The 288,358-nt window shown below is 38.2% G+C and overlaps 4 protein-coding genes and 1 pseudogene across 8 annotated transcripts in view; 1 reads left to right on the top strand and 4 right to left on the bottom strand.

The window, feature by feature from the left end:
* The window catches only part of DNASE2B (deoxyribonuclease 2 beta), a 97,944-nt gene extending 5,652 nt beyond the window's left edge, over window positions 1-92,292 (bottom strand). Inside the window, exons 1-7 of one of the 3 annotated variants that reach the window (XM_046645042.1) lie at window positions 92,204-92,292; window positions 90,774-90,858; window positions 71,335-71,446; window positions 50,335-50,449; window positions 8,417-8,779; window positions 4,921-5,098; window positions 1,470-1,551 (exon numbers count right to left, since the gene is read on the bottom strand). In XM_046645042.1, coding sequence (XP_046500998.1) covers window positions 1,470-1,551; window positions 4,921-5,098; window positions 8,417-8,529 — 373 coding nt within the window. In that variant the 5' untranslated portion in view covers window positions 8,530-8,779; window positions 50,335-50,449; window positions 71,335-71,446; window positions 90,774-90,858; window positions 92,204-92,292. Of the gene's footprint in view, window positions 1-1,469; window positions 1,552-4,920; window positions 5,099-8,416; window positions 8,780-50,334; window positions 50,450-71,334; window positions 71,447-90,773; window positions 90,859-91,360; window positions 91,401-92,203 lie in introns of those variants that run through there. The other 2 variants (XM_046645044.1, XM_046645043.1) reach the window with 2 other exon arrangements.
* Window positions 9,263-40,134, top strand: LOC124229712 (uricase). 2 transcript variants are annotated; one of them, XM_046645047.1, is made up of 9 exons: window positions 9,309-9,338; window positions 15,349-15,509; window positions 19,658-19,876; window positions 22,354-22,470; window positions 22,569-22,647; window positions 32,747-32,933; window positions 34,790-34,913; window positions 36,958-37,041; window positions 39,155-40,134. In XM_046645047.1, the coding sequence occupies exons 3-9, from the start codon at window positions 19,700-19,702 to the stop codon at window positions 39,227-39,229; spliced, it is 843 nt and encodes a 280-aa protein (XP_046501003.1). In that variant the 5' UTR covers window positions 9,309-9,338; window positions 15,349-15,509; window positions 19,658-19,699; the 3' UTR covers window positions 39,230-40,134. The 2 variants fall into 2 exon arrangements, with proteins under 2 accessions (XP_046501002.1, XP_046501003.1); XM_046645046.1 differs by lacking the exon at window positions 15,349-15,509 and having other exon boundaries at window positions 9,263-9,338.
* LOC124230087 (dnaJ homolog subfamily B member 6-like) lies at window positions 58,231-60,535 on the bottom strand. The gene is made up of 2 exons (XM_046645833.1): window positions 59,895-60,535; window positions 58,231-58,435 (listed from the first exon to the last, which is right to left on the bottom strand). Exons 1-2 carry the CDS (start codon window positions 60,533-60,535, stop codon window positions 58,231-58,233), a joined length of 846 nt encoding a protein of 281 aa, XP_046501789.1.
* A 35,971-nt stretch (window positions 92,293-128,263) lies between the features above and the next one.
* Window positions 128,264-128,824, bottom strand: LOC124230114 (60S ribosomal protein L9-like; annotated as a pseudogene).
* A 26,959-nt stretch (window positions 128,825-155,783) lies between these two features.
* On the bottom strand, window positions 155,784-287,418 carry PRKACB (protein kinase cAMP-activated catalytic subunit beta). 2 transcript variants are annotated; one of them, XM_046645719.1, is made up of 10 exons: window positions 287,237-287,418; window positions 194,377-194,438; window positions 192,095-192,223; window positions 185,180-185,278; window positions 184,161-184,243; window positions 181,231-181,357; window positions 180,197-180,292; window positions 176,617-176,739; window positions 165,646-165,810; window positions 155,784-159,074 (listed from the first exon to the last, which is right to left on the bottom strand). In XM_046645719.1, the coding sequence occupies exons 1-10, from the start codon at window positions 287,280-287,282 to the stop codon at window positions 158,949-158,951; spliced, it is 1,056 nt and encodes a 351-aa protein (XP_046501675.1). In that variant the 5' UTR covers window positions 287,283-287,418; the 3' UTR covers window positions 155,784-158,948. The 2 variants fall into 2 exon arrangements, with proteins under 2 accessions (XP_046501675.1, XP_046501674.1); XM_046645718.1 differs by lacking the exon at window positions 287,237-287,418 and adding an exon at window positions 223,640-223,940.
* Between the last annotated feature and the right edge of the window lie 940 nt (window positions 287,419-288,358).

Here is a 288,358-nt window from a genome sequence, read left to right as displayed (position 1 = left end):
TAGAGTGATAGTGGCAGTGGGAGTTTGTTGGAGGAGAGGTTGGAGAATGTGGTGGATTATAAAAATTCTTGGGATCCATGCAAATAGGACCATCAGGAGGGCAGCTTGGCTAAATCAAAAGTTTTCAATGCTTATGACATTTGACAGCCATTACAAATTATATTCTTAATCAGAGGTTGCAAACTGGCAGCCCACTAGCCAGCAGATACATAGTATTATGCTTGCAGAGTATTTTTAAAACTTTGAATTCCTTGCCAACATTTAAAAACTGGGAGATTTTTCACAAATAATAATTTTCAACATCTCCTGAAAAATTACATCCCGATAAGACAAGCTGAGTAGTAACTGCCCCTCTAGACCAAGTGTGCGCCCTCCAGTTCTCCAGGTACCTGCTGGCTCAGCCCACTTCACTTGCCGACATCACTTGCCTGTACCTGAAGACATTTGAGTTTGGAACCTTCTGAAGAATACTTGTTGCCATGGAAAGTTATTCATGATATATTAAGTTGAAAAATAGTCATTAAGTGGTTTTATAAAAATGTTTAAAAACAATGTATTATAGAAAAAATAGAAGGGATTAAGTGTGATTAATGGGTATTAGGATTACAGATTTTTTGTTTACTGACATGAATTTTTCTATAATGTATGTACATACATATATAATTTATAAATAGAAAAATACCAAAAGTTACTATAATAAACATTACTATAATATATAATAACAGTATATAACAAAATTACTATAATATAAAAAACTATTAAAAAATAATTATCAAGAATGTCTATATACATGGAACTATACAGTAAGATGAATAAATTTTACTCTCTGTAAATTATACTTCAATAAACCTGACTAAAATTTATGTGTACACACACACACACACACACACACACATACACATATAGATAGACTGGCTGATATTCCCAGTAGTCAGTACATGGATTTCTGCTATAAGGCATATATTAAAAAATATGTGGGGCCAGCCGCATGGCCCAGTGGTTAAGTTCATATGCTCTACTTAAGCAGCCTGGGGTTCGCTGATTCAGGTCCTGAGCACAGACCTATACACCACTCACCAATCCATGCTGTGGCAGCATCCCACATAGAAGAACTATAACGACTTACAAATAGGATATACAACTATGTGCTGGGGCGTTGGGGAGAAAAAAAAGGAAAAAGAAAAAGAGGAAGATTGGCAACAGATGTTAGCTCAGAGCCAATCTTACCCACCAAAAAGCAAAAAGAAAAAAGTTAAGAAATAAAATGAGATTTGTGAAAAGAAGATCGCCAAGTCAAATTACATAATTATAACCTGTGATATAGAAATATCATGCATTTTGATAGCTCAGAATAAACCATTAAGAAGAAAAGCTATATTTTTAGTGTGGAATATAAGAATATTCAAATGGGATGTTTAGGGAAATGTTGACTTCCAGTAGGAAAGAGAAATTAAGAGCCTTTGTCATACCTTTAGTGTGTCCATACTTTCTGCTATAATTCACAGAGTTAGGGACTCCATCGTTGTATATTAGATGAGCAGTGTTGTTATTCTGCAGGAACATATTAGGGTTATAATGGCATAAATCTTCCACTTACAAACTTTCACAACATTTCTACCAGCTAACCAGCCTACAATACAGAGCTTTCATTAATACACGTGAGAAGTCATCCATTCCCCTAATAGGCAGCTTCTCCATCAATATGAATTCTGCAACATGCAAGACGGGACAGAAGTTCCTTCTCAATCATACACGCTTTTGTCCTGTGTGACAGGACCCCTCCGCATTGTGATATGTTTGTGAGGGCCATATTCCAATTTCTCTTGGTTGTTTTGGACCCTTGTTTCTGATTTGGCAACCAGTGTATAACAAAGGAGTACTTAAATATTTGTTCAGGAAATGAAGTAGGAACAACCAGCCAAGGATTACACCTGGATTTTTTTCCATTGATGTTATAGGCACGATGCAGAACTGGCTATTAGGGTTTGATTTCCTCTGCCTTCTTTTGGCTTCACCACTCGGTCCCAGGTTTGTGTTTAATCAGGATTCTTCATTCTCTGTTCCCTCTTCCTCCATGATAGGGGAGGATTTTTCTTTAATCCATTTCTCAGTGTCACTTCACCTTTATAACTTGATATTTGCCTGCTAGGAAAAGTAGCAAAATTGAATGTGTGATATTGGATTTCATCTGTTAAGGCAAAAAACAAGTAAATTCTCCAAACAATTGGCCAACTCTCTGAGAAAGATAACTCAGAATGAAGTTATTATTTTGATAATGTCTCTTAGTCATGTAATGGAAACTTGCTTGTATTTCTTCTGTGTGGTTCCGTTTCATCTGTGTCGTGAAGTAGTGACTTTTATTGAAGTCAATAGGGTTGATTAAAAAATCTCAGCAACATAATTAAAAGCAGGAGAGGACAACCCATTCCTTTGAAAACATCCTTGCTTTTCACGCAGGAAAAAAAAAAATCAATAACAGAGTCTCTTACAGTTGCTGAATTATTTGATGTAGTCTAAATTTTTTTTTTTAATGTACAACATAATCTGTGTAGCATTCTTGCCTACTCTGTTTAGGACTATCTAGGAAAGGAAGCTGTTTTTTTACCCTCATTTTCCGTGATTGACCATAGCTATGGTTGGCGTTCACATCCTCTGCTGGAGAACTCTGACAGTCAGTTATTCTGTGAGCCTGCATTGAATGTGGTAATGAGGCCTTTCTGTGCTTTTGGGATGCAAAGTGGAGTTGCTTTAGGAAGATTCGGGGAGGAACTTTATGCTTATAATAGATGAAGTTGATTCATTCTAACCAGGAGTGTAATAGCCAGCTAAGGTGAAATGGGACGTAGCTCTAGTGAAGACAGGCTCTCTGATAAGGGGGAAGGATCATGGATTCAAGAATAGGTGGATCTAGGCATGTGCCTTTGGAAGCTTTATTCGTTTAACACATATGTTGGGTATTATTTTGACTACTGGATGTTGAACAAGAGGGGCACAGTCTCAGCCTCCAGTCTAACAGGGAATACAGGCAAGTACCAGCAGCTGCAATATAGTTTCATAAGTGTTATTATGAAGGTGTATGGAAGGTTCTTATTTGCAGAGGCCAAAGAAGGGAAACAATTCCAAATGTAACCCAGATCACTTAGGTCACCTTGACATTTGGGATTTAAAACCAATTGGTCTGATCTTGCATTCTGCTCTCTGTTAGAAGCTCAATTCCAGGTCAGGAGATAGGGGAGTTATGTCCTCACAGTCACTTCTGGCACCTAGTTCCAGCTTCCAAAGAACACCCAATCTCACTTGGATATCACCCACTACTGTTGCTCTTCTTCTTTTGGCTTTATGCCAGTCAGAGATGGAAATCAACCCCTTTACTATCATTTTTTCCACAGAAACCATCACTCAAGGCATTGGGTGAGGAGGTTTTACTGAAGGTATGAAACATTCAGTGGTTTTACATCTCCACGCTGCCCTCCCCTAGTCTCCTTCCATGTTTCTTACACTTTTTAATTCCTAGCTCCCATCTCCTCGTTTTCTATTTTGCAGAGCAGTTTAGCTCTTTCTCTCACCTAGGCTCTGGGGCTACTTTCGCGCCTCCAAAGATCATTATTATATTCTGCCAAACTAAGAACCGTCTGTCCCAACTAAGGTAAAGGACAGAGGCTTTGCAGTGTGGCTCTTTCCTTTCCCCTCCTCCAGCAAGCTCTGAGATGGGGAAGGGGACAATGTAGGTGCTGATTTTCTCACTGGTGGGTTATTCTCCTGGTCTCAATCTCCAACCTTGGAAAGGAGAAGCAGCCGCTGGCAGTTTTGATTTTACATAATAATCTATTTATTCAAAACAGGGTTGTTGCTGAGATTACATCATTTTTAAAAGTACCTGGAACCATGCTTGGCACATCACATGTACTCAAACAAGTTTTAACTGTGTAACTTGGCTCTGAAGGCTGGTCTTAATGGCAGGTGAATAAAGTGAATATTAGCACACACAGCGAGAGCTACCTGTACATTTTGAGTAAATACTCAGATACACATATGCAATAGTGCTAGAGGCTGACATAGTATTGTTGTGGGGATTAAATTAGTTGACATATGTAAAGGCCCAGCACATTCTAAGTGCTCAGTCATTTTATAAATTTACTTCTCCATAAGTTATTGTTAGGAAATGCATATGATGTTAGGAAATGCATGAGTGTAACTGGATGTTAATTACTGTTCAATTTGACTTGTCACTCCTGGTTGGAAAGCAGTGTCTTGTCACCGAATAGCAGATGGTGCCTGGAACGTTGAGGGACTGCCCACATTGAGCCAATAGTCTACTTGCCTATGTCTCTTTGGCTGGTTATCTCATTGCCTGATGAGTCCAGATAGCAGGTTTAATCTCAATTTAGGCAAGTTAGTTCTAGGGCCTTGATCTAGAGCCCTAAATCCCAACCTACCATTCTGAAAATGATTAATTAAAAGGAAGACTGAGTGGGACCCTTTATTTGGGTCACCACCACTCATTACCACTATGGCATAAACAACCCACAACTCATGGTGTATTGATCACAGATCTAGATGCATTGTAACAGGAGGGGGCTCTTCTCCTTATTTCCATTAGGGGGATAAGATAGCAAGTACTGAGTGAATTGGCAGAGTTTGGGAGCCAGAAGACTACAATGTGCAATTAGTTCACACTTTGCCCAGAGATACCATTGGACATGTGCCAAATATGCCGACAATTTGGCATTGCTATTGAGTCTAATGATATATTCCTTAAGGTCTTGGTCAGATTGATTCAGGTAGCTGTCTTGGGCTAGTTCTGAGCTAGCTAGTTGCTAGGATTGGGGGGTAGGTGGATGAGCAGGAAAAATCTTTTGAAAGGTTTGGATTCTGTTTTATGCATTTTTTGATTCAAATGAATGATTAATTGTAACATACCTTGGAGCCATATGCTTCATACAGCTGTTGTAATGTCCTCCCCAAAACACTCTTCGTGGTATTCGTTAGTTGCTTACTCCTCCTCCAGCTTCTGGTTGTAGAGTCTAGGTATAGGTACTCTAACCCAGTCTCTCTACTTTCCTTGTCTTGCCTTTTAGGTAACTTATAAAAGATAAACCTAGCAAAGGAAATAATTATGAGTTACTAACACTTATTGACTGCTTCTCTGGTGGCAGCCATTGTGTTAAGCACTTAAATATATCATTTCACCTATGTTTCACAGAAAGCCTCTAAGTATTAAGGAAAGGGATTTGCTCAAGCTCTCTGCCTCTTATTTCACCCTTATGTTTGTTCCTTCCCAGAGAAGGAAATGCAGATCTAACTGGACATGTTCTAAGACATTAATTGGCCTGGTGGATGGGGTCCCTGTAGTGGGAGTACATGTACAGTGAGATTGGCTCTCTTGGTTGTTTCCAGTCTATGTGGCTTCAGTGGGAAGAAGGCCAAGGCCCAGGCCTGGACTGGAGAGGTCTTGGATGTATTTTTCTCTTCTGCCCTAAGTGCTTGGCATGCTCATCTCTTTGCAGCTGGCTGGCTGGGTCTGAGGTGGATTTGGGCTTCGGGGTAGGTGGAGGTTCCCTTAAGCCTCTGGCCTAAGCCACATTCTTCAGCTCAGTTTATCAGAAAGCTCTGCATGAAGGATTCCGGGCCAAGACCAGCTAATTAAGTAGGCACTTGGCTTTCCTTTACTATTGTCTCCTGTTTGTGTATCTCCTTTGGGTACCTCACGAGGAGCAAAGCTGGTTGGGCCCATATAGCATTCAGGCATTCTTGGATCATTTAGCACATGGTTTCTCAACGTGCTGTATTCACATTTTGGACCAGATCAGTCTTTGTTATGGGGGCTGTCCTGTGCATTGTTGGATTCCTGGCCTCTACCTATTAGATGCCAATAGTAACCCCCAGTTGTGACAATCAAAAATATCTCCTGGGACATGCCACAGCTAGAAGGACCCGTAGCTAAAATATATAACTATGTACTGGGGGGATTTAGGGAGAAAAAAGTAGGGGGGAGAAAAAAGAAGATTGGCAACAGTTGTTAGCTCAGGTGCCAATCTTTTAAAAAAGAAAAAATCTCCTGGGGCCAGCCTGTTGGCACAGGACGTAAGTTTGCACATTCCACTTCAGTGGCCCAGGATTCACAGGTTCAGATCCCAGGTGCGGACATGGCACTGCTTGGCAAGCCATGCTGTGGTAGGCATCCCACATATAAAGCAGAGTAAGGATGGGCACGGATGTTAGCTCTGGGCCAGTCTTCCTCAGCAAAAAGAGGAGGATTGGCAGCAGTTAGCTCAGGGCTAATCTTCGTCAATAAATAAATAAATAAATAAAATTAAAAAAAAAACATCTCCTGACATTGTTGAAAATCCTCTAAGGGCAAAAATCACCCTGGTCAGCTGAATACTCTCTAATAGCACAAACCCAAACCACACAACCCTCAGATGCTCATGGTGAAGCAAACACTGTAATGCACTCTTTATTACCATAAACAGTGTCTCAACTGCCCATAAAATGTTCTCCCTCTTTGCTTAGTTCTCTTCTCTCTTATGCTTCTGTTTAAGTAAACTCTTTCCTGCCGTGTCCGTGCTTTCTTACTCTCAGGGCAAGGTCCTCACATTTGGCAGGAGACGTGAAATTATTCTTTGGTGCTGACTTGGTGCTACTCTGCCCTTTAATTCTCACAGTAAGTTCTAGTGGCTTGAGACTATCTCATTGTCTGCTCAGCTCAGCATTCTCTCTGACGGATAAGGCTAAGTAATAAGTCCATTCAGTTGTGGCAAAAATAAATTTTGTATATTGATCACAATTTGGTGGCCCATCAGTGAAGGGTGTGTGAACTATCGGTGTGCCATGGAACGCCAGTTGAGAACTCGTTCTGTTTTTCCTGGGTGACCGTCTCCAATTATATGCTGAGGAGTCCCAAATCTGTTTCTAGCCCAGACCTCTATGCTGAGGTCAGATAAACCTAAATGCAAAGATGTTCCAGCGGCCTCCATTTCATATTTTTGAAACTGCATTTATAATCTTACTCCAAATCTGCTCATCCCCTGCTGTTATGGACCACATCCACACAGTCACAGAAACCAGCAACCTGAAAGTCTTTTAAACTTCTCCCTCTCTCCTATGATCCTCAGCCTATCCATTACCAAGTCTTCTCAGAGTGTTCCTTCCTGTTTGTTTTCACTGCTATTTCTTTAACTCAGATCCACACCTCTTGCCACCTGTAATGCTTGCAAAGGTCCTGTTGGTCCCTATGGCTCTAGACTGGTCCCCATCCTGCTAGCCTTCAGAGTACTGCCAGTGGCTTTCGAAAATGCAAATCTGACCACATTGCGTCCCTGCCTGAAGTCCTTCAGTAGCTCCCTTTCAAGGTCAAGTTCAGAGTCTGCAGCTCAGCACATGAAGCTCTTCATGACCTGGCCCTCACCTGTCTCTCTAATTCACCTCCTGCCACTTCCCCACATTCTCCTGAAATGCTAGCAATACTGCACTGCTTCCGAACTTTCTCCATTGCTTCTTGCCTCTGGACCTTCTCATTGCTCCTTCATTGGCCTGAGATGCCCTTGCATCTCCTTTGTTTTTCTAACTAACTCATAATTGTTCTTTAAACTTAGCTCAAAATTGCTTCCTCAGAGAAGGCTTTTGAGCTCTGTGCTCCCCAGTGCCCCATCTATGCCCTTACCACATAGCAATGAGCTCCTTGAGTATTTGTATTTTCAAAACTCAGCACACTTCCTGGTATGAGCTCGGTAACTGCTGAAAGACTGAGTGAGTGTGTCTGTGTTCTCTAGCCTGAAGTGTGCACAAAGCTTGATGTCAACCATAATGGCAATTAAAGAGTGAAAAAGTGATCGAAGCTTTAGGGAAATCTGTGACTATGATGCAATGCTGTTTACTCTCTTTGACACTGTGCAAAAGGCCAGTGACCTACCAGCCGCTCCAATAGCTGCCTGTGCTACCTCATAAACGAGATTAACCATACAGTGCTGTGTATGATCAAGCCTTCTTTCTCATTCTCATAAGGAGAAGTCCAAGCTCCAATGTCAGAAAAAAGGTGGTCTGCCTTCTCTCCTTTGTCTGTCTCTGAAAGGATGTTGGAAGGTTTCTGTTGGAAAGCCATGATGCAATTAAAGGAAATTGCCAACTGAGAGAAGTTGTCAGCTCTTCCCCACCTCTGTGGCTACCAGCCTTGCCCTGCTGAGAGCAGTGAATCAGGCCCATGCATGGCTGCTCAGCTCTTTCTCTGGGGGAATCTCCCTTACTCAGAAGCCTACCCCTATCTGGATATTTGGTCCATCTACACAATTTAACTTCCTTTCTTTTTAGAGAGGAGAGTCAGAGTGAAAATTCTCCTTAGGAACTTCACAGTGAAGCAGTACTCTGATACTCTGGCTTTCTGTTGGCATGCACCAGTCCTCCCATTTCTTTTACCTACCAATCCACAGCTTCACCTTCTTCATTTCTGCATGATATTGTTGTCGCCTCCAGGACCCCAAGGAGGCGAAGGAGGAGCAAAGCAAGGGTTGTGCTTAGAAGACTTGCTGTCATTTTCTGTCACCTTTATTCCATGGCACAGCAGGAAACTTTCCCCATGGATTGTGGAGTCTGAATTTCAAGCCTCTCTCAGGCTGTGTTGACTCTGACGTTTGATTCCATTTATCTCTGCTCTTTGCTGTTTGGGCATTTTCAGAATGGGACAAATCTCATGTAACTGTGTGATTCTGTCACAACATGCCAGCGTGACTCTGGATGCCTTTGTGCTGAATTGTTGACTGGTTTGCAAAGTCATCAGAAAGTTCTGGAGAGAAAAAAGGGATGTGTAGTTAACTCTTTGGAGTGAACATCATGTAGTACGAAGTTCAGTGGGCAGGGGAACTCCGTGTTGATAAGTAGATGTTGACTTAAATATATTTCATGTTTTTTTCCCTCATGATATTCTCCCTGGGAGTGAGAGCAAGTGCTTGTGGTTCACACATGAAACAGAAATGACAAAACCTTATGTCTTGGTAATGATTAGGGTCTATTACTTGTAATATTCTCTATCTTAAGGAAGCAGTTCCAAAAGGGTGCTTCAAAGGGTTGCTTCAAAGTAAGAGCAAGTTGTATTTTACCAAAGATGTTTACATAGCCTCTCCACCTCCTGGTTTTAGCCACTCACCATGGTGCTTTACTTTAAAGAGGCCTTAGTGTCCAAATGGCTGTTATGCAATCAGGTAAAATATTGACTGCTCACTCTTCAGGTCAAATAAATGTTAAAAACATCTGTTTGCCCAAACTGTTCTTTCTCATTCTTAAAACTGAATCTGAAGTTGAAACGCCCAGAGAAAATGGCCCAGTATCATAATGACTGTAAAAAGGTAAGATCGCTCTCTCTTTGGAGGAGGAAAGGGGTAGATAGGCACATGAAAAGAATTTCTTTAAGTGCATGATGCTTTTGAATCAATTATTAAAGATGCTGTCACAATATATAGCAGTGTACGTCATGCCTGGAAACCATTATGGCTCTGATCTGTCCCTCTGATTATGGATCCAGATCAGAGTCACTTGGGGATCCAGGCCAAACCAGACCCTTGCAAATCAGATCACTTCTATGGCTGAGCTGGAGTTGTTCAGAATTCTCAGGGTTCATAGGAAAGGGAGGGCTTGGGGCTCCATTTCTCCTAAGATAGAGTTTTCTGAGGGATGTTCTGGACCACTCGCTCACATTTTCCTGTGGTGCCTGCAAAAAGGGAAAAATTCTGGGCCTCAACCCAAACCTGCTAAATCAAAATTCTTCCAGTTGGGCTCAGAAATCTACATTTTTTACAAGGTTTTTGGTGATTCTGTGCACCATAAACTTTGAGACGCATTGCCCTGAGGCCAAGGCTATGCTGTATCTTGTAGATTGACAATCTACCAAATTGATAAACCGAGAAACATTTTCCTGACCATTCCTCCATGGGTATCATTTTGTTTTATGTGTGTTTTTACTCCATTTAGGAAAAAGGGGGGGCCGGCCCCGTGGCCAAGTGGTTAAGTTCGTGTGCTCCGCTTCGGTGGCCCAGGGTTTTGCTGGTTCGGATCCTGAGCGCGGACATGGTGCCGCTCATAAGGCCATGCTGAGGCAGTGTCCCACATGCCACAACTAGAATATACAACCATGTACTGGGAGGCTTTGGGGAGAAGAATCAAAAAAAAAAAAGAGAGAAAGAAAAAGGGATTTCAGCAACCCCAACCTTTTCATTAATTTTTAAACATTTCATAGCATGAAGTGTACTTTTCTAAGTTAAAGTGAAATAAAATTAATTTTATTTGTCTTGCAGTATACCTTTTATTACACTGGTGATAGTTTAGTACACTGGGCTTAGGATTCATTGATGCATTTAGAGAATATAAGCAACTTGTTTTCATTTATGTACGCTAAAGAACATTTGTTGAATAGGGTATGAGATAATTCCTGCTTTCTCCTCATTACATGCTTAGCACAGTGCCTGACAAATAGTAAATGATCCATAAATGTTAGCTAAGATGATTTTTACTACAACTTGAGCCCTTTCTGTGGTTGGGCTGGGGGACCTCCGTTTTAAGATGGATTTTGCTAAGTCCAATTTTATTTCAAGGTCTGGAAAAATGCTGTTAGGTTACTTTCCTTCAGATGTTGCTTTCAAGAAGCTTTCTTATCCTCCATTGTTGCTGACCTGATCATGCTGACTGTCAGTCAACAACCTTCCTGGTGCAGCCACTAGGTGTTGAACACTGTACTGGACATTGAAGGGCTCCATGGATTTCAACATTACCCTAAAGTCTAGATTCCAGTGTGTCCCAGTTTTTACTAAAAACAGCAAAGTAATGTGGAAAAAGACAGAGTAAATTTGGTGGATGGAGAAAATGCAAACTGCACAGAATGTTTTTCACAATATTACCCAGTTTTGAAGCCCAAGTAGTACAATATTATGAAAAATACCACGTCACCTTCACATGATTACCTCTAAAAATAGTAGAAAGTGTCTTCATTGTAACTTGGCCAAATATACTGAAGAAGGAAGAGTGCTTCGCTTGGCAGTGGGCTTCTTATTCTACAGTTGAAGAGTTGCACTCATTCATTCAATAATTCTGGAAAATCTCAGTCTTGATATCTTCGAATTGTGCCTCTTCCACAATCTCGGTGTATTTTTCTAGTATATTTTATGTTTCTTTCATATATTCTATCTCCTGTGCATACACATTAATCCCTGATTCTGTATTGGGATCTGTCTTTCAGTTCTCTAATTCCCTCTTTGGCAACATTAATCTATCTCTTCCAAATAAATAATTCTTTCTTCAGTTGTGTTTAATCTGTTTCTTTTTTAAAAATATTTATTTATTTATTTTGAGGAAGATTAGCCCTGAGCTAACATCTGCCACCAAGCCTCCTCTTTTTGCTGAGGAAGACTGGCCCTGAGCTAACATCCGTGCCCATCTTCCTCTGCTTTATAGTGGGATGCCTGCCACAGCATGGCTTGCCAAGTGGTGCTGTGTCCGCACCCGGGATCCAAACCAGCGAACCCCAGGCTGCCAAAGCAGAACGTGCGAACTTAACCGCTGCGCCACTGGGCCGGCCCCTAATCTGTTTCTTAATTCACTTGTTAATGCACTTCTAGATGTTCTATTGGGTTCTTTTTCAAATTTACTTCTTCCTTTTTATGCTTCTTTGCTTCTTGCTCAAGAGAAATTATGCTCTATCTCAAGAAGATATGCTCAATCTTCTCTTTTATTTCTATAAAATACACAATATATGATTTTATCATATATATCATACAATATATGATTTTGTGTTTTGTGTCTGATAATTTCAATATCTGAAATCTTTGCAGATCAGACTTTGTTATCTGTTGTTTTCCATGACTCTCTCTCATGATACCTTGCTACCATATGTACTTTTGATTTTTGCCTGTGAGTTCATGTTCTCTGAAGCTTTACCTGTGAGAATTTTTTGAGATTGAGATAAAGTTGGGTTTCTCCAGACCCGTGTCTGTGCTGGTTTCATTAAAGTTCAGTCATCCTGTGAGGACTCTTGGGAGTCAGGCTGCTGGCTTTGTTTATTTATTTTCAGTAGCTTTTTGAGGTATGGTTTATATAACATAAAATTTATCTGTTTAAGTTCAAATTATTTTTTTTGAAACTTTTGCAAGACTGTTGATGTACTATGGAGTAAAATCTACCATGTGAACAACTGAAGGAAAAAGTTGATGTATTTGTTGCAAGAGGAAGAGACAAATTATTTTGATGAAAAGGGATGAGACAAGCAAAATGACGCAGGTATTTGTAAAATAAAGAATTGTTCATAAGATATGTGGTCAAAGGAAAACATAAGTAGAATAAATGGAAGAGGGCCAGAAAATTTTATTTGGTTAATTCCTACTCCCTGTTCAGGTGGTTTTGTGGATGCCAATTCCTCCTGGAAGCCATCCTTGATCTCTATCTCAGTTTGGCTTCAGTGTCCGTGCATTGTAGTCCCTGAGCTCACTGTACGTTTTCAATTAGAATAATTATTGCGATGTGTTCTAATTACTTGGTTGCTTTTCTGAGGCTTCATCAAGAGAGCAAAGGTCAGCAGTCCTGTGGGCCAAATCTGGCCCATTGCCTGTTTCTGTAAATAAAGTTCTATTGGAACACAGCCAGACCCATTCATTTATGTGTTATGTATAGCTACTCTATGCTGTAACGGCAGGGCTGAGTAGTTGCAACAGAGATTATATGGCCTGCAAAGCCAAAAGTACTAACTTTCTGATTCTTTACTGAAAATTTCTTCTAGTGTACAATCTCTATCAGGGCAGAACAGTGTCTACCTTGTTTGCTGTTGTATCTCCAGCACTTACCACTGTGCTTCTCACGGAGAAGGAGCTAAATAAATATAGGTGAATGTGTGGATTGAATAAAAAAGTTTTCAGAGACTTCTATTTTGGGGTTATGAGGAATTTAGAGTGAATTAAATCTAATCAGAGAAATAAATAAAAGTGGGTACGTAGGTAAAATCGCATTATAAAGAACTTCATTATAATATTCTGTCAGGGAGGCAGCTGGTTATAGTAAAAATACTCAGGCAGATCTGGTTTGCATGTCTGGCCCTGCCTCTCATTAGCCATGTGGTTTTGACCAAACCATTTAACCTCAAGATCATCAGCTTCCTTTTCTAGAGGTCGGACTCATGATCTGTACCTTCACAGAATGCTGTCAGGATTCAGTAAGATGCTGTGTGCATAGCCTCTGGCACATAACTGGCACTCATTGAATGCTGGTTTCTTCCCGCCTTGTTTTCTTTTTTTCCATGATACAGCTATTTCCTTATCCTTGCAGATGGACTGAAAACAGTCCTTTGGTGATAGGATTCTAATGGCTACAAATAAACCTACGTCACTGGTGTTTTCAATGGTCCTAATCCAGATAAAAGTCAATGTTCACCTCAAACATAATGCTCTGTTGTTGAAGGCATGAAGCTGAATTTTCATCCTGCCCCAAAGGGCAATCACCCTTTGATTCTCCCCTTACTTCACAGCTTAACCGTTCCTGCAATAAATAGAATCTACTAAGCTTAGAATTCTCCTGTAATTTTAAAAAAATGACTGAAATGCTAGAAAAAGTGAGATTGGGTAAGCGGCATTTCTCAGTGTTAAGTTCTGCATAGTGTAGTGTAAATAGAATAAGACTCTTCAATCTTAGCAGGGCTTTTTCCACTATCCTAGTCTGTCTGTCAGCTATGTGACTTTGGGCAGCTCACTTAACATCTCTGAGCTAGTTTTTTTTTAAATAGGGATTCTTTCTACCAAAACACAGGGTTTTTGAGAGAAATAGATAAGATAATGTAGGTCCCAATGGGTGGACCTGCAATTTTAAAATTAAATGATATAGAAATGCAAGTTTCTGGAGTAGCATGGCCTTTTCTCTCCTTCTGTTGGGATTAGAATGCTTCCTCTCTCTCCCTAGTGAGTGGAGGGGCTGGCCATCAATGGGGTATAGGGACTGTGACATAGTAGGAAAGAGCACGTCGTTTGGGGGCAAATGGGCTGGGTCTCCTCCTGCCTCTCTCACCTAGTAACTGTGTGACCTTGGCAAGTTAGCTAATCCTAATGTCTTCCTTTGTAAACTTGGATAATAATACCTACTTCACAGGGGTCTTGTAAAGGATTAGAGGAAATAATATTTGCAAATTTCCTGACACATATCAAACCCTCACTAAACGGTTGCTACTGTTATTTTTATTTTCAAGTCTAAGCATTAGGAAAGAGACATCTTTCAATATATGCATTTCCATAAAATTTTCTTCCAACCATATTTTTTGGAGGTCTCCATCAATTCTTTGTTGTGAGGTTTCCTGCCCCGAATCCTAGAGGCTCCTGAGGGCCTTGGTCCAGTTCCCTGTCCTAAGGCCGTTGGTGCTGTGGAGGGGCTGGCAAGCAGGGTGGGATTTCCCCTGGCATTTTATGATGAGTTTCTCTTCCTTTGTAACAGGCACAAGTGTGAAAATAAGTGAGTACCTGTAAATGGAATCTTCATTAAGTAACAGGTCACCCTTTCTTTCTACCAATATTATGCATATGAGTTATTGTACTGTTCTTGAAACATCTGCTTGACAAATCCCTTTGGAGTCACACTTTGCTTTTTTTTTTTAAAGATTTTATTTTTCCTTTTCCTCCCCATAGCCCCCCGGTACATAGTTGCATATTTTTAGTTGTGGGTCCTTCTAGTTGTGGCATGTGGGATGCCACCTCAGTGTGGCCCGACAAGCAGTGCCATGTCCGCGCCCAGGATTCGAACCCATGAAACCCTGGGCCGCCGCAGCGGAGCGTGGGAACTTAACCACTTGGCCACGGGGCCGGCCCCTGGAGTCACACTTTGAACATAACTCAGGGCATATCCCCCCTTGATAGCAAAAATAAGCCACTCTACAGCCTAAAGCAACATGACATTTCTACTAGATATCAATATTTTTCCGTCTGACATTTAGTAGATCATAGGCAGCCAAAAAATACCAGCTGCCTCCATGGTTATTATTCACCTTTTTTTTTTTTTTGTGAGGAAGATTTGCCCTGAGCTAACATCCATTGCCAATCTTCCTCTCTTTTTTTTTGGCTTGCAGAAGATTATCCCTGAGCTAACATCTGTGCCAGTCTTCCTCTACTTTGTATGTGGGATACCTCCACACCATGGCTGATGAGTGGAGTAGCTCTGCACCTGGGATCCAAACCCATGAACTTGGGCCACTGAAGTAGAGGGCACAGAACTTTAATTACTCAGCCATGGGGCTGGCCCATATTAGTCACCATTGTTGTTCTTGTTGTTATGCATTGTTAAGATCCACTAAAGTGATACTAAGATTGTTCATATGAGTACTGCTTTTTCTCGTATTAGTTCAGCATTTTGTTCGTGAATGCCCAAGAAAATAGCCAGGCAAAGGAAAAACCTGGGCAGAGAATTGGAAGAACTTCTCCAGCCACATTCTAAGGACAGAGAGAGAGAGGCTGTCTCATATACATTTCTTCCATCTATCACAGCACGCTGCAACTGAACTGGTACATGTATGCGTTGTGTGATGGGTTCTAAATAGCTAGCACTTCTGTATTTTTCTCTTTTATGAAAGACAGAGATGATGACTTAAGAGAAAATTCTAGTCATTTTAAAATTTAAATTTATAGAATTTTTCCCTTAATCATTTTATTATTAAATTTATAAAACTTTTCCTAATATTTTTCTGCTTCAGATACATCCACTGGGCTTTCTATAGGTTAACAGACTTGAGGCTAAGAACCTCTGGACCTGTAGTGACAACCTACATCACTTTCTATGTGGCCCTGGAAATAAGACAACACTCACTATCTCATTGCAGAAGTGAAAATTCTTAAGATTCACTTAAAATCTCTGAGTTCTCTCCAGCTCCAACTCTCTTGTTGCCTGCAAGTAATGATTCTCCATCCCTTTATATTTCAAGACATGTCTAAGAAAAGGAGATTTTTCTTGTGTAGGGCCAGATGGAGATTGATTCCTGTTGGTATTTTGTCTAGAGAATTACTCTCAGAAATTTAGTTTCCTTTTGTAATTTTGTTTTCTCAAGCCACACAAGCCCGAGGAAAGACAACCAAAGTGTGAAGGCAGGAGTAGGCCTCGTCATAGCCGCAGTGTTTGATTTCAGCCCCTGGCTCTGGATTGGTCTACAGTCTCGATATTTATCTCTAATGGTGACTGGAAGGACCCTTTGATGCAAAATTTGACATATAATTATTATTTATCAATGATAATTATAGCTAATATTTATTGAACACTTACTAGGTTGTTTTCTAAGTGCTTTATGTTTTTTCTCATGTAGTCCTCACAGCAATCCTGAGAAATGGGCACTACTATTATTCCCATTTTATAGGTAGAGAAATTTGCCTCCATTCACAGAGCTAATAGGTAGCAGAACAAAGATTCACACTGGCCTGCCTGAGTCCAGAGCCGAGAGCCCATCCTCTCAGCCACCTGCCCTCCCTCCAGATGAGAGTGACCTTCATATTTTACTGTGCAGTTGTCTTGGACATGGATCTCTGCACCATACTGTGCATTCTACACAATAGGGTGCTGGCACCTACTTCTGATATTTCTGACTACAGAACTGGGGGTGGTCTTATTGAGAAAAAGAGCCTCGGTTCTGGTCTGGGCCATTATCTGTTCTGTCAGGTCCTGCTGAGAGATTCCTGGTGTCCCACCCTGTTCTTGTTTCATCCTGCTCCAGCCTCAGATGGTTATGTCTTTTTTGTTTTCTGACTCATTTCTCAGTAGACCTGATTACTCAAGCTTTGCTTGAGTGCGAAGGCCTAGTCAGGAGCTTGCTAAGGAGTGCTGACCTTCCTGCATGAATTCCAGGACGGCTACAGTTTGCTGGACACTCTGTCTCACTCACAACATGGACACTTGGTGCTGCATCACTGACTCTCTCTATACTCAATTCTACCATTCCTGGGCCTTTGTTCTCTGGCCAGCTGTGCCTGTGATCTCCAGGCTGTGGTGATCAGAGGGTGGAAGGTGCCTTCCCCACTTTCCCAGGAAGAGGAACTTGTTGATTGGGGTCTGAGCTGAAGCAGCGCTTCCTGTATTGAAATCTTTTGGGTGTTTTCATTAACTATTCTGTGTCGTCACACAAGCGGTGGAGATAGTGGTGCACCATCCATTCATTCATGACACATTTATTAAGCACCTATTTATGTTCCAGGCACTGTGCTGAGCACAGGGGTTGCCATGGTGACCAAGATAGAAATTGTTTTTGCTTTCATAGTTTACTGTTTTTGAATGACTCAGACACATAAAGAGGCAATCGCAATACAATTTGATAAAGACTCTGATAAGGCAGTAATGGAGTATTTTGAGTGCATAGAAGGGGCACCTACCCCAGACTTGAAGGTCTGGGGCAGATTACCTGGTGGAAGTGATATCTGAGACTTGATGGATGACTAGAAGAAGTTAGGCAGGTGAAGAGTTTGGTGATTGGGTAGTGAGGAAGAGAAAGGGTGTTCAAGAAAGAAAGAGTAGCAAATCTGGCCTACAGGCAAAGAAAGCATGCAGAGCCTGGGCAACCACAATTAACTCAGGATGGCTGAAGATGAGTTTGAAATGGGGTGTGGCAAGATAGGAAGCTGGAGAGGTGAACAGTGGTGGGAATAGGAAGGGTGGCTATCATTTAATCTTTCTATGTATCACAAAGATACTACTTCCTTTCACAGACTAACGTACTATAGCTTGGGTATTTAGTGGCAGAGGATGGGACTGAGGAGTAACATGTGTTGAGTCCTCATGTGTGCTGGGAATGATGGGTGATCCCAGAGACCTTTGGTCCTGGATCTCAGTCCACGCCATCCAGGGGCCCCAAGCAAGCAAAGTGCCTCCCTCCCCCAGGTAGAGTCCCTTGTGGCTCAAGACATGCCAGAGTCTTCCTCCTGCTGCTGTCAGCAGTGCTCTCCACTCCAAAAATGGATGCCCTTACTCAAGGTCCCCTCTGCTATCTCTGCTGCTGCTGCTGCGTCCCACAGCCATGCCTCACATGGCCACTATTGCTGGGGTGGACCTCCCAGCACCGCTAGGTACTAGGGACTGAACCAGGCCTTTCACACTCACAAGCAACTCTACAAGTAGGAAGAGTTATCTTCATTTGTACAAATGGCGAAACTGAGGCTCAGAGACACCAAATTATTTGTTGCAAGTCACAAGGCTATAAGTAGCAAGGCAGAATTTGGACCTAATCTGATTCCAAAGCCACTGCAACCACACAACAGTGCCTCTTTCCCTGTCAGTATTATAGTTCTTAGGATTCTTTAAGTCTGCTCTTTAGGTTTTCTCATTGACACTTTTCCTGAAGATGAGTCCCCCAGAGACTGAGTCATAGGCTCCTGGGAGGCCCCTCCGAGAGTTTCCCTTTAAATGTGTCCCTCCCACAAAGGAAGGACTGAATTCAGATACTGCGCACCCTCAGGGTGTGTTCAGTGGCCAATAGCAGCATGCCTTCCAAGGCTCTATCCCCAACATTTACGACACCTCTTCACCCCAACTTTGATTAAGAACATAACAAAAATTTTTGATGTTAGCTAGTATTTTAAAATTCCTCCCAGAGGATCTGGTGATTTTTTTATGCCAATGGGTTTTTAGGCAGCCCTTGGCATACTGAGCATATCGCCTGTGTGTGATTAACAGGCGAGGCTCCTTCTTTGTGACCCTCCCTAGACCCTCACGGCATGCTGTTTTTGATTTACTAATTCATTTTTGTCACCTTGCTTCATTACCATTTTAATGTTCAATTTCAATACTGAATAAAATAGATTTTTCTCTCCCTTTTCTCCCTCCTGTATCTTCTCTTAAACACCAGCAAAGCCCAGGGACAAGTCTTGTAGATACTAGCAGCTGAGATGGACGTATTCGTGAGCTAGGGCTCCAGCTTTAGACAGGGGTACTAATGAGTCAAGCACCATGCTTTTATTAAATGTCTCTTGGCTAAAAGCATAGCTTTCTCTGCAGCCAGACAGCCCTGGCTCTGCACTCCTGAAGGTAATCTGGACCCTGTCATTAATTGCTCTTCTTCCTGGGAGCAGTAGAAGAAGCAATTTTCAAATTGTTTTTATTGATCACAGGGTATTTTCTCCAGAATATCACTTTCTATAAAAAAAGGGGGATATAATTATTTCCAGTTAACATAGTAAAAAAATTTATAGAAGAAAAGCAATTTACATTGTGGTTAGGAGTACACAGTTTGGAGTCAACAGACCAGAGTGTGAATCCTGGCTCTGTCCTTTACTAGCTATGTGAAATAGGGCAAGTCACTTAAACTCATTGAACCTCAGTTTCTCTCTCTGTAAAATGGGAATAATCTTAGTTCACAGAGCTGTTATAAGATTAAGTGAGCAGGGATTACATAAGACAGAGTAAATAGATTGGCCCAGGAGGTAATTATAATTATCATTATTACTTATTATTATCAAGAAATCCATCTACCTGCCTGTCTTCAGGCCAATCTGATATATTTTCATCTGTTTTCTCCCATTCTTCAAATGAGTCCTCTGTCTCATGGTAGAAATGTCTCATGAATACTATGACTCTCACCTTTTATAATTATGTGATAAGATTAAGGCATAAGAAATGGTGGTTGACTTGTTGCTTTCATTTAGCCTTCTTCAATAAGATAACTATGTTTTCATTGCAGAATGATGAGGTGGAGTTTGTCCGAACTGGCTATGGGAAGGATATGATAAAAGTTCTCCATATTCAGCGAGATGGAAAATATCACAGCATTAAAGAGGTGGCAGCTTCAGTGCAACTTACTCTGAGCTCCAAAAAAGAGTATCTCCATGGGGATAACTCAGACATCATCCCTACAGACACCATCAAGAACACAGTTCACGTCTTGGCAAAGTTCAAGGGGGTATGCGTCCTTCTTCTTAGATGCTGCCTATTGTGATGCACAATTCCCTATACAATAGCATGAGGATGTTACTTGCTTATTTCAAGCTCCCTTTACTTTTTAACCCTATTTTTACAGTAAGCTATTTAAAACTTTTCCTTTTCTATTCTCAGCCTTATAGAAAAGTTTGCTTTTTTTAAACTCACCTTTTTGTTCTTTTCTTGATTCTCAACTCACTATAACATCTTTTAGGTAGAGAATCCTGTCTAACAAATTTACATGTTATCTCTTACTTAGGATCATCAGAAGATCAAGGCCCTGAGGATTTCAGAATAGAATGTAACCCGTTTTTGTCATGCATTTCTTTGTCGTATCATTTATTTCTTTCTTTTAGAATGGTGTGTATTTATAGACGAAGAAAGTACCATTTCTCTTCCTGGTGATACTATAGAAGAAAATCTTTAGTATAAGAAACATTTTGAAATCTATTTGTCCAACATTTAATCCCTTCCTAATTTTCCCAACTCCACCCCAGTTAGTATCCACATGTGGAGTTAGTTGTACTCTTCAAAAGGGTCTCAGATCTGATAGAATCTGATGTTCGAGCACTTCCACCTTAGGTTTAAGTGTGAGTGAAGCTGTGCTGGACCAGTAGCAGATTTCTGGGCAATTCAAGATCGTTTTTTTATTTGCTAAGAAGTCTAAAAAGACAGAGCTTCCGGTTTTCATGCTTTTGCCTGAAATCCACACCCATAATGCATGAAATGAACAAACTAATTGAATTTAATTTCTGTAAGGCCTATCTCCACCCTGAACGTTCTCTTTTTTTTTTTTTAAGATTTTATTTTTCCTTTTTCTCCCCAAAGCCCCCCGGTACATAGTTGTATATTTTTCGTTGTGGGTCCTTCTAGTTGTGGCATGTGGGATGCTGCCTCAGCGTGGTCTGATGAGCAGTGCCATGTCCGCGCCCAGGATTCGAACCAACGAAACACTGGGCCGCCTGCAGCGGAGCGCGCGAACTTAACCACTCGGCCACGGGGCCAGCCCCCACCCTGAACGTTCTCTTGCTAATCAGAATGGCCTAGCAAGTATAGACAAGGCTATGGAAAAGACATTGCTCTCTTAAAAAAAATTGAAAATAGGCTTCTGTACTGCATTATTGAAGAAGGCCAGGTAACACTGCTTCTTATATTTCCTGTACTGTGTGAGAGGTGCATCAAAGTGAAGGAATGGACCTGGATGTTAAAAACAATTTAAATTCATTCATTATAGATAGACTGACAATATAATTTCTTATCCAAACCAAGAAAATTTTGGGAATGAAATAAGATGCTGTTAATAATTATGCTGGGGGCCTCCCATGGCCGAGTGGTTAGGTTCATGCGCTCTGCTTCAGCGGCCCGGGGTTTCCCAGGTTTGGATCCTGGACGCGGACATGGCACCGCTCATCAAGCCACGCCGAGGCAGCATACCACATAGCAGAGCCAGGGGAACCTGTGACTAGAATATACAACTATGTACTGGGGGTGCTTCCGGGAGAAGAAGGAAAAAGAAAAAGGACAGTGGGCAACAGATGTTAGCTCAGGTGCCAATCTTAAAAAAAAAAGAGAGAGTGGTAGAGAGAGCCCAATCTCTAACTGGTGCTCAGCTAGTCTCTAACTAATCAATCTCTAACTTAAGTCAGATTTAGGGGGTCCTTGCCTACCAGCGTTGGGAGGCCTGGTGGCCCCTTTACCCAGCCCCTGAAAAACACATCCCAGCTGGTTTCCCTCTGAAAATATGATAATAATAATAATAATATATTATAAATAATAATAATATATTATTATTATTATTATTATTATTATTATTATTCTAGGACAATAGGTATAAAACAGAACTATCCTGGGGAAACCTGTACAAATAGTCCACCTTAATTATAAGCAAAGCCATAAATAATCTGTAGGCTGTGCTAGGACCATAAAATATTGCCAAGAGATTAATATGGAAAATTTGTGTGGAAGTAAGGAGATGCTTTATGCGGGTGAAGAGCTGGGGTTGGTCAAAGGCCTGTTTGCAAGGCAAGAAGGCTGCAGTGGCCCTTCATTAACATTTTTCCTTAGGAAACTGGGACGTCTATTTGCCAACCTCATAAAGATGCCAGAGTATTATGGAGTATACTGAGTACCGTAGTTGCCGTAGGTGATGGGTGAGCCCACCCTGAGGAGAATCTGAACGTTAAGTTGCTTGTTGCTCATCTGTTGATTGATACATCCTCTCCTGTAAAACAGTTTTCTTTTAAAAACAGGATAGAGTCACCTGATGATGGCAATCGATTACACTGAGGAACTCTTGTGAAAAATTGGGATGAGGACGAATTCATCTCTCAAGAGTCTAAGTCCCTGTTTTTCTGATTCTAAAAAGCACTTGATCAGGAAAGAGAGCTCCATGGGTATTTAAAAATTATTTTCAAATGGGGCAAGTATTTCTGATCATTAACATCTTGTTTCTTTTTACAGATCAAAAGCATAGAAGCCTTTGCTATGAGTATCTGTGAGCACTTCCTTTCTTCTTTTAACCATGTCATCCGAGCTCAAGTCTACATGGAAGAAGTCTCTTGGAAGCGTTTTGAAAAGGTTACCTCACTTATTTGTGTTCTCAATTTAATTAAAGAAATTGGCTTTATCACATATGCTGAAATTTTACTGGAAACAACTGTTTTTCTAATTTTCAGAATGGAGTTAAGCATGTCCACGCATTTATTCACACCCCCACGGGAACGCACTTCTGTGAGGTTGAACAGATGAAGAATGGTGAGGAAATATTTTTCATGCTTTGATTCCACAATAGCAATTTCAGGTTATTAACACCGAGGAAAACTATAGATAATTTTGAAGGCTTTAATATCTGAGATGGGAATGAGCATTGTGGCTTTGGATTACATGAAAGAACTATATACTTTTTATCTTAAAAATGAAATAATACCTTTTGCAACAAATCTGGGAGGTTGAGAGCCGTAATTTTTACAACTTGATTTGGAAGTGAAGAAAAACAAAGGCCCAGGCTAACAAAAGCCCAAATCTCTGAATTTTCTGACCATTACTTTTTGTACTATACCATGCTATAGTTATAATAACCTGCATAGGAAATATCTAGTAAATAGCAATCAGATTTCCCAGATGTTTTATTTGCATAACAATAAAACTACTGACATTATAATTACTATAAAATGAACCTCATGTAAAATAGCAATGACAATTATGTAATTCTTTCTGCTACCAAGAAATTTAAACAATTGACTGTGGAATATAATTACAATACAGACCTTATTAATACTGATGACTGAACTTAGAAAATAGTAAAATTCTCAAAGCTTGGCTTCCATTGATTTGTTGAGGTTGTCAGATCAGAGTTAAATAATTAGCTAAAAGTTAGACTAGAAGATCTCTAAGAACCACAGAGCCAAATGTGGTAGAAATGTCTTTATCCTAATAAAAATAAACTTAAATACTCATTATAAATTGAGAGTGTGGACTCTGAACTTTTTTCTTTTTCTGTTTTCCTTTCCTTTCCTTTTCTCTCTTCTCTTTTCCTTCTTTTTCCTGTCCATCCCTTTCCTGTCTGTATCTCCTTCTCTTTCTTCTCTAGCTCTCTTCAGTAAGAATTTGAGGTGGCCTCTCATAAATGTCACTATTATAGATTAATAAAATATAAGTCCCTTCTTATTCTGAGTTCTATTGGATAATGCCTTCCCTTAGAAGGTTCCTAGTGTATTAGCTGTCATTTAATATTTTTTCCCATTTATATTAAATTCTAGACACAGCCAGGGCCTTCTCCGTGTTTGATTAATGCTTAAGAAATTATTGTCATATAAAGAAGACTGAATAACTATTGGTTGAATTAAGTTGAAAAGATAATGATTTTGATTTTTTGATTCCCCAAACGTGTGGTCATGTGATATATTAACTTGTTGACTGAGCTGTTTGTTAAAATGTAACTTCTTTTCCTTTCCCTCTCTCCCTCCCTTCCTTCTTTCCTTTCTTCCTTCCTTCCTTCCTTCTTTCTTTCCTTTTTGCCTTAGGTATGTGGCTTTGGAAGAAATAGAGAAAGAAATGTTTCCTGACTCACCAGGCCAGTGTTTGCCTACCCAAACCACACTGACTACCCTCATAAAATTATAAACTCTAAACTGGCACTGGCCAGCAGAAATATAATGCAAGCCACATATATAATTTTAAAATTTTCTAGTAGTCACATTAGAAAAGCAAAAGGAAATTAATTTTAATAATATATTTTATTTAACCCATTTTATCCAAAGTACCACTTACGTATGTAATAAATGTAAAAATTACTAATGAAATATTTTACATTCTTTTTAAAAAATTAAATCTTTGAATTCTTGTGTTTATCTTATATTTACAGAATATCTCAATTCACATTTACCATATTCCAAGTGCTTACTAGCCACATGCGACTAGTGGCTACCATATTGGTTAGCACAACTCTAAACCGTTTTGAGGGATTTTTGTCATGCTTAGCATATTTCTCATTCCACTTTCAATTATGTAAAATAATATCAGGGGCTAGAATTAGATTTCAGGAGAGCTAACTAAAAAAATGAGAGCATGTATGAAATATGCTTATATCATTCATTGAAATACTATTCATTCAGCAGTGATTTTGAGGACTTTTTATGTTTACTAGGGGCTGTAGATTCAGAGGTGAATAAGACATTTCCCCACCCTAACAAGTTCATAACAGATTAATAAGAGATAGGCTTATAGATAGATTTATTGCAATATGAGGGGTTAAAGACCATAATGAAAGAGTTAAAGTTATGCTATGGGAGCAAAGCAGTGCAGAACTGACTCTTCCTAGGGTGCTCTAGAAGGCTTAACAGGGGAGGAGGAAATATTCCAACTGACTTTTGAAACCTGATTCAGAATGTGCTGGGCATAGAAAGGGGAAGAGAAATTACAAGCAGAAGAAACAGAATGTATATGAGTAGCAGTGATGAAGGAGTGGAGGAGGGAAACTAGTTTTGAGCATTGCCTATACCAGTCACCATACTTGGCCAGTAATTTTAATGTTGAAAGGGCAAAGCATTTGAGGAACGGTAGCAAGTTCCAAGGGTCTAGTTCTTAGAATGTAAGGAGCAGAGATGAAGATGAAGAGGTTGGTTTTGGCCAGATTTTAAAGGCCCTCATGTACCATACTAACAAGATTGGTGTAACTTAGAGGCAGTTTTGCATGGTAGTTAAGCCCGTAGGTCTTAGAATCAGACTAAACTATGTTTGAATTTAGCTCTACTACTTAATAACTTTGTGACTATGAGCAAGTTACATATACTACTTCAGTGGTTTTTCATTTTTAAGAGGAGAATAACAGTGTCCACCTCAACAATTGTCTAGAGAATTAAAGGAGATAAATGTTAATGTAAAGCATTTAGCACAGTACCTGGCATATAGGAAGCCCTCCTTAAATGATAGCTATGATTATTACTAATATTATAACTTAAAATGACAATAGAGATCCAGGAAAGGTCTTTATGTGTATGAGTGGACTGTTCAGGAATTCTGACCAAGGTTACGATGACCTGGCTGGAGAAACAGGCAGTAGTGAGACATTTGGAGACTTGTTGCAGAGATGAAGAAATGATGGAGTCTGAACTAAGGCAGTAGAATAGAGAGGGAGAGACTTCAGTGAGGGAGGGGCATCATGTGAGACATTTCTGAAGTACACTTACTAGGTCTGAGTAGTTGAGTAGGGATGGGAAGTTAGAGAGAAGGGATGGTTAAAGTTACCCTAAAGTCGGGGTCCTGGAGGAGTTGACTAAGGAGAATGCAGGCGATGAGGAAGTTTTCTGGCGGAAGCGAGCGAGTTTGGAAATAAGGAATAGAGATAAATTTGGAGACCATCAACAGACTGATAGTAAGTGAAGCCATGCGGAAGAACGAGCCTTCCAGAGAAACATGTAAAGTGAGAGGAGGAAAGATGAGAGGGCCTGGGGAAAATTCCCCAGTCTAAGGGTTGGGCAGTTTAAAGAGTGAGACAGAATGGTCAGAAAGATAGGAGGAGGATTGGAGACAGTAGTGTCATGGAAGTAAAAGAAAAATATATTTCAAGAAATCAGGGATAGTTCTTGGGGTAACAAATAGGTTCATCTGTAGTGGCTCCCCACAAAAAGTTTACCACTCTTTGTAAAAGTCCAGTTCAGGGTTTGTGTGTGTGTGTATGTTGGGGGCATGCTCTGCTCCAGGAAGTTATTCAGGAACCCAGGTTGATGCAACCATACATTTTTAATCCTTACTTTTTGGGGTCACCTTGAGAGTATATCCCCATACCAGATAACCAGGAGAGGAAAAGAGCTGGAGGAGCAAAAGGAGGAGGCAGAACCCATCAAGCATAATACCAGGCCTGAAAGGAGCACATAGCACTTCTACTGGCGAGAACCCAATCACGCAGGCACACCTAACTGCAAGGACAGCCGGGACATGTAGTCTAGCCAGGTACCCAGGAGGAAAAGTAGATAGATTTAGTGGATAGCTAGCAGTCTGTGTGGGTTAAGAAGTTGGGGTAAAAGGAGACTGAAGAAAAAATGTGCAGTTTGGCAAATAGGCATCACTGGTGACCTCCGCAAGAACATTTTAGCAGAGCCCTGGAGGTGGAAGTGGAGTGGCCAAGTATAGGGCTCTGCTGATCATAAAAAAAACCATTGTTCTTTCCAGGAATTACCAGAAGCTATCATCAGGCTGAATTCTAGTCACCTGGCTGCTGCAGAGTAGAAAAACTAATCATCATCATCAGGCCAAAGCTTTTTCTTTCTGCAGAAAGCTACAAAGATTCAGGGTATTGCAGTCATTGTGGCAGTGTTCCCAGAAGCTCCAGCTTGACTCATCTAGAGTCCAGTGCCCCTGTGATATCACACAGGGCTGGCACAGATCGGGGTAGGGAAGAGGCATCTGTTGCCTTAAGTGTGTGCAGTATGTGTGTACACATGTATATGAGTGTGTATATCTTCCTGTGTTGTGTGAATGAAGATGATATTTGTACTCTGTCCCTCTGTGGAGAGTAGGGATCTATGCTTTTTTGGTAGCAGAGTTTAATTCTTAATTTGCTTGTTATTCAAGAGCTAAAACTGCAGATATTGTGAGGTGAGTCAGCATACAATCATTGTCACAAGAGATGCCCTTGCATAGGCTTAAATGAAGAAAATAATCATTCTACACACACACACACACACACACACCCCAGTTCACGTGGCAAGGGCTGTGGTTACAAATCTCTAAGTAGGGTTTTGGTGGCAGGCTGGCTAGGATGGTGAGAATTCTGCCCCCTCAAACACATGTGCTTAATCACACAGTCAACCATGCAACTTCCGAAAGGGACTTTCCCCAGCAGGTCATGTAACTGGGCTTCTTCTGGTGGACTGGATTCATTCTTATCAATTGAACAAACGTTTATAGAAAGCCTGCTGAATCTCAGGCACCATTTTAGGCCCTGAGAATTCCTGTAAAACTCTCATTACACTAATCTTTCTTAGTGGATATTTTAAAGCTACATGAAGTGTACTTTTAGCTGTTTCAAAGTCTGCTAGTTCCATGGGAGAATCTGGAAGAAGGAAAGAAATTTGTTCACCCAAAGGGATGAGGGCTGGTGATATGTTTGTGACTTCCAAGCTCAGAGAGGAGAATTAGGCTCTGCGTGTGTGGTACAAGCTGTGGGTTTAGGTGTTATATGAAATCTGAATCCTTCAAACTCTCTCTCTCACGTGTCTCTGTGAACTACAAGCTTAGCCAAGCCGTGAAGGCACTGGGATGGTTGAGTCATTAATTTGAACTAATTGAGCTAAGTACAGCATCCCCCACAACACACACAATATTTGAACTATAACTCGCAATTCTTTAAGTATCAAATTTCTCCCAATCTGACACATTATAAAAATTCAACTAAAGCATAGCTAAGTAAAGGAAAGCAAGATGGAGAAGAAATCTCAAATAAGAGATACTGTGTTCTGGTAGTGAAAAAAATCTATTGACATGGAGTCTAGTGGGGGTAGGAGGATGGTTTTAAGGAAGAGGGTTGATGAAATCGAAGTCCCAGAGGAGAACAGATTTAAGAGATGTCAAGCTGGGCAGATGGAAGAAATGAGATGGGGAAAGTGGGAGACCCAGAGATGGCCACTGCCAAGAAGGCTGCTTATGTCCTTTTAATATCAAGACTAAAGCACTCTTCAGTTACTCCAAAGGATAAGTTCTTGGCAAACACAAGGTCTTTTAAAATCGTTTTGATCATCACCTCCTTGTACAAACTTCCTTCCATCTGGATGATGTCATCTCTCCCCATCCAGAATTGCACAGAGGGAACTTTCACTCTCCCTGCATGAGCTAAATGGACTCTTAAAAGCAAATGATATTAATTGATTTTCACTTTTTCTAGCACTTTATGAGTTTGAGGTTTTCTCCTAGAATGATTTAATATAGTTTTAAAATATCCTCCTTTTAGCTATTTGTGTCCTTCTTGGAGGTGTTAAATGTGGAAGCAATTATCCTCTTCATGACAGGATTTTTTTCTTAGCTCAGTAAAGCTTTGTGCTTTGTGACACCTGATGCGTAGGTAAGGAATTGGGCTTATTTTCCATTAATTCGCAGTGAGTTTCTTTCCCTTAGAGAGCTAAAGGGTAAAATGTATGCTTCTCTGAGAGATAAACCACAATCTGTTAAGTGTGTAGGAGGACACTAAAAGCTAGAAAAAATTATGTTCTAGCAAAGTAAAATGTGAAAATTTTCCTTTTGCATTATTCCATAACCATGGCAGAAAGGCAGAAAAAAAAAAAGCTGATTAAGTGGTTTCATGGGAAGTAACCTAGAAAAGGACAGTCTTTTTGGTTGAATTACTTCTTGTTAGTCTAAATTGGAATCTTTTTTAGAGTGTTTGAGGCATCATATTTTTAGTTGATGGGCCCATGAATTTAAAAGGCTCAGGTTCTTACCAGTGTTCAGAGAGCTGGGGCACTGCCAACAGAGAAGATAAAATAAGCTCTCTGATTTCATCTGAAGTGTCTAATGTGTGCCAAGGAAAAATTTTTTCACAAAGAGAATAGGTTTTGTTGTTGTTGTTCATAGAATGATGAGCGCACCAGAGTAGATGATTTGCGTTCTGCCAAAACTGTGGCAATAGTTAATTGACTTTGGGAATAGGAGACATTTTATTCTGTGTGAAACTGAGGCCAAAACACATCAGAAGATGCAACTGCTTTCTCCATTTTCAGATTCTAGCAAGAGAGTAGATCATTTCAAAGTTGCCTAGCAGGACTGACACTCCCCTAAGATCAGTAAATCTCATCCCAGGGCTGGAAGTGGATCGGGACAGCATGTCGGAAGTAGTTCTCAGAACCCAGTGAGCCTTTGTGAAACATAGGAAATGTTTACAGGTGGTTGAACTTGATAAGAAAAAGTCAATTGTGGCAAAATCTTCATAATAACTTTTACAGAGCCTTTCCTATGGGGCAGCCACCCTGCTGAGTCCTTTAAGTGTATTATCTTAGACGTCTATTAACTCTCAGAAATAGGTATCATTATCTCCATTTGACAGAAGAGAAAATCAAGGTAGGGAGAGATTAACTAATTTTCTCAGGAGAATAGTGCTTGTAATTGGGGGGGTGGGGCACAAAACACGCTGGCAATGAATTCAGGGAATCTGAGTCCCAAGGCTGGGGACACAACCACTATGCAACACTGCATTCAGGAATCCTTAGACCATTGGAGGAGACAGAGTCTGATTGGCTCACATGGATGCTGGCGATCAAGGCCAGCTATAGAGGAAAGGATGAAATAGGTAAAGTTTGCCTTTGGTTCTCCTTTATCTTCTCTTTATCCCCCTTCAAGGGTTCCCGCTACTTATTCTAACCCCACTCCTGATTGCGAACCTATGTTTCATTTTTATAGGATGTTTTTCTAGAAGGGATTACTGTTGGAAGTAAATTACAATCTTAGTTTATAAAGACTAAAAGAGTCACTACTTTAAGCGGTCTTTGTATTCCAATAGGACATTTTTAAAGAATAAAAAATTTTCAAGACATATGTGGGCCGTTTCTAAAAGTGATGCTTCAATCTCCAATGGAGATGGTATTTTTCAGGCTGAGAGCTCTGTCTGAGGCCTTCAAAGTGGAATGGGATGTAGCAACTTTCTTGTCTCCTGGAAAGGCCACTTATTGTACAGAAATGGGGAGAGAGAGTTAAAGGAAGGAGGAAACATTGTGCGGATGGAAAGTGGTCCAAAAAAAAGAAGAAAGAAAAGGCTAGAATCTCATAATTGTGTGCTGACTGCAAACTCCACCTCTGCCAGTTTCTAGCATGTGACTATGGACAAATGATTAAAAGTCCCCCATGTAAAAATACCCATGTAATAGACTTGTGAAGATTAAGTGAGATAAAGACTGAAAAAGGTGGCAACAAAATCCATTTCAACAGTCAGGACATTCTTAGCTAATGTTGATCCCCTCCCCCTTTCCCCTGCCACAGTGTGTGTTAGAGTTGGGGGTGGGGGGTGATCAGGAAGGGAAATGATAAAGATTAATGGAAGAGAACTGTGTAGAAGAAAAAGAGACTAGTTCTGAGGTATTTATTCCATGACGTGAATCAATCTTATTGCACTTACTCTCTCATTCCTTCATTCAACAGATACTTGTTGATTGCTTCTGCAGTTCTGTTAGGCTCACTTGGATCAGCACTACACTGAATTTAGAAATGCTGATTTTGCAGAAACATGTCTTTATACATCTAGAATCTGATAAACCAAACCAACTTAAGGCATTAAGGCATTGCTGGTGTCTTTCTCTTGATCCTTCTTCAGATACCCCTTCCAATGAGAACTTCAGAATGGTAAACAAATATCATTTTCTGTTTTACCACATCTTCCTAGAACACTTTGGCTGGAACACCTTTTTTAATTAGCATATATTTAATCAGCAAATCTACCACTAACCACTGGCCATTTCTGTCTCTGGTAGGTGCACAGACGTAGCTGGGAAAATATCAAAATATAGTCATTATTTTTTTGTTTTTTTTGGTGAGGCAGATTTTCTCTGAGCTAACATCTGTTGCCAATTTTCCTCTTTTTGCTTGAGGAAAGTTGTCCCTGAGCTAACATCTGTGCCAGTCTTCCTCTGTTTTGTATGTGGGATGCCACCACAGCATGGCTTGATGAGCAGTGTGGTATGTAGGTCTGTACCTGGGATCTGAACCCATGAACCCCGGACAGCCAAAGCAGAGCATGCAAACTTAACCACTTTGCCACCAGGCTGGCCACAAAATATAGTCATTATTTACCTGCTTCTGAAACTCCACAGCTCCTGAGTTAACCACAGCAATTGAAACCACACGGGTGATAGAAACCATTGAATTATTAAGAGCTGCCCTGGATTTTAATTGAGGGCCATGAGTTACATTCCTGTTCTTCAACTAAGACCATGTGTAAATAGTGATGCCTGACACCTTCGGCCCTTGATTTATATACTCTACAGGCCAAGAAGGATATATATTAATTGGGACTAACTTTGAGACTACAAAGAGGTGCCCTTAGTCATCCTGCCATGGCACTGTGCTATTGGGGGTCTGTTCCCAAGTGCCCCCTCAATGTCGGGCCTCACCAGCTTATGCATACAAATAAGGCCATGGTGATGTTAATTTCTGATTTTTCCTGGTCTTGTAGCTCTCTCATTACAAAACTGCTGGACCTCTCTAGCCAAACTCTCCCACCTACTGACAGTCTGGAGGGGCTGTCTCACATGGGCTGAGGGAGAGGTTTGCACCCACTGGGTACAGCTTCTGCCTCACTGGCTCTGCCCAGCATTTACTGTGCCAGTTGCCACTGCTCCGTGGGAGGAATGCTGCTCTCCAGTGAGCATTGTATCCTGGGGCTTCCCAGTGTGTCACATGGCAACCATATTCTCTTCAGGCTTCACCAGACTCCTGGAACTACACATAGAAAAAGACAGAGAGAATCTTTCTCTCCCTAACTCTGTGCCCCACTTGTCACCTGGACCCTGAGCTAGAACTACCTGGCACACAAGCAAACCGCTTCTTCAGATTATGCCTATCACCACTCCATCTCCCCCATTCATCTCATGAGGTCATTTAGTGGACTGTAGGAAAGCCATATCATCTCCTCCATTCTGTTCAAATCTTCCCTCTCTCACAGGTCCCCATGAACCAACTTTGTCCCTTCTCAGTTCAGTCAAAAACAAAAGCCTTTATGGGTATGCACATAGGCAGATCTGTACCTTGCTGGTCACTGCTTTCATCTTCCCAGTCTCTGTTTAGGCTCAGCCAGGCCCACGCTGCTACCTGTTCATGAAGTTGTCTGGTTTCACGGAGCTCATAACCACAAGAGAACTGAGATGCCATCAGTGTCTGGTAGAGATTGCAGACGTTGGTCAGTGTAGACTGTCAACATGAGGACTAACCCCCAGTAAAGGGGGTCAAAATCAGATAGAGGAACTGTGCTTGAGAAGCTTATTGACTCATTTTGTCATGATTGACTGTTGAGTGAGACAGAGCTCAAAACATGGAAGGTAATTTGGCCTAGAAGACACCCCTGTACGTAGCTGAAAGAAAGGTATTCATTTCTGTGGGCTTCAACAAAACATGGAGGTTTATTCTCTGACCTTCAGTTCTCCTAGGGTGTGAGAGGGCAGGGAGCTGTGGATCCAGATAGAGGGAAAGGTACACAGTCCTAATCACTTTGACTTCAGAGGAGACAGGGAGACAGAAAACATGGGCAATGATGTAGTTCTTCGTACAAACATAATAAGCCATATTTTAATGACCAGGATCCTCAGGAGTAGGTATCAGTAAAAATGCACTGTTTTGGGCATGACCTCATCCCCTCTTACCTTTTTACTTAAAACAGGACCTCCAGTCATTCATTCTGGAATCAAAGACCTCAAGGTCTTGAAAACGACCCAGTCTGGATTTGAAGGGTTCATCAAGGATCAGTTCACCACCCTCCCTGAGGTGAAGGACCGGTGCTTTGCCACCCAAGTGTACTGCAAATGGCGCTTCCACCAGTGCAGAGACGTGGACTTTGACGCTACCTGGTATGAGCAGGCACTAGGGCCTGGTGCTGTGCAGATGGAGTCCGCCCTCTTCCCAGGGGCCCAGAGTTCATGGAGTCTTCCCTCTGAAAGGGAAAGGTGGAGGCCGTTCAATTCAACCTCCTCACTGTTCAGAATCCCTTCTGATGGGTAACAGGAAGAGCACTGTCTTGCTTTGAGGTCTGCACTTGAGTCTCCGATGCTGTTAGCTATAATGACCTTGAGTGGACCACCTAATTTCCTGACCCTCTGGTTTTTAATTGATTAAATCAGTAATTCTCAAACATTGTTGTGTATCAAAATCACCTGGAGGGCTTGTTAAAATGCAGAGCATTAGGCCCACCCTGGGGGTTCTGATTCTGTAGGTCTAGGGTGGGACCCGAGAACTTGCATTTCTAATAAACTCCCAGGTGATGCAGGTGCTGCTTGACCAGGGGCCACACTTTAAGAACCACTGTATCAAGTGGGGATGATGATGTTTGGTCTCACTACCTCATCCTAGATGCACAGAGTGCTAAACTAGGGTGACCAACTCGTCCCAGTTTACCAAGGACTTTCCTAATTTTAATGCTGAAAGTCTCATGTCCCAGGAAACTCCTTAGTCCCAGACGAACTGGGACGGTTTTAGCCTAGTCACCCTATGCTAAACTCAAAATGAGATGATATTCACAGAAACACTTTATAAATGATAAATGCCTTAAAAAGGTAGGGGCCGGCTCTGTGGCCAAGTGGTTAAAGTTCTGCACACTCCACTTCAGTGGCCTGTATTCTCTAGTTCACAGGTTTGTATCCCCAGTGTGGACCTGCTCCACTTGCCAGTCTTGCTGTGAAGGCATCCCACATATGAAAGAAGAAATAGAGGAAGATTGGCACAGATGTTGGCTCAGGGCGAATCTGCTTCACCAGAAAAAAACAAAAAAAAAGTAAAGGGATGATGATCATAATAATATCCTTGACAAGCAATAATTAGGCCTCTGGACTTCCAGAGTTTGCTTTTTGACCAGGCATCTCATTCCTTTGCTGAAGCGCTATGTGTTAGAAAGTTCTACCTTATGCTGAGCTGGACTCTGCCCCCCACCCCATAGCTTCCTCCCACTGGGATAGTTTTGCTCTGCTCCTTTTATTATGTGATAGGTTGGAAAATATTTGAAGAGAACCTCACCTCAATCATCTTTTTCCTTTTTTATTTCAAGTGTTTCCCCATGGGCAGCAGCCTGATGTATTTATGTTGAAGAGGGCCGGAAATTGAGCATACCAGAGTCAGGGACTTAGTCTCTAGTCATAGAGACTTAGTCTCTCTAGTCATACTAGAGAGAGGGACTTAGAGGGGATCAATTAACTTTTAAGCTCAGATTCCTTGTCTCTAAATTGGGCATAATAGTACCTACCTAGGTAAGTCGAGAGAATTCAAGGAAGTATTCATGCACAAAGCCTGGCACAGAGTAAAACCCCTAAATGCATAACGACTCAAGGAAGCAGCCAAGCTGAACAGTAAAGGAGTTAGGAGTACTTGGGAGTCCTTTTCCTAGGTTCTTCAAACATGGAAGGAGATTTACCCTGGAATGCCCACTGGATCCTGAGCCAGATTATGAAGATAGCTTAGTGTTTAGATAGTTTAGACAGTGCTCAATGTTTGTTGAATGGTGCCCGCGTGTGTGTGTAGGGGAATAGGAAGTGAGGTTTTTGTTGTTGTTGTTGTTGTTGTTGTTGTTGTTGTTGTTGGCATTACAAGATATTAATCTCTTCTAAAACCAGCAATAAAATTGTTTTCTGGGGGATAGAATGGTCCTTCTTAGCTTCATAATACATTCTAAAAGACCACCCCATGAGAGACCTCAGTTCTCTTTTCTGTGTTTTAGGGACACTGTTCGGGACATTGTCCTAGAGAAATTTGCTGGACCCTATGACAAAGGCGAGTACTCGCCCTCCGTCCAGAAGACCCTCTATGACATCCAGGTGCTCTCCCTGAGCCGGGTTCCTGAGGTACGTTTTGTCGTTTCCATTGTGAGGACTGAGAGAGCTTGTTGTGTCTCCTGTCAGCTTCAAGAAAGAGTTGAGAGTTAAAATAAGAAAGTGGAAGACACATGAAAAATGACATCTGTTGTTGTTCAAAAGCTTGTTATAGCAAGTGAGAAAAGAGCGAAAAATGGAAAAATCTGTCCGCCCTCAAAACACAGGCCACTGCTGTAGTTCTTCAGTTCTGCTGAAAATTCCCTGGGTCTCTTCAACCTGCCACAATTTAAGCCTCATATTCAGGACACTCGCATGCCCTGAAGGAGGGGTAATTAGACCAAGAGTCTGTGTTTCAGGGGAGCCAGAGAATGAAGGATGGATGCAGACAGATTCCATCCATGCATTTGATGTTACTGAATGACTGTTATTGAATGGCTATGTCTCTATCGGCACATGAGGGATATAAAGATAAATTAGGTGTAGTCTCTACCCTCAAAGAGCTCATTATTCAGTGAAGGAAGAAAATGAGTAAACTAACAATACAATAGAGTCTTATGAAAACACTGAAGAAGGCACCTGACTCAGGTCTAGGGATGGAGCCAGCGAGGTTTTCTGGGGGGACAGGTGTTTGAGTTGACTCCTAAGGGACAAGTAGAGGTTACCTGGGTTCACACTCAAGGATGAGGGAGCAGGGTAGGTATGGAGACAGGAGGCAGCATGGAACAGTTCTTTACTGTTGAGGGCCTGCCATATGTGAAGCTCCAGGAGTGAAAGTCTTTCCATGTGCTTAGAGATGAGGCAAGAACTAGATCGCGAGGGCCTTTGTGGGCTTATTTATAGTCTGTATTTTAGCCTGAAAGCTCTTAGGAGCCACTGAGGGATTTAAGTAAGGTGTGGTGCTACCAGATTAGCATTCTAAAAAGATCACACTGAAACAAGCATGATAAATTAAAAGAATGATGGACCACAGACAAGGAGACCTGTTAGGAGGCTGTTGCAGAAATCTGACAAGGAGGGTCTGAACTAAGGCCGTGATAGAATAGAGAGGAAGAGTACCATCTTTAGACCTAGGCAAGAGGGACTCCTTCCATAGCCGAGCACTTCAGAGGCCCCCTTCAGGCCCTCCTCTGGCTGTGCCTCTCTGCACTGGATGAAGAGTCAGTGGGCCAAGGCAATAAACCCTTCAGGGGCCCACATTTCCCCTTCTAGAACATTCTCTGGATACCTGCACCCCAGAATTTCCTTCCCAAATAACCCTGAAGCTACTTCCAGAACCTGTGCAAGCCTCTTCCCCAGATCCATCCTCTGGAGGGCACATCATGCCATTAGTGTGTACACCCTTAGGCCTGAGAGTGGGCAAAGGGGCAGATGTTTGCAGGAGGTATAGATGGGACTTGACATGCAAGCTGAGGTGTCCACCCTTGTGAGTCCAAGAGAGAACATGGAATGGGCCAGGCGCCAGGGGCCAGGGGCTGGGGGCTGGCTCTTCCTATGCTACCATGTCCTGGCATGGTAGCGCAAGGAGTAAGAGAATTTTAAATGAGATCCTGGCCTTCCAGGTTGTTATGAAGGTATATTTGTCAAGTTAGAAGGATACAGCATATTTTCCTTAAAAGTTTTTTAGCTTCATTCTTAACTTTTAAATATTTAAACATTTGATGTGTGGACCTTCAATTCAATTCTTATTCTGAGGCCTGCAAATGTTAGGGACAGGTCTGGAGAGGAGGGAATGGACTGAGGAGGCGTTTAGGCGGTTGACTGACCAGCACCAGGAGGCCACTTGGATGCTGAAGTTCTCCCAGTTTTTTGACCCACGGAGTTCCTACTTTGCTGAGAAACAGATTTTGTACATGAAGGAAAGAAGAGTGGATCCACCATGTAATAACAGGACTAGCAGGAAAGAACAGTGTTGAGCAGTAGAGGAACATCAGAGAGTGTGGAGGAGGGTAGAGAGAAACCTCAGAGACAGAGGCAGAGCCTAAGTAATGGGCTGGTGGATGGGTGGGATGGAGAGAGGAGCGAGAGAGAGGGATTCACTGTTGTCCACTGTGATGCGTATTGTTGTTCATTCCAGATAGAAGATATGGAAATCAGCCTGCCAAACATTCACTACTTTAACATAGACATGTCCAAAATGGGACTGATCAACAAGGATGAGGTAAGAGAACTTTAAAAATATTGAAAGCACATTTTCTCCCCTCCCTCTACTCTCTTTATCAACTTGAGATGATAATATCACTGACAAAAACTTTTAACAGCTGTTGCTTTGGGAATATTTATAGTCACAGTGATTAGAACCCTCTTAGACTCTGGGCCTTTCAATACCTGAGGCTGGAGTACCCAAGAAGTGGATGATTATAGAGGTGAGTTGGAAGTTGCAGAGAGTAAAAGACAAAGAAAGCACAGAATGTGCCCAAGGAAACAGCTGTGAGAGCTACTTCTCCGAAAGGTGCCACACAAGGTCACAGCTTTGTTATTCTTCCATCATGAGGTGATAAGCAGAAAAACAAGATTCTATTTTCATTTTCTTCCATCATCTCTAACTTTTGATTAAGTAGTCCATTTAAGCAGCATACAATACACAGGAAAAAAATGAAAGAGTATTTGTGTTTCTAACTGCAATTACGGAAGGCAAGATGAGGAAGTTCATTTTTGAGAGGAAACTGTTTTGGAAAAAGCACTTACCCCAACTTGTTTTTAGCCACGGAAGAAGCCCAAACTAAGTGTGTCTGACTAGACAACCTGTTGTGATCAGTCCTGGGAGATGAGAACTGTGTCCATCCCCCCCACCCCCACCCCCGGACCACTCTCAGAATGGAGGCTTTCTATATTTGATCCATCCTCCCACAGGCTTCTAAAACTTGCAAACACCATTTGGTGGTTTGTTTTAATGTGGGGGAGGAGTAGGATGTGGAGGGCTCACCTATTAACATGCCTGTGCTGCCATGGAATCATATTCTCTGGTGGACAAAGGCCAATGAGAGGATGTCCAGAGGTCCTACATTATGGGCCTGCTGCCCCAGGAGCATTATTAGTTACACTCCTCTGGCTTGGCACCTCATTTCCATTCTGCAAATTATGTCGATGGCTCCATCGGGCTCTGCACCACTGCAGCTGTAGGTGGAAGCTGCCGGTCAGTATTGTGAAACAAAGGTTGCACTTAGGTGCCTGGTACAGCTGATAGACGGCCCTGAGTTGTAGAGGAGAGCAGCCTTGATCCCACTAGCTGTTCATTCAGCTGAATGGAGGGACAGCACTTTTTACTTCAAAGAAAGGATGTTGAGTACCAGAGGGCCATTAATTCCACTGTAAACCCTTTTTTAAGTGACTACTTTATAAAGGGCAGAAGAGGGACCTGAAGGTAATCCTGGCCATGTCTATGAAAGGTGAAACAAATGGATCCCAGACAGAAACAGGCTCAGGCATCATGACCAGAGGGGTGCTTAACTCAGGATGCCCAGAAGAGAGAGGAGGTCTCCTTGGGTCCCCCTGACTTGTCAGGCCTGTGCTGATCCCAGCTCAAAGGCTTGCTACTGGGCTGAGGCCTCAGTGTCACTTGCTCTAAGAAGTCAGACTCAAAGCTCCCTCCTGGAGCCCAGGTCAGGACCTGGAGGCAGGAAGGCCTGAGTTCCTTTGGGCGAGGGCTCTGCATAAAGGCACCTGAGTGGCTGAACAAGCTGTCCCCGTGTCCGTGTCTGCACTTTGGGGATGGCTGGAGCCATGCTCAGGCCCTCACCCAGCAGGTGGTACAAAGTAAAAGCAACACACAGCAGCAGCGAGACAAGACACACTGACAACAGCAGAGGAGTGACAAATGACGGAGTGGGAAGACAGAGGAACTCTGAATGCACAGCTGTCTGAAGCCATTTAGCATTGGGCTAACAGCCTTGGGGACCTCAGATGCTCCTGAGGGCATGGTGATGTTATAGCATTGGACAATGATTGATGTCCAAAGTGAGTCATCAAGCAAAAGCCAAATTACATTCATACACTCTATTTAAAAAGCAGAGATATGTAATGCATGTGAGAAACATTTATATCCCAATGATAAAAATTTTTCAAAAGCTTTAATTTTCTGGAAAATTGCCTCATTTCTAAACTATTGCCAGAAAAATAAGACCAAATAAGTTGCTTGAAGTAACTTTACTATAGGGACCATACATTTTCCTGTTTGGAAAGGTGGTGTTTTTGTTGTTGATTTAATATTGATTCATAGAAAAAATGAGAGGCCTACATAATGCTTCTGAAGTTATCATGTGGTTTTCCTACAGGTCTTGCTACCATTAGATCATCCATATGGCAGAATTACCGGTACGGTCAAGAGGAAGCTGACTTCGAGGCTGTGACATGGTAGCCACCAATGGGAGTCCACTCTCAGCTGAGGAACTCTTTAAGCCACTTGTGATGCTGGCAGTCATAGTGGGTAGCCATGCAAATTTTCAACCTAGTATGTTGATTGATAGTGTTCATTTTCCTCCTGTCTGAAAGAATTCTTCCACACCTAGCTCAGCAAGGTGTTTTGTGATTAGTAATTATGACATGCTCTGTGGATACAGTTTACTGCACAAATGCTGAGCAGTATTAGAACAATCATAAATCAGTATTTCTTTTTAGTTATTTTGTGCCTTCCTATCTTAGAGAAGCTTTAGAATCAATTCACTAAGAAAATACTCATGAAATAATGGAGGTATCGTATCAATTAATTTGTGCACAAGTTTAAGAAGTAAGCGTTGTTTTCATCCTGCTGATGCTAAAACGTTCCTTCTGGGTAATGTAGAAAATGTAATGATAAAATCATATTTTGACAAATGTCACCATTGTGATTTCAGTTGTATTGAATATTTGAATATTCAAGAATGCTCTAGCTTATATATCATTGAGAGTTTATTTCTACTCTAAAAGTACTTTTGTAATCTTAATATGTTGGTTTTACGCCTTTTACAGCCCTTAGAGAATATTTGGTACACATTGGGGGCACTGAGAAAAAGTGTAAATTGTTTTTCTTTGAATAATGCATCGCTCTGGCACAAACAGCCACGTTTAATAAATGCTAAATCAGTACACAAATGGATGACTATACACATAGAAAGAAGACTAGATATGTGAAAATATCAGCAATGATGATTTCTAGATGGTGGGGATTATGAATGATTTTTATTTTTTGCCATGTAATTTTCTGAATCTTCCAAACATGAAAATTTATTACTTTTATAATCAGAGAAATAAATATAATTGATGATTTAAAGATGCATACAAGTGTGAGTGGTGATTATCTTTATATCAATTGATTAATACTTCTATTGTATATATCATAAAGTTTAGTAAACTATGATTTTGGAAGCCCATGAAAATATGTCCACATGAATATTCTAGATAACCTTCTTCTGTTTTTTTTTAAATCTCCATTTATTAAAAAATTGTTTTACATCTCCATTTTTTCTATAAATGCTTACATATGAGCACTTAGTATTATTTGATAATTCTGCTTCATGCACCTTTGTAATACTACTACTTAAGGTAGCATGGTGTAGTGTTTAATTTCACAGTCTCATTTAAATCCTGGATCTACCTCTTACCAGCTATATCAGAGGTTTCCTCATCTGTAAAATGCAGGCAAAAATAGAATCTACCTTGCAGGTTTTTTGAAGATTAAATGGGTTAGTATTTATAAAAGGCTATGGTGGTATTTGTGCCTGACACATAGAAATTTCTATATGTCTTTGTTAAATGAAATATCCTGCCTTCTTTTCATTTGTTATTAGATCCAAGTAGAAAGTCATCATTGGACTTTGTGGTGAGGTGAGAGCTGGGAGGTCTGAGGGCAGCAAACCCTAGAAGATGCTGGAGGCCATTCACAAGCTAGTGCCTGCTTGGAAAGAACATGAGCTAAGAAGAATGAAACAATTTGATAAGGAGAGCGCTATACTGAATACTGAATACTCATGTTACAAAGTGTGCTCTACATCATGTAATTTGCATGGCCAAATGGCTAGTACATTTTATTCCTCTGCTGATTTGATAATTCTGTTCAAAGAGGAATTTAGAGTCTAACATGATTTTTCCTAAAAAAACAAAGAAGAACAACAAAAAACTTAATTAGGCCCTTCTTACTTGATATTTTCTTGGTCATTTAAATTTTAGGAACAGTGTATTTGCTTCAGAGAAGAAATTCATGTTAGAGCAGGATCCTTAGAAATGGTGGCTCGTTTTATACATATATGCATTTTACTTCTCCTGAGCTCTTAAACCATTTGTTGTAACAGGTTGCAAATGAGCTATTGAATGTTATATCCCAGGTGTGTGGCAAGAAAGCTTGAGTCTGTGAAATTTTCAAGGACAGCCTCCTGTTTTGTGAAGGATGTTTTCTTGTGGTTTGAATTATAAACCATGCGCTGAAAATCAAGCTTCAGTTTCGCCTGCCCCTTTTGGCGCTGGCAGAGGAGCAGGCAGGCCTGGACTGTCAACCCCTGTGAGATAATTTGTATCAAAACACCTTGTAATTTTCTTACTGAAGGGCACACAGACTCTGTTCCGATTTTCTGGGAAGCAGAGCTGCTCTCACCACACTCTCTCCTCTTCTCTCCCTATCCTTACCCCAGCCCTATCTCAAGTACTTTCATGGAGAAATAATACAGCTGATTCTGGACTATTTACTGCCTGTGAGGCATTGTACGTAGTTCTCAGTGGAGCACCTGTCATTTGGAGGTTGTGGTTTGGCAGCCAAGATTCTGGGTGAGACTTGTTCCAAATTCTCTAAATTTTATCTTGTGGCTTTTCATTGAGACAGGCTCAGAAAATGTGTCCCTTTCCTTTTTCTTTTTAGAGTCAGACTTAAGTTCATGCCATCCTTTTCTTTTAATAATCTGCTTTTTCTCCCTTTTTGCTCCCTAATATACTACAAATATTATATTGAGACAGCATTTTACTTATTTGTCATTGAAACAGAACTTACCTTTTTCAGTCACCCACAAGATTTAACTTCAGAAATCTGAACTTCCCTCTAACCTCCTAACTCTCTGTCTGGAAAGAACATTTCCTTTCCTTCAGACTTGGGGCTGAGTGGATTTTGCCTCTTGTAGTCTCCCTTGCAAAACCTTTGTAACTTCTGCTTCCTCACCTGCATTTATGAGGAAAGCAAAGCTTATTTCTAAAAACGTGGATTTCCAGCCTTCTACCAGACACACTGGGTTCTTCCTGCTTCTCAGTATTGGAAACTTAATCTCTTTGTATTTTTCATAGTCTTTGTTCTCATTTCTCTCAGAGCTCAGCTGCCTCTCATTCTTCCAGTTGCCCAGACTCTTTCTCAGAAATTCTTAAAGATTTGGATCCTATGGAGACCATATTGAGAATATAATGGCTATGGACCTTCTTACCAGGAAAATGCTCATTCACATCTCTACAGGTGCCTCCACATCTGCTAAGGAAGTAGTTTATCCTTAAAATATAAAGGATTTCAATAGAAATTTAGCACATAAGGAATATATTCAACCAAAGTTAGAAGAAAGGTCCCCTTTACATGAGAAAGGGAAATAAGTATATTTAGAATAAAAGAGAAAAATTCCAGGTATCTTAGCTTCCTGGGGCTACTGTAACAAATCAACACAAGCTCAGGGTAACAACAGAAACTTACTCCCTCATTGTTCTGGAGGCCAGAAGTCCCAAATCAAGGTATTGGTAGGATTGTGCTCCCTTCAAACACTCTAAAGGAGAGTCCATTCTTGTTCTTTCCGTTTCTAGTACCTTCAGGGGTTCCCTTCTTGTGGCTTCATCACTCCAGTTGCTGCTTCCATTGTCGCATTGTGTCTTCCTCTTCTGTCAGATTCATCTGTGTCACTTTTTAAAAATTTTTTTCAAGATTGGCACCTGAGCTACCATCTGTTGCCAATCAGTTTTTTTTTTCTCTTTTCTTCTTCTTCTCCCCAAAGCCCCCCAGTACGCAGTTGTATATCCTAGTACATTGTAGGTCCTTCTGGTTGTGCTATGTGGGATGCTGCCTCAGCATGGCCTGATGATGATACTAGACCCTGACCCCCTTGCCTCACTTGGGACAACTCTGCAGAAGCTTTTCAGCTCCAAAACTCCTGAGTGGTGCCATGTCTGCGCCCAGGATCCAAACCGGTGAAACCCTAGGCCTCCAAAGCAGAACACGCAAACTTAACCGCTTAGCCATGCCCGCCCCCTCCCCCCGGCCCCCCTCCCCCCGTGTATCTCTTATAAGGACACTTGTCATTGAATTTAGGGCCCACCCAGAGTCCTCTTCATCTCAAGATCCTTAACTTAGTGACATCTACAAAGATCTTTTTTCCACATAAGGTCACATTTACAGATTCTGGCAATTAGGACATGGACATAGGATTCGGGGAGAGCCACCACTCAACCCACTCCACTGAATCAGGGGACAGTGAGTTTCTTGAGGGCAGCTCCTCTGGTGCATATTGGATCTTTAGCTACACACAGACTACTCTCTCCTTCGTATCTGGGCAATGGTCACATTCTCTTCCCAGTTCAATCAGCTGCCACACAGATTTTTATAAAAGGGTGAAGAGCATGGATTTTGGATCTAGATAGTGCTATGTTTTAGATTGGGCTCCACCAATTTCCATCTGTATGACCTTGGGCAAGTTACCATAAACTTTAGTTCTGTAATTTTGAAATGCAAATAATAATAATACCTACCTCAGAGTAATTGAACATTAACTGAGATAATGTATGCATGAGTTCGAATGCTCTTGGTTGCAAGTACCTGAATACCTGAGAGTATCTTAAACTGAAGGGACATCTTATTTGCTTGAGAAGTTTAGAGATAGGCTATCTCAGGATTGATTTGGAAACTCAGTGATAGCATCAAGAACTCAGGCTCATTCCATCCTTTGCTCTGCTATCCTCATTGTCTGGTAATGTTTCCCCTGTGGCCCCAAATGGGTGGTAAAGGTCCTGTTAAAGATGCTGTGTTGCATCACCCAGATCTCCCTGGGGACCAAAGCACTCAGATGCCAGAAGGGTTGGCCTCTGATGGCTTATAGTTGGGTCCCTCTGCAGGAATTGCCTTTGGCTAAAGGAAGCTGTCTCACCCAAGTTTACACCCACTTCTGGGAGCAGCTCACATCCAGTGCTAGTCCATGTGGGCAATACAAGACCCTGACCCCCTTGCCTCCCTTGGGACAACTCTGCAGAAGCTTTCCAGCTCCAGAACGCCTGATTGGCTGAGGCCTCTGTTGCAGCTTCATTGTAGTTCAACTTCTCCATCTGCCCAGTCCTGCTTTCCTCACTGCTCACAGTCATTGTTCCAGAGAGCAATCCTCAGTAAACCTCCTACATGAAAATCTCAGTGTCTCTCTCACTGTGTGTTTCTCAGGGAAGCCAGCCTGTGAAAGCAGGAGTGATTCTAGGAAAGAGGCTCTAAAATGGGGGTTTTGGAGCTGAACTTCCCATTGGCCTGCTGACAATGAGCCCCTGGAATGTGGTGATCAGGCAATTATTAAAACTTTCACCAGAGGTTAATTGAGATGGGATACTGGAGGAAGGGAATACACTGTCAGGGGCAGTATCTCAGATGCTTAAGAGATTTGGGGAAACTAATTATTATAAGGACTATGGAATTTGTATGGGTGTTGCCGGGGACCATTAATACATTAAGAAAGACAATGAAAAGCTGAGGATGATTAATAACCTCTATAGCAAGAGGGCCTCCTTGGCAAAATATAAAGAGACTTTATAGCCAGATGGCAGAAAAAGCTTAGGATTGAGCCCAGGACTTAATTATGGGAATAGCAGAGCTCCAAGGAAGATTGAATTCTCAACCCTGACAGGTCTGCCACACTGAGTTCGGTATCCTGATTGATGTATCTGAAATCTTGAATCCTCAGATTTCCCTCAATTTCCTGGGCCTGCAGAAGTGGCCTACTCCTCACTGTTAAAAGCTAGCACTGCCCTCCTTGCTTGAAGACAATGCAGCGGCTTCTGCCTAGCAAGGAAATAGTGCCCTCTTGGGTCTATCCCCACTTCCCCTCCTGACCACCAGACCTATAAATAGGGTCAAATCACATCATAAACCAGCCAGAGACATGCTAGGCCTGCTAAGACAGGAAGGGAACTGCAGGCCAAAAGAGTGGCAGAGACTCAGTCAGCATATAGGAGCTAGAGGTTTATACATGGGCCTGCTTCCTGAGGGTGCTGGATAAAACCTATCAGATTTTCAAATCAAGAAACAGTTTCCATTCACATGGGATAGACTGTTGTATTCATGTATAGTGTTGTCCTAGGATGAAACTCACTCTCCTGCCTTTTTATATGGGACCTGGACCATCTAGACATTCCAAAGAACATCACATTGGTCCATTGTGTCCATAATACGTTAATTGGAATGGAAGAGCAAGAAGTGATACTTGTCCTCTGGAGAATGGTAGAGAAATCCATGAGGGGCCCACCATATTAGTGAAGTTTTTATGAGTCCAGTGATCTAGGGCAAGGATTGGCAAAATCTGTCCTACCACCTGTTTCTGTAAATAAAATTTTATTGGAACAGCCAAGCCATTTGCTTATGTATTGTCTGTGGTTGCTTTCATGCTACAATGGTAGAGTTGAGTGGTTTCTACAGAGACTATGTGGCCCACAAAATATTTACTCTCTGGTCTTTTATAGTAAAAATTTGATGACGCCTGGTCCAGAGAATTCCAGGGTATCCCCTCCAAAATAAAGGACACATTGCTGCATCTCAAACTTTCTCAAACCACTAAGAAGAAAGCACAACGCTTGGTATTCTTTTTAGGTTTTGGAGGCATCATATTCCACAGTTGGGAATTCTACTCCAACCACTTACTGGGTGACAAGGGGGCTTCCAGTTTTGTGTGGGGCCAAGAGCAATAAAAGGCTCTGCAGCAGGTCTGGGTAGGGTGCAAACATTCCTGCTGCTTGGGCCATATGAATCAGCAGACCCTGTGTTTTTAGAGGTGTCTCTTATTGGGGAAGATGCTGTGTGGGGCTTATGGTAAGCCCCAAGATTAAAATTACAACATAGACTCCTAGGGTTCTAGAGTAAGCTCTGCTATTTGTAACAGAATTATTCACCATTTGAAAAATAGCTCCCAGTGTGTTACTGGCTCTTGGTAAAGACAAATGTCTGACTATAGGACATCCAAGGACTTTGTGGCTGGAGCTGCTCATTATGAGCTGGTTTCTATCAAACCCACCAGGTATATAGGGTCTGGCAGGCCCAGCAACAATCCATTATAAAATAGAAATGATAGCTCCAGGATCAGGCACAAGCAAGGCTGGCGGGCACAGGAAAAGTATATGGACTCTGACCTCCATATCACCCACCACTTTCTCTGGCACCTCTCATACTTATAGCCATAAGAGAAGGGTGGCTTTTTTGACAGTGGTGCAGGGAAGTCCTCCCAAAGAGTAAAGCTTTAGGAAATGCACCAAAGGCTCATCTACTTTGTGCGGAAAGAAAAGTGGCCTTTGGTAAGAATATATATAAACTCGTGCAATGGAGAATGGCTTGGTTGGTTGGTCAGGCTCCTGGAAAGAGAAGGATTGACGGATTGGGGAGAAGGAAGAGGCTTGTGAATGGATCTGTGTGTATTAATCATGTTTTTTATTTTCTGTATCTTATGATGTTTTGACATCTTGTTGGGGGTGCCTTACAGATCCAGGGAGAAACTGCCCTCCCATAACTAGCTAGTTCCCAAGGATAGCAAACAACTTACTTGGGAGCATGCCTCTCATATGTAAGCCAACCACCTCCTTATCTAACTCTCACACACCCAAATAATATTTCCCCTGCCCTAAGTCAACCTAGGGCTAGGAAGCAGACAGCTCGGGATAGCCCCTATGCCCCAAAGCCTGCCAGAATTATTCAAACCAGCCAATCCTAAACCATCTACTCTGTCCTGCTTTGCCTTTCCAGCGGAAACCCCAACAAAGGCACTGGCCTAGGCTTTCCCCCAGCTCCTGCTTCTGCCTCCTGACCAAAACCTGATGCTTTCCCTCTGGCACTGCATGGCATGGCATGCCCCCTTTGCTTGGAAAATGTAGGTAATAATTTCTTCTTTCAATGGCATTGACCTCTCTGTGTTGTCACTCAGTCATCTTTATAAATTAAGACGTTGGCACAAGTCACTGTAGGAGTGGAGATTAAATGTGAATATTGTTGTATTGCATAATGTCTACTAAAGGGCATCAACCATGGAAGAGACACTGATCAACCAAGTAGACAGAACGACTTGGTCAGTTGATGTCAGTCAGTCTCTGTCATTGGCAAACCCAGTGCTGCACAATGAGCTCATGAATAGAGTATCCATAATGGCAGGGGTGGAGGCCATATGTGGGCCTGAAAGCATGGGACCCTGCTTTCCATAACTGATCATAACTGTTACTAACAAATATCCAACTTTCCAGCAGTAGAGACCAATATCAAGTGAGACCTTGATATGGCACCAGTCCTTGAGAAGACTAACCAGCTACTTGACAGCAAGTTGAATACATTGGACCCCTTTCACTCTGAAAGAGGCAATTCTTAACTAGAATTGATACATATTATGGATATAGGTTTGCCTTTCCTCCTCACAGGGACTCAGCAGTCAGCACTGTCCAAGGGCTTACACAATCCCGCATAACACTACTCAGACCAAGGGACCAAGAGACCTTCTTTAAAGTAGAGGAGATGTGGCAGTCTGTAAATAACCATATGTTTCATGACCCTATAACATAACTGCACCATCCAGGAGCTGCTGGCCTGGTAGAGTGATAGAATGGTTTTTTAAATGAATAGCTGAGGCTCCAGCTTGGAGATGATACCATGTGATGATAAGGTACCATTCTCCAGGGTGTAGTATATTCCCTAAATGCTTGACTTATATGTTACTGTGTCCCCAAAAGGTAGAGCACATGAGTCTGGAAACCAAAGGGTAGGAATAGGAATGGCTCCACTTATCATCATTCCCAGTGACCCATTTGGGAAATATGTGCTCTCCCATCCCCTTAACTCTAGGCTCTGATTGTGTGGAGATCCTATTCCTAGAGGGGCAATACTTCCATCAGGGCACACAGTGAGGGTGATTGAAACTTAAAGCTATGGGGTTGTATAATCAGTAAACTCGACAACTCTCAAAAAACCCAGCTGTTCCTAGCCCACTGCACAGCCAAGAGAGAATCATAATCAGACTGGAATCTTAGGACATTATGCAGGGGAAATGACATTGTAGAATACGACAATGCTGAGAGTTATAATTGAGTGGTGGAGGGGAAGAGTGACACATGTAACTCAAATAACTGGATTCTCAGAAAATCACAGAAATTGGCCACTGAAATAAACTTCTAGTTGGATGTGTTTATTTTACATGGGAAGCAGTTGAAGCAAGAGAAGTTAGGAGACTTCTACAGGGTCTTGCAGATAAGTCCGTAGCAGATCTGGGACCAGAACCCAGGTCTCCTGACCCGTAGCCTAGTCTTCCCTTCCTCCTCCATGGTGGAGTTGTAGCTGCAGTTTTCCTTTTTAATCGTGTGTGGATTAGGCCGACGTTAACTTACTCTGCATTCTGCGTGCACACCATACTGAATGAAGACTGATGAATAACGTGCAGACATTCTGGTGACTGGGAGAAGTCACCTTAGCATTAAAAATTCATTATGAAATCTTCCCAAATACACAATTAAACAGACTGATGTCAACTTAATTGGCTCAAATTAGTTAATGCAGATCTACTCAGATTTTTAAATTTTATTACTTGTTATTTTAATTTTTTGCTGTTTGTTATTGACCCACATATCTCTTCATTAAAATGACAAAGGTATTAGAGGTCTCCCTTTTATTAATCTCACAAAACCATTTTGAATGTCATTGGATGTTCACTTTGGATTAGGGACAGGTCTTATTTAGAATTCATCAAATGCTTCAAACTAAGTTCTCTAGGTCTTAGGGGACTAATACAAATTTTTATGCATTTTGCTCAGAACATTTCCCTTCACTCAGCATAACAATTTTTCATGGAGCTTAAATAATGCAAGTTTTTTTTTCTTTTATGTGCTCTTATGAAGATAAAACATCTAGAACCACCCAATATCTAAGGGCCTAAGAAAGTAATTGTCTTATCTTTTAGCAGTATTGCTGTTGTTAGTGTTGTCGAGTGGATTCCGACTCCTCGCAACCCTGTGTACAGAACGGAATCCTGCCTGATCTTTTTGTGCTTCTGGTGCTGTATCAGACAATGCTCCACTGCTATTCACAGGGTTTTTATGGCCAATTTTTTCAGAAGTGGGTTGCCCGGCCCTTCCTAGTTTTTCTAGTCTAGAAGCACCGCTGAATCCTGTCTACCATGGATGACCCTGCTGGTATTGAAATACCAGTGGCATATCTTTCAGCATCACAGCAACGTGCAGCCACCACAGTATGACAACCAACAGATGGGTAGTGTAGTTCCCTGACCAGGAAACAAACCAGCAACATGGTGGTGAGGGGTCTGAATCTTAACTACTAGACCGCTAGGGCTGGCTCTTGGCAATATTAGGATGCATCAAATGAGCAGTATTTGGGTTCAGCATATATTTGTTAATTCTGTGACTTGGCTGGGCTCAAATCATAGTAATAAAACCATGTTTTAATGTACTTTTCATGTAATACCAATGGCTACAGTGTACTCTCCTCACTCCATCAACCTTATGAGACTTGTATTATGGAAGGATTGCTAGTGTCCCCATGGTATCCATCCTCCTATCGTTGTTTAGCTGGATACTCGGCTGGCTGAAATAAAGACTACAGTTCCCGACCTCCCTTGTAGCTAGGTATGGCCAAATGACCAAATGACTGGTTAAAGGGATGTGAGTGGAAGAGCTGTATACAACTTCTCATAACAGGTACTCTTCTTTCCTTCTTCTTGGCTGGAATACAGTTGTGATAACTGAAGCTTAAGCAGCCATCTTAGACCACATAGGAAGCTGTGTGTTCAGGATGGTGGAGCAACATGCTAGGAGAAGACAGGGGCCCAATGATTATGGAGTGGCCATACCAACTCTGATCAGCTTACCTTCAGACCTCATATACATGGTAGAGAAATTCTGTCTTGTTTAAGTCACTGTTCGTTGGATTTTCAATTGAAACTAATCCTAACTGATACACTTGAGCCATGTTGTCCTAATTGAGATGTGCTCTAAGTGTGAATACACAGTGGACTTTGAAGACATACGAAGAAAAGATTGTAAGGTATATTATTAATAATTTTTATATTGATCACATATTGAAATGGTAATATATTGGGTTAAATATATTATTTAATTTTCTTGTTTCTTTTTACTTTTTTAAATGTGACTGCCAGAAAATTTTAAATTACATACGTGGCTCACAGTGAATCTTGATTGGACAGTGCCAGGCTAGTGCTGCTTTGCTCTGTCTCCGTATATGCACTAGAGAGTAGATGAGGTGCCTGAGGCTAAGAGGAACCATACAACTTACCCATGTTCCCATGTGAAGTACGTGGCGGACTGGATTCCAGCTCAGATCTATCCTGCACAGCCCCAGTGCTTCCACCCACTGCATCACAGCATAACTCAACTGATGTCACTGGGTTCTGGCAGAGGAGAGAGAATACTGTCCCAAACACCAATACTTAAAGGTGGGAAATGCTGGTTTCTTGAAGAGTTTTACTGAGTTTCCCTCAGAATATGTTTGTAATCTGATGAGTTTTATAGTATTACTTTCAAATTGAATATTTCCCAGCACATAAAAATAGAATGTTATCTATTGAAAAAGAAAATGAAACAATTTACTGAATGATTCTGCTACCTTTTATTCAGAAAGAAGACATTTAACTTGAAAACTCTGCCATAGTTATATCCCACAGACAACAGAGCTGGAGATCCTTGTGGCCGATCTTTCCTTGGTTGCTTTACCTGACTTTTCTGGAAAAGACCTCTAAGCTCTGTGACCTAAGATGCCCCATCGGTGGTGCCTGGGTGATAGCATGTGCTATCTTGTGGCACATGTTCCCTTATCTGGTTGTTTGTGGATCTGGCTGCCTGGGCCATGGCCTGTTCCTCACGTAATAAGTATGTTCAGTATTATTTACACCTTTACTCACTGGCCTCTTTCCCACTTTTGCTCTGATAAAGGTGGTAGGTCTGCCCATGCACTTTTTCTGTGGAAGAGGGGCACATTTCCTATTCGGAGATTGCCTGGCATGCCCAGCTTTCTTGATTTCTCCCTAAAGACAACTGTAGATGGGAACATGCTGCCTAAGTGAGGCAGAGACATCAACCAGTTACCTACTTGTGGGTGGCCAAAGACTTCTCTTGCTTTACTCACAGGGTCCTCCACTATTCTGCCCCAGTGCTAGGTTAGACACAACTTGGATGTGATCATTTTAATCTTTTCCTCTCTCTATAGTACCACCACTACTGGCCAGAAATGGTACCCAGACTTCTTAATTGCCTACAGAGCTACAGCATGAAGCTAACGAGCTGCTCATTAATGCACCTATTGCTCTCTCCCTCCTCCCTGTGGCTTCTGTTCCTGGTTTAGAAGCAGAATTAACAAGTTTTCTCCTAAGAGGCTATCTGTCCCGCAGCTGTCAGCTCTTTGAACATTTAACTTCATCCTCCAAATTATTACAAAAAACACTTACTGGCTCTGCGCCCAGACCTGACCCCTGCAGATCCTATTTGCAATGACCGTCAAAGGCAGATAGATCACCACCAAAGTACTTTTGCATTTGGCTTCCAAATATGGGAGTGATTGGGCAACTGTGGGTCATTAGAGTTTTTCAAATTAAATTCTTCCAAAGATATATTTCATTAATGCAGTGGAAGGACAGTGTGTGCCCCTGACAGTGTATGCTAAGCTCAGAGGGACAAAATCTATGTTCATTTAAGATATTTGTTGAGGACAGAATGAGGAGACTGCCACGAATTGGCCTCTTTTTCTTCATATTCATCATGTCCACTAAATATCAAAAATGATGCTCGATTCTGCTGCTCATTCCAATGCAATATGCCAGCTTGTTTTCTTTTCAACTTGCAATCTCTAGTTCCTGAAGTAACTTACTCTAAGGAGGCTCTCTGTGTGTTCTCTGCTTTAGATCAGGGGTCTACAGTTCAGATACCTTCAGGGTCCAGACAGCTAATGTACAAGTGTGAAATTGCTGGTTGAAAGATATTAGGGAATGAGAGACCGTAGTACATGGAGCTTTCGGCCTCACCTGGAAGAATGTAAATGTAGTTATAAAAACACACACACACTGCACTTGCCAAAGGAAAACGTGTCAGCTTAGATTCCACTGAAAAGGAACCAGTTTGTGACCTTGACTTTAAATCAGTTTATTAAATCTCCTTTGTGGAGTCTGAAGCAGAGGTTCAAATGTGGGCTGGGGAGGGGAGGTGGAGTGGCAATTATTGTTGAAAGTCCCTCATGATTCTGATAGCCTGTCTGCCCCTCTGGTTGAGAATAATCAAATTCAACATTAAACAGTTCTTGCAGAAACTATATTGGCATCGGGGGATGCTCATTCCCACTTACATTCATGAAATGCTTCCTCACGTAGCATGAGCATTTACTTCTAGCTGAGACCCAGCTCACATTAATAGAAATCCAGTGTGATCTGAAAAGGACTCAGACCTCTCTGGTTTTTACAGCTGTCTGGAGACAAAGGCTGCCTACCTGCTGAATTTCAAGTACTTCCAGCCTCTCTCTAAGGCCCGTTTTGATCACACTGTTTCCCCAGCACTGGGGTGGGAGGGGGAGAATGAAAGGACCTTCAGTTGTTGCCAAGGCACTCAGGCCTGCCTGTCATAGGCCTTCATTCTGGGTGCAAGAAAGGCAGACTATCTTTAATTTGCTAATTTTGCCTGAAAGCTGTCAACAGGGGGCTGAGGAATGATTTGATTCCTTTCAGTTTGCTTTTCAATGAAGACATTTTCCTTTCTTTTCTTTTCTTTTTTTTCCTGACAAGCATTTGTAGAGCAGTCCAGGTCTAAAGCTTAGTTGGGTTAGGTTAGAGTTAGTAGTGAACGAGCTTCCAAAGGGCGGTGAAAGGTGACTGTGATAAAACAGCCAGAGACTGAAGGGAGCTGAGCCCAAGTTCAAATCTAGAGAAAAATACAATTAAAGACGCAGTTTCAGTGTCATTTGCTCCAAGCGTTCAATGACCCATTGACAGTTGTCTCCTATTATCCTTTCTCCTTCATCTGTAGAAAAGTGGGACTTTTGAATCTTAGTTGGGCCCATGAGCTCTAATAAAAAGAGGAAATATTTCAAGCCTCTCTTTCAGCTTAGGTATGGCAATGTAACAGAATTCTGGACAGCAAGATATAAAAGGAAATAGTATGTATAATTTCTTACAAGTGTCCTTAGAAGAAGGAGGTATGTTCCTCTTTCCGTGTCTTCTCCCCACTGGTTGGAATTCAAGTGGTAATGGCTGAAGCAGACATCTTGGGCCATAAAATGCTTCTGGGAATGAACAGCATGCATGATGTAGCAAAAAGGAGGAATCTGTGTCCCGAACATCATGGACGGCCATAGCATCCATGGTCCCCGCATCTGGATATTTACATGAAGAGAAGAAAGCTTCTGTCTTATTGACGTTACCTCTCAGGGCAGGGGTGAGGGTGGGAGACAGCTTTTTATCACTCACAGCCAATTCTTTTCCAAACTAAAACAGAAACTCTCAGGTGAAGGCACAGAAGCAGGGCTTGGACGTGCCTCATGCTATCCTCTGAGGCAGACAGGGTTCAAACACCGTCACCATTTCACTCGTGGGAACCTCACTCAGGGAGGCGAATTAAGTTCTTCACTCCATCCGGCTTCGACTTGATCTCCTGTCCCCTCTTCCCCACCTGGGTCTCCAGCAGGTGAGCTTCTCCCCTTGCGTCACCATCACTCCTCACAGTACTTAACTATATTCCGCCTTTTAGTCTTCATATACGTTTTGTAGACTGTGAGAACTTGGGGATGGAAAATGTCTCTTTTGTAACCCCTTCTCCCAGTTATCATGCAAAACAGAGCGTTACTTAAATTTCAGACACTTCACAAACTCCATAACTGAATTCATTTGGAACGCCTTTTTGAACCCCACTCACTATACCATTTCCTGTCTTTTTGCCTCTCATCTTCATACTTTCTGTTCTTTAGAGAAATTATCTGTGTAAGGGACTGAATTATAACAATCTCTGAGATAGAGATTCAACTTGAGGAGGAGGAAGAGGCAACTTCAGGGAGTCCATCGACCCTGCAAAGTTTTGTATGTGGGAATATGAGCTTTTTGTCTAGAGGGAAGATCCATAGCTTTCATCAGAATTTCAAAAAAGCAAAAACAAAAACAAGCACATGACCCCCACTGGTCTACAGCAAATAAAAAATCTTTGGCTGAAATGACCCTAAAATTGGTTGTTGGGCAGGGGTAAGAGAAGGAACAAGGCCTATTTGTTTATAAAGAAGATAAATCCACTAGATAGATCTATATATTTTCTATATCTAAAGTTCCTTTTTTTTTAAAGGCTTAACTTTCTCTCCATGGTTTCAAGGAGAGACCTTAATCCTTAATCCCAACTGAAGACGCAGCGAAACAGAAAAGATCAAAGACGCACTGGGAATAAACTGAAGCAATGCTTTATTGCGACCACAAAGCACCAATTCAACAAGGCATTGACACACAGAGGTTGAACAAATGTCTCTTTGAACAGAGATGTAGCAAGCTCACTTTTTCAAGTTCTTAAAAACAAGTACTCAAACCAGGAACCAAACAAAGCATTAGAGCAATTAAAAAAATATTACACCATCATGGAGGAATATATATAAAAATATTCTGTACTAGGAACAAGGCTTTTTGATCTGTAACTCTTGGCAAACTTCTTCAGAAACAAATTGTTATAAATACAAACCATGAAGTGAAAAAATGCTTTCTTCGGAAACAACCAATTTAAAAGCAAATCTATGCAAAAATACCATCCCCCCTGTGAAAGCTAGCTGAATGTGGATGGATATCCCCAATACGCAATAAGAGTTTCTCTTTTCAGAGCTATGGTTCTGCTCCCGAAGGGGCGGGTGATGCACGTTCATTTCAACCATCGCAGCATATCCCAGTGAAACCTTAATAAGGTCAAGTGAAGGACCCTCTATAAAAAGGGTGTCGGCAATTCCATCCAAATAATGCAAGCTCTAAGGAGCAGAGGAATTCAAGGGAGACAGCAATCCCTTTCTTTTTTCTCCCCCTCCCCAAGTTTTCCTGTTTGTAATCTTCTTACATATTTACCCTAAAGATGCTCATTCCATTCAATTCTTTTTTAAGGATTTGGGGAAAGCAATCTATGAAGAAAATCCCCTTGGTGGGGAAGGGTGTCTTATCACGTCAAAGATCATTCTATTTGACAAACTCCACAATGAAAACCATCCTGTCCACATGCTGTCCTTGCTCCTCCTGGCTGAATTCAGGTCAGCCAATGGATTGCCTAGACTATCCAATAGGATAACGTTTCATTCGATTGAAATTGTTTACAGATACACATGTATGTATTCTGTTTGCAAAGTTTCATCACATGAAACTAAATTATGTCATTATGTATTTTTTGAGGTCCAAGACCCCAATTTGACTGTCCTATGAAGAGCTGTTCTTTAAATGCTTTGTCTGCAGAGGTTTTACATGATACTCATAGATTTTCAGAGCAGGCCCCAATTTTAACTGAAGTCCTGTCAACACATCATTTCTTGTCATCAATAGCAGAGATTTTCCATCAATTTCCTATAACGGAAGCAGAAGGTAAAGGCAACACATAAGTCCAAAAGCTCAAGGATAATGAAGAAAAAAGGAAGTTCAAAGGAAAAAGTCATATTGATTGTCCCCAAGCTAAAAATATTACTTTTTTATTGTGCCTAAATGGAAAAAACGGAATCTTCTATTTTTACCTTCCGTCTTCTACTTTTATTTTTGGATTAAATACAATCCATAGCTGATCTGGTTTTCAGGATCACATCACAGATGTCACATCTTAAAAAACTGACAGCAAGCTTAGAGTATGTACCCTTAAGGATCAAAGATGTTGCTTCTAAAAGGAATAATGACACTTTCCATTTTTAAAATATATTAAAGTTTACGCAGAATTTTTGTGCACTTAATTCCTAAAACAACTCTATAAATTAGCACGAACAGAGATTATCATCTTAATTTTACAGGCAAACCAAGGATCGAGGCAAGAAGTTAACCTGCCCAAGATCAAGAAGTTAGGAAGGGGTGGCAGAGGACTTGAACTCTCATCTGCCTACAGTCAAAGCTGATGTTGTTTTCATAACCCCCTTCTGTTTATCTTGAAACTCAGAAGTAAGTATGTGTTGTCTAGATGAACCAATGGGGACTAAAGTCTTGGGTTTTCTGGAATCTTGTCAATCACAATGATGGGCATTGGAAAAATGACTCATTCTCTGTGAAATTCTTTCCTGCTCATTAAAAGGAGAACCATCCTGCCTTAACACAAAAATCAACCTCTCATGCTGAGGGCCCTACCACGCTTCCTCTCAATGGGTCCTGAAGTTTCCAAATAATCCAGTGAAGGGCAGAGCCCTGCCCACTGCAGATTTCCCCCCCTGTTCTCCTCAAAGTCCACTCCCCATACTCCTGAGGTAGCCAACCAGCTCTACTTCACTCCATGTATCCTGGAGACAGCAGAGCTTTGGGGTGAAATAAAATTGAGCTTCTCATGAAAGAGATAAAGGCTGCAAATACAGAAATTGGTTGGAAACTTTTGGAAATGAAAAAAATGCAGAATACCACCTTATTTTTGTTATTGTTTATTGTGGGGACAAGCCAAGCTAGTTCTTAGGGGGCTTGGATTCAAAAGATGGATCAGCTGTGTATGCTTGGTAAGCCTCAACATATCTGTTCATGATTTTACCCACATATGTCTATAACTCGCTTCCCCACTGATGGACAGACAAGGGGACACAGTGTGCAACTGCAGCTACATAAAACTATGACTCCTTCCTACACCATCCTCAAGAGGGCCATTCCTCCAAATTCTCTCATGTATTTTGCCAGGCTGTGAAGAAAATGTGCTTTGAATGCCTAAGTGTGTGGGAGAAAGAGCACTGGGCTAGGGGACTGACAAAATACCCACTTTTTGACCTTAGGCAAGTCCCTTCTTCCTCTGTCTCCTCGGTTGATAATGTGGGGATACTGGGTTTCGACAGGATTCCATGAGATACCACTGGTGCAAATGCTCCCTGAGCTATGAGTTATACAATCACTTGTCATTATTCCTCGACAGGACCAGGGTCCCCATTTCACTTGTCAGCCACCCTACATGAACCAGAGCAGAAGGACAAGGAATTACTTCTAATCAGTCTACGGTGTTTTTGAGTTTTAGAAACCTTTATTTTGTCCACTACTGGAAAACAAAATGGCTCACATTAGTTTTTGAGAGACAACTATTCAAAACCATAGCACATGAAAAAGCAGTTGGTTTACAGGTGAAGAGTGGAAAATTATTTAAGGACAATGGAATTGACTTTCCAATTCTAAAGTACTTTTTTCTGTTTAGGCAGCTAGTAATCCCAAAGATTGCCCATCATTAAAATCTGCAAGTATGAGAGTTGGCAAAGGAGCTTTCAACACCTGGAAACCACAGTAGTGGTTCTGCAGGCATTGTGAGGTCACAGGCATCTGAGTCACAGGTTACATCAAAGCTCAGGCTCGATCTATCTCTGAGATGAATATTGACTCATTTGAAATGCCTTACAAACAGCCAAGCCCTTCCTGCTACCTCTCTTTCCTTTGCTGCTGTTGCTCATCCTTAACTTACTACAGGTTTCAAACAGGCCTCAGGGAGAGATGACACTGCTTTCATTTCTATACAAGAAAACTTCCTTGACTAACTGAAAGTGAATTTTTTTTAATCTCTGCTGGCAAAAAGTCCTTCTACAACTCAGCATTTCTGTCAAAAGCCAAGTATGTCTACGAAAAATGCTGAAATTTGGATTTTATTTAAGACAAAATGGAAAATCATGTTTCATGCTGCAATTTGATTTTCCCTTTGTTCAGTAGCCACATTGCCGTTCACCTCAGACTAGGGTTGGTAAAAGAAAGCTCCATCTGGAAATCCTCATTTCAAACATTTTGAAATGAATATAATTCATGGATACAACAAAAGTTTCCTCTTAACCCATGACTATAGCAACTCAGATGAAAGGGAGTGGATATGGCATAATGGAAATATGAGCTTGAAGGTCAAGCAAACTGCAGACAACTCTGCCTCCACAACTTATTGTGTGACCTTGGGTAAGGGATTTAACTCTCTGAGCCTCAGTTTCCTCACTTGTAAAATGAGGAAATGAAGCTCTGAAGTATTTTGGAGATTAGAAACAATTCATTCACGTAAGGCACCTAGCACAGTGCCTGGCATCTAGGAGGTTCTCAATGACTGCTAAGTGGAAAGGTATAGGCTCTGGAAGAAAAGGGATGTGTTCCAATTCCAAATCCATCTTCTGCTTCCTTTCTGGGAGTGTGCTCCCTGCCTGAATCGTACCCTTTGCCAGACAGATGCAGGCATATTTCTGTTTAAGTTCAGGAAATTCACTGAGATTAAAAAAGTTCAAAGAGTACATAAAACATTTATCTCATAAAAATCGCAAACACAGGAAAGTTCTTTGATTAAGAAAGCTAATCATTCGTTGCATAACTTCTATACAAGATTGAGATGCAAATGAAATCCAAATTTTGCCAGTCAGCATGGTGTGCTAGAACGGGCAAGAGACTGGAAGTTGGAAGACAGAGGTCCTAATGCAGGCTCCATCAGTAACTTTCCACAAGGAGCCAGCCCTCTGGAGCCCAGTCTGTTCATTAGTGTAAATGAAGGCACTGGAGTGTGACTATATCCTGTTAAACAAACAAACAGATCCCATGATTTTGCATGTACATTATGATTAAAGCCAAAATAAAAAAATAATTCACATCTTGTGATCTTGTTTACATTGATATGATAAGGGATAATCATCTGTAAGTTTCACTGAAAGTTTTTACATTGCTTGTGTCTTTTGTCTTCATGTAAGAGTAACCAAATACCTGTTGGGCAATAATATTCAAAATATTTGCATACTTAATAAGTTCCAGCAAGTACTCATGTATGGAAATAAGGTTTAGAGACAACAAGTATATATTTCCAATGAGGGTGAGACCCTAGATCTAAAGATAAATGAGCAGCATCCATAGATGTTATAGCTCAGTGGATAAGCATGTGTTTTAGAGTAAGATGCTATTTTACTGCTTATTAGGTGAGGCCCAGGGTAAGTTACTCAATCTCTCTAAGCCTCATTTCCTTATCTATGTTATGGGAGGAAAGCAGCTACTGTATTTCACTGCTGAAAGGATTATTGAGATAACACATGTCAAGTACAATTCCTGACGTCTACCAACCACTCAATAAATGCTAGCTATGAAAGAAGTATATAAAAAAAATCATAAGCCTTTTACGTTTCACTCGTTCTCTCCGCCAACATTAACCTAAGACGATATAAAACTCGGTAACTCTTTCAGTTGAGCCTAATTGTGAAATGGTCCATTGGAAATGTTTGGGAAGAAAGAAGATGAAATGGGAAGAGAAGTAGCAAAGAGAAGAGATAGGAAGAGGCCACAAAGAGATAGTGGCCATCAAGAAAGAGAGAACTGGATAATAGCAAGGTAGAGCAGGAAAAAAAGTCCAAGGAAGTCAATGGGATTTATGATGGTGGGGTCCTGCAACTGACTCAGAAGGACATATTTATGGTGCTGGTCTCTACTGTCCCAAATATAGTGCAAGAGAAAAGATGGCTCAGTTTAGAATCCGAAGACTTGGGCTGGAAGCCAAACTCTGATGCTTCCTAGTTCCTCGTGTAACATCTGGCCCATTACTTGCTTCCTCTGTGAAATGAGAAGTTTGGACTCAGCTCACTTCTGTCCATTCCAGTTCAACACACTTTCAGATTCTAATTCTGTCTTTGATAAGCATCAGACTCACAGGAAAGTCTCTCTGTGAAAGAAGATAGCAGCAACTCCTTACCAATGATGTGGAGGAATCTGATGAAATAGGCTTTCTTTCTTCACTTCAGTCTTTCTCCTCACATTTTCTAAAACTTTCTTTGTAACGATCCTCTTGCCATTCACTGTCTGGCTACAAGTGGTCACCAGTCTGAAGTTTCCCATTCCACTGCTTACAAAGGGTACAAACGTCCCAGAGGAAGGGGGACTTGGTCTGGAAACCGGGGATATAAAAGTGGAAAATCCTGTGTCCGATATGGGGGTCACATCAAAGAAGGAGGAGCGGAATCTCCTGGCTCTACCCAAATGGCCAATGGAAAAATAATCTCCTGAGAAGAGGTCTTCATCTTCAAAGACATTTTGAAAGCCACCGTGTGGCCTCTCAAACCACAGTTCCTCCTTCAAATGGTTTCTGTTTCTGTTGTCTTCTCTATTTCCCTTTTTGATGCTGCTTCCTCTGGACTTGTCATAGTTGTTGCGTTTCTCGGCATCAGACAAGACTTCATAGGCCTCTGCTACTTGTTTGAATTTCTCCTCAGCTGCCTCCTTGTTTTCTGGGTTCTTGTCTGGGTGTACCTGAAGAGCTAACTTGTGGTAAGCCTTCTTAATATCAGAAGGGGAAGCATTTTGAGGCACCCCTAGTACTTGGTAGTAATTCACCATGTTTCTTTAAAGGTCCCTTCCTCACCAAGACAGAGTTTATTTTCTGAAGAATTTCCATATAACTTTGGAAAGGAAGGTGGTGAACTACTCAAGTCCACAACAAGACCCTTTGAATCTTATCACATGGTTCTTGGGACAAAGTCTCTTCTTGGGGAGAAATTCCTCTTTGGGGTAGTATCCTCTACAATGCGCCCACCCCCACCCCGCCCTCTGCAGCTCATTGTGGGTGGAGTGACTATGAGCTCAACATTATCAGCTAATGACTCTCAGCTGATGCTGTGCTTAACTTGCATTCCTATTGGTGGAAAATTTGGGGTGGATAATATACATATTGAGGTGACTTCACCTAGTTTAAAAAAACCCAACATTGAGCAGCTTGTTAACAGAAACTATTTGTGTGGCACAAAAAGAGGGCTTTGGCTATTTGTTAAAGTAACAGTCGGAAGCAAAATGGGTCTTGCACTTAAATCAGACATAAAATCTATTTTTGGTTCATTGCGAGGGCTAGTGCCTTCAGTGACTTAATAAGTGTGTCCCTGTATTTAATATTTGCTGCCGGCACAAATTTGGTGATAAAAGGGCTCTACAACAACAACAACAAAATCTTGTACACATATCTGATGAAGGAAAAAGAATGAAGCTCACTTCATCAGATGAGGAAACCGGCTTACAGAGATGTCTGCCTAGATTTTTTAAAAAGAATAGATTTAGGGAGCAGAATTAGAAGTGAAGGCTTTCCACGTAGGGTCACATAAAGCTTCTTCACTTCAGTTGATCTTTTAAAGTTAGCCTTTTTGAAATTTATCTCTAGACTTAAGAACAAAACAAAGTAGCAGCATCACATAGCAAATGCTTTCAAAAATGGCTGTAAAGCTCAAGTGTAGCAAGCGCTGCTCTTTCTCCAGGACACACAACTACACATTTCCCAGACTTCCCTGCAGTTTGGTGTGGCCACATGACACGTTCTGGCCAATGACATGTGAAGGGACAAAGTGCACCTCTTTCAGATCTGATTCATAAAACCACCGATGTGCACCCTTCCTTGCTCTTTATCCTTCTACCAACTGGACGTCAATGCCCAGAGGATCCTAAAACCTTCCAGTTGAAGATGACAGAGCCTCCGTCAGGCTGGGTCCTTGAATTACAGTGAAGCAGAATACCCCCACCAACCATCTTGGACTATTTATATGACTAAGAAATAAACTTTGACCGTAATCAAGCCATTATACATGTTTTGATCTACTTGTGACGGCAGTTAGTCTACTCAAATATACCAACCATTTCGGCAACTTTGCCTTCACTTTTAGAACCTACTCTTCTATTGTCAGCAACCAGAAGGTTCTTCCCTCTGCAACACTGAAAGTCCACCATCCTTTTCTAGCTCACTCCTCTCTCCCGTTACACCTACTCTTTCATTTCAACTCCACTTTCTCCAGGGTTATGAGTCCTCTTCAAACTCTTCTTTTGTACCAAGTCTGCACCCACTGGTTCGCTCTGGGGACTGTTCTTTTACATGCCCTCTCAAATCACCATGTTAAGCTATCAGCCCTCTGCTGTGCCCATGACACAAACACCCCATCCAGGAGCAGTTTAGCAATTCAGCTTCTCTGACTCCTATACCTGGTGGAGCTGGGGAAAAAAAAAATCAAGAAACCATGAAGATGAAGCACTATACACGTGCAGTGTACCAGTTTCAGCTGGGGCAACAGAATACCTTAACAGTTCTTTTATTTGTCCTTGGTCAGCTCCCTCTCCCATTCTTCTTGGTAGCTCTTATTAACCTTCACTGCTCTCCTCTAGTTCCTAATTAATCTCTCACCATCCCTGTCCACTCTAAGCAGAAGAGTTTGGGTCTTGTTCAGCAAAGGAAATAGAGGCTCAGGAAAAACCCTCATGTCCTTGAGGACAACAGCAATCTTAGCTACATCTGTACACATCCTCACCTATGCCCCAGAGCATAGGAAGGTAGAGGAAAGATAGGAAGACACGGGAAGATATCCCTGTCTTGCTCAGAAGTAATCTCTTCATATTTTTTTAAAATAAAATAGTTGCATATTTTTAGTAACCAAACTGAACCATCATGTACATTATGGCTGACATTAAATTCTTAAATTTTACTATAGTAAAATGTATATAACATGAAATAGGCTATTTTAACTATTACTATGTGTACAGTTCAGTGGCATTAATTACAGTCACAATGTTGTGCAGCCATGCCACTATCTTTTAAACTCTTCCATCACCCCAAACAGAAATCCCATTAAGCAATAACTCTCCCTTCCCCCTTAGCCCTTGTTAACCTCTAATCTGCTTTGCGCCTCTATGAATTTGCCTATTTTCGATATTTCACATAAAAGGAATAATATAATATTTGGCTTATTTCACTTAACATAATGTTTTCAAGGTTCATCCATGTTGTAGGATGTATCAGAACGTCATTCCTTTTAATGGCTGAATAATATTCCATTATATGTATATACCACATTTTGTTTATCCATTCATCTGTTCATGGACACTTGAGTTGTTTCCACACTTTGGTTATTGTGAATAATGCTGCAGTGAACATTTGTGTATAAGTATCTGTTTAGTCCTTCCTTTCAATTCTTTGTGTGGAATTGCTGGGTCATATGGTAATTCTACGCTTAACTTTTTGAAGAACTGCCATGCTTTTTCCACAGCAGCTGTACAATTTTACGTTCCCACTAACAGTGCATGAGGGGTCTAATTTCTCCATATCCTTGCCCTCCATACTCTTTTGAACTCATCCCTTTCCTTATCCTCAGGGAGTTTTCTTCATTTAACTGTCCTCAATTTCATTCCATTTTAACCTGTCCAATTCTTCTGGCTACTTTCCTGTATGTAAATAAGTTTGTCTCCTCTCTTAGAAAATAGCCTTCATGCCTACATGACCCTCCACCTACTGGTTCCCCCTCCACTTGCCTGCCTCCCACTCCCTCATCCACTTGGAGGAAGGGGTTCTCCACCTCCCAACAGTCATCTATTCTCCTCCCCCAACTCCATTGAAATTCCACCATCATTCACAGACCCTGTTGGGCTTCACCTTTTGAAGTATTTGACTTTGTTATCATTTCATGTTCCTTGAAACTCTCTCCTTCATTGGTTTCTAACAAAGTCTCATTACTGGTTCTCTCTCCACTTCCCTGAATGTTCTGTCTCTGTTGCTTTTGCTAGTTGCCTTTCTTCTCCTGAGTTAAAACCTTGGTATTCCCCAGGGGGCTGTCCTTGGCCTTTTTCTTTTGTCGTTCTAAATGCCTCTCTCATTCTCACCCCCTCCTTTGACTGCTGATGACTCTCATATCTTTGTTTCTAGGCCTCACTCTCCCCTTGAGCTGCCTGCTGGAAATATCCACTTAGATGTATTACAGGCCCTTAAATTTAATGTGCCCTGATCTGCACTCATTGTACCCATTTTAAAACTTACCTCCCACACACATCCTGGTTAATGGCACTACTTTACAACCACTCAATCTGGAAACTTAGTAGTCCCCCAAACCTCCTCCTGTTCCCATGTGTGAGCAACGAGCTCAGTCCTAGGGCTACAGCAGAGAACTGAGACGGGACAAAGCTTCCCCCTCCATTGCCAATGACTCACTAAATTCTTTCGACCATCTTCCCTGGACTTTCTAATCCATCTCTCTCTTTCCATCCACAATGGAACAATCATAGCAGTTTTCCTGCCTCTGTCTCCTTGTTCTCCAAGCCACTCTCCACATGGCCACTAGATTAATCTTTCAAAACCACATCTTCTCATGGCACTCCCCACTTATTATCCTTCAGTGGTTTCCTAGGGCCTCTCACATAAAGTCTCTCTTCTGCCAGCAAACCAGACTGTTATCTGGACCCATTTACCTTTCAGTCATATCCCTGGGCATTCCCTGCACCACACCTCTTGCTCTGAGTTCTCAATGAAACCATGCTTTTCCATGTCCTTATGCCTTTGTATTTGATCCTCCCTCTGCCTGGAGTCTTCTGTGCTTCCTTCGAATGGTTCTTATATCTACAGTGGTTTCAAGTGGTTTTATTAAAGTAAAATAATACTCCTAATAATGAGCATCATTTTACTCTCACAATTTTATATTTATCCTAATGAGTGTTAGAGAAAGCTGTAACAACTATGGAAACAACTGAACAAGTGAATAAACCAAAGAAGAACCACATACCTGACTGTCTTATAATGTCTTATAACTGTTCTCATTTCAAAGGAATGACTTAACCATTTGGGATTTTTGGTTTATAGAAATCTATTCTATTTCAATCAAAAATTCAAAAGGTTCTTTCCTTATCAGTTTTGCTTTCATTCTCTTGGCCATTTTCCTATTGTAAGCTTTACCCACTTGCTTTTTTTGATTTTATTTTTTTTTCCTTTTTCTCCCTAAAGCACCCTGGTACATAGTTGTATATTCTTCGTTGTGGGTCCTTCCAGTTGTGGCACGTGGGACGCCACCTCAGCGTGGTTTGATGGCCTCAGCGTGGTCTGATGAGCAGTGCCATGTCCGTGCCCAGGATTCGAACCAACAAAACACTGGGCTGCCCACAGCGGAGCACGCAAACTTAACCACTCGGCCACAGGGCCAGCCACTTTACCCACCTGCTTTTTAACTCTTTTCTAAATTTTTATGGGCCAAAGAGACACATCAGCGGAGTTTGAGTTACCACTTCCCCTGCGCATTATGCTATAAAATATTTTAAGCATTTCAGAAGCTATCAACTGTTAAGAAATATCAGATGTCAAAGCACTTTGAATATTTTTAGTACTTGGTATTATAAAATGCTGAAAAAGTAACAAAAGTTATTCCTAATTTGTGGAGTTTTAACTGGTCTAATTCAGAGCTAGATTTACCATGAAGCTAACAAAGCTTAGGTTTTGCCTTGGCGATTTTGTATTCATAACTTTGTAATTTTTTTCCCAAGGAGGGCTTTTAGAATTGCATAAGCTTTAGGCCACTCAAAACCTGGATTTGCCTCAGGTCTAATTAGAAATATCCATCTAGAATCACTACAGTTGAAATCCATCTGGTGAGTGGGGACACCTGCTCAGGGTTGCTCTGATTGGCCTCCCCACTTTACTACCCCATTTGAGGTGGTTAGTGTTACTTGGCAATTTGTAGTAATAAGAAATTTTGTTTATATTTATTAAGTCAGTGGACTCAGAAATGTATCAGAAGATAGCAATGAGCCATCTAAAAAGAAATGCCAATCTTTGTGTTTCAAATGAATGGCTTAAACAACCAGTCGGGCATTTCAGAGTAAAATGCTGTTCTCATGCATGTGGTTTAGGGAAAGTGAGGAGATAATAGAGTAAAATTAAATTTGTCACCATGAGTTGCATATTATTTTGTCATGGTACTCTGAGAAAAAAATTATCGCAGTGATACATATTTTTCTAGAAACAGAATCACTGATGTTACTCGTAAGTTTGAGGAATCTGAACAATATGAATTATATGGCATTGATTTAATGGCAGATCTCTATCTTCATATATAGTCTGTGTATATGAGTCAGATAGATGACGACACAGAAATGAATGCCACTATAACAGGCAGAGCTGTCTGTGGTCTGTAGTTAGGGTCAAGTTTGGGTGGTGAGGTTGCTGTATTGGACTGCCAGAATTCCTTAACTGGCAACTAAAAGCATTGTCAATAGATGGCTCTACATCAGAGAATGATGCTCATTTAGCCTTCGGAGTTTGACAAAATACACCTTATTCTAAATGTTCTGTGTGAGGACAGTGGAAATGATTTGAATGAAGTTAGTCAAAAGGTTGTCTCTTAAAACTAAAACTCTTAGGAAAGTAAAATTCCTGAAGTACCTTTGACTCTTGAAAACCAGGAAACTCATATCCCTGGCAAATGCCAATTTTTTATCATCCAGTTACAAAAATTCAACACTGTATATACAACATCTCAAGTGACTTCATGTCCTATGCTGTGCATTGAAAGCATACTTCATGAGGGCCGGTTCCGGGATAACACTTGACTCTTAAAGCAGGAGCCTGCGCAACATTCTGCTTGTTTAACTCAACATTCCCTTTATAGAAATCGGAGTCCTAGAAAGGGAAACTCTCCAGAATCATCCAGTGACCTTGAGTCAATCAGAAGAAAAGAAACCAGGAGTCGTGGCTCTCACTCATGCCTTTCACCACAGCCTAAGAGGTCTGTCTGCTAGAAGACAATTGGGAAAATAGCCACCACACTATGTGTCTGTGGGAGAGACAGTACCGACAGTGCTGCAATCACCGCCTCCTGCTCTTATGTGCCAGTGAACCCTCTGGAGCACAATGTTAATGAAGCCAGTGGGCTAAGGGAGGGTGACATCACTAGTCATAAAAGGGGAATGGCCAGAACAGTAATACAACCCCAAACCCACACTCTATCCACACTGGATCACTGCAGGAGTTGGGTAGGGAGCTGGGCAGGGGCCTAGGCCTTCCCTCTTGACAGTTCTTTTGGCTTGTAGTTGTGGCTCACGTGGAGGACTCAAAAGAGGTTTGTCAGAAGAAATCTTAATGGAGATAATTACACCAGTGGGAAACTTAATGGAGATAATTGTTATGTGGCAGTGTGCCTGCACAGAGAAAAGGAGGTTATGCAAAGATCATCAGCTTAACCTAGTTGCCTCTCCATCCCACAGGAACATGGGACGCCATTCCTACACTTTGGACAAACTCACTCAATGGCCTGACATCTTCCAACAGAGCATGCTACTAGAAAGCCACATCTGACTCTGGTTGCTACAGCAACAGAATATCTAAAAACATACTCTGAGACGATACCATGAGGACAGATACTCTCCTGAAAGTTGGTCCATCTGATGGTGGACATGTCTGGCATCAGTGTCAGTGTCTCAGTAAGCTTAGGTTGCTGTAACAAAATACCATAGATTGGGTGCCTTAAACAAGACAGAAATTTATTTCTCACAGTTCTGGAGGCTGGAAGTCCAAGATCAAGTGCCAACATGGTCAGGTTCTTGGCAAGGGCTTCTTCCTGGCTTGCAGATGGCTGCTCTCTTGCTGTATCCTCACATGGCAAAGAGAAAGAGCAAACTTTCTGGTCCCTTCTTTTCAGGGCACTAATCTCATCACAAAGGTTCCACCCTCATGACCTCATCTAAATCTAATTATCTCCCAAAGGACCCACCTCCTAATACCATCACATTGGGAGTTAGGGTTTCAAAATATGAATTTTAGGAGGGACACAAATATTCAGTACCTAACAGTCAGCCATGAAACTCAGCTCCCCACATCATTGGCACCCATGCTCCCCTTTCTGGACCTGCCCTTTTCCCAGGTAGTTTCAAGGATGCTCTCCACCTCTGCTTACTTCCATCAAATGGTAGGGCAAAGCCTTCCCTGAGGATATTTAAGGCTGTGGCCATTCTATTGTTTTTCAGCTGCTGTGACCTAGAAGATGTGCCTGGAAGGGTCAAGTGTTTGGGCTGGGGGTGGCCTGCAGTCTTCCCAACTGGTATGAGCCTGGTGAGTGACTGCTGACTGCTTGAGGTTCATTGCCAAGAAGATCGTTGGAGGTTAAACACCAACAGCTTCTGAAGCACGAAGACAGAAGAAGTAGGTGAACACTGTAGAGGATCCTGATCCCCAGTCCTCATGGAAACCACAGCAGCTACTTGTCTTAGCCTGAGCCTCGCTGCTGAGTCCCTCCTCGCCCTCCACCTCCTTTAATGAGAAGAGCAAAGATGAGAATTTCACAGCAGAAGGAAGATTTGGATCAGTTCCAGAGAATAATTCAAGGCAGACTCTTTCCCTCACCCAACCACCTTTCTAGTAGAATGAAGGAACTCAAGCTGGCAAAACTCCAGTCCCCTGGGAATTCATTTCTCAGGCTCCCGACTTGGTGGGCTCAACACAGTAGCAAGATGATACTCCTTTCCCCTCTTGAAGGACTTCTGAATGAAATGCTTTGGGAGAATTTGTTCCCTTTTGCATCCCACTGTCGCTGGTGCCAGAGTGATGTCATCCATTGGAGAAAGGGCCTGCTCCTGGGCCAAGCTCAGAGTGGGCCAGTTCCATTCTGAGGTCCTGCACAGAATCCGGAAGGCCCAAAGAATACCCCCTCCCTCCAATCTGGGACATGTGCCTCACAGGAATCTGAGCCAAATCTCCATCTGAAAAATGCTTTTGGGCAGCTGGGAATTTGGCCAAGAGACCTTTCAGCTAAGTCCTTTTTTATGTTAACCTTCCAGAATATTATTTAAATTTAATTTTAGAAGCAAGTTACTCAACTGCAATGACACAAATGGACATTATACCATTAGAAACCAAAATAAAATATGTTCCAGCTGACTGGCCTTCCACTTTCCAACCTGAGCTATTTTTTCCCCACAATTTTATTATAAAAATTTTCAAATGTAAAGTTGTGAGAATATTATAGTGAACACCCATATTCCCACCATCTACATTCTACAATTAACATTTTCTATACTTACTTTATCATGTATCTGTCAACCTGCTCATGTCTCTATCCAATTGTCAATCCACGTTTTGATGCATTTCAAAGTAAGTTACATACATCGGTATACTTCTTCCCTAAATACTTTAGTTTGCATATTATTAATTGTTTAATATTTTTTATAGTTCTTTTCCTTCTGAGGTAAAATTTATAGGCTATATAATGCACAAATCTGAATCAATTGCATATCCCTGTGCATATGCAGTGAGCAATGCATTTACCTATAACCCAAACCCTTATCGAGACACAGAACACTACCATCACCCAGAAAGCTCCCTCATGCCCCTTCCCAGTCATTCTCCGCTCCCACCTATCCAGAGACAACCACTGTTCTTTTTTTCTACCACTGATGCATTTTCCTGTTCTCAACCGTTATCAAGCATATCTCAACTGCTATGGTCTGAATGTTTGTGTCCTCCCAAAATTCAAATGTTGAAACCTAACTCCTAAGGAATATTGAGGGTATTAGTAATGGTATGAGGTGGTGGGGCTTTTGAAAGGTAATGGACTTCATGCCCTTATAAAAGAGGGCCCAGAGAGTTCTCTCATCCCTTCCTTCATGTGAGGACACAGAGAAAGGATGTCTGTCTAGGAAGTGGGCCCTCACTAGACACTCAATCTGATGGCACCTTAACCTTGGACTCCCCTGCTTCTAGAACCATGAGAAATAAATGTTTGTTGTTGATAAGCCACCTAGCTTCTGGTATTTTTGTTATAGAGTCCTGAATGGACTAAGACAGGAACTATTCAGTATGAGCTCTTTTATATAGGGCTTCTCTCACTCAGCATAATGTTTTGAGACTCATCCAAACTGCTGTACATATCAGTCATTCATTCCTTTTTATTACTGGGTAGTATTCCATTGTATGACCACACCACAGTTTGTATATTCATTCTCCTATTGATGGACACTTAGGCTTCCAATTTTGGACGATTATGAATAAAGCTACTAAGAACAATTTTACACAAATCTTTTGGGGACATATGTTTTCATTTCCCTTGGGTAAATACTCAGGAGTGAAATTGCTGGATCATGGAGTAGACGTCTGAGTGTTTATTTCACACTCCCACCAACAATGTAGGAGAGTGTGGTTGTTCCACATCCTCATGAACATTTGGATTTATCAATCTTTCTAATTTTAGCTATTCTGGTGAGTACGAAGTGATTTAAGCTGCTATTTTGGCAAATTTTCTAAATTAACAAAAAGTATATATGTATAAGGATCAGGTTGAAGGAAACATCTGTTGAAGGAAATCTAGAGATTAGCATATATGACACCTGAAAAGTTCACCTGTCCAAACCCAGCCTGAGAGAATAACAAATGGCTAAGGGATGTAGAAGCAGTAGCCAAACCCATTCTTCAGTTTATAATTCTCTCAATTCTATGACAATCTTAGAAAAGTAAATTTAATGCTTAGAAAATTGCTGACTTCAGTGATAGGGAGATAGGAACTCTGTTTCCTGACAGAGCTGGTCTGGTGTGGACCATGGGTTCCCCAATTTGCTTCCTCATAGTCAAAACCCCTTGAGCATCATCCCTACAGAGCTGGACCAGCCTGGAAAATGAAGTCAGGAATCACCTAGACAATTGGGAGGGACCCTCTGCTCCTCTCTCCCTCTTTCCAACACCAACCCTGTTCCTTAGGGAAAGCAATTAACATTTTTGGGCACCGATGTTGTGCCAGGACCTATTCAGGCTTTGGGCATTGTCCTTTAATCCTCACAATACCACCAGTAAGGCATTGATAGTCTCAAGTTAGAGACATGAACCCAAGACTCAGAGAGATGTAGTAACTTTCCTGGGGTCACACAGAGTTAGAAGAACCAGGATTTGACTCTAAATCCTGTGCTCTTTCCACTCTACTTTGCTAAGTACCCAGAAAGCAAATCGGAGCAGGATTAATAGCTCAGTTGGTGCTGAGGCCAGTAGCAGATGGTGCTGCATGTGTCTCCATCAGATTTGTCCCTCCTTTTTCTTTCTTTTCTGTTTTCTGCTTTCTAGTGTGTTTGTCTTGAAGGTGGGGCTCTTCCCTCTTGGGAAGATGCAGATGGCGATGAGCACTAGCCCTCCTCTCTACAGCCATGACTGCTTCACAGGGCTTGGGTTTTTCTCCTGCAGGAAGGAATCGCTAGCTTGTCACTTTCTTTCTCCCCTTCCCCACCCACCTCTGTTGCTTAGGGCCTCGGATGCTCAGGACTTGATGTGAGGACGCACAGAGAGCCTCCCTGAGCCCTCACTGCTCTTCCTCTTCCTCCTCACTGTGAGGAAGGGAGGTGGTTGGTTCATCACGTGTTTCTCTAGACCAAATTACCTGTTCCTGAAAAGCACTGGCTTGCTCCTCAAATCCTGCTGTTCGGAAATAATTGACGACATCCATCACAGCCCAGTCTGCAGGATCGGGGGGCCTCCCATTCTCCATGGAACTGCAAAACACAAATCCAGACCATCGTAATCGCAGAGCAGGCAAGAGTGTGTGGCCAGGCTCACTACCCAGTCTCCCAGGGGCAGGAACCAGGGCCCTCTCTTCCCTCCAATGCCCGGATCCCAGTTTACCTCCCTCAGGACCATAATCATTCTTGTGTTTCTGGGGTTCAGAAGATCATTACTCTCACTGGCTCAGTCACTGATTTCCTAATAAACTATTAGACCTTTAATATAAAGCATTTCCTCATGTACTGCATTTTAACCCAGAGATATTAAGAGTGATTTCTGGTGGCTCACAGCATGATATTCATACTCCTGAGTTAAGGACACCAGGACCTTTACAATAAGGCCCCAACATATCACTCTTTTCCCATCTCTGACCACCTTCCCCATCCCCATCCCCACATATCCAGGGCTAAAGCCATTCCTGAATGTGCCATGCCCTTTCACAGCTCTGGGCCTTTGCACATGCTGCGACAGTCACTTATAATGCCCCCTCATTTGTCTCCACCTGACAAAATCCTCCCATCGGTACTAGTTCAAATGCCCCTCCTGTGAGGCATTTTGTGGCTCCACTAGGGAAGTGTTTTAGTTATAACCTCCTCTGAGTTTGAGAACTCCATTCACACTCCCATTGTAGCACTCTCCACCCTGGATTATACTCTCTGCTTATTGGACAGTCTCTAGACTTTCCACTAAAGTGGGAAATATGGGCTAGAGATACACACTTGGGCCTGGACCATTTCTCATTTTATTATTCCTAGTTTCAAGCATGTAGCTACGAAGTCAGTCAATGTTCAAATGACTAGGTGATGCTCAAGCATCTGTCTGGGAGTGTTTATCAGTAACTGGCCTCACTGGATTTAGAGACGAGGGACAGGAGAAGTGGAGTAAAGAACAGCAGGGACCTGTAGTTACTGTGGCTCTGCCTCATTTCTGTTTCACGAGTGTTGGTCTGGATTTCTCTACACCTCATCCAAGGTGATTCTTCCAGAGCATACACCCAATCACATTGTTCCCCAGCTTAAAATCCTTCAAAGGTTTCCAATTGCCCTTTGGATAAATTCCAAGTAGCCCAGCTTGGCTTAAGAGATCCTTTGGGACGAGGCACCACCCCCCCCCCCCCGCGCCCCCCACCACCAGTCCCCCAGCCAGGAATGCATTGGTGAGCAAACAGACACGGTCTTTACTCTTGTGGACCTACAGCACTGTGGGGGCAGACAGGGATCAGTAATCATACAACTAAATGTACAGCTGCACATTGTGGTAAGTGCTATGAAGGACAGGCACACTGAACGGTGACAGTTTAAGGGCTTAGAGAAGGCTTTCCTGTGGAAGTTTCTGTTGAGGTTATGGTCTAGAAAGCAGCCAGATGTTAACTATATGAAGTCAAGTGAAGATTATTTCAGGCTGTGTGGCAGGAATACACACAGCCAAAGGAGCCATGCAGGCCTTGGAGGCCATATTGAGGATTCTAGGTTTTTCTCTATGAGCAATGGGGGCTTGTTAAATAGTCTTATGTACTGGGAGTGACCTGATCAAATTCACATTTTAAAAAAGAGAGTACTGAAGAGGAGCCAGAGGGGAGGAAGGGGTGCCAGTGAGAGATCTATTTCAGTCATCCAAGCAAGAGATCATGGTGACTGAGGCTAGAGTGGTGGCTACGGAAAAAGAGAGAAGAGTGTGGATTTAAAATATATTTTACCAATAAAATCAGCACAATTTAGTAGTGGACTAGACATAGAGAATGAAGGAGATGGAAGTATCATGGAACTGGATGGATGGCGGTAACTTCACTTAGATGGCACCCCCAGGTTTAGTTGGACACATTGACTTTGGCCTACTGTCTATCTCCAAGTAGAGATTTAATCTGGGACATGAGTCTGGAGTGTAAGCAGGTGAGTGGGCTAGAGGTACACATTTGGGAGACAGAAGCATTTAGATGGTAATTGAAACCTTGGGAGAGGATGAGAAGAGAATTGGGTGTAGAATTAAGCTTGGGGAGATTCAACATTTAGTGAGAGTTGAAAAGATTCATGTTACTTTTAATGGAAATGAAATTGGCCAGACTTTGGGGATTTCTAAAATTCTTCAAACATCTAAAAGTCAAGGGTCCAGTGTACCTCTGCCTCACTCCCCACATAATATTTTGCTCAGAGTACGAACTTAAAATATTTGGTTAAAAAACAAACTTCCATCCTAGCTAAAGAAAAGAGAGTGAGTAATCAACAGCACAAGTGCTCAACGATTTATCAGCATAGCACTTCATTTAAAAACATTCAGAGTCAATGCTTACTAGTTAGAAGTGTTTTCCCTTTTGGGCTTAGAGATGGTGTCTGCAAGCTCAGGTACAGACCCACTCATCTACACGCATACTCTCACACGCGCACACACCCACCCCTGCCCACCATTTAACAGGCAGTGTACATGGGGACAGAACTATTTTTCACCCCAACATTGTCAAACATTAACTATGTATTTTAAAATCAAAGCTAAATGGGTTTTAAAATAATTATCCATGTGCTGGGATTTTCCATCATCCCAGTAACATAAGCCATCATGAGCTGACACTGGGGACTTTCTTTAAGGCACCATTTCCCTTCCATCTCTTTCTTAACACAGGCTTGAAGAATATTTGGAAAGGAGTTCACTGTTCTAACAAACCTTTTCAACTTTCAGCTCAGCTCACTTCTAGCAGCGAGCACAGAGTCGCATCAGATCCACCTTTAAGTGCCCCAGAAAACATCTGAATTCATTCTCCCTGAGGCTGACTTCAATCAGCTGCTTTCCTCATAAAGAATAGTTATCTAATTGTAATAACAAAGTATGCTACATTGTAATTTTAGGACCGGAGGCTCTCCTGATTCTTATTCTGCTGGCATATGATATCATCACTTCCACAATTCTGTAATATTCTTGAATACTAGCAATGCACCAGAGAATAAAGACTTTGCAAAACTGCTTGCAGTGCCCCATGAAGAATAGGAGCAATGTGGAACTGGGCGCTCTCTCATACTTAGGGTGAGGGGAGCCATGCAGAAGAAACAACGGGTTAGAAACCAATCGATGCATTTACTGATTGATCCACCTGAGCCTAAGCCTGATAGCCTAAAACACAAAATAACTTTGAGGAAAAATCACAATGGTAGACTACTCACATCCTGAGGAGAGAAATCTGTCTATCTTCAACTCTGTAGCTCTCCAGCATCTAGCGCAGCTCTGACTGGTGCATAGTCGATACACAGCAGAGATCTGTGTAACAACCAGAGAGTACTTACAGGCTATAACACGCTTTTCACACGTTACCTATTATCAGCCCCCTAGCTCCTTGTGAACTGGCTACTGTAACCTGTTTTTAGGAATCTTAGGCTCAGAAAGGTTAAGGAACTCACTCAAAATCACATAGTAGATAAAGCCAGGATTAGATTCCATACACGCTTGCCTCCAAATCTATGCTTTTCCCACTCTACTTACTTGTTGATACAACAAATTATGAAAAGCCTACTTTCTTGTCAGTACTGTGCTAGATGCAGGTTACAAGGATAGGACTGCATAGTTCCTGCCCTCAATGAGCTGGCAATCTGGTGAAGGGAAGCAGACACATAAACAGCTACCTCTCAGTAACACTAGGATTCGGGGTGAACAAGTGCTATTGAGGACACATGGACTGGAGCGCCTGGATAGTTTTGCCTGACTAGGACACTTGAAGATTTTCAATGGCAATTCTGAAAAGCATCTATGGCTGCAACATGTCCTAAGCTGGGCCCTGAGAGGGGATGGCTTGCAGAGGCAGATACGTGCAGGCACACATTGTCACTTCTAAGTCGTTTATGTTAAAGCATGATGGATGATTTTGCTGGGCCCTTCCAGTGGTGTCAGCAACAATTTTAAGGAGAAAACTGGAGATGATCCAAGGCAACATGATTGTGGGGCTTGGGGAGGCCAGAGTGTCAAGGTCGGATAAAATTATGAGAACATTTTGGAGGATGGATTTAAGTGTCACCTTTCCCCACTGGGAAAGCCATATGTCTCCTCAAGGACTGTTATTTGTGGCCAAACTGAGACACTTTGTTCCCTTTCAAATGGACCATTCTCTCCAAATCTTTCCTTATAACTTGTGCATGTCAAATTCCAGAAGGAATTTATATGGCGCTGTTTAAAACACCTCCCAGATGGGAGTTCCCACTGTGGCTGCTAATTTTGCATTGATGAAATGAGATGGCAGATATAAAAGTTCCATTATCATTTGATATTTATTATTCACTATCATCATCGCAAAATGTTTCTTAGAATATAAAGTATAAGGGTGATAAATTCATGAATGTCTTTCCAACAATGGGATATTTTAAAAATATATATGTATTTTACTTTATTACAAAAAATTAGCAAGAAATGAAGGGCAAATTTGTCTACAGTCTCATCACTTAATCAAATCACTGCTTCCATTTCACCCAGTCACCTTTTAGTCCCTGTGCATATGGTTAGATACATCACGTATTAATAAAAATTATATCATGCATGAGTAATTCACACTGGGAAACGATTATCCCTTAATTAAACAATCACCTCACTCTTAAAGAGAGCTAGAGAGACAGAATCACGGGGACAGAAATGCAATAAACAACAAATTTGGCAGATATAGGCAGATTGAGACCTTATTACGAAAACACTTATTATGAGTGTTTTCATGTTGGCACGTTATAATTTTAAGTGCTGGCAGCAAAAGTCTCCATCTTCTCTTTATATATTAGTGAAAGCGGGTGAAAAATAGTAGTTGAAACTCCTTCTCTGAATCTAGCATGTCTATATTTTATGGTACTTATGATATTATACATTCTGAGGGTTGATCAAACCAAAAGGAAACTCTGAATAAACACAATTCATACGTGATTTCAAAACTCCATTATGCTCATTAATTGCACTTCTGCTTTAAAGTTCAGAGCAAAAGTTATTTTAGACACTGGTTAATACATTTGGTGGTAGATTTATCACATTACTCCTTTTATAAAGCTAATTCTCAATGTTACTTGTGTTTCTCCCCAGAAATGTACTCTAACTTTGTACTGCCTTGATCTTTATAACTTATTTTTAAAACTAAATTAACCTATTCTTTGCCCATATCTTAAAACAGCCTTTGGCTAAAACCAATATAATTCTGATTGTAATAAATTAATCTTGATCTCTTGGCCTATGACATATCTAAGAATGAAGCACCTAAATGAGCTTTAGTTTTATCTCCAGGCCTTTCTCCCTCTCCCGTCAGCCTAACAAGCAGGGATCTGGCTAAAAGGCAGGCCCAGAAAGAGAAAGGATGATTCAAAGGTTCTTGACAGGACATTTTTCATTTTTTAATATTCAGATAAATGAAAGTTGACTGCATTTAGCTGCAGCATACCCAAGCAATGAAAACACTGAAAAAGCAAGTAATTCTTCAGGCTTTCTGTATATTCCAAATTTTTTAGCTTGGCATTCAGAGATTTGAGTCAAACGTAACTTTCCAGGCTTATGTCCTAACCCAAGTTTGTACTGAAACTCAACTGAGCAACGTCCTACACATGCCCAGATCCCCAGCTCTGGTTATACCACTGAGTCCCGTCTGTCCAACTCCCAGAGACTAGAAGGCTACTCATTTTTAAAAGGTGCTGGTAAAATGTCCCCTTCCTAATATCCCCAATCACTCTTTTATTCCAATCATCAATTATTTTTAAGCAGCCTACCGTGAGCCAGGCATTTGATGAGCCCTGGGAACTCAGTCTAGCAAAGAGGAAAATCTCAGGTCAGCTGAGTGATGACGAGGTCCATGTCTTCCCTGCCTTGTCTCCCAAAGCAGTTAAGGAAGAGGAGGAATAGAAAGATGGAGGAAGGAGGGGCACAGAAGTCAGTCAGGCTGTGCTAGGTGTGTGAAGAAGAGGCTTTGCAGCCCAGGATCAGCAGAAACACCAGGAGCAGGCCTGGGGCAACGGGGCCTCTACCTGCATCATTTCGTTCCTCTGTCGCAGCCATCTCCCCTCAGGCTGACGGCTTTCCTCAGAAATTGCATGAAACTCTGTCCTTGGCATCTCTGCTAGCAATGTCTCCCCGACACCCCACCCCATCTTTCTGAAAACAAAGGATCCTGTAACTGCCTCTTTCCCCCCTGCTCTTAACTTTCTGGTACAAATAAAGACCTCGGAACTAGCGTAAATAAGGACACTCTTCTCAAGAGGACTTGATGAATTTCTGTTTCTTTTTTTTTTTTTTTTTAAGATTTTGTTTTTCCTTTTTCTCCCCCAGTACATAGTTGTGTATTTTCAGTTGTGGGTCCTTCTAGTTGTGGCATGTGGAATGCTGCCTCAGCACAGCTTGATGAGTGGTGCCACATCCGTGCCCAGGATCCAAACTGGCGAAACCCCGGGCTGCCACGGAAGAAGAGCGCATGAACTTAACCACTCGGCCACAGGGCTGGCCCCGAATTTCTTTTTCTTATTCACCATCAAATACAGTTCATGCCAAGATTCTGCCAAACACAAACAAACGAACGTTTCGTATCCTAATCATTAATACTGAACTCGATTGCCCACAGACCACCTGAAGAGCTTTCCCTCCTGCTCCGGGCCGCGGCACAGCGTCCCTATTCTGAACATCTTAGAGTCTTTATCGCTTAGTCAAACTCAGTCTTCCTTCTGTAACATGGCAAAAACTATGCAGAAAACAGCAACGCTTCAGGGCTGCTAATGTATAAAAGATATATAGTGCATGCCTATGAATTCTGCTGGCCTAGAGTGAAACTCCCATTGTTTTCATGCTTAAAATATGATGATATGCTTAGCTGAGTCTATAGTTTTACGCATTTTACTCTTTTGAAACATTATTTGCAGTGGGCATAATGGTATAAATCAAAACAGTAAAACACTCAATTCTTAACCCAAGTTATCATTTAACTTAAGAGAATAATCAAACATTTATCATAAGATCATCTGACAAGACTGACTTGTGTCCCCCTCAAAATTCATATGTTACAGCCCTAAGTCTCAACCTGATTATTTGGAGACAGGGCTTTCAGGAGACAGGGCAATTAAGGTTAAATGAAGTCATAAGGGTGGAGTCTTAATTCCATAGGCTTGGTGGCCCTATAAGAGCCGCGTGTATGTACTGAGGCAAGTCCATGTGAGGATACAGTGAGAAGGCGGCCCTCTCCAAGCCGGGAAGAGAGCGCTCTCAGGGACTGAATCAGCCAGCATCTTGATCTTGGGCTTCCCAGCCTCCAGAACTGTGGGAAATAAATCTCTGTTGTTTAAACCACCCAGTGGATGGTATTTCGTTATGGTAGCCTGAGCTGACTACTAGACCATATATTAGAATGAACAGACAGCCATAAAATATTAAGGAATGAATTCCAGCTTCACTAAGAAAAATAAAACTGTACCAGTTACAAGTATCACTATTAACTCCCATATGTTATCTGTATTCAAGAAACCATAGCCCTCTAACTCATCCCTCCAAACATCTCTGCCGAAGGGTGACAACAGCAGATCCTGATTAGAAAGGCCATTTCTCAGGTTTGAATTAGTGGCTCAGTTTACCTCCCCTTCCCTCCTCTCCTCTTCTCTTCTCTCTCTCTCTCTCTGCCTCTTTTCTTCTTCCTCTCTTCCTTTTTACTTCCTCCCTCCCTCCCATTCTTCCTTTCTTCCTCCCTAAGAAACTATCTGTTAAGAGGTATTTGGCATTTAGCCACTTAAAATATCTTGGGAGTTTTCTTTTATTTTCCCGCACTTTTAGTATAGAGGTATCTTACCATCATGACCACTCCCTGTTCCAGATTGCTATTCCCTGGAAAGAACAGCATGCCAGGAACCATCACTCACTGTGTTCAGGTAGCATCGGGCAGTGTGGTGGTGGGGTACGGGAAAGATGGACAGAACAGATGAGAGGGGCACAATGGAGGTGAGAGTACCCAGGAACTACCTGGCAAGCTGGATACGATCCTCTCAAGGCTTTCAAGGAACCTCCCTCTAAGGACTGCTGATTATTTCTGTGACACCACAAAAGGACAGGATTCAGAGTAAATGAATGAAAGCTGAAGCTAGTGATCAGACACACAATTACTTTGATCAGTTTCCTCTTCCTCCTTCCCTAAGGAGCCAGGCAAATCTTCTAGCAAACAACCAAATATCCTGTGAGGTTATTTATTCAACCCTAGAAGTGACTATCCCTTAGGGATAGAGACCTGACTGGTGAGTGGATTGCTACGCATGTAAACATTGTTGGATTTTTTTTATGAGTTAAGTAATAGTAGCCATTGTTATTATTTTTCTATGAAAAGTCTCTTTGATAATTCTACAACGAAGTCAGAGTTTTGAAATTCTAGCAATACCAATAATAATTTCTAAGTCTACCCTAACATTTTACTTCTACTATTCACCTCCTGATCTCCTAATTCACATGGGCAAAAATGATAACTTCTTTAACCCAATACTTAGCTTAACAGGTAATACAGTTAACAGACTTCAGAGAGGCTATTTCAAAAGTTAGTATTAATGCATATATGGTCAATTAATTTATGACAAAGGAGCCAAGAATATACAATGAGGAAAGGACAGTCTCCTCAATAAAGGGTGTTGGGAAAACTGGATATACACATGCAAAAGAATGAAACTAGACCACTATCTTATACCACACACAAAAATTAAATCAAAATGGATTAAAGACTTGAACATATGACCTGAAACCATGAGACTCCTAGGAGAAAACATAGGTGGTGAGCTCCTTGACATCAGTCTTGGAGATGATTTTTGGATCTGACTCCAAAAGCAAAGGCAACAAAAGCAAAAATCAACAAGTGGGACTACGTCAAACTAAAAAGCCTCTGCACAGCAAAGGAAAACATCAACAAAACGAAAAGGCAACCTATGAATGGGAGAAAATATTCACAAATCATCTGTCTGATAAGAGGTTAATATTCCAAAATAAAGAACTCATACAACCCAATAGCAAAAGCAAAAAACAAAAAACCAGTCCAATTAAAAAATGGACAGAGGATCTGAATAGTCATTTTTCCAGCGAAGACATACAGATGGCCAACAGGTACCTGAAAAGGTGCTCAACATCATTAATCATCAGGGAAATGCAAATCAAACCCACAGTGAGACATTACCTCACATCTGTTAGAAGGGCTACTATCAAAAAGACAAGAATTAACAAGTGTTAGTGAAGATGTGGAGAAAAGAGAACCCTTCTCACTGTTGGTGGGAATATAAATTGGTATAGCCACTATGGAAAATAGTAGGGAGGTTCCTCAAAAAATTAAAAATAGAACTACCATATGATCCAGCTATTCCACTTCTGGGTATTTATCTGAAGGAAATGAAAACACTAACGTGAAAAGATAAATGCACCCCCATATTCACTGTAGCATTATTTATAATGGCCAAGACATGGAAGCAACCTAAGTGTCCATGGATGTCTATGGAACAGATAAAGAAACTGTGGTATATACATACAATGGAAAATTATTCAGCCATAAAAAAGAAGGAATCTTGCCATTTGTGACAACATGGATGGACCCTGAGGGTAATCTGCTAGGTAAAATAAGTCAGACAGAAAAAGACAAATACCACATGATCTCACTTATATGTGGAATCTGAAAACTAAAACATTTTTTAAAACTCTAAATCCTAGATACTGAGAATAGATTGGTGGTTGCCAGAGGTAAGGGATGGAGAGTGGGAAAAATGGTGAAGGTGGTCAGAGGGTACAAACTTCTAGTTGTAAAATAAATAAGTCAGGGCTGGCCTGGTGGTGCAGTGGTTAAGTTTGCACATTCTGCTTCGGCAGCCCAGGATGTGCCTACGCACCACTTGGCAAGCCATGCTGTGGCAGGCACCCCACATATAAAGTAGAGGAACGTGGGCACAGATATTAGCTCAGGGCCAGTCTTCCTCAGCAAAAAGAGGAGGATCGGCAGCAGATGTTAGCCCAGGGCTAATCTTCCTCAAAAAAAAAAATAATAATAAAATAAATAAATAAATAAATAAGTCATGGAGATGTAACATATAGCAGGGTAACTATAGTTAATAATATTGTATATCTGAAAGTTGTTAAGAGATTAGATCATAAAAGTTATCACAAGAAAACAAATTTGTAACTCTGTATGGTGATGGACATTAACTAGACTTATCATGGTGAACATTTCTCAATATATACAAATAATGAATCTGTATGTTGTACACCTGAAACTAACACAATGTTTTATGTCAATTATATCTTAATTTAAAAGTTAGTATTATAACATGAAAGCGTTTAGAACTTTACAACATTCATTACTAACAAAAGTATCACTTTACTAATTATACAAGGAATGTTAGCTCCAAAATTTTAAAAATGTCTTTGCTTTATAATGAAACAACACTGAACACAAATGCAGAGGAAGATGGTGAGATACACGTGCAAGGAAAGGCGTGGTGTTAGTAAGAAACGGCTCCTTTCGAAAGTCCTTGCTAAACTCTGTTGCTGTGAACTTTCTACCGCAGTGAGCTTCTCCACTGAGGGGTGAGGGCCCTGAGGTGGGGAAGAGATAAACAGCTTCCTGTGGAAAAGCTGCTAACTTATTGTAAGCATCTATTGTGTGGGAACATTGGTTCCTCCTCCATCCTAGGAGAAAAGGGAAAGGAAAAAAGACCAACTGATGAAAATGAGAGTAAGACTAAGCAAATGGCAAAAAAAAAAAAAAAACCCAAAATGAGATAAAAATAATAATTGACATTGAATACTTATGATTTTTACAGATGTACACATACATATAAAATACTTAGAAGTTTCTTTATTATTTAGTAAAAATTCTAACATGGATCTAACATGGCCAAACATAGATCAATGATAACAGTGTCATGTACCAAAGTTTATGATTAATCCAAAATCTGTGCGTCTGAAATCCACAAAAAGAGAATACTATGATCCCATTTGTTCAATATAAGCTTATTTTATGTGTCCTTTGAATATATGTGTACATTCTTGTGTATGTACCTGTATATGTGTGTATACTTATGAATACACGTAAATATATGTGTATATCCTTGTGTGACTATGTATATATATATGGATACAGAGAGTATTTGTATAGAAACTGTCTAGAAGGATTTATTCCAAACTATTAAGATGGATCCCTCCTAGTTATTCAGTTATTTTTAAATTTAATAACCACCCATGAACTCACCAGGCAAAATAAAAGCTAGAATCTTGGCAGTAACTACATTCATCCCATCTCTGACCCCAAGGTAATCATCATCTCCAATCTCATGTTCATTTGACTTTTCTCCTGGTGCATGTATGCAAAAGTTTATCTTAGCTATAGACTTGTGCTATTCAATATGGTAGCCACTAGTCACATGTGGCTGTTGAACATTTAAAATTTAATCAAGTAACTGAATTTTTAATTTTATTTAATTTTAATTAATTTAAATTTAAAAACTGGAACTGGTATAAAACATGTTTGTGTTCAACACAACTTCATTGATTTGGTGTGACTGCATTTACCTTTAACCACTGCATCACCTGGAATACTACTGTTGAACTGAAGTTCTCCTATCAGATGCATGTGTGCTCTCTAGTATTACACATACACACATGGCCAACATAGTTGGTGTCAACAGATTGATTCAGTTCAAAAGATTTTTTCCTATGTGCCCATGTAACATTGTAATGTGTTTGATACAGACAGCCCAAGTTATGAGGATCTCTTTGTATGTTGTAATAGGTAATTAAGTTGACATGCTTCCTATTTTAATTATAATATAATTAAATAATTTTTAGTTAAAAAGAAGTATGGACAAATTTTAAAATTTAAAAAGGAGGTATACTGGGGCCAGTCCTGGTAAGTTAGGCATGCTCTGCTTTGGTGGCCCAGGTTCCGTTCCTGGGCGCAGACCTATACCTCTCGTTTGTCAGTGGCCATGCTCTGGCAGTAGCTCACACAGAAAAAGAGGAAGATTGGCAAGAGATGTTAGCTCAGGGAAAATCTTCCTCAGCAAAATAGAAATAAAATAAATAAATAAAAAGGAGGCCTACTTCTGATGCAGAATTGAGAGGAGATGCAGAAACCAGCACTAGATCCAGAACATAAAGAGAAAAGGAGACTGGCTGAAAGTCTATCGGAAATTTCACGATGAAAAGCAACTGCAATTTGTTGGAGCAGAGCAAAAGGAAAAAAGCTGTTTGTTGTGTGAAAACACAACAGAGATAGTAAAACACAACTTTAAGAGACATTTTCAGCAAATACATAGTGAATTTGGTAACTTTCTTCTCAAGAATCAAAAAAGAACTGACGACATTAGTCACCTGAAATCAAAATTAAAGGTACAACAAAACATTCTGAAGTGATTTTAAACAGAATCTGAGCTTATAAGTTTGTCCAGCTATAAACAGCTTGGATTCTTGCACGAAAAAGAAAACAACTTTTCAATAGACACTTGGTTATACTCAGTTTTGTTAGAATATTATGAGAAAAGACTAAAAAGGTACTTCACAAAAAGTCAAAGATTTTTCAACCAAGACACCAAACAATTGCCCAAGGATACAAGATCTTTTCAACAGTATTTAAGATCAACTGATTCAAAATTTGAAAAACACAAGTACTTTTCTTTAGCTTTAGTTGAACAGTGCAACATAAAAGATACCACCCAATAAATACTTGGAATATGCTTTGTCTCAAAAGACTTCCAGAGTTATGAAGAAATATTGTCAAATTATGGCCTGAAAAATTGAACTCATAGTTTAAATATTTTTAAATCTTTTACATCTGTCAAAAGAGAAATTCAGCTAGACATGAAAAAATTAAATTCTATTCTGATGGATAGTACTTCAGCCACGTTAGCTAAAAAAAATTGGATTTAATGTAATTTTAAAACAAGAGACTGATGTTTCCCTTATTGCTTCAAGACAGAGAGAAATTAAGCGATTTACTTATTAAATATTCTTCTGCCAGTTAAGAAACAAAAGCAAGGTCAAACCCAAGTCTTCTGAACATGACTTGACTCAAAGTCGAAATCTCTCTCCATTGCTTTCCAACGCCATGCTTAATTTCTCCCTGGTCTCCAAATCTGACCTAATTTTGCTTCTTTCCTAAAGGAGACAAATTTTCCCTTCCAACTAATAAACTGGCTAGATTTTTTTTTTAAAGTTTAAAAAATAATAACTTCAGACTTACAGAAATGTTGCATGAATAGTACAAAAATCCCATATACATTTTACCCAGATCACTTCAAATGTTTACATTGTACCACATTTGCTTTCTTCTTCCTCTCTTTACTACCCCCTCCCTTCTAAATAAAGCATGAGGTGGAAGAAGGAAGGCAGAGAAAGCTCCAGATTGGAATTCATAGTCTTTTTAGAGTCTTAAGCAGAGATGACCAGTATAAATATGTAAACTGGTTTGTGATACACAGTCCTCACATGGAGCTTAGCCTACAGCAGTGGTTCTCACACAAAGTGCTAGACACATAGAAGGGACTCCATAAATAGCAGCCTTGCAAAGGTCAAGCTCTGATCAGGAGTATGCAGCTGGGGAACAAGGGCCATTATCCCAGGCTTCTTTGGAAATGACCCTTTGTGGCAGTACATTCCTAGTTAAGCAACTGTATTTTCTATGCCTGGAAAATAAAACGGAAGCAATTGTAAGCCCAGTTTTGACAGACCTCAGAAACAGCCTTAAGACCCTACGTTTGGGATTCTGACTATAATCTAACTCTACCTTAACCAACAGGTTAGCCACTAGCCACTTGTGGCTGTATAAATTAACTGGAACTTTCATTTCTGGTCAAGATGGAGCAATGGGGCCAGGATTTATCTTTATGCCCAAAACAACTAAAACAGTAGACAAAATATATGAAAGAATGGTCCTCAAGACATTGGATATAGACAATAAAGGACAGTGATCCCTGTGGATGGGAAACAAGCAAGGTAAGCTCTGTCCCCTTACTGCCTGAAGAAAGATTTTAGGCTGAGCACAGGGCAGAGTCCTCAAGAGGAGAGAGCTGCACAGAGAGCTCTGGCAATCTACAGAGGCTTCCCCTCACGTGCTCAGCAGAGTACTGATTATCACGTACACGTGAGGAAATAACTGAGGCTGGGGAAAGAACCACCCAAGAGACTCAGAACGATCCTCGGAGATCATGCAGGGATAGGATCAGTGCCTGTTTCCACCTGCCAGAGAGGAGAAACTCATCACTCAGGAGCATCGGTTAGACTACAAAGATGGGTCTTGCCTCAGTAAAAGGGTCTTGCCTTAGCACTTGATTGTCCTGATGTAGAAACTGTATTGTGGACAAGAAGCCACTGTCAGGACAGAATATGGAGAGAGAGAATGGTTTCCTAAAGGCGAGGGTGTCAGACAAGGGTACATTTTATCATCTCCCTATCTGTTTAATCTGTATGCAGAACATATCATATGAAAAACTAGGCTAGACTCAGGTGAAGGAGGGGTGAAAATTGGTGGAAGAAATATCAACAATCTAAGGTATGCACATGACACCATCTTACTGGCAGAAAGCAGCAACGACTTGAAACAACATCTGACAAAAGTGAAAGAAGAAAATGCCAAAGCAGGACTGCATTTGAACTTCAAGAGACAGAAATCATGACTACGGAAGAACTACAGTTTTAACGTAGCCAATGAAGACACTGAAATTATTATAGATTTTGTTCACCTTGGTTCAGTCATCAATTTAAATGAAAATTGCAGCCAAGAAATCAAGAGAAGACCAAGACTTGAAAGGGCAGCAGCAAAGAATTGGGAAAGATCATCAAAGTAAGGAAGTGTCATTAGAGACCAAGGCCAAGATTATCTTCACCCTTGCATTCCCAATTACTACGTATGGGTGTGAAAGATAAACAGCGAAGAAGGCTGATGGGGAAAAAACTTGATTCATTTCAAATATAGGGTTGGAGGAGAGCTCTCCTGGACTGCCAGAAGGATGAACAAGTGAGTCCTAGAGCAAATTAAGCCTGAACTATTGCGGGAGGCAAAAATGATCAAACTGAGGCTGTCCTACTTTGGGCACAGCATAAGAAGGCAGGATTCTTTGGAAAAGACAATAATGCTGGAAAAAGTTGAAGGCAGCAGGAAAAGAGGAAGATCAAATCTGAGATGGATTCACTCCATAAAGGAAGCCATAGGCACGAGTCTACAGGAGCTGAGTAGGGCTGATGAGGATGGGACATTCTGGACACCACTCATTCATAGGGTCACCAGAAGTTGGAGCCAACTTGATGGCGTGTAACAACAACTCAACTGCATCCCAGGACAAACATCAAGAATATTTACAAGAATACAAAAATATCCAGTCCCCAACAACGTAAAATTCACCATATCTGACATTAATAAAAAATTAACAAGCATGCAAAGAAGTAGAAAAATACAACCCTGGATGAGAAGAAAAATAAAAAACTGACTAAGAAATGATAGAATTAGGAGACAAGAACACTGAAACAGTTATTATGACTGTATTTCATATGTTTGGAAACTAGAGGAAAGACTGAATTGTTAACACAGACATAGAAGATATTAAAAAAAGACTCAAGTTGAACTTCTAGAGATGAAAACTACATTTTCTGAAAAGAAAAATGCATTGTATGAGATTAACAAGAAATTGTACATTTCAGAAAAAAGATTAGTGAACTTGAAGGTAAAGCAATAGAAATTATCTAAAACAAAATAAAGAGAAAAAAAGACTGAAGAAAAAATTTACAAGGCATCAGTGAATTGTGGGACAATATCAGGTGATCAAATATACCTATAATTGTAGTCGCCAAAAGACAAGTGGAGGGAACCAAAATATATTTGAAAAATAACAATTGGAAAATCTCCAAACTTGATGAAAACTAAGCCCACAGATCCAAGGAACAAAACTCCAAGCACAAGAAAGATGAAAAAAACTACACCATGGCTCACAATCAAATCGTTTAAAGGTCAATGAAAAAGAGAAAATCGTAAAAGCAGACAGAAAAAAAAAATGACATTATATGAACAAAGATAAGAAAAAGACTAAATGTTTTCCCTTAAGATCAGGAACAAAACTAGGAGGTCTAATCCCACACTTCCACTCAGCTTTTTACTGCAGGTTCTATCCAGTGCAATAAGGTAGGAAAAAGAAATAAAAGGCGTCTACACTGGGAAGGAAAAAGTAAAACTGTCTTTACTCACAAGACATAATTGTCTACGTTAAATATCTGATGGAATCTACCAAAAAGCTAATAATAGAAGTAATCAGTGACTTTAGCAAAGTTATAGGACACAAGCTCATAATACAAAAATCAACTGTATTTTTACATAGCAACAAACAATTGGTAATTAAAACTTAAAAAGCAATACCATTCATAATAGAATAAAATTATGAACTATGTAGGGAAATACTGATTAAAGATGTATAAGACCTGCGGAATGAAAACTATAAAACATTGCTGAGAGAAATTAAAGAAGACCTTAGTAAGTGGAGAAAACTATTGTGTTAATGGGTTGGAAGACAGACTATTGTTAAGATGTCAGTTCTCCCTAAATCGATCTATAATTCAACATAATGCCATCAAATCACCAGTAGGACTTTTTTTTTTTGTAGAAATTGACAAACTGATTCTAAAAATCATTTGGAAATGCAAAGGACCTAAGAGAGCCAACACAAGTTTGACAAAGAACGACAAAATTGGATGGATAACACTACCTGATTTCAAGATTTATTATAAAGCTGTAGTTATCAAAACAGTGTTGTATTGGCATAAATATAAACAAAAATATCAATGGAATAAAAATAGAGAATCTAGAAATAGATCCATACATATATGATAAATTATTTTTCAACAAAGTTGCACAAACAATTCAACAAATGATACTGGAACAACTGGATATCCGTAGGCAAAACAAAAAAAACCACCATCACCACCATCAACAGAAATACTTTAATCCTTATTTCACACTATACACAAAAATTAACTCAAAAACTATAATCCCAAATCTAAGAAAACATAAGAGAAAATCTTTGTGACCTTGAGTTAGGCAAATGTCTCTTAGATATGACACTAACAGTACTATCCATAAAATAAAAATCGACAAACTAGAGCTCATGAAAATTAAAAACTCCTGCATTTTGAAAGTCACTGCAGAGAGAACAAAAAGATAATTCATACACTAGAGGAAAATATTTTCAAATCATATATATGATAAAGGACTTGTGTCCAGAATACATAAAAACTCTCTATAAAATAATATATAAAAAACTACCCCAATAAAAAGATGGCCAAAAGATTTGAACAATACTTAAGAAGACATACGGATGGCAAATAAGCACATGAAAAGATGCTCAACATCATTAGTTATTAGGGAAATGAAAATTAAAACCATACCTAATCTAATGTCTAATATAAAAAAGACTGCTCATGCAGAGTTGGCGAGAATATGGAACAACTGGAATGCTCACACCCTGCTCGTGGGAATGTAAAATGGGCAACCAGTTCAGAAAATAGCTTGGAAGTTTCTCAAAAAGTTACGCATACCCCTACCATATAGTCCAGCCGTTCCATTCCTAAATACTTATCCAGGAGAAATGAAAGCATATGGTCTAGGCACAGACCTGTACACAAATGGTCAAAGCAGATTTTCGTAATACCTAAAAAATGGAGACAACCCAAAGATCTATCCACAAGTGGATGGAAACAGTGAACAAATTGTTGCATATCCATACAATGAAATGTAACTCAGTAATGAAAAGTAATGAACTACTGATACACACTATGACATGGAGAATCCCAAATTAATTATCCTGGGTGAAAGAAACCATACCCCCTCCCTTCCCCCAAAAAAGTACATTCTGAATAATTCCATTTATATAAAATTCTAGAAAAAGTAAACTAATCTATAGCGACAGGTAACACATCAGTGGTTGCCCGGGGCTCTGGGGGTGGGGATGGACAGGAGGGAGAGACTACAAAGGGTTATAAGGAAGCTTTGGGGATGATGGATATGTTCATTATCTTAATTGTGGTAATGGTTTCACAGGTGTATATAAATGCCAAAACATCAAATTTTATACTTTAAACACATGCAGTTTATTATGTCAATTATACTTCAATAAAACTATTAACTTTCAAAATTAAGTAAAATCAGAAGTTCAGTTCATCAGGTAGAGTAGCCGTATTCCAAGCTTTTTACAGCCAAATGTGGCTAGTGGCTACCATTTTGGACAGCACAAGTGGAGAGCATTCCCATCACTGCTCCAAGTGCTACTGGACAGCACTGACCTCACTCAGACGTTAAAAAGCATCAGTTTCTTTCAATTGTTCTACATCTACCTACCCTAGACTGCAAGAATGGGATGAGCATGGCATATATATAACTGATATATAAATTACTTGAGAATTTTAAAAAGCAGATTTTATTAAGTTTATCTTAATGTAACTTTGCTATGAAGCGAAATAGACCTTCCATCCATCACATATAGCACTGTTTCCTCATTCAGACATCACAGCTTCTATGGATTGCATTTAATTAGTTTCCTCCAAGGCTAAGTTGAGGGCAATTTTAAACTAAGTGACACGGAAAAATGAAATAGATAATACTCTCTTGGAACTTACTTTCTCCTTGTAATCAAACTGGTTATAGCTTCAATATAACTCCCAAATAAGAATTCACAATTTTTTCATATACTTACAGATATCTTATGAGTTAGTCTGAAATATGTAGCATATTTCATAATATGCAACTGAATTTTCCTATTTAAAAGAATCAATCATATAACTCACAACAAAGATAATTAGAAGTTTCAGATGTGAGAACAGACATGAAAATAGAACACTATGGTATGCTGAGGCGTTTCACATTCAACGAACAGTTCACAAAATCAGGACAGAGAAGTTGTTCAACTTAATATTCTTACTGAAGCTTTTTTCTCCCCATCACTGTAGCTCTCAATTTTGAGAGAGGTGATTTTATTTTAAAAGACTCGAACTCTGTTTTCTGCCCCAATCCTTGCAGCCTGTGGACTTGGAAGGCAGGGTCTATGTTTGCTTGGGGTTTTTGTTTCCATGTACAGAATGCAGGGCTGAAATCCTCAACCGTCCCTGTTCCAAAGCTGTGGACGCTAACCCTTTATGCACAGTTTGATGTCTGAGTCATCTCTGTCTTCAAAATGAAACACAGAAAAAGGCAACTGGGGCTGGTAGGGGAAGGGTGGCTGGTGGCCAGTGCAGACCAACCAAGACAACCCCCAAACAGTATATTATAGTAGATAAGCAAGAAGTATAAAAATAGAAACCAAGTCCCTGTGTTGTTTGCAGAAGCAGAACTCACAAGCCAGTTTCACTTACTTTTTTACACCGACAGAGCCATTTTCCTTGTTTTCCATGTCAACAGATAGCATGGGAAGGCTGCAGGGTTCCTTTACTTCAGCAACTAATCAATAAGGGAGAAAAGCTTGTGTTTAATTCTTAGAAAGTGAGAGAAGAATATATAATCTGAATCAGAAACACAACGGTCCCTTTTACAGCTTCCCACCAGTTCACGTATGTTTGTTTAAATCTCCAGTTCCCTCAGCGATTGGAGAGATTGATCAAACCTAAAGAACTGGAGGAGACGGACTGGGCTGCTTTCATCTGTATTGGCACTCGCTGCCTCGACAATAAGCATTTGCAAATGAAATTGAACCCTCGTTCAAAACAAGTGCTGTGTGAACTGGCACGGCTTTCTCTGGGTGCCAAGCTCTCACTTAAGACACTGCAACTCATAAATGAGTCAAAGTCGAGCAAAACAATCCCCCTTTTCCTGCCCCTTCCCACCACGGGCTGTGATTTCTTTTTTCTTAGTGCATTTGTTTTTTTGTCCACTCCCACTCCTATTATTTTTTCATCACCATCCAAAAGAGCACTTAAAGCTTTTGTCAGCAAGTACCCCCTACCTCACATATTCTCAACGAAAGCCTCAAAAACCTGTCTGTGCGATGGCCATGCCGTGGTAAAGATGAAAGCTCACAAAAATGTCAGATAGCCCTTAGCACAGAAAGGTGGTGCTGGTGTGTGTGTGTGTAAGAGAGGGTAGGCAGCTCATTAGATTTATGTAGAAATCACCAAAACATTCAAGGAGATATAGTAGCATCCATCACTTTGTTTTTTGTTTAGTACGATGAGGATTGTAAAAAAATAAAAACGCTCCACAATTAATATGCAATTAGCAAGATGAAAAAGCTATGAACAAAACTGCTTAAAAAAACTAGTTCTGAAACGTGCTTCTTCTTCTACAGCTGAAACCATAAATTAAATACATTTCCTCTCAAATCACTTTCTACTTCGGCACTCCTTCTCTAGGGATTACTCTGACATGACAAGTGCATCATTTAGTATATTCACAAGATTTTATCACTGTTAGAGAAGTAGATGATTAACAAATAATACTGTAAGTGTGGGATAATCTTCACTCCTGATCCACACACACGCACACACACACAAACTTCCAGTTACTAAACCACTTAGATCATTCATAGAGAAAGCCAACATTTAATATAAATAGATAGATATTAACATACATTCACACACCGTAACAGAGTAGACAGAAGATAGTGCTGCTGCTCCATGCCAAAAGAATGGTTTCACTTCAGTTGGAAACTGTTACACATTCACCATTTTCTAAGCATCTCAGAAAAAAACCAAACCAAAACAAAACACAATGATACTCTGTAACACCACACTACATTGTCTTATTATTATTATTTTCTTTTTTGTGGAAGAGTAAAAAGAAAACCTACCTAGAAGCAACTAAAACATGTCATTTTTTATAGGCTTATCAAGAACAGCCAAAGAAACCCCAATGTTTTCTTTCACAAAGTAGGCTGGCAAAGGAATTCAATAAGGAGGTACAATTTGACACAGTGAAATAAAACCAGGCTGGCTCTCAGCCAACATGACGTTAGGAATCACACACAAGCTGCACCAACTGCCTTCTGGTTCATGGCTGACTTTTTAAAGCTACAGTGTGCCTGTTCACTTTTGCTAACTACCTTCAGCACAATTAGTGGAAGTGAATGAATCACAAGTCCAAAACTGCAGAATTCTCCTTGCCTCTGTCTTGTACAAAGAAAAAAAAGCTGTATCAAGAGCCTCTTATTTTCTCCCTCCCCTCCATTGTTGCTGCATGATAGTCTTTGCTGTTCTGAGCATGAATGTCATGTTTCAAACTATTTCTTTTTCTCCCTTCTGGGAGAAAAAATAAGACAGAAAAAGAAAGAATCTACTGCTTCTGGGCTATAACCAGTGAACGCTCAGAAGCTGCAGTCCTGGGTTACTCTTTCTTCCTTATAGAGACTCGTGGACAAAGTTCCCAGGGCTGGCTTTTGAGTAATCTCTTTGTGAGAGTAAGGCAAGCCCTGCCCAGCAGAAAATCCTTCTATTTCATTATGCAGGAAGTAACATATTTCAGAGAGGATGTAAAGTAGATGACCAGCTCTCCTGAGAACACCCACATTCTTTTATTTTGGCATTCATCCTACAAGATGAAGTCAGCAAAATTCAAAATGAAACGAATCTTATTTTACAAAACAGTTCTGGGAGGTTTAATTTAATTGTTTATCCCAGTTGCACAAAAAACATAATTTAGCAGATTCAAGTAACAACTTATCTATGAGCACCTGGTACTATATTAGTTACGTATTAAAAAGAAGATACCATGCCAAGCCCCAAATTCACAGTATCTCCCACCTGCCGCCATCCTAAATCCCAATTCAGGAAATTGGGAGGTAGAATAGAAAGACTGGGCATGATCTTTTAATAAAGTTACTCTGGTCAATCTCACAGTCCTCTTGCTCGGCTGGGAACCACTGCTGGCGGGAAACATTCCCATTCTATCAACATGCCGCAGATACACAGGAAACATACATAGTTGTCATTGAAATAAACACCAATGAACACAGGGCAGAGAATACAGATTCCCAAGAAGGATCCTAGAAGATGTCATCTGCTGCTGTAATACTGTGTAGATATCACACAGAACTGAGGAGAAAGATGGTGGTCTCTCTTTTGTGTTAGTAATTTTTAAGGGCTCTAGAAGATCAGCAACTATCGTTTAAATCTTCAATCTGAATTTCAAAGTCAAAATTTTTTTCCCTTACTTATACCAGGAACATTAGAAATTTTCAATTTCTTGAAAGATCATCACTGAGAAAAGATTTCAGGTGTTCTCTCTGCCTTTCTTTGCCATTGCACCTTGAAAAGGAAAATAATAATAATTTAGGGACAAATTTCAAGTGTTCATATATTTTCGAATACCATTTTTTGAGCATGGGTGAAACAGATGGGTCTTTTACGACTGTTGATCAAAATGATGAACCCTTCTGGAGATAGAGAGCTCTTTCACCAGCAGATTTCATAATGCTTTTGGACTCAATCTGAAGTGCGGGAACTGTTCTCCAACTAAATTCAAATGGGACTGGGCTGGGCTGTGAGTCTTGGGAGCAAGGGAGGTGGGGGGAGGGTGTCCTGACAGCACTGTCACACCCCCCTCAGAACACAATCAGGTTCAGCTCTCCACTCTTGAAAGAGAGGCAAAGAAAATGTAGTTACACCCAACTCTTCCTTAGACACACTCACAGGAGGAAGGATTCTGTGAAGTTTCTCCAAGAATTTCTTGCTACATATAGAAAAGGACATCCCCTCCTGTCTTGCCTGCTGTGATCAAAAGTTTGCCTATTAGACAAGGGTAAGGGTTTCAGAAGGGGTGTAGGAAATCAATTTCGTTTTATAAAAAATGAGCCACAAAAGCATTCAAAATTCTGCCAACAGGAGGTTTCACTTATCAGCTAGTTTCTAACTTAGGAATTAATTGACTTTTGCGGGTATAAGTATATATACTAGTACTCACTCACTTCCTCCCCACTCCCTCCAACAAACTGTTTGAGATTAATCCTCTTCTCTGCTAATAAAAAAGATGTGTATTTGTGTGCAGCATGTGGATGGTATGTTTGTGGTGTGTAGCATAAATGAAGTATGTGTGTGATGAGTGTAATGTGTGTGCTATGTGCAATGTATATGTGTTGTGTGCGTGTGTTTGTGGTGTCTGTTTGAATGTGTAGTGTGCATGGGGCGTGTGCATGTAGTGTGTAAGTATAGGGTGAGAGAGAGATGCAAACAAGACCTTCTGATCCAGGATATTACAGGATGTGCTACAAAATAACTTCGGAGATCCTCTTGTTGGGATTCTGGAGCAGAAATTTCGGGCACACTCTGGAATGGGCTCAGAGAGGAGGGGAGATGGGTCAGGAAGGGAAGGAGACTGGTGAACTGGTGCCTCCGTTCGGCTTCTTTTCTTGGTCAGCACTCAATCCCCTGAGAGAGGGGACCCGCCCAAACAGCCAGCCACCAGCTCTGTCCCCCCAAATCCCCCGCTTCCTGCCTCCCGTTCGCTCCCCAGCAGCGTCCAGCCCGCATCGCAGAGCAGAGCGCACACCTAGGTCCACATGGCTGCAGAAGAAATCTCGAGAAGTTGCCCGAAGGCAGGGCAAAACTCAGTGGGTCCCCAAGGGCGTCTCAAGGGAACGTGAGGAGCTGCCTGGAGAGGGGGCGTTGGGGTCAGGACAGAGGGCAGGCGAGGGGACACCAGGAAGCCTCTTGCACCAGCGGCGCCGTTGGAGGACCAGGCGACTCGCTTGTGGCACTGGCGACAGAGGGGAAAGTTTCTGGCTCAGACTTTCAAGAAGAAACCGTTCATCTTTGAGTTTGCTCCCCAGAGCAACTCGACTGTGAAAAGGGAGTGTGGCGGTGTGGCGCTCATTGTGCGCCCAGACGAGCCGTGCCACCACCGGTCCCATTCTGAAAGCTCCGCCCCACAGCCCCCGGCGAGCGCCCCCTCCGCAGGCCCGCACGCTTCTGGCCCCAGTTCTACTCCGGAGGGACAGACTCCACGATCAGGGTGCAACAAGCTGCAGGTGCACCGGACACCCAGCTGAGACCAGGGAGGGCAAGGCGGCTTTTATTGTGGTTTTCTTCGTTTCTTTTCATCCTGGAGAGGGGAGAGGGCGGCCGCCTTCCTGCTGCCCTCGCAGCTCCAGCGGACCCCTTGCCGCCCCGCAAGGCCGGCGCCGGGCGGCTGTCCCGGCTCAGAGCTCGGCGGCGCCACTCGCCCAGCCCCAGAGCAGCCGGCGGGCGGGCGCGCGGCACGCCGGGACTTGTAGTTCTCCGCGGGCGGGAGGGAGTCCGAGAGCTGCAGCCTTAAGGAAGAGGGGAGGCCAGGAGGAGAAGGGAAGGGACCTGGGCAGGGGCCTTGTGGATGTAAGGGAGGCCATTTGCAAGAACTTAAAGCTTTCAGGAAGCCTGGGGGGAGGGGAACACTCCTAGAGACATTTTTAAATTGGGGATTTTCAGGCTAATACCATTTTCTGCCTGTCTTACTGGCTCATGGCAACCCTGATGAAGTTTTAAGCTGGCGTTTGGCAGTAACGACAAGTTAGAGATTTCCCAGGCGAAGTTCTTATTTAGGGTCTTACTTCCCCTCACCCCAGACACACACGTGGCTTTCTCTGCTTGGAGCACCTATTGTGTTGCTCGCAGAATAACTCAGTTGAAGCCCTGGGCATGCAAACGGAGGGTGAATAACTGCACCTTACATTTGTAGGGCACTCTACAGTTTACAAAGCACGTTTTACTTAACTGGCTCATTATAGTAGAACCATACAGTAACACTGAGTTAGACAGAGAATGACTTCAGATGCACAGTTTTTTGTATTCACACCTGCAGAGGCCGGACCACCCACCTCCGCACTCTTCATATCCTTCTCCAACCCTTCCCTCGGCAGCTGGGGAGAGAAAGTGGGGAGAAGGATGGCTGCGGGTAGATGAGGTGGACGCAGTGAAAGAAGAGGAGCCTGCTGTGAAGGACTTTTTTGAAATAGCTGATGAATAAATCCTTACTAAGTAGGGAGATAAGTAAAACCAAAGGAAGTAACTATGGATTGAAAGAACGGTGTGGGAAAGAAAAGGCAGATGAGATAGATGCAGAGACCGAATAGAAGGTTGTGATCCGGCTAGAGGCAATATGGAGAAGATGTATCAAAAAAAGAAAGAAAAAAGAAAAATTGAGCAGGGCTTTTAGAAGCCCCGTAGACCTGGAATCCTGGTGGTGTCACTTCACAGCTAGCTCTGCAACCTTAGGTAAGTTAAACTCCCCAAACCTCTTTTGCCTCATCTTTAAAATTTAAATAATAGCACTTCCTACTTTAAGATGTGGCTGTGCAGATTAAAAGAGATGAGAAGCACTTAGTGTGGTGCTTATATGCCAGGCACTATACGAAGTATAAATAATATGATTTATAAATACTATTGTTATCCGCAGAAATTCCTTTTGAGGAAGTATCACAAGATAAATTAGAGTAAAAGTACCGGTTAGGAGGTTGTGACAATATTCTAAGTTACAGGTAATGATAGCTTGAACAACAGCGATAGAAAGGAAGCAGATCCAAGACCCTTCAGAGGGAAAATGGCCAGAGCAGTGCAATCAGTTCAATGTGGGAGTGAGGAAGAGGGATCAAAGATGGTTGTCAGTTCCAGACTGAGTGAGTGGATGGTGTTGTCATTCACATAAATGGGTACAACTGATGGAATAACAGGTTTTGGGGGAAGATGGCTAGTTTGATTTTGGACGTGTGTAACTTGAGGCTTTCCGGGTATGAATGGCAAAGTGGCAGTTGGACGTGTGGATTTGGATGTCATGTGTAGAAATGGAAATTTGAGAGTCAGTTACTAAGGACAGGTAGTTGGGAACCATGTGGAGAGGAAGAAGGAGGGGCAGCTGAGGCGGGCAGGGGGAGGTGAGGAGTCAGACAATGACACAGGCAGGAATTGGGGAAGGGGGAACGGGGAAGGTAGAGGAGTGCAGTGACATGGAGTCCAAGGGAGGAAAGAGAAGTGAGGAGGAGCTGTCAACAGGTCAAACGCTGTAGAGAGGTAGCCAATGACAACAGGAAAGAGGCCACGGGATTTCCAGATCAAGAGTCTATTGGGATGCAACTGCCTCCAGGAGTTGTTTTGGAAATTTACCAGATGTTTTGCTTGTCCCAGTGCTTGGGGAGGGGGAACTACCAGAAAGTAGCTGGTGGGGCTGAAGATGCTAGATATCTTGCAATGCCCAGGACAGTCTTGCACAGCACAGAATTGTCCCACATCCTGTGTGACCTGACTGTCCCACTGCTCATTTATGAAGATGAAAAAACTGCTTATCCTTACCTGAGCCTAGAATCTATTTTATATATAAACGTAAAGTGTTTTCATACAGCTTTAAGACATGTTGAATTTTCCTGGAATGCAATAAATCAGATGGCAATGCCATTCTTGGAATTTGAATCACCACACAGTCCATTTTATGGCTCCCCATTTCACGGTGATTCTACAGATGGATACAAGAATCTGACAAATTGTTGTATATTCATACAATGAAATACAACTCAGTAATGAAAAGTATTGAACTACTGATACACACTATGACATGGAGAATCCCAAATTAATTATCCTGGGTGAAAGAAACCATATCTCCTCACTTCCCCCAAAAAAGCACATTCTGAATAATTCCATTTAGGGATGCCTGAGCAGTTTCATATTGAATCACCCATTTATTTTTTCCTTTATATTACAGTTAAGGTATTGCTTTGATTTTTTTTTTTAAATTACATGTATAGGTATCTTATGACTTTCTCTCCACAATGTCAAACAGGATGTAACCCCATATTTGTTATTAAAAGGGGCGTTAGATTTGACAAGGCTGAGAACCAGTTATTCAGTCAGTCAAAAAATATCTTTTGAGTACCTACTATGTGCTAGGCGCCATTCTAGATACTTAAGTTACAGCAGAAAATAAAACAGAAAAAGTTTACTGCCCTTATGGAGCTTACCTTCTCATGTGCGTATGGGAGAGACAGATGATAAATAATAAACATGAACTAAAGTAAGTTCTGTGGTATATTAGAAGGTGATAAGTGTTATGAAAAATAAAGCAGAATAAAGGAGACGGGAAATGCAGGAGAGAGTGTGGTTTTCTTAACAGGGAAACTCGGGTCAGGGGATTTATTTATTTGTTTGTTTGCTTTTTGTGAGGAAGATTGACCCTGAGCTAACATCTGTTGCCAATCTTCCTCTTTTTTTTCCCCTCCCCAAAGCCCCAGTACATAGTTGTATATCCTAGTTGTAGGTCATTCTAGTTCTTCTATGTGGGACGCAACCACAGCATGGCTTGATGAGCAGTGTGTATGTCCACGTGCAGGATCTGAACTGGTGATCCCAGGGCACCAAAGCAGAGTGTGTGAACTTAACCACTACACCACTAGGCCAGTTGCCAGTGTGGGTTTAAAGGTTAAATACAAGGATCAGGGTGAATTTCATTGAGAAGGTGACATTCAAAGAAAGACCTGGAGTTGGTAAGAGAATGGCTTTGTGGATTTCTGAGAGAACATTCCAGGCAGAGAGAACAGTTAGGCATAGGCCACAAGACGAAGGTGTGCCTAGAGTTTTCAAGAAACAGCAAGGGTGCCAGTGTGGCTGAGTTGGAGAGAGTGAGGGTAAGAAGTAGGAGGAGTGAGCATAACCAGTAGGTTGGGACCGCTGACACGGGGCTTGTAGGGCACTGCAAGGACTTGGCTTTCACGCCAAATGAAATGGGCAGCTGCTGGAGAGTTTTGAGCAGAGCAGTGACATGGTCAGGCATGATTATTAAAAGATTATTCTGGCTGCTCTATCCAGGACAGATTGTAGAGAGCAATAGTGGAAACCAAATAGGCAAGAAATGATAGTGGCTTGAACAAGAGTGTTAACAATGAAAAGTGATGTGAGAGAGGAATCAAAAATTCCAAAGGGCACAGTGGAAGAGCTTCAGGGGTTGAGGAGGACCAGAAGATGGAGACAGATCAGGGGATGGTCGGAGCCTTCTAGGAATGAGACTTCGGGAGAGACCTGAGAGTTCTGGGGCTTATTCTGGTGACTGACATAAACAGGGATAAAGGGGATATTGAAATCAGTCCCAGAGGAGTCAAGAAATAAAATTGTAGAGAGGCTATGAGTGTGTGGAGTAGGGATGAGTGTTTGGGTTCCCTGATGCTGTGGATGGAGGTGAAGAGGTCTGAGAATCAGGTGGACTCTTGTTTCAGGTTGATGGAATGTTGAAGCCTGGGGAGAGGAGGACACAGTCCAAGGGCAATGCTCATTCCTGACTCCTGCCAGGAGAGGGGCTGGCTTGTTCACGATGCATGCTCTTCTCGCCCTCTGCCCTTGATCGTATTGGTGGAGTTAACTCTTTTGATGGAGCTGAGGATTTGAGGACAAACTGGTAATTGCTCTAAGTACAAAGGTCCATAAACAATATTGATTCAATAAAATGTGTGTCTAGAAGAAGTGGATTTGTAATTGTGGAAACAGAGGATGTGGTAGAGAATTTTGGCAGAGAAGGCCAGGAGGAAGCTGCCCTTAAGGTGAAGGGATACTCTAAGATTGGGGACAGGAGACAACTATGTTTCTAAGGTGAAGGGACAAGCCATTAGAAACAGAAAAATGAAAATTTAGAACAGAGGGAATAATTGATGGAATAATTCTAGAGAAGATGGAACTATGAACTGTTTATTCTTAGAAAGAAGTTGGAACAGTTTTTCCTGTAAGAAGGAAAGACAATGGAATGATTTAGGAAAATTCTAAAGAGGTAAGGAGATGGAACATTTAAAAATCTTATTTATTTATTATGAAAACAAATTATGTGGTAAAAATTGAAACATCAGAAATCAATAATAAAAAGTGAAAATACTCAATAAATCCATTCCTAGAATAATCTCTATTAGATGTTTGGTATATATTGTCTAAATTTTTTTTCCTGTGCGTATGATTTCTTTTTGTAAATGTTACATGAGTACTTAAAATATTAGTATTTTTTTTCTTTTCAGGCTATAAGATTTATATGATAAGTATTTATTGAGCATGTTATATAGCAGATATTATCATCAGTCTTTTCGATCATGCTATTCACATCGTCTATATCCATGTATCTTTTTTCTCTTCTTGATTTTTCAAGAATTGAAAGAAATTTACTAAAATCTCCTAACAGTTCTTTTATTTTTTCTCTTACTTATTGAAGTTTTGCTTTATGTATTTTAGTGTTACATTACATGGCTCATGAAGATTCATACTAGCAATAACTTTATTGTGAGTTGTATGCTTTGCCATTATAAAGTGACTCTCTTTGTTCTATTTAATCATTTTTAAAATTGTTTATTCTATCCCACTTGAAATTATTTTAATGAGATCTGGTTAATCTTATCTATTCTGTTTGTTTACATTTTGAATTCTTATTGTTTCTTTGTTTTCCCTTTTGCTTTATGATCTATTTTCTTTGTTTTTGTTTTGCTTTTACTTTTTCTTCCTCAGTGTATTAGTTATCTATTGCTATATAACAAACGACCCCAAAACTTAGCAGCTTGAAACAACACACCTTTTTTATCTCATACTTTCTGTGGGTCATGAATCCTGGCATGGCTTGGCTGTGTCCTCTGCTTCAGCGTTTTCACAGGCTGCAGTCAAGGTGTTGGACTGGGCTTTCTCAGCTGAAGGCTCAACTTGGGGAGGTTCTGCTTTCAAGCTCATCCACGTGGTTGTTGGCAGGATTTAGTTCCAAGAGCCTCAGTTTTCTGCCACATGGGCCTCTCTGTAGGGCAACTCACAACATGGCAGCTGGCTTTATGCAAGAAAGTGTGTAATAAGAGTCAGAGAAAGAATGAAAGCAAGACATAAGTCCATATTTAATAACCTCATTTTAGAAGTGAAATTCATCATTTTGCCACATTCTCTTTGTTAGAGGCAAGTAATTATGTCCGACCTACACATAAAGGCATCCATACTAGGAGGTGAGGACCATTGGGAGCCTCTTTAGAAGGCCACCTCCCACACTCTGGCAATTTGGAAGTTGTAAAGTGTATTAAATAATATGCTTACATTTATATTTCTCAATTTACCTTAGAAATGAAATAATGGTGAAAGATGATGAAATTAATCTACTTAGACTATCTTTTTCTCCTCACCTTTCTGTTAGTTTAGAGAGAAAATATGATTCTTGTTCCAGTCTATCATCAAAATATTATTCTTTATATTATGTAATTTTTCTTTTAAGCATTACAACAATTGTATTTAATTTTTATGACTTAGACTACCAGTTATTTAAATATAATTTATGTATAAATAGATTCAAAACTCATCATAAAACCTTTTATACCTCATGACTTTCTCATTTGAATTCATTATTACTCATCTGTTCATTGTCTTGAGTTTTTTTCTTGATAGATATTTCAGAAGTGCATAAATATTATGTTTCTTGAGTTTTTGCATATTTGAGAATTTATTTCTCTTACCGTCACACATGAAAGGTGGTTAGACCAAGTGTAGAAATTTTTTCCCCTTCAGCATTCATTAGCCATTGTTTCATTTTCTTCTAGCATCTAACATTGGTGGAATATGTCTAATTTCTTTGTTTTTGAAGATGACCTTTTTCCCTCTGCCGAGATGACTGTAGGATTTTTTTTCAACCTTTCAAGTTCTAAAAAAAAGACTTTATGACGTTTTCTTGGAATGTGGTGAGCCCTTTCAAAATGTAATTTTAAGATCTGCTTTATTTCAGAAAATTCTTCTATTATGTAAATTTTTTCAGCTCCGTTTATTCATTCACATCTTCAAAGACAGCGGTCATTCATGTATCTTTTCTCCATTGTCTATTGTCCACATTTTTCATCTTTTCTCTGACCACTTTCATTCTATGTCATTTTCCACTAAATTCTATGTGATTTTTTTCAATAGCTTGCCCTCCATGTCCAATTTTCTTTGGTTTAAGTTCCACTTCTTGGTGCTTTTGGTGTGATTTTCAGTGATTTAATTTCTTCTCCTAGTTTGTTTCCTCTGCTTTTCCAGATTTCCTTTACTTTTACTGTTGCATGGGTCCCCTGCTATTTTTTTCTGACTTTTAAGAAACCTTTGAAGGAAGTCAGTGAGATCTAGTTGATTTGCTCAAGAGTAAAGTGAATGATTGTCTTGCCTCCCTTCCCTGTTTACCTGCATACTGTTTGAATCATCCACTTAAAATGTAGACTGGAGGCTGGAGTACTAAATGTTGATGGCTCATAATCTTTGGTCAGTTATTCAGTGATAGAGGAGCTGGGACAGGAGGAAAATCTGCTGTGAATGAACAAATGAGAGAAAAAGAAAGAAAGAGAGGGGGAGGAAGAAAGAGATTTACTTATTTCTTTTTTTTCTGGCTTATCACCTACATTTTTTAACAAAGTATTCGAGTGACTTGTAAATAATATAACAAACAACTTTAAAAACTGTTTAACATCCAAATGAAAATAAAATATCAACACCAGAGGAGAAATAAAAATGCAGATATGTAGCTGCAGCATCCTACAAAGTTATTAAAATTAAGTTATGGCTGAATTTTTAAGCTTCCTGGCAACCAAAGCAAGAAAAAAAAACATAATTAGATATATGATTCTCATAGACTCTACAAGAAAACCTACAACTTATTCAGGGGAGAAATTTTTGTAACATTTAGTTCTGAAAAAAAATCTCGTGGGGCAGAGTTCTTAATGAATTTGATTATTGAAGTACAATAGTGGCTTTAATTAAGCTGTTTCTTATAGCATTGCTGAATGAAAGGTGAAAGCCTGGCATCCAAACCTAGGCCAGAGAAAGCAAATTCCTGTGGTCCTAAGACAATATAACCCAAGCCTGTTTGGAAGGTAAAATCTTCTCGTTGGAGGAACAAATAGTGTTATTGGGTTGAATTGTGTGTCCCCCCAAAACATGTTGACGTCCTAATCAGTCGCACAGTAGTTCCCCCTTATCTGTGGTTTTGCTTTCTGTGATTTCGGGTACGTACGGTCAACTGCAGTCCGAATATATTACATGGAAAATTCAAGAAAAAAACAATTCATAATAAGTTTTAAAGTTCTGAGTAACGTGATGAAATCTTGTGCCATCCTGCTTTGTCCTGCCTGGGACGTGAATCATCCCTTTGTCTAGTGTATCCAGTGTATATGCTACCCCCCGTTAGTCACTTAATAGTCATCTTGGTTATCAGATCAGCTGTCATGGTATGTGTTCAAATAACACTTAGTTCACTTTATAATGGCCCCAAAGCACAAAAGTAGTGATGCTGGCAATTTGGATATGCCAAAGAGGTGTTACTGTTGTTAATCTCTTCCTATTCCTAATTTATAAATTAAACTTTATTGGGTACGTATGTATAGGAAAAAACATAGTATATGTAGGGTTTGGAACTATTCGTGGTTCAGGTACCCGCTGGGGGTCTTGAAGCATATCCTGTACCTTAGACTGTAATCTTATTTTGAAATAGAGTCATTGCAGATTCATTAGTTAAGATCAGATCATACTGGAATAGGGGGTGGGCCCTAATCCTATGTGACTGGGATCCTTGTAAGAAGAAGTGAGACACAGGGAGGAAGACGCTATGTGAGGACACAGAGACAGACAGAGGGAAGATGGAGGTAAAGATTGGAGTTATGCTGCGTCGAGCCAGGTAACGTCTGGGGCTACAAGAAGCTCGAAGAGGAAAGGAAGAATCTTCCTCTGGACATGTCACAGGGAGCTTGGCCCTGCCAACACCTTGATTTCAGACTCCTGGCCTCCGAATTGTGAGATCATAAATTTCTGTTGTTTTAGGGCACCCGGTTTGTGGTACTTTATTTGGCACCCTTAGAAAACTAATACAGATAGACTACATTTCATTCAAAAATCTTTTATAATTGTTAGTTCTCTCAACCAAGATTTGATGTGAGTGGACAGTAGAAAGTTTGATAAGGGTCTAAAGTAAGTTTAATGTGCTGATATTGAGGATGGACCCCTATGCTTTAAATGAAAAACCTGTAAATACTGGTAATTTAAACATTCCCTGTGAACATTGCCATACCTAAGATTCACACCTGGAATGCTGGCCATCATACCTACATGTAGGGAGGGCCCAGTGTATACTTGGAAGCAAATTTAGGGATTTTGTGGGTTTTTTTAAGCAGTGTAGGATCGGTTTTGTCACATGAAATAAATGAACAATGCTGAGGTGATTTAGTCTAGAAAGTTTACAAAACAGGTGATACCTGTCCTTTACTGTAGGAATTGGACTGACACATGATTGCAAACCATAAATCAGTTAGAAAATACAGGATAATTTTAGTGTAGTTAATAAGCCAGGATTTATAACAATGAGCAGATAGCAGATCAAATTGTCTGTTGCAACTACCGCTAATCACTGAAAACATCATTGGAATATAAGATTCCTGCCCCCATGTTCTCTAGAGTAAGAAGGATGTATACACAGATTTTCCAAAAATTATCTTCCTTCCTTTCTTTATTTCTTCCTGTCCAGAGATTTTTATTCCCAGGCAGATGGTATTAAGAAGCAAAAGTTTGTACAGTGTTGTTCCCTTATCCAAAGGTCAAACTGTTGGACATTCTCCAAAACACAGCAGCAGACTGGAGATGTGGAAGGGAGGGGTAGGTCTCTGAGAGTTAGAAATAACCATAACCCTTAATTAAAATCATGACGTTTGCAGTAGAAATATGGCCAATTGGAGACAGATTCAGTGAGAGGAGAGAGACACACTAAGCAGCAGACATGGGGTGATAGCTATTTACCTACCATAAAGGGTGTTGTGTAATGAGAGTTGGGCCCCTAGTGACAGCTGCACCCAGAATCAGATATCTAGGGGCAAGGAAGGCTCCAGCGGTAAGTTTCCTATATCCTAAGGTATGAGCAATTTGAAATAATAAAAATATTAAGAAAAATTATGTAGAGGACTTCTCTTACTGTGAAGCACTTAACATAAATGACAAAATATATAAATAATCTGTTAAATGCAAGGACAAATTTAAAAGTAAAATGCATGTTTAATGTTAAATTATAAAGGAAATAAACATGTGAAGGAGAGACTATAAAAACATCTATCAGATTTGAAAAAGAACAAACTAGAACTTCTAGAAATGAAAAATGAAAAGATGGAAATGAAAAACCCAGTGAGGAGGTGGCCGAGTGGTTAAGTTTGCACACTCAGCTTTGGTGGCCCAGGGTTTGCCACTTCAGATCCTGGGCGTAGACCTACACACCGCTCATCGGGCCATGCTGTGGCAGCGTCCCACATAGAAGAATACGATGACTTACGACTAGGATATACAGCTATGTACTGGGGCTTTAAGATTGGCAACAGATGTTAGCTCAGGGCCAATCTTCAAAAAAGAAAAAAGAAAAAACCCAGTGAGAGAATACAACAGAGAAGACCACAGCCAAAGAGAGAATTAGAGTGGTAAGTATGGATTGGAGGACCTTACACAGAATCCAGCACAGAGATACAAATGCTGGAAAATATGACTGAGAGGTTAGAAGTCGTGGAGGCTAGAGTGAGAAGGTTTGATATGCCTCTAACTAGAATTTCAAGAGGAGATTGTAGAGGAGGGGACAAAGCAGTGTTTGAAGAGACAATAAAGTATTTTAGAATTGATGAAAAATAGCAACCTCAGATTCTAAACTCCAAAGTATCCCTGGTGAGATAAGTTGAAACACACAGACACACACGTCTAAACACATTGTTGTAAAACTTCAGAATGCCAAAGACAAAGAGAAGATGTTAAAATTAGCCAAAGAAAAAATACAGATTACCAATAAAGGAATGCCAATGAGACAGCTGAATTCTCAGTAACAAAAATGGAAGCCAAAAGATTGTGGGAAAATATTTTTAATGTGCTGAGGGACAGGAACACTCATACAGAACTATTTACCCATGAAAACTATTGGTCAGAATAAGTTAGATCATACTGTGGTAACAAATTAACTCCGAAAATTCTGTGGCTTAACATAACAAAAGTTTATCTCTTGAAGGACGTATCCAGTATAAGACAGAGGGTGCTCTGCTCCGCACACACACTCAGGGACTCAGGCCAACAGAAACTCTGCTCTTTGTAGCTGTACTACCCAGAGCTACGTGACCTATGAGATCATTTCAGGAAGGAAAGAGGGACACAGAGGAACACAGATTCTAACTCTCTTTGTCTGGAAGTGAAACAGGTCACTTCTAGTCATGGTCCATTGGTTAGAATGAGTCACAAAATTCCAAAGCAACTGCAAGAGATATTGAGAAACAAAGAGAATGGCATGGATATTTGGCAAATAATAACTTTCCTCACAACTGTTTTTCAAATGGGGATGAAATAGAGGTAGTTTAGATAAGCAAACACTGAGAAAGTTTAACATCAATAAAGTCTTAATAAACGAATTTCTAAGGGTGTCTTCGAAGGAAGATGATCTGAGGAGAGTCCGAGTGAAAAAAACTAATATTGAGTAAAGGAAAAGGCAAACTGTTGGGTAAATGTGAACAAAACAAAACAATACAAATAATAAAGTAGAGCATGTGGAGTTAGAAAATAATAGCTTGTAGGGTAGAAAGGATCATGGGCTTAAAACATTCTTAGATCCTTACGTATTTGGCAAGTTTGTAAAGTGTAGACTTTGTTAAGTGTAGACTTATTAGGTTAAGTGTGCATGTTTTGATTTCAAAGGGACTAGTTAAGGAATAGAAGTAAAGCCAAAACCAGGAGAGGGAAAAATTTGGAATTAAGAAATTGAGTCAATTAAAAAGAGGTAAGAAGGAGAAAAAAGAAAGAGAAAAGTCAGAACAAATAGAAAGTTTAAAAATTGAGGGGCCAGCCCCGTGGCCGAGTGATTAAGTTCACGTGCTCCACTGTGGTGGCCCAGGGTTTCACCAGTTCGAATCCTGGGCGTGGACATGACACCGCTCGTCAGGCCACATGCCACAACTAGAAGGACCTGCAGCTAAGATATACAACTATGTACCGGGGGGATTTGGGGAAATAAAGCAGAAAAAAAATTGATAAAAGTGAGTTAAAATATATCAGTAAAAGTAAATGGACTAAACGTACAGTTGAAAGGGAGGTTGTGAGATTGGGTTAAAAAATAAAAATCTGTGTATGTGCTGTGTACAAGAGACACACCTAAAACATAAATAAAGAACAGTTGAGGGGCTGGCCTGGTGGCCTAGTGGTTAAGTTTGGCACGCTCCACTTCAACAGCCTGGTTTTGGTTCCTGGGCACAGACCTACACCACTCAGCAGCAGCCATGCTGTGGTGGTGACCCACATGCAAAATAGAGGAAGATTGGCAACAGATGTTAGCTCAGGGCCAATCTTCCTCAGCAAAACAAAAAAACAAAAAAAAACCTGTTGAAAGTAGAAAAAGATACTTTAGGCAAATATTAACCAAAAAGAGTTGGAGTAAATATATCCTATAAAATAGATTTTAGGGAAAAAACCTTGATAGACAAAGGAGATCACTGAATAATGATGAAAGGTTTAATTCACCAGGAGGAGAAAATCATTCTAAATTTTTTATACCTGGTAACATATCTTCAATATCATAAAAAGAAATTTGACATGATTACAAAGAGAAATTGTCAAATTCTCCACTACAAGGAATCATTTAAATGTATATATCTGGGTAATTAATGGATAAAATATACCAAAGGTAAGGATATGATTAATTTAAACAATATAGAAAGTTTGACCTATTGAATATATGGAACCCTGGACTCCAAATTAAAGTATACAAATTAGCTTTGGTCATGCATGGAATACTACAGTAATTGATCATGAATAGGCCATCAAGCAAGGCTCAACCAATTTCAAGGAATTTGTTTTTAAACAGATTATATTTTCTGACCACAATTCAATTAAAATAGATATTACCTAAAAGATAATGTTAAAGAATATTCATTTAGAAAATTGAAAAACACACATCCAAATAACTTGTCAATCAAGGAGTAAATCACAATGGAAAATAGAAAATCTTTAAATTTGAACAATAATAAAACCCAGGGCCGGCCACATGGCCGAGTGGTTAAGTTCGTGTGCTCCACTGCGGTGGCCCAGGGTTTCACCGATTCAAATCCTGGGTGCGGACATGGCACCACTCATCAAGCCATGCTGAGGCGGCGTCCCACGTGCCACAACTAGAAAGACCCACAACCAAGAACATACAACTATGTACCGGGGGGCCTTGGGGAGAAAAAGGAAAAAAAATAAAATCTTAAAAAAAAAAAACCCAAAAACTTTACCAACTTTGCCAAAACTTAAATGCCATTAAAGAGGGCTCAGAGGGAAATTTAAGCCATAGGTACTTGCATTAAAAACTAAGAAAGGCTGAAAATTAGTGAGCTAAGCATGCATGAGAAATTATACAAAGAATAACAGAACAAATTTAAAGAGAGCAGAAGAGAGGAAATAAGGATAAGTATAGAAATTAATGTAATAAAAAACAAAGATAAAATAAGGAAAATCAACAGTGCCAAAAGTTAGGTTTTTGAAGAGGCGTCCAGAGTTCATTGACCTCCCTGCCTTCCAAGGACACTGGGCCTGGGCCATACATGAAGGAATGTGTCTGGGGTCAGGGCCAAAGATGGCCACTTTGGCCCTGACTCTAAGGCACAAGTTACAAAGAATATGTCCTGTGTCATGTTCCTTGTCTGGGCTGGCCACCCCGACGGGCATCTGACAGGATTTTAGAAACATCCCATCCATGGGAACAAAAAAGATAGAAGCACCCCATCCGTGGGAACAAGAAGAAATAACTCAAAGTATCCGAATGTCTGAAACCCTGAGTCAGAACCTAGAGAAACCTTAGGATAAAAGGGAGTCACAAGCATAGAACAATTGGGAGTCTCACTGAGGAGAGGACACTGTGCCTCAGACCCAGACAATCAGCACTCCCACCTGCCATATAAACTATTGAGACTTCCCCGGCTGATTGTGGTGTGGATGTTGTAAGTACCAATTTGTTGTTCCTCTTTATTCTTGCTCCTCGTTCTGTGTCCCTTTATCAATAAACTTTGATTGCTTAAACAACCAAGTAGCCTTGGCGGTACCTGTCATTCCTTGCCCTTTGTGGCTGTGGACAACAAGAGGTAAATAAAATCAATAAACCTCTGGCCTGATTAATCTATAAAAAAAAAAAAAGAGAAGGCAGAAATAAATAATTCTAGTAATTTAAAAAACGCAGAGATGTAAAAAATTGGTAAACTACTACAAACAACTTGATGTCACATTTGAAGTTTTAGACAAAAATATTACATTGCTAGAAAAATACAACTTACCAAAACTGACTCAGGAAGAAATAGAAACTCTGAATAGTTTTAAAGCCCTTAAAGATATTGGTTCGGCAATTTTGAAATCTTACCACAAAGAACAGACTAGGCCTAGGTGGCTTTGTGAGCAAATATTAACAATCATCTGAGGAACATAATTTCAATCTAAGACATGCTCTTTCAAAGAATAGAAAAGTAGAAGAATACCCCAATAAAGAATATGCTGGCTTCATTATATGGAAGAAAAGCAATATATTTTATATAATAAACCATACAAAGATAATATGAGAGATAAAAACTATAAATCAATATCACTCATGAGCATAGATGCAAAACTCTGCTAAAAAAGTTTTAAAAATTAATCTGGCAATGCATAAAAGGTAATACGTTATGACAAATTGAGTTTATTCTCAGAACACAGAAGAGCTTAACTTTAGAGAAATCAATTAGTGTAATTTACCAAATTACAGATTAATGGCAAATAAACACATGTTCATCTCAATAGTTGCAGGCAAATCATTCTATAAAATGTAATATTTATTCATGTTAAACAAACAAAAACTCTTAGCCGACTAGGAATAGAAGTTACCTCCCTTAAGGTAAAGAATATTTACCAAAAACTCACAGTAACAACTTTACTCACTGATGAAAGGTTAGAAGCATTCCTTCAGAAATCAGTAAGAAGTCAAGAATGCCTGCTAAGGCTACATCTAGCCAACACATGCTGGAAGTCTTAGCTACACAGTAGGAAAAGAAAAGGAACAAGTTTAAGAAAAACATTGCCATTACTTGTAGATAATGTAATTATCCACATAGAAAAGTCAAAAATCTATGGAAACATTAAAATTAATCGTAGAATTTGACAGATACAAGATTAAATCAACTGCATTTCTACTCACATCAAAAGAGTAGGAAAATGTACTTGTAAAAATATATTATTTGCAAGTACAAAACAAATGCCATGTACCCAGGAATAGATCTCAACAAATATGTGCGAGACTTCTATGAAACAATTATATAACTTTATTGAAAGATATTTTAAAAATTTCTAAATAAATAGAGATATACCGTGTTCATGAATAGGGATATTTGTTATAAAGATTTCAATTCTATCACAAATAATGTGTACAGTCACAGTGAAGTTCTAATGAAAATCTCAACAGGGTGTTTTAAGAAACGACTGAGCTGAGTCTAAAATGTATGGAGACACAAAGGATAAAGAATGTCTAAGATACTCTGAAAGAAGAACCGGGGTAGCAGAGATTTGTCTTATCAAATGTCAAAATGTATGACAAAGGTAATGCATTGAACACACTGTGATATTGGCATAGGGAGAGATAAATGGACCAATAGAACATAACAGAGAGCCCCAAAACAGACCTGGCATATGTGGGAACTTGATATGTGATAGAAATGGCATTGCAGACAAGCGTAATTGGCATTGGGACAACTGGTTATCCATGTGGGCAAAAAATATAATACAATTGGATCTTTGCCTCACATGATACCAAAAAACATCTATATCAGGTGGATTAAAAGGAGAAACATGAGGGGCTGGCTGTGGCCGAGTGGTTAAGTTCGTGCGCTCCGCTGCAGGTGGCCCAGTGTTTCGTTGGTTCAAGTCCTGGGTGCGGACGTGGCACTGCTCATCAAACCACGCTGAGGCAGCGTCCCACATGCCACAACTAGAAGGACCCACAATGAAGAATATACAACTATGTACCGGGGCCTTTGGGGAGAAAAAAGAAAAAAATAAAATCTTTAAAAGCAGAAACGTGAAAGGAAAAACTTTAAAACTTTTAGAAGAACACATAGGAGACTTTCTTTATGCCAACAACGTAAGAAAGAATTTTCTAAACAAGACACAGAAATGTAATTTTTAAAGAAAAACATTGAAGAAATTTGAGCACAATAGAATTAGAAACTTTGGTCCATCAGTATATACCACAAATAAGGAGAACATATTTGTAGGACATTGAAATGACGAAGTATTAATGCTCAGAAGAGTAAAGAATCCTATAAATTTCAAGAAAAATGCTAGCAACCAAGTAGAAAAATAAGCATTTCACAGAAGAGGAAACCCATACGCCCAATAAAAATTTTAAGCTATTCAATCTCAATATTAGGAAAATGCAAATTCAAACCCTGAGATACAGTTTTATATCCACCAAATTGGCAAAATTTTAAAAGTCTGAGCAGGCTGTGTTGGAGCAATCAGAACTCGTTTATTTGCAGTGAGTGTAAATTGTATGATTATTTTGGAAAATAATTTGGCATTATCAATTAAATTTGAAAATCTATATACGCTATTATTCAGTAATTCCACACCTAGGCTTATCCCTGTGGTAGACAGAATAATCACCCTTGTCCCATCCCGACCAAGATGCCCACATCCTAACCCTCACAACCTGTGATTGTCCTTACATGGCAAAGGAGAATTAAGGTTGCGGATGGAATGAAGGTTGCTCCTCAGCTGATCGTAAAATGAAGAGCTTATCCTAGATTATCCAGGTTGGCCCAGTAATGATAAGGGTCCTTAAAAGTGGAAGAGGGAGGGAGAAGAGTCAGAACCAACAAGATGGCATCATAAGAAAGACTTGACCAGCCATTCCTGGTTTTGAAGATGGAAGGGGCTATGAGCCAAGGAATGTGGGTGGTATCCAGAAGCCAGAAAAGGCAAGAAGATAGATTCTCCCCTGGAGCCTTGTGCTCACACTTTGATTTTAGCCCAATGAGACCCATCTCAGACTTCTGACCTTCAGAATTGTAAGATAACAAATTTTTGTTGTTTTAAGCCACTGAACAACTAAATTTGAGCTTATTTGTTACAACAGCAATAGGAAACTAATACAATACTCTAGAGAAACTCTTGCAACAGCAGGCAGATGCCAAACAAAATATAGCAACATTGTTCAAAGTCACAAAAAAAAATGAAAATAACACAAATCTGCATGGTTAGGAGAACAGATCCATGAGTACCGTGGAATAGTAATGCAATGGAGTAAGATACATCAGAGAAATAAACAAACCATAGGCACATGGATCAACACGATATTGAGTGAAAAAGCAAGTGGCAGGCAAACACATATACTGGAATATCATTCATATAGAATTAAAAAAATTAAAAGCCCAGTATGTTGCTTAAAGACACATGCTATATAAATAAAAGTGAAGGAATGATAATCACAAAATTCATCACTGTGGTTGCCTCTGGTGGGGAAAGAAGGGTGTGCAGATTGGAAGGGGTGCTGTCTTAGTTGTTTGGGCTGCTCTAATAAAACACCATAAGCTAGGTAGCTTATAGACAACATGCATTTGTTCCTCACAGTTTGGGAAGCTGGAAGTCCAAGATCAAGGGCTGGCAGATTTGGTGTCTGGTGAGGGCCCATTCCTGGTTCACAGACAGCTGTCTGCTCACTTTGTCCTCACATGCCCTCTTGGCCCTCTTGCTCTTCACAAGGGCATTAATCCCGGTCACCAGGGCTCCACCCTCATGACCTAATCACCTCCCAAAGGCCCCACCCCCAAATAACATTGCTTTCGGGGTTAGGATTTCAATATATGAATTTTGGGGAGACACAAATATTCAGACCATAGCAGGCACGTAGGAGCTTCAGTGGCATTGGCAATGCTCCAGAGTAGTGATTTCACTGGGTTTGTCGTTATGCTTTGTAACATACATATGTATTTATGTATTGCATATGTTACTTTGTAAGTGCCAAATATTTCACGTTTTAAGAAATAGATGGGGATAAAAGGAAAAAAACTCAATGTGACCAGAATGTGGCTTTGTCTTATGGGCTTGAAATAATTAACTGAGCTATCCAAGGCATTACAATTGACCCTGATGCTCAAGTGAGTATTAAATATGTTATTTTTACATAAACTCAGTAACTGGGAATTACTATGAGCTCATGTGGCTTAATTAAAGGCTGATTCCTGTCCATAGAGTCAAAGCCAAGAAGTCAGTAAAGGTGGCTGTCTCATGGAGAGTGGCTTGGAAGCCAGTCTTCCTAGCACCAACTCCACTCCTGAATGCTGGTCAACACTAATGAGTGATTGCTCTGTGCACGCGCTTTCTAACCACATACAATCCTCAGAGCAACACCTTGAGGCAGGTACTATTATTATTCCCATTTTGCAGATGGGCAAACTGAGGTCCATGGTGGTTAAATACCTTGCCCAAGATCACCGAGCTAGGAAGTAGTAGAGTTTTGCTTCAAACACAGACAGTTTGAGTCCAGACCCTATGCTCTTATCCATGGCTCAATTGTTCTTCAACTTTATCATAAAGAAGATTTGCACCGAGGCACTGGATTAAAATATAGGTTCTTCTGACACAGCTGCTCTGAAGTTGGTCTTCAGATGAGCCCTGAAATTCACATTGTCAGCAGGCATCTTAAGCATTTGAAACTAGTTTGACTTCTGTCCAATTTACCCTTCTCACAAATGTGATCCTACCTCACCTCTGCTTAAAATTCTTCCATGTCTTCTCCTGAGCATTAAGACTCAAGTTCAACCCTCTTAGCTTGGCACACAAGGCTGTCCATGCTCTGGCCCCCGACCATCCCTTTTGTGTCACAGCCATCCGTTCCCTTTAACCCTTTCTTTACTTCCGTCATATGGACCCTCCTCCAAAACCATGCATGAGGTGTTTCGTGGCTCCACACCTCAGTACACGCTGCTCTCTCTGCCCAGGAATGTTCTGCCTCCTTCTTCTGGCTAACTCCTATCCATCCTTCAAACTTCTAGAACTTCACTTTTCACCTTCCCCCAATATTGGTTTAGAAGCCTACCCTCTGCTCTTCCATCACACCCAGTGCTTTATTATGTTACGGTGCGTGTGGCACTACATTGTCACCTTCAGTGTACTCGGATGTCTCCTCCTCTACTAGTCCGTAATAGTAGTAATAAATGTTGCTTATGGAGCAGTTCTAGACAATTTAGACACAATATTTCTTTTTTTTAATTTTTATTTTTTCGGATGTACATCATATTTCAAATTCTGGATACATTACATCATGTTCACCACCCGAACACTAATTATAGTGCATCCCCTCACATGTGACCCTAATCACCCCTTTTGCCCTCCCCCCTTCCCCAATGGTAACCACCAGTCCAATCTCCAATGCTATGTGTTCTTTTTATTGTTGTTGTTTTTATCTTCTACTTATGAGTGAGATCATATGGTATTTGACTTTCTCCCTCTGACTTATTTCACTCAGCATAATACCCTCAAGGTCCATCCATGTTGTCACAAATGGCTGGATTTCGTCATTTCTTATGACTGAGTAGCAGTCCATCGTGTATAAATACCACATCTTCTTTATCCATTCGTCCCTTGATGGGCACCTAGGTTGCTTCCAAGTCTTGGCTATTGTGTATAAGGCCGCAATGAACACAGGGGTGCAAGTATCTTTATGCCTTTGTGTTTTCAAGTTCTTTGGATAAATACCCAGCAGTGGAATAGCTGGATCATATGGTAGATCTATCCTTAATTTTCTGAGGATACTCCAAACTGCTTTCCACAGTGGCTGCACCAGTTTGCACTGCCACCAGCAGTGAACAAGGGTTCCCTTCTCTCCACACCCTCTCCAACATTTGTTGTTTCCTGTCTTGTTAATTATAGCCATTCTGACTGGAGTGAGGTGATACCTCATTGTAGTTTTGGTTTGCATTTCCCTGATAGCTAATGATGTTGAGCATCTTTTCATATATCTGTTGGCCACCTGTATTTCTTCTTTGGAGAAATCTCTGTTCAGATCTTTTGCCCATTTTCTAATTGGATTGTTGGTTTTTTTGTTGTTGAGTTGTATGAGTTCTTTGTATATTTTGGATATTAACCCCTTATCTGATACAAAATCAATGTACAAAAATCCGTTGTGTTTCTATACACTAACAACAAAGTAGCAGAAAGAGACATTAAGAATACAATCCCATTTACAATTGCAACAAAAAGAATAAAATACCTAGGAATAAACTTAACGAAAGAGGTGAAAGATCTGTACACTGAAAACTATAAAACATTGTTGAAAGAAATCGAAGAAGACACAAAGAAATGGAAAGATATTCCGTGCTCTTGGATTGGAAGAATCAACATTGTTAAAATGTCCATACTTCCTAAAGCAATCTACAGATTCAACGCAATCCCTATCAAAGTTCCCACAACATTTTTTACAGAAATAGAACAAAGAATCCTAAAATTTATATGGAACAACAAAAGACCCTGAATAGCCAAAACATTCCTGAGAAAAAAGAACAAAGCTGGAGGTATCACACTCCCCGATTTCAAATTATGCTACAAAGCCATAGTAACCAAAACAGCATGGTACTGGCACAAAAACAGACACACAGATCAATGGAACAAAATTGAGAGCCCAGAAGTAAACCCGCACGTTTATGGACAGCTAATATTCGACAAGGGAGCCAGGAGCATACGATGGAGAAAGGAGAGTCTCTTCAATAAATGCTGTTGGGAAAACTGGACAGCCACATGCAAAAGAATGAAAGTAGACCATTCCCTTACACCATGTACAAAAATCAACTCAAAATGGATTAAAGACTTGAATGTAAGACCCGAAACCAGGAGACTTCTAGAAGAAAACATAGGCAGTATGCTCTATGACATTGGTCTGAGCAGCATATTTTCAAGTCCCATGTCTGACTGGGCAAGGGAAACAAAAGAAAAAGTGAACAAATGGGACTACATCAAACTAAAAAGTTTCTGCACAGCCAAGGAAACCATCAACAAAACGAAAAGACAACCTAAAAATTGGGAGAAGATATTTGCAAACCACATATCAGATAAGGGGTTAATATCTAGACACAATATTTCTAATTCCCAATATGACTCCAAAAGGTACCTATTCAGCTGCATTAAGATTGAGGAAACTGAGCTTTAGAGAAGGAGTCCGTGGTCAGACCATTATAATGGCAGCACACACTCACATCCGGTTCCGTAATGCCTTATTTCATTCCGTCTCCCCAGCACTTGGCACTGGTGCTGACACTTTCCTGGTTAGATGGATGTGAATGGACAGATGGCCTGGTTTGCTGTAGATCAGGTTTAGAAAAAAGAAAAACAAAGCCAAATCTGAAGTTAGAGTGTGAAGACTTGCACGGGGATTCTGCCTCTGCCTCTACCTAGCTGCCCAGACAGGGGAGTCAAACCCTGAGCACGTCCACAGGCGATTAGTATGGCAAGTGGGCTTCTGGGTGAGGGAAGAACGTGGTGTTAGAAGCTGCAGATCGACGGGGAGGACAGAAAGAGCCTTAACCCAGAAGCAGGGTACCCAGTGGTGCCAGTTTTCTTTGCGGAAGAACTATGCTGTGGTGCGAGCTTTATCTTAGTTCCTCAGATGGGGAGATAGCGATTCGCTATCTCTGTGTGCAGCTGTGACCAGAGGTTGATGTGGGCTTGGTCTCTCTGAGCGTGTGTGCACACCACCTGACCTTTGGTTCGTGCCCAAGGCTTCTGTTTTCTGAAAATAGAAGCTGATACTGCCTCTGACTCAGTCCTTTTCACCTCATGTTTTTTCTGGCACATTTGTCCTAAAAGTATCACTCTATCTCTGATTCCTTGCTACATGTCAGATTTGCCAAATTTGTAAAATTTGTTTTGTTAATGAGAGATTTAAACTTTCTTTCATTAATTCCTGGAAGTTGGTGTCATATGAATCAGAGGAAATATATGTCTTTTTTATGTTGCCTCTCTAATGATGTACAAAGTCATGGGGCCTCCCTTACTCTCAGTCCTTTGAATAAGGAACTAAAGCCACCCCCTTGGGGTCCATCCCACCTCAGTTGTGGGGCGTGAGGTTCTATGTCTGGATTAGCCTTCATAACTTATTGTGACTTCCTGAAGCCCACTAAAACCCCCCTCCAAGAGCTCCTCTCCACCCTTTTTCCTTTAATATCTTCCCTTTAAGTGATCGATAGCGAGGCCTTCCCTGCACCCTGTGGAACCGAAAGCGGTAATGCTGCAAGTTCTGAGTGCCTGCAAAGTCTCTCTCTGGGTTCTAGCCGGTTGGTCCCCAGTTTCCACCTGACACCTCTCCAGAGAAGCCCCCTGTAGGATTCTGCTTCCCCTATCCTCCACCCACCTTCTCAGACCCCAAACTGTGAGACTTAAACAGTGATGATCACTTTTCCGCTCTTTTTTGTATTTCCATTGACCAGTTAGGCTCTGGGCATTGAATTCTCTTATCACAAAAACTCTCTTAGTTGTATGTAACTAAGTCCGTCCACTTTTCCCTGACTGATTGTCTCAGTCACCATTGTGTCGATCGGCTTAACAACGGAACCTGTTCTCTTGTCTGCCTCTAACTCTCTTTTCTCTCTGACAAGAAAATCCGGGAGATGGGGCAGGCAGGTAGCTGGTATATTCAGTGACTAACTTTCTTCCCTTTCTTCTTTTAGATTTAGTGTTTTTATTATGAAAGCAATACATGCTCATCATCACTAAAGTCCAGAACTGTAAGAATTTCCCCATCTCGTCTCCCACTAACAGTGCGGTAAGTATTTTCCTAGTTATTCTCTAGGCATTCACTAAAAAGAAAATGAAATAAGATAAAATAAAATAAAAATATCACACACACACACACAAGGCACTTAACTACACAAAAAGAAGAGTCCCACAGATACTATTCTGCAATTTGACTTTTTCATTGAATAATCACTGTGATCATTTTCTATGCCAGTATATTTGTTTATCTATCATTCTTTGTCAGAACGCTCTGGCTGTAAGTTACAGAAACCCAACTGAAGCTATCTCAAGCAGAAAAAAAGAGTTGGGGGAAGGGAGGTAGGACCAGCCTCAGGAAGGGATGTGTCCAGGGACCCAATGGTGTCAACAGGGCACCTTCTCTTTCCATTGCTCAGTACAGATGCTGTTTTGCCCTCATCCTTTCCTACAGCAAAGCAAACATTTTATTCTACACCATAGGCACAGGGAGAATCACCCATGATGCCACTTTTAGGCTTCCATCATCCCGGATCCACCAACCCGCGGGTTAGGTAACCTGAGCTCATTACTCTGCCCCTCTAAACTGCAGCTCTGTCACATAAGCAGATGACCTTGGGCTCACTCTCCTCAGCCTCTCCCTGTGACCCAGCCAGACTCATGCCAGGGGTGGAAGCTGGAGGTCCAGGAAGCAGAGTTTGTAAGTCCTCCTCGTGGGAGGGGAACACCAACGCGTCCTCGAAGGCCACCTGAGGGCAGCATGTTGGAGTCCATCTCCTCTTCCCTGGGCCTGGACTTAGGGAGCCAATGCTGGGCCTTCCCTTTGATTGAGTATACTTTTGAGGGTAGAGGAAGAGCTACCCGGACTATAAATCCTTGACTGAGTGTCTCTCTCAACAACAAACCGCTCAGGACTCTCCCACCCTGTTTCTGGGACCGAGGCTGCTTTCCTCCCAGGAATCCCCAGAGTTATGACTCATTATTCCAAAATTATGCTTCAGAACCCCTAACACGGTAGTGCCCATGGGTGGGTTTTTCTTAAAATAAAGATTCCGGGGCCCTAACCCCTGAGACTCAATCAGTACCTCTGGGATAAGGGCCAGAAATCTACACTTTTTTTTTTTGAGGAAGATTTGCCCTGAGCTAACATCTGTTGCCAATCTTTCTCTTTTTCCCTCCCAAAGCCCCAGTACATAGTTATCCCAGTTGTAAGTCCTTCTAGTTCTTCTATGTGGGATGCCTCCACAGCATGGCTTGATGAGTGGTGCGTAGGTCCGTGCCTGGGATCTGAACCAGCAGACCCCGGAGCCCTGAAGGGGGAGCATGAGAACCTAACCACTCGGCCACAGGGCTGACCCCAGGAATCTATACTTTTTAAAAGCAACACGCCTGATTTTATGATCAAATGGATTTGGGAAGGACAGACACATAAATCTGATACGATCTCTGTTTAACCACTTCTCCAAAGGGCGGCAGCTGGGCAGGCGTTGGCTCCTTTTCTGTGGCATAAATGCCCAGCCCTGGCCAGGTGTGCTTAACAAACAGGTGTGTCCCCATCCCTCCCCAACTTTTACCCAAGTCAGTTATTTTTATTCCTAAGAGAGGTCTATAATGGGATGTTCTCCCTAAGTAGGGGGAGATCTATGTTTGTTGGTCCTGAAGCTTATACAATTCAGAGAGGCCCTCTAGGGAAAGGAAAATCAAAGTATGAAAACAAAATTAGGTACGGAGCCTTGCAAGAGGCCCCTGCACGTGAAGGACCCTGCAGCTGAAACTTCATCCCCTTCATGGCAGTTCTGCTTCTGGACAGTGTTCTCATTCGGGAGCAAGTCAAAAGGACTCTGTTGCTCAAATTGTCTACGCCTTCCATGTATATTAGATGAACTGAATTTGTGGAAATGAAAAGGAAAAAAAAGACCGCAAAACTAGATCGTTTTAGCCTAAAAGAGTCTGAAGCTGAGTTTTTCATCGTAACGCAGTAGCATAGGTTTTGTTTGTTGGGGCGTTTACTTGTTATTCCCTCTATTCCCTGAAATTGTGTAAGAGTAACATGGCTTGTGTCGAGCCCTGCTCCAGTCACCTTTCTGACCATGCCTCCCACTGCTGTCCTCCTTGCTTGCTCCTTTTCACCCCGCGCTTCCCTGAGCAGATCTGGCATGCTCTCACCTGGGGGCCTCTGCATTGGCTTCCTCTTCCTGAAATGGCGTTTCTCCATGTGACAGAGAAAGATGCGTGGGCTCAGAAAAGTTAAGTGCTTTGATCAAGTGATTAAACCCACGAAAACATCCATAATGTTTTTCCACTGGTCTCATTCTTGACTCCCCTCTTTCTCTCATAGCCTATCCAATCGGCCAGGAAACCCTGTTGGCTCCATCTTCAAAATATGTTCTGAGTTCAACCATTTCTTCCATCTTCACTGTGACTGCTTGGGTGGGGCCACCACCACATCTTGTCCAAGGTCACCATAGCCTGCCATCTGGTCTCCCCACTTCTCCCTGCCCCCACAGGCTATCTCAACCCAAGCGTCCTTTAAAAGAGAAGTTAGATCGTGTCACTCCTCTGCTCACAACCCTCCAGTGGCTCCCTACTTGCTCCAAAGGAAAAGCCAATGTCCTTACGCAGGCCTAAAAAGCCCTACAGGCATGCTGTCCGAGGAGCTGACCGCTGGCCGCATGTGGCTGTACAGCGCTTGAGATGTGGTCCATCGGAATTGAGATGTCAAATACACACTGGATTTTTTGAGGAATTCCTTTGAATAAAAAAAGAATGTAAACATTGATGTTCGCCAGAGGTGCGGGCTAGAGGGTGGGAGAAATGGGTGAAGGGAGTCAGAAGATACAAACTTCCAGTTATAAGATAACTAAGTCCTGGGGATGTAATGCACAGCATGGTGACTATAGTTAATAATACTGTATCGCATATTAGAAAGTTGCTAAGAGACTAGATCTTAAAAGTTCTCATCACAAGAAAAAAATTGTAACTGTAAGGTGGGGATGTTAACTAAACATTGTGCTAATCATTTTGCGATGTATGCATACATCAAATCATGTTGTACATCTTTAACTAATACAATGTTACATGTTAATTATATCTCAATAAAACTGGGAAAAAATTAAAAATGTAAAATAATTTTTTCTATTGATTATATATTAAAATTATAATATTTTGAATATATTGGATAAATAAAATATTAAAATTAATTTCACCAGTTTCTTTTTACTTTTTCTAGTGTGGCTAATAGAAAATTTAAAATTACATATGTAGCTCACATTTCTGGCTTGAATTATATTTCTCTTGGACAGCACTGGTCGGCAGTGTCTGGTTCCTCCCTAAAATGTTTTCTGAGCTTATCTCCTGCTCACTCCTGTTCTTGCTCACTCCAATCCAGCCACACTGGCTTCCTTGCAATTCTTTGGACAGAGAAGCATACCAAGTACCCTCTTCCCTCAGGACCTTTGCACTTGCTGTTTCCACCCCCAAGAAGTTTCCCTCCAACTCTCTAGATGATTTCTTCCCTAACCTTCTCTAGACTTTATTTAAACTTCACTTTCTCAACAAAACTTTCTCTGACCACCCTCCTGAAAACTGAGTTTCTCATCCACCTCTACTCCTGTATTCATGGAAGCCCTTTCCTAAGTTATTTTTTTCCAAAGCATCTGTCACGGGTAACATACTATATATTTCCTGTATTTATTTTGTTTTTTTGTCTAACTTTCTCTCTAGAATCCATGAGGGTAGGGAATTTTGTTGAAAGCTGTGCTCCCAACTTCTAGAACTATGCTTGGAACCTAGTGGGTGCTCATCAAATGCTTGTTGAGTGAAATACTGAATGAATTTTAACCAACCATTTAATTATACAGGTGAAGAAGCTGACGATAAGTGGATTTTTCAGGGTCCCATGGCAGGTCAGGGGCGGAGTGGATGCAGCCTCAGTACAATCCAATGCTATCGGCTGGAAATGCAGGTGCCGCCACCTAGATCCCAGCCCTTCGCGTATATTTGTGTTTCTTCTCTGGACTCTGCCCAGATTTTTATGCCTCTTTTAAGCCCTGCACTTAAGGAAAGGAGGAGCCACTCCAGAAACGTATTCTACTTAGTCATCACACCCAGGAGATGATCTCTGACAATCTTTTTTACTCCAAGGATAAGACTTTGAAACAATTTTTTTCCTACATCTGTCTGGATCTATGGAAACTAATGACATTTCACCAGGGGAAAAAAATTGCTTGAAGGAAGCCATTGCATTTTGATCATATAATAAAATGTTTAAGTTATAGCCTAAAGAGTTTAAACTAGTTCATTTACTTGACTAACCAACACACATTCGTTGAGCACTAACATAAGCCAGGCATTGTTTTAGGTCCTCGGAACAAACAGATGAAGCTGACATCAACTTCAAGGAACTAACAGTCTAGTGCGTGTGTTTGGGGGGTGGGGGTACACAGTGTATTAGTTTCCCATTGCTGCTGTAACAACTGACCACAGACTTAGTGGCTTCAAACAACACACATTTGTTCTCTTACAGTTCAGGAGATCAGAAATCCAAAATGGATTTAGCCAAATAAAATCAAGGTACCAGGAGGCTGTGCCCCTTGTGGATGTTCTAGAGGAGTACCCGTTTTGTTGCCTTTTTCAACTTTTAGTGGCTGCCTACATTCCTGCTTGCAGCGCCTTCCTCCATCTTCAGAGCACGCCATTCCAGTCTCTGTTTCCATCATCACATCACCTTCTCCCCTCACTCTGACTTCTCCTGGGTCTCTCTTATATGGATAATCCAGGATCATCCCAGATAATCCAGGATCATCTCCCCATCTCAAGATCCTTCACTGAATCACACTTGCAAAGTCCCTTTTGCCATATAAGGTAACATTTACAGGTTCTGGGGATTAGGACAGGGACATCTTTGGGGGACCGTTATTTAGTCTACTGCATAAGACAATGTGATAAGTGCCACAGTGGAGATGAGTATCAGATGCTATGTAAACACAAACGTCAGCTCAGACAAGGCTGGAGGAGGAGTGGGCCAGCTTTACAGAGTAAGTGACTTTGTAGCTGAGGCTTGCACAGTTGCAGGGGATGGAAGTATATACCATGTGTAAAGGAACATGCAAGGGAAAAGAGGTATAAATGAAGATGATTTTGCATCAGTTATCTATTGCTGCATAAACAAATTACTCCAAAATTTAGCAACTTACAACAATAAACGCTTGAGATCTCACACAGTTTCTGAGGGCCATAAATCTGGGAGATTAACTGGATGATCCTGCCTTATGGTGTCTCACGACCATAAAGTGTTGGCTGGGGCTGCAGTCATCTGAAGGGGTTGGAGAAGCAGTATTCAAGCTCCGTCTCACGTGACGGTCAGCAGGAGGTTTCAGTTCCTCACCATGTGGGCCTCTCCTAGCGTTACTCACATGACGTGGCAGCTGGCTTCCCTGAGGGTGAGTAACCCAAGAGAGACAGATAGTCCAAGATAGAAGCCTCAGTCATTTATAACCTAATCTTGGAAGTGACATACCACCACTTCTGCCATTCTGTTGGTCACCTAGAACAACTCTGGTACAACATGGGAGAAGACCACACAGGGATGTGAACATCAGGAAGTGAAATCGTTGGGAACCATCTTGGAATCTGGCTCCCACGATATTCTTGGGACTGTAAGAGTTTCCCATTGCTGGAATGTAGGGTAATCATGAAAGATTGGCAGGGATGAGGTTGGCATGGGAAGGGAGGGCTCGAGCATGGCCTGTATACTTGGCTGAGGAGCTTGAAGATAATCCTTTTATCGATAGGGACTTATTGCAGGGGATTAGTCAGAGAAGTGACATAACCAAATTGCTCTTCAGAATGATCAGTGTGTGTGTGGTAAGGGTGTAGGAGGGTGGAGCGGAGGGCAAAGAGTTTAGGGAGAAAAAGCAGCTAAGAGGCTATTACATTCGTGTGGGAGAGAGAGGACGAGGCTTGACATAAGGCAATAGTGGTCAAGGAGCAGTGAAGACGAGAGGTTCGGGGCGTATGCAGGAGGTGAAATGGTCAGGGAAGTGGAGGGGTGGGGAGGCCTCAGGGTAAGTCAGTCTGCTGGTTTGCAGGAAGAATAGGCAACACTGTATGAACAAAGAAAGAGAGACATGATTGACATGAGAACCAAAAAGAGTTAAGATGCCTAAATTTGAATATATTGAGTCTGAGCTGCCTATGGACATTCAGGTACAGAGACAACTAATGAGTAGTTAGAGTGGAATAAACTTGGTTTAGACCAACTACAGCAAGGCCTTTTAAGCATTTCTCAGAAGAGACTGTGAACTCTGGTCCGAGGACAGCTCTTTTTCCTCTGTGGGGTGAAAGGCATCTTCTAGATGCCATCTTATTATCATCATCCTTATAGCTGCCTTTTTTGAATGCCACACTCTGAGCGGTGTACCACAGTCTGTGCTATGCACCTTGCATTGGCTTATTTCATTATCTTCACGCTAACCCAGGGAGATATGTAATGCTATTGTGTCCTTTATACAGATGAGGAGACTGAACTAGGTATTGCTATGATCCCATTTTACAGATGAGGAAACAACCTTGGTGTAAATAACATTGCTCAAGGTTAAATAACAAGTACATGGAGGACACAGGTCTCAAATCCAGCTCTTTGACTGCAGAGCATGTGCCCTTAATTGCCCGGCCACTTCCAGTGTGCTTTATAGAACGAGAGACCCTTTCCCACAGGGCTAGGGTGACCTGGAGTGATGATTTACGACATGACGACATGACATGACATGAGAAACAGCAAATACAGCAGGAGCAAGATCAGGAAGCGCATATGCGGTGTGAGAAAGGGTCAAAGGCCCATTAGCAACGTTTGCTAGCTTTTTCCTGGGACTCTCTGCCAGTTTGTTGCTATTTCTGAAAAAAAAGTGAGGAATTGTTTTCACTCACTTAAAAAAAATTGTTCATTTTCTTGTCTCAGGAAAGTACAGTGTCCTACATTAGCCAGATGGCCTTTCAAGCCTAAGATTGGTGCAAAGGGAGATTTACCATAGCACGTATTTCATTAGAAAGGAGAAAGGGGGTGGGCGGAGGAAGGATGTCAGACAGATCTTGTCTTTTTCTTAAAGAGATTCCCGTAACAGCAGCTAATTGGTCTGGAAATAGCTACCAGCCATTTCCTTATGTACAACTCAAACTTAAAAAAAGGGTTCCCATGTCTAAGGTTATACTGTGGACTTTAAGAGGAGATAAAGGGAATGGCAGTCACGCCCAGCTTTAAAAGGCTCCCAGGCCATTCAGTGTCCTAGAGAAGATCCGACCTCTGGACCCCAGGCTTCCTGCAGATCAGTGTGAGAGCCAGGATCCCACCCACAGCCAGAGAAACTTCACAGCTTCTCTGTGGTTGTTTGGAATTTCCCCGAGAAAGCAAACAAGGCTAAATATAGGCTTTCACCTTGAAATGCCATAAAGGTAATAAAATCAGGGCATGGTGGGTTATGATAGGTTGATTTGCAATGCTCCCATGTCACATTTTATGTGAGTTTCCAAGCAACAGAGCTTATTGAAACTAGAGACGTAGGGAAGTGAGTGATGAGCCCAGAGGGTTGGGCCATGGAGGTGCCAAGAGATTTGCTTGTCCCATCTCCCTAACCTGGACCCCTGCCCACCATCCTGCCTCTCCACCCCACCCCACTCAGAACCTGGTGAAGTCCACAGCACATGGTGGCTGTTCAGTCATTTCTCATGTTCTTGCCTTCTTTGATACCTGGTCATAAGTCATAGCTGTCTGTCTTGATTTATCTAGAACCATCCAATGTTAGTAGGAAAATAGGTTCCATCCTAATTTCCTTTGAGATTTGTTAGTTAGGTAAATGAAGCAGCTCAGTATTTGGGGAAGTCGTAAGGCATTATCCAACTTTTGGGGCTCAACTCTCCCTGTTGCACATAGCCTGTAGGCCTTAACAGAATCTCTGGTTCCTGCCTTGGATTTCAAAACATTAGCGTTTAATTAAAACTACTTGAATTAAAATTCATCGACTGAGTTTTCTTTCTCAACTCATTTTAACACATAATGCTTTTTATTTCTTGTTGCTATTCAATGAAATATATATTAAATAAAAGAAAGAAAATTCTGAAACTTCTCCAGTCTGGGTTAACAATTAACGTGGTACGTAGGTGCCTATCAATATAATTGTTTGTATTAACATTATAAAAACGCACAACTTCATACAAATGGGCTAAGGAAAGCAAAATCTATGTAAAGACTGCCTAACAAGAAACGAATCCGCAGCCCAGAAGGCCCCACAATGATAAAGTCAAATGCTGAATATATGAAGATTTATATGACACGTTATCACAATATTATGACAAATTGTATTACTAAGTCAGTCATGGGACATCAGTTCAGGGTTAGAAGGAAGTTGGGCCATGGACAAATCCAGCCTTCCCGCCTGCGCAGTCCACAGAAACCCTACAGGGGCTGGGTGGTGAGTGCCTACTGGAAGTTAAGATTAGGACCTGAGCAAATGTTGACGGAATAAGACCTTGGTAACAATTTTCTGTTTCTAAAACTTGTTCAAGTTTTCTATAATCATCTATATAATTCTACTATTATAAATTTTGCCCATTGAAGAAATCATTTTGTGATATTACTGAAACGGACGTCGTCTGAGAGATTTTCGGAGAACTAAAATTCCAAAAATGTATTTCAGGGAGGAGTCTGATGTGTTTAGTGTTCTACCGCATGCTCAGGGACACATCTAGTCATCTCTAGGGAGAGGAAGCACCCCATACTCACATGCGGCAGGAATACTCAGGCTGGGGCTCCGTGCTTCTGCGGTCCAAATGGAACCAGCCATAGAAGCCCCAACACCTCACTCTGACTCTGGCTTAACTCTTATCTCCTCCCCTCAATTTGTCATCTTGTTAGTTCTTCCAATTTAGTAACTCCATTCCAGCTGATGGGCTTCCTTCTTCCATATCCTCTGTCTGTTTTGTCCCCTATTCTTTCATCTGGTGCTTGTTTCAAACAACAAAAGTGGTAACTGGCCTCTCCCGCTCAGCCCAGGATCCCTCCTTCAATATATCCCTAGGGACACAGCTGCAGGGGGCTGCTGGCCCTGCTCCATGAGGCCCACCGCAGTGGATCAGGGAGACAGCCAGTTTCTGATTTTCTTTAAAGACTTTATTTTTTTAGAGTAGTTTCAGGCTCACAGCAAGATTTAGAGGACAGTAGAGATTTCCCATATACCTTTCTGCCCCCATGTATGCATAGCCTCCCCCATTGTCAACATCGTCCACCAGAGAGTTGTGTTTGTTACAACTGATGACTGTACATTGACACATCAGAATCACTCAAAGTCCACAGTTTCCGTTAGGGTTCACTCTCGGTATTGTACATTCTGTGGGTTTGGACAAATGCATAATGACATGTATCGTACAGTGTTTTCACTCCCCTAAAAATCCTCTGTGATCCACCTATTCATCCTTCTCCCCTCACGAACCCCTGCCAAGTACCATATCCATAGTTTTGCCTTTTCCAGAATGTCACATAGTTGGAATCATATAATATGTAGCCTTTTCAGATTGGCTTCTTTCACTTAGTAATATGCGTTTAAGTTTCCTCCGTGTCTTTTCATGGCTTGAGAGCTCATTTCTTTTTAGTGCTGAATAGTATTCTATCATCTGGATGTACCACAGTTTGTTGATCCATTCACCTACTGAAGGACAGCTTGGTTGCTTCCAAGTTTTGGCAATTATGAGAAAAGCTGCCATAACCATTCATGTGCAGGTTTTTTTGTGGATGTAAGTTTTCAATACCTTTGGGTAAATACCAAGGAGCACGATTGCTGGCTCATGTGGTAAGAGTATGTTTAGTTTTGTAAGAAATCGCCAAACTGTCTTCCAAAGTGACTGTACATTTTGCATTCCCACCAACGATGAATGAGAGTTCCTGTTGCTCCACATCCTCACCAGCATTCAGTGTTGTCAGTGTTGTGAATTTTTGCCATTCTAATAGGTGTGTAGTGGTATCTCATTGTTTTAATTTGCATTTCCCTGATGACATATGATGTGGAACATCTTTTCATACGATTTTTTCTTTCAATAGATGGCTTTTACTACATCTTTAAAATATCACAAATAGGTCTTAGGAATCATCCAGCATCTTGTTCCTATAGCTGGATGGCTTAGAACTTATCAGCTTACTGAACTGTTCTTTTTTCATGTTGATAGATACCATCCAAAAATTTTCTGACATCCTTGTTTTTAACTGTTGTGGCTTGCTGAATCAAAGCAACTGAACTTGATATAAGTTCAATGTCATTTCCTTCAAGAATTAACTCATCTTTCTGGGCTTGAGATGCTCAACAAGCAACACATGGCCTCATCCAAATCCTGTGGATGTATTTTTCACCAAAGAAATTTTGGATTTCAGCAAGATACCCATTCTCCTAAATAATGACATTCATGGCGAAGTGAGCAGACGCAGAACTCATCTTGGATCAGAAGCCCGGTGTAACACCCTGGATCTGTTCTGTACATGATACAGGGAGTGCTGGTACCAGTTCCTTTCAATTTTCCCACCATTTCTCAACGTGGAGCCTCTTCTTTTTCTTTCCACAGAGACTGAGTTCTACATTGATGTGATTGAAGTCCTTCTGCCGGGTTCTTCTGCAGCCCTTCACAATAACTGAGTGTCCCTTCTGGGTGATGTCAACATTTTCTGGAATGTCAACAGTTTGATTGCTGAGAATGGTCTTCATTGTCAGAGCAGATGCAGCAAAGAGCTTATATGCTTATTTGCCATCGGTATATCTTCTTTGGTGAGGTGTCTGTTAAGGTCTTTGGCCCATTTTTAATTGGGCTGTTCGTTTTCTTATTGTTGGATTTTAAAAGTTCTTTGTATATTTTGGATCACAGTCTTTTATCAGATGTGTTTTTTGCAAATATATGCTCCCAGTCTCTGGGTTCTCCTCTCAGTCTCTTGACATTGTCTTTCACAGAGCAGAAGTTTTTAATTTACTGAAGTCCAGCTTATTAATTACTTCTTTCCTGGACTGTGCCTTTGGTTTGTATCTAAAAGTCATTGTCATACCCAAGGTTGTCTAGATTTTCTCATATGTTATCTTTTGGGAGTTTTATAGTTTTCTGTTTTACGCTTAGGTCTATGATCCATTTTAATTTTTGTGAAGGGGGTAAGGTTTGTGTCTAGATTAGTTTCCAGGTAGTGAAAATACCTTATAAAGACAAAATAATCCAAATTCCTCCCTCCCTTCCCTGTGTCATTGCTGTCATTCATTTTACTTATATATAAGCATATATATGTACATATATATACACACATAAGATATATACATAAGTATATATAATCAAATGTATTCTTGCTATTATTATTTGGAACAAACTGTTACCTGTTAAATCAACTAAGAATAAGAAAAATAAAAGTTTTTATTTCTTCACTATTTTGTCTTCAGTGTTCTTCCTTTCTTTATGTAGAGTTTCTGACCTATACTATTTTCCTTCTCTCTAAAGAACTTCTCTCAATGTTTCTTGCAAGGCAGGTCTCTTGGCAACACATTCCCTCAATTTTTGTTTATCTCAGAAAAATCTTTATTTCTCCTTTAGTTTTGAAGGATGATTTTGTGGGGCACAGAGTTGTAGGATGGTGGGTTTATTTCTTTCAAGACTATAACATTTTGCTCCACTCTCTTCCTTCTTACATGATTTCTGAGAAAAAGCAAAATATAATTCTTATCTTTGTTCTTCTGTAGGTGAGATCTTTTTTCCTACGACTTCTTTCAGGATTTTTCCTTCATCTTTGATTTTCTGTCAGTTGAAAATGATATGCCTGGGTATAGGGTTTTATTTATTTATTTTTTTTGCATTTACCCTGCTTAGTGTTCTCTGAGTTTCTTGGCTCTGTGGTTCAGTGTCTGACATTAACTTGGGAAGTTCTCAGTCGTTATTGTTTCAAATATTTCTTCTGTCCCTTTCCCAATTTCTTCTCCTTCTGGTATTCCCATTACATGTATGTCACACCTTTTGTAGTTGTCCCACAGTCCTTGGGTGTTCTCTTCTTTTTTTCACTCTTTGTTTTTTGTTTTTCAGTTTTGGAAGTTTCTACTGAGATATCCTCAAGCTCAGAGATTCTTTCCTCAGCTGTATCCAGTCTACTAATCCCTTCAAAGGCATCCTTCATTTCAGTTATAGTGCTTTTGATATCTAGTATTTCTTTTTGGTTCTTTCTTAGGATTTCCATATCTCTGCTTACATTGCCCATCTGTTCTTGCATAGTGTGTCCTCTACTCATTACAGCCCTTAGCATATTAATCATAGTTGTTTTAAATTCCTGGTCTGATAATTCCAACATTTCTGCCATGTCTGATTCTGAGGTTTGCTCTGTCTCTTCAAAAACAATTTTGTTTACATTTTAGTATGCCTTGTAATTTTTTCTTGATAACAGGACATGATGTACCAGGTAAAAGAAACTTCTGTAAACAGAGCTTTAGTAACATGGTGGTGAGGTGTGGGGAGAGAGGGAGAGTTCTGTAGTCCTATAATTAGATTTCTGTCTCTCAGTGAGACTATGCCTCTGGACTTTGAACCTGACAAGTATTTCTCAGGGTTTTTTTCTCCCCACTTCGGTGGGACAGGATGGGCTGGAGTTGGGTATTTCCCTTCCCCCAGGCCAGTTAGGCTCTGATAATACCTCAGCAGGTTGTTATCTGGTTAACTAGTTTCCCTGAGAGCAGGCCTTGTTAAGAACAGAGTGCTCTGGTATATTTCAAATGGCTCCTTTTCCCCTCCCCCTCGGAAGCCCAAGGGGATTCTGCTCAGATATTTACTGTGAGAACTCCACCAAGTTCTTGGAGGTAAAACTCACATAAGTTTGGGGCCCTCCCTAAGACTTGGTCCCCCTGCAGTTTTTAACTTTCAGACTTGTCCACATTGAGTCTTCTTTAATTCATTAATCACAGTGCAGGTTTTCCTCCCCCTGCACTGGTTCCCACAGCAGTATCCACTGAAGACTGCTCAGGTAAGTTGTATTTGCCTTATTTGACTCCCTGTACTTGCCTGTCTGTCTCTCCAATTTTAGGGGCAGGAGTTTGCTCTCTGTCCCCTTCTCTCTTACGAATCCAAGAAAAGTTGTTTATTTTTTAATCCATTTAGTTTTTTAGTTGTGGTTAGGACCACGTGGCGATTTCCAAGCTCCTTAGATGTGGAAGTGGAAACTACACTCCTGAGTTTCTTGCCTGGCTGGAGGCATTTATGAATCTCCAGGTTTCCTGGGTCCCAGGTGAGACGTAGCATGTGTTGTAAGTGGTTCCACCTAACCAGCCAGGCCCAGGAACAGCCCTCACATGCAGGAGAGTGTTCCCTCCTCGGAAAATATGATGCAGTCCTGCCTGAGACAAGACCTATGTACATACAGTGTGGTCCAGACAATGAATGCTCACCTGGCCAGTGGCCAGTCCTATGAGCCTTGATAAAGAAACTCACGTTCCCAGAAAATTCCCAAGCTTTGTCATTTATATCCTCCTTTACTGCATAGGTCCTTTTAATCTTAATCCTTTTAAGATTTCACTGCTTGTAGGCTTCTTGGATGACATAGCAACCTATTGATTGGACACATGATCCCTGTTCAGACGCCTCCTCTGTTGTCATGAACGTGCTGACAGAGAATGTGGGCCCAATATCACTGCATATTCTTATTCTATTTTTTTCAAGAAAAAAATGGAAAATTGATTATTTATTATTGTAGTAAAATATACGTAACATAAAATGTACCATTCTAACCATTTAAGTGTACAGTTTAGTGGCATTAAGTACATTCACCTTGTTGTGCCATCATCACCACCATCCATCTCCAGAACTTTTTCGTCCTCCCAAACTGAAACTCCAGACCCATTGAACGCCAGCTCTTCCTTCCTCCCTCTGCCCAGCTCCTGGTAACTGTTACTGAGCCCTAAAGGACCGGTGAACCGCAAGTGGGTCCTGTTGCCCAGAGCTGCTCGCGCCAGTAGGAGAGCGGGTTCAAGCAGCAGAGCGGAAACTTTATTCGTTGATCAATGAATGGAGGAGGCAGAGCTCATGCTCTAAAAACACCTTCTCCTCGAAGGGAAGGTGAGCAAGGTTCTTATGAGATGTAAAGAGGAGGGGTCTCCATGTCATCGCTTGGGGTGGGGGCATTTGGGGCATGTGCAGAGCTTCCCTTTGTGCACATGTGAAAGCTCCTTTTGCGCACAGCACCCCCCCTCACCATCTTGGGCCTTGCTGGTTTGGCCCAGTTATGCAGTTTGGCCATCTGGCAATGTTCTGCTTTGGCTCCTATAAGCAAGCACAGCTTAAAGCCTTAGACATGGAAAATGTTTTAGGGACTTCTCTGGGTGACATAACCACTATTCTACTTTCTGTCTCTATGAATTTACTACTCTAAGCACCTCATATAGGTGGATCATACCATATTTGGCCTTTTGTGACCAGCTTATTTCACTCAGCATAATGTCTTCCAGGTTCATCCATGTTGTAGCATGTGTCAGAATTTCCTTCCTTTTTAAGGCTGAATAATATTCCACTATATGTATGTACCACCCTCATTCCTTTATCTCTCATTGGACATTTGAGTTGCATCTACCTTTTGGCTGTTGTGAATAATGCTCTAGGAACATGGGTGTACACATATCTGTTTGAGTTCTTGCTTTCAGTTATTTTGGGTATATACCCAGAACTGGTGTTACTGGATCATATGGTAATTCTATTTTAAATTTTTCTGAGGAATTATCATGCTGTTTACCTCAATGGCATTTTTATTACCCCATTTTACATTCCCTCAGCAGTGTATAAGGGCTCCAATTTCTCCACATCCAAACCAACAGTTGTTCTTTTCTTTTCTTTGATAATAGCTATCCTAAGGAGTGAAGTGGTATCTCATTGTGGTTTTCATTTGCATTTCCCCTATGATTAGTGATTTTGTGCATCTTGTCATGTGCTTTTTGGCCATTTGCATATCTTCTTTGGAAAAATATCTATTCATGTCTTTAGCCCATTTTATGATTGGGTTGTTTATTTTCCAGTTGGGTCAGAAATATGATTTTGGGGCCGGCCCTGTGGTCAAATGCTTAAGTTCGCGTGCTCAGCTTCAGCAGCCTGGGGTTTGCCAGTTCGGATCTTGGGTGCGGACCTACACACTGCTCATCGAGTCATGCTGTGGAGGCATCCCACACAGAAGAACTAGAATGACTTCCAACTTGGCTATACAACCATGTACTGGGACTTTAGGGAGGGAAAAAAAAGAAATATGATTTTTTTAATGGTCTTAACCAAATGTTAAATATTGGTTACTAGATAGACATTGTTAAGAATGCTATGAAAAAAAAATGTGGAGGTGAAACAAATCCCGTCAGTGGGGTGGCTCCAGCCCAAGTGCCCCAGTTCACCGTCTCTGCCTGGATGGCACAGGTTGTTCTAAGGGTGTTGACCAGAAAACAAAGCATGATGGGAAGGACCAAATGAAGGGCATTCACTGTTGAACACATGTAGTGCTTTCCAAAGTCCCATTTTCTTCCCTTTTATTACCAAAGCCAAAATCCATCGGCCTTACCTGTATTCACTGTAGCAATGAAAGCAAAGTACACATTTGACTTTATCTAAGGGAGGGAGGGCCTCACCTGGTGAGGAGGCAGAGGAAACTTCCCATTGACGGAACGTGAGTCAGTAAAGACCTTTGTCCCATTGTACAAGTTTTCACCGAAGAATATTCCTTTGTAAGACTCTTTTGACTCACTCAGTTGACAGGAGGAGAAAATGGCAGTGACATTGATATGAAAGTATATTAACTAGATAACTCAAGGAGACAGCGACTGACCCCGTGCTGATCTCTTCCAGCACTGCTAGGATAGGTGCTCAGGCGGGCTCAGTGGAAACATCCTGGACTATCTTGCTTTGTGACCTTGTGCTCTGAGCTGTTTCTTCCCTTATAAAATGGGCTGAATACCTCCCTGGAGGGGCTTTTTGAAAGAGTAAAATTTTTTTTTTTAAAGTGGAAGTGCTTTTTAATGTAATGTTATGTGGCACTCACTTTTGAACTCTCATTTCTCTGGGTCCTCCTAGTCCTGGGGACAAGCGTGGGAGTGGGTGATGCATGCAGTGGTGTTGATCTGGGCCTCCCTGAGTGCAATAACTGAAGCACCGAGCCCCCTGGACTTTGCCCTTGAAGGTTGATGAGGTTTTTTCTGCTGTAATCATTACTCTTTGACCCTTCCCCTTGGCAGCCTGCGGGCCTCCTCCTGGCTTCCTTGGAGGCCACAGTCATGCTTCTCCAGCACATCCCTGGCAAAGGCACTGCTGCAGTGCACCAGGGTGGCCCTGTCCTGTGCACCCCACACCGCGGCAAGCTCAGGACTTGCTCCTGAGTCTCCTGTCCACACTCCCTCGGGGCTGAGAGATATCCCCCAACAAGAGAACATGGTTCTCTAAGCTGAAGTCTCTGAAACTTAGACAAATTTAAACAGGCTCTTTAAAGGAGGAAAACGATCTCACAGACCCTGAGAATACAGCTGAGGACCTCCAGGAATCTTTGGATTCCAGTTGGGGAGCAGTGTTCTAGGATACCCAGCGATGAGAAACAGGAGGGCGTATGACAGACAGAGCCATGGCCTTTACACACCCTAGACCCTCTCCTTGCTAGCTGTGTCACCTTGGGCAAGTTTATCAGCGTCTTGAGGTTCAATATCCTCTTCCATAAAATTAGGGTAATAATACCCATCTTATCAACATGATGAGAGGGCTAAATGAGATCAAATAAGGTGACTGACATTTGGGGGGAGCTTAACAAAACTAATTCTTCAACAGCTTGGAGGTGGAGAAAAGTGCCAGGGACAAGGCCATGAAGAATTTGTTTGGTGCCAGCCACAGGGGTGAAGGTGAGGTGAAGCCACACATTCTTCATCTCCAAGGAGCCAGGGTCCAGGAAGAGTCCAAGACCGGGCATCCTCATGCCACCCAGTGGGTTCCCTGTCCTTAGTGGGTGGTTTCCTGAGATGTGGGAGGGTTGTGTCCCCTAAAGTCAGTGTCATACAGGCCCACCCTCTGTCCTTCTTCATCATGTCTCCCTAGAGGCTTGGGGGGCTGCCTGAGAGCTGACTTATTCCCGAATGAGTAGGAAGAATGGGCTCCTCATTGTGCCTTTCAACACAAACAGCCATAGCTACCATTATTCAGGGCCAGCCTGTGGAGAGAATTATATAACTGTGCAGATTAGGGCCATGACAAATTCACGGTTTTCAAAATCCATTAACCCTTAATGATCCTTTTGTCGTGGGTCAGCTCCTTCTCCTGTTTCCCTCAGCTGCTCTTCCAAACCTTAACCCTTCTCCACAAATCCCCTCACTTACCTCTGTCCTCGCCCCCTCTGCACGTGTGGTGCCCTCCACTTTGAGGAAACCCAGTCTGCCAGCTATCGACTTTCCCATTCTCACTCTGCATCTTCAGAGTTGTCTCTGGCACCAATCCTTCCCTCCTCCCCTCCAGCCTGAGAGATGAGAGACATTTCCTTCTATCCAAGGACAATCCCTGTGGAGTGGACCCCTGTTCCTTTTGCCTCCCCGTTGTCCCTTCCTCTGACCAAGAAGCCCTAATTGCCCTTTTAGAACCATCCTCTTCCATTCTTAGTCCATGTCATTGAGTTGACATTGACTCCACCTGAATTCCTGCTCCAGAGGTGGACATGTGATGAGTTTGGGCCAATCAAAACACCCCATCTCCCTGCCCACAGTTAACGGGTCAGAATGGACTCACAACTGAAACCCAGGCCAGTCAGAGTCAATCCAGAGCCTCTGTGCAGAGCCACTGAGATGTAGGTTATTTATTTTACTGAGACTGTGGGCCTCAAAGACCACAGAATGATGGAGATAGTGAGCACCATCTTTGCAACCACATGGGTGCAGACTGCCTGAAAAAAGTGAAACTGAGAGAGAGAGAGAATCCTGACAACATTTTGTTGAGTCTTTGGAGGCAGCCACACCTGCATTTTTTTCAGTTGCATGAGTTAGTCAGTTCTCTTTTTCTCTTAAGCTGGTTGGGTTTCTGTCACTCACAACAAAGAGGTCTGAAAACACAGTCTCTTTTAAACTGTAAATGTCACTAGGAAAGAACTGTCTGTGTCTGTGTTGTTCATTTCCGGCACTCAGGAAGGTGCCTGAGTGCTCCATAAGTCTTTATGACTAACCCACCCTGTGACTAGTGTCGATGATCCCATCTTTTCGCCTCACCTCCATCTTTGTTCCTTTAACATATTCTTCCTGTGTTTTAAGCCTCTCCCTTCCTCAGAAAGAATATATGTTCAATTCCCCCAGTCCTAAAAATAGAACCAAGGACATAACAACAAAACAAAAATCTTCCTTCGTTATGGCATTTCTTTCTAGCATCTTGACCTACTTTCCCATCTCTTTTGAGCTTTTCAAAAGCATATTCTTAACTCATTGCAACCTGGCTTCTGTCCCAACTGTTTCCACGTTGTCACGGTCATTCCTGACATCACTGATGTGAAAGCATAGAGTCAGCAACTCTCTGTCAGCCACTCTTATTACTGTTGACACAGTCAAAAGATCCCTCTCTTTCCTAGGAGGCAGGGTGTCCCTCAGAATCTCCCAGACTCCACCCTCTGGATCTCAGCTAATGGTTCTGCCTTTTGCCTGACAGTTCTGCTTGAATACTAGCCTTCCATAACAGAGCACTGGAAATTCTTTTCTTGCATTGGAACTGCAGCGCCACAGCACTCTCTCTCCCTGGCCTTGGTAATTTTCCCCAGGTGGAAAAGTACATCAGGCCTCTGTCTTCCAGTGTCTAAGGCCCACACTGATGTCATGTTTTGACCTTCAGGGTAATACCCAGTGGAGGATGGTCGTTGTGGCTCAGGCCTCCCTCAAGCCTGGTACTCTTAGCTCAATAATTTTCAGAGGCCAGACTCCTAGGTCAGCCCCTTAGGGATTGAACTGGGAATATTCTCTGCAACGTCCAGGATTAGACTGGAGATGGAGTCCATTTTATCTGAGCTGGTGTACTATTACCAGAGGCCATTTCAGGAACGGCACTATGAAAGGAGGTGTCCTGTCACACCCATCCAGGAGTCCCTCTGGGGATTAATCCTGGCTGGTTCTGATGACCTGAAATTTTGGCTTCAGCTACTTTCCAAGTGAATGTGCACAAATGACCTGAATTATTTAATATATAGAGGCTTAAGAGATTAATGGTCTCTGCCCATCCTGCTAGCTTTGGAAAATGACAGAGTCCTCCAGTGGCTACATCAGTTTCATTTATCCATTCAGCAAATATTTGGCAAGCACCTACCGCCTTCAAGGAGTTTATTATCCACATAGGGACAAAAATCATGCAGATAAATAGCTTTAATAAAATGTGCCATTAAATTTCAAATAGGTTTTCTTCTGTTAAAAGGCCACAAGGAGCCTTAAGAGTAAGAGTTAAGTCAACAAATATGAAGAACTCGCTTAATCTAGTAAAACACTAGGCGTTCGCATTCAGTCATGGCAAAACGTGGTGGCACGTCTGCGTCTAGCGCAGTCCCTGCGGTGGACCCTGGGAATTGTACTTCTAACAATGTTGTGTCCCTAGGTGATCCTGATGTGCCCCTAGGTTTGGACATCTGTGATACATCTCACCCTTTGCCTTCAGAACTGGATGTGACCTCTCGGTGTCATTTGATGGTATCTGCTTTTTTTTTCCGGTGAGGAAGGTTAGACCTGAGCTAACATCTGTTGCCAATCTTTCTCTTTTTCTGCTTGAGGAAGATTGTTGCTGAGCTAACATCAATGCCAACCCTCTACTTTTTCTGTGGGAGGCTTGATGAGCGGTGTGTAGGTCTGCAACCAGGATCTGAACCCATGAACCCCAGGCTGCTGAAGTGGAGTGTGGGAACAACACCAGTGGGCTGGCCCCAGTATCTCCTTGAAAGTGGGTCATCTCTTGATTCTCTGACTGTACTCTTTCTGGTTCTCAATCTTTCTGGTTTTTCTCAGTCTCTTTCCCTGGCTGCTCCTGTTCTACCAGCCACGTGTTAGTTTTCCATGGCTGTCATAACAAATTACTTCAAACTTAGTTGACTTGAACCGACACTAATTTATTATCTTATAGTTCTGTATGTCAGAAGTCCAACACAGTCCTAAGGGGCTAAGACAAAGCTGCCGACCCAGCTGCAGTCCTTTCTGGAGACTCGAGGGGAGAATGTGTTTCCTTGCTTCTTCCACCTTCAAAGCCAGTAACGGCTGGTCGAGTCTTCCTCACACTGCCTTATTCTGACCATCCTTCTGCACACACATCTCTTTCTTGACTATCCTCTTCCTCCTTCCACTTTTAAGGACCCTTCCATTCCTCCATCTTCAAAGCCAGCAATGTGGGGCTGAGTCCTTCTCATGCTGCATCTCTCTGACCTCCTCTTCTGTTTCCTTCTTCCACTTTTAAAGGCTTTCGTGATTATATTGGGCCCACCCGGGTAAACCAGGCCACTCTCCCTATTTTAAGGTCAGCCGATGAACAACCTCATTGCCATCTGCTTTGTCATGTATCTTGACCTTGTTACAGGTCCCAGGGATTTGAGTGTGGATGTCTTGGGGGCTATAATTCCACTGCTACAGGCCCCTTTATTGTGGTTGTTCTCTACCCTCTCTTTGCAAACTCAGGCCTTCAGGGGCCAAGCAGCCAGTGTAATGGAGTGAAGCTGGACAGGGAGACAGAAGTGGAGAGCTGGAGGCCCCTTTTAAAGGGGTAGTGGCTGACCAGCCCTGGCCAGTTGTTGCTGTGTGAGAATGTGGGCCCAGCATTGCCAGATCTTCTGATTTTTCAGAAAAGCCAGAACTTTAGATTTTCTTTCTCTGTTATAACCCCCAACTTTTAAATGTTGGCAATGAATTTAAATATTTGAAAGCATTACACAAGCCAAACCAAACACATCTACTATTGTGTTCAGCCTTGAGCTGTCCATTTGTAACCTCTGCTGTCTATGTTCCCCCTAGAAACGAGCTCATTATGCCTAAGGATTCAACTACCACCTGTATTATGCACGATGACTCTCAAACCTATACGTCCATCCAGACCTCTCTGATGAGCTGAGAACAACATCTCCAACTACATTCTCAACAGCCACACCAACTTGTGACCTCCCTGACCAATCTGCTTCTCAAAGCTGAAACCCGGGCGTCCCTCACTTTGCAATCCAATGGTCACCAAGTCATGTTATCTGTCTCCTCCTTTGCACTTTACTTGGGGCCTTGATTGCCTCTTTACTGGATTATTTTAACACTCTTTTTACTCATCTCTTAGGACCCAAGCTTCTTCCTGCTTCAAGTCTAAGTTCTAAAATATGGCTATGATCAGATCATCTTTCTCTTCTACTTCACATCCTTCAATGGTTTCCAATAACCTACAGGATGAAGTTCTAAGTCCTCAGTATGGTGATCCATGCCACTGATGATATGACCCCACATGGCCTCTCCAACCTCATTTCTGACCACTTTGTAATTGCTATCTGGTGTTCCAGTATCACAGAACATTCACTGCACTTCCCTGAATCCATAATGTGGTTTAACACTTGCTGTTGCCTTTGACTGGCATGTCCTTCCCTACTGATATACCTGGAGACCACCCGCCCTTCAACCCAAAGCTCAGGGCTTACTTCCTTGCTGAGATGTTCTCTGACTCCTTCCCCTCATCCTTTCCACGGCCCTTCCTCTTGGCTATCACTGTGCCTTGCTTATGCATTTCTTTTTGTTCCTGTCTCGCATGACTTTCTTTATTCACGTATCTGAATCCCATCTTTGTGTCTTATCATCTTTGTGTCATGAGTACTTAACACGAGGCCCTCACAGTAGACACGCCTAATGATATTTCTGAATGAACAAATGAATGAATGAAGGAGCCATGCTAGACAGATGGCATCTGTCCTATTTATGATCAAAATTACCCCCAAGGAGTTGTAATTCTTTGATGAGTTTCTCATTCCTCTCTTCAAATAAGTTTCTATCTTCCGCCAGCTGCTGAAGCTCTTTGAATGCTTTAAAATGCAGAATTCAAAATTGGCTGCCAAGAAATGCCACTTCATTTCCTTTCTAGAATAGCATAATTTTCCCCATGACCCAGACAAAACAGCAACCCTTGGCTAATGTTTCATAAAAAGGGATTTTTTTTCAGGGAAAAGGGGTTAACTAGAGCGGAATTTATCTTGGCTCATTTCCGCCATGTTTGCTCCCTAGGTGTTCCTGTCCAGGTGTGAGGACTCTTTCCTGTCTAGACACAGGGGCGGGTCATTCCAGGTCAGGCTTTTAATCTGATGGTGACCCCACCTCAGGAAGTGCCAGGACCCTGTGAACCTTGCAGGCTCCCACAATGTAGTCATAGGTCTAGGTGAGGGCCACAATTTACAAGGCGTTTCTCTCTCCAACAGAGAGCAGATTAGTCATCTTTCTAAAAATAGAAGGAGCAGGCACACAGGGGCACTTGTCTTCACTGGGAGCCCAGCCAGCAAAGCCCGTAGACCGACTGGAAGAGTTGGGTTAAGATGAGCCCGGGGGGCGGTCCCGAGATTACCCACAGTCTGCCCAACTGTAGTGGGGCAGGCGCCAGGGGCAGAAAAGAGAAACCAGATACCACTTTTTTGATGCCCGAGGTTTTCTCTTCTGGTGTGTCCCTGGATATATCACCTCCCCCTGCTCCTGGAGGCGGGAGGACAGAATTAACATCCACTGCATCCCTACTGGGAAGCAGGAAGTGTGTTAGATGCTTTTCTTTTTTGACTTGTTTTAGTTTTATTTGCATTCTTAAATCTCCATTTTGCAAGTGAGGAGTCTGAGGATCAGCCAGGCCAAGTAACTCGCTTGATTCTACACAACTAGTAAGATAGAGCTGAAATGTTATTCTGGGTAGATGTTATTTTAAAGCCCATGCTTGTTCCACTTATAATGGTGCTGTGAGAGAAAAACAGCTATAAAATCTGGTTTTTGTGCTTGTGTAACAGAATTCACACCTTATCTTAGCCCACCCAGTTTATGGTCTTATTGGGCTAATGTGTCCAGAACATTCTCAGGCCAACATTTGGGCAATCAATCAACACACATTATGTGAAGTGACTGCCAGGTTGATCCAAAGAGGCAGAAGATTCAGCCCGTGTGGCAGGATGTACAGGCCTCCTGGCAAGATGCAGAGCCCTATGGTAATATAGGAGCTGCTGCAAGTAAGCATGTCAGCAATTCTGGACATTTCTACTATGACACCCACGATGGTGATGATCTCATGGGTGACACAGTCCCTGGGGTCTTTGTGGGACAATAACTGTCACATCTCCTCTTTTGGCCACTCAAGAAAGTGTGTTAGGCTGCAAGTAATTGGGAGAATGTTGTTAAAGGGATTTCTTGAATCAAGGAGGATCTTTGGTATTTTAATTGTTAGTAACTAAACATCAGTTGCAATCTCACAATAGATGACGGTACATCCATGTGTTTGGAGCTCCTGTGCCTACGAATCAGTGCAGGAGACAGCCAAAAGTCTAATGTGGACAAAACATGCTGTGAGCTGAGGGGAGGGGGACCTTGATGGGGCTGGAGCAGGCGGATGTCTTATGGGAAAGAGCGGATGATGGAGACTCATGCTAGCGTCGGGCCTGGCATGTGGAGGAGTTTAATGAATGGAGTGAATTGAAAAATGCAGGGCACACAAGGGCCTCATGCCAAAGGGCTGCAGATGCCGGCCAGTCACACCCAAGGTCCAGCCCAAGGCAGGATCCTGTCTCCCCAGGGCAATGAGGACACACAAGTAAACCCTCCCCCATCCTACCTGCAGACTCAGTATCTTAGGGAGAGAATCAGGTGGAGAGGGGTGCTCTCGGAGACACTGAGTATTTTCTAAAGCAACTGCTTGACTTATCAGACTGGATTATGGCTTAAATAGAATAGCATAAGAACTGTTTCCTCCCTTAGCCAGAGGGTAGGGGCTTGCAGGGTGCTTAATAAGGAGCTTAATAAGGGCTAAAGTGAAGGAGCTACATAGTCCCTACCCTAAGTGGAGCGTGAAATAAATTTTGTGACTCTGTTACATTTATATTGCTATTTGCTGGTTTTTCTATTTTAGATTGTGTCTTTTACCACCTCATGGCACTTTCATCCTAATTTTTGGTAGTTAATAAGACTATCTTTAGTTCTTCTGTTGGTACCTTTGTGTGACTTCAAATTATATGCTTCAAATCCCTTTCTTGTTCCGTCAACTTTCGGTGATGTCTCTGAGTTCCCATTTTGTACGGTAAGGACACTCCTCCATCCACTACTCCTTCTGCATTCTAATTTTGGTCATTTGGATAATTAATGTTTATCTTCTGTTCTGTAACCACATTTGAGTCTTATTTTACATTATGTGTAGGCTGATTCTAAAAGGTTGAGAATCAAAAATAATTTTATGCTGCTTTGGCTAGGGAATACTTTTCCCTGTAGAGCCACGTGTCAGTGTCAAGACGTCTGCACCTCCAGGGGGGCGTGAACACCGTGTAACAAATTACCATAAGCTTAGTGGGCTACCAAATGACGCAGGTGCTTCGTGGCTTACCAAAACAACGCAAATCTGTAGTTTTGGAAGTCAGAAGTCCTCTGCTGGTCTCAGTGGGCTAAGATCAGGGTGTCAGCAGGGCTGGTTCCTTCTGGAGGCTCTAGGGGGAAAATTTGTTTCCTTGCCTTTTCCATCTACTGAAGGTCACCTGCATTCCTGGGCTCATGGCACCTTCCTCCATTTTTAAAGCAGGGACCATTGCATTTCTCCGATCCTTCTTCCATTATCAGTTTTCTCTCTGACAGTAGCCTGTAAATGTTCTCTGTTATTGAGGACTCATATGATTATGTTGGGCCCACCTGGATAATCCGGGATAATGTCTCCATCTCAAGTTCCATAATCTTAATCACACCTGTAAAGTCCCTTTTGCCATGTAAGGTACCATATACACAGCTTCCAAGGATCAGGGCATGGACCTCTTTAATGAATTGTTATTCCGCCTACCACACAAAATAAAATATTCCTCGTGTTGAGAAGAAATAGATTCTACTTCTTATACTCCCATCAGTTGCTCAAAATTCACACTACATTTTAATGTGCTTCATTTTTGGACTGCAATTTTCTTATTTAGGTTTTTTTGTTGTTTTCAGTGGAGTCTCCGTTTTTCTTTTTTTTTTCTTAGAAGAAGTATATTTTCTCTACATCAAGTCCTTAATGTCTTCCTGCCTTTTGCCTCAATTCTATGTGTTATTAAGATCCACGTTAGCCTTTTTTTTTTTTTTAATACAATGTTTTTGGAGCTCACCAAATTCTTGTTCTCATTGGGACCAGTTGCTTTCTAGGCCTACTGTTCTGTTCTCACCTGGGATTTCTTGTCCTTGAACTCTTGGTTTGATCCCATCATTTCTTATATTCCACATCTTCATATTTGTTGTATTTTACCCTAATTTTCAAGTAACTTCCCATGAAACAATGCATGGGAGATAACCTCTCTGCATTCTTATGTGAAAAATGACCTTCCCCAATCGTTTACATTGTTATCTTGTATTTGCTTGCATTACCTTGATTCCGATTTCTGGTATGATTTGGCTTTCTGAAAAAAAAATGCCATTTATATATTTTCTATGAATTATTCATATTTTTTTCTAACTTTTAACTGGATTGTCTTTTGCTAGAGCTATTTTTATGTATAGTGGAGGTTATAATACATATTGCGAAATTTTCTTCCAGAATATTGCTTATTTTAATCTTTTGTTTATGGAGCTTTTTGCTTCATACATTTTAAATTTATGGCTTAAATTTATGTAAAGTGTTCAGTCTTTTCCTTTATGGCTTCAGGGTTTTGGGTTTTGCTCAGAAAGACTTAGATATTCTAAGTTAGACAGATGTTATTACGATTTTTTTCTGATAAATGTGTACTTCTATTTATGTTTCATTCTGAATCCATCTTGAATTTGAGTCTATGTTTATTATAAAGTGTTAAAATTTTCAAATGGATAGCCAGTTGTCTCAACACCATTCATATATTAGTTTATCGTTTCCATCCTGCTTTGAAATGCAATCTGCGTCAGATTATAAACTCTTGTATATTCTTGGGACTTTTTCTGAACTGTTGTTTTCTATTGATTTATTTGTTTGGTCCCTCACCAGGAACACATTTTTTAAATTACAGTAGCTTTAAAGAGTCTTTAGACATGCACGACAACTTACTTCTTGTTATTTTATGAAATCATCTTGTAGAATTTTGTATTTGTACTTTTTCCTGAAATCTTAAGAATAAGGTAGATAAACTCCATAAAAATTCTTTAGGATTTTGATTGGAAAACATTGAATTTATAGATTAATTTGAAGAGCCTCTTTACAACATTACCTCTTGTTACAGGAAGTTATTCTGACACTTGTTGAAATGGTAGACTTCACTCAGGGCTATTGCGATAGGTGTCGACTATCACAACGTGGGAGAGAGATTGGGCTCAGCTCTGAATACAACAAAGACAAGTGGCAGTTTATAGCCAGTGAGCAGATGAGTGGGTGAAAAATTACTAAGAGGAGACCTCAAGGGTAGGGAGATGCTTGATAAACCAACTTAGGATTCTTGCGGAAGGAAGACCATGGTGGTCAGATGTCAAGGACTGGGGGATTCTTGTTAAACTGACTTAGAAGGACTCTGCTAGCAGGCTGAAGACAGGATCCAAGGATGAGGCCTAGTTGAAAAGAGGGCTTGGAGGAGGCTATCCGAAGTTTGATCAAAGAGAAAGTTTTTGTCACTCTCGCCATCTAAGAACATAATGGTTCTCTATATTATTCAAATTCTATTCTATGTTCTTCTAAAAAGATTTACAGGTTTTTAAAATCAGATCTCCTTTTTTGTTACATTTATTCTTTATTATGATATAGTTTTTTGATATTGTGAATGGGATTTTTAAAAATTACATTTCTAATTATAAACGTTTATTTGAGTAACATAGGAAAGCTATTGATTTTTGTGGGTCTACCCTGTGTTTAGCCATCTTAATCTGCTCTGTTATGAAGTCCAATCGTTTTTCATTTTATTGTCTTGGATTTTCAGTGTAGACACATTTTGCCTCTTTAGTGCCAGTATTTAAACTTCTGTTTATTTTTTCTAATGTTATTGCATTGACTAAGGTCTCAAGAAAAGGTTGAATAATAATGGTGTCTTTTTCTTCATTTAAGTGCAAATGATTCTAATATTTCACTGTGAAGTAGCTGTTTGTGATAGGGTTCTTGTAGATTACCACTATCACCTTACTAAAGCTCCCTTCTATTCATAATTTACTAAGATATTTTTAAATTTTAAATTAGGAATGGATGCTAATGTAGTGAATTACAATAACAGAATAATTGATTTACTAAGTTTGAACTACCTTGGAATTATTGGAGAAAAACCTATTTCAGTGTTTTTCAAAGTGAAGTTAGAAATGGCTTGTGGCTTCAGAAGGAAGATCTATGAAATAATCTTTATATTCATAGTCATTTCACAAATTTTTATTTTATTTATTTGTGGTGAATGCTTACTAACATATTTGCTAATTTCTTTGCTCACCATTGCTTCTTGTATTCCACTCCTTCTCCTGGGCTTACTGTCTTTCTTACTGAAGTACATTTTAAAAGTATTTATCTCAGGACCTGGCCCGGTGGTATAGTGGTCAAGTTTGTGCACTCCGCTTCAGTGGCCTGGGGTTCACTGGTTTGGATCCCAGGCATGGACCTATACACCACTCATCAAGCCATGCTGTGGTGGCATCCCACAAACAAAACAGAGGAAGATTAGCACAGATGTTAACTCAGGGACAATCTTCCCCAAGCAAAAAGAGGAAGATTGACAACAGATGTTAGCTCAGGGCCAATCTTCCTCACCAAAAAATGTTTATATATATTTCGTTCAGTGAGGGTGGGCATGAGTGGTAAATTCTCCGACTTGAAAATGTCTCCCTGCCTCCCTCACTTTTGAAAGATCGCTTAACCTGAAATGGGATTCTAGGCTGACATATTTATTCTCAGCTCTTGAGGACGTTATTCTGCGATCTTCCAGCATGTATGTTTGCTAATAAAAAGGTCCATCTAGTTGTCATCATTTGTAGGTACCTGTTTTCTTTCTGGTTGCTCTGAAGATTTTCTTGTGCTTTTTGATGCTCTGCAGTTTCTCTCTGCTGTATCTAGTGTGGATTTGCTTTTATTCACCTTTCTATGGTCTTGATATGCTTTTTCAATCTGAAAACTCATGTTTCTTCAATTCTGGAAAATTCTCAATTATCATTGCTCTGAAAATTGAATATCTACTAGTCTCTCTTTGATATATTTTGGATCTTCTCATTTCGTCCTACAAGTCTTGTAAACTTTTACACATTTTTCATCTTTCTGAGCCACATTTGGGGTTATTTAGTCAGTTCTTTCCAATTTTCAAATTCTCTCTTCGTCTGTGTGTAGGGTATTATGCAGTAGTCTTCTGCTTCTCTCCTCAATGGCTATATATTTTGTTTTTAGAATTTTCATTTGGTTCTTCTCGCAATCTTCCCATCTTCTTAAAATTTAATTTTTGAGGATGGATTACTTAGTTTTTTGTTTTATTCCTTCACTTCTGGGAGTGCTAATTCCCATTTTGATGTATTTGCCAGTTGATTTCCTCATGTGATTTGTAATTTTCTGACATCATTTTTAGATTTTTTTTCCAGGGAGAATATTGGGTTGTCACCATGATATGGTCTTGCATTTGTATCTGACAAAGGAGTTTGACCAGTCCTGGGCAAGTTTCTCTGTTGACGCTTCTGCTTGAGTTTCCACACCACGCCTTGTGACTTCACATTTGTGTGAGTTTCAGACTTGGAGATGTGCTATGTCACATATCTTTTTTTCCTGTATGTCCCCCACAATGACAATGTCCTTCCTCCCATTGGCCAGGGACAAAGGTTGGAGTTATTCTAGTCCCTTATCATGGACGTTCAGTCTTTAGGCTTTAGGTTTAATGCAGAAGTATCTGCTACTCTCTCCTGTGTCTGCCTGAGGCCACAACTCCTCCCTTGACCCTAGTGGGCAATAAAACTCTGAGGGCCAGTCCCTAGGGCCTCCAGTTAGTCCACTATTCCCGTGAGCACCACAGAATCGGCTCCTGTCCAAACCAGGCTTTGAGTCCCCTCTTTATTTCTGGCACCTGGGTACTTCCTTTATTTTCTTTTGAAATCGTCCAAGATTTTGAGCTCTTGCTTTATTTTGCTTAACGTTTCTGTGTGTTTATTAATTGAGAGGCATTTCCACATTCGCTCAGTCCAGAAGTGTGATTTCATAGATTTAATATGTACCTTCGGTGAAGATTTTCCCAGGAATCTCATGATAGTCTTTGTTTTTTTCACTAATTATTCTGCAATATTTAAGACACACAAAAATGTATAAAAATATAGTGACCACCCATGTGTGTGCCATCCAACTTAAGAAAGGAAACACTGAGAATGCAACAGAAGCCCGATGTTCCCCTCCTGAGTTTCATCTCGCTCCTTTGTCTCATCCCTACCTCAGAGGTAACTGTTACCCTCAATTCGATGTTTATCGCTTCCGTGCACTCTTTCAATTTTAGGAATAATAATCTTAGCCAAATGAGCACTCACAATGTTTCAGGCCCTCTTCTAAGAGCTGTAAAAGTGCTAAGTTTTCATAAAATCTTCTATGAGACAGGTCATATAATAATAATTATTATTATCACTGTTTTACTACTGCCCAGAGGGGTTAGGGAACTCTCCCAGAGACACACAGGTGGTATGTGTGTGTATTTTAAACCCAGTTAGTTAGTCTGGCTTCATGATCTTTGCCATTTACCACTCTGCTGAGATATATATGTATACAGAACTTTATGTAAATTATCATACTTACACATTTTTCTGCAATTACCTTTTTCTCACTCAGTTTTGTGCTTCTGAGTTTCATCCGTGTTGATGTTTGTGGCTCTAATTCATTTTCTTTCCTGCATAGAATTCAGTCATGAAAATTACCTTTATTTATTCATTCTCATTTTGATGATACTTAGATTGCTTTCAATTTTTTTGCTATTGCTAGTAATTTTGCCGAGAATATTTTTTATACATATATCCCAGTGAACAAATGAGTTTCTCCAGGCTATATTGCCATGAGTGACACTGGCGGTCACTGGGCTTGTGCATGCGCAATTTTACTAGATGCTGCCAGGTTTGCCTTCTGTAATGGTTGACCAGTTCACATTTCCAACGGCAGTGTCTGAAGTTTGATTGCTCCACATTTTTGCCACAATTCTGTTTTTAGGCTCTAGTGTTTGCCCAACTGATGTGTACACAATATAGTCTTACGATGATTTTAACGATTACAGTCTTAACACTGTATGAGAGTGGCCTGCTCTAGTTATCTATTGCTGCATAACAAATTACCCTCAAATTTAGCCTCTCAAAACGATCAGTTTATTAAGTTCAGAGATTTCATGGATCATGAATTCAAACAGATAAGAGCAGAAATGACTTATCTCTGCACCAAGATGGCTGTGGCCTCAGCTGGGCACACTAAGCAGCTGGGAGGGACTCCATGGAGGGGCAGGCATCATCTGGAGACATCTTTACTCACACGTCTGGGGGCTGATGCTGGCTATTGGTCCAGACTTCAGATGAAGATGCTGCCTGAAATATCTAAATATGGCCTCTATGTGTGGCCCGAACTTCCTCACAGTGTGCCTCTTCAGGTGTGTTGGACTTCTTACATGTGAGACGATGGCCTCCAAATCAGAGCATCTCAGTAAACCAGGTTGAAGCTGTGTTGCCTTTTATGACCCAGCAGCCCTGGAGCCACACACTGTCACTTCTATTGCACGGTGTTTAGAAACAAGTCACTAAAGTGAGGACAGGTTCGAAGGGAGGGACATAACCTCACTTCCCAATGGGAGGAATGTCAAAGAATTTATGCACTTGCTATAATGCCCCACAAGTGCTGTTTGGTCATTTTTTCTAAAATAAGGTTAGGTTAATATGGTGTAGCTTGTTTTGAATTGCACTTTACATTATTACATGTTGTTGTTAAATTTCACATTTTGTTACAAATGTATTAATGTCCCCAAAGAGTTTATTGAAAGATAAAAGTAGTGATGAAAATAACAAAATAAATACTTGAGCTCATAATAATTTTAAAATCTTAGTGAAGTAGATTCCAGTGAGAATATTAACTGTGAATCTATGTGTGAGGACAAATAAATCTCTGAGTTTGATGGTTTCCTACAAGCAGAAGAAAAATAAAATGGGAAGAGAGAAGAACCAGAAATCTTTGACAATAGGATTTTGTAGGATTGGTCAATCGTTTGCCCCTAGCCCATGACGTTGTTTATTAGGATGATGTCTTAATAAGTGGTATGGTACCAGGGCAGTTTTTACACCTATCACTCTGGTAAACTAATAAAGTTTTTTCCCGAATACACAAAATAATTCTTTTCCATACAGAATTGTTGGTTTTTGTTGTTGAAGATGTAGAAGAGGTTTCAGCGAACATCAGCTTTTTTTCCTGTCTGACCAGCACACCTTTCTTTGGAGAACTACCCCTCTCCCAATCCAGGTAATTCTGGTGAGGCTGTCCGTCATGTATGTCCCTTTGCCCAGGCACAGAAGTAGGCTCTGACCCAGGCTGGGCCATCAGAGTTCCTTTTGGGGATTGACATAGTGCACAAGGGACCTTCTTCTCCTTCATCTGGAACCATAATCTCTTTTGAAGGTGTAAGCCTGGAGAGGCTGGTGGTTTTATTTTCTGTCCCATGGAGAGTGCCTATTGAGGATGAAGTGAATTCTGAGGAAAGCAGGGCCAAGAGGTGGAGAGAGGGCAGTTTTGATGATGTAGTTTGATCTTGTAGACTTTATTATGACAGAAGTCCACCCTCAGACTTCCTGGTTATGTGAATTCACTGCTTCCCTGTTTTGCTGAAGCTACTTTTGCGTTGTGTGGTCTGTCACTTGCTAGTGAGAGAGCCTTGACTACTATCAATTCCAAAATTACAAAAGCAAGATTCTTAGTCTTCCTCCTTATAGCAAAAATTGGTGCCAGTAACACTAATATTAAGAAGTGTGCAAATCAGCCCCCAGTAAATGACAAGTATGTCTGGGGGAGAAAGCAAAATGAGAAAAAAAAAAAAAATCAGTGGCGTACAACCTGGAACAATGTAGGTAAGACCACTGATGAGCAGATTCTACACTGGGTTTTAGGTGTTGAGTGTATGTAAAGGGGACGTGCTTTTTACTTTATCACTTGGTAGAAAACTTTTGTTTGGTTAGTGATTATTTTCTGAGCCATGGGATAGCCAGGAACGAGGTTATTCACAGATCAGTAAGCAACAAAGAAGGATAGTGCTACTTGAAGGAAAGGGGCTTTTTCTGGATGCTAGTAACCAGTGATTTATTCACAGAGAACAGTCTGCACTTAGCTCAGCTATGTGCTTCCTAACTTTGACTTAGTATTACAGAAAATAGTAAAGAAATTAATAACAAGTTGGTTGTGGCCATTGAGTATGAGTTTTTAGCATAGTTAGTGAAGAAATGGGCTGGGAAGAGTCTTTTTTCTACATGACAATGGTCCGGCTGTTAAAGGCAAGGGCACTCTGAGCTTGGGAAATAAGGAATGAGATGAAAACATTTCTTACAGCAATGATGATGCTAGGAGGCCATTTCAGTGATACCTGAAATTAACATATTGCTCAATATCTTAATTCGGTGGCTTGCTCAAAAGCATTCTCAGTGATATAGAGAGCATCTCATTTTCAACTTTGAAAGGAAGGGATTGGGATTTCTTAAAAAGACTGAACTCTGGCAAAAATGGCTTAATTGCTAAGAGTAAGTCTCATAATATTTGATGATTTTTTCAATAAATAAAGGTATCAATGCTGTTATTGGGCACATTTATTTTTGATGAATTACTCTATCATTATAAACAATGTAAGTAGTTCAGTAAAGTATAAAGGAGAAATTATAAAATAACCCCAAATCCCATACTTTTGGTAACATTATTCTGGCTTCTCCCTATGCACATATTGAGACAGAAGGCGAGAGAGAGAGAGAGGTACATAACTAGACAGAACTCATTTTATAAAAATTGTGTCATACTTTTTAATAGAACGTGTTCAATTTAATTTTACTTATATTATAAAATCCAATTTACCAGAAAAAGAAACTGAAATGAAAATAAATGTAATTGAATTTAACACAAGAAAAAGAAGTTGAAGTGAAAAATGAAAATGATAAATGTTCCTTCCCCACAGAAGAATTACAAAATTATGAAAAAATCATTGAGAAGTTAGAGTCATTATCTTATTTAACCACATGTACTAATTTTAGATTCTATTAGTTGACTTCCTGCCATAAAAAGTAAGAAATTACCAGTCTCACTTCCTTTCCCACCTTCTAATTTTGTTAGTTATCTCATTCTAACTTTGCCAAGGTTTAAAACATTTACATTTGGTTCTATAATTGTAATTGCTGTGATTGCTGATGATTAGTGTGACATTTAGACAGATTCGATGTTCACCATGGCTTTGTATCGCTGCTTCTCTGTTAGTAAGTTCTTTATTTTGATTCATATACCCATTTGGATCAGAAGGGCACAGAGGTTTTCTACTTCTTTTGGTTTTTCAAGGAGACCTGTCTTGTGCCTTTAAATTAAATGCAACTTGGCTGTATATTACTCTTGGCTCATACTTTCTTTCCCCTAGTACTTTATAGCCATTGCTTAATTGTCTTTTGGCACCTACTGTTATTGTGCAGACAGCTGAGGTCAGCCTGATTCTGCCCCCACCTTGGAGGTGACTTGACTTTCATGCATAATATTTTAATTGTTGAAGTTCAAAACCTTCAACAGGATATGGTTGGTGTTGAAAGCTCATGTTAATTTTTCCTAAAAAACAGTGTATTCTTTCAACATATAAAATCAGTTTTTCCTTGATTTTAGCGAGTTTCTGTCTGATACATTTGAATACTTTTTCTGTCTCATTCATTAGTTTCTTAATTCAGGGATGCCAATAGTGGGTCATTTTTGTTCTCAATATCCATTACCATCTCTCAATTTTCTTTAATACCTTTGTCTTTTTCTTTTGCATTCACTGTAATTATCTTACTATAATAAACATCTTTTCTGTATTCAGTAAGTTTGTGGCTTCAGCCCCCACTTGCCGTTGTGTATTTTCATTCTTTTTGGTCTGTGGAGATGTTTATCTTGTTTTGAGTCCAATCTATGTCCTTAAAGATATTTAAAAATATATTCTATCATTCCTATGTGTTTGGGGAAAGAGGGTGGGAGGAGAAAAGAAAGGTTTGTGTGTCTTTAAAGTTCCAGCCTGACCAGAATTCTCTTCTAATTTTTAAAAGCTCTTCTGTGTCTATCTCATTTCTTATTCCTAATAATATTTATTTATTTAAATCTTTTCTTCTTTCCTTTAGACTTCCCAGAAGTGATTTCTTCTTTCTGGGACCATTTTCTTTCTTCTTGAAATATATTTTTAGAAGTTCCTTAGAGAGTATCTGTTGGTAGAAAATTTACCGTTGTCGTTTCTTTTCTTATTGTGATGGCTAGGATCCTTCAGTGCAATGTAGGAAGGGTGATAATGGGAACACCAATGAGGGTCCAGTCAGGAAAACAGAAACCATTCTAGGTATTTCAACAGAGGAGATTTAGTAGAAGAAATTGGTTACACAGGTGATAAGAATATATAGTCACACAGCTGCACTTCATATAACAAAAATAAGTACCAGTCATATTACTAAAAAGTTTATAAAACCAGCCAAAAATAAAGACAAATATTAGGATGAAGTGACCCCAAGGTGAGCAACAGCAGGGAGCTCGACCAGCCCTAGGACTGGAGGACAAAAGGAGGAACCGGGCTTCACAGAGCTCAGGAGCCAGGGCTACCTGGTGGAACATGGAACCAAGACAGTGACCAGGAGTTGGGACAAGGGAGACTCAGGAGATGGTACAGATCTCAGAGAGATAGGAAGGGAAACACTCTGATTATACCTTTCTGCTGCCCTCCAGTTTTTTACCATCACTTCCCACTGGCCGTGCTATCTGGATGCCAGAGGCTAGGGAGCTGGGGAATCAGAGTCCTCCCTTTACAATGAAACAGTAGCTTGCTTAGCTACATAACTCTAAGTTGAAAAAATCCTTCATACCTTTGAAGACATTACTTTTCCATTTTTCTGTGTCCTCCCTTTAGAACTTTAGACAATTGTCGTGTCTCCTGAAGCTAACTTCCTATGTTTAACTTTTCTCTCATATTTTTCTATTTCTATCTTTTGAATATTAATTGAGTTTTCCTAAACTCTACCCTCCACATCACTGACCTTCTCTTATAATCATCTATGCTAAAATTTATTTTTTGATAATTGCTTTTAAAAAAATCATCTTTATGAAGGCATAATATACTTATTTTAAGTATACAGTTCAATGAGTTTTGACAAATGTATACAATCAAAATGCTTTTTAGATGCACTCATGTTGCTGCTTGTCTCAGTAGCTCATTCCTTTTTACTGGTGACTAGTATTCCATTGTATGGATATACCACCATTTGTTGTTCCATTCATCTGTTGCTGGATGTTTGAACTATTTTCACTTTGGGACTGTTATAAAGTTGTTGTGAACACTCATGTCTTTGTGTGGACATATGTTTTCATTATCTTGGATAAATACCTAGAAGTAGAATGGCTAGTCATATGATAAGTGAATGATTAACTTTATAACAAACTGCCAAACTGTTTCCCAAAGTGTTTGTGCCGTTTTATATTCCCACCAGCAATGCATGACAGTTCCCGTTGCTCTACATCCTTACCAACACTTGGTATTATCAGTGTTTTTAATTTTAGTCATTCGGGGCTGGCCCCATGGCCGAGTGGTTAAGTTCGCATGCTCCGCTGCAGGTGGCCCAGTGTTTCATTGGTTCGAATCCTGGGTGCAGACATGGCATTGCTCATCAAACCACGCTGAGGCAGCGTCCCACATGCCACAACTAGAAGGACCCACAACGAAGGATATACAACTATGCACCGGGGGGCTTTGGGGAGAAAAAGGAAAAAACAAAATCTTTAAAAAAATAATAATAATAATTTTAGTCATTCTATTGGTGTGTAGTAGTATCTGATTATGGTTTTAATTTGCAATTTGCTGATGAATAGTGATGTGGAGTATCTTTCAAGGGTCTCAGAACTGATACTGCTATTCAAGTTCTCGGACAATGTACTTGAATGTTCACTGCATGCTAAGCACTACTCTTGAGGAAAATCTCAGTTGAAGCCTCTGTTCTCTTTGAATTGTGAAAAGATTGTGTCTACTCCCAGCTTTCAGATAATCATATGTTCCACCTAAACGGACATAAATTTTAAGTATGGTAGGCAGAATAAGGTCTTCCCCGGGCCCCAAAGATGTCCACGTCCAAATCCCTAGAACATGCAAATATGTTAAGTTACGTGGTAAAGGGGAATTAAGGTTGCAGACAGAGTTAAGGTTGCTCCTCAGCTGATCTTAGAACAGGGAGGGCATCCTGGATTATCCAGGCGGGGCTCAACATCATCACAAGAGTCTTCAAAAGTGAAAGAAGGAGGCAGAAGAGAAGGTCAGAGGGATGCACTACGGGTTAGGACTTCAACATATGAAATTGGGTGGGACACAAAGTAGAGGGCACAAAGGCTATTAAAGAAGGCATAAAAATTTTTTCAGAAAGCTAAAATGAAAGTACTTAACTTCACATCCAATATTTGTGCCTAAGGGAAAATTTAAATGGATTTCAAATGATGATAGTTCTGGAGTAAAGATATGCCCAGATTTTTATAATTGGTTATATAAGGGAATGAGAAAACGGGAATTTATATTAAGCCCTGACAATGATAAAATGAAGCAAGCACTGGTATAAAAATAGTTAATACCATATTTTAAAATGCATCAATATTTATAAATGTTTGCAGTAACAATCATAGTAATAAAAAAAGTGGTAAGCCGGGCTGGCCCTGTGGCCTAGTGGTTAAGTTTGGCGCACTCCACTTCAGTGGCCTGGGTTTGGTTCCCAGGTACCGACCTACACCACTCGTCAGTGGCCATACTGTGGTGGCAGCTCACATACAAAATAGAGGAAGATGGCACAGATGTTAGCTCAGGGCGGATCTTCCTTAAGCAAAAAAAAAAGCATTTGAGTTGAGTTTTAAGTGTCTTCAGAGGCTTGTTTTTTTTTTTTAAAAAAGGTAAGCTATTATAATAATTACCTAAAAACTTATTTCCTGAGGTCAAGGACAACTAATCAACCTGGCTAAAACCAGAAGAGGTAATGTGAACCTGAAAAACACTTCTGAAGAAAAAAGCATAAATTCATAGTTCATTGTTACAATATAAGGATGAGAGTTCTTGCAACATCAATCCTTTAAATATGAGTATTTTCAACATTATGTTAAGAGTAATTTGGACTAATAGTGTGAGGAAGAAGAAACACTTTTTAGAAACTACGGAACAAATCCAGCAGTTTCTCAGTAAACACCCAGTGGGAGTGGACTGGTGGACATTTCTCTGCCTATGGCTTTGTTCTCACCACCACAAGACCAACCCAAACACATAGAAATCAGGGCTCTGTGAGCATCAGCAGTATCCGCGGAAAATAAATCAGCAGAGAAGGGCACCAAATAGAATTCAAGACTCAATAGTTCTATCCTTTGAAGATACTTTAATTTTGCAGTTATTGATTAATTAAAAAACACAGTTGTTTTCAGCATTTCCTAGCTACAGTAGTGCATAGGAAATTTCATTCTGAACAAAGAAGTAATTAATGAAATAACAACACACCTTAACAGTTTACATTGATAGGTTACAGTTTACAAGGTGCTTTCACATACAATATCTCGTTTGATTCTTACAACAAGCAGAAAAAACAGTCAGTGGGAAAGAAAAGTGATTTTTTTTTTAGGCTTAACAATGAGTATTTTCAGGCCAATGGGCAGTCAATACAAGAACATATCAAAAACAAGACAGCAATACCCACAAGCCACAATATCTCTTTTGGTAGGTTGACAGTTTGATATCAATTGGAAATTTAGCATCAGGGAAGGAGGAGGGAATCAGAACAGACACGAGGTTCTCATGATATTCAAAGAATTCTAAGAACACTGTAAGCGATAAGGAGAAGAAAGATTGCCTAAAATATCACCTTACCAAGACTTAAAGCTCATTATCCCTTCAAAATGTCAAATGAAAAGAACCTTGTCTGACATGAAAGTTAGAAGGGACCTTAGAGACTAGGAGAACTGAGGCCAAGGTCACGCTGACAGTGGCAGACCAGGCCTGAGACCCAGATGTCTTGACTGTCAGGCTAGGGCTCCTACCTCCACGATGCCATCTCATTATTAACTGAGTTAAAACTCAATTTCTTCTCTTTCAAATAATGCAATCTGAGATTAAATACTGATTCATTTCACTTATTTCTAATTCAAGTTTTTATCTTGTTCTTGGCTAAATTGTGGCTAAAACTGGGAGTTTTACATACTTTTAAGATATTCAAATTCAGTGTACTTGATTGGTCAGAAATAGACTCCCTTGATATATTTGAAATCTTGCTCATGTCTTTTAAATTCAGGGTAAAATGGAATGGCTAAGTAGCCCTCAAAACCAATGTATGCCTAAGAGTTACTTACCTAGGTGGATTCTACAGCAAGTCGTACTGGGCAGTAGTAGTTCCATTAAAAAAAATATTTTTAGAGTTCATAGAAATCTTTTTAGTTACTGAAAACTAAAATTTAATAATCAAATTGTCATCCCCTTGATTTATTAAAATAATTTTACAATAATATACAACAAGCTACCATAGAATTTATAGCATACATATAGAATACAATGATCAGCATATTCTTGGGTCTAAATGAAATACAAAAAAACTAATTAAAATATTTTATACAAACGATGTTTTAAATTTATTAACATGATGATATATTTTTGTTACATAAAACTTGCTACAGCAAAGTATTTCATATTTTTCTTGCACATTTTAAATACAGGTGGACCAACTGAAATCAGTATCAGCTTTTAAGTGACATAACCATGCAGAAACACTTGACAACTAAAAGACGTACAGATTGCTGCAGAGAACATCTCAACAAGCTTTTCCAATGTCTCAAAGCTTTCACGAAGGTGTGGTACAGACGAAAAGAAGTAGTCAGTGACCCACCCGCACCAATAATGAAGCAAACAGAATGCTTATGTCCACTAAGATCAGTTTGATTAAAAACAACTCATTTTACACGAATGTAAATTGATCATTAAAAAAATGAACATAGTTTATTTTTAACTATTTTGGTGTGTTGTTTTAAGATAGGTCACTGACACACAGAGATAAAACCAGATGGAAAAATTTAAAAGAAAGGGAAAAAAATATTTAAAAAACTGAGTTAAGCCATGGCTTCTCAACAAACACTGAACTAATGTGCAAAAGTGCTCGAAATTTCCACATGACCGCAATGTTGTTAAGTCAGTTGGCAAAAAAGTATAAAAAAACTAAACTCAAATACTAAAATTGTATCTGCATGATCATACATTCTGTTTACCTAAAGAAAGTTTAGAAATTATGACATGTCTAAAAATATCACACCTCAAAATTAAAATGCAGTTGTGGCAGTTTTATCCACTTTGTCCCTTTCCTCACCAAGGAGGCACAGGATGAGAGCTGAAGTCACCACAGGCCTCTACCTTAGGCTGACAATATGCTACACAGAAGAATAACCTGGCAACAACTTCTTTTGTTCTTAACTGTGACAAAACAAAGCAAAGCAAAACAAACAAAAAACCTCATTTAAATAAGTGTGCATCTATACTGTTTACAAGAATCAAGCCACTTGCTTGATTTAGCAAAGCATTTGTCCATATTACTGTTCTTTTTAGTTCATTTCTTTTCCTTTAAAAAGTTTACAATGAGGACTATTTGAGAAACTTAAAAACTTGTCACTTTTATTAGTCATGTTCTATTAAAATACTGGCTAAAACCCTTACAGAAGAGTCAAGGTTTAGAAATCTTAGAACTCTTCTCAAATACCTACAGAAATGCTGGTACCAAGTGAAAGAACTGGGGTCACGATGACCCATCTCATTAGTTTTCCCTGTGAATGAGACGTCTGTCACACTCCACAGGCTGGTCACTTAACTACTTGAGGGGAGGACGACCTAAAAGGAAGTGAAGGGGGAGAGACCCTCTCATCTACAGGAATCCAAACTGCTGGGTCTAGCTACTCTATCCAGATTTATTGCCAGAACAGTGAGTTCTAAGACGCTTATTGTTTTAGTCTGTATACATTTCCTTGGTGATAAGACATTCTATCTTCAAAAACTGTCAAGAGTTTTGGCAAAACTGAGTCTGAGCTACTCAAAGTAAAAATAATTTTTAGAAAGTATATCCTCAAGCCATTGATCAACAAAAATATTGTCAAGAACTACTAAAAGCAACACTTATCCCTCCCTTCAAATATCACATGGCCATAACACTGCCATCTGAAACACCAACAAAATAAAATGGAGCACTGTTTGGAGAAAAACTAACGAAAATGAAAAAGGAAGAAATGGGTGTGGGAGGAGAGGAGAAAGACAAACCAAAGAGAAGGAGGAAAGTGTCTAGCTCTGTGTTACGGCACAGACAGTGCTTGCTTAGTGGTGCCTTGTGACACAGGTGGATGCGGAGTGCACACACGGACGATGGCAACAAAGACCTCACTCAGTCGCGGGGATGAAGGAACTAGGTAATTGCTTCAACAAAGACGCTCTCAGCCCCACCTTCCCTCTCAACAGACTGCAAAGACTGAGTGTGAGCCCTCATGTCATCTTGTTGCTCATCTTCAAAATTCACAAAATTCTTTTGCACATTTTTCTGTTATAGAGACACGGATATCTTCTTCTTCATAGTCATCAAAGTTGCTGGTATCTCCAGAGCCTCTGAACTTTGGTATGAATGGAGCTTCAACCTATAATTGAGATAGAGAGAAAAATAAGAGTGCTATTGCGATATATAATAGGAAATATATATTTGGTTTTCATCCCAGTTGCAGGCACAGAGCTCCTAAAACCCTTGGATTTCTTAAGTGTTGAGAGTGGTAAAGGTGTATTTTGTTATGTTAACAAGGTGACTTTTGGAGCGACCCCAGGTAACCTAAGTTGGGGAAGGTTGGTTGCCAGGGGAACCAAACATGTGATTAGAGGTTGGAGCCATCAGTCCCACCCCTTAATCCCCAGGGAGAGGAGAGGGGTTGGAAATTGAGTTCAATCACCAATAGCCAGTGATTTAAACAATCATGCCTACATAATGAAGCCTCCATAAACCCCCAAAAAGATTGGGTTTGGAGAGCTTCCGGGTTGGTGAACATGTTGGGATTTGGGGAGAGGGGTCTGTTGGAAAGAGCAGGAAGCTCTGAGCCCCTTCCCCATACCTTGCCCTACAAATCTCTTCCATCTGGCTGTTCCTCAGTTACAGCCTTTTACAATAAACCAGCAATCTGGTAAGTAAAGTTTCTCAGTTCTGTGAGCCACTCTAGCAAATTAATCAAACCCCAGGAGAAGTCTGTGGGAACTCCAATGGCTAGCCAGTTAGTCAGAAGTACAGGTGACAGATTGGACTTGCGACTGGTGTCTGAAGTGGTGGTGGGGGAGCAGTCTTGTAGAACCCAGCCCTTAACCTATGGGATCTGATGCTACGGTATCAGAATTAAGTGCTTGGTGGTGTGGAAAAAAACACACATATCGAAATAAGAAACAGAAAAAAGAGATGCTTGAGAGTTTCCAAACACTAACGGAAATAAATTCCCACTGTTACTACACAGTGGCATCTTTAAATGCCTAAGTCCCTAAATGATAACAGCATTAGAAGAAGCAAACAGTAGGTTTGCTATTAATCTCAACATTTTCATTCAAGGAATGGTCAAGCCAACACAATACATAAGAGATTTCTAGGATAATTAACTGTTGGCGTCAAAAGGCTGGCACTTAAGGTTACAGAACTCCAGTTTTTCCTTTATCACTTCCTTATTTCTAAAGCCTTTGTTTTCTACCCCTTTTTCCTTAATTCATTTCTCCTTAGGTTATAAATAATTCTTAGACTTACTTTTAATCTCCTTTTTTTTAATTCCCAAGTTTATTTTGTTTAAAATATCTGGTTATTGAAACTTTCTGGGAAGTTGGAAAGAAACATATCTCTTTTAGAATTATACAACCGTTAAATTCTGAACAGTTTTCTCCTTGGATCCTAAAAAAAAATCTTTCCATTATTTAAAATATTGTCTTTATAAAGATTATATGGTGTACTGAATATGTCTGAGAAAAAGATTTTAAAACCTTTTTCTCTTTCCAAAAGAATAATACCACAATTTATACAGCCTTTTTAATACTTAGAAACAACTACACACATGGTGTTTCATTTCTTCCTCAATACAGCACTGTGAGAGGCAGGGCAGGTATCCCTATGTCCATTTTATAGATTATAACACAGAAAGTTGACCAAATTCACATGACTAATAAGTAGCTAAAGCAGGTTTCAAATTCATGATTCTCTGCTTCCAGTCCACAGCTCTTTCTAATATCTACACCAGCGGTCTCCAACGTTTTTTGATTTATATGCCTTTTAGTAAAACATTTTTGAGTGTATATGACCAATATATATATAGTTAATCACTTATAAATTACACATGTGACTATACTAAGATATGCACACAAATAAGAAATTTAAAAAGAATAAGGTAAAAAATAAGTAGGCATGGAAAGTCTCATAGCATTTTTTGGTTTGCCAGCTGGTTGCCTGGCATGCCCTACTTTGGGGACTGCTGCTTTTTGCACCATGCAAAAGGATGAGCTAAGCAGACAGTCGCCTCATGTGTAGCCAGGCAGCAATTTAGGATCACCCCTCTGGGAACAATCATCTCTAGAGAATGACTGCACAGTGTGACCTATCCAGGCCACATTCTTCTGTTTCTTGTCTTTCTGCCAGATGCCTTTGACGAGTTCATTGTTCATGAGCACTTGGTCAGAGAATACAAAAGACTATGAAAACTGTTCAAATTTACTATCATTTTTGTACTGTTGTGCACAGTTATAATTGAGATGATATTAAAACAAATGGCTAAAGTACTGAATTATTTCTATTTGTAAATTATCCAGGAATCCCCAAGTCCATTTGTGTTGACAATCAAGATTTGCTGTCGATCAATTTGTCCAATATTACAACCAGTAATTATAGTATGCTACTTCTTGGCAGAGAAGCTGTTTACTACCTCGGACAAGTCAGGTCCTTTGGAAAGCACATGAACTCTAGACTAGCAGTAGCAGTTCAGTTCTATCCCATTTTAAGAATAATTGTTAAAAATACAATACACGATATGGATAGATTAGTAAATGCTAAGAAATAGCAGAAATGTTTATTTCTAAATATAAATATGAAAAGATTCAAATACATCATAAATCTTTAAAATACTAATAAAATGGACAAACTTCAACTAACTCAAATACATCTCAATATAGCATTAATTAACAATAAATATCAATAAAGATACGGGATACAGATGAATTTATACAAAAATATAAATTTCTAAAATTGACTTAAGAAGAGGCAAAAAACTTGAAAAGACCAATATCCAAAGAAAAATTAGTTTGTTAAAATTTCCAAGGAATAAATATATTAGTTTCCCCTTATCTGCAGGAGATACCAAGACCCCAGTGGATGCCCGAAACTGCAGATGGTGCTGAACCCTATGTATACAATGTTTTTCCTATACATACATATATACCTATGATAAAGTTTATCTTATAAATTAGGCACAGTAAGAGATTAACAACAATATTTAATAATAAAACATATCTTAGCAGCCACAGGGTATGATTTTTTTCTTTCCTTATTAAGTTGAGAACTTTCACTTTTTCACTTAAAGGAAGCACTTTATGGCTTTTCTGTGATACATCCGAATTGCCAGCATCACTGCTCTTGAGCTTTGGGGCCATTATTAAGTAAAATGAGGGTTACTTGAACACAAGCACTGCAATACCTCGACAGTCGATCTGATAACTGAGGCAGCTGCTAAGTGACTAACGGGTGGGGGGTGTACAGAGCATGGATTCTCTGGACAATGGGATGATGGGTGGGTCTAGATGGCTAGAGATTTCATTACGTTATTCAGAGTGGCACACAATTTAGAACTTATGAATTGTTTATTTCTAGAATTTTCCATTTAATGTCTTCAGACCACAGTTGACTGCGGGTAACTGAAACTGTGGAAAGGAAAACCATGGATAAGGGAGGACTACTGTGCAAGAGAATTCCTGTTTCTTAAATTTCCCAAAGAATAAAAAAAATGGAAAATTTCCAAACTCATTTTATGAATTCACATAATCTCAGCTCCAGAAAAACAAAAACTACAGGTCAATAAAACTTAAGACCATGGAAGTAAAAATCCTAAATAAAATTTTAGCTAAGTGATTTCATGAAGATATAAAATAGTAATACCCCATGCTTAAATGATGTTCACTTCAGGAATGTGAGGCTATCTCGCCAATGCAATTCATCATACTAATATGTCAAAGAAGACAAACTACTGTATACTAGGAATCAAGGCTATTTCCTTGACCTGATCAAGAATATTTATCCAAGACAAACAGCTAACTTCATATTTGATGGTAAAACGAGAAAGGCATTCTCATTCTAAACAGGAACAAGACAAGACAACTCAACAGCTCTACTGTTTTAAAATATTTTTCTAGACATTCTAGCATACATAATAAAACAAAATGGAAATAAAAGATACAAATATTGAAAAAGAAGAGGCAATGATACCTCCGCCACCTCTGATTGTCTGTTAATAAAATTCAAGGGAATAACAGAAAAACCTATGAAGATCAATAACAGAATTTAGTAAGGTGGCCAATTACAATATAAGCATGGAAATCATAGGTTTTCCCCTATATTCTATTACATTGGGAAAGCAAACACATTCACAATAGCAACCCAAATATAAATTTAAGGAATAACTTTAAGAAATAAAGTAGACCTGTATGAGGAAGGGGGTCCCTAAAACTTCACTGAATGACCGAATATATTTGAATAAATGCAGAAACATAACATGCTTATTATGAAGAATTCTCATGATCTTGGTTCTTTTTAATTTAATATGCTGTAATCCCAATTATGAGCCCCAAATACAGCATAAATATTTGGAAAGACCAATAAACAGAGGGGTTATTGTTTAATGGGTACACAGTTTCAGTTCTGCAAGATGAAAAGAGTTCTGGAGATGGATGGAGGTGATGGCTGCACAACAATGTGAATGCACTTAATACCACTCAACTGTACACGTACAAATGGTTGATAGTAAATTTTATGCTATGTGTATTTACCACAACAAAAAAACTGGAAAAAATATTGAATTATGTATTCTTTTTCATGAATATTTATAAGAATTCCTCACATTAAATATCTAAGTATTTTTAAAATTGAAAAAAACACATTATAAAGCTACATAAATGGTGTACAGTACAAAAATAGATAGAAAGAACTCATAAAAAGTAAAGTTCAGAAACAAAAAAGAAACAGACTGAAATATATAGTAATTTAATATTAGTAAAGGTGGAATTTCAAATAAGGGGCCAAATTATTATTATTCAACAAATACTGAGAGGATAATTGGCTATTAACAACACAAAGAAGTTAGATGAAAAAGCACTAAAAGAAAATATAGATTAAATAAGTCAACCAAATAAAATGGTTTAGTAGGTGGTAATTGTGATATAACAGTCGGAAGCTGAGGGGAAAGTGCAGGGGTGGAGGAAGGAGATCTTAGGTGGTTACCAAAGCCAAGGGAATGGGCTGCAGTGATGGAGAGCACAGAAAATAGAGTGCATATGCCAATGTCAACAGAGGTGCTACCTGGGTGATGGGATCATGACGATTTCAACTTAGTTTACTTAACAAAGTACCTGATTATAACCACATGAAACTTACCTCAACCAAACCAAAAATAAAGCCTGGACCAATCTATCTGATCTTTCTCCCCAAACTACTCTTCCTTTTGCATTCTCTGCCTTAATCCAAATTTTAAGGCTAAGAAAACTGATGCTTTAAAGAGGCTAAATAATTTGGTCAAGATCACACTGCTCATGACTGGATGATCTGGGATTCAGACCGTCTACCTAACCCCAGGGTTCCTGCTCTTTCTTTGCTGCCTTTTGAGGCAGAGTCTTCCTATACCTAAAATGCTCAAAGCATACAAGTTAAGCACATCATATGTAAAATCTATGAAAATCTTATGAAACAACATGTTGTTTAGTGGTTTGGGGCTTCATTTTAATAACCATAGTAAAGGTCTTTAAAAGGGTAATGTGATCCTGGAATTGGGAATTTGAAGAATCTGGAATCAAATATAGGCGTTATTTAGCAGTTGTATGATTATGTTTAAAGTAGTTAACCTTTTTCAGCTGATTTTATTATCAGAAAAATAGGGAAAATGGTACTACCGATCCCACAGGATTACTTCAAAGATTAAAACGTGAAGTTACAGCGTTACTTTCATTAATTATAAAGTACTGCATTGGTGCCAGGAAATTTATAAAAAATAAGTAAATATGAAATGTTTATTTATGAAATCTAAAAATCTGTTTTAAATTGCTATGGACCTTGTTCATTAATTTAATGGTTAGAGAGTTTCTGAACCCCTCTTAAGGGATACAGAGGCTGCAGATCATTCACAGTGTTTTGGCCTTGGTATATTTTCTATTTGCTGCATTTAAAATTTCTTTTAATGCTTTGTTTTTATAATCTTTTATAAAAGATTTAAATTAGAAAAACTGTGCTATTAATACTTAATTAGAGAATTTACTTTTTTTCTAAGGAAATTCACTCATATGCCTGCACACCGTTATTAAATATGGCAAGTCTCTGAAACATAAAAAGTATTGGTTTTATGTAAAAAGAGAAACAATTAAATATATTCAAGATAAAAACACTTTATTCATACAAATTATCTTTAACTTGGCATTTAAGAAGAAAAAGAAGAGCTAAAAGTAATTCAGGCACAGCAAAATCATTTCTTAAATGTCTCAATTTATTACAAAGGTGAAGTGATAAAGACTAAAAAATATCTGATGAATCTGGCAATTAAATGCTATTAAATCTGGCTGTGTGCTAATTCTGGGTAGGAGAATTGATTTATTTACATGTTGTCTTTCTAATGTGGCTTCATATCAGTTTTCAAATGCAAACCCTTAGGACACTGTCTAATATACAGTTACCAGGGTATTGTGAAGAGTAACAGGCAAAGGTAGGAAAAACTGAACAAGGAGAACATTTCAGATTGATGGTCAAAATAGAATGTATGCTTTCTCTGTTATCAAGGAGAAAACATTTTTAAGTTGTGGGTGGTAAAGGTCCTTTAAGTTCTGCACTGGATTAATTCAAAAGGTAAAAAAATAAAAACCATGTGTTAAGTTGAAAATATCTCTACTACACACAATTTAAACACCAACTTGTAAAAAGCTTTTAAATTAAAGAAAGACAAGGCTCACCTTCCTCTGGTAAATCGCAATCCAATCTGTTGTGGCAAACCACTTGTGAGTTTTTATGTCACTCACACCATTCTTTAGATTTCCAAACCGCTTTGTCAAATCCACCTGCAGTAGGTTCCTTAGGAGGTCCTTGAGATCTGAACTGAAGTGTGATGGGAATCGGACCTGCACAAACACACCGCTTGGTGAAAAACACATTCCAAGACTCATGATATTTCTGTTTTGATTTCAGAAAGGGTTATTTTTAAGTCATTATATAAACAAAAATATGTAGTGATGATCTTGAAATACTTTTAACTATACACTTTCATCCCCATAGTAGTCTTCAAGAAAAGAATCATTTGGGTGAACAAGCTAAAACTGTTCTCTTAGGGCCTTGTTCTGGTCATGAACCCTCTTTAAGAACATGGACTCCTCTCCAGAAAAATGTGCCAATGTACAGAAGTTTTCCAGCAATGTCAGAAGGTTCACCTATCTTCAAGAGAGCCTCCCTGGATCCCATATTACAAATCTCTTAGAGACAAATAAATTTAAACTTGTAATTTAAATAGAAAAGGCAGCATATGAAAGATATCAGTATGCACATTTTGAAAAGAGATTATCAAAAAGGAAGTCTAAAAATGATTATAAAAACCCACACTGCCTTCACAGCACAGGAAACCATTTTTCACTTATTAGTGGATGACTTTTAAGCATAATTCTACTATGCAACAGTATAAAAATGATTTAGATTGGCTTAAAAGCATTTTCCACCCCCTAAATTGTGAAGACTTTACAATTAGTTGACTGGCCTCCAGTCTTAAAAACAAACAAAAAACCCAAAATAACTGAAGATGTTATGTATCAGGCACATAGAGGCCTAGGCCTATTTTTAATTTTGTTTTTGTTTAAACACATTCTTCTCCTCTAACTCTCTATTCCAACCTAACTCTGAGTTCTTACCCTTTTATTAATATGGATACTGAAAAATTAAAATGGGTTCTACTACGAGATGAAATGAGAAAGAACAGCTGCATCTATGCCTCCTTCCTTACTTTTTTCTCTCATTATTACCACCCTCTCCGCTATCCTTTTCAACTCATGTTCAGTCATTTCCACTGCCCTCTTCCTCCCAAACATGCAGGTATGTACATGTATACATCAATGTGTGTAAGCACATGTGCAATTTCATTCTAATTCCATTTTCCTATTATGCACACCTAGGCCCCACTTCATGTTCCCACCCCCACTAAATAGAAACCCTATTCTCTGAATTGTCAAGGCCTTAACTCCAAACTAACCATAGACCCCTAAGAAAATGCTTTAAAGGGTTAACAGATCCATTTTTGAACTCCTTGCATTCTTACTTTGGTTCTCTACAAGTGCCACCATCACCTTATAACTTGCATAGTGAGTCATTACATTACCTCAGTTGATCTTCATAATGCATTCATTCATTTAACTATACTGTAGTATTTTTGCATATCTGTCTCCCCTGGACTGTGAGTTTCTGGAGGGAAGGTACTATGTCATTTTTGTGTTTTTACTCCCAGAATTTATTAGATCATTTCAAATAATGTAGTTCATCCATCTGACAATTACTTATTGACTTGCTATGTATCAAGCACTGTTCTAGGTGCTGGACATACAACAGTGAGCAAAAACAGACAGTCTCTGATTTTTTGGAGCTTATACCCTAGTTGAATATGACATACTCAATGAATATAGTATTAACTCTATTCTAAAGATGGAGAAACTAAGATTCAAGGACTTTATATAATTTACCCAACCATTAGACTACAAAGTGGCAGAGCTGGGACTAGAAATCTAGTCTTATGATTCCTAGCCTCATGAATTTTGCTCTTTGTTACACTATCTTCAAACATATAGAACTCCTTAATTTATATTGACTTTCAAAAAGCTCAACATACTTGACATACATTCTCATGTTCTCAAAGTAGAAGTTATTATCATACAAAACTAAGTTCTCTGGGAATTCATAACCATAGTCTTCTGACTGTCACTCTCATGCTATTCTGTAAATAAACCTTTCTCAAAGTGTGGTCCTGGGACTCACTTTCATTTGAATCAACTGGGAGAGTAGGGGATAAAAATGCAGCTTCCTGGGGCTTACTTCAGATGATGGGGGCACTGGGCCTGAAAATCTGAGCTTCTATCTCCAAGTGATTCATATGTACATGAAAGCTTGAGAAGCACTATTTGCAACTCTATTCACTACTTTATGCAGTTTTACTTTTTCTGCTAGTGACAGATCAAAAAAAGTTTAAGGTAAATAATAAGTTAAAATTATCATCATACCAAAGGAAAACTAATATTTGTATCAAATAACCGAAGGCTATTTGAAGGTTGAACAGCGAACAAATGACCAGGATTTGGGGTCAACTCATATAAATTAGCAACTAAAAGCCTTTTGTGTAAAGCCCGGATTATCACAGATTATAAGAGGTTTTATGTTCTCCAAAAAAAAAAGACATGAATTACCACCTTCTCTAGTTTTTACTTCTGACACAAAGGTTTATTAGAAGTTAGGCACTTTGCTAAACAGTTTATATGCACTGACTCATAAAATCCAAAACAGAATACTGAGGTAAGTATGATTATTGTCCCCATTTTATAGGTGATGCAATCGACACCTACGGAGATTAAGTAATGTGCCCAAGATTACAGAGCTAATAAGTGATAGAGCTGTAATTCCAAGCCAGGTATTCTGACTTCAGGTAATATGCTTTTAATTATACAATACTATTTCCAGGATCCGATAACCTCAACATAGTTATCGTCAGGAACCTTATAAAAGACTATTAAGATGAAATTTTCACCTTAAAAATATTTGCTGCACATTTCCGCATTTATGCTAGTTAAGAGTAAAAACTAGAGAATATGGGGTATTCAAAAGGCACGCTGTCTACCTGAAAAATAACACAACGTATCTATATAGTGGTTATATTCTAACTTTGCTAAGATTCCAAAGAAGTAACCTATTTGAAGTAGACCTGTCTTAGTTTAGAATGAACTGTTTCAATGTAACGTGGCAGTTATTCTCCGTTTTATGCTGTTCAGAACAGTAGACAGTAATGTGCTACAAACAAATTATCTTCTGAATTCAGGTAATATGCAATGCAATGCATGAAGAATATACACACCTACATAGTTATTTATTTTGGAATGTAGATAAAGTGATGGTCTTGAATTAGTTAATGTGCGTGTATCTGTTTAATCTTCAGAACAGTGATTGTCAAATGGGGAGTGGTAGTGGGGAGTTGTCATAGTAGATATCAGAATCATTTGAGGACCTTTTCAAATTACAGACGTATCCTCTTCACTTCCACATCACACCCTCATCTTCCCCAGAGATTCTGATAGGTAGCCCACACTCTCATAGTAAGCCATGTGAAGGATGGGAATCTGTCATATTCTTAAAGTATACTGGAGGAGAAATAATGAGAATCACTGTGAAAATATTTTTTCCATGATTGCTCTGAAATGTAATAAGAAATGTGGTTTTTTTGTTGATTGAACTTTCTAAAGAGCCATAATGATTCATCAAATTGAAATTAGCAAAAACCAGAAAATAAACAAAACTGTGTTTTAAATACCTTTATTTATAGTATATTAATCTATAAACATCAAAGATTTCTATAATGGAAGAAATGACTAGTTTTTCCTTCAAAACTGTATCAAAAAGTATTCTTTCTATCACATCAGTTATAACTGCTGTAGAAAGTGAAATCAGAATCCTAGAATATTGGAGCTAGAGGAAGCTTAGCTTAATTTAGTCTAAACCTTCATTTTAAAGATAAGGAATCTAAGCTTCAGGGAGACTACCAACTCACTCAGTTTCATTTTTGGGAAAATAACTTAATCCTCCTGACTCCTACATCTTTGTGCCAGTCCATGATAGGGCAAATAATGTGAAAGTAGCTATAAAAAGCCACATATGGAAAAGAGACAGTCTAAACCCATTAAATCATTAGATGCGAGAGATAAAGTTACTGGAAACTGGCATTATTTAACATGAAAAAGGTGTTTGTACAAACACGAAAGAGGTATTTGTGCAATATTCACTTCCTAAAGTGTTTATTTGGTCTCTTTTCCTTAATATTTCCTGGTTAGGATTCTTTTCGAACTTTTAGAGACCAAGTTACTTCTGAGTTTCCTAATGAAATATTCTTGAGAATACATCTATTTCTACAGTGAAGTATAGACACACAGAACAAGCTTTCAATAACATGGTATGTATCAAAATCACCTGTGATAATTTGAAAAGTACAGATGTTTGGAATACACAGAAGACCAGTTGAATCAGTATCTCTGAGAGTGGGCATCCACTTTATGAAGCTTTTCTTGCTTTGGCACAAACTATTTTTTTATCTTTGGGCAATTCTGAGTCTTGATTTACCAAATACAGGATAAAGGAGTTAAGCTAAATAAAAGTGAACATTCTTGCCATCTCAAAAATTCTACCAAGCTATTTCTTTCAGTAGAAAGAATACCTGGGTTCCAATCCCAACTCCAGTTACAAAATGCTCTATGCTTTAGGGGAACTCTTTTACTTTCTGAGTCTCAGCTACCTCATCCACAAAATGATGAAAGCATATTTCATCTGGCAGGTATGAAAAGAAATTAGGCAATTTTTATGAAACTGCCTTGCATCATGCCTAGTATCTTGTAGGCACTAATTCAATACATTTTTCAACCTTTCTATTAGAATAACATTTTAATGATCTGAAGCTGAATTTTTGAATCAAAGAAGGAACTTAGAAGTGAGCGATATCTATTATTATGTTTTCAGACTACCCAAGGACAGTGTGTGCTAGAAAAGTCATTTGGAGAGTGCAACAAGTTCCTCCTTTCTTCTTGTCGCATGCTCCACTTGTTAATGTATAGAACAAACACTATCTTTTTTCTTATGGTACTTAAATTTGATAGAGCGAGGGAGAAAATGGACAACTATAACCCCGTTTTATAAGGACAGCATTGTGAATATAGCTGATATCTTAAACAACTTTGTCAAATTACATTATGTAAATATGTTAAACCAACTACAAAATTCACTCTGCACTGAGCAAACTCAGCAGAATATTTGTTCTGCTTTCAGTCCCAAATATAAAGTCTTGTACAGTTTGGTTTTAGGAATGACTACTATTTTCTAAAAATTTAAGAGGAGGTTATATCTTCCTCTAAGCAAATCAGTTAATGTTGTTATGGTATCCACACCAGGTGATTTAAATTCACTAACTGGCTTACTGATTATTTTTTTAATTTTAGAAATAAAATAAAACCAAAATCAAACTTGTCTGTGTTCAGCTTAATCATAGAAATCACAAAGCTGATCTCTGAAGAAGAAGGGAAAATTTTTACTGCTACTCTGTAATTGACGGGAGAAAAGATCATTTAACTAGTAACATCATCTCTTATGAATTGGGATAACATTTACTGAGCTTAAATGACTCAGAGAAGTTTGTGCATAGCCAACAAACAATAATCTGTTAATTTCTGTCCACAGCATGTTGGAATAAATTTTAAGAAATTATGCGTCTAAATTAGGTACAGTTCTAAGAAATCTACAATCCTAGTAAAAAATTTATCTAGCGAAAATGAGCATATACATTTAGTTAATTTTTCAAAAGGCATAACAACTTTTCACGTATTAGGTTTCCTATAGATATGGTGCCAAGCTCCGCACTGCCTCATAGGACTTGGGAAAACATCCATCAACATGGATCCTATGTATAAAAAGAAAGATCTAAGACATTAAAAAAAATACTTATAAATATTAGTACCATGACTGTGGGCTCTCTGATCTCTTCTCTTACCTATGCAGAAACAGGGGTAGATATAGCAAATCCAGATGGATACAGAGGACTATTACCCACCCCATCTTCATTCCCTCCCCTGCAAAACAAGTTGCAATCCTATGCCCATAGGATTGCTAGAGTTGGGACTGTCTCAAAGCAGGTATTAAGCAGAATTTTAAATGATCACAGCAAGGTATAAAAAAAAAGCCCTGGGTTTTATGCAAATGGTAAAACTGCTTTTGTATTTTATGAAAATGACTACTGAGTTCTCTAAGTCTCTTTAACTATAGCCATAGCCAAACAGAAAATGGCATTTTAATTTCCTGAAAAGCATTAACAATAGCATTTTAGAAAAAGTATAGTGGTACATCTGCGCATGTGCACGTTATTAAGGAAACAGAACATGTGCAGAAAGGAGATAATACAGCAGGCCTGAGACTGCTACCCTTAAGAAAGGCTTGCTTGCAAGTTTGGCCCTTGGCAGGTATCTGGGAACTGGAATAGCAACAGTTCTTCACACTGATGTGAAACTTTCCCTAAACAATACGAGGGGCTCACTGTACCTACACTGTTTGTACAAACAATATGGTTTCTAATAAACATCTGCTTTTGTTCTGGGAGTCTGGGATTTTGGTATGTGCTAGGTAGAGGGTGCATATGCGATCCCAATAAAATCCTTGGGCGCTGAGTCTCTAATGAGCTTCCCTGATGGACAACATTGCATCCATGTTGCCACAGCTTGTTGACGGATGAATTAAGTGCCTCCCCTGTGGAGACTGGGAGGACTCTTGGAAGCTTGTGCCCGGTTTTCTCTGGACATGGCCCCACGTGCCTTTTCTCTTTGCTGATTTTGCTTTATATCCTTCTTGGTAAGGTACCTTACCATGAAGGTACTTGTGACAAGGTAAGGTATTTGTTCCTTGAGCATTACTATATGCTGAACTCTGTCAGTCCTCCTAGTGAATCACCTAACCTGGGAATATTCTTGGGGACCCAGGACACAGAGGGGAACAGCCATTTGCCTGCTAATCAATCACCCTTCATGTGAATGTGAATTTCTCTTCAGGAAAAAATTAACTGACTCTTTGATCATTCTGTGTATATATATGTTTACAACTTTATATTGAGTATAGTGTCTCAGTGCACATTTTTGGTGCTCATTAAAAGTGGAATAATATTTACTTTATACATAATGAAGCTAGGAATTTTTAAAATTACATAAGGACCCTAAAGTTATTATTTCCACAACAGCTGTTACTTGACTGCCTTATTTGCAAGTATCATTTTTGAACACAATATTAACTTTTATATTTCTAAGAGTAATGCAGCCAGATAGAGTTGCTGTGGAAACCATAACTGATTCTCGTCATAGAGTATATGGCACTGAGTTATGAATTTAAAGACTATATACAGAAACTCAGCATATGTATTGCTAGGATGAGGCATAGTTAATACAAGAATTATAAGACTTTTCTGTCAACTATGCATTTCTAAAGCTGAACCTTAATATTGTATGAATAATTTGACATTTAAATACCACCTCCTCTGTTTTTTAAAAGGCACAATATGTGTAGGAGAGAATCTAACAAGCTGATTGATCAACTATCTGTGCATTTAAAAATACCAGCTTGAGTTAAAATATTGTAATAGAGAAAGTACTTAACCTAATGTTCAAATATATGTACTTTAGTGAATTAGTAACTTTGTTAAATATTTTAACTTTGATAAGTCCTGATATGCATAATCTTTATAACATGTTTCAGGATAGGAAATATAATCAATATAAATGTTGCATAAAATAACATGCTTTTAAAAAAATAAGTAAAAACAATTCTGAATGAAAATATACTTGTAAATGATATATTGTATTATTAAAATGATTAAAAATTTTAAATACAAATATAGGGTCTGTAAGAACAAAATTGGATTTTTAAGCAACTAAAAAAATTTAAAAACTAGTTAGTCTCCAATTTGGCTTTTAGCTAGTGACCAGAGAGACAATAATATTTTTGTAATGTGGATAGAGATACATTCTAGTTTGGCTGTGAGTGTTGAAACAGATGGTTTTATTGGGAAATGGTGAAAATGATTTATGTTCACATAATACAGATCCTAGTGATCACTTAATAGCAATGTTCTGCTTTCATTATTCTACTTTAAATGAGTAAAGGGAACAATGGATGAAAATAACTTTATGTCCACTGTGGGGAAAGATAATCTGGTATGTTTAGTTAAAAACAATAGCATACCAAACATCTTATCATATTTCTATGTAAATGAAGAAAAAAATCAGATTTTGTGACGATAAAATTTTATGTTGTACTTTTTAAGGTAAGTAGGATTTAAACTGTGAAGATTTTAGAATATATGCAGATTTAAATTTTAAGCTAATATTGGATATAAATGTTAAAGCTTGATATGAAATAAACATATTTCATAAACGGCTGAAAAGAATTTTACACAATGTAGAATGATTGGCAAACAAAGGCCAATTCGTACAGATGAAGATATATTCACTTTAACTAAAGCAATTTTTCTAAGCAAATGAAATCTAGTTATGACAGCATCCTTGTCAGAAAATTTGATTCCTTCTATGAAGTTAAGTTTAACTAAAAGCAATATAGTAAAGATTTAGGAACTTTGTAATTACCTGTCATTAAATTATTTGAAACTATTACTATAATTTCTGCATTCTCAGTCTCTGTATTCGTAAAATACAGTAGTTACCCCTTATCATCAGGGGATACATTTGATGACCCCCAGAGGATGCCTGAAACTGTGGATAGTACTGAATGCTAAACATACCATGTTTTTTCCTATACATACATACCTAAGTTTAATTTACAAAGCAGGCACAGTAAGAGATTACAATAACTACTAATAAAATAGAACAATTATAACAATATATTGTAATAAAAGTTATGTGAATGTGGTCTCTCTCTCCAAATGTCTTACTGCACTGGATGATACAACGCCTACGTGATGAGATGAAGTGAGGTGAGCGATGGAGACATAGGGGGTAGTGTTAGGTTACTACTGACCTTCTGACAAGATGTCAGGAGGAAGATCATCTGCTTCCCGGCCATGGTTGACTGTGGTAACAGAAACCGTAGAAGTGCAACTGCAGGTAAGGGGGGACTATGTGCTTCTCTCATGCAGTGATTTTAAAGGATTTTAGTTTTTTCATCACTCTTCATATGACCTTTCATTCTTATTCTCTCTTGAGATTTTATATAATCACTTCTCAAATTCTTAAAAAATAAATTACTGCCTTGTCTACTAATATTTTTTGATCTTTTTGTTCATCTCAAAAGTTCTTTTACTGTGACTTTAACATTCTGCAATGTGAAAACAATTAGAATGATAAGAAACCTGAAGCCTAGAGATCTACAAATGTAACAAGGGCAGAAGTGATGCCTAATGACCTAAATATTTCATTCTGCCTTTCTGTATTACCTTAGTGTAAATCAACACCTAACTTAGTTATCTGTAAGAGGTATTTACTTTTTACCTTTGACATAGTTATGTATATATTCTTTAGTTAGTCCCCTAATTTGTGAATACTGCCTTAAAACTTTCCCCATAAAATGCAGTAAAATATAACTGAAAATCCTGTGATCCCTGTAGACTGCGTATGCACTAGGAGATACGGAACAATACTGTGTTGAGATGTGGATTCTAGGTGGCTAAATAGACTCATTCTATTGGTGCTTTGTTCCTACAGCTCAGCTATGCAGCACTGAAATCTGGGTCTTGGTAAAAATGATAAATTACTACATTATGGACCTTCAGGGTACCTTCTGAATAGCTGACATTTTAAATTTTAAGTTCATGGATGCTGAGGGTCGGCTTTCACACTAAATGTAAAGCATGAACCTGGCTGAAATAATAAGGAAAGACTTCCTCTCTCTCCTTCCAGGTTCTTTAGCTTGATTAGGCTAATCCCTGTCAAAGGTCACAAAATACGAAAAAGTCAATTACATCACATCTTAGGGTAATGTCATGTCAAGACTGATGCTCTGTTTCCTGGTCAAATTCTAAATGGGGCTGTGTGATCTAAAGAAAAAAAAAGACACTAACAGAGTGTACATGTAGGCAAAGGAAAAAGGGAAAATAAGGAAAACATCACTTCTCATATCATAAATGCACAGAAGGCCTCCTGAGAATTTTTAAAAGTCTACTGTTTCTTTGCTACACAGTGGAAAGACTCAGACTCATCTCTATGAAAATTGACTATAGTATTTTTAAGAAAGATCTGAGATATGAACAAAGGAAGAGTGAGTGGCTGACTTTAAACAAAATACTTTGGAAACAAAATTAGGGATTATAAATGCAAAAGAAGGAAGGTTTACAGAGTAATTACAAAATGTAAGATTATGACATAGTAAATCTATTCATGTTTAAGAAAAATTAATGTTATTTCCATATTTGCTAAAGATCAATGACAATTATAATCACAATCAATATGAACAATTGTTTACATAACTTCTATGAATTTCCATCTTAAAAAGGTCTTATCTATTTTATATTTACTTCCAATTTTGTGGTGTTTGACATAATTTAAACAAGAATTCTCTCTGGAAAAAGCAAGGGCATATAAAAATAGCTCCTAAAACTTCTCTCCAAGAATATATCCACATAAAACAACTAACAATTTTTATTTATTTGAAGGAATATTGAGAATTAGGACTATGATCCTGTGTTTTGCAAGTGATTTACAAAAAGAAAACTGCTTTATATATTTTGCTAGTTTCTTTGTAAAAGTGCCCTTTTTTCTTTTTTGAGTAACATTAGCACTGAGCTAACATTCGTGCCCATCTTCCTCTACTATATCTGTGGGACGCCTGCCACAGCATGTCTTGTCAAGCAGTGCATAGGTCCACACCCAGGATCCAAACTGGTGAACCCCTGGCCACTGAGGCAGAATGTGCGAACTTAACCACTGTGCCACCGTGCTGGCCCCTGCCCTTTTTTCTTAAGAGACTTCAAGATTTAATATTTATGCTGTTCTCTTAAATGAATGCTAGATACAAGGGCAGCAACTATAGATATTTCTGTATTTTTCTCAATTTACGGTACTACTGTGATGACATCAAAGGGTTTCAATCCACAAAGCTTCAAATTCATTATAGAAATAATGAATATTAGAAGAATAATAAAATGTATTACTCACCTTTCCAGAAACAATCTTTTCATAAATTTGAATTGGTTGATCTGCAAAGAACGGGGGGTAGCCAGCTGCCATTTCATAGATTAACACTCCTAAGGCCCACCAATCCACTGCCTTATTGTAACCCTAAGATAAACCAACACCAAATGTCAATTACTACTTAATTTACTCAGAGGAGAATGAAGTCACAGATGATTTGAAAACGATCTTCAAGCATATGAAATGTTTTAAAAAGCAGTTACGAGGCAGCTATTCAGGACAGAATAAAAAAATGAACAAAATGCATCAGGTCAGATTTGAATTAAACAAAGGGGAGAATTTTCAAATATTGGAATTGGATATTAGGAAGTATTAGTAAATCTTATTCCTAAAATCATTCAGAATATTATAGACAATAAAATATCCCCTATTTAATTGGGACAATTTAGTTGTTGCTCAATAATAGGAAGGGAGTTGGACTAAATTACATCTTAAAGTCCATTCTGAGTCCATAATCTCATGAATCAGGTTGTCGAGAGCATACTTAGAAAGGTCAAAAATTTTGAAACAAAATAGTAGATACTGGACTTCATAGTAAATAGTGGAGTTGACTTCAAAATACTCTATACTGTTGGAACCAGGAGGATGAATATAGCAGGGATAATCCTATCCATTTCACAGGATCTTATGAAAGCTAAAAGTTTAATTTGGAACCTAATAAATGTAAATATTGAAGTATATTTTACTTTAGCTATCATTTTTTTAGATTAGAGATGTTTTTGTTAGAGATGTTTTGTTTCTCATCTCTAAAAGGTATACAAGAAAGAAAACTAACTCCTGGGGTTTTGTGAGGGCTTTATCAAATGAAAGGAAGTAATGTGTATAAAAAGCATATTGCAAACCAAACATAGAATTCTAAGGTTATTTTTAACTGGGTTTTTTTTTCACATTAAGCTTACTAAAATTAAGATTTAGAAGTATTCATAAGGAAATAAAAATAAAATATTAGCATGTTTATATAAAGTTTGTTTTCAACTCTGGGCAGTGTCAACTGGCACAAAAGATTATAGGAAAAAAATACCCAACTTGATGCACAGAAATGAGCTGAGTTGTGGCCAGATCTTTTGGTCTGTCCTCAAATGTTTCCTCTACCATCACCACTCCCCATATTCCAACCTTTTGTCAAACTTTTAGCTTTACAACCTATTTTATTTTCAAATTACTAGCCAAAATATAATACTATAATATAGAGATTTTCTTTTTTTTCCTGCCTCTGTATGTTTTTTAAAAGGAAGAGACCAGTATAATAGGAATAGCACTTTGTTTTGTTAATAGAAATGGGCATCAATTTTGCTTTAGTTCTTTTAATTCAACTCATTAGCAATGTCATTCATTACAATACTTTTACTATAATCCTTTTCCTAAACTTTGATTTCTATGTTTCAGATTGTGTACTAATGTTTATAATAGATATGCCAGATACTTTTAATATCCTAGGTATAAAGAATTAAAACAAACCAATAAGAAAAACTAAATTACAATAGATAAATAGGCAAAGGACATGAACTAATAATCCATACACATACACAGCAAAATACCAAATGACTATTAAGCATTCAAAATCTAATAATCAAAGACATGAGACTTAAAATAATGAGATATCTTTATTGTCTAATAAAGTAGTAATGATTTTTAAAATAAGAATACCCAGTGCTAGAGAGTGTAATGAAACAGGTACTCTCATACACTGCCTGTAGGAATATAAAATGTTACAGTCTTTTTGGAAAGCACTTTGGCAATATGTATGGAGAGCCTTAAAAAACGTTCATACCCTTTGACCCAGTAATTCCACTTCTGAGAATCTATCCTAAAAAAATGGAAATGCGGAAAAAGCTTTCTATACAAAGATGTTTATCACCGTTATTTATAATAGCAAAAGAAAAAAAGAAAACCTGAATATTTAACAATAGAAGAATGGCAAAATACTTTATTTTGCAAATAAGCCATTAGAATGAGTTTGCATGCTTATTATTATTCAAGTGAAAGAAGCTGAACACAAAATGGTAAAATTCACTATATCTCAACTATGATAACATGCATGAAAAATATATTAAAATATTTTTTTAAAAAAGGCTGCCTCTAAGTAGTGAGATTATAGGTTTTTTGGATTTTTCTTCATATTTTTCTGCATTTTCCAAATTTTATACAATGAACATCTATTACTTTTATAATATATATACCTTTTTAAAAGTTTTGGTGCTTAATCTGTCATATTACTTGTTAAGTGTAATTACAGAAGAAATGCGTTAACAGCAATGATATTTAGATTATAAAAGACTAAAAGTTGTTGGGGCTGGCCCCGTGGCCGAGTGGTTAAGTTCGCACACTCCGCTGCAGGCGGCCCAGTGTTTCGTTGGTTCGAATCCTGGGTGCGGACATGGCACCACTCATCAAACCACGCTGAGGCAGCGTCCCACATGCCACAACTAGAAGGACCCACAACGAAGAATATACAACTATGTACCAGGGGGCTTTGGGGAGAAAAAGGAAAAAAAAAAAAGAAAAAAAATCTTTAAAAAAAAAATTAAAAATTAAAAAAAAAATAAAGTTTAAAAAAAAAGCTTCTTTGTAAAAAAAAAAAGACTAAAAGTTGTAGATGATTTAAATTATGAAAGACAATGAGAGGAAAGCTGAAAGAAATCTTTTATTTTATTCTAACACTTCTATTGGTTAGCCAGATTTCAATTATTCAGGAGTGGTTATTCAGTTTGTAAATATTGAGGCACATGTCACCCCTTTCTTTGTCCTTGCTCCTTTTTGTGCCCAGTTATTGTCAGTTTCTTCTTCCTAACTTCCTCCAGAAATGGATGGCAGTAGAAAGGAAAATAAATGAAACCATCCTTGTACACAAGATTACAAATTTCTCTCACCACATTTTCAGTGTTTGAAAAAGTAGAACTGTCTTCAATGAGACTAGAACTATTCAATTGATGTAATATTCCTATTTTTAAACTAAAATAAAAAAAAAAAACCATACATTTCTTTCATTTACGTGGTAAAGTTAAAACAAAAGAAGAAGTGACAACTTAGTACACATCATCTTTAGATTTGCCTCTTGGCGTAACCCAGAGCAAGGCTTCCCTGTCCTTCTGTTATTGGGAATAATTATGAAAATTATTTTGCCTTCAAACCATGGATCTTTTTTTTTCTTTTCTTTTCTTCTGTATCTATATGAGATGATGGATGTTAACTAAACCTATTGTGATATTCATTTCACAATATATGTAAATCAAGCCATCATGCTTTAAACTTATACAGTGATGTATATCAATTGTTTCCCAATAAAACTGGAAGGAAAAAACCATAGATCTAGAGGTCAAATTTATTCACATTATTTCTCTTAGATCCAGAGCTAAAATTGACAGAAGTTATGGGATTAGTGGTAGACTCTAAATAATATATTTTTTAGTAAAAATGCACAGATTTAAATTCATAATTTAGATGAAATAAAAATATAAAATTAGATCAATAAACTTTTTATAAAAGTCCACACTGATGCATGCCTTATATTTCTGCTTCATACATAATGACATCATAAACATACCTTGCTGAGGATTATTTCTGGAGCTAAATATTCTGGAGTGCCACATAATGTCCAAGTTCTGCCTTTAACTCTTTTGGCAAACCCAAAGTCTGTGACCTATAAAAGAAAAAAAATTCTTGTGAACATTTATTATTTCACAATAAATATATTTATTGTACCAAAGTTGAAAGATAAAAATCAGGGTTAAAATTAAAACTATGGAAAAAATTAAGTCAACGTAACTGGGACTAATCCATGAAGGCCACTATTTAGTGAATGAAAGTTCAAACAACCCTGCTGGAGAGAACCTTTCCCTGACTCCAACAAAGAAACAAATGAACAACAACAAAATAAAGGTAAAAATGAATAGTTTTAATAAAAATGAAGCAATGCTAGGAGTGTTTCTTAAGTCCAGCATGTCCTCTGCTATTAATTACATCATCAGAAGTGCAGAAGCATCAACAGGAGAATCTATTAACAGCTGTGTAAAAAGGATGCTCCCACTCTATTAATAGTGGAAATGGAAATAAAACACTGCCACCAGTCCAGTGTTGGTAGCCAGGGCTCCTTTGGCAGCAGCATTGTAATGTTAAGGAGCATGGACTCGGGGGACAGACTTTGTGGGTTCAAATTCTGACTCTCATACTGCATTTGTGACACTGCTGTGCCTTAGTTATACCAGCCTTAAAATGAGGATAACAATAGTACTTATACTTCATAAAGTTATCAGGATTAAAAGAGATGATCCACGTAAAACACTCAGAATAATGCACTAAATGAGAGGTCACAGATTTAGCTATTATATATTTATTTACGCAGGAGCCTGTGTTTAGTTCACAACTATAGATTATGGAAGATACAAACAGGTTCTACCCTTGATGAGATTTTTGCTTCTCTGTAATAATGGCAGAACTACAAGCTCAATTTAAGCTATTAGGAAGAAGTAATTGCCTTCCTCAAAGAAAAATCCAATATTGGTAGTTGGGGTTAAATAAATACAACTTCTTACCTAGTATTTTCTCAAATATATTATACATAATGCATTCAAATCATACCTGGATATAACCTTGGTGGTCAATTAAGAGATTTTCAGGTTTTAGATCTCTGTAGATGAGGTCTAGTGAATGGAGGTACTCGAATGTTAGCACTATCTGAGCTGCATAGAACCGTGCATGGGGTTCACTACAAAGAAACAAAACATTGATTTTCTGTAAAATGGGTTAACACACAGTAATTAGCAGATTATACAAAAAATTTAATATGAGGTAGATGTATTTTGGGAGCAAAAAGTATTTTTTCTTTTAAACGTATGTAAAAAATCTGGTTAGTTTCCAAATATTTACTAAATCTCGAAATCGTTTTCAAACAAAGCTTTGATATACTTAGGGGGCAGCATATGTTGAAGAAAAACATAACTCTAAAATAGTCATCTTATTTTAAGCTATTATTGCCCATATTAGAAGATATTGGTTTTTTATAATTGTTTCTGATCTCGAGACTGACCCAAATGTGCCAGTTAGATTGTCTATCAGGCCACTGCTACTGTTGATAGACTCCATCTACCTTTCTCACAAATTTCAAGTGCTTAAAGAATTTCACTACACAGAAGCTATTTAACTGTATTAATCTGCAAATTTAATGCCATTTTACCCAGGCTATTCCTATTATAAAAATTATATATGCTCATTATAGAAAAAGTATCACAAAATACTGATGAAGAATAAAGAATTGCCATAATCCCATCCAGAAACCATGTATACAACCCTGGTGTGTGAATTTCCAAATCTAGTATGCATGCCTACAGACACACACAAACATAGGTATAATCTATAGATTTGTGTAAACATGTACAGTTCTTGCATGCACAGATTAGATCAAATGATAGATCAGTGTAATTTTGATGCCATATTCTGAGTATTACTCCAAAGGATGTAATGATTTTCTAATTTGAGTTTCCATTTCATCTTCCATTATATACACTGAATTCTGCTAATCTGCCTGACAAATTGCAATGACTTTCAGATTTATGTCCTCAATGAACAACATTGACTATGAATAGAATTTCCCTCAAGATGGTTGGAATGAGTTTGATCTGATAGCACCAGAAATAGAAATTCCAAAAAAGATTATATATGCTGCTCTTTTTGCTTATCATTATTTCCTAGATCCTAGTCTGATACATATCAGGTATTCAGTAGCTATTTGTTGAATGAATGAATATGTAAAGAAAACTACTTTTGGGGGGCAATATTTTATAATACCCTTAGAGTTTCAGCCACCTCCCAAGACTGTAAAATCTATATCATATATCCTATGACAAGGAATGAAGGCAACATTGTAAGGGAAGACTGGAAGCGTCATCCTGGTCACTGAAACATTTATCCCTAACCTTGGAAACGTTTGACCTGGGAGGTCTCTTCCTATTTTTTCCATGCATCTGTAAATATAGGATACACTTAGCATCTGATACTTATAAATAAATATAAACTTATCGTAATGTATATAAATACAAATTTATTATCATAAATATAAGATGCACTCAACATTTTATATTTATTTCCACATTCTGGTGTTTGATTGGAGAAACACAAACATTACATAGATCTATGATCAAACTGTTGAAAAGTGTGAGCAAAATGTTCTATAGGAGGATTTAATGCTGCAGCAGCTTTGAGTCTAGACAGCTGCTGTTTAAGTAGAGAATCATAACGACGCCACTGACTTTGATTAAAGCCATGCTCAACAATAACAGTATTCTTGCTGCCTCAAAGTTTCTAAGATGAGAGTTAGCAACCTTTCAAGCATACATGTAGCATGTGTGAAAGGTCATAAAAGACAGTGTCTCTGTGAGTTATTTCCATCAACTTGCTTTCCTCCTACTACCAGGTCAACAGAAATAAGAGTGGGGGAGTTGCAAAGGAAAGAAGTTAGTAATTATAGAAAATGGACAAAACACCCTTTGAAGATGGGTTTAGGTGTGGTAATTCATTGTAAAACTTTGAATTATCACAGGGCAATACGAGGATCCCGGGCATGCTTGGACAAGGGGTGGCAGGAAAGAGGACAAGAGGAGGTGAAAGAATATCATTAAAGATAAACAGAAGTTACTTTGCATTAGCACAGTGCCTGACACATAATAGGTGCCCTATACATATTAGGTGAATAAATGAATTTTGGCTTAAGGCCTCAGGTTAACCAAAATAACTCTAATGTTGGCCCATTACTGAATACCATTTCCTGATAATCCAAGTCTATCATCTTTTTATGAATCAAATTACCATCATCGGTCCGGTTTCAACTCATACTTATGTTTTAATCATGCCAATGTATAATGTACTGAATGAAGCTGGAACTGCTCTTGATTTCAGCTTTATTCTATTAATGATTATTCATGAACAGTAGCAGCTTACAGGCTATTACACACAGGTAAGGCTAACAATCTATAACCTATTTCCATCGCTGTGTGACCTTATTAGTAATAACCTAAAGATAAGGTACAAACTGTTTTTAAATTACGTACATATTTTTAAAACTCAACATAGCAACAGCTTTAAGGAAAATCAAATTTGTGCAAAAGAAACTTTCATAATCTCATCCCTACGATACATTATCTTTTCTATATATTCCTTTCTTATCTTCATCCTTACACAAACCTCTTCCCCAGAGTTGTATTATTAATGCTTCTTCAATAAATACTGGTATGTTTAAATTTAATTAATTTTTGCATTATCTGGAAATTTTTCAAATTATGGACCCTCACAATACCTACCAATGGTAAAATATTTACATTGGTATCATGGTGCTTTTATTTGACTTTTAAAACTCAGTATGGTGTGGCCTCATTAATATTTCCATGTAATTCTTCATATAGCTAAAATATTACTAAATTAAATAAAATAAATTTTTAGCACTGACAAAAACTTGAAAAATTGCATTAAAACAAACACAGCATACAAAGATGTGAGAAGGGTAAAGTGTTAGTTACCTGAACCTTCCAATTCTTCTTAAATGTGAAAACATTTCACCCCCGGGGACATATTCCATAACCATGTATAAATTAGAATTATCCTATGAACAAATAAAAAGGATAAATTAAAGTTATGAAATTTAGATTATTTCAAGAAAATATTTTATGAAAATACCATGTTCAAGTAGAAAAAGACAAATATAAAAATCTATCTGACAGATTACTAACTGCTCTAACTTTTCTACACTGAGGCACTCATTTTTTTCCCCCTAGTGTTCTTGCCACAGATTAATCTGGGATTGTTGCTGTTCCTACTCTTGCAGGGAACAGTTAACTCCTGAACAATTAAACACTTCAGCAATGACTTGATGCTCCAGTTTATGCAAAGGAATAACAAAGTTAAAAAAATATGAAAAAGTTACTCAGAATATTTACATTTTATGTATTAAATTAGGTCATAGAGACTGACGATTTTTAACATCATCCTAAATCAAAAGAAAAAGGTTAAAATATTTCATATAGCTCAATATTGCAGAGAGATGAAAGTATTACTCCAAAGAGCTAAAAAGCTGCCAACTTAAAGAACAAATCTTGTGCAACTTTATGAGACACTTGAGCAGAGGGCCAAAGACCGTTCTGCCTCATATAAATGAAAAGACTAGAGCAAAAATTACTAAGTAAAAGAAGATGGTGAGATTGTGGCAAACAAGGTTCAAGAGAAGAAAAAGGTATGTGGGTGTATTCATGTGCATGAGTGTAAGAATTGCTTAATAAGATATCACTATGGATTCTGATAAATTGAAATATTTGCATTTATCTCATGAAAAATTACAAATTACCTTTAACAATTTCCCTTTTCAAATGTTACCTAAATTTATAAGCTCAATAGGATTTAATTACATAAAATCTAAATATATTACTTTTTTGTTTATTCATATTCTCCATGTTTATCATCTGGTTTAGAATTCTATTACAGCTTCATATTTAAAAAGTATATAAGGTTGAAAATATTTTATTTGGATATTAGTAAAATTTACCTTAAAAGAATACTCCAGTCGAACAAGAAAAGGAAAATTCACTGCCTGTAATATTCTTTTCTCATTCAAAGTATGCTCTATTTGCTTCAGTTTAACAACCTGTAATTGAAAGACAAATATATTTAATGTATTTGAACAAAATTTAGAAGCTACTAGAGTTTTAAAAGAAAAAATAAAATGTTTTTCATATAATAATGAACTTGGATAAGCAAAATCGCTAGAGTTGGATAAGGATGATAATAGTTAGTACCAACTAAGCTTATCAGATTCAAATGAAAAACCTAACAGAGGATTTAAAACTTGGTCTTAAGAAGGTCAACTATGATTTTCAATCAAGAAGCAAGAACTAAGAAGAAACAGACTCATCATAAATCACTTTAAAAATTAATATATGAAAATACTTAGTTCCTAACAACTTATAGTCCACTAAAGGAGCTGGGACAAATTGCTGCAATAAGTAGGTATTGATCTTAAATCTTCAGAAGATCAAAAAGGAAATCAAGGATTGAGGAAAAGCCAATAATTGAAAAACAGTGGGTAGGAATGAACAATCTGTTCATTTCATAATACCTAAATAAATACAAGAACAAATCCTAAAAATTCAATTTATACAGACACAAAAGAGAACACACAAAATATTGGCAAAAAACAACTATGTCTTTATAACAAACAGGTCATTTAGGATTAATCAAGCTTTTTCTGGATTGTCTACTCAATCAAGTACAATAGCAGGGGAAAGCAACTTAGCACGACTTCATAAAGGCTGTGATTCTATTGTTAATTTAAGAAAAGGTGACCTTAGGGAGATATAAATAATTGTCTTGTATATGTGTAAATCATTAGAAGGTGGCATTCTTTCTTATTGTCTATGTGGGGTAGTCACAGAATTCGAGAAGTTCAACATGAATAAAATGGTAATTAAAGATACCATTCAGTTATTAGCATATAAAATTATAGTATAAAAATAATGCTGGGGTTGGCCTGGCGCCGTAGTGTTGTTAAGTTCCTGCACTCCGCTTCAGTGGCCTGGAGTTCACAGGTTCAGAGCCCAGGTGCAGACCTAGCACCGCTTGTCAAGACACACTGTGGCAGCGTCCCACACAAAACAGAGGAAGACTGGCACAGGTGTTAGCTCAGCAACAGTCTTCCTCAAGCAAAAAGAGGAAGATTGGCAACAGATGTTAGCTCAGGGTCAATCTTCCTCACAAACAAAAAAATAAAACAAAAAAATAATGCTGAGCAAAGAATAATTGACTAAGAATCAGAAGATCTGTATTCTAGTCTAGACCTTCTATTCAACCAGTTTTGTGACTTTGGAGATGTTGTTTCAATTTAGGATTTCAGTTTTTTTTAATCTGTAACATGAAATTGTTGGATCACTACTGTCTACATTCTAACGAGTTACAGAACCAATTAGTCTATAAATTATATAACATTAGCTGGAGAATTACTGCTGCTTGTGTTTACTTTTTAAAAAATAGACTATTTTTAGCAGTTTCAGGTTCACAGTAGAGTTGAGTGGAAGATACAGAGATTTCCCATATACCTCCTGCCCCAACACATGCATGGACTCCCTTGTTATCAACATTCCCTGCCAGAGTGGTACATTTGTTACAATCAATGAACTTACACTGACACACCATTATCACTTAGAGTCCATAGTTTGCATTAGGGTTGACTCTTGGTGGTGTACATTCTGTGGGTTTGAACAAATATATAAAGACATGACCCACCATTATAATATCAGAGTAGTCTCACTGTCCTAAAAATCCTCTGTGCTCCACTTATTCATCCCTCCCTCCCCACAACCCCAGACAACCACTGATTTTTTTACCCTCTCCATAGTTTTGCCTTTTCCAGAATGTCAAATAGTTGGAATCACACAGTATGTAGCTTTTTCAGATTGGCTTTTTTCACTTAGTAATATGCATTTAAGTTTCCTCCATGTCTTTTCATGGCTTAGTAGCTCATTTCTTTTTAGTGCTGAATAATATTCCATTGTCTGGATGTACCACAGTATTTACTTTTGCATATTATGATATAGCAGGCTTTTAGTTAGGCATAGACAATGTGTTACCTTGTGAAATAAGTAATGAAAACTGCAAGAGAGAGGCTTTGTGCATTATAGCCCTAAGCCAACCGTGTGTGGGGGGTATAATAATTAAAAATAGAAATGAATTCAAGATATATGAACAGGCAAAGCAAATATGCTTAGTTAATTTTTAAATTAATTTAAAATTAATTAAAATCTAATTTACTTTCCAATGTGTATATCCGCTACATATAAGGCATAATAATAAGTACAATAGAGATGAAGATAAGAAAGTGTCTGCCTTCATGCTGTGTAAAATCTATTTGGAAGTATGATGTATGAATATGTGACTAGCAATATGTGAATAATTGCCAAGTGAGAGTTATGATGTCATAAGTGTTCATAGGAGAAAATGTTTAAATTAGGCTTAACACTTAAATCTTTCTGAGGCTCAGATTCTTCACCTATAAAATGCTGATAATAATAACACCTACACTTTAGAACTATGTGGCACTAGGCCCGTCAAGTGATTAACATAGTGCCTGGCACAAAGTAAAAGCTCAAAAAACTGTCAATTGTTATTATAATCTATTTAAAAAGGTGAGAGCTCAGCTGAGTCTTAAAGATGGGTAGATAACAAGGGTTAGAAAATTATAGAGAAGACTACGCAGTCAGGGTTAATATAAAGAACCATTATCTGAAGAGGAAAAATATACCAAGGTAAGTCTGAGCGCTAGTTCCATTTGGCTACAGCTTAGGACAGTGCTTTTCAAAATTTGGTAATGAAGTACTCCTAAATAGCAGAGAAAAATTAACAACTACCCCTGGGGGTGTAGTCCATATTTTATTTTCAAAATTCATATAAAATTTATATTTACTTCTTAATATTTCTGTTGGTTTACATACACATATTTAAAAGCACTTATAAATGATTGCATATTAGCTGATTTTTTTTTAACCAACCATTTGAGGAGTTATTAATAAGGAAGATAGGCCATGTATTATCACACACTCCCCTGACCCACCCAGCATAGCACTATATACACCTGTGGGTCAAGTTTCACTCAGAAAAGTAGAGAATAGAGGATACACAGGGAATTGTGTGAGATAAGACTACAGTGGAGTTTGGAAGAAATTTATGAAGGGTTTGAGAGTAGGCTGCAGAGTTCTGACTTCATTGAATAAACATGAGGAAGCTTTTTAAGGGAGTGAGTGAAATGATATGATATGACAAGAAACTTCGTTGGCAGTGAGGAGGCTGAATTAGGAGAAAGTGAAAAGTCTGAGGTTGTGGAAAATAATTAAGATGTTATTGTGAAAGCCCATTTGACATAAATGAGAAATCAAATTAGGTGGTGGGAGAAACGCTCTGAGGGGTCACAATACATTTTAAAGGAAAAACGAGTATGGGCACAGAAATCAGGCAAACCTGGGTCAATTCTTGATTCATCTTACCAGGTGTCTGACTTTGGAAAAATTATTTCAATAGAGAGGTTATTGGCTTCAAAGGGGATTAATGTCACACAAAGTTGTGGTGAAGATTCACTGATACAATAAATACAAAGTGCCTAGCAATGCTTGACACAGAGAGTGGAATAAAGAAATGTGATTGCCTTTAATTTTTTTCACTTTCTTTAGTCTACCAAGGGTTAAAAGTTCCAGACGTTATCAGTTATTTAATCCTTAGTGTATACGTGTTTCCTCAGCTAGACAGCAAAATTCTTAATGATAGAGAACATGTCTTATTGATTATACCAATCTCTGACCTTTCTTTTCCTACCTTCCCTTTCCTCCACTAACCAAGAAGTGTACTTGGTATATACAAGGTGCTCTGCAAATGTATACAGTTGAATCAAACTAAATGGAATTCAGTTTTTCTTTCTTTTCAGCCTGATTCTCACCTAGTACCTCAATAAGGAAGAATGTGAAATAGCCTAAAACTTGCTTTGGAGGTTAATAATGAAAGAGGTTATCTGGTATACCTCGTTATTACTAGTGATTTCCTTAATTTCTGCAGTGGTTTTCTTCCCCTCACCCCAAACACTATAAGATAGGAGAAGCCAAAAAGAGTTAATTGAAAGATTTGTGACTTTATTAACAGAAAAGAAGCTTATTATGGAGTGTTATTTTATTACTTAGCTTTAGCAAATTAAAGCAAATAAACTTGAAAAAATTTAGAACATAAATTCTTTGTCTGGGGGCTGGCGCCGTGGCTGAGTGGTTAAGTTCATGTGCTCCGCTTTGGTGGCCCAGGGTCTCGCCACTTGGGATCCTGGGCACGGACATGGCACTGCTCATCAAGCCATGCTGAGGTGGCGTCCCACACAGCATAAATAGAAGGACCTACAACTAGAATATGTGACTACGTATTGGGGGCTTTGGGGAGAAGAGAAGAAGGAAAAAAAACTTTGTCCGAATTATGAATAGATCCACAACATTGCCATAGAGGAAATGACTTAAAATGGCAGCTATTCTTCAGGGAAATACTCTTGTCATAATTTATCCATGAGGTAACCTTCCCAGTAACTTATTTAACAAGGCACTGTCTTACCAAAAAAGGAATTAAAAACTTCTTTCCTGAATACTTTAAAGCATAAAATGGCATATTTTGTAATCCTTTTAGTATTTTATGACTAAAGCACGTTCTATTAATTCCTTAAGAAAGATAACATAAAATATCAGAGGCTTTCTAGATAATAACATTTTAATGACAGGTTTAATCAAAAATATAAATTTGAAGCATTTTGTTGTTGTTGTACTACCAACACAAGTATACAAGCCACTTAACCTCTCTGAGACTCATTACCTCATCTAGAAAATTATGGAAAGAAGTAGTTGATCTCTAACAGCTCCATGCTCAGATTGTACAAATTAGGTATGCAGAGCTCAAGGGTAAGCTGAAGGCTGGATAAGTGTACTCAGGGAGAGGGTATGGAACAATGAAATGAGAAGAGGAGATCATCCAGTGATTGGGACTGGCATTCTTTAAAGAGTAGACAGAAAGAAAAAGATAAAACAAAACAGGAAAAGGCTCATAAAAACAAGAGCCCAGAGAGGCAGGAGCATAATCCAAAGAACATAGGGATGCAGAAGGCCAGGAATGAGACAGTTTCAAGGGAATGGTCAGCACAGCCATAGGCTCCAATAAAGTCACATAAGATGAGCAAAAAGAATCCACTGAACTTGATGATTAGGCCACTGGATTGGTGACCCTTGCCAGAGCCATTTCAATAGAGCAGCAAGAGGTTGGAGATGAACAAGGAGGCAGCTAAACTGAGGGCTGAAGAATGAATCGGAAGTGAGTTAGTGGACAGAGTGACTGTTTTTCAAGAAGCACAGTTAGAAAAGATATGTGAGGGGCTGGCCTGGTGGCACAGCGGTTAAGTGCGCATGTTCTGCTTAGGCGGCCTGGGGTTTGCAGGTTCGGATTCTGGGTGTAGACATGGCACTGCGTAGCAGGCCATGCTGTGGTAGGCGTCCCACATGTAAGCAGAGGAAGATGGGCACAGATGTTAGCTCAGGGCCAATCTTCCTCAGAAAAAATAGGAGGATTGGCAGATGTTAGCTCAGGGCTAATCTTCCTCGGGAAAAAAAAAAAAAAAAAAGGTATGTGAAAGAAGGCAGTAGACAAAGACGCACAACTAATGTGTGTATAGGTGTATTTAATTTTAGAGAGACTTAAGCCATTACTCCTTTTCATGTTAGAGGTTAGTTTTGGTTTTTGTTTTAAAGTAGAGGTTGGATTGGAACCTCTGACCAGTGTAATGCTGGGTTGTCAGTATGGTAGCTACTAGCCACGTCTGGTTATTTAACACTTGAAATGTGGCTAATCCAAATGGAGATGTACTGTACATGTAAAACATACATCAGATTTTGAAGACTTGGTATGAAAAAAGAAGGTAAAATATCTCAGTAATTTTTATATTAATCACACGTTGCAGTAATATTTTAGATACATTGGGCTAAATAAAATCTACTATTAAAATTAATTTCATCTATTTCTTCTTACTTTTTTTAATGTGGCTACTCGAAAATGTGAAATTATATATGTGGCTCACAACATACTTCTGTTGGACAGCATTAGTCTGGCCACTATCTGTAACCCCGACTACCAGTTTAGTACCGATCTACATCCCAGTAAGCCAAAATGTCATTCTTGGGAACATAATATCTATAAGATAATAAATCAAGATTTGCCATTTTTCTTTTACTTTCCCTCAACTGTACGTGATTACTAGGAAAACAGAAGCTTAGTATTTAAAGCATGAATAATTCAGACACCTTGATTCATAGATACACTAATATGTGACAAATACTTAACATTTGCTTTTTATTTTAATTAATTTTTTATCAAGATATAATTGACATATAACAATATATTAATTTCCAGTATACAGCATAATGATTTGATATTTTTTATAGTATGTAGGTTTTCACATTTTTCCCTGCTTTAACTGCATTTAAATGAACCAAACTCAGTACTATTAAACAAGAGGGCTTCTACTGTCAATTAAACTAAGTCAAAATAAAATCACTCAATTTCTGTTACCTCAACCTAAGAATCAAATAATTGATCCCTGTACTTTTCCACAAGGCAGAATGTAGTAGAGATGCCTGTTCTTTATGTGTCGAATTCAAAATTTTGTTAGTGAACATACAGATACCTATTATTTATAAATAATTATTGAAATAATAATGTACCCGCATATACTAAAACTATTAACTATGTATCACACAGTCACAATAAATAAGAATGCAAATTAAATGCAACAAGAAAATTATTTGCAGGTGTCAATGGCAAGTCATGATATCGTATCTGTCTAATAATCTAGCTGATAAAACTGAAGTTTATCCTTCAGGCAAAAAACAACAAAGACACTGACCTTCTGCTTATCTAAGATCTTCATGGCATAATACTGTTCAGTGGCTTTATGTTTCACCAACATGACTCTTCCAAATGAACCTGTTCCAAGGGTTTTTTTCCTTTCAAAATCCTCCAGCCCGGCATTATTCTACATATACATGAAAAAATAAAATAAACTTTAAAGTTAGAATTTCTCAAAAAAAGACTATGATAATTATAATAGCTTTAGTGATATATAATGAGAATAACTTAATTTATAACTATTCATTTAAAAACAATACAAAAAGACTATTGAGATTCTAGGTTATTGGCTCTATTTTCCCTTTGAATAAGAAAAGCTCTAATATTTGAGAAGAGAATTATATTTCAAAACAAAGCATAATAGTAATGGGAGAAAACAAGATCCTCAGGTGAAATATTAATGGTCATATTCCAATATGAATTCCTAGTATTAAACTTCTAATAAATTCATTCCACATTTAAATAATTACAAACTGACCAGAAGTATACTGTCAAAGACAATCATGGAAGCCATACCGTATTAGTGCACTTGCAAATAATTGTAATACGCATAAACCGAGGGATCAGAGTCCTTCACTAGAGTTATCTCTGAAGAAAGCACTGTTTTACTTCAATTCTATCTTTATACGAGCTTATGGAACTAGATAATAACAGCATAAGAGATCCTATCGGCTTTCTCTCTCTGATGTTATAATAACCCAGTATTAGTTAAAACAGTAACAATAAGGAAAGAAGAGTTCCTCATTCTCACAAAGATAGCCAAAGTCAGAGTCCCAAACAATAATCAGTCTCTTTTTCTCTTTGAATAGATGCTTTGTTATGAGTAAACATCTTTGTTTGGCTTTGACTATAATATAGAGGCAAAGAATTAGAGGCATCAATCTATTGAATTTGTTGCTGCCACAACAAAATGAAAATTACTAGGAATAAATTATGTGCTAAATAGCAACAAATAGTGATTGTTGACCCATTTGTTTAATAAGTTTTCATTACGAAGATCTCCATGAAAATCTTGGAGAAAATATTTCCAAGGGGCAGTCTGAACAGTGTTTAGCTTGAGAAAAAGGTAAGGCAATGTGAGTCTTACATAAGTGAGGAACCTGGCTAGCTACTGGTGTCCCCTGTAGTTGGATTTAATCTCTACTGCAAATCAAACCTTGCCTTTGGAGACACACGATAGCTTCTTGTTGAACCATTACAGAGAGTGCAAGCAACTCTAAATTTTTACTTATGAAACTTGTTTTCATCATATTTTAATTTCAAATTTCCAATAATTTAAATTGCCATAAGATTCTGTATCAATGAAGAAAGAAAAAACTCATTATAATTCTGATTGAATTATTTAATTTTATGGGTTAATATTTAATTTTTGGCTTTATGACTACAGATGTACTGAATGTTTAATATAGTTGACAACTAAATAATGGAAACCAACTTCATTAATAGACAACAGATCATCTCTTTTTGCCTGTCACTGCTTTTCATTCAAATATGCCATCTTTTTCTCACCTCCCTTAAAGATTCATGTTAGATGTCTAACTTTTTGTAATCAGTAGAGTGACTACATTTTAAATTACAGGTCATGCTATAAATCTTGGTAATGATGGCATCTTCATAAAACATAACACTATTTAGAATTAAATATTTTTTAGTGAAAAAATACTTGAAATAAAATTTTTGTGCTAGGAAAAAAGGTTTTAAAAATTCAACCTACTATTAGGTTCCTTAATTATTTATAACTTTGAAAAGAAATTTTTTTGTCAAGCATAGTTGGCTCTTTTTATACATAGTTTTTAGATCGTAGTTAAGATCTAAAGTACTTAAATTATATAGAACTTACTCCATCAAAACGTTTATGAATGGGTCCCTGTGTACTTGGTATGTTGCTAATAGCCAAGTATTTGTGATTAAGAACTTGAAACTTGCACAATAGGATCCCTATTGTTGTAATTAATAAAAATAATAAATATGCTATCAAAGGCATAAACCAAAATTACCATAAATTAGAAAACATCAAGAATTTGCAGCAGTTTGGAAGTAGTATCAAAATTTACAATCAGTTATTATACTGAAAATTAGTTCCTTCTCCAATTTAGGTATACAGAGAATTATTTATTAATAAATCAAAACAATGTTACGGCAAAATTCCCATGCTAAGCTTACACTTATTAAAGCTACTTGAAAATTAAAGTTTCTGAAGTAGTAAATTACTTAGGCAAGAACCATGATTTTACTTAACACAGGATTTTTAAATTGTAGAAAATTTTAAACATTCCTTACCTGAGCAGGATTTTCCCATTTTTTTAAAAAGTCTTCTTTGGCTTTAGCTAGAAACTCTTTCACTGAAAATATATAAAAAAAACAAATTTCGTCTTGTAAGAACACATATTACAGATAAATATACTTGCTTAAAAAACACAGACATGTCAACTATGGTTGCCATGAAACATGTATTCACAACCATAATACACTAGAGAGCTATTTAGTTTCTATAAACAAGAAGCAAACACTTTCTCAAATTTCTAAGAATCTCTAATACTGTTCTACAGGAAGGCCACTTTGATAATTTCAAATCTAATAATAAAAACACTGTTCCTGAAAACATACCTGGAAATAATATAAAAAATATTTAACAATATACAAATAAGCCAGCAGTTATATTAACAGAGGCTTTAAACATAAGAACTAAAACCATCTGGAGAATGTGAACCTGTTGATTTGTGGGGTTTCAACAGTAATTAACTTTGATAAAGGGCTGTTTTCAGGTATAAGGATTTATGTTATCAGATTTGTGTTCTCTTTACTAAAGATAGAGAGAAAAGGGAAAGAAAACACAGACTAACACATAAAGGATACCCACAAAGACTTTAAAACAAAACAGAATACATCACAAACAAAAAACCCAAATAGCTTAAAATCTCATTCTAAATTTGGAGCAAAACTAAATGTCTGAATACCTAATTTAAAATGTACACTAAAGTAAAGAAATTCAAAACTAGGTGTTTATACAGTGATCAATAATAGCCAAATTATTTCAAAGAGCTGTGGTTTGAACTTTTAGATTTGTTAAATATGAATCATTTAAAAGGATTCCTCTTTTTCACTGTCTTTCCACAAAGTTAACAATGACTTCTGTTTACAAGACGACTTCAGGTGTTTAAAAATAAATAATAGGAAAAAAATTCCAGAGACCTTAAACAGCATAAACAAAATGTGTCCTTGTTCCTATAGTTAGCTATGAGAGCAAAACCTGACTACACAAGAAGTAATTATTTTAGTCTTTCTTTTTGTTCAAAGTTCCCAATATTTCTGACATCTGAATCTATAAATAAAGAAGAAAGCAGGATTTAAATAATGTTAAAATAGTAAAAGGCTAAAGTGAACTTAGAGGGGAACACCGGCATTTATTTCAGAAATATTAAGAGTGATGATGATAATGATGATGAAAAGACAGAATTAAAAGTGGAAGCGAGGGGCTCACAAATTCTTTAAGATCATCTAATGATGTAATGGTATTAAAGAGAGGCATTTTAAGGTACACATTATTTTTTTCCTCCTTTATCCCCAGTGAAATACCTTTGGCAAAACACTGTGACTAACCAAAAAGGCTGTTGGCATTCTAAACATTTTGAGACTTCAAAATGGTGATGACACCAAGAGCAGACATTAGTTTTTAAGTAACACTAGAGTGCGCATTTCTGAAGACATTATTTTACTACTTTATATAAACTGTCACTTGTATTTGCTGTAAAATAATCTGAAAACACTTGTAGAAAATTTGAGAAAAACAATTTTTAAAATTAGAATCTTCCCATTGTATGAAAATCTCATCCACCAAAACAATGAATCAAATAATTGCACATAATTAAGCAAATATGATCTAGTTCCTCCCAAGGGTGGATTTGGGGGTGGAAAATTCTTACAATTTCTTCAGGTTCAGGATGGTTCAAGTCATCTTACTTCTACAAGTTACTAGTTGCAACTGAAGAGTGGTTTTATAAGCAAGATTTTTTTTTTGGGTGTGTGTGTGTGGAGCAGACATATCTGCACATGGCACTGACTGAGAAGTGTCAGCTATGAAGTAAATTACAAACATAATTTATTGCTAAATGCAACTGTGGCTTTTAAGAAACAACAACTTGTGATTTCCAAAATATACCTCTGATTTCTTTTGAAAAATATTTTTAGTTATCTTCTATTTATAGAACTTGCACATCAAGTTGCAGTATAAACTCTCCAGATGCCTGCATGAGTATAGATAATTTGGAGACAAGAAAGAGAATCAGGGAAAGAAAAAAATATCCCTAACATCCTGTTTCAGCTTCTCTTGTCACTTCCTGCTAAGTGGATCTGGAGTTAAGAAAAAAGTAACTGGTCAAAGGAAGGACTGGTAGTATTTGCCAAATTGAAAGAAAATTTCCTTTTTCCTGCTTAGTGAATGAGCTGGAGGAAAAATTTCAAATGCTACTTAATTTCATTCACTAATAGGATATTGAGGAAATTCTCTGAAATATTCTCTGTACTCATCAATATCCCAAGTTTACTGTCAAGTTACACTGTAGAAAGTAAATACTTCTCATAAAGGTCTTATTTGAAAATTATCAGAAAAGGGTATGAATCAAAGATATTAAATTTTGTCAATTATTTCAATTATTTCAGTTCCCTTTTAGAGTAAGGATAAGCATTAATTATAATGTCATTAAATTTCCAAGAAAATTCTGTTCCTGAAACACTTTTTTGTCATATATGTATATATATACACATACGAAATCTCTAGTTTATATGTGCACTATTTAGATGCAAAGATGAACCTAGTTAACTCTTTGTAAAAATATAAGTTAGCTAAAATATACATCTTATAAATATATACACCAAAAATAAAATCTTTCACAATATGCTGGATTATGATTCTAAAACAACAGGTAATCCAGAACCACACATACTTGCTTTGCACTTTATTATTTTATTATTTGCATTTAAAGTCACTGGTGAATTTAACTTTCTAAATGCTTTTCTCTGGTTATTTCCAAAATTTTTATCCACTGGCATAAGGTGTTGGCAGCTAATTAATAAAATGAGTGGTAGGAGAGAGAGAGACAAAATTCAAACACGGCAGCACATTCAATCCAGAGTTCCCTATAAAATATACCTGAAGTTCTCAATTTTTTAGTTTTCTTGTTGTGTTCTAATACATAAGCCATATCTATATTTTACCATTTAAACCCTTGTGATATCCTGAAATAGCCACAGGTTTCGGAGCTTAGCACATCTGAATTAGAATATTGGCTCCAATACTTCCTAGCTATGCGATCATGGGTACTTATCTACAAAGCATCAAAGAGTGATTAGTAACTCTCCTTAGGAAAAAATACCTCAGTGAAGGATTTTTCTGAAAATATATTTTGTTCTGTATTGGTCAGTAATGGAGCAAACTAGGTACTATAAAAATGAGAAGGACACACCAAAAACTAACTCACTTTCTTCCCAGGAGTATACATTTCAATTATATTTATTTTCCAAATAAATTTATTTTCTCTTCAGTTGGTATCATTTAAGGAGTCTAATCACGGTGCATTCTAAAGAAATGAGCATACCAAAAGAATTTACATGTTCACCCAGGATTGGTTTGTAGGAATGTTTATCCACATTTATAAGATGAAGAAAGAAGAAATAAAGTGACAATTTTTATGCATTTCCACAAGTACGTAAAGAAACAATTCTTATCACTCTCAAAATATTTTTGAATATGTTTATCCACAGGACATAGTTTAAAAATTGGATTACAAAGTTCATTTTAAACAGTAGGAAAATTTATTAAAAATTCAAGTATGGCATATCTTTATTCCATGTTATTCAGATAATTCTATAATAAATAACATTTCACTAACTACGTTTACTAAATTTATTTATTAGGCATTTTTGGGTTTTGTGTTAGGTAAACTAGATTACTGTTTATTATAAAAAGAACATGTTGTTAGTTATAGTATGCCATTATCCATTGCTTAAAAGAGGTCATCATTCATGTTTTGTAAGAAGAGTTTAGAAATCTATTCCTATATAGATTACAACTACTCCAGATGTTGAGTTATCGAGCCTCTGTGCAATGAGATGTCACCTCCCTCTTTTATACCTCTTTTACAATAAAAGCACAACTTTACTTAACTTTTATTTAATGAATGTCAGAAAAATAGACAAGAAACAAACAGAAAATGAAACAAAATAGAATATAAACTTCCTAGGGAAAATACCCAATTAAAATATTAGCTGTTTTATTCAAAATTTACAACAGTATATTTTCTTTCAAAAACCAATGATTAACCAGGGTTATCTAATTTAAGTGGGGTGTAGTAACCTGTCTTCTGCTACCCTGTACACCTCCTACTACTTCACAGTGCTATATTTGTTGTCTCTAAAATATCACACAAGGAACTGTAATATACATCATTTCTATAGATAAAACTCAACAAGCCATTTTCTCCATCAACTAAAATATTTTATTAACTCAGCATACTTTATAAAAATATAAATTTCTGGGGAGCAGAACAACTTGCAAACAACTGAATAAAAAGTCTTAAAGGTAACATTTGTTTTATTAAAAAGTAGTTGCCTACCAGATACTTCTGAAGAGGAGCAAGCTTGTATCCAAAAAATAAATTAAACAATGATTAAATGACACTCATAAAAACAACATATTAGCATGAAATCACCTATACACATTTTCTTAGAATATTATGTACAGAAATAAAATATTAATGCAGAAACTCAATAATCTGACTGCACATATTCAAACAGAACATTTTAAAATTAAACGGTAAAGAAATAAAATCAATAATTATTGTTTAGTGCCCAAATCAGTACCATTCTAATTCTCATTAAAACAACTAAGAAAAATTTTAACTCCTCATAGCAATAGTGCTAATAATATTAAGTAGCATATATTGAAATACATATCCTATAATTATTGTAATACCATTTCTGTACTTCTGTTATTTATTTGAAACTCTACTATAGGAAAGACAATTTGAACTATAGCACTTTGTTAACTCCCTTCTGAAAGACACTAGTAAATCTTTCAGGCATTTTACTTCCTTGGTGCTGATTTAACAATCTTTTCAACAACATTTATTGAGTACTGTTTAGTGGTGCCAGAAACTGAGCTAGACTCTGGGAACATACAAAGAATAAACATATCTCCACTATAAGGAGATGAGAAGCTAATGGGGAGAGAGGTGAACCATTACAACAGAATGAGATAAGGACTACAACTAAGGAAATTATAAGGTCCCAAACGAGCTTGAAAGAGAAAATTCTTGGGTAGTAAGGTAAGGCTATTTATAATAGAGGACACAGCATTTGAGCTGAATCTTGAAAAATAAAGAGTTCCTCTGGCAGATGAAGTTCAGGAAGAAGACATTCTGGGCTGGGATGATCTTGTATAAAAGGCATGAGCATTGTTTATCCAGGAAATGGTAAGTGACTTGTAATTGCTGCAGCAAAAGGTAGAAGTGTACAGCAGCAGTGGGTGGTGACGTGTATCAGCAAGAAGGTGCTCAATCATGGAGGTAATTGTTTGCCATGGTGATGCTTTTCCTTGTGTGGGAAGGAACAGGAGTAAACTGAGTTATTCACAATTGCTAGACTCTATTTCTTCTGGGAAATAGGAAGCAAGATCACTTGCTAAGGAAGAGGGGAGCCAGATGGAGTAAAGAGAGATATGGGTGGGGATTAGAGGCTTGAGTATTTTAAACCTTGATAACTATCTATGTAGGGTATAAGAGAGGGGCTATTCCTCTAAAATTTTCTATTAGGGAAAGAGCAAGTATTAGGTCCTATAAGAAATTATATGTTTCTTAATAGTATCTTTTTTGGTAATAATAGTTTAAAATTTTTTTACTGAACAGATTATAATTCATGGGCCCCCTAACCTCTTTGTAGTTAAACTTTTTTATCTTCCTTCTTTACCTTAATAAAGAAATTATTGTATTTAAGAGTTATTTAGCGTGTATCAGAAAGCACAAAACAGGATGAAAACTGGGGTAAAATACCTATGAAAACACCAAGTTCTACCAACAAATATGAGAGAACAGTACAATCCCTTCCAAAACTTCTGGGAAGTATAAATCTAGTAGAGTGTAATAGTCTGTCCTCTGTCACCCCTACTTTAAACACTCACCTCTTTAGAGCTCTATGTTCGCTTTTTCTAAGAATATCACCCAACACACACATTCTACTACAAATATTCTCGATAAACTAAATATAAAACATTCTAGTTGCCACAAAATAACTCATAAAATCCAATTTATAGCAACAAAGCAACAGAATTATTCTGTAAAAAGTGGTTTCCTACCAGATGCTTCTGATGATTTGCGTGCTTGATCAAAAAGAATAAACAGATTAAACAACATAAAATAACATACTCACAATAAGTTACCCATCCATATATGTTCATTAGTATATTTACACATAGAAACAGAATGAAAAATACTTGAGCATACATATTCAACAGTGTTTTATATAAGGATTATAACAAATTCTTTGGATATGTATACTTTTTTAATCAACCAAAACCCTACTCTGGAATAGCATTAGTGAAATATCGTATTCTATCCTTTTAATCTGGGGAGCAATTGTGTTCACTTTGCTGAACAGACACATTATCTGCTTCACCATATTCAAGCATGTTCATTCAAAGCAAATTCACTTTAACTTTAAAAATGATAGTGGGTATTTAAAAAACCTTTAATTACTGCAATTGTATCTGAGCAGTAGAGTGGATGAGACCATGTCTACTTTTATTTTCTAAGGTATCAGACTTGCACAAAGTCACACATGAATGAATGTTTGGAAATATAATAGGCCATAAAAGCCACATTTCCTATTGGGATATTTATTTTACTCTTCTTTCCTCTCCTTACGCTTTCTTAATAGTTAATTCTTTGTCAAGTCTTGGTTACAAGTGAACAGTATAATTGACTGTTTCACTAAACTGTTAAAAAAACACTTTTGGTGAGACATATATTTAAATGATCAAATAATAGAAATACGTACATTAATTATTTTACTAGTATCTACATGAACAGATGGATACACTATGAATCCACATAGCGCTCATTCACAACTAATCACATGTACATGCTTTCTCTCCCAACTTGCTCTCTATCTAGGGATGCCGTGGATTTTCTAGGCCATCCAAGCCATGTTTGACTGGAGATGTTCCCTATAGGATTTTGTAATAAAAACTTAAACTAAATTTATAGTCATAAAACTAATGACCCAGGGAATCTTTGAAATGCACTTTACCTCCTTAATTGTTCACTGAGACCTGTTCTTGGAGGAATATTATATCTACCACAATCCCATGCTAAAGATTTTCCATTTGATTCTGAATTCAAATATTCTGTCCTATTAGCAGACAGTGTAGAGCTAGGAGTGGATCCCTAGATGACAGGATATGAACATTTTCAACTTAACTAGATAGTAGTAAGTGGCTCAAGAAATGGTTGTGCCAATTTATACTGGTACTATATCCCTGATGATCCTTATCCTCAACAAAATATGTTACTATTAGACTTTCTAATGGGTATGAAATCATATCTTCTTGTTAAGAATTAGGTAAATATATCTCAGAATTTTATAATTTTTTCCCCTAAATGTCTTTAATCACTCTTTTATTAGATTTATTCCTAGGTTCTTTAGAACTTTGGTTGCTGTTGTAAAGGGGATAATTTTAAAAATTACTATCCGTTGCTAATGTATAGCACATAGTTCATGTTTACGTATTGATTTTACCTGGCAATCTTGCCAGACTCTCTTATTAATTCTAAAATGACATTGGCAGAGTCTCTTGAATTTTCTATGAAGGCAATCACATATCAACTGTGAATGATGACAATTTTGTCCCCTCCATCTTTTTCTTGTCTTACTGTACAGATTATGATTAACAGTGCAATATTGTACAGAAACAGATAATAAGCACCCTTTTCCTGTTCCTAACTTTAGAGAAAATGTTTCTAACTAATTTTCTTTTCCCATACTTTACTTGCAAAGCTACACTAGACTTAGTAAATTAATTTAAGAATATCTCCTCCTTTTCAGTTCTTTGGAAGATTTTGTACAAGACATAAATTTTTGTTTTTTGAGTATTTCTTAAAACTTGACTGTAAAACTGTCCAGTCCTAATTTTGTTAAGTTTTGAATAAAGATTTTAACTATGATTAAATCTCAAATAGGTACAGTTCTAATCAGTTCTTTTAAGTCTTTTCCATGAACTAACCTTTGGCTCTGTTGTGTCTTTACTTTCTATTCCACTGATTTTTGCTCATGTCTCTATTAGTTTTTCTTCTTTTGATTAACCATGCTGTGCTTTTTCTAACTTGTTTACTTAATGTCTTTCTCCTTTCCTAATATAAGCATTTAAAAATATGTCTCTAAATCTACTTTAGCTGCATCCCACAAGTCTTGATGCACAGTTGAATTTTAAATTTATATTATGACCCAATTCTTGACCTGAGAGTTATCTGAATTTTTTACATCCCCAAACATAACATCTGTGTGTGTTCATTTGTTTAATTAGTCTTTTATTATTGATTAAACTTAATTGCTTTGTGGTCAGAGACCACAGCATATATATCAATTCTTCAAAATATTTTGAATATGTTTAGTTGTAAAATCAATTTTCTAACTGTTCTATATATTTGTGTGCTCTTCAATTACTAGGATTCTCTCTATATATCTATAAATCTTATGTATTTACAACTTCTCCTTATAATTGGGTCAATTTTGTTTTAGATATTTTGAGGCTATTTTAGAGGTGCATACAACTTTTTTCTCTTATTTCATATATTTTTTAACATGATTATTAATTTAAAATGGTAGCCTGTATGTGACAATTCTACTCTCCGACATTCTTTGGAGGGTCTAATTCTATTGTACCTGCTGAATATCATTTGTAGTAGATTTGTTTGTGTGTGTGTATGTATCTATTTTGATTTTGGATTGTGAACTCAAAGTTCAGTGGGGCTTTATCTGTGAGAAACCTGCAGGGCTTAACTTGAGGATATGTTTTGTATTAGCTTCTGTCTGGCATCCAGTGGATGTTACTTAGCCTGGGACTGTTAACAATAATGTATTTTATTTTATTGGCCATTCGTAGACGACACAGTTAATACAGATTAAACCCTGAAATCTACTGGAGGAGAAGCAGTTGATTACAAATTCTCAGGAGAGGCATCCCACACACACGCGCACACACACCTCCCCCGTCCCCAGGAACCTAAGCCAAGAAATACAAGCTTCCTTATTTTCTCCCTCTGTCAGTGGAGAGGTTTTATTTTCTAATCTATGCTTTCACTGAGGCTACAATCCTTTGAGGATTCAGGCTTTATTTAGGAGTCTAAGAAATCCCAAGTTTATGGATCAAAGACCTTGTCTTCTGTCTCTGTGAGGCCAATAAAAACGAAAGCCCTTTGGTTACTGAGGTATGAATGTCTCCTCAGGGTAGCCAAAATATGCTCCCCTTTACAAGCCTGGTTTTCATTTACCATTTCACCTTTTGCACACTGAGGATTTCTATTCTTGTAAGTTTAGCTATTCATTTAAAGGGATGCTTGTTATATTTTATTCAGCATTTCTAGGTGCTGTTGTATCTTCAGTAATTTTTGCTTTAGAAGAATTTTCAAATTATCTAATCTCCAATTTTTGGATTTTTTTTCTTTAAAAGACAAGCTCCGTGTTAAATTGTAAGATGCAAAGAGACCTAGATGTTTGTGGAATTCATTTTTTATCCTTGAATCAAAACTTCCATCAGATATATTTAAGTGTTGGTGTTTTTGTTAATCTTTGTCAAAATACAATGAGCTCTTTGAGCTCTTTCAATCTGTAGATTCAGGTTTTCTTCAACTAAGTAGTTTTTCTGAATCATGTTTTTTATTATTGCTTCTGTTCTATTAGTCATTATCTGTTTTGAAGGAGTACTATTCATTCAATTTGTAGAGTTTCCTACTTTCATCTAACATAGTTTTCACCTCATAATTTTTATCCTGTCCATTCCCCCTACATTCTGGTAGGCTTTATCAAGCTAGTTTTCACACCATTAATTTATTTTCCTGTAGTGATTATTTTGCTCTTTAACGCTTCTAATGCAGCTTTATATTCTGCAAATGCCAGGTTCATTTTCTTATAACCTTCCCTTATCATGTCACTATTGCTCTTCTTTTCTATTCCTGCTTCTCAGTCAGTTCTCTTTTCATCCTAGCCTCTTGTTTTATCTTCTTATTTTTCATGTTTTATTTCACAGATTCAATGTTCACTTGAAATTTTTAGGAATTCAACACAAATACTATCTATAATATCTTATTTTTACCCCCCCCAAATATTTTCTATCAAAAGTTCACTGTCTTCCTCTTGAAGGCTGTGATTTTATCTTTTAATCTTCTCTTTTATAGGCTCCATGTTGTTGCTTTTCTTGTTTATTCATTCATGAACAACGAGAAGCCTTTCAAAACTTTACAAATGCCCCCAAATAAAGTGGATCCTCTCACATCCTACTTGGGTGTGTTATAATCAATTTCTCAGATCTTTTAGTTGACACACATTTACATTATCAGTTAAATAACCTAGTGACTTTCAGACAGGAATAGAGCCAGGACTATAAGGTTTCTTGCTGGTGGTGATGCCCACCACTTCAGGCAAGAGCCCGTCACATCTGGAAGAAGAAAAGCCACTTTTTCAACTTGGAATAGCCTAACAAATTCTTGGTTGTCCCACTGTAACTGTATTAAAATGAAAGTAACCAGCAGTGTTGGATCTTCTACTCGTCTCCCCCACAGTTTTTCTTATAAGCCTCATCCTTCTACGTTAGTGAAGGTGAAACTACTGTTTCTTTTCCATAAAGGCAAGCTACTCAAAGTAAAACCTTTAGTTAAATTTTGCTGTCTGATTTTCAATTTGATACTGTATATTTGTGGGTGTAAGTACCCTTCTTTAATTCCAAGACTGATACACTGTTTTTCCAGTTTTGTGTTCTTATATTTTCAATCTAGAAAATATAGATCTAGAAAGGGGAATTAATTAAATGCTTGTGCTCAAGTCTGTAACTTTCCTGTAATTCACAGCAGGTTAATGCCTTCATCTTTGAAGATTTCCCTTCAGCTACAGCTAGGCCAATCAGAGTTCTCATCTGGGATTTTGATATAATGATGCTGGTTATGTTCCAATAAGCAAATGAACCAAAAAAAAAAATAGGTGACTGCTATTTTTCATTGATAATGTAAGAAAAGTGTTCAAATATGTAAAAAGTGGATAATTTTTAGCCATTCATTTATTCTACAAGAATTTAAGAGTTCATTACTATGTTTGGGGCACTGGGGTAACTATTGGAAATACACAGACGAACACGGCACTATCCTCGACTTAAGGAATTGAAAGTTTGGAGATTGAAAACCAACATGCAAATATATAATATCAATATAATGTAAATAATTGTTATAGTTTACAAGTTTGCTTTGTGAGTATGGGGGTGAGGGGAATCATCTAACTCTAAAGAGTCAGTGATAGAGGCACTGAAAAGCATAGTTGGTTTTCAGAATTTTTATAATAAAAGATGTAATTATGAAAAGGTAGCAAGGAATATTATGTAGTATAGTATGGCTAAATAAGAATTTTATGAGAGATGCAAATAAAGCCAGAAAGGTAGGTCACTGATCTTGTATCCCTACTAAGGAGTTTAACCTTTACCTTAGAGACAACAAGGAGTATCTAAAAGTTTCCATGCTGGGTTAAGAAATGGGCATATTTGCATTTTTAAATGGTAGCATGGAAAATGGCCTGGAGGAATATAAAACTGGAAGCTGAGAGACCAGTGAAGTAGTTACTGCACTAGGGTTGAGAAGACATAGAACGCCTGGTCTAAAAGCATTCCCAGTGTCAGTGAGACCGGAGAAAATTGAGTGATTTCTGAGACATTTCTGACGTAGAATCAATAGAAATTAATGACTGAGTGCATGTCTTGGGGGTAAAAAACCAAGTTAGGACTGACTACAAGGTTTCTGTTTTAAGTTCCTGTACAGGCAGTGGGATCATTAACAGAAATCAGAATCAATTAAAAAGGAGCAGATTTGGAATGGAGAGAGAAAATTCTCTTTTGAATGTTCAGGTAACAACTGAAGATGTAGGCATGGATGAGATCACTCAGAGAGAATGTTGCACTAAAAGAGGGTCAAAGATAGATTCCCAGAGAAAACTCACATTTAATAGGTAGAAAGGAGAAAATGAATAGCTTTTTAACTAGAGAAGTACCACATACACATAAATATCACATGTATAGCTATAGACTTAGGAAAAAAGATCTACCATTTGCTTATTTTTACAAATAAAATCACACTTCACTTGTAATTTTCCACATTTTGAAATGGCTAAGGCAAACACTTATGACATGAGTAAAATTAGTTGAAATTGGACAATCCTGAAAAAGTCAGAATGTCTAGTGATTACTACGATTCCTGTGGTAGAAAAGGCTATAAGGGCAGGCTAATATGATCAAACACATCAAATACCATCTGAATAATCCATAGCTTTCTTGAAAGAAAAATAAAGCAATAGAGAAGCAGCAACAATTTTCTTCGGTTAAAACCAACACATACAATTGTAAAACCTCTAGAATACCACAGTGGTTACCTAAAGATGCTGTTATATACCAAACTTTCAAAGAGAAAACACACTTTGGCTAGATTCAAAGAAATCTAACATTTTAAGTATAATAACCAGGTATATTCAGTTTTGATATCCACAAAAACCTAAGGAATGTTAACATGTTCATTTTGTAATATTAGCCCAAATTTAAACCACTAGATCAGAAAGATCTATCTACTACCAGGAAAATAACAATAATGATTCTTAATATTTTACATGTAAAAATGTTCTTTTAATCTCTAATATCATCCTATAAACAAATATCTAACAGTGTTGAAGAGGTTTATATTATATGGCAGGATAAAAAATATTTATTGGCAATAATGAGGTGATACCCAGTTATAGAATAAAGCTTCACCTATTTTGAATTCTATCATTATATAGTAAAAATCCAACTCTCTCCGGTTCTGAATTCCAATTCCAATCTTTTAAGTGTAAATTATAACAGACTTTTATGTTGTAAGAAAAACCATATAACACTTCTCCTAAAAATGTATCTGATTCAAAGGTTAGCTTATAAACATCTTCTTTTAGTTAAGTAAAAAGATGCTAATGAATTATGCTCGAAGCAAATATTTCTCACTCTAACAACAGGATATCTATTTTTAGCTGCAGGTTTGGCTTAAAGTGAACAGCTTTTACCCTATGATAAACTGCAGTACATACTGTAGTACATTTTCTCAAAAAATATTTTTGGAAATATTTAGAAAAAAATATTGCTACACAATCATATTATAAAAACAAAAAGGAAACTAATTATCACAAAAGTACTCACTCTAACAAATTATTTCCCAAAATAAATTCTTCCTGGAAATTTTAGCAAAGCCTCCAAAACCAAAATGCACATATTTATTTCATCATTGAATCCCTATTTCTCAATGAATTGTAGTTAAAAGCAACGAATAAATCAACAAAATTTTGGCAGCATCTTATTCAAGATTAGTATTTTTTTATATAATCAAAGAGAAGCTAACAACAATTAATATTAAAATGACAAAGCCAATAAAAGGAGATTTTAATTATTTTTAGGATCAGATACTAAAAAACTCCTCTCTTATCATGGTGGGTCTTTTACACACTAAGTTATAACACAATTAATAAGAATAGTATTTAATGAATACAATAAATCAATCCACAGAGAAAATTAGAAACTGATTATTGGTATTCACTATTAATAGTGGTATTATTCACAGTTCTTAATGGATTTTAAAAGCAAATTACTATAATGCCTAAATGCAAAAGCATCAACAGAAAATGTAATTCACTGTAGGTTTGGCTTTACAACTGCCCCTTTAAAAAATATTTTTTTCTCTTATAGTTAAATATTTTTAAAAAATATATAGCTGCAGAGTCTCAAAGAGCATACTTACCACTCATGATGAAAACCAACCTTTCCAAAACATATTGCTCAAAACAACAATCCAACAGCAAAGGGAGTTATGCTAATCTCTAGAGGTAGAAGAACCGAGGGTGTAAACACACACACTGGAACATGCAGCACACAGAAAATGAAAAGAGCTTTCTTTTGTTTTAAAAAGAAAAGCCCCTAGAAGCAAAGCATAACTGCCCAGCATAAGATATCACTCGTAAACATCAGATTAATGCCAAAGATGTGTATAACTAGATTTAATTTCTTTCAATCTAGTTATTGTAGCTTCCTTCAAATACCACTAGAACAACTCAAAATGGCAGGGAGAAAATGTTCGAACCAGGATGTATAAGATGTTCTCAATTATATCAGCATGAGTTGTTACCACGGCAACATTAGACCAGAATTATCGGTTCACTTGTAACCAAGGAGTATCTTTTCTAAATCTTTAATCAACCAAGACAAATAAAATACCTTTTTATTTTAGAGCCACATGATTTTTAAAATTACCACATTTCTTAAATTTAACCACATATTTACCCTTTTTACATCTTTCAAAGACATAAAAAAATTGCTGTTTTCTTCAAATACTCACACAATCCCATGTTGAACCTGGCAAGGAACAAACAGCAGAATGATTGCACCTAAACGTCTTTCAATTACACCAGCTCTTACTGCTAGCTGCGGACCTCACTGATATTAAAATGCTGTGTGCTGTTGCTAGTGACTATTGGCGATGAATCTTATTGCCCAGATCGCTGATAGCTTTCATTTTTCATGAGCCAGAAAGCTATACTGCAGCACAAATGTTAACCATTTAAACATTGTGTATCATGGAAGAGACAAAATACAATACTATATATATCTTCATTTACAAAGGAGAATCACAGAATAAGTTATTTATAAACTTCACTTAAATTCAGCATTACAAACAGTATCAGATGCCACTTACATGGTTTTCAAAAGGGGGACTACACAAAAAAGTTACTGGCAATCACTGTTGAAATGTAAAATTCCTTCCATCAAACAGGATTAGATGACAGATTGTATAGCAAGGTGGGCAGACTGGATGGCATAGTGAACAGACTGCTCGGAATCCCAGAGACCCAAAATCTGTACCAAAACGGTAGAAAGGATCTATAGAATGGTGCCTTAAGTGGAACTTCAGCAAGTGAACTTGCCATTTTAAAAGCTACCAGGTGAGACATGACTTCCGGTGATGGGAGAATGAGTAAGTCAGCAAATCTTCTTCCCAAGAAATAACTAAGAAGCTGGACAAAATTGTCAAAAACAACAATTTCATGGCTGTACAAATCTAGCAATTACAAATAACAAATTGAGAAGCATTTATTTAAAAAATGCTGAACTTTGCATAAGAGGAGTAGGAGTCTTACTTGGTACGGCTCCTATTGCCCCTCCACCCCCAGCTCTGTCAGTGCAGTATTTCTATCAGGGTGGGGCTGGTCATGACAACCAGCAGCTTTGCTGACAGAAAGGGCTGACTTGATTTGGAGAGGAGGCCAAAAACCCCCACACAATTGATGCTGTCAACAAAAAAAGCAAACTGTAGGAAATGAACAGGGAAAAGTGTTCTGCTTTGCTAGTCTAAAGTTGTGGCCTTGGCAGGGGTGAGCCGCAGACTGGTAGTCTAGCAAGAAATTTAACTCAGAAAATGGAAATAAGAGAGGCAGAGAGGGCCTAGATAAGCTCTTCACATATTCCTGGCTGACTAGGAAGCTATTCCTATAGGGGAGACCCAAGAGGACCCAGTGGAAAGTTAAACCTGAAAACTGCCCAAACATTAAATGTGCTCCCCAACCCACAAACAGTTCCATCAGCCCAGACTGGCTTTAAGTGTTTGATCACAACCTCTGATCAATCACTGAATAACACCTAAGCTATGCAGACACAGGATCATTCCCAGCAGAGAAATCAGCAGCAAGAACCATGGGGGATACAGTTCATAGATTAAGGCCAAGGAAGTTATTATAACAAAACAAAACATAATAAAAACAACCTTCAGGGAAGAAAAAAATTAGAATCCAGAGCTGCTACAAAAATATTATTTTAAAAAGTCCATTTTTTAACAAAAACATTATGTAATCCATAATGAAGAGAAAAGGCACTCAATAGAAAATGTCTCTGAATGGGCCCAGATATAGGATTTAGCAGATGAAAGACTTGAAAACAGCTATTATAAGTATATCAAAATTGTACAAGGAAATTGTGTTTAAAGAATTAAAGGAAAATATAATAGCAATTATATAACAAAGAGAATCTCAATATAAAAGGAGAAAGTATTTAAAATGGAAAAATTATAGACTTGGAAAGTATAATAACTAAAACTTAAAACCTTACTACATAGGCCCAACAGCAGATTTGAGGAGGGCAAAAGATTGAACTGGTGAACATGAAGATAGATCAACAGAAATCATCTAGTCTGAAGAATATAGAGAACAAAAGATAGGAGAAAAATAAATGGAGCCTCAGAAACCTGTGGGATATCAAGGGTACCAACAAACATGTAATGGGAATCCTAGAAGTAGATGAGAGAGACAAAGGGCAAAGAAAAAATATTTGAAGAAATAATGGCTGAAAATGTCCCAATTTGATGAAAAACATTAATCTGCAAATCCAAGAAGTTCAACCAATGCCAAGCAGAATAAACCCAACAAGATCCATACCTAGATGTATCATATTCAAGCTGTTGAAAGAAAAAGAGAAAATCTTGAAAGAAGCAAGAGAAAAATGACTAATGTACAGAGAAAAAGCATACAATTAATGATAACTTCCTAAGAGAAATAAGAGACCAGAAAGCAGTTGAATGATATATTCAAAGCGCTAAAAGAAAAAAGAAACAAACCTCTTCACAACAATTCTCTCTCTGGGAACACTATTCGAAAACAAAGATGAAATAAAGACATTCCCAAATAAACAACAACTGAGGATATTTCTTGCAAGCAGAAATACTTAAGGAAGTCCTGCAGGCTGAAAGGAAATGACATTAGACAACACTCAAACTGCCAGGAAGAAATGAAGAATATTATAAATGGCAATATATAAGTAAAAGACTGTATAAATACACATTTTTCTGCTTTCTTCTCTTAATTTCTGTAAAGGACTTAAAATTGTATGAAACAATAATTATAACACTGCATTGCTGTGTTTATAAAAATATATATGTGATATGTGGGAAAATACTAACACAAAGTCAGAGAAGAAATGGAGCTATATTGGATCAAAGTAGCTATATTTTACTAGAATTAACTCAATACCATCCTGAAATAGATTGTGATGAGATAAAATGCATATTATAACCCCTAAATTAACTATTAAGAAAAACATCTTTAAAAAATTTAGTTAAAAAATCAAAGACATTAAAATTGGATTCTATAAATAATTTTTAACATAAAAGAAGAAAGGAATAACAATAACAACAAAAACTATAAGACAAATATAAAACAAACAGCACAATGGAAGATTACATGGTAAATCCAACTATATCAATAATAACATTAAATGTAAATGGAATAAACTCAGATCAAAATGCAGAAATTATCAGACTGGATAAAAAAGCAAGGTCCAATTATATGCTGTCTACAAGAGCCACACTTTAGATTTAAAGAAATAAAGAGGTTGAAAGTAAGAGAGAAAAAGATATACCACGCAAAGAGTTAACTATAAGACAGCTGGTGTATCTATATCAATATCAGACAAAACTGACTTTACAATAATAAATATCACTAGAGACAAAAAAACCACTTCATAATGATAAAAGGGTCAATTCATCTGGAAGATTTAACAGTTAGAAATGTAAATGCAATGAACAAAAGAGCCCCCAAAATACTAAAATAAAAATGACAGAATTGAAAGGAGAACTAGATAATTCAACAATTATAGTTGGAGATTTCAATATTCCTCTCTCCATAGATTTTCCTTGAATCAATAATTCAAGGAAAAACTAGAGAGAAAATCAGCAAGGATACAGAAAACTTGAATAATACCATCAAAACTTGACATTTATAAAACTCAGCACCTAACATCAAAAGAATACGCATTCTTTTCAGGTACACATGGAAATTCTCCATATTAATCATATGCTAACCAATATAACAAATCTCAATTAATTTAAAAGGATTGAAAAATCATTCAAAATGTTCTCTGATCACAGCAGAAATAAATTAGGAATCAAAAACAGAGATAAATTTTTGGAAATACTCAAATATTTGGATTCACAAAGAAGTCCCATGGGAAATTAGAATATATTTTGAACTAAAAGAAAAAAAACCTACAAGAAATCAACATTTATGGGATGTATATAAAGCATAGCTTAGAGGGAAACTCAATTTACACATCTATATTAGAAAAAAAGAAAGGTCTCAAATCAATAATTTAAGCTTCCACCTTAAGAAACTCAAGAAAGAAGAGAAAATTCAACCAAAACCAAAAAAAGATCAGAGCAGAATTCAATGAAATAGAAAATAGAAAAAGAACAGAGAAAATGAATGAGACCAAAAATCTTACTGATAAACCTTTAGCTAGACTGCCCCCAAATTAAAACGAAATAAAACAAGAAAAAATAAGAAAAAACAGAGAAGATGCTAATTACTAAAATCAGGAATGAAACGATGACATCACCAATCATGCTAGAGAAAATAAAAGGATTGTAAGAGAATACTATAAACAGCTTTATGCAAATTAATATAACAGATGAAATGGACAAATTCATAGGCAGACAAAAATTACCAAAACTAACTCAAGAAGAAACAGAAAATCTGCAAAGACCTATAAGCAAATAAAAAATATTGAATGAGTAGTTAAAATTTTTCCCAGAAAGAAAAACTCAGGTCCAAAAGGCTTCACTGGGGAATTCTATGAAACATTCAAAGACATAATACCAGTCCTACATAAACATTTCATAGACGAATGACGTAACACTTCCCAAATTATTCTATGAGGCCTGATACCAAAGCTAGACAAAGCCAGACAAAGATCAAAAAGTACAGACCAACATTCATTACAATGCAAAAGTCTTTATCAAAGTATTAGCAAACCTAATCCAGCAGTAAATAAAAAGGATTTACACACTACGACCACATAGGATTTACCCCTGGAAGGCAAGGTTGGTTCAACACTGAAAGTCAATTTATGAAATAAAACCATAATAATAAAAGACAAAACTACATAATTATCTTAATATATGTAGAAGAAGCATTCCATAAAATCCAACACCTATGATAAAACCTCTCAACAAACTAGGAATTGAAGGGAACTGCCTCAAGCTGATAAAGGGTGTGTGTTGTGAGTAGGGGGGTTGGTCCTATAGCTTACATCATATATAATGGTGAAAGATGGAACGCTTTCCCCCTAAGACTGGAGGTAAAGGAAGGATGTCTGCACTTACCACTTCTATGCAACTTTGTACTGGAGTTCCTACCCAGTGCAACGAGGTAAGAAAAAAGATTTTAAAGGCATACAGATTGATAAGAAAGAAATAAAACTGTCGTTATTTGTAAACACACATAATTCTATATGTAGACAATTCTAAGGAATCTACAAAGAGACTACTAGAATAAATAAATTTATCAACATTATAGCATATAAGATCAATATGCAAATGTCAATAACATTTTAATATACTAGGAACAAACAACCCAAAAATGAAATTAAGAAATAGCTTCATTCACAATAGTATTAACAGAAATAAAATGCTTAGTAATCAATTTAACAAGACTTGTTCACTAAAAAATAGAAAACACTGCACAGAAATTAAAGAACATCTAAACGAATGGAGAGATATTTCACATTCATGGATTGCAAGACTCAATACTGTGAAGATGGCAATTCTCCAAAAATTAATCTACAGATTCAATATAATCTCTATGAAAATCCTAGTAGGCTTTTCTTTAGAAACTGAGAAGCTGATGCTAGAATTTATATAGAAATTCAAAGGTTCAAGAATAGCCAAAAAAAATTTGGAAAAGAACAAAGTTGGAGGACTTGATTTCAAAACTCATTTTAAAGTTACAGTAAGCAAGACAGTATGGTATTGGCATAAGGATAGCCATATATAGATTATTGGGAAAAAACTGAGAATTTGGAAGTGAATCTTTACATTTAAGGTCAACTGATTTTTGAAAGGTGCCAAGATAATTCAATGGAGAAAGAAAGAAAAGTCTTTTCAACAAATGGTGCAATACAAATTGGATATCCATATGAAGGAAAAAAAGAACTTCACTCCATATCTCACACCATACACAAAACTTAACTCAAAAAATAGATTTCCAGATAAAAGTATAGAATAAAAATCTTCATTAGCTTGGGTTAGACAAAGACTTTTTAAGATTTGGCACCAAAAGTACAATCCATAAAGAAAAAAATGATAAATTGAACTTCATTAAAATTACAAACTTTTGTTTTTCAATGACATCATTTAAGAAAATAAGACAAGCTACAGACTGGGAAAAAAATTTGCAAATTATATATTTGGTAAATAATTTCTGTTCAGAATATATAAAGAATTTTTAGGACAATAATAATAAGACCAAAAAATGTCAATTTTGAAAGTGGACAAAGATTTGCAAATAAATTTTTCCCAAGTAAAAACATAAATGACTTATAAGAACATGAAAATACACTCAACATCATCAATCATCAGGGAAATACAAACTGAAACCACAATGAAATACCAATTCACACATATCAGAATGGCTATAATTAAAAAGACTGGGGGCCGGCTCTGTGGCTGAGTGGTCAAGTTCGCGCGCTCTGCTGCGGCGGCCCAGGGTTCGGATCCTGGGCGCCAACATGGCACCACTCATCAGGCCACGTTGAGGCGGCGTCCCACATTCCACAACTAGAAGGACGCGCAACTAAGATATACAACTGTGTACGGGGGGGTTTGGGAAGATAAAGCAGAAAAAACAAACAAACAAAAAGATTGGCAACAGTTGTTAGCCCAGGTGCCAATCTTTGGAAAAAAAAAAAAAAGACTGATGATACCAAGTATTAACAAGGATGTGAAGAAACTGTAACCCTCATATACTGCTGGTGGGAACGTAAATGGTAAAGCCACTTAAGAAAACAATTTGGAAGTTTCTTAAAAAGATAAACATAAACTTACCATATGACCCAGCAATTCTACTCTTAGACATCTATTCAAGAAAAATGAAAGCCTATGTCCACCCAGTCTTGTATGCAAATGTTTATGGCAACATTATCCAAAGGACCAAAAACTAGAAACAATCCAAATGTTCACAAATTGCCGAATGGATAAACAAAATGTGTTATATCCATACAAGATAGTATAATTTGGAAATAAAAAAGGAACCAACTATAGATATGTTCTATAACACAGATGAACCTCAAAAACATTATTCTATGTGCAAGCCAGAAACAACAGATTACACATTGTATAATTCTATAAAATGTCCAGAAAAGCAAATCTGTAGAGACAGAAAACAGATCAGTGTTGGTCTGAGGTTGAGGTAAAAGTGGGGATAGATTGTAAAAGGGTACAAAAGAACTTTTTGGGGTGATGGAAATGTTCTAAAACTGAATTGTGGTGACAGGTATACAACTCTATAAATTAATTAATAAGCAGTGAATTGTACATTTATGAGTGAGTTTTATATAGGTATGTAAATTATGATTCAATTTAAAAAAGTTGTCTAGTGCTTCTCTACATAAGTAGAGACAATCTGCTTGCAGATCACTTCAGTGGACAACTTAATTATGTAAATGTAAGGCTGGTAGGCATCCATTACCTTGGGGAAATCATCTAACAAAACCCTTTGGAACTTGGTAAAGGCTGTTCGCTTCTCAATACCCTATGGTAAACAGAGCTAATTAAAGGGAAGGAGGTAAGTAGATCTGAATTCAAATTAAAACAGGAATTCTGAAAGGGAGGGATAAAAACCTAGACCCCATTCTTTCTAAGGTTCAGAACTACCAGAATTTCTTTCATGAATTTCAGTGATAGTATTTGTGGCCCACGAGTAGAAAGGTGCACTAAAGAAGCTTTACCAAAGAAGAAAGGAGAATCTGGATTGGTGATTTAGGCTCAACATTAGAGGATCTGTAAGCCAAATTTAAGTGCTTACAGAGGCCAGGAATGTAAAACAATAGAAGCAGTGAAGGCTGGAACAAATCAGACAGCATAAATCCTGATTAAAGAGGATAGCTTTTCAGTGCTATTTGTTCTCATACGGGAATAAGAGTCCACTGAAATCAGTTTTTCTAATGGTTCAAGAATATAAGAGTCCAGATATCAATATGAAATCTCTTGGTTTAAAATCATTGTATTTCATATTTATATATAAAATAATGGTATTAAATTGAATTATTTTAAAAATACAATGAGAACTAAACAAAACATATCTGTGAGCTACACTGGGTCACAGACAACCCGTTTGCTATTCCTGGACAAGATGCTTAAGAAAGGAAGGCTAATTTTGGTACACTGTGGGGAGGGCTGAAAGCACTGTCTCACCCATCCAACCTGGCACGGAAGCCAGGAAGCACATGAGTATAAATCAAAGAAACTAAATCCTGTGATATAACCCTGGAATGAGCATAATACTGGAAAGGGTAGATCATCTTCCCATTAAGAACTTCTAAAGTCTCCACAGGGATCAGTGTCATCACATCAAGAGCAAGGGTACTCTGAATTCTTTGGGACCAGTTTTAAACCATAAAACTGTAGCAATGGCAAACTCAAAAGCAGCTGAAAATGAGATCACTAGCTTATATACTAATCAAAATAACCATCTCCTTCTTCATCTAACCTTTGGCAAGAAGGTTAGCCTGTCTGGAATGAGTAAACTCCCAGAAGTTTAGGAATACTTGAAAGTGGCTGGAAGAAAACCCCAGGAAAAGAACTACTTAGAAGTCCTGCTAATTTGAATACATGGGTGCAAGTCATTAATTTGAATATTAATTCAAAAAAGATAAGACCTTACTTGCATTCTGAGTAGGCCATACTTGGTTGTTATACAACCATAACCAGACCTCACAGCTAAAAGCAGCCATTGTTTTAGGACTTATTCACTGCCTCAAAGAATGCATCATTCCTCCAGTTTCAGCTTACTAGCTCTTTTTGGAGGACACCTAAGTTTCAAAGTTCTTTGACCTACCTGTTGGTCTTCTGGGTCCTTATAATATGCACTCTGTCTCTGCCATAGGAGCCAGAGGCCTGTTTTTCTTACACATATATAGAAAGATTTCACAGAATAGTGACTAAGAGCATGGGCTTTGGAGTCAGACTGCCTGGGCTCAAATGTCATCTATTAGATACGTTATCAGGAGGAAATTACTTTATCTGAATGTGCTTCAGTCTCTTCATCTGTAAGATGTGAATAATAATAGTACCTATCTTATTAAGTTTTTAAAAGGATCACAAACTAATATATGCAATGTGCTTAGAACAATGCATAGTAAATACATGTTTTATGTGATAATATATATGACAATTTTCTACCCAGGGAATGTGGGAGTGAAGTGGTAGAAGTCACTGCTATATTGTGCAATCAGAATTATGGAAAGCACTTTATAATATAACTGAATCCCCAACCCTACTAGATTATAGTATATTGATTACCAAGGAACACCTAAGGATAATGCTCTATTCAGCAACTAAAAAATGTCTTTCAGACCATTTACCACTAACAATTGACCAATTCTGAAAAGTGGGAAAATTTTGATAAACACTAATAATAAAGGAGAAAATAAAACATGCTTAATGTGCCAGAAAATTATAGTAGGAAATTTAAACATGTCTTCATTTAATACTGAAACAAGTTTAACTCTAAAAGGATACATTGTACGTATATCTGGGATGCAATTAATTTAATACAAAAGCCCTAAAACGGTCATAACAGTTCTTTAAATCTGTCCTATAAAATAGAAAAATAATGATATACACAAAGATTTAGCTACAAGGATGTTTATCGCAGCATTTTTTTACTTTTTTTTTTTAGGAAGATTAGCCCTGAGCTAACATCTGCTGCCAATCTTGCTCTTTTTGCTGAGGAAGATGGGCCCTGAGCTAACATCTATGCCAATCTTCCTCTATTTTATATGTGGGACGCCTGCTACAGCATGGCTTGATAAGTGGTGTGTAGGTTCGCACCTGGTATTCAAAGCGGCAGACCCCGGCCTGCTGAAGAGTGTGTGAATTTAACCACTGCGCCACCAGGCTGGCCGCAAAAAATTAAAAACAATCTAGATGGCCAGTGACTGGTTAAATAAACGGTTGCATCCTTACAAGTGAATACAAAACAGCAATCTTAAAAGATATTGTAGGACAACTCTTTATGATAAGGAAAAATGTTATGAAACATTGTGTACTGAAAGACGCAAATTTAGGGGCTGGTGGAAATTTGTGTATCTATGCACAAAATAGCTATATATCCAAAAATGTTAATAGTAGTTATCTTTTGGTAGAATTGTATATGATGTTTACTTTTTTTGTTGTTGTTCTTTTCTATGGTTTGCAAATTTTCTCCAATGAAGATAAATTATTGGTAAACAGATTAAAATGTTATGAGGGAAAAACTGCTTCTCAAACTTTAACTGCAGATGAATCAGCTGGGTAATCTTGTTAAAAGGCAGATTCTGACTCAGGGGTCTAGACGGGGCCTGAGATTCTTCCTTTACAACAAGCTCCCAGGTGATGCCAAAGCTGCTGGACTGGGACCAAACTCTGAGGAGCAAGACACTACCTAGAGTATATACTTAATCTTCCTTCTTCTCTAACCATGTAGTATGACTATTGCAAAACACAAGTAAGTACAAGCTTCTCATTCTATTATACTTGATATAGTATTTGGCACTGCTAAATAGCCCATGGAAGCATTTTCTAATTTCAAATAATTTAATATCCCAATTACTTAGTGTTGATATGAAGTGTGCTGATTACTCAAATTCTAAGAAACAATCATGATAAAAATACACAAGTAACATTGAAAAGTTCACTGCCTCTGAAATGAGGTATTTACCAGGTTCAGGTCAGCATTTTACTGCTTTTGGTTAATGGCTATAAGCCTTTTAAATAAATTGCAAAGACCACAAATGGAAGAAATTAGAGAAAGCTTTTTAGTGTAAGACTGTAGTGATATTTAATGTTAACAAACAACTCAACATTTAAACATTTACTGAGAACTATGCTGGCAATACCAAAATAAACTGACAAATTCTATGCCTTCTAGGAGTTCAAAGTCAAATAGGGGAGAGAGTGACCCTAAGGACTAATGTGATATAATTTTAATACTATAAAATGAACCATAGGAGAAGTGTATATAACATTATATAAGAAGATAGGAAGCGATCATGAATTCTGCTAAGGATGAAGAACACAGGAATAGAATGCTTTGGTGATTTTGTTACAAGGATAATATTTGAGCAGAGTCTTAAAGTATGAGCAAATCCCACCATTGGTAGAAATAGGGAAAGGGAATTCCAGGCCAGAAGGAACATCTTAAATAAGCACTGTTATTATACAGGGAATCCATTATCTGACTATTCATTGCCACGTTCACGTAGTGACCAAAAGTGTTAGTTCTAATTAAGCACCCAGCTCAAAGAGAAAATGCAGAGTAGTAATATATATTTCCCTGTAGTAGAATAAGAAAGTTAACTTCTCCTGTATTATGCTAGTTTAAAATTAAAATTCTGTGGGCCAGCCTGGTGGCTCAGCGGTTAAGTGCGCACGTTCGACTTCCAAGGCCCGGGGTTTGGCGGTTCGGATCCTGGGTGAGGACATGGCGCTGCTTGTCAAACCATGCTGTGGTAGGCGTCCCACATATAAAGCAAAGGAAGAAGGGCACAGATGTTAGCTAAGAACCAGTCTCCCTCAGCAAAAAGAGGAGGATTGGCGGCAGATGTTAGCTCAGGGTTAATCTTCCTCAAAAAATAAATAAACAAATTTAAAAATGTTTTAAAAATTAAAATTCTTTGGGCTCTTTTAACAAAGGTTCCATTATATATTATTTTCCACTTTAAAAAAAACTGTACTAACTCCCCATTGTCTATTAGAATGTAGTCCAAAATTCTGAATATCTAATAGAAAGCTTTCAAGATTAGATCCACAGACTACCTCTCCAGATAATATCTTACTATATCTTTTTGGTAAATCCTAAATTTTCATATTGTCACATATTTGTGTATCACATGTTATCTTCTTATAATAAAATAACCTTTTCCCCCTTCTATAAGTTTCAAAATTCTATTCATTCTTCAATATTCTTGAAAGCCCCATCCTTTCTTTACTGCTGATTTCTTCCTACACTAAGTTCCCACAGTAAGGTACTTTTATACATTTTTAAGCAACCATTTCACTATGCCTTGAATTGTGTTTGATCTTCCTACTCATTTTTGAAGATAAGAACTAGATATTATTTTTATCAGAGCCTTGTTTACAGACTATGATACAGAAAATTCTCAAAAAAGTTTGCCAAGTGAATAAAAACTGATTACTACCAAGAAGCTTATGGAATAGCTACAGATAGGAAAAGTAGATAAAAAGATAACGTGGAAGGTCTTCTAGCTTAGAAGTTACAATGATACAGATTCAGTGGACTAAGAAAGTATGGAAGTGAATTGTCTTAAAGACTGTAAGCTTTGGAAAAGGAAAACTGACTAGATAAAGGGGTCTATTATAGCCACTTCAGCTATCTGATTCCACCTGAAGAAATCCATACACAAAATTGCCCATTTATTCAATATAGTATTTAATCTACTATTCACTAATATGAATTTGTATCTGCCAGAGAAATAGCCTATCAATTCACAGGAAAGGAGGATAGGTAAAGTGATAGTATTCACCTATTCAGTCCTTAAAATGTTATAATTACACATTCATTAAGGGTATAAAGTTCAAGATTTAAAACACGCAAAACTTCACTCAAGTTCAGCATTGTATAACTCAGTACACCATTTATGATCAAAGAAAGATTGAAAAGCTAACCATAATAAATTTGCCAGAAAGAGAACTCAACGAATGTCAATATTTCCATTCATTCTAAGTCAGAACAAAGAGCAGAATTCCTCCATGTTTTTCTTTTGAACTTCACGTACTTAAATGTGTATGGAATCAGCTGTTAAATATTTATGTTATCAAACAGAAATTCCTGTTAATTTAGTAGTAAAAGATGAAACATACTTAAGGCACCTGGAAACTGATCACTGGCCTTTTTACTGTATTTCTTCCTATATTTAATGTCACTGGAAAAGAAATAAACTTGGAGTACAACCTGTTACATTTCATACATGCCTAAATTAGTAATCTTTATCATTAGTCCACAAATCTAATTTTTAAAAAATTACATGTGATTTCTGTGCTTAGTTGAGTTCTTAAAATAGCACTTTTTGAAGAAGCATCTTTACAGCGTTTATTATCAGGAGATATTGCATTCCTGTTTCTTGTTAAACAAGTCATGGAAGTAAACTGCTTTAAGCAGCTTTGAAGAATGTGGGTTGTATGAAAACTTCATATAGTCAAAACTCCTTCTATCACTCACTTTATAAATGGATAAAAATTGCGTTTTAACCACAAAAACAAACCTTGGAATTCTGAAACAAGAGGATTCCTCTTTTTCTGTTGTGTCAGTGTTTTCTCCTGTATATCAATACATTCCGTAACAGGAAATTAGAGCTCCAAGCTTACCATACTCATTACTACATATGTAAAATTATTGTGTATATTTTGATATTTTGGGGATGTGAGAGAGAAGAGAGTAGAATAATACTTGATTAATGTACATTCGGTTACTCTTTAAGTATTTCTTATATATCATGCCTATTATGCACTGGCTACAAGGTTTGGACCTAATTTTACTTCTGTACAATGATCCCATTTATTTTATTTTCTGATATCACAATAAAGAAAAATGTTAACAGCATTTTATCAGTTCATTTTTTCTGAAAGAAATCAAGGCTCATGATACTATCCTCCACTGCTAGATTTTAAAGTGTTTTTCAGAAAACATCACAGGTCTCATATATTTTCTAAATGGTGATAGTATAGTTCAAATGTAACTTTTATATTGAAAGCCCCATGATATTCATTCATTTGGGATATATTTATTAAACATCCACTATTTGGATAAACAGGTATTAGTCAAACAGAAACTAATTCAGTACTGTCCTCATTCCTCACCAAACTTTTAATTAAAAGACCTTTGAAATGCAAAAAAAGGATTTCCAAAAGGCCTTAGAAGAATGCAATTTAACAGAATAGGGCAAGCAGAATGAATAAAAAACTTTTGTTGCATGGTAAGTTTTAATAATATACTATTACTTCAATATTCAATAGTTCATTAACTCGAAGATATTTGAGATTCCTCATCCATCAACTTGCTTTATAGCTAAGGATTAATTATGAAAAATCAAACCCTCAGAGTAAAAGAAAAAATTTGTACAAATATATGTTCTTTACTTTCTCCCTAAAATAGCTTGAAGAATGTAAAAAAAATTCTGATGCAGTAAAAAAATAATTCAAATAAGCTTCTATAGAACTATGAAGGTACTGCATAAACCAAGGAGCAAATTTTGTAAACCATTCTTGTTTCATTTTGTTTTTTTTAAACTGAGTTTTCTTCCTTAACTGCTATGGAATATATGAACAGAAGAGGCAAAACCTAGTGCAATTTGATAATCAAACACACCAAAATGGGCAAGAGTACCAAGGGTAATTCTATTGTTGCTTTCATCAGAGTGACAAAAATATCTTGGGGAGGATCCAAGGTGAGATGTGGAATGCTGGCAATGGTATTGTTTACGTGTGAAATTTATCTTTTAAAGTGCATGTCACCAAAAATGATTACATATCACTATTTTAGCAAAGCAGTAAGTCCAAACATTTTAATATGCCTGGAAAGAATGTGATGCATGCATAAACACCCCCCCCCCCCGTTCAGCCCTAAGTAATATAAAATACAATTATAAAAGCTTTTGATATTTATAAAGTTTTAAATATAAGATTTCCCATAGAATAATCACACTATGCTTTTATATTAGAAAATTCTGCTTATAAAACTGAAGTAACTTTCACACATGCATTTAAAATAGAAATTTAATTATGAATTCAAGAGTCTTCCTGTCTCTTTCGAATTTTAAGGCTTATAAATCGAAGAAATTTTAAAAAGTAAACTGATCATTGTTTCTAAAATTTTAGCATTTCAGTTTTATATTAAGAACAACAAAATAAAAACAAAAGACACTAGCACACTAGAAATGATATAAGAATTTTGTAGAAAATTTCCCTACTGATATTCAACTTAGTCATATATAAAACAAAACAATGAACTACATGATTCAGCTCAACTTATAATGAAGTTTTTGTGGAATTTTTTCAACTTCATCTTGTAAAATGTCCTTGTGCAAATCATAAAAAGACAAATAAAACATAGTTCTTTATGTTTGATTTTAAAACTCCAATTAGTATTTTAGCTTCTAGTTATAACGTATCATTTAAAAAAAAAAACTTACTTGATCTGTCCCATGAGGCAGTATGTTCAGAGAAATGAAGGCTGTCATTTTCCAGAGCTGTTTTCTGATCATGGGTAAAACTTTTAGAGTGTCTATGAAATAGTCGGTTAGCAAAACCTTCCAATTTCTGAAGAGCAGTTGTACCTGTACACTGGTTACAGGGTAGTTCTCTGTAAGTTGCCATTCATGTGCATTTACAGTTTAATTTAAGTAACTGAAAATATTTCCAGAAGGAGCGCAACAACTTCTCACACAGAAGCTAAGACCTATGCATGTGTCAAACTTCCTGTTTGCAGAGTATTCAAACCACTACTGCTGTTCTGTTTCCTGTTAATATAAAACAGCACACTGCTAAGCCTTTCTTAGCAAAACTCATCTCAAGTAGAGATGGAGATTTTAAAGACCTGCAACAGCAGCCTAAAAGGCTCTATGTTTAGGAGTGTTTTAATATTAAGATACAGGTTAATGAGAACATTAAATATAAAGCTTTATATATAGATAGGCTAAAAATGAAAAAGGAAAACTAGTTAAACATATATTACAATCCTATGCAAACAAGTGAAGGCCAAACCACTCTCCAAATACAATATGTTAAAAAAAAGTGGTGTTTTTTCCAGGAAATTAGCTAATATCCTTATAAATAATCCTTATAAAAGGTCAACTTTTCACCAAAAACTGGTATGGAATAGATATTACAAAACTCTTGCAAAACAAATTCATAACACATTACGTTTTACCTAAGAAAAAATCTGAACTTAAAAAAAAGAACTGAATGTTGCTAACTCATTGACGTAAGTCTAACATATACAGGAACTACAAAAACTTAGTATGTCAGTATTGCTTATCAAATCTATAATCTGCTGACAAGTGCCTATCAGCAGTACATTTTAAAACATTCTACAATTTGAAAACAAGAATAAAATGTAAGATTTAAATTATATAAAATTGCTACGTCAAGAAATTTCAATTGAGAGGAAAGAAATCACTTCTAGTCAACTGAGACATGTTAATTTTTCAAACCTAACACTCAGGACTACTGCTTATCTGATCTTTGATTTAGGGGTCTCACTTAGAAACAGCTCCTTTGGTTAAAAGTAAGTAAAGTTTACCATTGTTCATTTCGAGGAAAAAAGTGATTCATGACTTTTAACAATGATTGAGTACTTGCCTTTTGATACTAATTAAAGGATGAGAAATTTCTATGGTTTTCTCTCTGGAAGCTCTAAATAAGATAAAAAAAAAAGGAAGGGAGGGAGGGACGGAGGAAGAAGAAGGAAGAAGGATCTTTTAAAAAAATCTATCTAAAAAATATCTTAATCTAAATTTTCTGCCAAATGCTTGACAAATTGAATAGGAACAAGAATGACAAATAGAATAAATATGAACAATAATGTAATCAAATTAGGACAACATACACACACCAAAAGGAAACACTGACTAATGAATTTTGCCAAGTAACAGCTCATTTGTGTACACTTTGTTTTGTGTAATAAAATTAGTATCAATCTAAAAAAACAGGCAACAGTATCTCTAAGACTAAACTTCTTAAATTTGTAGTTTTCTGTATAAATGTGTGTATAATAGGTACTTTGTTTATTAACATCTGACAATGCTTTACACAAAACAGACAAGCATGTGCAGTCTTTAATAAACATCTAGAGAGCATGGACTGACTCTGTATCGCAAAAGTGGATAAAATTCCTAAATTCTTTGACTTGCTCTCTTGGGAGAAATTCTATTGATCTCTCAAGGCTCACTGCAAATGTCACCTCTTCACTGAAGTTTCCCACCTACTTCCTAGAAAAATAAACTGCTCTCTCCTGTTTCCTCCGATCTTATAATTTTATGTTAGAATTTGCTGTTTATAAATTTGTCTCAAATTGCAAGTTACTTGCATTCATAAATACAATGCATGTATTACATACTCAATAAATATATGTTGAGGAAAGTATTCATTCATTTTTAACAAAAGTCTAAGTAGAATCATCAAACACTTGAAAATGTTTTAATATTACTTATGATAGGACCATATTTGTAAATTATCCAACAAGCACCAAGTTGTTCACATATAGAGACAACAGTCACAGAAGTCATGTCACTGAACTACTTCTTCTCTATATTCAGTCAGTTACTAAATTTTACTCATCTTTGAGTTTCATTTTTATTAGTGCAAATGTCTATTTCTTTTTCTTTTTTTTTTGAGGAAGACTAGCCCTGAGCTAACTACTGCCAATCTTTCTCATTTTGCTGAGGAAAATTGGCCTAAGCTAACATCCATGCCCATCTTCCTCTACTTTATATGTGGGACGCCTGCCACAGCATGGCTTGTCAAGCAGTGCCATGTCCACACCCGGGATCCGAATCGGCGAACCCTAGGCTGCTGAAGCAGAACGTGCGCACTTAACCGCTGAGCCACCGGGCCGGCCCCAAACGTCTATTTCTAAAATAACTTGTTTCCCCTGCTTCCAGTCACTCCTTTCAATCACTCATCTCTGATATATTAATCCCCCCAAAATATATTCATGGTATTCCCTTGCCAAATGCACTAAGTAATCCTCACATTTTTGCCCCACCATATTCATTTTTAACATGTCTAGCGAGACTTAGAGGCAATGTTGCTTGAGCTTAGTACAGATATTCTAGATTCCTAACTAGAACACTAAGATTAATTTATCCAAAATAATGCATAAGCCTTACAACAAAATTACAAAAGCAAAAAAAAAAAAAAAATTAAGCTTCAGTAGATGAGTATCTAGGAAACATCACATTTGAAATCTGTACTTTTTTCCCAATAAAGAATGTGTTAAAAAGTCCTTATAAAAAGTAGAATCTTTCTACTTTCCTCAGAGCAATATTTCTATACATGGCAATGTGACCAGGAAGCTGTTGCTATGGAAGCACTTAGGCGATTTGATTTTTATTAGAAAGAAGAACTCTACTGGCATCTACTGCTAGAAAGAAACAACTACAGCTTTGACTAAAACTATGAATTTCTTCATAATTCAAATTATTAAGACGTACATTGCTTGTTATTCTTCCATGGTATTTTCAGAACTTTAATTTATACTAAGATGTCTAGCCAAGTACCCCAAATTTGCTATAATAGCATATCTTACACTCTATTAATAGTTTAATAATGTATAATAAAACTAAAAAGTATAAGCTCTTATTATTCATTCTGCATTAATTTTAGAAATTATAACAATTTTCTGAGTTGAACCTCCTTTGATCACCATAAGATACCACAAAACATGGATTTATTTCTTATATTTAATAGCAGAAATGATACCTTATATTTACCAAGCACTTTACAACACACAAAATGATTTCCACTGGCTCATCAGATCTTTACAAATGAAGTAAGCAGGACAGGTATTATTTATTGTCCCTAGTTTAAGATGAGAAAACAAACTTATAAACATTAAATGACTTGCCCAAAGTCACCTAGGTCTTCCAGCATCTAGATCAGGGATCCTTTGTACTGCACAACAATGATTTACCACAGGAAGTAAAGATTTTTTCAAATGCAGTATTTTCCAAACAAGGGTGGGGAGGTGGGGATAAAAGGATAACTGGAGAGGGGATGAGTTCTTGCATATACTGTCCAGAGTTTGAGAATCCTGCTATGAGAAGGTTTTCATTCAAATGGTCACCTTATAGTCATGCAATTTCACTGTCCACAGTTATGTTTACAATCATGTTGAGGTCAAGTAGAACTATATACTTTAGAGTTTGAAGGTTAAGTAAAAGAAAAGCGTAGACATATATATGATACGTGAATGATGTATTTGCTCCCTGTGGAGGGCAAATGATATGACCATGACCCCTGATACTGAAATAAAGGTTTTAGGATAATAGTTCTGCCTTTTCCAAAATGTTATAAATGGATTCATACTTTTTATAAATGAATTCAACCTTTTAAGCTTGGCTTGTTGCATTTAGCATAGCGTAGCAACTGGGGTTCATCCATGTTGTGTGTTTCAATGGTTCACTCATTTTTACTGCTGAATAGTATTCCACAGTAAAATTTATATATTCACATACAATTGAATTGCTTTTGCAACTTTTAAAAAAATTAACAACCATATTTGTGTAGGTCTTTTCTGGACTCTATTCTGTTACACTGATCTATCAGTGTGTCAATTTTTCCTCAATACTATACTGTGTTGTTTACTGGAGTTTTCTAGCAAGTCTTAAATCTGATAATATAAATCTTCCTTTTTTTTTTTCTAAATTATTTTGGCTATTATAGTTCCTTTACCTTTCCATTTAATTTTAAAAGTTTGTCTATGTCAACAAAAATAATCTTGTTGAAACTTTACTGACATTATGTTTATTGGGAGAAATGACATCTTAACTATATTGAGTCTTTTGATCCATGATCATAGTATGTCTCTTCATCTACTCAGGTCTCTGATTTCTTTCATCAGTGTTTTCTAGTTCTCAGCATACAGATCCTGCACTTACTTTGTTAAGACTTATACCTAAGTACTTATTATTTTTTAATTGGAGCTATTGTAAATAGTACTTTAAAAGATGTTTATAATTGTTCATTGCTAGTGTATGGAAATATGACTTTTATATATTAACCTTGTATACTTCAACCTTGCTAATCTCACTTGTTAGTTTTAGGAGTCCTTTTCTTTCTATAGATTTCTTGGGACTTTCTATGTAGGCAATCATGTCAGCTTTGAACAGATACAGTTTGTTTTATTTCTTCCTTTTTACTTTCTATGGTTTTTATTTACTTTTCTTGCCTTATTGCACTGGCTAGGACTGAAATATGTTGAACAACAGCAGTGAGAGTACACATCTTTGCCTTATTCCCAATCTTAGGAAGAAAGTGTTCACTTATTCACCAATTATGATGTCAGCTGTAGACTTTTTTTTGTATACATCCCTTTGTTGAGATAAGGAGGTTTCCCTGTATTCCTAATTAGCTGAGCATTTTTATCTTAGAGGGATGTTGAATTTTATCTAATAATTTTTCAACATCTGTTGATATGATCATATGGTTTTACTTCTTTAGTCTGCTAATAGGGTGGATTACAGTTACTAATTAATTTTCAAATATTAAACCAGCCTTGGATTCCCAGGATAAACACCTCCTAGTCTTGGTGTACTATGCTTTTCTTTTTTTTTAAGATTTTATTTTTTTCCTTTTTCTCCCCAAAGCCCCCCGGTCCATAGTTGTATATTCTTCGTTGTGGGTCCTTCTAGTTGTGGCATGTGGGATGCTGCCTCAGCGTGGTTTGATGAGCAGTGCCATGTCCACGCCCAGGATTCGAACCAACAAAACACTGGGCCGCCTGCAGCGGAGCGCGCAAACTTAACCACTCGGCCACGGGGCCAGCCCCGGTGCACTATGTTTTTTATATATTGCTGGTTTGAATTTACTAATGTTTTATTGAAGATTTTTGTGTATATATTTACAAGAGATATTATTTGAAGTTTTATTTTCATGTACTCTCTTTGCATGATTTTGATATCAGGTTAAGGATGGCCTCATAAAATAAGTTGGGACATATTCTTCTTTTTTCTGAAAGAGATTGCAGAGAACTGGTATCATTTCTTCCTTAAATATTCGATAGAATTTGTCAGGAGAACTATCTGGACCAGGAGGTTTTGTGGTTTTGTTTTGTTTTGTTTTGGGGGGGGGGGGGGTGTTGTGAGGAAGATTGGCCCTGAGCTAACTAACATCTGTTGCCAATCTTCCTCTTTTTGCTTGAGGAAGATTGTCCCTAAGCTACTATCTGTGGCAATCTTCCTCTATTTTGTATGTGGGATGCTACCACAGCATGACTTGATGAGTGGAGTGTAGGTCCATGCTGAGGATTTGAAACTGCAAACCCCAGGCCGCTGATGCAGAGCACACAAACCCAACCACTATGCCACCAGGCCAGCCCAGGAGTCCTTTTTCGGAAGGCTACAAATACTAATTCAATTTCTTCAAGAGATATATTACTATTCAGTTATTTATTTCACCTTCAATAAATATGGATAGTTTGTGTCTTTCAAGAAATGGTCTATTTCAACTAAATTGTCAAATTTATGTGAATAGAGTTGTTTCTAATATCCCTTTATTACCCTTTTAATGTTTGTGGCATCTGTAGTTACATCCCTTCTTTCATTCCTGATATTGGTAACTTACCATTTCTCTTTTGGTTAGCCTGGCTAGAGGATTCTAAGTTTTGCTTACTTTTTCAAAGAACCACGTTTTGGTTTCATTGATTTTCTGTATCATTTTTTCTGTTTTTTTAAATTGATGACTGATCTTATCCTTTTTTTCCTTCCCTCTACTGTCTTTTGGTTTATTTTGCTCTTTTTCTAGTTTCATAGCATGAAAACTTAGGTCATTTTATTAAGACTTTTCTTCTTTTCTAATATGTGAACTCAACTCTATACAGTTCCTTGTGAACAATGAGTTAGGTGCATCTGACAAATTTTGACATACTGTATTTTCATTTTTATTCAGTTCAAAATATTTTCTAATTTCCCTTAAGACTTTATATTTGACCATTGACTATTTAGAAGTGTGTTGTTTAAGTTTCCAAGTATCTGAGGATTTTCTGTTGCTGATATCTAGTTAATTCCATTAGACAGAGAACATATTTTGTATAATTTTTAACTCTTCTGAACTTGTTAAGGTTTATGACCCAGAATATGGTCTTTGATGATGAATATTCCATGCACATTTGAAAAAGAATGTCTTCTGTTGTTGTTAAGTATACTATAAATGTTAATTAGGTCAATTTGGTTGATGGCGTTGTTCAGGTCTTCTATATTACAGATTTTCTGTTTAATTGTTCTATAGATTACTGAAAGATGATTATAGAAGTCTTCGAGTGTGTAGATTTTTCTACTTCTCTCTTTTCAGCTTTATCAGTTTTTGCTTCATGTATTTTGAAGCTCTGTTATTAGGTTTATATGCATTTAGGATTGTTTTGTCTTCTTACTGAACTGACACTTTTGGTATTATAAATGTCCCTCTTAATCCTGGCTGATTTTCCTGGTAGTGAAGTTGACTTTGTATGATATTAATACAGACAATACAGCTTTCATTTGATGGTGTTTGTATGGCATATTCCGCCCCCCCCCACCCCATTCTTTTGCTTTTAAACACTCTATATCAGTGTATTTAAAGTAGACTTCTTGTACATAGCACATAGCTGGGTCTTGTTTAGACTGTTTATTAATGTAGTTATTGATATAATTAGATTTAGGTCTATTATTTTGTTATTTCTTTTCTGTTTGTCCCCTGCTTTTTAAAAAAGCTTTAATGAATATAATTGATATATAATAAACCGAAAATATTTGAAGTGTAGAATTTGATGTTTTGATATATAAATGCAATTGTGAAACCATCACCATATCACAATAATGAACACATCTATCACACCAAAAACTTTTCTCATGCTCTTCATAATCTCTCCCTCCTGCCATTCCAAATCCCCAGGCAACTGATACTTTCTGACAATATAATTTGCATTTTCAAGATTTTTATATAAAATGGAAGGCTTTTTGTTAAAATAAACTTTATTTTAGAACAGTTTCAGAGTTACAGAAAAACTGCAAAGATAGTACAGAGAGTTGCCATATACCAAACACCCAGTTTCCACTATATTAACATCTTACATTACTATGGTAGATTTGTACAATTAATGAACCAATCAATATTACATTATTGTTAACTAAAGTCTGACATTTATTCAGAGTTCTTTAGTTTTTATCTAATATTCTTTTTCTGTTCCAGGATCCCATCCATGATACTATACTACATTTAGTACTCACGTCTCCTTAGGTGGCTCTTGGTTATCATGGTTTCTCAGACTTTCCTTGTTTTGATGACCTTGACAATTTTGAGAAGTATTGGTCCGGTATGCTATAGAGTGTCCCTCAATTGGTATTCATGTGGTGTTTTTTCATGATTAGCTGGGGTTATGAGTTATTGAGAAGGGGACAACAGAGTTCTTACTGGTATCTCCAACTCTAATTCATTACTGCATGATTCATTTTACCTTCCATCCCTTACTTATCTGAAAACTCCCACTCTCAACAGTGAGAAACCTGGCTTTCACCATCTATCAGACATTTAGTTACTTGTTCAATTTCAGCATACACATATAGCAATAACAGAATTGTTAACCTGGTACAGTTAACAACTTTATCCCTGTGGGAAACAACTTTATCAACTAGAGTACACTATGTAGTTTCTTTTGCCACTAGTCTTACAGACTCCACTTATTTTCAAATTTACTTAGATCAGCATCTCTTGCCTCACCTTCAGTGAGATTGTTTCATACATTTGTAATACAATTAGATTGTTTTGTCACATTCTGCATTTCATTCTGGGATCCCTCAAGCTTCCAAATGATTTTTTTGAAATTAAGGTTTATTCTTTGTACTGCAAGTGCTATGGGTTTGAACAAATGCATAACATCATGTATGCACAATTGTGTATCATACACCATAGCTTACCAACTTTGTAAATCCCCTGTGCTTCCCTGATCCTTGACACCTACTGACCTTTTTTACCATTGCTAGAGGTTTGGCTTTTCCAGAAGGACATATAATTGGAATCACACTATGCAGACTTTTCAGACTACTTCTATCACTTAGCAATATGCATTTAAAATTCATGCATGTCTTCCCATGGATTTATAGCTCATTTCTTTTTATCACTGAATAATACTCCATCATACCACAGTTTGTTTACCCATTTACCTACTGAAGGACATCTTGGTTGCTTCTAGTTTTTGGCAGTTATGAATAAAGCTGCTGTAAGCTTTCATGTGCAGATTTTTTGTGTGGACATCAGTGGAGTAAATTCCTAGGAGTATGATTGCTGGATTGTATGGTAACAGTATGCTTAGCTTTGCAGGAATTGCCAAATGTCTTCCAAAGTGGCTGTACCATTTTTTATTACCACAGCAATAAAGCGAGTTCCTGTTGCTCTGCATCCTTGTCAGCAATTGTCAGGCAGTTTTTCATGTGTGTGTTTTAATTTTAGCCATTCTAGAATATGTACAGATTTCCCCCACTAACCAAAAGTTCACTTTATGCCACTTTGCTTTTACAAAAGAACTACATTAGTATCTGTTTTCGCTACGGCAAAGAAATCCAAAGAGGATTTTTGCTTTTAGAAAAAAAAGCGAAAAGAATGATGATGAGATGTTAATAGATGACCCTCTTCCTCTCTCACCTAGCCCCTCGTCTCCTGTATCTCCCAGCACCCCAACCTCCACTGACTCAGCCTAACATACCATCATCCCCACCACCACTTCTCAGCCTTCCAGTGTGCTTGCTGTCTTCCCACTTCTGGTAAGTGAAACTATACTGTTCACACATTATTTCTACTTTATATAGGGTGTGTATTTATCAACTATACTGTTCACACATTATTTCTACTTTATATAGGGTGTGTATTTATCATATCATTCCTGCTTTTACTACACGTTAGTGTTATTTTAGGTTTATGTGTTGTCTAGTATGATTTTCTAGGTTATTTTTTGGGTCTGAGAATGCTCAAAAATTTTTCCAATATAAATTATTGGTAATAGCTTCTTAGTTTACAGCATTTTGGCTTACAAAAGATTTCATAGGAACCCTCTACTTTTGGATAGTGGCGAAAACCTGTATAGTGGTATCTCATTGTTGTTTAAATTTGCACTTCCCTCATGACAAATGATGTTGAGCATCTTTTCATATGTTTATTTGCCATGAGTATCTTTACCAAGATGTCTGTTGAGATTTTTTGCCCACTTTTAATTGGATTGTTTGTTATTTTATAATTGAGTTTTATTTGGTAGAATTCACCAGTGAATTTATCTGGTACTAACACTTCATTTTTTGGAAATTATTTATTAATTATAATTTTGAAATTATTGATTCAATTTTAATAGATTTAGATCTATTCAGATTATCTACTTCTACTTGTAGAATTTATGTCTTTCAAGAAATTGGTCCATTTCATCTAAGTATCAAATTCGTGGGCCTAGAGTTTTTCAGAGTATTCCTCTATTACCTTTTAATACCCATAGGCACTATAGTGATGATCCAGCTCTCATTTCTGATAGTGGTAATGTGTCTTCTTTTTCTCTTGATTAGCCTGGCTGGATGTTTATCAATTTGATTTACTTTTTCATATAGCAAACTTCCGGGTTTTTCCGATTTTCTTATTGTTTTCCTATTTTCAGTTTCACTGATTTCTGCTCTAATTTGCATTATTTCTTTTCTTTCACTTGCATTGGGCTTAAATTGCTTTTCTTCTTCTAGTTTCCTAAAGTGGAATCTTATGTTACTGATTTTAGATATTTCTTCTTTTCCAGTAAAAGCATTTAAGGTAATAAATTGCCCTCTAAGAAGTACTTTTACTAAATTCCAAAAATTGTGATAAATTGTATTTCCATTATCATTTAGTTCAAAGCATTTTTAAATTTCTCTTGAGACTTCTTCTTTGACTTGTGTTATTTAGAAGTGCATTCTTTAATTAATTTCCAAATATTTGGGGATTTTTCCAGTTTACTTTCTGTTATCAATTTCTAGTTTAATTCCATTGTGATCTGTGAATATACTTTGCATGAGTATTATTTTTTTTAATTTGTTAAGTTGTGGTTTAAGGTCCAGAATGTGATCTATCTTGGTGAATGTTCCATGCAAGCTGGAAAAAATGCATATTCTGCAGTTGTTGAATAGAATATTCTATAAATGTTAATTAGATCGAGTTGACTAATAGTGCTGCTCAGGTCATTTACATACTTAATTACTTTCTGCCTCCTTGATCTATCAATTATTGAAAGATGGGTGTTGAAGTCTCTAACTATAATAGTGAATTTGACTATTTCTCCTTTCAATTCTATTAGCTTTTGCCTCATGTGCTTTGACACTGTTGTTAGCTGCATATGTTTAGGATTGCTAAGTCTTCTTGAAGAATTGACAACGAAATCATACGTAATGTTCCTTTTTATCCCTGATAATCTTCATTGTTCTGAAATCTGCTTTCTCTGAAATTAATATATCTACTCCGGCTTCCTTTTATTAGTGGATAGCATGGTATATCTTTCTTCATCCCTTTCCTTTTTACCTGATTCTTTACATTTAAAGTGGGTTTCTTACAGACAACACATAGCTGGGTCTTTTAATATAAGGGTCTTGTTTTTTTATCCACTCTGACAGTCTCTGTTTTTTAATTGGTGTATTTACACCATTCACATTTAAAGTGACTACTGACATAGTTAGATTAAGATCTACCACATTTGTTACTTTCTACTCTTTGCATTTATTTTCTTTTTTCCCCTACTTTTCTGCCTTTTCTGATTTTAATTGACATTTTATATGATCCTATTTAATCTCCTCTTGACATCTCAATTATATTTCTTTTTAGAAATTTTTTAGTGGTTTTCCTACTGTTTGCAATATACTTTTTTAACTAATCTAAGTCCACCTTTAAATAGCATTATACTGCTTCACTTGCAGTGCAGGTACCTTATAACAGAGTATTCCCAAGTCCTTTTTCCTATCCCTTATGACACTGCTGTCACTCATCTCACTTATCCATATTCTATAAGCACCCAGTACATTGGTACTGTTACTACTTTAAAGTTATCTTTTAGATCAATGATGAATAAAAAAAAAGATTTTATTTTACCTTTTTTCTTATTTGATGCTTTTCCTTTCTTTATGTATATCCAAGTTTCTAACCTGTATCACTTTTCTTCTCCCTAAAGAACTTCTTCTATCATTTCTTGCAGGACAGGTGTGCTGGCAATGAGTACTCTTAGTTTTTGTTTGTCTGAGAGAGTCTTTGTCTTTCACTTTTGAAGGATAATCTCACTGGATATAGAATTATAGGTTAGTGGGTTTTTTCTTTCAATTCTTAAGTATTTTATGCTACTCTCTTCTTGCTTGCATGATGATGAGCAGTCTGTCATAATTCTTATTCTGTTCCTCTATAGGTAAGGTTTTTTCCACGCCTCTTTGGCTTCTTTCAAGATTTTCTTAGTCTCTGGTTTTCTGCAGTTGAACATAATGTGCCTAGGTGCAGTTCTTTTGGTATTTATTTTGCCTAATACTTTCTAAGCTTCCTGGGCCTGTGTTTTGGTGTCTGTCATTACTTTTGTAACATTCTCTTCCATTATTACTTCAAATATATCTTCTGCTCCTTTTCCTTCTCCTTCTGGTATTCCAATTATGCACATGTTACACTTTTTGAAATTGTCCCATAGGTCTTGGATGTTCTGTTCTTTTTTTTCCCCCCTCACTCTTTTTTCTCTTTGCATTTCAGTTTAGGCAGTTCCTATTGATCTCTCTTCAACCTCATTGATTCTCTCAGTTGTGTCCATTCCACTGATGAGCTCATCAAAAGCATTTATCTCTATTACAGTGTTTTTACTTCCAGCATTTCCTTTTTATTCTTTCTTAAGAGTTTCTCTCTGCTTACATTACTCATGTATTCTTGCATATTGTCTACTTTTTCATTACAGTCCTTCACATATTAATCATAGATGTTTAAAATTCCCTAACTGATAATTCCAGTATCTGTAATATCTGAGCTTGGTTCTGATGCCTCCTTTGTCTCTTCAGACTGTTTTTTCTTGCCTTTAGGCATGCCTTCTAATTTTCTGTTGAAAGTTCACTATGTAGCATTGAGTAATAGGAACAGAGGTAAAATAGGCATTTACTCTGTGGATCTGTTAATATGGCCAGGAGGTGAGCTGTGTTTAATGTTTGCTTTAGGTGTCAGAAGCTTCAAGTCCCTCTGGTATCCTTGTTTTGTCTCCCTTATTGACTCCGGGCTGCCCTTAGTACTCCTCCTCAGAGTCCATGCCTTGCAGCTCTTTCAGCTGTAACCCATTGTTATTATACTTGTACCCTGTTATATATCTGCATATTTGCATAGTTGGTTTTTTCTTTTTTGATGTTGGTATGAGGGTAAGATGTGGGGGAGGAAAATCATCCATAATTTTAGGATTAAATTTCAATTTTTTACTTGGCTTATTTCTCTGGGCTGTGATCTTCATTGCCAGGAGTATAGCTTTTTCCCTCCGTAAATTGAGATAAGAAGACTAAAGGGGGCTGGAGTAGGAGAGATGTTCTCCCCTAAATGGGATAGCGCTCTGGTAGTATCTTTTCTCCCCAGAGAGTGGCTCTTTGTTGGAGAAAGCTCTGGGCATATTTCACAACAATTACCCTTTCCTCCTGACGGGGGACCTTTCCCAGGATCTGTATCTTGAGAACCTAATGGGGTTCGAAGAGGTAAAAACCATGAAAGCATGGGGCCTCCCTAAAACTGTTGATTCCAGGAATTTCACACTCTCATGTTAAGTCCATACTCAGCCTCCAGTAACTTGCAAAATTGTCATTTAAATGTTCCTACCAATTTATGGCTCCAATGGCTTCTACTGCAGGTAAGCAGATATCTGCTGTGACTCTGGATTTGCCTGTTTCTCCAGATTTCAGGCTGGTGGTTGCTCTTGTGATGACTTCTAGATTTGTTTAATGTCACAGCTGAAACCAGAAGTCTCTTCCCTCTGTTTTTCATTCCTCTGTTTCCCAATTCCTGCCTTGTTTTAGATTACTTGAATATCTGCATATTTGGACAGCGGGGTTTTCTTTTTTGGTGTTGTTCTAGAGATTACGATATACATACGTTACTTTTCACAGTCTTAGAATTAAAATTTTACCAGTTCAAGTGAAATTCATAAACCCTACAAACATTTGGTTCCCTTTAACCTCTTTCCCCTTAATATTCTAGGTGTCATGTGTATACATCTACATACACTGGAAACTCCACCAGCTGATGTTACAACTTTTTATTTCAACCATCATATATATTTTAACGAACCTAAGAGGAGAAAAACAGTTTGTTATATCTACCCAGATGTTTACCATTTCTGTTGCTCTTCTTTCCTTCATGAAATTTCATGAAGGAAATTACCAAATTTCATTCTGCTATCATTTCTCTTCTGCCTGAATAATTTCCTTTAGTGTTTCTTTTAGAGCACGACTGCTGGTGATGAATTATCTTTGGTTTTCAGTAATTTACTTATATGGTATTTGAGTGTCGTTTTCTTGGGGTTCACTGAGCTTTCTGAATTTGCAAATATATGTGTTCTGGTGATGAATTATCTTTGGTTTTCAGTAATTTACTTATGTGGTATTTGAGTGTCGTTTTCTTGGGGCTCACTGAGCTTTCTGAATTTGCAAATATATGTGTTTTGCCAAATTTGGGAGGTTTTCAGCTATTACGTCTTCATTTTTTTTTCCTGCATTAATTTCTTTCCTTTCCTACTATGATTTCAATGACATGTATATTAGATGTTTTTATATTGTCCCACAGGTTTCTAAGGTTCTGTTCTTTTTTTAAAAATTGTTTTTCTGTCATTTACATTACAAAATTTCTTCTGATCTTCTATATTAATTCACTAACTCTTTTCTTTGCCATCTCATCCCCTCACAGTGTTTTACGCACTGGTACATTCACTGATGCTCCCACCACTGCCACAGGAGCAGTTTCAGGAGTGTGTCTTACCTGGAGGCAGGACCAGGAGAAAACAACAACAACAACAAAAAAAATAGGATTTCCTGGGCCTAGTCCCATAGCAGAGTAGTTAAAGTTCTGTGCACTCTGCTTTGGCAGCCCAGGTTTGTGGGTTCTGATCCCAGGCACAGACCTACTCCACTCACCAGCCACGCTGTGGAGGTGTCCCACATACAAAAGAATCGAGGAAGACTGGCACAGATGTTAGCTCAGGGCTAATCTTCCTCAAGCAAAAAAAGAGGAGGATTGGCGGTGGAGGTTAGCTCAGGGGGAATCTTCCACAGCCAAAAAAAAGGATTTCCCTCACTTCTTCCTTCCTGCAGGGGCTTCCCTTCTAGGGCCTCTAATCAGAAAAAGAGCGTTTCTCTTAGAGCACTTTCTGTCTGTACCCCCTGCATGGTTCTGGGATTCAGACTGCGTTAAGTCTAAGCTGAATCCTCAATCCCACTGGAGATGTGGGAGGAAACAGAAAACAAGGAAATTCAGTACTGTATCTTTCTTCAAGTTTGGATTTCCATTCCCAATTTGCTTGCTATTATTTACTTTTCAAAGTTCTCCCATAGCTACTTTATGTGTTCTGTTCAAGGATTTTAGGTGTAATCAGTGGAAGATATAGGGTGACATGCACTTACTCCATCCTAATTGGAACTAGAAACCAATTTCACTATTTTTGGTTTTAAACAATTTCAAAATAGATTTATAAATAAAAATTTTTAAAGATATGATTTGACTTTCAATATGCTCCATCTTGATCTCAGTGTAAAATTAAGATAACGTCTCTAAATAAATCCACAGTAATGTTGTAGTACTTTTGTCACAGTATTTTATGTGACAAAAAAGTTACATGTACACATTTCTTTGAAAAATGTAATTTTTAATGGTTACTACTAATAAAGCTGGTGCCATTAATAATATGAAATTGTTTCACATTTGGCAAACTGATACATTTTCAAATATATAAACAAATTTTCATAATCATACTCCATTTTTTCATCCTTAGACTCTCCATAATTACTAAAATAATGCATAGTAATAAATGTCAAAGTATAACAATCTAAAAAAGCTAACAATCTTGCTACATGTTAAGGAAAAAGTTAAATTAGTACAGGATAGAAAGATAGTATTTTACTATTGTACATCTAAAGAGAAACTGAAGTTTATTTGAATCTTAAAATTCTATTGTAAGAATCTATGATTGCTCAAAACATATGTTTCACATTGAAAAATAAATATTCTGTAATTTTTTCTTTCAAGATTTTAAACTGCTTTATTCAGATGTTTGAGTCTGGAGTTCACTGTCCAATCTGGCAGTCACTAGTGACATGTGGTTAGTCAAATTAAAATTAATTAAAACTCAACAAAATTGAAAATTCCATTTCTCAATCACACTAGCCATATTTCAAGTGTTCAACAGCCACGTGTGGCTAGTGACTACCTTTTAGACAGTGTAGATACAGAACATTTCCATCATTACAGAAAGCTCTATTGGACAGAACTAAGCAATAGGAACATCCAAAATTTTATGGAAGCATAGTCCCTGAGATATCTATACACCAGAACTGTGTTAGATCTTATTAGTTTACGCTTATGATGAAACAAAATTGAAATTATTGTTTTTTAAAAAACATAAATTTATTTTAAATTCCCCAGTTACAAGTATTTTTAGATGTTACTGTGTATCACTACTTATTCTAATCTCTGATTTCATCAAGACATACATTTGATTCAGGGCTTATTGAGGAGATACAAAATTATTTAAATTTTAAAAATACTAGGGGAAAAAAATCCATAATGACAGAAGCTTGCCTGATAATACCCAGGATCAAAAGACATTTGGGAAAAAAATGTTGTTGAAGGTTGTATTATCTTAGCTGATTATCCGTTTAATCACTGAATAATGATAGGTATATTGATAACAACACAAAACTGCTGACAGATAATACTTTTCTTTAAACAGTTCTGAGTAGATGATTTGAAGAGAGTATTATAGATGAGAAGAACTGTGGAGACTTAGATTCAGGTTAGATATTTCTATGACTTAACTGGCTCCTCACACATTGAGTATTTTAAAGAACCTAGGATCTGTTATGCTTGCCGATAGATGGATTTATGCCACTTTTTAACTAATCAGTTTTCTCTACAGTCATTGGTTTCCTCTTCTGCCAAACGAGATCATTAATATCTTCCCTGACTATATCACTGAATTTATGTGTGCCTCAAATTAGGTGACGTAAGTGAAATTGCTTTGTAAATTATTAAGTATTATAAAATGCAGATTGGCATTACATTAACATATCTGATTACTAACTATATGGCTATTATTTATTTAAATAAGATTAAAGAAAGTCAAAAATGATACTTCAATATCATTTTTTAAAGTCTAAACACTGGAAGTATCCAAACAACCAAACTGTTCAAACAAGATTTTTTAAACTACTCTGCAGCAATATTTAAGTGTGCTAGGTGTGCCATAATAGTCAATTTATGCAACTTGGACAGAATGCTATAGATGTGAAAGGACAATTCCAGTGACATCAAGGCAATATTGCTCTTAAAATATGAAAGGTGTCAGTTCTCTGTGTCCCATACTATCTAATATACCTTGTATGCCAAGATACTCTTTAGAATTGTGCTTTTAAAAAAGGTACCATTATGGAAATAATTTTAATGAAAAAATAGATTAGACTATGAATAGTCCTGGGCAAAGCCTCTTTTTTACATAACGAAAAATTTTGCAAATAGTTTTCTTTAAATAAGAATTTTCAATTGAACATATATTTGTCATAATATAACTTTATGATATAAGAATAGGAAATATTAATTTATATTCAAAACATAAAATGTATTCACTGGAAGTACTTTTAAAACAAACTAGTAAATTCCGGATAGGAAAATAGTCAATACAGACAAGTCAATGTGTTAACTAAAATAACTTTTCAAAAGTCAGAGTCCAACAGGGAATAAGAACTAAATTTTCTGTGTATAGCTATCAAATATAAGAAAAACAAAAAGAAAAAAACACAAAATTCTCATTTATATCATAGTCAGACACAGTAAACTAGTTCAGTAATATAGCAGAAATAATTAAACACATGGCAAATGATAAATTGTTCTGAACTCATGCTATATACCTAAATAAATGCAACTATAGTAATACTAGCAGGTAAATTAATTTCTTTTCTGTAAAGATAGCTTTTTAAATACTGATACAGCTGAGTATACTTCCTGCAGAGTTTCATAGAACAGCATTTTTGTTCTTCCTTCCAACAAATAAAGGCTTTAGAATACCTAGCTCGACGTGTTACAGGTATTTTTAAGGGACAGGGGAAAACTAGCATGCTTACTAATGATATGTTTAAACCACTAATGCATCTATTTTTCACACTATATTTGATGGATCACTATTTTCTAATTGCTCAACTTAGCAGCTTACTCTACTCTTCGGTTTTCCTTCCGTACATATCTTCATCTCATGTGCAAAAGTACACATTCTATGATGTATCTCGGGTAACATACACAGTGGAATTTATTCCACTTCTCTACGTTCACTTAAATAGGACATACTGGTCATGTCTTGAATCAGTAGTGAATATTTAATTCCTTGGAAGAATGGTAGGTATTTCCAAAAATGAATTAGCTTTATTCACTTTTCAGAAAATGCTTCTGGTATTAGTGTAATACACTCATTTAGAGGGTTGACCTAAGTAAGTTAAGTTCCAAAGAACTTAATGTATTCCAATGGACCTGGATTTTTTTTCTACCTAATCAACAGAGAAATAGAGAATATACAATCACCTACAAATATGTACTGAGTATCTGTAATGTCCAAGCACTGAATTACAGAGAATATAAAATAACTGTGTAAGAGTAAGTACCCAAGGAATTTAAAAGTCAAGTAAAACTAGTAATATTTACTATCTGTAATAACTCAAGATTTATATGACATGTAATTATATATATATAACTATAGAACAGATGCAAAATTTTCTATACAGTTAACCTTTTATAGCTTGAGATAATTTTTAAACAAAATAATTGTACTGATACACTAACCCAAATATGTTTGTGAAATACTTCTCACATACCAAGGAACTCCAGTCACTTGATCTGTATCGAAGACACCACAGCAAATAAAAAATGTGACCGTTTTAGAACTCTAACATCCCTATTCATGTTTTCTGCTTAAGGGACTTTAAAGAGCTAAAGGGACTTTAAGCACCAAAAGACCATAAACAGTAGAAAGGGGGGTTCAATGTATACTAGGTATTGAGGAAATTGGTATGAAACATGTGAAATTTGGGAAGGGTCTTGGAGGACAGGTAGCATTTACATAGACCAGAAAAAATAACAAAATTCAAGAAGATAAAACTGTATGAATGAAGGCTTAGAGATGAAGATAAACATGACATGTTCTATTCTCCCCATTCACTCTCCTTTTCAAATAAAGAAATGTAAAGAAGGAAATAAGAGAATATATGCTAGAAAGTAACTTGCAGAGGCTGGCCCTGTAGCCGAGTGGTTAACTTCGTGTGCTCTGCTTCGGCAGCCCAGGGTTTCACTGGTTTGGGTCCTGGGCGCAGACATGGCACCGCTCATTAGGCCATGCTGAGGCGGCGTCCCACATGCCACAACCAGAGGCACTCACAACTAGAATATACAACTATGTACTGAGGGGCTTTGGGGAGAAGAAGAAAAAAAAAGAAGATTGGCAACAGTTGTTAGCTCAGGTGCCAATCTTTTAAAAAAAAGAAAGAAAAAAAAGAAAGTAACTTGCAGGGAGATGGCTACTTTATATAGGGTGGTCAAAAATGTCTGAGAAGCATGATTTTTTTTTGTGAGTTGTCAAGACCTGAAGTATAAAGAAAAAGATCAAGTTGAGGGATGATAGAAGAAGAGTATACCAGGCAGAAGACACAATGAATTAAAGACCTTGAGAGAGGAATGAGGCAGAAACAATATGACTACTGGGCAGAGAACAGATTGGGAAATAGTTTGCGTAGGTTCAAGGTAAGGGTGGAAGAAGGAAAAACAGTTGAGACTACTGCAATAGTCCAGGCAAGAGATAGTGGCCACCAGAATTGAGATGGTAGTGAGACAGAGAGAAATGAACAAATTTCATATGCACATTTTGGAGATTTGCTGATAGACTGAACCTAGAGAATGAATAAAAGAAAGTTATCAAAAATAATACCTATGTTTTTGGCTTGAGCATCTGGGTAAACAATGATGCCAATTACCAACAGGGAGAAGGGCGAAGAAGGAAGAGGTTGGAAGGATGTTGTAATAAAAAAAGATTTTGTTGGACATATTCACTAGACATCATATTGGCTATTTCAAAAAGAGAGGTGGACACAAATCTGGAACACATCATTGCATTCTAAACCTTATTTTAATCATAAACATATCTGTTATCAATTGTTTTATATTTCTGGTTGTCCAGGGGAAGAAAGAATGGCTTAACTTTACTTTAAACATTAAATAAATCCTCTCAATGGTTACTCTGAGTCTGACATGCATATCAAAGGTCAGTCTCTCTGTACTTCTTCTTCTCTCCAAACTCTCAATGTCTTAGTTCCAACTCTCATCATATCTGTCATACTACTAAAACACAATCATATTTCTAAAACACAATCCTATGTAATTCTAAAGAAAAATTCAAGTGACTTCCCATGGCCTACAAAATCCAAACCCTTAGCACAGTAATCAAGGACCTTTGCCAACCTTAAACAGGTGTCCATTTACCTCCATTTCACCAATTTATATCACAACTAATAATACTACTAACTTAACTGCCACTTGTTGAGTACAACATGCCCTTTCTTAAATCTCTACCTTTGCACATAAAATCTCCCACTCTGGTTAAAAACCATACTTGAAAGTTAAACAATGTATTTATGACAGGCAGAATACCCCCTCCACTGATTTGTTCTATCTGTTCCCTGGAATCTGTATATAAGTTACAATACATGGCTAACGGGATTCTGCAGATGTAATTAAGGTTACCAGTTAAAGATCTTAAAATAGATTCTTGTGGATTATCTTGGTGGGCCCAATCTAATCACATTAGCTCTTAAAAGCAAAGAACTTTCTCCAGCTTGAGGCAGAAGAGAACCAGGGCAAGAGACTGTCAGATTCCAAGCATGAAAAGAAATCAAGGCACCATTGCTGGCTCTGAGAACAAAGTCCATTTGCAGGGACTAGAGAGAGGCCTCTAGGACTAAGGGCAGCCCCCAGATGATAGCCAGCAAGAAAACAGAGACCTCAGTCCAATAACCACACGGAACTGAATTCTGCCAAAAGCAGGAATGAGCTTGGAAATAGATTCCTCCCCAGAACCTCCAAATAAAAACCTGCAAAAATTCTGACCTATAAAATGGTGAGATAATAAATGGGTGTTGTTTTAAACTGCTAAATTTATGGTAATTTGTTATGGCAGCAATAGAAAACTAATGTAAGACTTAAACATAATAAGGTGACGAGTGGGAAAGTGGGATTCTATTTCCAGAGCACTAAAATATATGAAACATGAAAATATGAAACTTTTAATCATGACTAATTCAGGCCCTCTCTCTCCCTCTAACACTTAGAGCCCTTTACTTTGATAAGAAACTTCCCATTGATTCACTAGCCAGGATTATGGCCAAGCAGCCCAATATCTAAATCTCCATGGAGGGACTTTCTAAATATCTGAAACAGAAGTGAAGAAGATGAAACTTATCCCCTCAACTCCCACTACCACTGTACTCACAAGAGAGTCCTCATCAGTGTAGATCAGGGCAAGCTCTAGGCCTCAGGGATCTGGCTGCCAGTGTAGCAGGTCTTGCTCCACAGAATAGGGAGGTGAATGTAGGGGACTATAGGCTCAGACAGCAACACTGCAAATACCTACCCAGAAAAGTACAGTTTACCTTTACCTGGAATTGCCATGATGGAAGCCTAGTCTTCCCCACTAAAATACAAATGCTTGAGAACCTCATTCTTCAGGCAGCATGTGCAAAAGCATTCTGGATATGAAAGGCAGTACAGCAGTACCAATATGAAATGTGAGAATGTACAGATAAAGCCAGTAGTCAAAAAGCAAGCATAAAAGTTCCATTTACATAAGACGACTTTCTCCTGGCAAATTCCCACTTGTTACTCAAAGTCTTGTTCAATGTTATTATTCTCTGTTCTAGCTCCTAAAACATATTAACACCCATATTATTGAACTGACCACACTGTCCAACAACTACATGCTTATACTTTTAACTCTTCTGGTGAGCTTTCCCCATTGTTTTCTACCTCCAAAATCTAACACAATGGTGATCACGTAGTAAGCATTCAATAAATGTTTTTGAATTAATTTTTTAGAGACACATAGCTCTTTTATGAAATAATTTTAGATTCCTCAAGTCAAAGAGGAGTCACAGACAGAAACAGAGGACCATTATTAGGCTCCTGTATATCACATATATTTCTACACTACTTTAGGAGGCTATGCATTACTACTATCTTCAATTTCTCTATTTAAATATTGGATATAAAACTGTAAGAAAAATATAAAATGTATTGTTTAGGATATTTTAGAATATATTTACTTATAAAATATGTAACATATTCTAAATGATGTAATATTGATGATAATGCTAATTTATTATATGTCAGGCATTATTCCAAGTGTTTACATGAAGTAAATAACACACATTTCTCACAACCTACCTTTAAGATGAATATCATTATCTCATCTTCCAGAGGCACAGAGAGGTAAAGTATGTTGTCAAAGGTCACAAAATTGCAATATTCTGTATTCTATTTCAATTTATTCTCCCTACCTCCCCGCAAGTACATCACACTTATTTTAAATGAATTATATTATCTAAAGTTTTAAGTCTTTACCAAAATCTTTTTGAATAAATAAAAATACCCTGAAGAGTCACAAAACCAAGGATATAAAGTACTAAGATTTCATTAACATGCATATGGTTTCTCCTTTTATTTTAGAGCTCCGATAAGTGATTACTGAACCCAACATAAGTTTCTCCATAAGAATTTAGCAGTTACTTCAAACTTTCATTTTTATATAACTCTCCAAATAATTTCCTTATTGTCACTGTGATAAATAGCTAAGAAACTTGAAATTGTTTCAATATCAAGTAATATCTGAAAAAACTTTAGTATTGTGGAAAAGTTAAAAAAGTATTTATAACTACATACTGTTAGAGGAAACAACCCCACACATCATCATGTGGTATCTATTCCAATAAACTCTGACACATTTTAGAACTAAGAAATAAATATGAACCTAAGGCACTATAACTACGTCATAGCTTAAACTGACTCCATTTGAAATCTCCCAGGCCCCCAAATAATGTGGTGCCAATCATGGCAGGAACAGTTAGATGACACTTAGTTCATAGCACTATAAGATATGGAGTCAGCCAGAAGGTGGCAGAATGGGGCTATGTAGGCTACACATACAAATCCAGAAAAATCTTTTATCGTCATTACCTTAGGTTTTAGCAGTATACAAAAAATACAACTTTAGATCCTTATACAAATAAGATTTTTATGTACTAGAGATATGCAAGAACATTATTTCATGTATACAAATCAAACTATAAAATTCCCACATAAACTACCACATTAGAAACTAATCCCCATTCTCCTTCTCTGATAAATCTTCCCTATTTACAAAATCCTATGAAAAAATGAAGTTCTCCAAAGTCCCCCTATATTATTCCAATATCATATTTGAATTCACTAACAACTTAACGAATAATTCCTAGTAAATGTCATTTTATGTAATATATTTAATTTCATAAGTTCAATCATAGTTACTACATACTAACAGCACACTAAAATCTAATGTAACTTTAAACAAAACAGTTGTTTCTATATTGGGTTTTTAAAATGGGGTTTAGACACCATGGTTTAATATATGCCAGATTAACCATACTATTCTTCATATTATATTTGAATGTTTACAATGGATCTGTTTATTTTTGCATGCCTGGTACCTAGCATAGGACCATGAACACATAAGTCCTCAAAAACATTTGCTCAACTGAGTACAGGATTTCAAGGAGAAAACTGAGGGTTAAAAGTGATTAAGTAGATACCTAAGACACCATCTGTATTAAAATAGTTCTCTTTAGTTTTCCATCAGGTAACCAGCACCCCTAAACTGAACACGAAACATCAGGTGCTAATTCCCGTCAAGTAGGGACTAGGCCACCTAGAGAAACAAGCTAAGAGATCATAATGCCAGATCTGCCAACATTAGCCAATTTACATCAGAGGTAGAGGTTGAAATCCTAGAGAGAAATGTTGTGGACTGAGTAGTGAGGTAGACAACACCATTTAATGGAGGAGGTACTTCACCCTCACCTCAAATCAAATGAGGGGCTTCTAGGAAACCACTCAGAGATTTGACACGTATCCTATCCTCTGGAGTCCACAGGAGTTAGGGGCTGTTTTGGAGGACTCACCAAATGCAGATAGCAAATGGTGGATGAAGCCCCTTGGCCCAGTGGCAGAGCAGAGTTGTACTGAGAGGGAGCTCTACTTGAAATGGCAGGGAAAATGCATCTATGTCCTATGGACCCCAGAAACAGTCCGAAGTGGCCAGCCAGAGGCCTTCCCTGGTAAAGAGAACTGAAATCCGAGGTCCACAACAGATTTACTGTGAAGCTAAAGAAGCTTAAATTTCAGAAACCCTCAAACGCAGGGAAAAATTCTAATGCCCTGGGAGAGACTCTAGCATTGTGTTCACAAGGATATATGCTTTTTTAAGATTTGCAAAAGTAAGATATTTTAACTACAATTGGTTAAAACTGCTGTCTCTTTCCATTCCAACTTCCCCTCCTTCACACTTCCCATTAGGTCAGATGTTAATGGAGTGGCTGCAGGCATTGTAGAGTCTTTGCAAAGGGGAAAATGAGATGGGAATATGCCATTTTAGCTGCAACTGGGAAAAAGTTTTCAAATCTGTCAATAAAAATTACAGATTCCTCATTTGAACATATATGAGGAATACCTCCTTTTTCATCTTTAAATTTATGTATTAAAAAGCCAAGATAAAATTTAGATAAAAACATAATGGAATACGAATCAGAGATGGAAAAAAGCCATAAAATCAATAAAAATTATTGTTATATAGAAAAAGGGAAACACAACAAAAAATTTCCTAGATCATAAAAAAGCACTGTTATTAAAAATAAAAAATTCTAAATAAAAAAATGAATAGGCACTTTGTTTCATAATCAAATTAATGAAGAGAATATGAATGTTAGAAAAAGATTTTTAAATTTCTTAATTTGACACAAAATACTAACATTGACAGAGATACATAAAACTCGTAATAGCTAGTACGAGGACATTGAAGACAAAATGATTAATGAATATTGTTAATTCAAAAATTATTTAATCATTGCCAAGAAAAGCTAAAACATCCTGAAATTTTAGAGCTCATATATGAAAGAAATTGTCAGCCACTAGTATATAGTGGTGTTTCTTCAACCATAGAAAACATAGATGTGGGAACCAGAGGAGAGAGGTGGGAGTGGTAGACCTCACTACTCTATTTCACTGAATCTAAGACTTTCAGTAGTAAGAATCATTATTTTATGTACCATTAAGAAAAAAGGGGAAATGTGCAGCAATTAAACTATGAGATAATGCTTTGTGACAACTTTATTTTTCTTTAAGAGAACTATTTTAGACCTATCTAGTCATAGCTTTCTATCTTCTATCACTTGTGCACACATAAAATGAAAAATCATATCAACAAAAAAATTGGTTAAGGAATTAAATCTCTAAATCTCCTTCACATTCAGAGTCTGACTCTCCAGAATCATTTTCTGACTCGCGGTCATTATTGTGTGTTTTTACACAACTCTTGTTCTTTATGACATCAAGAATATTGTTAGTGCAGTATTTCTTGAAGTGCTCTACTACCACCTCCTAGATTTTCTTCCAAGCTGCTGATACTCATTTTGATGTTTGTGCATGCACAGACAATAATGAGTATGTCACAAGTACTGCCGGACTGACAGTTAACACCTAGATGAGACGCCACCAGGTTTAGGAAGCATTCTAATTTCAGAGATACTAAAATGCGAAAAAGTTTATGTACAGTAGTTCCCCCTTAACTGAGGTTTTGCTTTCTGCACTTTCAGTTAGCCATGGTCAACTGAGGTCCAAAAATACTAAATGGAAAATTTCAGAAATAAACAACTCATAAGTTTTAAATTGCATGCTGTTCTCAGTAGCATGATGAAATCTCGTGCTGTGCTGCTCTGTCCCACCCCATCCGACCTGGGTCATAAATCACCTAGCGTAACCATACTGTATATACTACCTGCCCATTAGTCACTTAGCAGCTGTCTAGGTTATGAGATCAGTAGAAGAGTATATACAGGTGATGAGTAGCCAAGGGAGTGTGGACCATGTTGGATGTTACATACCGATTCATTCAACATTCTTTCCAACCTATAACAATAAGAGAGGCTGGAAAGCTATAACATATTTTCTTTTTTCTATCCTTTCCTTCTATAATAGTTGGAAACCTATAAAATATATTTCCTGGACTCCTTATTCCTAAAGTTTGGGATGCAAATGAAGTCCTCCCCATTAGATATATTTCTATGATACTGAGAGGGTACAAGTGGGGTCCTTTTTTGTATACTGCTAATGGCAAGCTTGGTCACAGAAATAAGGTTTCCCAGAAGCAGTATCTCAGTGACTTCCAGCTCCAGCTTCTGACCATGAAAAATATCATATTAATACTATAAGACAGAAAAAGACAGAGAGAGGTAGAGAGACAGACAGAAAAACACAGAGAGTGACAGATACATTTAATCTCATTTGAGGTCCTGGATATTGGAATGCTTAAAGCCAGATTCATCACTTGAATTTTCAAGTTACTTTAGAAAATTAATTTTCTTTATGTTTCAATCAGTTTGAGTGGGTTTCTGCCTCTTGCAACTGAAAGAAAATCATTTAACATATATTCCAAAAACATGTATAATTTTTTAGATTATCTCACTTTTACACAAATCAACTATTTTCTATACGTAAACTATTTTAAGAGCCGTGATGTAATGAGAGAAATAAATTCCCATTTTACTCAACTGACGAAGTGAACAATGTTACAAGTAGTTTGAAAAACATTATCAAATTTTATAAGCAAGATTATTGTTACTGAATAAGAAATAAGAGGATAGCAAGTGTGTGACGTGGTGATAAGATGTTCAAAAGTATTATAATCTGGAAAGTTTATTAATAACATTATGGCCCCTGCCAATGATATACCATGATGCCTAAGTTTCCTCTGTTTCCAGGCAGAGTCCTAGGTTTTCCTGCCGTAGCCACTGATGTTCTGTTCCAAAGGTCAGTGACCTTGATGGTGAGCTATTGTTCCACTCTTGCTGCTATCCTCAGGTCGTCTTTGAACTCAGAGGGTTATCACTGCCATTTTTCACACTTTTTTTTTTTCACTTTTACATTTTTTTTTGTTTACAGTTTTACATTAGGTAACGAAAGAAAAGGATGGCTCTTTCATATTTATTTTTTAGGTTTTGGTTTCTTTTCATATTCTTATTCTTGCTACCCAGAAATACTACTATTGATATTTTGGAATATTTGTTTCAAGTTCATTTTTGGTTTATACTTTTAAAAATTATATAATTTTGACTACAGTATCTATTTAGAAATCAGAACATTAAATACAATTTACTAAAGGCCCTCTGGATTTCTACCCTTATCCTAATTCTTCTGCTCTACTCCATAGAAGCAAGTACTATTCTAAATTTGCTTGTAGCCTTTAAATCTCTTTATACTTTTACATACACAAATTTCCACACAAAACATATATACTATTTTATTTTAATATTCCTGAATGGTATCATGCTCCATATGTCCTTTTGTAAGTTACTTTTTTCAAATGCACATATTTTACTTAACTTTCTCTATTGATACGCCTTTAGGTTATTTCCAGTTTCCATTATTACAAAGAATGTGATAATGAACATCTGTATCTCTGTGTGTGTGTGTGTGTGTGTGTGTGTGTGTGTGTGTGTGTGTGTGTGTTTTCCATTTTCTTTATTTCTCCTAAAGCCATGATATGCCTCTGGGCATAATTTCTCACAGCTATCCTTCATACAAACGTTGGTCTACCTTCTCAGGCTACAATGTTTATAAAGTCCCTGCTGTTAATCATTTTTAACAGTTTTACTGATAGAAATTTCCATATAAAAAATTAACCAGTTTAAATGTACAATTCAGTGAGGTTTCCATTGTTTTAGTTTTTATTTTCGCTGAGGAAGATTCGCCCTGAGCTAAGACCTGTTGTCAATCTTCCTCTTTTTTTTCTTTTATGTGAGCCGCCATCACAGCATGGCCACTGACTGACAAGTGGTGTGGTTCCACACCCGGGAACCAACCCAAGCAGCCAAAGTGGAGCGTGCAGAACTTTAACCACTAGGCCATCGGGGCTGGCCTAAGTGAGGTTTTTAAAGTAAATTTATAGAGTTGTGCAATCATCACCACTACTTAATTTTAGAACACTTCCCATCACCCCAAAAGGAACCTCATGCCCACCTGCAGCCACTCTCTATTCCCACCACTAGCCCTGGACAACCACTAACTTACTTTCTGTTTCTACAGTTTGTCTTTCTTTTTTATACAAATGAAATAACATAATATGCAATCTTTTGTGTTTTACTTCTTCCATTTAGCATAACATTGTTTAGGTTCAGTCATGTTGTAGCACACATCAATACTTCGTTATTTGTTTTTGCTGAACAGTATTCCACTGGGTTGACAGCAGATTCTGTTTTGCCAGCTGCATTCTTTCCACTTTATGGCTATTATGAATAATGCCGCTATGAACATTCATGTACAAGTTGTTGTGTGGACATACGTTTCTATTTCTCTTGGATAAATTTATAGAAGTAAAATTGCTGTGTATGGTAATTTGATGCTTAACATTTTGAGAAACTGCCAAACTGTTTCCAAAATGACTGCACCATTTTACATTTCTACCAGCAATGTATGAGGTTTCCAGTATTCCAGTTTCTTCACATCCTTGCCAGTACTTGTCTTTCCTCTTTTTTTTTTTTTTAATATATACTTGTTTTTGCACATGTATAAGTGTTTCTATTCAGATGATACCTAACAGGGGAATTCCTGGGTCACAGTCTACACCCATTTTCAGTTTTAATAGATAAAACCAACTTATCTCAGGAATGGCTACCCCAATTTACCCTCAACATGCTTGCCATACATGATACTGTGTGACTTGTTCATCTGTGCTAATCTGGTGAATGAAAAAAGGCATCTCATTTTAAATCACATTTCACTGATGACTAGTGAAGTAAAATACCTTTTCATATGTCAACTGATCGTCTGAATCTCTTCTTCACTAATTTACCTATTCACATTCTTTACTATATTTTTCTTTCCTTTCTCACTTTTTATCTTTTTGTTGACATATAAAATGTTTTTTATTCTGGATATTAATCCTGTCAGTTTTATGCACTGAAAATATTTCATGTCAATCTATTTTCTTAAGGAATTTGGAGCACTATCTTTCAGAGTTTTTTTATGCAAAAACGTTTCGCCAAACTATCATTCAGAGTCTTCTGCTCCTTGATTCCTGTGCCTAAGAGCTTAATTATCCATCCTAAGAGTACTTTTCCTTGGTTTCCTGGGAGCTCCATGGAACACAATAGAGTACAATAAGACCTCTAGCTGCCTGTTCTGGGAGGATGTGTAAATTAGGCTCCTCTTTAGGATATGCACTAGTCAGGCTATTGGCTGTAAAAAACAAAAAACTAATCCTAGTTAATTTAAGCAGAAAAGGAATTTATTAGATGAGTACATTACAGAATGGCTAGGAAGACTGGAAAACCAGGTTAAGGCAGAAACCAAAGGAATCAAGCCACAACTGAGAAGCAATCTACTTAGGACATTGTTTTCTGTGAAATGGACACCTACCTCCAATGCTGATGGCAATGCCACCAATGGATATTCATTGCTACACCACTATATTCTCAATTCTGCAAAATAATCTCCATTTGATCTTGTGTCTTTGAGTCAAGTTCACAAGACTCACTTGCAATATTAGTTTCTTATTAAGACACTGCGTCTAATATAACAAGTAAACGCTGGCCTAACATTGAAGTAGATAGGCGTAATTATCTCCAGGGACACAGTCTTCTCTACTAACAAGCAGAAGCATTTTGATGGCTATCTTCCCAACCTTACATTAGAAATACAAAATAAAAGCTATAAGCAACAGTTGGCACAGCATTCTAATAGGATCAAGAGAGAATTTTTACAATAATTTAGATACATCTAAGTTGTTATGGCTATATATATATACATAGTGTGTATGTGTGTGTGCAAGGAAGATTGGCCCTGAGCTAACATCCGTTGCCAAGCTTTCTCTTTTTTTGCTTGAGGAAGATTGTTCCTGAGCTAACATCTGTGCCAATCTTCCTCTATTTTGTACGTGGGATGCTGCCACAGCATGGCTTGACAAGCAATGTGTAGGTCTGCACCTGGAATCTGAACTTGCAAACTGTGGGCCACCAAAGCAGAGTGCCTGAACTTAGCCATTATGCCACTGGGCCAGCCCCTGTTATGGGTATATTTAAAACAAGGATCTCTATGAAAAATATTTCAGATGTATTCTCTTTCGCCTATGAAGAAACTGTATTCATTTATTTATCAAGTATTTCCTGAGTGCCTACTATGAGACAAGCCCAGAACTATATGCGACATTTCAATGATGAATAAAAACAGACGTTATAGTTAAGTGGGAAACATTGTACTATTAAAAAAAAAAGTGGCATGATTGTATGAAAACATAACAGGAGACCTTAATCTAGTGTGGGAAGATCAGAGAACACCTTCCTGAAAGATAATGATTGAAATGAAATGTGAGGATGTGATGAAGGGTTAATTAGGCAAAGAGAGAAGAGATAAAGAGCCTTCCAGACAGGGAAGAGTATGTTCAAAGGCCTTCTGAAAAAAAGCATGTGAGTGAAATATAGTTTTCAGAAATTATTGTTTTTTAAAAAAACATACTTACCAAGTAAAATATGACCAAGAAATTGGTAATTACGTGTGGCTACTATTTATACCCTTGGTTAATTCCTTTGAGATGTTTCTATAATATAAAATAATGGAAGAAGAGATCAGGCACAATAAATCTACAATAATCCATACCTATGGAAGATATTAACATAGATAATCCCAAGCAGGAAAGAGCAAACAAAATAATTTTGATTTAGTTTTTAGTTAACCCAATACATTTTTCCCAAGGTAGTTTCATTTGTTTTGCTCAAACTAATAAAAAATTGATTTGTAATATATTAATAAACATTAGTTAGCAGTATAGAAAGAATCATTTTGTGATTGGGGCACATTTCTGAATACTACAGCTTTTGGTGTTAAAGTCAGTGACAATGCCAATGCAATCATAGGAATAACAACGTCTTATTGTGCCTTAGAAAGCACTGTAAGGAGTGATAGGAAGAAAATTAAACAAGATAAAGGCCAAATTATGAGGGGCCTTATATGCCACGCTAAGAATAGATTCTATCCTATATGCAATGGAGCAAAATAAAAATAATTTTAAGCAGAGCAACCAGATCAGATTTGGGAGATGGCTAAGAAAATTGAAGGTAGGGAGATTGGTTAAGCAACTGTTTTAGATATTCTTGAAAAGGGGTGATAAAGATCTGAACTAAGCTAGAAGCAGTGAAATTGGAAATGAAGGGACAAATCATTGATAAGGCCCAGTCACCAAAGAAAGGTAGGAGATATGGAAAATAGAAGAATCTAGAATGACTTCCAGATTTCTGGCTGACATGACCAGGGAAGTTTTCCCATTTTTACCAAAATAGAGGATACAGATTTAAGAAAAAGATAATTTCCTCAATTTGACTTTCTGGGGAATGTAATAATCCAGTAAAAATTAGATATGTCTGGAGAACAGACGAGAGATATGTGTTGGTCACAAAGACAAGAAGTAATAGGAAGTGGCAGTACTTGAAGTAACTGAGTGGATGACTCACTTGGGGGAAACACTACAGAGTAGGGAAACTGTATTATAGAGAGAAGAAAGCTCACAAATAGTAACAACTCTACAATTACTGATGATGCTTGCCAAAGCAGGTAGGAATATGGATCAATCTAAAAGGATCTGAAGTGTAAACAGAAAGTAAAAAAGTGGAAGCTGTGAAATTAACCTATTAATTAAGAATTAATTAGCCTATTAATTAAGAAATGTGGTTTTGAAGAGAATTTGAGAAAAAGAAGATGATATAGCACAGAGGCAGTAAGTTTACATTTTCATTTTATTTTTGTAATGGGAAAAACTTGAGTATACATATACATATATTTATATATACATATATAGACATACATACACCCAAAGGGGAAGAAGAGAGCAGAATGGAAGAGTTGAAAATATGAGTAGGCATTTTAAAGCATGACACCAAAGACAAAAGCCAACAAATATAAATTTGATTACATAAAAATTTAAATTTTTATAAAATTGAAAGATAAACAGTAAAAGTTTGTAACATAGATAGCCAGAGAAAGGTTAATAATGGTAATAAATAAAGACATTCAGAAATATTTCAACAGAAATATGAGCACAGGATGAGAACAAGTTATTTATTAAAAATATAAAAATTACCGAAGAATATAATGTTCAATTTTTGTTGGAAATAAATAAATTTAAATTAAAAATATAAGATGCTATCTTTTGCCAAGTAACTAAAGTTGTAAAAGTTATAAAATCTCATTCTTGTAAAGTTTCAGTGAAACAAACACTCATGTTATTTGTACAATTATGTGCAATGGGAAACATAACAGAAGTCTTAAAAAAAAGTACAAGAATATTAGTTTCAGTACTATTTATATTTTTCCCACCAGAATGTATTTATATATTTACCCACAAGAATGGCTAAAGCAAAAAAGAGAGTAAAAACCAAAAGTTGCTGAGAATGTGGAACAATAACTCTCATACAATGCCGGTAGTAGTGCAAATTGGCATAACCACTTTGAAAACTATTTGTATCTATTAAACCTGAATGTCCACAACTAGGTATATACTCAACAGAAATGTATACATACGTTCACCAAAATACATGTACTAGAATGTTTATAGCAGCACCATTTATAATAGCCTCAAAATGGAAACTAATCACATCCCTACAGAAGAATGAATAAATTGTGATATACTCAAAAAAATGGAATACCATACAGCAAAGAGAATGGACAATTTCCAACTATACTCAACAATAGGGATAAATCTTACAAACTGTTCAGCAAAAGAAGCCAGAGACAAAAGAGTACGTACTGTATGATTACATTTATAAAACAGGCAGACCTAGTCAATGCTATTGGAAATAGAGAGAATAGTCACTGTTGAAGTGGAGAGTTAAAAAATTAGTTCTATACATGTTATTATTTTAACAAATTTAACATACTGGATATAAAAAAAAATCCCTACAGAATAATATCTGATTGCATGGAAAAACTCATGACATAAAAATGAAAAAAAAATGTATGTCAGTAAATATAATACGGATGGCAGGTTAGGATAACAGTTAAAAGTGCAGGCTCTAAAGTCAAGACGGCCTGGATTTGAAGCCCAGGTACGTGACTTTGGCAAATTAATTAATGGCCTCAGTCTCTTCACCTGCAAATGTGGTTAATAAAAGTAGAGACCTCAAGTGACATCAGCGTCATGCCGAAGTGAGAGTACCTGGGACTCTCTCCCATCCAACATACAACAAAAAGGAGCAACCACCTTCCAACAAAAAATATCCTAATAGCACAGGAATCCTCAAAGACCCACAGAAGCCAAATGATGGAAGATGGAGAGGCTAGAGCCCTCCTCGGAAGAGCTGGAACTGGGTCAGAGAGATCTTTGCCCCCTCCCCTAGAGACTGGGATCCCTGCCTGGGAGGCTGGCTGAGAGAAGGAGTGGGGGAAGGGCCACACATCCGTGGGATTGTCCAGGACTCCCTAGAGCACTTCAGCATAGACAGAAGCCCTCTAACGGGGTGAAAACTTTCACGTTGGGGGCACCCCATCAAGCCAAGGTCCCAGGAAACCAGAGAGCAAGAGCTTATCAGGCAACCTAGGTCTGCTGGCAAGAGAAAGTGCCCCCCTCCCCCAACCCACACTGCGCTGTGCCACCTCGGGCGAAGGCAGAGAGCTCAGAATAGGCAGCTCTCCACCCCCATCAAGTGGCAACAGGCTGTAACTGCAACCGAGTAATATCACTATGCCCAAAAACCATTCCTCTACCATCCAGCAATTTATAAAAGCTCCAGACCAGAAGGAATACAATAAAAACATAAAATTATGTCCTGAGGACTTGGAAGTAGGTAAACTAAACGATAATGAATTCAGAATAGCTATCACAAAAAACTCAATGAGGTAAAGGGAAATGTAGAGACACAAGTCAATGAGGTCTGGAGTTACTTCACAAAAGAGATTGAAACTATAAAGAAGAATCAATCAGAAATACTAGAGATGAAAAATACAGTAGATCAGATAAAACAGAATATGGATTCCCTGAATGCCTGTGTGTATGCCATAGAAGAGCAAATTAGCATAATCGAAGACAGACAGATTGAATAGTTCCAGACAGAGGAAGAGAGAGAACTAAGACAAAAAAGAAATGAAGAAAATCTCCAAGAAATAGCCGACTCAATGAGAAAATGCAACTTAAGAATTATTGGTATACCTGAGGGCTAAGAAAAAGAGAATGGAGCAGAAAGTGTGCTCAATGAAATAATAGCAGAGAACTTCCCAGATCTAGGGAATGAGAGAGGAATGTGCGTGGAGGAAGCTTTCAGATCTCCTAGATATGTCAATGTAAAAAGACCTACTGCAAGGCATATAGTAGTAAAAATGGCAAAAATGAATGACAAAGAAAGAATACTTAGGGCAGCAAGGCAGAAGAAAATAACCTACAAAGGAACCCCTATCAGACTTTCAGCGGATTTCTCCGCAGAAACCTTACAAGCTAGGAGAAATTGGAATGACATATTCAAAACTTTAAGGATAAAAATCTTCAGCCAAGAAGACTCTATCCAGCAAAAATATCCTTCAGATATGAGGGAGAAATTAAACCTTTCCCAGACAAACAAAAGCTAAGGGACTTCATAGCCATGAGACCCCCACCCAGAAGAAATCTTCAAGAAGGCCCTCATACCTGAAAAAAGAAAAAAAGGGAGAAAGGGGTCAGAAAACACAAAGTAAGGAGACAAATAGAATCAGAATAGGATAGCAAATATTCAACTATAGCATTACGATAAAGGGAAGGAAATCACCAAAAACAAAGACAATCTTATCACTCTAACCACAAACTCACAACACAAGTTGGAATAAGAGATGAAAATAATAACTAAGCAGGGGAGGAGGAAAGGGACTGAATCAATTCAGGTGAAGGAAATAAGAGGCCACCACAAAATGGACTATGTTATGCACGAGATTCTGAATACAAACTTCAGGATAGCCACTAAACTAAATAACAGAACAGAGACACAAAAAATAAATAAGGAAAAAAGCTAAGAAACCCAGCATAAGAAACTACAGAAGCCAATGGGTAGGCCCAAACACACAAGACGAGAAACAAAGGAAATGCAGGAAAATGAGCGACAGAATGACAGCATTAAGCCCTCATGCATCAATAATAACCCTCAATGTAAATGGACTGAACTCTCCAATAAAAACACACAGAGTGGCAAGATGAATTAAAGAACAAGATCCAACAATTTGCTGCCTCCAGGAAACATACCTCAGCTCCAAGGACAAACATAGGCTCAGAGTGAAGGGGTGGAAGATGATACTTGAAGCTAATGACAAACAAAAGAAAGCAGGTGTCACAATACTTATAGCACACAAAGCAGATTTCAAGATAAGGCAGCTAAAGAGAGACATAGAGGGCCAATATATAATGATCAAAGGGACATGTCATCAAGAAGAAATAACACATAAATATCTATGCACCCAACACAGGAGCACCAAAATTCATAAAGCAACTATTAACAAACCTAAAAGAAGATATCAAAAATAACACAATAATAGTAGGGGACCTCAACACCCTACTCACATCAATGGACAGATCATCCAAACAGAAAATCAACAAGGAAACAGTGGAATTAAACGAAAAGCTAAAACAGTTGGACTTAATAGACATATATAGAACACTTCATCCAAAAACGGCAGAATACACATTCTTCTCAAGCATGCACCGAACATTCTCAAGGATAGCCCATATGTTGGGAAACAAGGCAAGCCTCTATAAATTATAAAAAATTGAAATAATGACAAGCATCTTCTCTGATCATAATGCTATAAAGCTAGAAATTAATTACAAGAAAAAAGCTGAGAAAGGCACAAAGATGTGGAGACTAAACAATATGCTATTGAACAAGCAATGAATCACTGAAGAAATTAAAGAAGAAATCAAAAAATATCTGGAGATAAATGAAAATGATAACTTGCCATACCAACTCATATGGGATACAGCAAAAGCTGTATTAAGAGGGAAATTCATCGCAATACAAGCACACCTTAACAAACAATAAAAATCCCAAATAAGCAATCTCAAACTACACCTAACTGAATTAGAGAAAGAAGACCAAACAAAGCCCAAAGTCAGCAGGAGAGAAATAATAAAAATCAGAGCAGAAATAAATGCTATTGAAACAAAAAAGGCAGCAGAAAGGATCAATGAAACAAAGAGCTGGTTTTTGAGAAGATAAATAAAATTGACAAACCCCTAGCCAGACTTACAAAGAAAAAAAGAGAGAAAGCTCAAATAAACAAAATCAGAAATTAAAGAGGAGAAATAACAAGACTCCACAGAATTACAACGGATTATAAGAGAATACTACAAAAAACTATATGCCAATAAAATGGATAACCTAGAAGAAATACATAAATTCTTAGACTCTTACAATCTCCCACAGCTCAGTCAAGAAGAAGCAGACAATCTGAACAGACCAATCACAAGGAAAGAGATTGAAATAGCAATCAAAAGCATCCCAAAGAATAAAACCCCAGGACCAGATGGCTTTCCTGGGGAATTCTATCAAACTTCAGAGAGGATTTAATAGCTATACTTTTCAAGCTATTTCAAAAAATTAGGGAGGATGGAACACTTCCTAACACATTCTATGAGGCAACATCACATTGATACCAAAGCCTGACAAGGACAGCACAACAAAGGAGAACTACAGGCCAATATCACTGATGAACATACATGCAAAAATTCTCAACAAAACTTTGGCAACCCGAATTCAGCAATTCATCAAAAAGATCATACATCATGATCAAGTGGGATTCATACCAGGGACACAGGGATGGTTCAACATCCGCAAATCAATCAACGTGATACACCACATCAACAAACTGAGGGAAAAAAACCACGTGATCATCTCAATAGATGTAGAGAAAGCATTTGACAAGATCCAACAGCCATTTATGATAAAAACTCTGAACAAAATGGGCATAGAAGGGAACTACCTCAATATAATACAGGCCATATATGACAAACCCACAGCTAACATCATACTCAATGGGCAAAAACTGAGCGCCATCGCCCTGAAAACAGGAACGAGACAAGGATGCCCTCTATCACCACTCTTATTTAACATAGTACTGGAGGTTTTGGCCAGAGCAATTAGGCAAGAAAAAGGAATAAAAGGAATCCAAATAGGGAGGGAAGAAGCGAAACTCTCACTGTTTGCAGACGACATGATCTTATATACAGAAAACCCCAAAGAATCCATTGGAAAACTTAGAAATAATCAACAACTATAGCAAAGTTGCAGGGTATAAAATCAACTTACATAAATCAGTAGCATTTCTATACCCTAATAATGAACTAACAGAAAAAGAACTCAAGAACACAATACCATTCACAATTGCAACAAAAAGAATAAAATACCTCGGCGTGAATTTAACTAAGGAAGTGAAAGACCTATACAACAAAAGCTACAAGGCTTTTCTGAAGGAAATGGATGACATAAAGAGAGGGAAAGACATTCCATGCACATGGATTGGAAGAATAAACATAGTTAAAATGTCCATATTACCTAAAGCAATCTATAGATTCAATGCCATCCCAATCAGAATTCCAATGACATTCTTTACAGAAATAGAAGAATCCTAAAATTCATATCGGGCAACAAAAGACCCCAAGTTGCTAAAGCAATCCTGAGAAAAAAGTACAAAGCTGGAGGCATCACAATCCCTGACTTCAAAACATTCTACAAGGCTACAGTAATCAAAACAGCATGGTACTGGTACAAAAACAGGTGCAAAGATCAATGGAACAGAATTGAAAGCCCAGAAATAAAACCACACATCTATGGACAGCTAATCTTCGACAAAGGACCTGAGGGCATACAATGGGGAAAAAAAGTCTTTTCAACAAATGGTGCTGGGAAAACTGGAAAGCCACATGTAAAAGAATGAAAATTGACCATTGTTTTCACCATTCAAAAAAAATAAACTCAAAATGGATCAAAGACTTAAAGGTTAAGACCTGAAACCATAAGGTTTCTAGAAGAAAATGTAGACAGTACAATCTTTGACATCAGTATTAAAAGGATCTTTTTGGACACCATGTCTTCTCAGACAAGGGAAACAATAGAAAGAATAAACAAACGGGACTTCATCAGACTAAAGAGCTTCTTCAAGGCAAAGGAAAACAGGATTGAAATAAAAAAACAACCCACTAACTGGGAAAAAATATTTGCAAGCCATATATCCAAGACAGGGTTAATATCCATAATATATAAAGAACTCACACAACTCAACAACAAAAAATCAGACAACCCAATCAAAAAATGGGCAGGAGACATGAACAGACATTTCTCCAAAGAAGATATATGGATAGCCAATAGGCACATGAAAAGATGTTCATCATCACTCATCGTCAGGGAAACGCAAATCAAAACTACACTAAGATATCACCTTACACCCATTAGAATGGCAAAAATAACCAAAACAAAGACTAACAAATGTTGGAGAGACTGTGGAGAAAAAGGAACCCTCATACACTGCTGGTGGGAATGCAAACTGGTGCAGCCACTATGGAAAACATATGTAGATTTCTCAAAAAATTAAAAGTAGAAATACCACATGACCCAGCCATCCCACTACTGGGTATCTATCCAAAGAGCTTGAAGTCAGCAATTCCAAAACTCCCATGTACCCCAATGTTCACTGCAGCATTATTTACAATAGCCCAGACGTGGAAGCAACCTAAATACCCATCAACTGGTGACTGGATAAAGAAGACATGGTATATATATACAATGAATACTACTCAGCCGTAAAAAAGAATAAAATCGTCCCATTCACAACAACATGGATGAACCTTGAGGGAATTATGTTAAGTGAAATAAGCCAGATAGAGAAGGACAATCTCTGTATGACTCCACTCATACGAGGAATTTAAACACATGGACAAAGACAACAGATTAGTGGCTACCAACAGAAAGGGAGGGTGGGGGGGTGGGCACAAAGGGTGAAGGGGTGCACCTACAACACGACTGACAATAATGTACAATTGAAATTTCACAAGATTGTAAACTATCATTAACTCAATAAAAACTAACTTAAAAAAAAAGTGCAGACTTTTTGGGTTGTGAAGTAGATTAAATAAAGTACACCATTAAAGCTCCTATAATAGTGCCTGGCACAAAATAAGCACTATACTACTATCATTATAATATCATTTTTGTTAAAAGTCATCCATGTATTTTTAAAAAGAACGTACTTAAGAAAAAATGCTAACAGTGGTTATCTGAGAATGGTGGGTTTCTGGTTGAGATTTTGCTTACATATAAGTAACGATGAGTGAAAAATTTCACCTTCTTAATAGTTATTATGAAAATTCCTTTGTTGAGAAAAAATGGTTTGATAAGCTCACTCTAGGCAAAAAAAAAAAAGAAAGAAAGAAATCCTCAGTGCTTCAATATCAGGTTGGGTTTTCTGTGAAAGAGGTTTCTTTGAATAAGGAGGTAGATAGGAATTGGATGTTCTAGAAGAAAATATCCAGAAGGGAGAAGTGACCAGGGTGGAATTCTGTTCTAGAGAATGAAGGGTCAAGAAGGCAGACTTTCAATTAATAGTGAAATCAGAAGGACATTTGAGAAAACTTTAATGTCTCACAAGGACTAAGCTGCTCACCTTCTGGTATACTATATAAATTCTCCTGAATTTCCTTTAAAATTTTCTCAGTCAGTTGTACTTTGCTAACCAAATCCTTTGTGTGAGGGACTTCTTTTATGAAACTCTCAGAAAAGGTCCCACTTGAGATTTTTTTTCAACTCAGGAATAGTACCCAGATGTATCACAGATTATATAACTACTCCAGAATTAAGTCAGGGAAGTATGCTAACCATAACTGTCCAACTATTAGAAGTAAGGTGCCAGGGAGTAAACCCGCATCACATGAATAACCTATAGGTGCAGACAGGCTTACTAATGATGGAAAAGGGGTTTTAGAGGGTCCTCAGGAAAGAACGATGACATAGGCATTTAAAATGTGACTGAAAGCGATGGTTCTTAAAATCTCTGCGAAGTTGGGCAGCTGACAGAATTTTTCTGTATTTCACTTCCTTTGTTTGTGTTTCAGTTGTCTATTGCCACGTAACAAACACGAAAACTTAGTGTTAAAACAATAACCTGCAATTTTGTTCACAATTCTGCGGTTCAAGAATTTGGATAAGGTACAGTAGAAATTGCTCATCTCTGTTCCACAAGGTCTGAGGTCTGAGCTGGGTGGCTCAAACAGCTGGAGAAGGGCTGGAACAGCCTAACTGAGGTCATACATCTGGCACCTATCTCACTTCTCACTGTTGGCTGAGTCACTCACTCATCTGGCTTCAGCTGAAGGCTGGGCCGACTGAAAGGTCCAGGAAAGCTTCACTCACTTGTCTAGTGCCTAGGTGCTACTACTCCACCAATCTCTGTCTCACTCTCCTCTCTCTTTCTCTCTAAGTGGCTAGCTGGGCTTCTAACAGCATGCTGGTCTCAGAATAGTCACACTTCTTACATAGCAGCTGGCTTCTCTGAGAGCAGAGGCTGTCAGTCCTCTCAAGAGTCATAAGCCTGGAACTAACCCAACATCACATCCACCATATTTTATTGGTTAAATAATCACAAGCCCAGCCCAGATTCTAAGAGGTGAAAAAATCAACTATGCCTCTGGATGGAAAGGGTGGCTAAAAGTTTGTAGCCATCTTTACTCTGTCACAGTCTGCCCTCTGGCCACTTATTATTTACACTCCTCCATTTTCAAAACATACTCAACCCCTCCCAAGGTCCCCAAAAGTTTCATCCCATTACAACATTAGCTCAAAGTCCAAGATCTAATCTAAATGAAGTGCAGATGTAGATGAGGATCCCCAGATCCAGTTTCCTGGTTGCAGCTCCTCAAGCACAATTCTTCTAATCTGAAGACCTGTGAACTAAAGATACAAGTTATCTGCCCAGCACATATCCAACATACAATGGTGAGGAAGGAAGAGGAGAACGGCAATGGACACTCCCACTCAAAAAGGGAGAAAACAGGAGGCACATGACAGTCATTGGTCGCCAGCAATTCTGAAATCGAATTGAGCACATGCCACCAGTTCCCTGGTTAGTCCTGGGAGTGGTTCTCCATGTCTCTTAGCTCTACTCTCTAGCTTCTAGTCTGCATCCTCTGAGTCATCCTTCACTTTCCATAAGAAATGGCCTATGAGAGCTGAACAGCTTCTCAGCCTGCTTCCTTTCCTTAGGAGATTGAGGGCCCAGAGGCTTCTTTTCATTATGAACTCTCTGCCCCTTTCAATCTTAGTGTTACAATTACTTTCAAAATTCTGTGGGTTTCTTATTATTAAATTATAATCAACTCCAATAGATAAAAGCCACATTCAAATTTTTCCTGAGAGGTCCTTCTCTACCTTGGGCTTCATGTAAGGCTGCTATGAGACAATGTCCTTAAGATTTCTAGAAACACCTACTGTCTAATTGAGAGAGTCTGTGAGACACACTGAAGATTCTTATAAGCCTTTTAGTCTAGCTGAAGGTCTATGAGGCATCAGTTTAAATCTTCTATGTCTTAGTAAAGGATCTTACAGCATTTTAAATTTTACTTATCAAAAGAGGATGAAAAGGTCAAGATACAAGTAGGAATTATGCAAAAAAATATATAATGGCAGGCAGCTCTCTGAAACTCTCCTTCTTGCACCTAGGAATCAGGAGAGAGAGTTCTTTTATTTTATTAAACAATAATTATCTGTTAATTATGTAGGCCAATGCTCCTTGTATTTAGATAGATTAAATTCGTGTTGGAATTTGACACTAAATTTTCCTGTCAGAATTTCAGTGAATTCAGAAAAAGGTCTTATACTATATTAGTCCCTTGCTACGTAAAAAGTGCTTAATTTTATTTATATTATATTATTTATTTATAAAATTTAATTTTAAATACAGCAACTAACCTGAGCATACGTCTTCTGGTTCAACCATTTCTCTATCTTTTACTTTGAGGCTCTTTTTCACTTTTAAAATTTTGTTTTAAAGGTAATATGGTTTACGTATATGCCTTCTATTGCAAAATAGCCAAAATCATTTTTGGCTGTAATAATGGGGATGAGGTGGTAGGGGGGAAAGTGGAGTTGAGGAGGTGGCAGGAGTGATCAATAAATAAATGAAGATTGAAAAGAAAATAGAAAGTTCCACTCCTGGCTTGGGGAAATTAAAAGCTCCTCCCCAACCCTAGGATTGAAAAAAAAACGTCTGCAATGATCAGTTTTGTGTGTCATCTTGGCTAGGCTATAGTCTCCAGTTATTCAATCAAACACTAATCTAGGTGTTGCTGCGAAGGTATTTTATAGATGTGATTAAAGTCCATAATCAGTTTACTTTAAGTAAAGATTATCCTAGATAATCTCGGTGGGTCTGATTCAATCAGTTGAAAGGCCTTAAGAGCAGAACTGAACCCTGAAGAAATTCAGCTTGTGGACTGCAGCTTCAGCCTGTGCCACAGAGTTCCAGTTGGCCTTTCCTGATGGCCTGCCCTATGGAATTTGGACTTGCCTAGCCAGCCCCCACAATCAGTAAGTCAATTCCTTGCAATATATCTCTTTATATCCTGCTGAATCTGTTTCTCTGGTGTAACCATGACTGATACACCGCATTTAGAGTAATGAGTTTTCTATCACTCGAAAGTTACTATGAAAGAGATAAGTAAATAAAGGAAAAAATTTACAAGTTTTTAGAAAAGTAGTCAAAATGACATGGTGGTTAAGAACACAGACTCTGGAGTCAGACTGCCTAGGTTCAAATCCCAGCTTCACTACTTACCAAGCTTATGGCTTTGGACAAGTCACTTAACCTTTCTGTGACTAAATGTCCTCTTGTATAAAATAAGAACAATCACAGTTCCTACCTCAAAGGGTTGTGAAGACTAAATAGTATTATACATGTGGCACTGACAACAGTGCCTGGCACATAGGAAAAGCTAAGTAATATTCTAAAAAAGGTGATAAGTACATAGATAGATCCTCTAAGGACCCTTCAGATTCTGCGATAGTTTCAAATGCACAATTTTTAGAAGAGAATTATCATCATCATGTTAGGGGAGTGGTATAATGTAGTGATTATGAGGGCCTAGAATCAGATTGATTAAATTCACAGCACACAGAGCTCTGCCACTGAGCTAGCTGTGTGACCTTTTTTAACTTCTCTAAGCTTTAGTTTACTTACTAAAAAGAAATGGTGATAATACAGGAAATGGAAAAATACAGGAAAAAGTGGTGATAATAACAGTACCTACTACATAGGGTTACTGTGAGAAATAAATCACAGAAGCTGCTTTATGCATTTTTAAAGTTTTGGTGGATAACACTAAAATTCCCCCTTAATTTTTATATCCATTTATTCTTGATGCCTGACATTATGAATATAAATCAGCTCCTTATAGTCTACTATAACATTAGTCCAGTAGATTAATTTGCTGTTTCTAGTTGTCCATTGACTGGCAATTCAGACTTGTTTAAAAATGTACTGAATCTATACAAATAATGTAAAAATGTTAAAATGAGAGAGGGTCAAGTGGCTGAAAGTATATGTAAGGAGGTGTTTGTAACGCTTGCCCTTGGAATTTATGATTTTTAAGAAAGAAAAGAGAATATTAAGGTATGAAGGATAGTGGAAAGGACTGGAGATCTTGGTAAAGTCTTAAGATTGTTGGAGTTGAGATATTAAAGGGAGTGAGCTAAAAAGATAGATAGATGGTTGTCAGAGAGAGGACAGAATGAAATGGTATACAGGCCACTTCACTTTAGTCGGTGACAGATGAAAAAGGGAAGGAAGAGAATGTAGAGTCAAATAGCAAAACAGAAAGTTAAAGAAAAAGGGGTAAAGATTTTAAAACAAATGAGAAGAAGATGGACTGAATATAAAAGGGAAGAATACACAATAGCATAAGGTTCTTGGGAATGCAGGAGAGCATGGGATCCAAAGTAATGGTAGAGGGACTGGCCTGGCAGAGGAAGACATATAATGTGGTGGTTTTTAAAAGAGATCAAAAAAATTCTTTGAACTCCTTCCATCAAAGGGTATAATCTAACTCATCTTCCTTTGAGGATGGATTTACCTAAGTGACTCACATCTAATGAAGAGAATGCAACAGAAGTGACACTGCCTAACTTCTGAGGCTAGGTTGTAAAAGATGACACAACTTCCAACTGGCTCTCTCCTCTCCCTTGGAACTCAGCCACCATGTCATAAGAAAGCCCAGGCCACATGTAGAGGTCACGTGTAGGTGTTCCAGCTGAAAGGCCCAGCTAAGGTTCCAACTACCTACAGCCAGCACAAGGAGAAATGTCAATGAGCAGGTTTTTAAGTGATGCTAGGCTCCAGCCTTTGAGCTGAGCTAGTTGCTGTCAAACAGAGTAGAGATGAGATGTCACGGTAGAGCTCTGCCCAAATTGCACTTTCCTAAGCAAAATAAATACTACCATTGCTTTAAGCCACTAAATGAAGGAGTTATATGTGATGTAACAACATATAAATGGGACAGACAATTTCTCCATTATAACAGAATAACAAGATAGATTAGGTTAAAATACAGGAGGTGTGGACGTTTGATAGAAAGAAGTTGAAGGGATTCTTGTCTGATACCTTTTATTTTCTTTGTTAAATATGAGGCAAGATTAGTGCTTAGAATAAGAAAGATAATGGGTATTTCAGAACTGTAAACAGAAGAGAATGAAATAGAGATTGTGAAAAATGGCAGACACAGTTGACAGAGAAATGTGGTAGAACTGTCGAGTCATGATACAGCCCATTTGAGGTTCAATTTATAGTGCCATCCTATGTGGCTTTCTCCATCAATGCTTAGCTCTTGGCTGAAAGCACCGAGAAAACAGTTAGTTGAGTTTATCAGTTAGATTTTTGTCAGAAAGATGTGATAAAAAGACAAAAGCGCAAAAGATTGACACAGTGATGTCAACATCACGGCAGAGTGAGCTCTCCCTTTAGACTCTCCCCACTAAGATACAGCAAAAAGGACATTCATATACCAACAGACGACATTCACATAACACAAAAGATGTCTGAGAGACCCACACAGCCATACATGTGAAGGTGGAGGTGCTGAACCCCCCAGAGGATGTAGACAGAGGTCAGGGGATATCCTCTCCCTCCCCAACAGCAGGAACCAAGGGCACAGACCACATGTGGCACTGAGAGGAAAGGGAGGAGGGATGGCCCTCGGCAGGAACGCCTCCACTCTACAAGTTCCATCACAGCCTGTGGGAAAGCCCCACACAGAGGTGACTAAGCTATTGTGGGGGTCTCTCCATCAAGCCAGCACCCCAGGGGAGCAGAAAACAAGGGCAGAGTGAGAACGCCCCCAGCATGGCACAGGCAAAAGAAAGTGCCCCTCACCCAGCCTGGCACTCCAGTTCAGCTGGTTGGCCAGATCACGTGCACAGATAGTAAATAGCAGCTGTGAGTGAGCAAGCCACAGATCATGGCAGGATGAGAATACACAGCTCCTGACCTCCACCCAGTGGCAGCAGGTGGAAGCTGCAAACAAATACAATCACTATGCAGAGTCACAAATCCACACCATCAAACAATATGCAAACAACATATTAAATCTCCAGAACAGAAGGAAAATGACAAGTACCCAGAAATCAATCCTGAAAGAACAGAAATTTATCATCTAAATGACAGACAATTCAAAACAGCTATCATTAAAAAACTCAACAAGTTACAAGAAAATACAGATAGACATTTCAATGAAATCAGGAACTTCTTCACAAAAGAGACTGAAACTATAAGAAAAACCAATCAGAAATATTGGAGATGAAAAACATAATGGATGAGATAAAAACAAATCTGGACTCACTGAATAACAGAGCTGATATTATAGAGGAGCAAGTCAGCAGTCTGGAGAATAGAAATATAAAAATGCTAAAGATGGAAGAGGAGAGAGAACTAAGACTAAAAAGAAATGAAGAAATTCTCCGAGAAATCTCAGACTCAACTAGGAAATGCAACATGAGGATTATAGGTATTCCAAAGGGAGAGAAGGAGAATGGAGTAGAAAGCTTGTTCAAAGAAATAACAGCTGAGAACTTCCCAAACCTGGGGAAGGAGCTGGAAATATAAGTGAAAGGAGCCAAGAGATCTGCTAACTATATCAATGTAAAAATACCTCTCGAAGGCATATAGTAGTAAAGTTGACAAAAGTCAATGACAAAGAAAAAATATTAAGGGCAGCAAGGCAGAAGAAAATAACCTGCAAAGGAACCCCTATCAGGCTTTCAGTAGATTTCTGAGCAGAAACTTTACAAGCTAGGAGACAGTGGAATAATATATTCAAAATTCTGAAAGACAAAGACTTTCAACCAAGAATACCCTATCTAGTGAAAATATCCTTCAGATATGATGGAGAAATAAAAACTTTCTCAGATAAACAAAAGCTAAGGGAGTTCATAGCCACAAGATCCACCCCCACCCCCAACAAGAAATGCTCAAAAAGGCCCTCTTACTTAGGGAAAAAAGGGGGGATTACAAAACCTTGAGCAAGGAGACAAAAGGAAGACAAAATCAGAAAACTGCAGCTCTTCATCAGAACAGGTTAGCAAACACTTCATTATAACATTAAAGACAAACGGAAGGAAAACACAAAAAATAAATATAATCTCAGAGAGTGACATCAGCAACATGGCAGAGTGAGCACTTCCCTCTGTCTCTCCCATCTTCAAACTACAACTAAAGGGACATTCATTGATCAACAGAGGATACCCACAGAGCACCTCAGGATGCCTGAGAGGCCCATGCTGCTATACATTGGAAGGTGGATGGACTACTCCCCCTGGGGAGGAGGTGGAGATAGGTGAACGGGTGAGAACTCTCCAGGCCCCAGAGAGCCCAGTATCCGCGAGTGACTACTCTCCCGGCTGAAGCGCTCATAGCAGCGCAGTGGCCCTGAGGGTGGGCATGCGCCTCGGAATGACTGTGGACACAGGTGACTGCAGCCCTGAGACCCCTGTGATTGCTCTTTGGTCCAGTGGGAAAGCTCCATGACAGCCTCAGGGAATGACTCGGGCACAGACTTGGTGGGGAGGCCCTGCCCACCAAGCACAAAGGCTGGTGCAACTTAGGAGCAGAGGCAGCACAGTGTGAGTCTGGGCGAACAAACCCCCAGCTGTCTTAAACACCCATAGCTCTGCTGCGGCCCCAAAGTGGGTAGTGAGACCCAACGGGACCATGGGAGAAGGCGATAACAACCCTGAGCCCCAGTGTGATCGCTCCTTGGTCCGGTGGGAAAATCCACAGTCCCACTGCAGCCCCAGGGAAAGACTTGGTTCAGTCCTAGTGGAGAGTCCCCGCCCACCAAGCACAAAAGAAAGTGCAATGCAGGAAAAGATGCAGTGCAAGCTGCAAGTCCAGGCAAACAAACCCCCAGTGACAATAACAACTTAGAAAGGGAAGAGAAAAGGGACGGAATGGGCTTAGGGTAAAGAAATAAGAGTCTATCAGAAAATGGACTATCTTATCTACAAGATTTTTTATACAAACCACATGGTAACCACTAAACAAATAATTAGAACAGAGACACAAATGATAAATAAAGAGAAAACTAAGAAAACCAGCATATAAAACTGCCTGCGTTGGTAGTCCGAATTACATGGGATGAGAAACAAAGGAAATGCAAGACAACTGGAAAACAAGCAATAAAATGGCAGCACTAGGCCCTCATATATCAATAATCAATCTAAAGGTAAATAGATTGAATTCTCCAATCAAAAGACACAGAGTGGCAGGATGGAGTAAAAAACAAGACCCAACAATATGCTGCCTCCAGGAAACACATCTCAGCCCCAAAGACAAACACAGATTCAGAGCGAAGGGATGGAAGGTGATACTCCAAGCTAATGGTGAACAAAAGAAAGCAGGTGTCACCATACTTATATCAGACAAAGTAGACTTCAAGACAAAACAGGTAAAGAGAGAAAAAGAAGCGCAGTATATAATAATAAAAGGGACACTCCACCAAGAAGACATAACACTTATAAACATATATGCACCCAAAACAGGAGCACGAAAGTACATAAAGCAACTATTAACAAACCTAAAAGGAGATATTAACAACAACAAAATAGTAGTAGGGGACCTCAACACCCCACTTACACAAATGGATAGATCATCCAGACAGAAAGTCAACAAGGAAATTATAAAATTAAATGAAAAACTAGGCCAGATGGACTTAATAGATATGTATAGAACACTTCATCCAAAAACAGTAGAATACATGTTATTCTCAAGTGTACATGGAACATTCTCAAGGATAGACTATATGTTGGGAAACAAGGCAAGCCTCAATAAATTTAAGAAGATTGAAATAATACCAAGCATCTTTTCTGACCATAATGTGATGAAACTAGAAATCAATTACAAGAAAAAAGCTGGGAAAGGGAAAATGATGTGGAGATTAAACAACATGCTACTGAACAACAAATGGATCACTGAAGAAATTAAAGGAGAATTCAAATATCTGGAGATGAATGAAATTGAAAACACACCATACCAACTCATTTGGGATGCAGCAAAAGTGTTCCTAAGAGGGAAAATCACTGCAATACAGGCTCACCTTAACAAACAAGAAAATACCAAATAAGCAATCTCAAAGTACACCTAACAGAATTAGGAAAAGAAGAAGAAACAAAGCCCAAAGTCAGTAGGAGGAGGGAAATAATAAATATTAGAGCACAAATAAATGAAATGGAAACAAAAAAGACAGTAGAAAGGATCAATGAAACAAAGAGCTGGTTCTTTGAGAAGATAAAGAAAATTGACAAACTCTTAGACAGGCTCACTAAGAACAAAAGAGACAAGGCCCAAATAAATAAAATTAGAAATGAGAGAGGAGAAATTACAACAAATACCACAGAAATACAAAGGATTATAAGAGAATACCATGAAAAACTGTATGCCAACACATTGGACAACCTAGAAGAAATGGATAAATTCTTAGACTCTTACAACCTCCCAAAACTGAATCAAGCAGAAATGAAGAATCTGAACAGAACAATCACAAGTAAAGAGACTGAAACAGTAATCAAAAACCTCCCCCAAAATAAAAGTCCAGGACTAGAGGGCTTCTCTGGAGAATTCTACCAAACATTCAAAGAAGATTTAATAACTATCCTTCTCAAACTATTGAAAATTGAGGAAGATGGGACACTTGCTAACACATTCTACAAGGCCAACATCACCCTGATCCCAAAGCCAGACAAGGACAACACAAAGAAGGAAAATTACAGGCCAATATTGCTGGTGAACATAGATGCAAAAATCCTCAACAAAACATTGGCAAACCAAATACAGCAATACATTAAAAAGATTATACACTATGATCAAGTGGGATTTATACCAGGGACACAGAGATGGTTCAACATCTGCAAACCAACCAATGGGATACACCACATTAACAAAATGAGGAACAGAAACCACACGATCATCTCAATAGATGCAGAGAAAGCATTTGACAAGATCCAACAGCCATTTATGATAAAAACTCTCAATAAAATGGGTATAGAAAGTACCTCAACATTATAAAGGCCATACATGACAAACCCACAGCCAACATCATACTCAATGGGGAAAAACTGAAAGCCATCCCACTGAAAACAGGAACAAGACAAGGACACCCACTCTCACCACTCTTATTCAACACAGTACTAGAGGTTTTGGCCAGAGCAATTAGGCAAGAAAAAGAAATAAAAGGAATCCAAATAGGGAATGCAGAAGTGAAACTCTCGCTGTTTGCAAACAACATGATTTATACATAGAACATACATAGAACTAAAAAATCCATTGGAAAGCTATTAGAAATAATCAACAATTAGAGCAAAGTTGCAGGGTACAAAATCAACTTATAAAAATCAGCTGCATTTCCATACACTAATAATGAATTAACAGAAAGAGAACTCAAGAATATAATCCCAATTACAATCCCAACAAAAAGAATAAAATATCTAGGAATAAATTTAACCAAGGACGTGAAAGACCTATACAATGAAAACTGTAAGACATTATTGAAAGAAATCGATGATGACATAAAGAAATGGAAAGATACTCCATGCATATGGATTGGAAGAATAAACAGTGAAAATGTCCATACTATCTAAAGCGATCTACAGATTGAATGCAATCCCAATCAGAATCCCAATACCATTCTTCATGGAAATAGAACAAAAAGCCTTAAAATTTAGATGGGGCAACAAAAGACCCCAAATAGCTAAAGCAATCCTGAGAATGAAGAACAAAATGGAGGCATCAGAATACCTGACTTCAAAATATACTACAAAGCTATAGTAGTCAAAACAGCATGGTACAGGTACAAAAACAGGCAAACAGATCAATGGAACAGAATTGGAAACCCAGAAATAAAACCACACATCTAGAGACAGCTAATCTGCAACACAGGAGCTAAGAACATACAATGGAGAAAAGAAAGTCTCTTCAATAAATGGTGTTTGGAAAACTGGACAGCCATATGCAAAAGAATAAATATAGACCATTATCTTTTGCCATACACAAAAATTAATTCAAAATAGATTAAAGACTTGAAGATAAGACCTGAAACCATAAAGTTCCTAGAAGAAAATATAGGCAGTACACTCTGGCATCAGTCTTAGAAGTATCTTTTTGAATACCATGTCTACTCGGACAAGAGAAACAAAAGAAAAAATAATCAAGTGGGACTTCATCAGACTAAAGAGCTTCTGCAAGGCAAAGGAGACCAGGATCGAAATGAAAAGACAATCCACCAACTGGGAGAAAATATTTGCAAATGATATACTTGACAAGGGGTTAATCTCCATAATATATAAAGAACTCACACAACTGAACAACAACAAAACAAACAACCTGATCAAAAAATGGGCAGAGGTGGCTGGTCTAGTGGCATACTGGTTAAGTTTGCACACTCCACTTCAGCAGCCAAGTGTTCATAGGTTCAGATCCCAGGCACAGACCTAGCATCACTCATCAGGCCACACTGTGGCAGCATCCCACATAAAATAGAGGAAGACTGGCGCAGATCTTAGCTGAGTGACAATCTTTGTCAAGCAAAAAGAAGATTAGCAACAGATGTTAGCTCAGGGCCAATCTTCCTCACCAAAAAAACAAAAAGCGGGGGGGGGGGGGGGGGCAGAGGATATGAACAGACATTTTTCCAAAGAAGATATACAGATGGCCAGTAGGCACATGAGAAGATGTCCACCATCACTAATCATCAGCGAAATACAAATCAAAACTATAGTAAGATATCACCTTACAGCCATTGGAATAGATATAACCAACAAGACAAAAAATAATAAATGTTGGAAAGGTTGTGGAGAAAAGGGAATCTTCATACACTGCTGGTGGGAATGCAAATTTGTACAACCACAGTGGAAAATAGTATGCAGATTTCTCAAAAAATTAAAAATAGAAATACCATGTGACCCACCTATCCCACCACTGGGTATTTATCAAAAGAACTTGAAATCGACAATTCAAAGAGACTTATGCACCCCCCCATGTTCACTGCAGCATTACTCACAGTAGCCAAGGTGTGGAAGCAATCCAAGTGCCCATCAACTGATGACTGGATAAAGAAGATGTGATGTATATATACAATGGAATACTACTCAGCCATAAAACAAGACAAAATCATCTCACTCGCAACAAGTTGGATGGACCTTGAGGGTATTATGTTAAGTGAAATAAGCCAGACAAAGACAAACACCATATTATTTTACTCATATGTAGAAGATAAACACATAGACAAAGAGAACAGTTTACTGTTACAAGAGGAGAAAGGGAGTTGGGGGGTGGGCACAAGGGGCAAAGGGTCACATTTATATGGTGATTGACAAATAATAGTACACAACTGAAATTTCACAATGTTATAAACTATTATGACCTCAATAAAAAAACAAAAATAAAGAAGTGCAAAGGATTTTGAGAACCACATAATCTAAACAGGTTAAGAAGGAAAATGAAGAGGTGAGAGGACTGATGGATGAATGGATGAGAGCTTCTGAAGAATGATCACAGCAGGAGTATTTAAAAAGCATGCCCAAAGGGGTCCAGCCCAGTGGCACAGTGGTTAAGCTCACATATTCCGCTTCAGCAACCCAGGATTCGCTGGTTTGGATCCCAGGTGTGGACCTACACACAGCTTGTCAAGCCATGGTGTGGCAGGCATCCCACATATAAAGCAGAGGAAGATGGGCATGGATGTTAGCTCAGGGCCAGTCTTCCTCAGCAAAAGAGAAGAGGATTGGCAGCAGATGTTAGCTCAGGGCTAATCTTCCTCAAAAAAATAAATAAATAAATAAATAATTTAAAAAGCAAGCAAAAAGGAGACGAGATTGTGATTGATAATGCCATGCTTACATTGGTGATTGTTGAGCAGTTAATGAATATGATAAGGTTCTTGTTGAGAATGGCTATCTGAAATGAAATGAAGAGAAGGGGATAGGAGATAATGTGATGTAGGAACTGAGACGCAATGGTAATGGATGGGTCATCCACAAAGAAGTGGGAGCCACCCTGGATGAAAGCAGCGCTCAGAGTACAGAGAAAAATTGTGAGCCAGGTGCCAAAGTTTTTGATGAATGAAGAGAAGTCAACAAGAGATTGGCAAATGACAGCGACATAGATGGGGGACACAGTGGTACAGCTGAATGGTACAGGCCTTGTCTTGGTCTGTTCAGCCTGCTGTAACAAAATGCCATAGACTGGGTGGCTTATAAACAACAGAAATTTCTCACAATTCTGAAAGCTGGAAGTTCAAGATCATAGTGCTGGCATATTAGGCGCCTGGTGAGAGTCCACTTCCCTGTTGACAGCTGTCCTCTCACTGTAACCTCACATGGCAGAAGGAGCAAGGGAGCTCTCTCAGGCCTCTTTCATAAGGGCACTAATCCCATTCATAAGGGCTCTGCCCTCATGACCTAATCATCTCTCAAAAGTCCCACCTTCTAATACCATTACCTTGGGGGTCAGGATTTCAACATATGAATTTTGGGGAGAGACAAACATTTAAACCATAGCAGGCCTCAAATGAGCCAGAGATTTTTCCAAAGTTTGGGAGTATAATAGTTTTTCCTAATCCAATGTCTTCCTACCTAAAGTCTGAGACCAATCTCTCCCTACCAATTAAAAGTGATATAATTTTGATATATAAATGTAGTCGAATAACTACTATGTGCTAAGGTAGGGAAAGAAGTGTCTTCTTATCGAGTAAATCAGCTACTATGCCTAAATATATTACAGAGAAAGTACCTGCCAACTGAGGGGAAGGGTGTAAACACTTCTAAAAGAGGCTTGAACTTTTTACCCATTTAACTATCCATGATTTTAGCTTCCACTATGAGCCAGGAATTGTGCCAAATTCTAGGGATTAACACACTAAACAAGATAGATACTGTCCCTGGCCTTAAAGATCACAACGTGTAGTGGGAGAAACAGCTGAGAAATCAGTGTTAGTGTAAGTGCTAGAATTACAGAGGTAAATGCCTCCAAAATGGACTCAAAGCCAGTTTCTATCTCAGTCAGCTATAGTCTATTTCCCAGGATGATCTCAGAACTTCTATACTTATTCCTATATAAACTACTATGTTTGCTAGTATGGATCTTGGACACTTGTGCATCACTGTAAATTTTACAATAAATATCTGCATATTTCTGTCTCCCAGCTTAAGGACCGGAACCAAGTCTTACTTTTATTCACATATGTGCATTTACAGACTACTACAGTACCTGGTACAAAGTAGGTGCTCAATAAGCACTGACTGAGAATGACTAAATGATTGAATGAATGACAAATAAATTCCGTTCTGTCTCTGTGTCATTCTATCAGTTGAACTATGGCTTATTTAGTAACCTCAAGACCACAGCCTAAAGAAGGAATCATATTCTTTCCCAGTTTAACCTTTCATGGCTCCTACTTAACTAAAGAGCTGACCTAGGACCGGATTGGAGGTGCTAAATTATCAGCAGAACTGGATCCCACAAAAGAAGCTAAGTAATACCTGTATAAACATATTCTCTAAAGTCTGTGGATAATATACCACAACGACCTGCTGATGTTATACAGTCATCTACTTAAGAATAATACGGTATAGGAATAGAAATTCATTTTATAGAAATTCTTTTTATTAAGTAGAATCCTAAAATAATGAGATTTCAAGATACTGTCTTTAATTTTTTTGAGGACAAAGTCCAGATAGAGAAAACAGATTTGTCAAGGACTTAAAGGTTTAAATTCAGCAGTTGCCTTACAAGAAAACAAAAGTTTCAGAAGTCCTTGCAAAGTTAACATTATACGAATATTAGGCAACAGGGAGCACAACTTTAAACCATGGCCAGAAAGCCTGGGACTTTATACCCTGTTACAGTCAGTCAGATAAAGATATGGCATTTACACTGGATTTTCTTTTCTTTTCTCTTCTTTTTTGAGGAAGATTAGCCCTGAGCTAACATGTGCTGCCAATCCTCTTTTTGCTGAGGAAGACTGGCCCTGAGCTAACATCCATGACCATCTTCCCCTATTTTATGTGGGATGCCTGCCACAGCATGGCTTGACAAGCGGTGCGTAGGTCTGCACCTGGGATCCAAACCAGCGAACCCCAGGCCACTGAAGCTGAACGTGCGAACTTAACCGCTGTGCCACTGGGCCAGCCCATACACTGGATTTTCTAAGGCAGCCCTAATGTCAAATGTGCTAGTGCATCATTCATCATTGTGAATTGTCAATTAACGCCTTTCTCTCTTTAAGAGAGTCCCAAATTTGATTCAGAAAATCAGCCACATAGATAAAAGAGCATTACTGAATCTAATTTACATTACAACCAAAAAGTAAAAAACTAAAATATTACTACAGAAAATATCCTATACTATACTTCCGAAAAAATTTTCATAATTGTGCTTTTACTTACCCAAATCTTCCACCTGACTACTTAAAGGCAACTCTTTATCTCCCAGAAATTAAAAAAATTAATTAAATGGATGAAGTAGAACAGATTAAAAAAAATTTAAGCTATATCTCCATATCAATTTAAGTAATTTAAGTTATACCTCCATTATCAATGGAAACAATTTATTATTTGCATATAGTAATAAACCTCAACATTAGCAAGAAAAAGGTCTATTTGTTAATACTAATGATTCTTTTGGAAGTTGTAAGGGGCAGAAGGAGTTACAAAACCTATAAAAAGAGTGGAAAAGCATTAAAATTTCCTAGCAATTTTTAAATTACTAAAAATACTATCTGAATTTATAAGCACAAATGTTTTTTACCTCTAAACATAAATGATTACTAATTAGCTAAACGTATTTATTCTCTAAGCCTAGTTTATCAAGGTTTTATTATATTTACTTTGATTTGCTCTACAACTAGCGTTTCTAAGTTTTGAGGAAAAGCCTAGGAGTTCTAGTGTTTCAAATTTAGGTGAACAATCTCAGATTTTCTCTGTCTATACTACTTGATTTATACACTTCAATCATGTAGCCCTAATTTTTCTAGATTGAAGAGTTCTGGGTTTTTTAGTTTATTCTCATACAATCGGCCTTCCATTCTCGTACTACTATTACCTGTCCCTGATCTTAATTTTCTCTGGTTCTGCTATATACAAAACACTACAAACACACAGTATGCTAAGGGTTTTACATTAAGAGTAGAACGTTACTTTCAAACACTCTCCTGGTGACCAACATTTAGATGGTCCCCTTACCTGTAGCAGAACATGAGAATATCTTCAAAGATCAATACAGTGATTCATAAATTTGTTTCTTAGGTCAAAATTCAGAGACTATCATTTTTTAAGGACAGATGAAAAATTTTCCCTAAATACATTACCTTTTATTTGCTCACATTGAGGCTCCTTCACCACTTCTCTAGTCACATAATTTTGTGAGAACCTTTAATAATTTATTTCCAAGTCTTGCTACTTTTAATTTTTTTTTTTTTTTTTTGAGGAAGATTAGCCCTGAGCTAACATCTACTGCCAATCCTCATCTTTTTGCTGAGGAAGCCTGGCCCTGAGCTAACATCCATGCCCATCTTCCTCTACTTTATATGTGGGATGCCTGACACAGCATGGCTTGCCAAGCTGTGCCATGTCCGCACCCGGGATCCAAACCGGTGAACCCGGGGCCACTGAAGCAGAACGTGCGAACTTAACCCCTGTGCCACTGAGCCAGCCCCGTCTTGCTACTTTTAAAATGTACATTCTTCTAATAAATACATTGGAATCACTGGATTATTAAACTAGAAGCGACCACAGCCTCCTTATCAAATCCATCCTTTCGAGATGCATAGCTTGAAGGTATTACACTTGTCCAAAGTGAGGTAATAGAATGTATTAGGAAACAGAGATTAGATTTGTCATATTCAAAGTACATGTTCTTACTATAAAACTACACCTTAACTTTTTAATATCTATTTTAAAGGACTCTAGGGAAGAAAACTGATATTTATTTAGTACAGTATATGTTGGCACTATATTTTACATGTTCTTTCCACTCTCCACACGACCCTACAAAGCTCAATAGCTTGCAGAATGTATACTTTAAGTAAAAAAGTAATATTTTACCTGACTTTAAATTACTTTTTCTGTAAAAGTTACACTATTCTCATCAGTGCTGTGGCTTTTCTTCTTTTCAAAAACAAAGCTAAACTTTTAGCAACTATAGTTCTTAATTTATAGAAGTTATGTCAGATGTTACAGTTCTGTAGTTTCTAAATAGCTGGCATTACAAAGGGGAGCAACATGAGGATGAAATGTGGAAAAGGGGGGCCAGCCCGGTGGCGCAGTGGTTAAGTGCACATGTTCTGCTTCAGTGGCCTAGGGTTCGCTGGTTCGGATCCCGGGTGTGGACATGGCACCGCTTGGCACACCATGCTGTGGTAGGCGTCCCACGTATAATGTAGAGGAAGACAGGCACGGATGTTAGCTCAGGGCCAGGCTTCCTCAGCAAAAAGAGGAGGACTGGCAGCAGTTAGCTCAGGGCTAATCTTCATCAAAAAAGAAAAAAAAAAAACCGAAATGTGGAAAAGATCCCTTGACCATCCAACGTCATTTTTTCACCCATAGCTGGGAGAATAAAAGACAATTTACAATTCTAAAGCAACCAATCAGATATCATTTCTCATAGGCACTCTGAGTTCAGTACGCCCCTCAAATCTGCTCCTCCCCTTGTATTCATTTCTGGACTCCATTATGGCATCACAACCCATCTACCAAGACACAGAAGATAAAACTTGGGAATTATTCCCAATTCCTCTTTCTCCTCCTTCCTCACATGATATCAGTAAGGTACAGTCTGCCCATTTTTATTTTCCAAATTTCTCACATTTCAGATCCTTTCCTGCATTCCTACCTCTACCAACTTGATTCAGACCCTCAAAGTCCCTCACTTGAGTGAAGGAGTCTTCTGACTGATCTTCTTGCCTCCACTCCACTTGTTCCACGGTGACTCGTCTTTCACATTACCACCAGTGTAATCTCTCTAAAACCCAAATTTTATTATGTCTCTTCCCTTATTTCAAAGTCTACAATAGCTTCCTAATGTCTACAGGATAAAATTCAAACTCTTTCCATTATATGGCCTCTGTCCATTTCATCAGTTTCATCTTTCATTATACAATCTCCCCTCTTCCCTACCACCAACCTTGTCCTCTGTCATTTAGTCATAATGTACAACTTACTTTCTTTTACTGAATATGGCATGCTGTTTCACTCTTCTGCATCTTTGCTCACTCTGTGCTCCCACTACTCAGAACACACTTCCTCCTGTAATCCCACTGTTGAACATTTACCATTTTCAATGCTCAACTCAGGGCTCATCTCCTATTTGAAATCCTTTTTGAAGCTCACTCTCCCCACCGCAGTGTAAATGACCATACTTTCCGATGCTTTCCCCACTGAACTTTTATGAAAGCACTTCTAACAGTTTTTTTTTTTTCATTAATTTGTTGGCATATCTATGGCCCATTCTGGAATACAGGCACTCTGGAGCAGGTACTGTGTCCTATTCAATCTCTATTCCAATAGCCTTGCTTAGAGTCCATCACACATTAGGAGCTCAATTACGTGTAATGAATGAATAAATGAACAAACAAACAAAGAAAAAAACTATATAGGATACTCCTGAAGGAATATTTTTTGAATTAAGATAAAATAAAAATAATATGGTACTGACCTAGGTATAATTACTTGCCATAAATTCCAGATTTTTCTACCTAACATAATTTTTTTCATTAAAAATTTAAGATTTATTCCCCTAAGGAAATTTGGTCACCTATGTGTCCTTACATTTATTATCACTTACATAGAGACAATTTTGTAAATTATACTAATTGTTTTATTTTATTAATTTAATGGAATATCAAAATGATTTATGGTCAACTCCTGACTATCTGACAGGATCTTAAAAGCTGTCCTGGCTTACCTAGGATCTTTCCACGTACTGCTTCTGCCACTCAGCCTTGGCTTACTTTTCTAAGCTGGCTTTCATGCCTCTAATTATCCTGCTGCTGGCAATGAAAAGCAACAATCTGTCTATATCCTACGTGGAGGACACTGACCAAGACAATGGGAAAAAAGGTTCCTGAACATGAGATAACTTTATATAGTAGACAATCTGCACAAAACTAAATCACAGAACTGGATGAGATAATATGTATTTTATCATCCAAATATTGTTGCTGTTTGTTTTGACTTTTCTTTTTTTTTGCTTTTTCTTTATTTTTTAACCCCCAAAAATATTACTCCCAAGTACTTCTACTGATCCACTGAATTGGAACAAATATCTGCTACTGAATTTCCTTTTTTAAAAAGTCTGATAGCTGAAAAGTTTAAAGACTTGTGTAAGATATGAGATCCCTAAATTTGTTCCTAATCAACATTTAAATCTACAAAAATTTGCAATAAAAATATATTCACTGAGATTTAGTATTAAAAACTACACAATCTTAATTCTAGTAGAGCCCAATAAGGAAATTAACTTTGTAGTTAACTTTACAGATTATACATAAATTACTACACTATAATAATCTGTTCTGTTAGATAATAATCTACCTCCATAAGTGCTTATTCAGAGGAAATGTTGAAGAAATAAGTTAATTCCTAGGATAAGAAAAGATAAACCCAGCATTTTGTTCATCTACACACACTTGTGAGGATCCACAAATTACCAAGGTGACAGAAAGATGGATTGACATTTTTATTATATGTAAAGACAGCTATGTTCTAAACCTGTGCTGTCTAACATACCAAACACTAATACCACATGTAAGTTAAAAATTCAGTTCCTCAGTCCCTCTGGTCACATTGCAAGTGCTCAGTAGCCACATGCAGCTAGTGGCTGCCACATCAGACAACACAGATAGGAACAATTCCATCACAGCACAACGTTTGATTGGATAGCACTATTCTAAACTATGATGAAATATAAATTTCTAAATAGTTTTTAAACGGCAATAGAAGTTCCAATAGTAATTTGTTGGTTGGCTATCTAACAGGAAGGGAAGGCATACATTTATGAACGAGAAAAAATAATTAAATACAAATAGTAATGAAGGCTTTAAGTATATAAAATTAACTTTATATGGCTTAATTTGAAATTATACCATATTGAATCTGAAAAGACTTTCAAGGTAATTTAATCCTTCATCCTCATTTTACAGATGAGAAAACTGAATCTAGAGAATGGTTTAAGAAAAAAATAACTCTCATTTAAGGTATTTAATATATCCAAATAAAGTCACTATTGAAAACAGCCAAAATTTTCTATAATAATAAATTGAAACAAAGTAAAGTCTACGCTATTCTGTGTGTCTTAGAATCAGCTTTTCCACTGGATACAGAGGGTAGCACAGTGGCTAGGATTTCAGGTTCTGGGGATAGGCTGCCTAGGTTCAAATGTGCCTCCTTGAGGTAATGGCTATGCAACCTTAGACAAATCATTTAGGCTCCCTGAGCCTCCATTTCCTCAACTATAAAACGGAGAAATTACTAAACTACTTTACAGGGTTGAAAAGATTAAGTGAAATTAAGCATGCAAAGCACTTAGAGAACCTGGGGCAGAGTAAGCCTTCAAAAAATCCTAGTTGTTATAAAACTTGCATTTTGGTTGAACCTAGTCTACGGTGACTTTCTTTAATGTCTATTCACCTTCAAGTGTTTAAGACAGAGAGATACTCTGAAAACGGTGCAAAGATCCTTATGTAAACACTAGGTAATACAGCTCTACCACCTGCAGTCATGAGAGAATTTGCAACCAAATTTCTATCAACACTTCGCCCACAGGCCTCAACACCTTTGCCATGAGAGGGTAATACAAAGCCCCACAGGCATCCTGTGGGGTCTAATCTTCTTTTTTTAATGAAATGAACAAAAAAAAAACCCTCCCACGTTAAAATAAATGGTATGTGTTTTTTATGTTGGTGACTGTATGTAAAGTAAAAAGTGGGAGACTGGATAAGTAAAAACTTATGAATGACAAGAGTTTAAAATTTCTCAGAGTATTATATACTCACATATTTCTAAAACTTTATGCTTTTGTGTGTTAGCTGAAGTTTAAATAACTACATTCAAATTTTGACTCATATTTTTGAGAGTAATTTTTTTTAAATACACAGAACAATTAGGTATGTAAAGGTACGAGGTGTCTTTTCATTAAGTTTTAAGACATTTCAATACAATTTCCCAGTTCACTACAGTAGAACAACAGGTACCCAACTTAATGTCATCTCTAGAACATTATCTGTGGAGATGAGAATGGAATCTCCCTAGCTTTCAAGTCTTAACCCAGAAAATGATTTATTTTAAGAGTAGCGGGATAGGTATCAATAGAGTACAACATAGGCACCAGATGGTCAAAGCTAACCGAGACCCTTCTTAAATATCTTTATGTCCAGCTTCATTCTGCTGGAATATTTTTAGAACTAAGCTCCAGAGTCACCTGTATGAGGGATGTTCCTAACCAAACCTCAAATCCTAATCAACCTGATATTTTTTAATCAGCTTTTCAAATCAAACATTTTCCTACTGCTAGTTTTCAGAGTTCTAACTTCACTTTCCATAATGTTAGCACTTATATTTTGTTTTTCAGTTAACTTTTATATGTACAATTTTTCTCTCACACTAGATAGTAAATTTCTTGAGCTTTTACTTACAGGGCTTCCAACTGAAAATAATACAATTGGTAGACATTTTGAAAATATATGTATTAATTGATTATTTAATGATGCAGAATGGAGTCAAGGCACCAGATTCTATTCTTTACTCTGATATCACTAATAGTATGATCGCAACTCCAGCTTCTTTAGAGGTCAGCCTCTTTGGCTTTGAAACGAAAATGATTACACAGGCTGATCTCTAAGATCACTTATATTTCTAAAAGTTTATGCTTTTATGTATCAGCTTAAGTTTAAATAACAACAAAATTTTGAAAGGCATATATTTTCAGGAGTAATTTTTAAGAAATACACAGAACAGGCAGGTATGTAATGATAAAAGGTGTTCTTTTGTTAACTTTTACGATATATCGATAATATTTCTTTAACTACTGTAGAAGAGCGGCAGTACACACCTAATAAACACTGCTCCAAATGAAATTACAAACTGATCAACACACAACATTTCAAGTAAGTGTCCCTATCAGACATCATTAGCTATTTTCTTTTATCACTTCACAACACTCTATTCAAACTACTATAATGACCTTCAGTTTCCATAAATAAATTTACATAAAAAGCTGGCACACATACTTAAGATCTAGGCTGTCACTAACAGTTAAAGCTTAGGAAAGAATTTATTCATACTAATAATTTAAATATATTTAGATAAACGTTTAAAGTTTCCTTTCTGTCTTCTGTAAATATTCCAAGATTATCCCATAGCTATGAGCTTCAAATGAATACTGTCAGGGGAGAACTGGTTTGGTAACTTAATAACGGAAATATATAGATCACATAAGAGTCTACTAACATTATTAAAAATATAAACACTGTACAAGCCAGCACTTGCTAATGAAAATCTCTGATATGATTCAATTACCAAGCACATTCTTTTGGAACACAATTAGTATGTTTTAGCTTTAAGTTAAAAGGGAAAATGACAACTTATCAGGCACAAATAATTCTTTACATTTTCCTCCTTCTTTATACTTTCTGTACAGTTACCACATTTGTGCAATTAAAAAAAAAGATAAAAGTTCTACCTCTACATTGGCTTTTTAAAATCTCCATATCACATACTAAAGAATGTTCATTGATAATTTGTATAACAGGACACTAAACTTTTCTGGAGCTCCTGAAAATTAACCCCAAAACCTTATTGGTGAAACATAAACCATGTAATCTGATTTCCCTATTCGTATTAAACAAAATGAATGACTGAATCTTACCAAATAGATTCTGCTTTATTAATACAGGAAAAAAAGCTAGTTCCTTTCATCTAAATTACAAAATTAGCCTAAAACATGTTACAAACATAGAAACATTAAAAGATACTATTTACACAAACTGAAATAAATCATCAGGCATTTCCTCAAGCGCTGAGACGTAACTTACTCATGGTGTAATAACAAATACCACTTGTTAGTTGGTCATTCTGAATTATAAAATCTGAGATGAACCTGACAAAGGCAAACCACTTTTTCACAACCATCTGATTTTATTTATTTATAAAACCATATAGCCATAAAAAAAACTCAATTTTCATGATTTTTTACTGTTTGGTGGAAAGTGTGGAGTGCCTGCATTTTCAGCTCTCAGAAGAAAACCACCGTATTCTGGAAGCGCTTCAAACTCCAAGTGACCTTTAACTTTTACAGACATTGTTGCAGAGTCTCGAGTGTTTCAAGAAAACGCAAAGCTGCTTTGCTTTTTTCCTCTAAGGGATAAAGTTATACTTAGTCTTACTATATTTTCCATTCCTAATCTGAAGAGATGGAGGATCTCGAGAACACAGCTCCCCACTCAGGATTAACCTGCGGAGAGCCAGACCAGCAGCCCCTCACCTTGTGGGAAGGTTGCGCTGGACCCAAGTGATGGAGGGAAAAGAGCCAACTCTGCCCACAGCACTACCTGTGGCTCCCAAAGAGGGGATGGGAGGGCGGAGAGGAAGAAAGCGAGGTACGAGGGACTTCTTTAGCCGGACCATATTTGGGGAGGTGTTCCAGAATGTGTGAGCCCCCCTCGCTCTAGTGAGTAGCGGGGCGCGCTCTGCTCCCCCGCTCTCTCCATCCGGCCCTCTGCGCTCAGCCCTCAGCCCGAGCAGGGGGAGGAGGGCGGCGGAGGAAGGCGACTGGTCCCCAGGGCCCCCTGGAGCGGCTCCCGGCGGCCCCTGCGAGGCCTGGACCATGCCCGCGGCCTCGGGGCCCCGACCCAGAGGGGCGCCCGGTGCCCCGCGCCGCCCAGCCGCCCGGCGGGTGCCCAGCCCCGGTCCTTGACTCACCGCTCTCCACCTCGCTGCCTTTCTTGGCGGTCGCCGCGTTCCCCATGGCTGGGGCGACGGAAAGAAGGGGTTAGGAGGGGAAGGGGGGCTGGGGCCGTCCCCGCCGCTCCACGGGCTGAGGCAACTCCCGCTTCTGCGCGGGTCGGAGCGGGTAGTGCTCCGGCGCTGTGCCGGCAGGGAGTGCGGGCGCGAGGACCGGGCCGGTTCCGAAGGTAGGGCTTCAGCGAACTCCTCAGCCCCGGCGGTGTCCCGGGAGCGGCGGCAGGGACAGCGGCGGCGGCGGCGGCGGCAGCGGCGGGCAGACACTCCCCCTTCCCCGCCCCGCCCTCCCTGCGCGCCCCCGGGCAGCCGCGCGCCCCCGACCCGGCCCGGGCCCCTCCGCGTGCGGGTGCGCGCGCCGGAAGTGACGTGCTGGCCCGGGACGCCGGCGGCCGCCGAGGGGGGTCGAGTCGGGTGAGGCGGACCTGGGTGGCGGTCGCACGCTTGTCCGCGGGCCCGCCGAGCCGGGTGTTGTCGCCCGGACTGGCGCTCGGATGCCAGCCCCGAGATGAGGGAGACGGCGTGGGAACCGTTAGCTTTGAGCAACCCGTCATCTCTTGGCCCTGCGTCCGCAGTGCCCTGAGCTGGGCCCCGGGAGGCCATGCGGGGGTTCGGGGCGCTTTCTCTGTGTCCCGCGTCGCGGCGGTTGTCACTCAAAGACTGCCTGCGCCCCGCAGCCCCGGCCGGAGAGAACCGCCTCGTCGGGCAGGAGATCACGTGCGCACTACTGCTCGCCTCGGGGCGCTGAGCACTGGTCCGCATCCGCTCCGGGACCAGCTTCGTCCCTAACCACCGCCGTGGGTCGGAGCCTCTTTGCCTCGCGGATTCAGGTATTCGCTGAGCCCCCCACATCGTCCTCCGGTTCTTGGGCAGCAGTCACAAGCCCTTTGATGTTTCCAGAGCGGTTTCACTCGCCGTGGTTTTGCGGGATCGCTCTCCCAGATTTTGTTAGACATCCCAGGAGGCGGTAAAGGAAAACGGTACTTTTTCTGCAGAATGTCTGTTGATGTGCGGCGTTGTATTTAGCAACTTTCTGTGTAGGTGTCACAATAAACACATTCTCAATTAGTCGTTGCGTTTTTA

Source organism: Equus quagga, chromosome 18, assembly GCF_021613505.1.
Source record: "Equus quagga isolate Etosha38 chromosome 18, UCLA_HA_Equagga_1.0, whole genome shotgun sequence".
Lineage (NCBI taxonomy): Eukaryota > Metazoa > Chordata > Mammalia > Perissodactyla > Equidae > Equus > Equus quagga.
This window is presented reverse-complemented; position numbering and strand designations above follow the sequence as displayed.

Excerpts from the sequence above, each read along its gene's own strand:
- LOC124230087 (XM_046645833.1), bottom strand. The coding sequence starts at position 60,535 with ATGGTGAATTACTACCAAGTACTAGGGGTGCCTCAAAATGCTTCCCCT. Across the intron at positions 58,436-59,894 it reads CAGATTCCTCCACATCATTG|TGAATTTCCTGAACTTAAAC; the intron begins GTAAGGAGTTGC and ends TTTTAATCTCAG.
- PRKACB (XM_046645718.1), bottom strand. The coding sequence starts at position 223,823 with ATGGCAACTTACAGAGAACTACCCTGTAACCAGTGTACAGGTACAACT. Across the intron at positions 165,811-176,616 it reads AAAAGATTGTTTCTGGAAAG|GTCCGATTCCCATCACACTT; the intron begins GTGAGTAATACA and ends GTGTTTGTGCAG. Across the intron at positions 159,075-165,645 it reads TTGCGATTTACCAGAGGAAG|GTTGAAGCTCCATTCATACC; the intron begins GTGAGCCTTGTC and ends TCTCAATTATAG.
- LOC124229712 (XM_046645046.1), top strand. The coding sequence starts at position 9,309 with ATGGCCCAGTATCATAATGACTGTAAAAAG. Across the intron at positions 22,648-32,746 it reads GGTTGAACAGATGAAGAATG|GACCTCCAGTCATTCATTCT; the intron begins GTGAGGAAATAT and ends TACTTAAAACAG. Across the intron at positions 37,042-39,154 it reads GACTGATCAACAAGGATGAG|GTCTTGCTACCATTAGATCA; the intron begins GTAAGAGAACTT and ends GTTTTCCTACAG.